Source organism: Neolamprologus brichardi, chromosome 23, assembly GCF_056152115.1.
Source record: "Neolamprologus brichardi isolate AB-2024 chromosome 23, ASM5615211v1, whole genome shotgun sequence".
NCBI classification, from domain to species: domain Eukaryota; kingdom Metazoa; phylum Chordata; class Actinopteri; order Cichliformes; family Cichlidae; genus Neolamprologus; species Neolamprologus brichardi.
This window is the reverse complement of record NC_142125.1, coordinates 20,635,565-20,923,922: the sequence shown is the minus strand read 5'-3', so window position 1 is coordinate 20,923,922 and position 288,358 is coordinate 20,635,565. Positions and strand designations below refer to the sequence as shown.

The following is a 288,358-nucleotide window of genomic DNA, read 5'->3' as shown; positions in this document are numbered from 1 at the left end:
GGCTTCAAAACTCCCACACATGGGATGCACGCATACTCTTGCCATATGTCTGCACTTATAGAAGGTTGAGCTGGTTTTCTTTACAGATCCAATTATAGATGCTGGACGCAACGAATCCTGAAGACGTGTAGGCAAAACCACAGGTGCGAAAGATCGGTTTGTTTTCTTAATTAGACTTAATTAATGCTAACGAGGCTATCAACGAGGAATCGTGTGCGTCGGCAGCGTTTAATTACCGAGCGAATAAATAAAGTGAAACGTTAACATGAAGTCGGCATATTGTTGACTGTTTATATTTGGACGAAATTGATCCGGCACGTGTGTTCATTTACATACATGATAAGAAAATTGCACAGCTCAGCTATTAGCATGTAAATGGCCTCATTCTCCGTGTAGCCCATTGAGGCAACAATCAAACCTCTCAGAGGGTGTGAAAAATAAGCTCTCTGCATGCTGTGAATGCAGGTTTCAAGATGATTTAAATATAGTTTTGTGTGGTGAATTTCAACTACGATTCAAGGAGGAGTGATTAAACGTGGCAAAGAACGATATAATCTCGGCGGGAAATAAACGGTGGCCGTTTTTACCCCAAATTATTATTCCCTCTGTCTCTTTTCTTCTCTCTGTAAGCGAAAGACAGAATGTCACATTTAATATTCACAACAAGCTTCTTGCCAATTCCCCAGAGTTCCCCTGTGCCAGATGACGAGCAGGCTGTCAGGGGTCACCCGGCAAACCGGTCACTCTCTAAACACCCGTCGGTCCTCTGCGGAAGTGACCTAATAACCGTGCCAGGCCCCTGCCATCTCTGTCGCCGGCGCCCTCTCGGCGGCCACAGATCACCATCTCACCCCGCTGCCATCGAGGATTACAGCCCTCCCCTCCCTCCTCTTCTTCGCCCACTTTTTCTCCTGCCTCGAGGAATCCTCACTTTCTCAGATCGGCTCAACAGTTTTACGAGTTGGGTGGTTTTTATGAGCTTCATCTTCTTATCCCCCCTCCTTCTTCCTCCTCTTCTTTTTTACTCTAACAGACGTTTCCGCAGACAGCTTTCTCAGCTCATTTCCATCGGATGCCCTACAGGGAATCGCCGAGCGTAAAGTTGTGTCTATCCCTACACGCCGCTCAACTTCGGCGCCCATAAAGCAAAATAAAAATGCGCTTTAGTGATTTGTCAACTTGTGTCCTCTGGGAGATATAATGTGAAGAAGGGCTATCCTTGGAAACTATTGTTTGGAGATGCTGCTCGAGCCATCTTTCAAAAGTGTTGGTGTGCACGCGCTACACTTGTACGCTGTGTTTATCCCTTTTGATATGATCTATCAAGTTGCTACCATTTATGTGTGCACCACGGTCATCGCACATCCTTCTCCTTAACTCGCTCTCGACATGCGTCCAGATGAAAGACAGCTTCTGGTGACCTCCTCTTATCTCCTCCCCCATCCCTGCTTTCCCGTCCCTCCCTCACCGGCCTCTTACCGTCAGCCAGACCGCCACGTGCTGCCGCCCCCCCTCCCTTTTCCTCTCACCGCTCCGCCGGGTGGCAACAATAGAGACAGGGAGATCCAAAATGGCAGCCGCCCATTACTGTCTGGCCCGTCCCCCCAGGGGGCCCCAATCGCATATCGGCCCAGCCAATCTTAATGCACGTCTTCCGCAACAAATTGGCCAGTTTACTTAAGAGTCTGCTGTGGCCCATGAATATTTGATGTGGTCAGGGCTGTGGAGTGAAGGGATACAATGACAGGGTCTTATCTTATTTAGCCAGACAGAGGAGGTCGGTTCCTGGCCCGACCCAGAACACTCCACTGCTCTCCTGAGATCTGGAAGAGCCCAATCCAGGAGAAGGAGACACCATGAAAACATTTTTTTCCTCCATTTGTCCACACCTTTGAAGTGTAAAAAGCCCAGCTCTTGAAATGGCACCAATCACTGCTGTTGGATGAAAACCAAATCGAGAGCAGAATGCTTTTTTTTTTTTTTTACCCCGCACCCACCCCTGTCTTTGATTGACTTTTGGGGGAATCAGACAATGGGCTTTTAACACATTTAATGGACCCAAGAGTGATATAACACACCCTGGCATGTTCACTGGACTCACTAAATAAAAATGTAAATTTTAAACGAGAATAACAAATAAAAAAAGGAACCATGTCCATGACATGCAGGGACTGCTGGAGCAGTGCAGCACTCGTCTTACATCTTCTGTGTAACACGAGTGCTGCACTGTGGAGATTTGATTGTAAAAGCAGAAGAAGAAAATGCAAGCAGAAGTGTGAAATATGTTATTTCTCCCCCGTGATAAAATCCACACAATGTAACAGGGGTGGCTGGGAGAGGAAACAAAGTAAAGGATAGTTTTCCCAATTATCCCCCAACTCCCCCCCTCTCCTCTCGCTGTACCTTCTTTCTGTCCCTCTGGGCTCGGGGTAGCTGTGTGATTTAAAAAAGGCCTCTCATATTGCCTTGGCTGTGATGGCTAGTAATACTGTAGCCTCCAAATCAATGGAGCCTGTCCTAGATTTCGCTGCGGTCTCAACTCTCTCTCTATAAAGGGATCTGGAGGGCACTCTATATTTTTATTACCTGCAGAGAAAGATGGAGAGGCCGGGACCTGGATCTCATTTCAAACACTCGCACGTTCGTGTACAGTATGGTGTGGTGTGCTCATTCATAGGCTCGCATGCATCCAGATATCATAATAATGATAATAATAATTTAAAAAATCACTCATGCATGACCACATGAGCAAAAGCACATGTGTTCAAGCGTGCAAAAAACCCCAAAAAACAAAAACCATACACCAACTGTCCACCTACTGTACCAGAGCAGTCTCATTGCTTGGAAAAAGAGACCCCAGCAGAGTCTGTCTCTCTTCGTTAGGAGTTGAGTGCACACCCATACAGTACACACACACACACACACACTCACGCACAGTCACTGAGGGGCATGATGCAAATGCCACAGTGGGTTACGCTGACTACTCTGCTGACTGTGCACATTGGGAGGCTGCAGCAGGAAAGGTTGCATCCAGTTTCTGGAGTTAAGGGAAGGAGGCAGAAATGAGACATGCTGTATGTTGTGCTGCAGCACAACATCCTAAAACTTTGAAAAAACAAAACAAAACAGTAAACTGCTTTACTTCTTCAGCAGCACACAATTGAGATATATCTTATGGTGTTTGCATGCCATGTGTTTTAAGGAAATTCCCTTCTGTAGCACACTTACCGTATGACCTGACAGCGTTAGAGTGTCTTTGAAGCCTAAACCCACTCACAGTGTGGCTTTCAAAAGATGTTTTGTCAAAGTATTATGAAGTATACAACATTAAAAGATACATTTGTGTCTTTTGTGTTACTACTGTGCAAACATCTTGAGTTTATTGGAAATAATTCAAAGTTGAAAATTTTGGTTCAAATGATCATCAGTATGTAGAGAGGAGATCAGGAGAGAGGTACAACAGTGAGTGTCTACAGCCATCTGTGATGGCACCACTGGCATTTCAGCCAATATTTTGAATGGCAGCAGCTTCATTTTTCAGCATGACAATGATCCCAAACACACTGCCAATGCAGTAAAATCATACCTGGATAGAAAAACACACAGTGGAGCTCTCTCAGTCATGGATCGGCCTCCCCAGAGCCCGGACCTCAACATTATTGAAGCAGTGTGGGATCATGTTGACAGAGAACAAAACAAAAGCAAAATTGGTATGGTCTGGATCTGGTCCACACAATGTGCTTACACATGGCCCATGTACCGCAGAGAATGACAGCCCTTTGGTGGCCCACACATGAGCCAGCAAAAGGCCAGTTGTAGACACACTGGTGGTCCTGTGCTGGCCCATGTGTGGATTACCTCTGGCAAACCTGATCTGGGCTACCAAAGAGCCGTTATTCTTTGTGGTATGTGGGCCATGTGTAAGTTGTGTGCAGCCACGGACCAGTTGTAGACACACTGCTGGCCCAGAACAGTTTCAGCTCTGGCCCCAGATGTCAGCCTAATGTGTACCTTAATCAAGCCATGCAATAACAACATGTGTCAGAACATAATGGTGCAAAAGTAACATGACAAAACTCTGTTCAGACAGTGAATGGAATGATCCTTATATAACACTTTTCTACTCTCCCAGATTACTCAAAGTGCTCTATACAACAAGCCACCTAATCACACACTTGCTCTAAACTGAGTGCATCTTAACTAAACACGTTCACACTCTGGACATGCAGACTGGAGGAGCCAGGGATCAAACCACTAACCTTCCAATCAGTAGGTGACCTGCTCTACCTCCTGAGCTACAGCCACCCACTGGCAAAGATGAGTAAACAGTCACTAGGTTTTGGATAAAGTGTACACTCACAAACCTGTCAAACCTGCATTTGAAATGTTGGCTACCATAGCTGTATAGTATTGCAACATGGCATTTGGCTCTTCTAACTAAAATAGGAAAATAGGAACATAAATAGTGCCATCATTGCCAAACCTGGCCCACATCTGGTTAACATACACTCTGCCATGAGACCAATGAGTCAGAAGTGCCAGCTTGATGCCGGATCCATGTCAGACCTGTTTTCTATGGGCCTGGGCCACATAAACCAAACCGCAATTGAGCTAGATATGGCATGCCACCGCATAGACAGTGGCATCATTGCCCGGCCTGGCCCATATCTGGATGGCATACGTCTTATCATGCCAGAAGTCAGCCAGCAGTGCCGGCTTGATACCAGATCTGGGCCAGACCTGCTTGCTATTTGGGAAGCTGCCTCCATCTTATTTACACCAATCACCCATAACATGATGACCAATGACAGGTGAAATGAATAAATGCTGATTATCTCTTTATATGGCACGTGGGTGTGATACATTAAGGAGCAGGTGAACATTTTGTATTTAAGTATAAGTGTAAGTATAAGTATTTGAGTGAGTTGCAGCACTTGGCCTGCATTTGTATTTGTATAGCGCTTTTCTAGTCCTTAAGGACCCCAAAGCGCTTTACACTACATTCAGTCATTCACCCATTTACACTCACATTCACACACTGGCGATGGCAAGCTACATTGTAGCCACAGCTGCCCTGGGGCGCACTGACAGAGGCGAGGCTGCCGGACACAGGCGCCACCGGGCCCTCTGACCACCACCAGTAGGCAAACATGGGGTTAGTATCTTGCCCAAGGATATTTGGCATGCAGCCAGGAGGCAGCCTGGGATCGAACCACCGATCTTCTGATTAGTGGCTGACCTGCTCTGCCACCTGAGCTACAGCCACCCGTGGTCAGTATCTATGAAAAATGGTTCAATAGTGTTGAACATTGGTGAGGAATGTGTGTGGCCATGGCTCACTCATGCACGTGAGGATCAAAGGCTGGCCCATGTGGTCAGATCCAAGAGATGAGCTACTGTAGCTCAAATTACCAAAAAACTCATCTGATAGAAAGGTGTCAGAATACACAGTGCATCACAGTTTGTTACCGTTTTGGCAGATAAAGGGGACGAACACAATACTTATACCTGACCAGTATAAACAGTCTGTCTTAAGATTATACTGACATGGCAGTCTGCACATTCAAAGAGTTAATCGGTTGTTCTAAGTACATTAGACAGTGCAGTGCTCAGTGCATCTTACAAAGTTCTGATCACATTAGTGCAAATTCCCTCTTTGGATCACCAGATCTTCTGCAGCTTAGTAAAGAGAAAGAGGAATAATTACAGTGACTAATTCTACTCCTTTAGTATATCCAGCACACGAGATCAATCCTTCAACGTTTAGAGGCTGAACGCATAAAATCAATTTCTCGCACAGTAGCAGTGCACGCAAACCTCTGCCAGCTTGTCAGCAAACGCTGCTCACGCTGTCAACATCGACGGGTTGAAGGCAAACAATGCTCGTCTCCCCCAATCAGCCTCTGCACCCAGTCTACCCACCCGACTGCCAGCCAGCCAGCCAGCGAGCAATCCGGCCAACCTTCGTCAGCAGCTAATTAAATCTACCGCTATTCATTTGGCCCTAATGTGCTTTTAATTGGATTACAGGCTCGGTCACGGGGAGGGTTCAGGAAGGGGTGAGGAGGACATCACAGAGCGAGGGGTAAGGTGAGGGGACGGGGGAAGGGAGGCTGTTTAACATTAGCGTGAGCCAGGTAACCTTATTATTTCATCTGAGGGAGGTAGTCGGAGCACGGGATACAAGGGAAAGGCTGGAGCTTTCATAACGATGCCACGAGTGTTTATTTTTTTTTGAGTCAGCAGGATGCGGGCCTTACGAGAAACTTGGCACATCTGTAACAGGCTCAGGGGAAGTAAGGAGAGGGAGGAGGGTGAGAAGAAGGAAGGCTGGAGCGGAGAAGATACTAGGCTTTGATGTTGCAATACGAAAGTTACAGTATGTAGGTATGTTTTGGCATTTGTGATTAAAATAAGAGCTGGAAAGAAAAACTCAGTGATAGCCAGAGAGGGAAGAAAAGATCAGAAGAGTAGGTGGAGTGACAAGAATACAGATGGTGGAGAGAGGAACTAAGGGTTTGGTGCAGCGATGAGAAATGTATGAGTTGTTTATTGTCAGAAGTAAAACTCCTCGGGGTCTGGGAGATGCAGAAAAAGCCAGAGTTGCAGCTTTTAACAGTCTTTTTTTTTTAACTGTAAAGCCGGAGGAAGAAAGGAGAAACCTGCATCTTTGCCATGACTTGTTTAACTTTTTCCACAATAAAAGGCCCAAAATTTGACTCGTTGGTATTCAAGTCACTACGTCCAGCAAGATTAAAAGGAGGGATTTTCAAAGAACGAGGTCAATGTTTAATTTTTACTTGAATTGATAAATAAATTACAGTCGGATCGATGGAGTTTTAATCTGCGGCCGGTCTTGACAGGCAGCCAAATCTTGCTCCCCCCTCCCGCCCACCATTCACAGCCAGTGTTGGCTGCCTGATTATGAATGAAACTGGTGTCCAGCAGGCTGACCCTACAAATCTTTAGTGCCTGGCTCGCTTTGAGCCAGGCACTAAACACAGAGGGAATTTTTTTTTTCTGCTTTTCAAAATCTTCAAGGTTGGCAGATTACGTGAAATGCAAACAAGGTAGAGTGTAGTGACAACAGAGAGTCATAACCATCAAATGATCTGGATTGGTGTTCCAGATCATTCAGTAAATGATCAATGAAATCGCATTGGCAGATTAATGCATAATGCAGTCAAGTGATATCATTTTTTCCTATACTGCAGCCTGATGTTGCTTTCAGCTGACAGTATGTAGGTACTTGCTCAAAAAAATGACATCCCACAGTCCTGCTTAAACCCTCAACACCTGCCCTTTTACTTCTTGTCCCTGTGATGGTGCAAACATCAAAGTTGTGTTTGAAGTGTGTACTTCAGTATTTAGCAGAATGACATTTGTTGCAGAATGTAATTTCAAATGGATCATTTAAAACAGCTCAACCAGGATCAGCAAACACAAACTAAGTGGACACAGTTCAATAGAAGATTAGTGTCACTGAAAACAAATGCATATCTTGGGGTAATTTTTCTTTCAGAATTCTGTTTTAAATTCTGAATTCTGAGTTCAAAATCCAAATTCTCAGATTTAAAATTGAAAAAAAAAAAGAAAATAAAAAATCATGTCTGTTTTTTGTAGAATTTTTGTCAATAAATATTTTTACATAAAATATTTTGATAGATGTACGGGCTGCACTGACATATCACTGCATGTGAAAAGGTTGAGGTTTTCAAACTGAACTGATTAGGTGTGCTGTGAAGTGAAAGTAAAAATAAAAATTGAATTTACTAATTTATGTCTTTTAAAAAAAAAGCATTCTCAGTGGGGAAAAAAAAAATCAGAATTACGAGATCAAAATCAGGACTGAAGTCATTAAAGCCAGAATTCTAATTTTATTGACTTTAACTCTGAGAAGATTCTGAGATTTGAGATTGAAGGTATTATTCTACAATGCTACCATTAGTTTAGGAATTCTGAAAAAAAAGAAGGCTACCACCCAGCATAGTATTGCTTTCTATTTAAATTAGCAAAACTGCTAACATTCTGATGTAAAGCAATATTGTGCAGTCTGGCTTAGTGGCCCACAATAGAAATGCAATGCAGGGGTTGGTAATTGGTCTCATTTGTTTATTGTAATTTAGCAAATGACTGAATTAATCAATGCAGTAATGATGCATTGATATTTAATAGATAACACCAGAGTCATTTATTTCTGGCTTGCAGACACTAAACAAGGTCTGAGCTCACCAGTGGATTTTCTTTCTCTAGATCTATCGCACATTCACCCCTGCAGGTTTGTCTTACCTCCTAGAGCTCCCAGCCACCCATTGTTTTAAAAAAAATCCATTAATGGGCATCTTTTTCATTTTTCCTATTACAGTGCTACATTACATACTTCTTTTGACTGTCATAACAAAAACTCAAGGCAGAATGCCAAGCAAATGTAGGTGGAGACGTGCATTGATTTCTTCGTTTCCAGTTCCAGTAGAGTGGTGTTACTTTCAATACAAAACGAAATGTTTGTGACTTTATGGATCTGAAGCTAGGTTGGTGAAAATTAAAAGGGCCATCATCCATCAAGTGATGAATTGCATTTTCTTGTGTGGTAACTGCTTTAGTGCACTTTTGAAAACAATGGGAGACTTTGACCTCCGGGCTGGAAGGCTACCCTGCCGTGGGACACGTAGTCGAGTAGTCCTTCTCTTTTTCATAGGTTTTAAAAGGGAACAATAATAAGGGTTACATTATTCATCATTTTGAGTTGCATCAGCATTTAAATATTTTAGGGTTAGTGCAAAGTTTTCCTGTGTTATCTGTCATTCTTTTTACAAGTTTCTGTGATAGTGAATTCTCTACTTATGCCTATAAAATACTAGCTTAATAAAATACCAGTACTTTATCTACCTTTTAAATACTAGTGTAAAATAAATAATTTATAAATTATATTTTTAAGCTGCATGAAAGTACTTCAGCTAATGTGTACACCGTCCTGGACTTCTTAACCATGTTTCAGGCATTTTAATGCTAGCTAACCAATTGATGAATTAGCACTAATTTAAAATTAGTATAAAATGTGAACGGAGCTAGTGGAATGAAAAAAATCAGAAGTGCCTTAACCCTGCATTCCATTAGAAGGCCATTAGATGGTGATAGCTATGGTTAAAAAAAAGACTTCCTGCTTTGGGCCAGTAGAACCCCAAACCTCTGGGTGACCAGCAAGGTGCAATGTGTCATAGGCAACCTGTCTTTAAGCATCCAACCAGCACCATGAATATTCACTGTCAACCATCAGCTACAAAAACAAGAGCCATTAAGTGCTATATATGTAATAAAGTGGGAATATATAATTTACCCCTAACCACGCCTGTTGCTTCGCTGTTCCAAAGATGGGATTACTTCTGTTTTAAAACACCCGCCTGTATTGAGACAATAAGCAGACAAATTCTAAATTCAAGATTTCTTAAATCTAGAACTTAAGAACTCTAGAACTGAGTGGCCAACTGTTAAGGACTTTAGGTGTCTATCACTTTGCCTTTCCCCTTCCTCTTATGCATAATAAAGTTTCCACAGTTGATGCAGTTAGTCTGTTATCCAGGATTTCAGCTACCTGGGAAAATGTACCCACAGACGAGCGATGGAGATTCAATACCAGGTGGCAGACAGAAATGCATCTTCCTTATAGGAAGCTGATCTAATTGCCAATAGTGTCATGATGCTACAGCAATTACATTGTGAAATCAACATTTACCTTCATCAGCAAAAACAACTTGTCTGACTTCTCTGTTAAATACGACAGCTTGGCTGCACAGTTGGGACCTCGGTGACCCATAAGCCTGCTGACACAAACAAGGTGACACTCCGGTCGCCTCGGTTTAAGACCCGGCCTCTAAAGCACATCCAAACCAGATGATGTCAAAATCAATACGCCAATGTCATCAGGCCTTCTTCTGGACGAATGATGGTCTAAACCTGCTCTAAAGACATGCACATGCACACGCTCAAACACCCCCTCGCCGCTCCCCCACTTCTTCATCATATCATCGAGCCCATCAGGAGGCTTAACGAGGAAGGGATCGATGCATCGCGGGGGTCAGGGCGAGCCAGGCAGGGCTCGTGACACCCATGCTAATGGTAACGCAAACTAACACCGCTTCACTCGTCACTGTCTCAACTCTGCCCTTACCATCCATCATCTCCACCCTCAGCTAAGCCACTCAATGTCCCTACAGGTGACCGACACATCAAATGATAACAGGCCAAAGGTCAATCCGTCTTGATACCGCTGTGTCTCTAGTTAAGTTTGAAGCAGTACACTCCCAATATCCACATCCAGCTCTTGGTAGATTCTGTTTCTTGGATCAAGTAAACGCACCGGAAGAAGCATGCCCGCTCGGCTTGTTGGCTAGAGTGCAGGTTTATGTTTAGTCTGTCCCCTCGCCCTAACCCCTCATTACAGCCAGTTTATCATGCCAGGAAGAGAGTGGCAAAAACAAATTAGTCCACAGGAGGGGAAAATAGCTGGGGATATCGATTTCCCCTTTTCATGCCAGAGTGGAGCACAGAAAATATTGGGCTATAAAAGGGAAACAAGGATATAAAGCCATTACTGCGCGCACTTAATTGATCCCACTTCCCATAACAAATTAATTGAGCGGAAAATGGCAGATGGCTTTGATGAATGTCATAAAAAAGGCTTGTCAGCAAGCCATGTGTACGCGACCCCCTCGCTTGCTCGCCGTGCCGCATGAAGGAGCCGCTCAGAAAGGAGTCTCGCAGGAGTGTACTATGTGTTTCTTCAAGTATTTACATCCCAGCGATCCGGATGTTAATCATGCTGACTTACTGACATCACTGCTAATTGTCTGCTGCTTTTTTCCATCCTTCTTCTCTGCTGTGTGGTTCTTTTCACCCTCTGCGTTCCCTACAGCAGTCGGTGTACAGGTGTGCGCTTGTTTCTTCCCCGCCTGGGTGCGTGTGTGTGTTTCGCTTCTATGTTTGTACTGACAGGCTGCTGCCCCAGTAGGAGAACAAATGCTAATTTAATCAATTGGCTATAAATCCTACTGGCCGCTGACTCATGCATCTCCGGCCCTGGGGACCCCAACAAAAATCCTGCCAGTGCAGTTTGTTCAGCATGCACACACATTTGCAGACACACACAGCATCCAGACAAGCATCCATCTTTTCCCTCTTGCATCACTGCCACATCAGAGTTATTTCAGAGGAACCGGCGAACACAAACGCACGCGCGTGTTGACACGTCCAGATAATTGCTGTTTCTTTTTTCTTTTTTTCTGTTGGCTGAAACCTGCAGGTAGAACGAGATCCACACTGGCACTCATAAACACACTCGCACATATTCACAGGGGCATTCATCTCCCAGCTAACTTCCCTGCCACCCATCTTAAACAGAGAAATATTTATTGTGAGCATATATCTCCTCACTCCTATACACACACACACAGCACTGACACACCTGCAGTTTCATGACATCCAAATCTGCTAAAGCTGCTGAGACAGCGTCTTGAGTTGGGTTGGTGAGTGGAAGGTGGAGGGCGGTTGTGAGACTGGTTGGGGAGTTGGGGGGGGCAAAGAGTGACAGAAAAACAGGAATGCAGGAAGTGTCAGAATGACAGAAAGAAAGGGGGGGGGGGAATGGCAGGAAGAGCAATAGAGCGATAAAGAAAAGTCAGGGGAAAGAAGATAGAAAAAGGGGTGACAAGAGAGAGGAGCTGGCGTCTGCTGGCAGCATAGCCGACCGGTGCGCTCAGGCTCTGTTCAGAATTCTGCGGGGCCTCCGCGGCCCCCGTGTTCCCCATCAATCTTAGCCCACTCTGGCAGCCGCCAGCAGCTGCATCTTAATCTGCTGGGGCTGGACGTGAGGACGGACAGGTCGCCTGGGCCGCAGAGTAAATAACCCTGCTCCTGACTGTCCCCTGCTATTCCCCTATGCATACATGGAAACGCCAACACAAACATGCGCACACAAACACGCACACAAACACACAACCTGGCTGCTCTTTCTCCGCAGACATATTTTATGATTCCTTTCTTCTGAAAGACGGCTGAGCTGAGCTAAGTGCTTGAGATGGGATTTCAGCAGAAATTCTTTGGACATAAACTGTAATTTTGTCTCAAATGTTTTAGTGTCGATTGTGTCAGAGGGGGTAAAATGGCCCCGTGTGCATCAGATAATGCAGATGTTTCAGGTTTGCTCATTTTGACACTCTGCATTTAACTGGTCCACGGATTTGTATATTTATATGTGTATGCGCTACTAATTTATGCTACTTACAGGATCTAACATTAACACACTTTCATACTTCTGAAGCATCAGAGAGAAACCTGAGGTTCACTATTTTGCCCAAGGACACTTTGGCATGCAAACTGGAGCAGCTGGGGATCGAACCGCTAACCTTCCAATTAGTAGACGACCTGTTTTACCTCCTAGAGCCACTCTTACTGCTGCCTTTGTTGGACACTAGTAAAAGAGATTTTTCATCTTTAGTCTAATTTTCAAATAAAAATAAACAACTAAACACAATGAAAATAAAACTAAGTGAAATTTGAATGTGTATCTCTTTACATATTATAAAGAAATTTAACCAAGTATTCTCATCTCTGTCAAACATAAGGCATAAGACAACCCCTTGTCCTGAATACATTCTTTTAAATTTACATGATATTTGTGACACTTCCTGCCCCATGGGTACCTTGCTCTCTATTTTAGGGGGGCGCTTTGTAAAGGCACCTCTCACATCTATCAGTTTTCATGTGTATTTGTCACTCACACACACACACACACACATACAGACACACAAACACGCACAAAGCCAGCATCATCCTTGCAAGTAACAGTGGTGACAGCTGCAAAGATCTGACACAAAAGATCTGCTATCTTGGAAACACGGAGGAGGCGAGGTGAGAGAGACTGCGGATTAGAGAGCGGCTATCTCTCTCGCCCAGGGCCGTCTGAAATCCAGGAGGCAGTCAGCACGAGTCGCTGAGCTCTGAAGCTCTAAGGCCACTCCGCCCACAACCTCTATATGGCAGTCCTCAGCCAGGATCAATTGAATCTACAAGCCAGTGCAGTCTCCCACCACCCCACCCCTCCTGTTCTTCACTGCTAAGACCTCACTGGGTCAAAGGTTAGAGTATCTTCCCCACCTGCCAAGCGCGCCTGCACCGATGGCTCGAGGGCAGAGCGCATTGTGTTCCCACTGGGGATATGGCAACCTTTGAACTCTGCAGCGAGAGAAGGTGAAGGGATGAGAGCGGGGTAGGTATGGTAACGGCATGAGTGACAGCTTCCCGTCGTCTCTCCACAGACACACAAAGACCGAGTCACATCCAAGCTGTAAAAACACAAAAACCACGTATACAGCCGGTCTAGATGGCGGAGATATACAAGGGCACTGACACACTGCACACTCGTCTCCTCTGCGTGACAGATGACCTCACGCCCCGTGTCGTGGGGCTCTGCTGGGAGTAATAGAGTCCTGAATGACACGTTATGACCGAGAGAGAGAGGGGAGCAGCGCATCAAGCGCACACACTCGAAGATCTAGCCCATCATATGTGTGTGGTTGCCTTTACCACTGTCTCGCCCTCCCGCCGGCTGGCTGAAAGAAAAAAGGCAACAGGAGGCGATTGAATGTCGATTTCCACTCAGGAGAGAAAACAAGCTGAAAAAAGTCAGAGATCAGAAGCTGAAAGTATGTAAAAGCACTTCTGTTCTTTCACCGCGAGGATGTTTTTTTTATTCTTTCTCACATCTCATATCAGATGTTTTGACATTGAACCGATGTCGAACGAGACATAAAAGACAGCAGGCTGATATCACCTGTTCTAACATGATGTTTCTTCCTTCTTTCCTTTTTTACTTCGCCAGATCATACAGTATTTTGAAAATGTTGTGTTCATTGGGGTAGAACTTCCTTTACATCCATAAGATTCTTGCAGGGCTTGGACTACGTGTTTTACCTTCAAGCACGCATACCTGTATGAGCAGTCATCTCTTCCCACAGAACCCTAATTAAAGAAAATATTCAGGTCTCATTGCGCACTTCTGGTTTCTTCACAGAGTGAAATTGCTTCAGCTGAAACTCTAAGTGAAACAGAAACAACAGAGACTGGCTTCAAACTCTCAGCAATCAAAAGCCAAAAACCGAAAATAGGGAAAAGAGAAAAAAACGTGGTTCGTAAAATAAATGAGAATTGGCAACCTTCACTACATATCGTGCTGTTAGGCTCATGTTTTTTCAGGTGCCAGGTGTTTCAGGTGAGATGATGAATGACCGGTTTGACTGTACACATCTGTGACTCTGTGTCCCATAAGAAACTGCAAACCTATTTATAGCACAACAACTTTGGAAAGTTATCACAGTGGCAAATATTTTATCTTTTTTTTTCAGACGTGAGCTCCAGCAAGTGTCAGCAGAATGGGATTCGGATATTGTCCGCATCAGTCCTGTTGTACTAACAGGAGACACCCTGCTTTAAATGCATTCTTACTGCGAGGGGCAGAACACGTGATTACACGTGATGTCTGTACACTGTGAATTCATCAGCCTGCCACAGGTACAACCAGACTTGTCGAGCAAGTTTATTTATATATATATTATATTTACAACATCCAATATGAAATCATCGAAAACTATCCAAATGATTTAACCATTTAAAGCATGAAATTGAGTTTTTATTGAACCTTCCGCAAACCTTTTGTCATGGTCCTGGGTCGGTGACCCAGCGCTTTTAGTTTATTATCATTTTCTAGTTTATTATGATGATGATTATTATTGTTTGAGTTCTATGCGTTATATTCGGTCTGCCTCTGAGTCTGAGTCTGTGTTCCTCGGTGTCAGTCTGCGTTACTCTGTGTTCCTCGGTGTCCTGCTCTTCGTCTGCCTCTCTCTGCCTCTCATCCCTTTGTCGTATGCTCCCAGGTCTGTTATTTTAGTTCTCCCAGTTTAGGTGTCTTCAGTTATTTTGCCACTACACCACCTTGTAAATAAACTTCACTAGCATTTTCATCCACTGCTTGCATCTTGGGTCCACCTTCCTCCACACCACACGGCTCGCCTCCTCAGCCGTGACACCTTTTTGGAAATCAAATAAATATTAATTTGCATTTATGAGTTTTAATTTGTATCACATTTGCTATATCTGGCTCTTTTGTTTTGGGTTTTTTTTGCAATTTACTATCTCAAAATCTATTCTACCGTTTATTTTGGTTTTTCAGGAAGAAAAAAAATCACTTTAATGGTGTAGAAGTCTCAAAAGCTTATAAAAACATATTTGATATGTAAATCAAATACAATAGACTGGGCGTTGAAGAGTTCAAACAAAAAACCGATAGCAGTAAAAGAGATGTAAATTGAACTTCCGGTCGAGTGAACGCTGGCGCGCTTGGCTGCCGCTGCTCACCGGTTATTATTATTATTATTACTATTTTTACATTCTCCTACCCTTCCCTCCCCTCAGGTTAAGAGTTTGGGTGTCATACTTGATAATATTATCAATAATATTTAATTCCAGTCTCACATTAATTACATAACCCGGTCTGCATAGTTTCACTTACGTAATATTATCTGACTCCGTCCCTTCCTTGCTGCCATGCTGCTGCCATCCTTGTCCATAGTCGTATTACGTCCCATATTGATTACTGCAATTTGCTCCTATTTGGTCTCCCTAAAAGGTCCCTTCATAAACTCCAACTTCTTCAAAATTCTGCAGCTCGAGTCATAACTTGCACTCCGTTAAGAGCTCATATTACCCCAGTTCTTCAGCAGCTTCACTGGTTGCCCATAAAAGCCAGGATACATTTTAAAATCTTACTTCTTACATACAAGTGTATCCATAAATCTGCTTCTTCATATTTGTGTGACCTGCTCCATATCACCACTGTTTCCCGCCCTCTCAGATCATCATCTGCTATTCATCTTACTCACACCTTATTACTATGGGGAACAGAGCTTTCAGTCGCTCTGCTCCTCGGCTCTGGAACTTCTCCAGCCATAAGAAATATTGACTCCCTTTCCGTATTTAAGTCACAGCTCAAAACACATCTGTTTAAACTGGTTTATTTGCTTTAGTGCTGATTTTATCTGTTGTCAAGCTCTGTTTTGCAATTTTAACTTATTTTATGACTGTTGTTCCTTTTATTAATTTTGTTCTTTGTAAGGTGACCTTGGGTTTCTGAAAGGCGCCCTCAAATAAAATGCATTATTATTATTATTATTATTATTATTAAAATGAATCCGTAACTTAAAGCTAGTCTGAATAAAAACAAGTATGTAGTCAGTGTTTTAGTGAGGTAAATGGCCTAATCTGGCGAGGGAGATGATTCCAGAGTTTTGGGGTGTCACTGGAAGCCAATCGAAAACTCAGAATTTCTAGAAGGTGGTGATCAACAGATGTAAGTAAGCGTCATAAGACATAGGTTTGTAAAAGATTTGTTCAGTCATGTGGAGCGAGCCTAGGAAAGCGCTTATTAGTGAGCAATGATAATGTAGAATTGATCCTGTACTTCACAGGAAGGACAGTGCAGCAAATCAGGAATTAGAATGCTAAATATGATCAAGCCTTCATGCACCTGTCAGGTGTGTAGCAGCATTTTAAACCAACTGCAGTCGTGCTGTTAGTGTTTTGTTTAGTCCAACACATAACGAGTTAAAGTAATCCAATTTAATGTCCTATCTAAATGATTTAAACATCGGCGTTTTCACACAGGCCTTCATTAGGTAATGTCTAGAAAAGTTCAAGGCTGTGATACATGTATGGAAAACAGCGTGTGATTGCGCTGCACTATGGTTGAAGCTGTGCCGGGTTTAATAGTATATTTTTTACAAGGCTAAATCAGATTCGATTGCAACAGTCCAACCTTATTTCTCTTTAAACTAGGATGTCTGCTGATGCCAAATACAAGTACCTTATCACTGCTCTTTTCTCCAAACGTAAAATCGATGCACCTCATTGCATGAAACGGAAATTATTTTTTATCTTTAAACTAAAGTCACGTGTCGATGTAGAAATAAATTATACTTTCAGGCTTTAATAAATGTAACAGCTACTAGAAGGAGTGATGTTTTATAACGAAACTGGGAAGAAGTGTCATTTGTTGTGGATTGGTTTCATCCTGAGCTGCTTATTAAGCTTGGTCCTAATATCAATCCAAGGTACTTATTCTGTGCATTCAATTAGGCGTCCTTCCCCCTAGCAGCTGCATTTAGGTTTATTGGCAATGTTCTGACCCTACAACAAACCTCAATATATCCCTCCATTAGAGCTCAGCAAGAAAATTCTGTCCATACAGTAAGGGGAAATCCACAAAAAGGACCATCCATTTGAAGGATACCAGGATACCCATTTGATTTACTAATCTCAGAATCCATTATCTAATCTCTTTGGCTGAGCTGCATCTATGATGGAAGCGAATTGCAGGGATGTAGCAATCAGAAACCATGTAAAGTGAATAACATTTGGTGACTTCAAGCTACTATTGGTGAAATAAAACTGAAGAAGCTACCATTCTGAGTACAGAATACCACTGATTGATATATGACCTGGTAGTAAATACACTATTTCTAAATATTTTACAGACATTCACACACACTGGATGCATCTAGTCAGCTCATGGTTCAGGATCTTGCCCAAGAATACTTCAGTGTTGGACTGGAGGAGCCCCGGATTGATCACTGATCATTTGATTAGTAGATGACCCCCTCTAACTTCACAGGAAGCATAATGCTTTCAGTGTACACCTTTCTTTAGCCTTTCGGGACAAACTGGGAGTAACCTCTTGAGAGGAGTACTAGTGGCCACTTGATGGTGGCTTCAAAAGAGAGTCAATGCCCACAGACTCCCATGTGAATATATTTAACAGCATTAAAAACTCTCTCATTCTAATTCATTTGCTGGGTAACTGAGCTTGGTAGGTAGCTATAGATGATAGTCATACAAGGCCTCATTGAGTCATTAAGCTGGACAGAGCCTTTTGTATCGTTTTAATGGTTAATCTGACTAATATTGTGGTTTGCTTTGTGTCCATCCACAAAGATATTGCATTAATTAATCAATATGTGTATCTCTGTGCATTGTAAAACTTGCTTCCAGGTCGGGAAAATGAAGAAAAATGAAACCAACAATGAAGTGTCTTATACCTGCATTCTGTCTGAGGACCAATAGCTGTGATGGCAATAGCTATGGTTTCAAAGAGACTTACAGTCCTTTGGAAATTAGTTATGGTCCTAAGTGTATGGAGCTACTAGCTTGGTATTAGCTGATAAATTAGTGCTCCACCTTTTCATCCAAATCAAAAAATAACACAGCGGTAGCCAAAATGCTAATGTTGAAGATTCAGAATGAAAAGTCCAAAACCAATATGCAACATACCTTCGTCCAGTTTTTATACTGGCTAAAGTTATTAGCTTAGCATTAGCTCACGAATTAACAAACCACTTTCTCATCCTTCAACAAAACCAAAACAGTGGTAGCCAAAATGCTAACACCGAAGCTTAAAAATACAGTGTCCAAAACCAATCTGCAATGTCACAATAGCTTTATACTGTCTATGAAGTTGCTAGCTTAGTGTTAATGATAAATTGGTGCTACACTTTCTCTTCCACACAAGGTAACTTCTGATTTAGATAAAAACAAACAAGCAAAAAGATATAGTGCTACCCAGAATGCTAACATTGATAAACCAATGAGAATCATCATGATAGTTACGTGTATATTTTAAACTGTTAGTGAGAATTGCAGCCAGTACTTCCCGTTAATTCTGGAACTACTGCAGTCTGGGCTTCCTGTTCCTGAAGCATGTCATGATTTTGATTTCTTTAAAGCTTATGTAAAACTAAACTGTATTCAGCTGATAGACAGCTGTTTTGCGCGTGCATTATTTTGCTCTCCACATGGACCCGTCAACTGCATTCAAAGTCTGCATGATTGCACATTATTAAGCAGACTTCAAACAGAAAGGGATAATTAGAAGATACCTTCCCACCCTCCCACCACCCTCATTTAGATATGTGCTTAATTAAGAAGATGGATGGATGGATGGATAAATGAAACATATGAGCAAACATTCAGTTGGTGATAACTTTATGAATCTACTTATGGCCATGGGATTAGAAATGAAAACATCTAACCTTTAAGAATAAAAAAGCATCAACGATTAGATGGTCAGATGAAAGAGGCGGGGGGAGGAGAGAGAATGAAAAAAATCCTTGCATGGGGGGAAAAGGTGGGGGCGGCTGACACTTTGACGGATCGATTGAGATTGCCCAATACACGGTGTTGCCTACAGCCTAGATTAGCGAGAGGTCCGGGTCAGCACAATCTCTCCGTGTTAGATAACTTTCCTGCCTGGCAGCTGCAGCGTGATACCACACCTCAGCACCACAATATTTTACTTGATATCTCTGAAAGTCACATCTTCAGATTTGCAAACCGCCGCCTATGTGTGCACGATAGAGAGAGCAAGAAAGAGCGAGAGACAGACAGGCTGTGGGGGCCCAGTATCCATGGCAACCCCAGCCAGGTGCTCAGGTTCATATGCAATTCAGGTAATTCAACCTACAATGAAAAGCATGCATATAAGGTCACTGGTATTCAAATGCGCTGCATGTCTTCCTCCCCCCGTATTCATATTCAGCTTCTCCGTGAATGGCAGCCCTCTGCACGCCCCGTATGAGCTGACCTCTCCCACAATGCCCCGGTTGAGTGGCAGGTATGATATTTCCACACAGTTTGATTGAGTACTGCATTTAACAACAGTGTTGACAGACTGTATCAGGCACGGTATTAATTCAGTCAATATTATAGCACCACGCAGTGGAAACATGCCAGGGCTCAGAGGTGTGCTTGTTACACGCACCGCCTCAGGCCGTGGTTTGGTGGGAGTGAGGATGGAAGGGTCATGATTTTTCATACAACTGCATGATTTAAAAAAATCACATGCAAGTATATATGCAGTGAAACTGAGAAAGAGGTGAAAACAGGCAGGAAAAAAACTGGGCAAAGAGGGAGCGACGTAAGGGCTCGCTGTCGATGGGGGTTTTGGAGACTTGTGTTAAGCCAGGGGCTTTGACAGCTCGGTTTAAGCAAGGAGAGGAAAGGGCTGCGGGTTGAAGTCAGATCTCTGCTTCATATTCTGAAGATTGATCTCCCATCCTCCTCCTCCTCCTCCTCCTACACCAGTTTGGACGTCTGTGGCATCATTTTACTCTGTTGTTTGTGGGTGTTTCAGCAGTGATTTACAATCAGGGTCGTTGCTGCGGCGAAGCTCTACTTTCGCAACCAAATATTCTGCATTTGAAGCTCACCAGCGTTAACAGCCAGATTCAGATTTTGGTACAATCACCAGGCATGCCGCAGATGAGAAAATGTGATGGCTACGTGACAAAGAAGTGAGCTGTGCAGTGAATGATTGTGCTTGTGCCTGCTTTCAAATTTGATATGGAAAAATTAATGTTTATTCATACAGAGATGAAAGCAGCGAAGGTTAATTGAGTCACAGAAATATAATCAGTGAGATTAATAAAGGATTGATTCAAATTGTGGATTTGTGGTATTTAAGGCAAAAATACCACACATTTTCTGGTTCTAGATTCTCATATCTCATTATGTATCTTCTTTAGCTTCATCTTTCACAAAAAGAAAAAATTATCATCTTTCAGATTTGGATTTATGTGTCTTTAAAATGTAGTTTCATGTTCTGTCTGCATTTTTCAATAATAAATGGGACCTTTTATGTTAATTTCAAGTTTTGCATTTTTCTTGGCTTCTTCTGCATCAATCATTCATTCATGGGTGGCTGTAGCTAAGGAGGTAGAGCAGGTAGTCTACCAATCAGAAGGTTGTTAGATGGCCCGTGACCTTATATTGCGTTATTTTCGTTGTAGGTTGAATTACCTGAATTGCATGTGAACCTGAGCACGTGGCTGGGGTTGCCATGGATACTGGGCCCCCCACAGTTAACTCATTGTCATGTTCAAGAAACCACTTTGAGATGATTTGAGCTTTGTGACATGGTGTGTTATCCTACTTGAAAGAGCCATCAGAACATGGGTACACAGTAGTCATAAAGGGATGGACATGGTCAGCAACAATACTCGGGTAGGTTGTGGAGTTTAAACAATGCTCAGTTGGTATTAAGGGGCCCAAAGTGTGCAAGAAACCCCTTTCACTGTCTTAACTCTTTTTGACATAAATGAAGCAAAATGCTTCAAAGATTCTTTAAGAGTTCAAGCTTAATGTAACTAGAGCCAGTGATCCAGATCTTAGTTACTCTCTGGTTCTCGTGCGGTTTAAGAATCTCCATAGACAACAGAAACACCACCAAACAAATAGCAGCTCCATTGTGCTTCTATTCACAATGGATCAGCTGTACACTGAACAATATGCAGCATGTTTGGATTCCCTGTGTGCAGCCCCAGTGGCCTAATGGATAAGGCACTGGCCTCCTAAGCCAGGGATTGTGGGTTCGAGTCCCATCTGGGGTGCCTTTCAGCAGAGTGGCGCAGCGGAAGCGTGCTGGGCCCATAACCCAGAGGTCGATGGATCGAAACCATCCTCTGCTAAGATTTTTGACAGCCAAAGTTCCTACATACACTCACTAGCCATATCATATCTAGTACCTGGTTGGACTCTCCCTTAACTCTTCTTGCCATATATTGAACAAGATGCTGGAAAAATTCCTCAGGGATTTTTGTTCCACTACATCCCAAAGGTGCCCCATTCGATTGATATCCGGTGACTGTGGAGGCCATTTGAGTGCAGAGAACTCATTAACATGTTCAAGAAACTAGTTTGAGATGATCAGACCTTGGTGACATGGTGTGTTATCCTGCTGGAAGCAGCCATCAGAAGATGATCACTGTGGTGATACACTGTGTGATGGACATGGTCAACAACAATACTCAGGTGATGATGCTCAGCTGATGCTAAGGAGCCCAAAGTGTGCCAAGAAAATATCCCCCACACTATTAAATCGCCACCCGGCAAGATGGATTCGTGCTTTCATGTTCTTCCACCAAATTCTGACCGTACCATCTGAACGTCGAGTCTCTTCAAAGCAGGGGGTGTTTTTCCTCTCCAGTCTGATTCTGGTGAACCCATGTAAATTTTAGCCTTGGTTTATTGTTCTTAGTTTACAGGTGTGACACTCTAGTCTGTTTCTTTCAACATCTGACATGTTTTGTTGTGCTCTTCTGCATACCTTGGTTGTAACGAGTGGTCATTTGAGTCACTGTTGCCTTCCTATCAGCTCAAAGCACTCTGGTTATTCTCCTAGGACCACTGACATCAACAAGGCATTATCACCCAGAGAACTGCTGCTCACTGGATATTTTCTCCTATTTGATCCATTCTCTATAAATCCTAGAGATGGTTGTGTGGAAAATTCCCAGTAAATCAGCAGTTTCTGAAATGCCCCAACAAAGTCCCTTAAATCTCCTTTCTTCTTTATCTGATGCTCAGTTTGAAACTTAGCAGGTTGAGTTGCTGAAGTGCAATTGGCTAATTAGATATTTGCAGGAGCAAGCAGTCCAATTTGTCCAGGCCTAATAGACATTTAATGGCATCCACCATTGTAACGACAAGGATACAGATATGAAGGGAAATAAAGTAAAGAGTAACAGATTCCCTGCTAAATAATTAGTCAAGCAACTAATCACCATCATTAAATAATTCAGTTTTTCTCCCTGTCTGCAGCAACATTCAGTAATGTGACTAATGCATGTGTCAGAAAGAATGATGCAAACAAGCAAACTGCGATAAAAAAAAAAATCTTGGAAATATTCAAACTGTCGTGCACATGCTTGATTTCATGTTCTCTCGGTGCGCTGTGTGTGTGTGTCATCTGTTTCTGCAAATGCAAAACAATCACAGGCATATACAGAGACTCATTTTCTCAGAAACACTACACACAATCCTAAAGATGCACAGCTTGCAAAGCCAAGTGCACATTCATTGATAACTAATGAAGCCTACCTGCTGATGCAGGCTAATTACGGTTTGCTAAGGCTATCCTATGGTGGTGGTCATTATCAAGGGAAATCAATGTCCAATCAAGTCCTTAACGGGGACTCTGGATCAGATAAAAAAGGCCGCTTTGTGACAAATATTTATTACATTTGCTATGAGAGGTTTTAATAATGAATAGGTGACTGCTGGTTCATTACTGGTGCTTGGAAGGTTTTCACTGGCAGCTTCTATTCGGGCTGATTTTATGGCAAAGGACAGGAGATTGGTTTGGTCAGCAGTGCATATGTTTGCACCAGTGGCATAGTCAATCACTCAATAGGTGAAGATGTGTATGTTTGACATCTGTGTGTGTGTGTGTGCTTGTGCGTATTAAAAGGCCTCCGAAATGACCTCGCACATAGAGATTATAGCCATAAATTGGTCTGAAGTCTCATTTTCCCCACAGGATTTTGACCACCTGCCACAGCTTTGAACCCGTTTCACAACAGCTCCCGTCCCTGCACGCAAAGTGACAGAGTTAATGAGTACATTTTATGGCAGGAGTCAACGACCAAGGAGAAGCAAATGTGATGCGAATGAGGGCGGTTGTAAATAAGTATAATAAGTAAAACGGGGACGACAAAGCAGTTTTCTCATTAAAATCACACTGCTGTTTGGTGGTACGAAGCTGAAACCACTGTTAGCGCTAATCAAATTCACAGATAACTAATCATATTGAGCTACAATAAAAGGAAACGTGGCCAAACATAACATTATGGGAGCCGCATTGATGCTGAAGGTGGAGCTGGAAAAGAAATTAAGAAGGATTTTGCTGCCACCATGTGCACCGCAAGAGAAATGCAGTCAGTAAACTGTAAATGTATCGATGTTTTATAAATTAAAACTAACATTGAATCAAATGAATAGAAAATAAAACTAATTTAAAAGTAAAGAGACATTTAATTTAATAAAAAGAAGAACTAAAAATAAAAAGAAATTGATTGGTTTGGTCCATCACCTTTTCAAACTTCCACTGAACACATGCGTCATTGTGCTGCTCCCTTTAGGGTGCATTGTAAAGTCCCTTTTTTGCTCTAACTGAGCATGTCTCACTACCCATTCACATCCAAGTGCTTTCTATCTAACACACATACTCAGATGAATGCATCTGGAGCATTCAACAGCATTCATGGAGAGACAGAAGATTTGTCAAGAAATCCTACCAACGGGTGGACAAAGCTGGTTTGAAAGAGAGCACAGAGGCACTGATCATGGCAGCACAGAAACAAGCTCTCAGCACAACATCCATAGAGGCTGGGGTCAACCACACCAGGCAAGACGCCAGGTTCATGCTGTGCAAAGATGCCCCTGAGACAATCCAGCACATAACAGCAGTGTTCAAGATGCTAGCAGGCAGCGCAAACCAAATGACTGCCCTTGTATACAAAATGGGATTAATAATATTCACATTGCTATATATGTTGTCCTACGTATTCTACTTTATGCATTTTAATCAATTTAATCATCTCTCCAACCTTTTCCTATCAAGCCAGTCGCAAATTCATGAACGGAAAACACTGCGCATGCTCGGACAAGTTCAGGCAGTCGTTTTCCTCGTCAATCTCCGTGGCTTCCTACCCCCTCCCGTGTCCTTCGGCAGTTTCCGTACACTTCCGCCCCTCGCCGTGTCCACTCGAGTCCTTCCGGAGAAGCTGATTTTTCGTTGTCGTCGTCTCCCTCGTCCTCCTCTCCGTGTTGTTGTTCTCGGTGACGCGACGGAGGTGTAGCCTGACGCGGTCTCTTACGTGTCGGTCTGAATAAAAGTGGAGCTCCGTAGACCCGGGAGTGACGAAGCGAGTCCGTGTTGGTAAGAGGATACGCATCCGATGTTTGCTAAACAGATAGATGGCTGCCCAGAGAGGTTATTTGCGCCAAAATATCCGCACAGAGCCAACAAAGAGATCATGGCGGCGGTGTTGCAGAGGCTCACAAAATGAGTCAGTCTCTGCAAGGCTCGCAACACAGCAGACATAGGTATTAATGTGGGAGTGGGCTTGGATCTTTTTTTTAATCAAACTTGTCTAGAAATAAGTCACAGAAGCAGCTAGCCGCTTAAAGTTACACCCACGTCACGTAAAACCACTGTTTAATATTAATAAAAAAAACAATATCAGTGAATTAACTAGTTAGTGAAAGTGATGTCTCCTAGTTGCAAAAAAAAGCATACAATGCAGACATTTCCCTCCATAAAACCCCACAGCTAGCGACCTAATGGAAATTGCTAGTGCAGACTTGTTTGGACTACAGGTTTCTTCTTTCAGCAAAGCCTTAAACAGCGACAGGATTTGAAATTAAAGAGCCGAAATTGAGACACGATAAATGTGAAGTTTGTGTTGCACTCCCGTTAGCATGTTAGCATGCTCATTGGAGCTCATTCTGCCTGAGAGCTAGCACGCTAACTCTTAACTTGGTAACACTAGCCTTAGCTTTAGCCTCCGGCGTTAACTGCAAGCGTGAGCCTGGATAAACAAGTAGCGGCTCATTTCAGTTCGCGTTAATGTTGTTGAGCCATACGTATAACGTTCCCTCCTGCGTCATTTTTAAAATAATTTCGGCCAACAAGGAAACCGTTGAAAATGAGCTATATGTTAGCATGTTAAGCTAAGCCACACCCTCCTTTAAGACCGAGCAAGTTTTTGAATGAGTCTGGTGTTCCCAGCATGCTGTTGCATTCACAAATAAGCCGTTTCTCACTTTTGTTTTCCCTCCATCAGCCAGATTTTAAATGACCATGGAAGCGGCTGCAGACACACAGCAAAGTGGTGAAACGGCTGTTTCGGAGTCTGAGGCCCAGCAGATCACCTTGGCACAGGTAGTGCTTTTTATTCTCATGCAGAGAGTGCAGAACTAGTGCAAGGAGTATGAATTTAAGTTTTAATGCTCGACCATTTTCAGTTTGCGTGAAAATGCTACGTTTCAAAGTTTTGTGCTGTGAGATTTTGGCTTATATGGCTTATATATCAAATACTACAGGTGAGATTCAGCAAAGACCCCATTAATGATATTGTAGCAGTTTTTGCAGTTATGCTGAGCATTGCAATAACAAATACTGTGATTTATCCCTTTTTTTCAACTGGAAATTATGCCCTCAAAGTTGAAACTTTGTAAATATCTGTATCTGTAAGATAAAATTATCAGTCTGTTATCGGTCTGTAAGTGAATGTGGTCAGTCTTTCTGATAATACAGCAGTTAACTGAGATAAATCGGCACATGTGTGTTGCTGTCTACAAAGTCAGAAATTCTGAATTGCTGATTAAATGTAAGTTTGCTCGGCTAGCTTTATCTCAGGATCATGCATGAGATGAGCCTACGGTAGCTCGTAGTGTTCTCCGACTATTTTAATTTAATAAGATATTGATATTTGGTGTCCCTGTATTGATGTATTGTCACCATGCAAACCGTCACAATACTAGGCTGTATCTGCTGTACCAAATTACGCATCCTTATTCATGATTCAAGAAAGTGAAAATTTAAAGCTTTTCTCTTTAGTGGTCCTTGAGATATTCATGTTCAAACATGACCTCAGATTTCAGAGTGTGAGAAAACATACCTGAAGTGGGTCAACGGACCATTTTTAAAATATGTATATATCTTTGAAAGTATTTGATATCTTACATATCCAAACTTAGCACCATGAATTGTTTATGTAGATCTAAGAAGGTCGAGCAGAAGGCCCATGTGGATTTGAGATGGGATTGAGGTTACCCAAGAGTAAAATAATACCAGTTGCTGTGGGCTGTTTGTAACTATGCACATGTGTGGTTTTACAATGTGTTTTATATTTTCAGGCATCCATAGCAGCAGCCCAGGTGTCCTCCAGTAGTCCCACAGTCACTCTTGTCCAGTTACCCAATGGTCAAACAGTCCAAGTGCACGGTGTGATCCAAGCCGCTCAGCCTTCGGTCATTCAGTCCCCACAGGTGCAGACGGTACAGGTAAGAGGAGAGGGGAAACTTCATCTTGCAAGTAATGACTGCAGTAGGGGATATGAGCTGAACATGATGGCTTTGAAGTTTGTAAATGAATTAAAATTGAATTTGAGATGATTTCCTTACAGATTTCGACTGTCGCTGAGAGCGAGGACTCTCAGGAATCTGTCGACAGCGTGACAGATTCTCAGAAGAGGAGAGAGATTCTGTCCAGGCGGCCTTCCTACAGGTCTGTGTGACACGCTGAGAAACTGCAGATGCAAACAGCATCTCCTTAATCTGTACTGCTTCCATTTTGTGTCTGTATGACGTGTTCAAAGCTTAGAAGACAATGACTGACACTCTTTCATTTTTATCAGCTATAAATAGACTATTTGCAGATATGAAAGGAGGAGAAAATAAAAGGTTGCTAAGATTTTTCTGCAAATGTTCCTCTTACAGAAAGATCTTGAATGACTTATCATCAGATGCTCCGGCAGTGCCTCGAATTGAGGAAGAGAAATCAGAAGATGACTCAGCCCCTGCTATCACCACGGTCACCATGCCCACTCCCATCTATCAGACCAGCAGTGGCCAGTACAGTAAGTACTTTGAGACACAGATAGCTGGTGGTTTTTGTTAAAAATAAGTAGGTGTTAACGTAATTCAAGCATTCTACTTCTGCTGTCGTGCAGTGAGACTATTTAAATTCACTAAATCAAATGACCAGATTAAGCAGACAGGGAACCTATTATGCTTTTTCTACATGCTGTTACAGTGGTGGATGCTCATGTTAAACAAGTAATCCCAAACCTGTTTTTCAGGGATGGCCAATCAGCAAAAAGGCCACATTTGATGCTTTGCTTCAGACCCTGTTTAATGTTTCCAACATTAAAGACCAGTGTTAAGATTATCCTTGACCTGTACAGACTTAATGCTGTTTAGAAAACCTGTGGATATTGTGAATGAATGATGTTAAGTCCAGTATTTTCCTTCTTTTCCTCTTACAAAAACAGTATTTGTGATATGACAGTTTGTGTGGAGCCCCATATCTAGTAATGTTTACAGTATTGGATAGAGGAGAACAACACAGAAAGCAATTGGTTAAAAGTCCTAATGCACAATTTTATCCTTCTGCAGTTGCCATTACCCAGGGTGGAGCCATTCAGCTGGCCAATAATGGCACGGATGGCCTGCAGACACTCACCATGGCCAACACTGCTGCAGCCCAGCCTGGCGCCACCATCCTGCAGTATGCTCAGACCAGTGACGGGCAGCAGATCCTCGTGCCCAGTAACCAGGTGGTCGTGCAAGGTGGGAAAATGGTTTCCACAGTGTTTAGAAGTGAAGTTCCACAAAAACTACACGATTTGTAAAGCTTTGCTGAATAAAGCACTGACTGTTTGTCTATCTTTGTTCACCAGCTGCTTCTGGTGATGTCCAGGCCTATCAAATCCGCACAGCCCCCACCAGCACCATCACTCCTGGGGTGGTCATGGCAACTCCACCCACAATCAGCGGATCAGGAGCCACTGAGGAAGTCACACGCAAACGGGAGGTCCGACTGATGAAAAACAGGTATGGCGAGGTTAATTAGTAACTCGTACTGAATTGCTTCTGTAGGTGTCAAGCTGATGTGCTGTACCTTCATGTACCCGCATCCTCCTGTCTCACAGGGAGGCAGCCCGCGAGTGCCGTCGGAAGAAGAAAGAGTACGTGAAGTGTCTGGAGAACCGCGTGGCCGTGCTGGAAAACCAGAACAAAACCCTCATCGAGGAACTGAAAGCCCTCAAAGACTTGTACTGCCACAAATCAGAGTAGAATACACCTGCCGGTGGCTTGACAGGTGATCCCCAGCACTTGTGTACAGAGACTCAGCACAGAGCCATGCATCTGGATGCGCCCTCCTCTTTTCTACTCTTCTGCTTTCTTTTTAAAAACTGCTGAAAAATGTGTGAACGTGACTCACCAGGTATAAAAAAATAACAAAACAAAAGCCCCATCCCACTTTGGTAAATTGAAACCTTGTCCCATTTGGGCAATTTAAAACCCCCATCCCATTTGAGCAATTTGAAATCAACCACCAGTTTTCCCCCATTAAAAGGATGAGGCGGTGCTCACAGTGAACGTGGAGGAGACTGCAACTTAAACAGGGTCTGCGTGGCAAGGTGACAGAGCAGGGAAACTAGCTGTTCTCGCCAAGGACACCACCGAAGGGAAGCATTCCAGTCACTGGTGCCCGGACTACCCGGGCAACATCACCAGCAATGGGGGGACTGACTGCAAGCACCACCGATAATGATGACGATGGAACTTTTTCCTTTTTTTTCATTCGGAGAGTATAACTTCACGTAAAACATTTCTATCTGTAACTCTCGAATTAACATCTGTTACTTATTAATGCTTATACTTATAGGTGGCCTGTGTCTTGGACGTTTTTATCTTTTAAGATGTGTGTTTTGGTTTGTTCTGAATTAGATTATGCTTCTACAATGCCATGTTTCTTTTTTCTTTGTTTTACCCAAGTATATTTTTGCTTTTATACAACGTGAACAAAAAGCTAACCATTTAGTTGTAAAATGGTTTTTTTCATGTTAACTGCAGCACAGTGAGGAGATGGTAGAAGTTGGGCAGCAGTGATGTTGGGGGGGGGGGGGTGACTTTTTGTCTTCATTTTTTTTAAAGCTTCAGAGACATTAAGTGGAAAATTGTGTAATGGTGTCCTGGTAATTACCAGAGTTTGGTGGTAAAAACAAACAAAGACAAAATAGGCCTTCGACAGTACAAAAAGTGGGAATAACGGATAAATAAGCTGCTGCCCGTTTATCAGAGATTATATACTGTAAGCAAAACCTTTTTTTTCTCTCTCTCTCCATAGACTCATGGATTATTTTTGAACAATAACCAAAAACTTAATGAGCCTTACTTGTTATGCAATGAAAGAGTTTTTAAGCAGAATTCAGAGACAAGTGGATAAAGCACTGGAATCATGGAATTACATCAGAGGGGGGAAATTTGCCATACCGGGCCCCTCTGTGTCGAGGCCTCGGTCGCCGTCTCTTAATTCTGTTTATAGTAATATGAGCTAGCATGTGCACTTTCTTTGCATTTACAATCCTTCAGCATTTCACCGCTTTCTGGGTAAATCTACCACTCATCTGCAGTTAATCAAGTGTTGTTGCATCAATGTGTTTGATCACTTTTCTTTTTTTTGTAAATGGAGCATCAAAGCTCACCAGATACAACTCAACTGCACCCACTTTGTGAAATGACTTTAAGATCAGGTGGTGTTGGTGCGTTCTAAAAGAAAATATTTTTGTGATAATGGGATGCCATATTGTATTCTTTAGGTATTATGTATAGTCATGATATAGTATGCTTTTTATGTTGCTTCTCATTTATTTTTTTTGTATTCACTATTTCTAAATGTCAGCAACAACTTGTATAATAATACAGTGCATTACGTTAGAGCTATTCAGATATGACACTTTTGGCAGCTGTTAATAAATGTGTTTCTGGTAATCTGGTTTTAAAACATTTTATTTCATATATTAAAACAAACAAATGGTCACAAGTCTCTCCTCCGTGTCAGTTTGCAAGCTTTGTATAGGTGTATGTCTCTTTGTTTGTCGTAGTGGACTTCTTCGACGGTGAAGCGCTGCTTAAGCATGCCTAGGAAGTTTGTGTCTCGCTCATAGCGGAGCTTGCAGGCCAGTAACACCACAGTGGCGTCTGAGCTCAGGTGCTCCAGCGTTTCCAGCAGAGGCAAAAACGTGTCCTCCAGGTAAATGATATCTGCACCCAGAACCACATCAAACCCTCCGGCTGGGTATCGCTCGAGGCCCTCGCCCCAGGTCAACTCGGAGACCACCACTGATTGTTGGGAATCTGGGGGCAGGTTTGCTTTCACGTTGGCGGAGAGGAAGTCCAGCGCAGGCTCTCTGTCAGTGATGGTCACTCTGGCACCTAGGGAAGGGTTAGAGTTGGACTATCACAGCTTTCCTTGTTCACCCGCCGCACTCTCAAGGCTTTTTGATAGTGCTATGAGATATTGCAAATTTTGGTATTGGTCTGATACACAGTAAATACAGGGCCAGTATTGCTGATATCAATATGGATACTTTAAACCTATGAAGGGAGATTATGTAGCAGAGAGTAGTGTGTCATGATTTATGACATGAATCCTGAACAAATTTTAATGACCACTAAATCAATTTGATTTTAATTTTCCACGATAATGAGTTAATACAACAAAAAACACCTTCTGTTTTTGGATAAAGGTGGGCAGATTAATCCAAATATCGATAGTATTAATATCCTTAGATACTAGCACAACAGGATCGATACATACTGTGACGTCTCTGTGATTTATAGCCTGTTGCAGCACATTTAAACAACTGAAGCTGACCTACAGTGTTTTAACACATGCATATTTAAACTCAAGGTCTCCAAAAAAAACACAGTTTCAAAATACACGAACTGCTGAAAGGTGTGTTTTTTTGTGTTAACTCATTATTGTGGAAAGTAAAAATTGCAGTGATTTAGCAATCATTAAAATGTGATCAGAATGTGATGACAATTTATCATAAATAATAACACTGCTCTGACCTTTATATGCTGCCTCCACAGGTTAAAAGTATCAGCATTGGTGTCTTCAGCATTGGCCCTGTATTTATTTGATATCACACACAACTAGTTTTGGAGACAAGGAATCCAAATGAGCCTGTCTCTAAAGCACCTTGGGTCAACTTCTGTTGTTTTAATGTGATATATATGTGTGTATATTTTTCATTATTTTATAATTATTTTGTGTACATACTGAACTTAAAGGTTTGAAACAAAGTGCTGATCATTTTGGGCTAGTATCGATCTGATACCAATAGCAGCATTGGTACTGATACTACTGATGTTTGGAGTGATCCGACCACCTCCAGTTTTTGGTGGTTAGTAATTATACACTCACCCAGCAGAGCTGCTACAATGCCCACTAGACCAGTGCCAGCTCCCAATTCAATTGCTTTCTTCCCCTTTAGCTCCACTCTTCCCAGCTCCAAGTACATACACATGACCACCGCCTGGGCAATAACACAAATGCAATAGTAATGTATAAATCTAATGAAACATGGAAGAATTATTGAAGCTAAGCACTGCTGCCACTGTTGTAACGTACCGCATCCCACACAACCGCCGCCACACCGAGCTTTTTCCAGTCCTGAGCGAGTCGGAGGTCGCGGTTGGCAAACCTAAACTGTGCTGATGAATTGTGGAGTTTGGAAAGCACGGGCAATGGGTTTTCTACATAGGGAACGAGAGCCATGCTTGAAATAAATAAAACCACACTCGTTTACACATGCGCAGTGCGCTCCTCCTTCTTCTTCGACGCTTTTCCTCGTACCTGGCTGGCTCATTGATTCGTTTCCGCCATCTTCTGGAGTTATTATATAGCTACTATTTAATTCGTTTGTTAAAGAATGTTCTTATGGTATATGAACTAACTTTTAGCGTTGATAGTTGGCTTGTTTTCTTTAATAAATACTGAAACGCGAGAGACCGATTCGCTTTCGGCAACTGAAGACGGCAACCCGTGTTGACGTCAACGAAAAAATCTAGCCAATCACGTAACAGCCCAGCTAAAAGTGACCAATGGGAAAAGAGTAAGTCTTTGCGATGGGCGTGTCTGCAAGATTTTCTTAACGGGGTTGTGTTTTAGCTAGAATCGAGGGGGCGTGGTCTGAAAAAAAACGCAGGTCCGTAAAGGTAGCAACACATAGCAGCGATGTAGCTTCCGGTGTACTGCAAATAAAGGGTTTTTGAGCTGCGTGAAGAGACTCGCTCTGTGCTGAGAGTATAGACATAAGAAATAAAAAAGAAAAAAAAACATTTTCATCGAATATGAAAAAGCTGCACAGTGGTGGATATTTTCTTAGTAAGAACCTGCCACCAATGGCATCTATTGCAGCTACGGGTCCATGGCAGCTATCTATTGATAATACTGAAAATAACTGATGCACAAAAAATACTAAAACATCCCTTGGCTGAGTAAATTAGACAAAAATGGAAACCTAGTTGTTGAAAAGGTTGTTGAATTATTACATGCATGGTGTTTTTGAGCAAAGATTTGGAAATAAATCTGAAATACAAATAAATAGATAAACCAAGAGAAACGTATGAAAACTGTATTGAAATGTTGCTTAAATTATTTTAAGACTTATTATCTTTTATAGGTGTCTGTTAAGAAAGAGTGTTCAGCATAAACGTTTTTATTTATATGAACAACAAATCAGTTTTCTTTTCACTAAGTTTTTTTATTTTATTTTTAATTCAACAGCTTACACTTTTATTTTATTTTATGTTAAGAAGATAGCTTAAATAGTTTTAATAAATATTGTATTAGTTATTTTTTTATCTTTTTTTTTTTTTTTTAGTCTCACACTGTCTTGGCGTTTCCACCAGCGGACTTTTACTTTGAAAACCTTAAGCAGGAAATTACCTCTGAACTTACCTGCTACGGTCGCTTTGACATCTAAAGCTTGTGTCCCGCTAGTGCGACGAGATGAACGCCACCTCCGGCCACCGCTTTGACACCCGCTGGCCGCTCACTTTCCCCGTTTCCTCTAAAAACCCTTCCGGCTGGTGAATTCGCCCGGTGCTGTCGCTGAAAGGGCCGCAGCGGTTACACAGACTTGAGCCGCAGTGAAAATGGATTGAGTCACGCTGCTGGAGGAGCCAGCAGTGGATTGAGGTGCGGAAGCTAGCGTTAGCCGGCTAGCCATGGAGGGAGGCAGAGGAACGCCTGACTTCGTCTCATTAGACTGTTTTCCGTAAAATGACTTGGTAGCGGTTATTCTCAGCCCAAAACCATGCAGCCCACGCACGCAGTTCATATTAAAGTGCGCCATCCGTGGGTTGCGCACACACCCTGAATATGTCAGCCGTCCTGCACATACCGCAGATACTTACTTGGCTGTCCTTGCATAGATCCCGTTCTGCTCTGAAGCGAGATCGTTCACTTTGCAGCAGAAACACAAGGGCTGTGCTGGTCCACAACACGCACATTTTCAAATAACCCGAACACTTCCAGGTTGTGATTGAACCCGATCTCGCCAAGGCAGAGCAAAACTAGTGTTTTATGTATTTTTTCCTAACAACCCCTTGTAAGGTTTGGCATAAAGATCTTGCAGACCTTCCTGCAGCTTCAGAATTGCCAGATTAGCAGGTGGTCCCTCCTCAATTGTATGGAAAGCGGTGCTGGCTGTTGCAGGACTTTTGCAGGTCAGCGATGGGAGGTTCGGTGTCCTGCTGCATCTCTCCTGGAGAGAGCCCCAAGATCCACAGGAGAGAGGTGGAGCTGGAGGAGTGTCCCATCACCACTACTGAAGATGTGAGCGAGGACACTGGGACATACCTGCAGCACATCAGTGACAGGGAGCTTCCAGATGGTGTGTGAAGATTAGTTTGCTATTTTTGGAGATGTGATTGCATGCAGTGATGTTGCCCTGTCATGGTGCCGGTTTACTGCAAGTGATTCAGTTTAAATGTTTTACATGCTTTAAGAGCTGTTTAGCATTAAATCAGCAGCAGCGTGGCAGCTCCTAGACAAACACTGTAGTATTATATGAAGACTTTTAACATTTTCCCTCTACAGAGCTGGCCCAAGAGGCCAACCCATCTGACCACCCCAGAGCAAGCACTCTATTCCTCAACAAGTCTCAGACAGATGGTCAGTATTTCTCTTGTGCTTTAATATTTTACCCCATTCTCTTCTGAAACTCCTACATCTCGTTGATTGTGTTTTTTATCCAATTTCAGTCCGCGAGAAAAGGAAAAGCAACTACATGAATCACGTAAGTTACGGCTCTGCGTGTTCTTCGTGGGTCTGTTTGTTGCTGAAATGATTCACAGTCATACATCTCATTTCTCTGGGGTTGAATGTGTTTCTATAACCCGTTTTCCCCTCCATTCTGTCTCTAAACATTGTCACGCTTTTGATGCCAGATGTCCCCGGGACTCCTTTCTAAAAAGTACAGCTCGTGTTCAACCATATTCCTCGATGACAGCACAGTCAGCCAGCCCAATCTCAAGAGCACTATTAAATGGTAAGTGACCGCCCTCACCTCAGTACTGCTGCAAGTGCAAGTACAAAAAAAGTTGGGACGCTGTGTAAAATGTGAATAAAAAACAGTTCAATGGTTTGCAAATTCCACAAACACAGTTTTGACTCACTTTAAAACATTTTAAACTTATCAGATGTTTATTTTGAATGTGGTGGCAGCATCATGGCCACGTTTAACGCTGTGTAGCATCCCCTCTTCTTTTAATAAAAGTGTGGAAACTAAAAAGAGAGCTTTGCTGGACATTTGGGAGAGGAATGATGTCCTGATAAAAGATTCTAGCTGCTGCTTTCAGCTGGTGAAAAGTTCAGCATCTGGACTTCTTTACCAGGAAGTCATGCTCTTGTAATACATGCAGTATGTGGTTTAGCACTGTTTTACTGAAATATGCAAAAACTTCCTTGAAGAAGCTCTCTGGACGGCAGCATATCTTGCTCTAAAGCCTTCATATGCATTTCAGCATTGATGGTGCTTTTCCAGATGTCCAAGCTACCAATTCAATAGGCACTGATGTACCCCTCGTACCATCTAAGAGGCAAGCTGGATGGTTCTGCTCCTCTTTAGTGAGATTTGACCCCAGCAGTGTTTCTGGATCATGTTCACATATGGCTTCTTCTTTGGATGATAGAGCTTAACCCCCATTTGTGGATGGCATGGTAACCTTTAACAGTGATTTGTGTTCCTGAGCTCATATAGTAATTTCCATGACAGAGATATTCCTGTTTTTAATGCAGTGCCACCTGAAGATCACGGGCACTGATTTTTAGCCTTGTCCTTTGTGCACAGATATTTCTACCGGTTCTGTGAATTGTTTAATATCACTATGTAATGAATATTATTAGATATTCAAAGTCTCCTCATCTGTACATGAATTTGTTCCCCAATTTGTACATAGGTTTTTTTGGAGATTACTAAACCTTGGCCCATCTTTATGTCTGAGAAACTCCGCCCCCTTTAAGATCCTCTTCTAATACACAATTATGTTACTGACATGTTGTCAGTCTACTGTTTAATTATTTGCAAAATGTTTCTGTTTGTTTGTCCTGAACTGCAGGTAACATTTAAAGTCACCAAATAGCTGCAGTTGTAAAGATCTAAATATCTATTTGTAAAGTAGAAGTAAAAATAAAAAGCTGTAAAAGGGAAAATCCAGCTCTAGTGTTTTATTCTTTGTTGATTTCTGTCTCTTGCAGTGTTGCACTGGCCATATACTACCACATAAAAAACAGGTAGGAAACGTCAGACGTATTGTCTCTTAGTAGTGCAACGTTTTGTTCATTGTTGTGACCCGTACTTAGATATTTACAAACATTAGTCATCAAGTTTGTAAGACTGCTTTTAATACTTAGATGAAGTAATTAAAAATGAGCCTAAGTCCTATAGGAAATGCTACTTGCCTTGTCTTACTGCTAAATACATCATGCATGAATGACATGTATGCAGAAGGTGGATATCAACTTAAGTGCCAGATGGGTACAGCTTTTAAAGATCATCACTGGTATTGAGAGCCAGAGATTTAGCTCTGATTAACAAACAAACCAGAAGGTGGCTTGCGTCAGGTCAGAATTGCAAAAAAATATATAAAAAAAGAGGTTGTGATTGCTTTTATAAAAATTAACAGTTTTTTTTCATCTCATGTCTGCACATAATAGGTTGAAAATTGAGTTTTCTGTTTGCATCATCTCAGTTTGAAATGCAATTTATTTGCATTTCAAATGTAGTAACTGTCAAAACACGACTTTAAGGAAAGTAGGAGCTACTTTCCTTAAAGTCATGTTCTTGGAAGTGATCCAAGGATGCAGCTTTGCCTAATTTAGGTCAAGTATGGTTTTTGAGTTTTATGGCCAGAGTCCTAGCACTTGGTGGTGGAAACTCAAAGAATAGATACAATGTGGTGAAGAAGTATTTGCCCTTTTCTGATTTCTTAGTTTTTTGCATATTTGTCCTGAAATATGGAGTTTCGGGTGAGCTCAAACTCCGGCTGATTGGGACCCACACCCAGTTTCACACCTTGGCTCAGGCGATTAGAGGATCATCAGGGGGTCCTTTTGTCCCTCTGTGGGGGGATACTCGCACTAGGTTTATATCTGGGACTCTCCACCATTTGACCTTAGAACTGAAGAAGCTTCTCGGATGAGAGGTGAAACATCTTCAAGTAACTTAAAGAAGTCCAGACGCTTTTCTTTGCAAGCTCCTTTGACTACGATGACCTGGATGACTGAGAACCTTCACAGACAACCACTTACTAGTGTTACGTCCCTCTGCAGCCTCTAATCTGCTCAGTGTGTTCAGCTGGTGCTAATTGACCACACCTAGTCAGGTGTGGATAAAGGCATACCTGAGGCAAGCTTCCCGGGGAGCTCACTTGTCTTTGCCTTGGTGGCACCAGCCATTTTAGCCAACCTGATATTCCATTTTAAGACAAAACCTCTGTTCACCTACACTCTGGTATTCGTCTCCTTTTTTATGTTGCGGCTTTGAGCCGGGTCGTAACATAAGTGGGGGCTCGTCCGGGATATTTGGACATTTTAGTGGAGATTGAATATCAGTTTTTTGTATTGCTTTTAAGTGGGTGAGTGAAGGTGTTCACTGTGATTGAGCAACGTCCCTTTAGTCAGTGTGTTTCAGCTGGATGGCTGTGCTGCCCTCCCAGCGAAGCACTCGTTTGTTGTTTTGCTTTGTTGTTTTAATTTGTTGTGTTTGGTGGCTATCCTGGGTGGGGGTACGCTTCAGAGTTTGGTAGGAGACTAAAGCTCTGGTCTGCTGCCTGCTCTCGAGTTCGCGTTTAAAGTTGCCTCGAGCCTGGTACACCACTGAAGACTAGACAGGTAAAGTTTTATTGTGTTTTAGTGTTTTAGGTGTTACGTCCCTCTGCAGCCTCTAATCTGCTCAGTGTGTTCAGCTGGTGCTAATTGACCACACCTAGTCAGGTGTGGATAAAGGCCTCTGTTCACCTACACTCTGGTATTCGTCTCCTTTTTTATGTTGCGGCTTTGAGCCGGGTTGTAACACTAGGTTTAGGGGTCAATTCCTTTTTAACATAGGACCAGGTAGGTTTGTATTAACTTTTTTCATTTACCGTAAAAACTAGATGTTAAATGCACTTATCATCTTTAACATTAAAATTTGTTTGATTATCTGAAACATTTAAGTGTGACAAATACACAACAAAAAAGCTAAGACATCAGGAAGGGGGCAAATACTTTTCCACAGCAGGTGGCCAGTGTTGATGGTCAGTGCGAAAATCAAATTAGTTTTTTGGACATCAGTGAGTCAGATACTTAATAATATAGGAAACAAAATGTTTGTTAATTTGCACATCAGTGGTTGTAATATACAAAGTATTTGTAGAACTCAACGAAAGATAAATAACTTTTGTGATATCTAACACCATGAAACCCCAGTGAATAAGCAATGGTAGTTTCAAACCATGAGAAGTTACATATCACGTATATTTAACAGTGGCTTGTTGCATCTACAGAGATTCAAACCGCTCGCTGGATATATTCGACGAGAAGAAGCACCCACTGTCGGTGAGTTGAGGTGGTTGATTACACCAAGCAGTGATATTTGCTATATTAGTGGACCACTGATGATGACCTTCTGCCCAACAGCGAGAAAAGGTTCCAGATGACTACTCTGTGGTGGACCCAGAACACAAACTCATCTACCGCTTCATAAGAACGCTCTTCAGCTCTGCTCAGCTCACCGCCGAGTGCGCCATCGTCACTCTGGTAAGTTCAAACATCCACTACACTGCAGAAAGTGTTGAATGATGTAAAGAAGTATTGAGAACTATCACCCTTTCTGCTTGTGTGAATGGATGGGTTCCTTCTGCCTTAGGTGTATCTGGAAAGGCTGTTAACGTATGCTGAGATGGATATTTGTCCTTGTAACTGGAAGCGCATTGTTCTTGGTGCCATCTTACTGGCCTCCAAGGTCTGGGATGATCAGGCTGTGTGGAATGTCGATTACTGCCAGATCCTCAAAGATATCACCGTGGAGGACATGTAAGTATTACAGTAGTTTTTGTATAGCACTGCCAGATCTACAAAATGACCTCCAGCAGGCCACTTGTGTCAGTGTCTCTGACCAGACCATCAAAAATTCAAAAATTCAAAAATTCAAAATTCAAATTTTTATTTGTCACATACACAGTCATACACAGTATGATATGTAGTGAAATGCTTGGACAACTGCTCGTGACCTAAAGAAAAAAGAAAAGGCTATGAATAAGATAGGAAATAAATAAATATGAAAATAAAAAAGGGTAAATTTAACCAGGAAGGAATAAAATAAAATATAAAAAAATTAAGTTAAGAATGAGATAACTGTACAACACAAATTAGAATGAAGGGTAAATTTAACTGGGAAAGAATAAGATAAAATATATAAATTAAAGTTGAAAATAAGATAACTGTACAACAAAATACAAAGTATAGACATTTATAAGAATGTAAGAGAAATATAAATATATATACACACAATAACAGCAGCTGCAATCCACATTATACAGTGTCTTGTGCAGTGCAAATATGCTTAAAGTGATGAAGTGTAAACAAATGTCCAGAATGTCCAGTGTGTGTGTAAGAACTATATGTGTGGGTCAGTACTGTGTGGTGGTGTGATTGAGAGACCGTATCGCCTGCGGGAAGAAGCTCCTCCTCAGTCTCTCTGTGTTGGTCTTCAGGGAGCGGAATCGCTTTCCTGACCTCAACAGAGAGAACAGTCCGTTGTTGGGATGGCTGAGGTCCTTCACGATCTTCCTGGCCTTGGTCCAGCACCGCCTGCTGTAGATTAAGTGCAGGTCAGGGAGCTCGGAGCGGATGGTGCGCTCAGCTGAACGCACAACCCTCTGTAGAGCTCGTCTGTCCTGCATGGTGCTGTTCCCGAACCAGGTTAAGATGTTTCCCGTCAGGATGCTCTCTATGGTGCAGGAGTAAAAGTTCCTGAGCACCTTGGGGGGCAGTCGGAAGTCTCTCAAGCGTCTGAGGTGGTAGAGACGCTGACAGGCCTTTTTCACCACGGTGTTGATGTGACAGGACCATGACAGGTCCTGCGTGATGTGAACTCCGAGGTATTTGAAGCTGTCCACTCTCTCCACTGGGCACTCGTTGATGACGGGGGTCTGGTAGTTCCTCTCCTGCTTAGTGCTGAAGTGCACTATCAACTCCTTTGTCTTACTGACGTTTAGAAGGAGGTTGTTCCTCTGGCACCAGTTCTCCAGATTCCTAATCTCCTTCAGGTAGGGCGTCTCGTTGTTGTCAGAGATCAGGCCCACCACGACGGTGTCGTCAGCAAACTTGATGATGGTGGTGGAGCTGGTAGTGGCCACACAGTCATATGTGTACAAGGAGTACAGCAGGGGGCTCAGAACACACCCCTGGGGGGCTCCAGTGCTGAGAATGATGGAGGCTGAGACATGTCCGCCCATCCTTACTGCCTGTGGTCTGCCAGTTAGGAAGTTGGAGATCCACTGACACATAGATGAGCTGAGTCCCAGATGCTCCAGCTTGGTGGTGAGTGTGGAGGGAATTATGGTATTAAATGCAGAGCTGTAGTCTATGAAGAGCATTTTAACATAATTCCCCCTTCTAGTGTCCAAGTGAGTAAGTGATGTGTGGAGGAGATGAGAGATGGCATCGTCTGTGGAACGATTTGGACGGTAAGCGAACTGTAGTGGGTCCAGTGTGTCTGGTAGTGAAGAAATGATGAAGTCTCTGACCAGGCGTTCAAAGCACTTCATCACTACTGAGGTGAGGGCTACAGGGCGATAGTCATTGAGAGAAGCAGGGTGGGGTTTCTTTGGGACAGGAACAATGATGGACTCTTTGAAGCATGTGGGGATCACCGACTGAGATAAAGAGATGTTGAATATCTCAGTGAACACAGGAGCTAGCTGGTATGCGCAGTCTCTGAGGATACGACCTGGGATGCCGTCTGGTCCTGCTGCTTTCCTGGTGTTCACTCTCTTGAAGGCTCTCCTTACTTCATGCTCGGAGATGACGAGCACGTTTCCGGTGCTGGCAGTATCTTCCTGTCTGCAGCCGTTAGCGCCGCTAGCACTAGCATCGTTGGAGTCCTTAGCTGCAGCCTCGAAGCGAGCATAGAAAGTGTTCAGCTCATCTGCCAGAGTCACGGCCGTGTTCGTCATACCGGTTGTTGGTGCTTTATAATCCGTTATTGTCCTTAGTCCCCGCCACAGGCTCCTAGAGTCACTCTGTTGGAGTTGTGACTCTAGTTTCCTCCCGTAGCGCTGCTTCGCCTCTTTCACCGCCTTCCGCACGTTATATGACGCGGCTTTGTACAGGTCCATGTCCCCCGTCGTGAGTCCCGTGTTGTAGGCAGCTGTGCGGGATCTCAGAGCGTCGCGGATGGTTTTATCCACCCACGGCTTCTGGTTGGGAAACGTTGTGATAGTCTTTGTCTCCACGGTATCATCCGCTAGTTTCCCGATGAATCCCACAACCGCTTCCGTAAACACGTTGACATCATCGTCGGAGCTGTTTCTGAACATGTCCCAGTCTGCGTCGTCGAGTGCGTCCTGTAACGCGGCCACCGATTGATCCGTCCAGCGCGCGACCTTCCTCTGAACCGGAACTTCCCGTTTCAGCCTTTGTTTGTATTTTGGCATGAGGAAGATGGCGGCGTGATCGGATTTGCCAAACGGAGGGCGGGATTGTGCCTTGTAGCCGTCCTTGACCGTAGTGTAGCAGTGGTCCAGTGTCCTTTCACCTCTGGTGGGGCAGGTGATATGTTGATAAAAGTTCGGCGCTGCGCGTTTGAGGTTGGCACTATTAAAGTCCCCCGTTACAATAAGCGCAGCGTCCCGGTGTTGTGTCTGGTGCTGTGTGAGTGCCTCATGCAGCTCGCATAAGGCGGTGACCGTGTCCGCTTGTGGTGGAATATAAACGGCACTTATAATGACCGATGTAAACTCTCGAGGTAGATAAAAAGGACGACACATGATGGACAGTAGTTCCAGATTTGGTGTGCAGGAGCGTGTGAGAGGAACAACGTTCGCACTGTTGCACCAATTGTTGTTCACCATTAAACACACGCCGCCTCCCCTTGACTTCCCCGAGTCCCGTGTCCTGTCCATGCGGTGAACCGAGAAGAACTCGGCCGGCTGGATGGCGTGGTCCGGCACCGCTGGGTTCAGCCATGTCTCGGTGAAGCAGAGGAGATTGCAGTCCCGAATGTCTCTCTGGAACTTTATCCTGGCCCTGAGGTCATCAAGCTTGTTCTCCAGTGACTGGACGTTGGCGAGCAGGATGCTAGGCAGAGGTGTGCGGTGTGCACGAGCTCTCAGCCTGTTCCTGACACCGGCTCGTTTCCCTCGAGGCCGCTTCGCGTCGCGTCCTTTGTTCCCCCTCAAGATCTCACTCGGCCAGCTCGGATCCGGAGTTAAAAACTTCGAATTGTGAGTACATCGTATACCAATAGAAACAAGAGTGTCACTGTCATACCTAATGTACCCAATGGTGATGATTTTGCCGATTTAGAAACGCTGAAAACTAACTTAAAGAACAAAAACAAAGAAAAGGTGGTCGGAGCAGTCGTGACGGCAGCCGACCTCACCGGCGCCATCTTTTTTTTTTTTTTTTTTTTTTTTTTTTTTAAATAGACTTAATGAGGGTGGCCTGAGGGCCTGACATCCTCTAGAGGGCCCTGTGATCTCTGCCCGGCACTGTGATTAGCATTTGCCATAGAGTACCAGAATTAGCAGGTCCATTACTGGTGCCCTGTGCTTTTCACAGACGAGAGCAGGTTCCCCCTGAGCATGCGTGACAGATGTGAAAGGGTCTGGAGAAGCTGTGGAGAAAATTCTGCTGCCTGTAACATTGTTCAGCATGACTGGTTTGGTAGTGGGTCAGTGAAAGTCTGTGGAGGCATATCCATGGAGGAACGCACAGAGCTCTACAGGCTAGGCAACAACACCCTGACTACCATTAGGTATCCTTGGACCCATTGTCAGACCCTACACTGTTGCAGTGAGTACTGGGTTCCTCCTGGTGCACAACAGTGCCTCATGTGGCAAGAGTATGCAAGTAGTTCCTGGAGGTTAAAGGAATTGATACCATTGCCTGGCCCGGACGTTCACTTGACTCACTGTTTCATTTTCACTTTGAATTTAGCCCTCTGTAGGTTGATTATTTTCATTTCCATCAAAGTGACATTGTGATTTTTTTTTTTTTCTGAATACCAGTGCATAAGAGTATAGATATCCAGATGTGCTTTTCCCCCCATTGAGATTGATGCATTTTCAAAGTGTTCCTTTAATTTTTTTAAGCAGTGTAGTTTCTAGTTCACACAGTGCAAACACACGGAAAGTGGGGACCACCTCTAAGAGTTATAGGAAAGCCCTCAAAAGGTTCCTGCAGCCTGGAAAGGACCTTTTGTTTTTTAATAAAAGATCGTGAACCTTTCCAAACTGTTTTGCAGGAATGAAATGGAGCGTCACTTTTTGGAGCTGCTCCAGTTCAACATTAATGTCCCAGCCAGCGTCTACGCCAAGTACTACTTTGACCTGCGCTCACTGGCTGATGACAACAACCTCAGTTTCCCTCTGGAGCCACTAAGTACCAAACGGGCCCAAAAACTAGAGGTGAGTAATTTTCCAGGGCTGATTTTATTTTGCAGTTTGGAAATGTATATATTCCAACTGCTGAACTGATAAAGTAAATGTTGGTAGAACTTGTTATGCTGTGGCTGCTCTGCTTGTTCTGTTGTAACAGTTTGATGCTTCTTCTGATTATTATTGTTTTTTTATTGTTATTATCTTTCTCTTTTTTGTAGGCTATCTCCAGGCTATGTGAGGACAAGTATAAGGACTTGAGTAAATCGGCCATGAGAAGGTCTGTCAGTGCAGACAACCTAGTTGGCATCAAGACTGCACAGGCCGTACTCTCTTAAGTCTGTGACAGCCATCTATCATTGGAGCAGACTGCAAGATCTACAGGATATGATGCCACACATGCTGAGAGACATTTCCAAAGTAGATTGCATTAATATCAGCAGCTGATAAGTTTCATTACAAAAGCTTATGTGCTCATTTTGGAGAGGAACAAACGATTTACCGTAAAGTATCACTACAATATAATGAAATCAGTCTTTATGTGTTCATTACAAGGAACTTTGGCTAACTGCCTTTAAAGCATGGTGATATGGTGAAAAATATGTTGTATTTTAAAGGTGGATGTCTACAGCTGGAAGGAATCAGCATGAAAGCACTACCAGAAGCCACACATAACTTTTTTTTTTTTTTTTTTTTTTTTTTTTTTTTTTTTTTTTTACATCATCCAGTCTTTTGGGGAGTAGGATCTGGCTATGGCCGTCTTCTTCCACCAAACAAACTCCCTCTCCTATATTCAAATGATGCCAGACTGTTTTGGAGCTACCCTGTGGTGTAGTTCTGCACATGGACAAAGAGTAGACTTTATTTTGCTTACTATGTAGGCCCCTATAGCTGTGAAATGTACAAGATTTTATTTAATTTAAATAAATTTCACTTGCTGTTTCAAATTCATGCTGTTTAAGTGGGAAAGTGTATCATGGTGGTTTTTTGTTTGTGGAAGATGTGAGCTCTCTCAAGTTGATCATTTCAGTGCACCTCTAGCACAGAGGTGGTGACGGTGCAGAGCTTGCCCACAGCTTTGAGAACCAAACATCGCATATTAGGTATGAGTTAATAGCGTAAGATATAAGGTCTTGTGTATAATATGTGGCAGCATGTAAGGAAAAAACAGAGTTTATACAGTAATAACCTGAAAGTCAATATTTGGTGTGACCACTTTTATTCTTCAGCACAGTCTGAACTCTCTTAGGCAGCTTTCTTGTCATTTCTTTAAGTCGTCTTCAGGAATAGTTCTCCAGGCTTCATAAAGGACATTCAAAGCTCTTCTTTGGATGTTTCTGCCTTTTGTTCCGTTCTCCGTCAACATGATCTCACACTGCTTCAATAATGTTGAGGTCTGGGCTCTGGGGAGGCCAATCCATGACTGATAGTGCTCCACTGTGTGTTTTTCTATCCAGGTAGGATTTTAATGCATTGGCATTTTGGTTTGGGATCATTGTTGTGCTGGAAAATGAAGCTGTTGCTAATCATGTTTTCCAGATAATATTGCACGGTGGATCAATATCTGATGGTACTTTGATAAATTATTAATTCAGAAATTTTGACAAGATCTGCAACAGCACTGGCTGACATGCAGCCCTGACAGAACCTCCACCGTGTTTCACAGATGACTGTAGACACTCAGACAGCTGAAAGTCCGGAGGCATCTCTCAGCTCCTGTGTCAGGTCTTTGCTGGATTTCTTTCCTGTTTCTTAAGGACACAAATTTATGTTCAACTGCTGATAATGTTTAGTCCTGATGCTTCAAATTTTCCTCAATTTTTTTTAAGAACACACTACACACCATGCTGGGATACAAAATACAATTTTATGTCAAACCTTGTTATCTTTGGCATTTTTCATAGCTTCAACTAAAGAAATGGAGCAAATTATGTTTTCACAACACTTTTGAAGAAATGAGCATAGACTTGAGACTTTTGCTCGTGTTTGTACTGCTGTGTATCGTTCACCAAGAGAAGGTGATGCATTTCTCTTGCCATAAAAATTTGGTATGAAGGAATAAATATGATTCATATAAAGCAATTCAGACACCCAAGACATCTGGCTAGCACGCGGGAATCAAAAGTAAGGAGTCCTTTTGAACAAAAGCAAGAAAGAGAATCCGATGTGGACAAAAGATTGGTACTGATTAGTATCTGGCTGCTGGTTTCATGCACATACTGGTATCGTCTTTCCAGAATGCATGTATGCCATCCGTAATTTCTCTACCTGAGAAAATTGTACAGGTAAGGTCTTTTACCCTGGCAGGTGCCACTTCCCCTTAAACTGCCCCTCATATCAGACAGGCCACTTTGTTGTTGTGGGGCCTGGGTAGAGCACTGTCAACTGCTACGGTGGAATCAAGAAGCTACTCGGTAACTGCTTTTTCACCGTCTGGAAATTAAATCAACAGTTTCTCAAGTGGTTTGGCCATGCTACAATGAAACCTTTTCAGAGTGACTGCAATTTAGAAACAGACCTTCAAACAGCTCAGTGATTCTGCTTTCCAAAGATTTTCTCACAGCTGTAAAGGAAAGGCTACACAGTGAGACTGAGATTCAAGTTACCAAAATAAAACGTGATTAATATAGCATGTGGGAATTATTTACTTTTTCATCTGCTGAAATTATAAGAAATAAGTGCACTCAGTCTTGACATTTAAACTTTATTTTTGAAATTAATTGCTTAATGACTGTGATATGTTAAATATCAAATTCTTTCATTTCCATTTGTGGTCATGGTGGAAATATCTTGGATTTGAACTGATGAGGGCAGAATCATTGAGGTCAGTCACATGACTTTGCCATTACCACTAAGCTCCTGTTTTGGACACCACAGAACCGAATGTCCCCACAAATTTCTGTTGTCTCGTTTATACACTTTCTCTGAATTCCCAAGTGGGATATTTAATTAAAATATTTTAAGTTTTAGAACAACAAAACTTGAACATGTCTAAAGCTTATGTTAATTGCAGACTGTATGTTAGGCATCTAATGGAAAATCCATAAAGTCCACTGACTTTGAGAGAACAGAACAGGAAATTCAAAAATAACTATGTTGGCACCCTATGGGGTTTTTAGGGCTGCTTCTCTAAATACCAGCTGTCTTTGCTTCTGAAAGTGACACAAGGATAGCAGTGAGAGAGAAGGATCTCTTCTCCGATCTGTTCACAAACAAGCCTCATCTATAGTCTTCCCATCCCTGAAGTGCACCTGTTTCATAAGTTACAAAATTCAAGGAGAAAAATGATTGTTTTTTTATTATGTAACAATAGTAATAACTTCCTAACATTCCTTTTGATGCAGTTGCCAGGTAACATCAGTGTCTATATGAATCGCATGTAGTATTTCTTTTGAATGGACGTTCAGTATACACAACACGGTATAAGAAACATCTAAGTTTGAAGGCATAAAAGTCAACAAGAGAATCCTTGATACCGATAAACAATTAATATCAAGTGATTATAGATATTTGAACATAAAAAAGTAGTACTTCTATTGAAAAAAAAAATATGAGTCAAACCTGATACTGTGTGACTTTTGTAAGCTGAGTTTTATGCTAAGAAAATGAAGTGAATGGTTATTGTCTCCTAGTAACCTCTCTCAATTTTTCCTTTTCTTTGGTAGTTCAACATTAAATAGAATAGCCTTTTATTGTGAATGAACATGTACAACGAACATCCAGCTGTAAGTAAGCTGCATTTTAGCTCTTCAAACAGCTCTGTCTTTAATCCATCCAATATACTACCCATGGCTGTGATCAGTATGGGAGTACGTGCAGCTGTTCTTCCTGAAACTTTCCTTCTTCTAAAAAAAAAAACTTTTTTCTTGTCCTTTTTGTAAGTTTGCTCTTCTCAGTTGAAGTAAATTGATTCCTCTTGGTTCTGACATGTAGGTATAAACAGCTGCTGTGGCGATCACAGCATATATTCTACTACAAAACCTATCAGTTTGTGGTTTGAGAATCAGATGGCCACCCCTCCCCGAGCCTGGTTCTGCTGGAGATTTCTTCCTATTAAAACAGAGTTTCTCCTTCCCACTGTCACCAAGCGCTTGCTCAAAGGAGGTTGTTTGATTGTTGGGGTTTGTCTTGCCTTACAACATAAAGCACCTTGAGGTGACTGTTGTTGTGATTTGGTGCTATTTAAATAAAACTGAATTGAAGTTGAACTGCATAGTATAGTTTTATATTCTGTGTTGTATTTTCCTTTCGCAGATGACCCTGGTGTTGATGGCTGTAGAACACTACGTATTCATTTGCATTGGCATCCGGCCTCAGGATCATCACCGACTGCAGTGTTCACATTACCATAGGACTCATTTAGATGGTCAGTGTGGCAGTGAGCTTTCACTGAGTGTTGATGCCAAGCAATTTAAAGCATGACTTCCAGCAGCAAACCACTGAACTCCTGCGCAATGCTGTCACTATAAAGGAACAAATCACATGCCGCTTTCTGGACCTTGTACTGTCTTAATTTTTATTTTTTTATTTTGTGAGACTCTCTTTTTTTTAATTGTTTTTGCTGCAGTTGCCATCAAAGATATTTTTTGTCATTTTTACAATGATAGTGAAGAGAACAGCATCCTCCTGTAGGATGATCAGTCCCATAGTGGCACCAGTGCTTTAAAATAATAGGTTCTTGCATCAGTATAGCTTTTCTTTCCATCTGGAACCCACAGATTAGGCAGATAGTCTTTCACCATGAATCCTACTCTGCAGTGATGGCAGAGGTGGAATGACTGCAGCAGAGCAGGCATGCTGACCAGATTCGAAAGGAAACATGTCAAGTTGACCAGAAGAAAGAACTGGAGATGGATAACGTGGTGACTACACCTACACAACTAAACCGCTGACAGTCATTAGATGTGTGAATGATTTATTTCCTTGATTAATGCTGTATATAAGGAGAATGATGTTATGACTGAATGGCAGTAATGGACATTCTTGGTTAATAGGACATAATAAATGAATGAAATTACAAAGCCAGTAGATTATTTTATTGCCACAGAATCAAATACTTCTGTTTTGTGAAAGCTACTGACATCTATGGAAGCTCGTTTCCAGCACAGAAAAAAGGAAAAACAATTGCCATCACCAAGTCAAAGTTTCCAGTTAGTATCTTGAAATTTTGACTTACATAGAAGTATGTATTTGTCCTTGTTCATTATTTCATCCACTTTGTTAAATGTACCAGTACTACTGGCAGCAAAACAAACCAAAAGAAGAACTGGCTTCATTGTGGACAATGACATTGATATTCCAGCAGTTCTAAAATTAAGGCTTGAGCCTACGCAGTTTCTGAGTTGTTCCTGAACATCCTAACCAGTTTCCTCTAATCTTGTGTGTTGACACATCAGAATAACTTGTAATGAGGTACAGTTGTTTAGAAATGGCTCCAAGAGACCTTCCCAACTTGTGTAAATCTGCAGTCCTCCTTTTCAGATTTTCACAGAGTCCCTTGGACTTTCTCATTGTTCTGAGTATTGATCAGTCACTGTGAAACAAATCCTTTTTATGCTGCAATGAGAAACTACCAGTTGTAGTCCATCATGATCATTAACGAGAAGTTAATAGTCCTTTCAAGTGAAAATACAGTGTAGGACCTTCAGCAACACTTGTTAAAAGATTCAGGTTTCTATATGTATATATTTGAATCTATATGCACACATTTGTCCATGATGGGTGTATGTACATTTCTTATCATAGCTATACATACATAAATTAAATGTCTTAAATTACATACAAAATATGATTATATGGATGACAGTGCCAGCTGAATTTGATTAGTCCAGCCCTCTTGTCCAGACTGAAATGCCTGCATGGAATGAACAAGTAGTACCCATTTCTGACCTCTAAGGGGCAGTGCCGCAGTGTGTAAGACAGCTGAGCTGACTGCAGGTGTGAGACTGGTCCATGTGTTAATGCGACATCCTCCTGACTCTGAGTTTTGGTGCAGCTTGCTTGTATCGTCGCCAGACCAGAGGCTAGCGACTCAACCAGGCCTCTTTCGTCCAAGGAGCAAAAATTTGCTGATGCCTTTTTTTTTTTAAGCGTTTCTAATGATGCATTTTTGAAGTAGCATTAGTGACCAATAGGCAGGATGCATGGTTAGATGTTTCCATTAGTATAAGACACATCTTACTTAAAGGTAAATCTTCTACCGGATTTTATTTAGGTGATTCTATTGAAGTCTATTGTTACATCTGCACATGCTGATGAGATTTTTCTTGTATTTTGTTGACTGAATAAGCGCAGGATTCTATATGACAACATTTAACCTTTTCACAACCTGAGTACCATCCTCAGTGCATCCTGTAAAGCTCATATCAGGGTGGGTACAAGAAAACTGTCATAATCTGAGATGAACAGTGTGTGTGCATGTACGCCGATGACTGTGTGTGTGCGCGTGTGTGTGTGTACGTCCTGTAGGGATCATAGTGCCAGTGCAGCTTCATTAATCTTCCAGCATCGTGGGACTTGTCTGAACTCTAAAAGAGGGCTAGAGAGAACACGTCGCAGCCCCAGGGAGTCACTCCGTTTACCCTCCACACACTCAGGTCACTCTTCATATCACACACTCTTCAGCTGTACAATGTCAAAGCAGTGCTGCTGCTGATCTGCACAGAATGTTTGCGACGAGGGTATTGCTGGTGCATTTCTGTGTTTTTCTGTGCGTGGTGTGATAGTGTTGCTGTGATGGTTTCTTCAAGCAGCAAAAGGCAAAACTGTGGCACGACTAGATCATAAATGTTTATTTCCCTTGAATAATGGATATGAAACTAGGTATAATGATTACATTATGAAATATACTCCTATAAATGTTGCTATGAATATCTCAAGATTTGCACATCAGTTAACATAGAGCAAATCAGAGTTAGACCAACATATTATCAGGATGTTTACCTATTGATGAAAATTTTATGTCTTTCAATGTATTCCTGCTCAAGTACGAATTCATATGCTTTCCTTCCTTTCTTAAAGCACTGCAGATTAATGCCAAGTGTATTGACCACAAATCCTTTTCCCAACAGCACAGTGGAAGCCTTTCCCATGTGGAAGATAGATGAGGAAATAGATGGCACTGTTAATTAAGCTGGCCTGGGAGGATGTAACTCACACGGCTTCCATGCTGCTCTGATCCACCTGCCAGTCCCTGAAAAGGTGCCTCTGCAATTTGCACATGGCATGTTGGTGTTTATGATAACAGCTTCTTCGTGAATGGTAATTAATTACACCACAGTCGCATTTCAGATAGGACCTTTATACAGGCAACATAGTTTATATGTGTCTGCATGGCTCTATTCTTTTCATTTGCATTGGTGGAAAGCAGACAGGACACTGAATTCAGGCAGAGCATGCAAAGGAGCTGGGTTGCAAAGCAGCTTGTAACTGTGGGCAGGCTAAGGCAGCTGAAATAGTGTGCTTTGTCTGAGATTTGCAGGAAGCTTTCTCTGGCCTTGAATTCATCTAACAGCACCAACATTGTCTTTGTCAGTTAAGTACATCGTGTGTAATCTGCTAATTATTGTTTCATCCCTTTATTTATATTTTTTGAATTATTCCATTTCAGCAATCTTAACTTTTGTTTTGGAGATTATGTATCGGAATTTCAGGAGCAGGACCACGCCTCCAAACACGCTCCTTCCGGTTGTCATCTATATAGGTTCCCCCAGTTCTGCAAGCTGTTCATTCTTGTTTACATTCCCCACCCTCCCTGCCTCCTTGTTCTTTAACTCTTTAACTTCTTCACTTTTATTTAGTACATGGGGATCTGCCAGGCCTGGGAGCCGTCGCCAGTCCCCTTCGAGGCCTTCCCCAAACCGCAGCTCAATTCATGTCCAAGCATTCACCTTTACCTACTAAAACGCTGTCAAACCTAAAATGAGGACGTGGCCCCACCTAGTGAATCTGCTTAACTGCCTGTGTTGGGTTTGAGGAGAGGGGCACAGTTGTAGGGGTAGCACATTTTTTGCCGGCTGTCAGCTGGGATAACCAGTTATGATGTTGGGTTTAGGTAGGTTTAGGTAGCTGTTGTTTGCTTCTCTTAGTTTCTTGTGTTTGATTTTTTTCAACAAAGATTATCAGTTGTATGGAACCAAAAGTTACACAAAAGTATTGTGGATTATAGTTTAAATAACAATTTTTAAATTGAATTTCATGTGAATTTGTTTCATGTTTGGTTTTCTGCATTATTTTGCTTGAGTTTCTGATCCAAACCCATTACATGGCAAGTTCCTTCTCATGGCAACGCTTCCATTTCAACTTTGGCGCCCCACTGTTGGTGCTGCTGAGCTGGCACAGGAATGGTATTAGACTGCTGCTGGTTTGTCTCTCCTTTAATGAGCTTGGTGAATGATTCAAATCTTGTTTTGCACCCCTGGCCTCTGGCATCCAAAAAACAAATACCAGGAAAGCATGTCTGACGCTGTTAAACCAGACATTAGACAGATGCCAAAAGACACCTGTATCCAAAGTAGAGTCAAAAGCATTTTGATATTTAGGAGTGGAAGAATTATGGCTCATTTCATGTTGCCTGCAGCAAACCATGCTGCAGGCTTTTACTATAAGAAAGATGGTAAAGACAACTAAAAAAAAAAACAACGAAAAAACTCTTCCTCTCTTTAAAAATACTAAAGTTTGTACAATTCTAACAAACTTGAAAGTCATTATTTGGTATGACCACCTTTATTCTTAAACACAGCGTGACCTCTTAGACAAGGTTTCTCATAATTTCTTGAAGTAGTCATCAGGAATAGTTCTCCAGGCTTCTTAATAGGACATTTAGTGCTCTTCTTTGGATGTTGGCTACATTTGTAAACACAGCACAGGTATGTGTTGTTATGCTTAAATGACTCATAGGTCAATATTATGTGGTTTAATAATCACAGAAAATGAGTGAAAAAACAAAACAAAACAAAAAAACAGCCAATGTCCAAAGAAGGACTGGAGAGCCAATGCTCAGATCACTTAAAAAAATACAAAACCATTTATACTTTAACAAATTCACTAACAAGCATTACTCTAACAACACATTTATTTACCTTCTTCACAGCTAAAGGTTACTATTTTCAGAGTACCCAAGTTCCCAGCCCATCCATCCACCCATTCTCTTCCGCTTATCCTTATCAGGGTCGCAGGAGGGTCGGGGGCTATACCAACTTTAATAGGGCGAGTGGCAAGGTACAGCTTTTGGTATCATGTTTAAAAACTTTAACTTCATGTTTTTTTTAACAGTCATCATTCAATAAGTCAAATGACTATATTTAAATGTTTTGGTCTAATAGCAGAAGAGTGAAGCATGGATATATGAGAGACATTGTAAAAAAATTGCCAATTACCAACCATTTAATTCTCTTTTTTCTTCTGCAGTAAGCTGCCCATTGCCAAGGTCATGTTCATGTTTTAGTCCTTGATGTTTTGACATTGGCATCCCATAGGCAGCGCAAGGCAAAAATACAGACATGGTAGCTTAAAAATGTTTTACAACACATAGGGATTAAATACCAATTTTCTTACATAAAACCATTTCATTTGAAGATTAATTTCTGCTGACAGTTACAACGGTCCTGACATAATTATAATTAATGTTAAATCATAGAGCATGACCTAGCCTTTAGAAACATTTTGTTCCTTGATTATAAGGTCAAATATCGGTTGTGTTCGTCTATGATCTAAGGATGGATAACTGACATCCAAGCACCTTCTGGTCCTTCTTTCCTGTTCCAGTGTCAAGAGAGGTCCAACTGAACTAAAGGTGTGAAGAGAGACTTAGAAAGAGAGAAGTGCTGGTAGGTTTTGGATTCAGTGGTCCCCTGGGGATAAGCAGGGCTTGTGTTTTAATGTTCCTCTGCGCAGTGTTATCAGCAGACGCATCAGAGTGATGATAGCATGCTGAGTAGAACAAAACTGTTTAATGGGCTAGAGGCTGAGCTGCTGTGCTTTGCTGGATCAGAGCACAGGGAGGTGCAGGTGAAATGGGAGTGTTTGTTTTAACAATGATGGCAAACTGTAAGAAATCCTTTATATATCTGCAATAATCTTCTTATTGTGTTCTTAATAAATTTGAGTTTATCTACCATTCAAAGTACTATTGAGCATGTAAAGCAAAGCTACTTTTGGAATCTCTCTTATTCTTAAAGTGTTTGCCGCAGCAGGTAGCCCAAGTATTTTAAGTTAGCAGATTTGTATGCCAGACGACATGACATTCCTGACACAACCCCTTTTTCTTTCACTTCTTAGGCAAATGTGTAAACCACTACACTATGGAGTTACCTAGTATTGAGCATGTGAACGTATCTGCCATGAAACATTGTGTGGCAAACATAGAGGAGATCCAGATGCAAGACTTGCTGCTAGCTAGTAACTATTAGCTATTAGCTAGTAACTACCAGTAACAAAAACAAGGCAGGGCAGGAGTTAAACAGCCTGAAATCTTAGACTCCAGAAAAACAGACAGCATAAGGAGTCAGGGAATGACAGAGGACACAACAAAGAAAAGAAGCAAACTGGGGGTTTAAATACACAGGGAGAGATAAGGGCTGAAAGGATACACCTGGGGAACACAGCTGAACAGTAGTGATGTGCGGATTGATCCTGAAATATCGATTCCTCCGATACCAGTCATTTATGTTCTAGAATCGATTCTCACATTAAAATATCAATATTTTAGTAATTTAGGGTAAATTTGTAGTTTATCATTAAAAGGAACACAGTGGAAAGAAACTATAACTTTCTTATTGTCTACATTCAAAGGAGCTACTTCCTCTTCCGCCTTTCATAGTCGTGTGCGAAATACGGCTGTATAAAAGTCTTGCAGCCCCTTGGCGTGCGCACTGCGCACTCACAACAATGGCTGAGCGTGATTGGAGTCATGTGTGGACTTATTTTACCTCCACAAACAGCTGAGACGTGGTTTGCGTTCCATGTAGCAAAAAAGTGAGCTGTTGTGGACATACTTGCCAACCTTGAGACCTCAGAATTAGGGAGACATTCAAAATACATTTTACAGGGTTTATTTATCGGGTAAAATACGTTAAATGTCACCGTTATTATTGGCCGGCCCGGAAACAACGGGGGTGTCCAAATTCAGAGGCTGCTTCCACCTGAGGACCCGGCCTTCGCGGTCTAAAGAAAGCCGGGTAGTACGTCACAGGCTCCCTCGGTGGAGTGAAACGCTGCCGTCATTGTTGGAAACTGGAATTGGCTGGGCTGCGCTATGAATTCTGCGATATGGTTTTTCAATTTTGTTGTCTGGGTGGAAAATCGGGAGAAATTCGGGAGAATTGTGGCTCCGGGAGACTTTTTGGGAGGGGCACTGAAATTCTGGATTCTCCCGGAAAAATCAGGAGGGTTGGCATGTATGGTTGTGGCAGCATCACTAACCTCGTCAAGCACCTCAGAGTAAATCATATCACAGAATATGACGAGCGTATGTTGAGGCAAACTGAAGAGGAAGAGATGGACAGGTGCTGCTAGGGTGAGACAGACGTCCCTCACGGAGTCCTTTAGTGCTGCAGGCAGGCAAGGTGTTCAAATAGCCACAACTTCAATTTTTTTATTTCTATATGATGAACTCTGCACCTTTAAGTGATAAGAACAAGTAATCTGATGTCCTGTAATCATTACGATGCTATAATTTGAGATACAATAAATAAAATAAGTTTTTGTACAAAGTATCGGTATCGGATCAGTATCGTCGATACCATCCTGAATATTACTTGGTATCAGATCGGAAAGGAAATCAGTGGTATGGCACATCACTACTGAACAGAGTCTAACCAAACATCAAACATGGTGAGGGACTATCACAATAAAACAGGAAACAAAGACTAAGACACACAAACTTGGGAACTAATAAAATTAAATTCATTTATAACTAGAGACATAATATAATACAATAGGGAACTAACACAGGGAAAATAAAATTACAAAAACTCAAAGCACTGGGTTAAAGACCCAGGACCATGACAGCAGTGATATGTGCATGGGGTCTATTTAAAATCTCAAAGAAACTTGTTGTGCACAGTTATTTTAATACCGGCTTGGAACTGAGACATTTATAATATAAAGTAAAGAGTTAAAAAGGGGTTTGTAGAACTGTAACATTTACAATTTGACCATTCTGTTTTAATCTTGTTTCCATAATAAATACACATAACACTATCCTAAAAATAAAATATTTTCTTTCTAAACATATATCATATCATGCAGATGTTTATCATATACCATTATTGTTACTACAACAATGGCTGCTATGTCCCTAGCGATTGACTTCTACTATCTATTGCTAGAGGCATAGCCTTAGCCACTGACGGTAGAGGTCTGTTAGTGGCTTGGGGAAACCCCTAGTGCTGTCCACCAAACATTATCAAAGCTCAAAGGAATCTTTTGTTGACCTTTGTGATCAAGTGACTGTAAATTAGCCTGATTCTTCAGCTAAGAGACGGTAATAAAGCTAATGGAGCAAAAAAGAGTAGTGAGAATAGGGGGAGGAGACCAGGGATGCATATTTTTCTAGTCCAGCCTGCTCTCTGTGACATAAAGGCTGCACGTATATGATATCTCGCCATCCATGTCAGCCTTTACCGGCGCTCTTCCATTTCTCTGTCATCCTCCTTCTCTTCAACTCTCTCTTCTTTCATGTCTGCATAATCCTCTTTTGTATGAATCGTTCATACACTCTGCTTTTTAATCAGGATAATTAGGCTTAGGCTTCTCCCTTGCCATTCCTTTCCTACAGAAGACAGTGGAATGTGTGTACTAAATTATTCTCTTATTACTGAAGGATAATCATCTAAAAATATTTAATAGCAGTGAAGGTTGAAGACGAGGCAGTAAGGAAGGGGTTTATGGTCCATGATGTCTTAGATTGTCCAGAACAAAATCCATTTTACTGACAACAGTGCACTCGACAGCAGGAAATGAGACGAGGTTACGAGGCTGCGTCACAGGCTTCTGCTCAGATTTGCATGAATTCTGCCTTTTCTCGTCCCATTTTCTCTCCTGCTCCTAACAAGATATTGATCAAGTGTAGCACAGGTCAGAATTTTCAGAAGCAAAAGCTTAAAAGAAAATATGTAAGGCAATGGAATAAAAAACTCTCTTTAAGAGCTTAATGGCATGTCTTTTTACTTTTAATAAGCTTAAAGAGCAAATAGATAGTTTTAAGTCTATTTTTTCAAATTCAGCTGATTTTAGAGCAACATTTACTGGTTCATGGCTGTTGTAGTGAAAAAAAATCATTCAATGAAATGTGTCCTCTTGCTTTTTTCCTTCTCTTGTCCTCAATCAAAGCCTAACATAATCCCGTTCCATTTTCTCGATTCACTTGTTTCATGAAAATAAAAATAAATCTAAACACTCCGTGAAAGGACTTTTTTTTTCAGTGCATTATTGCTGAACACTTATGCTGCTCAGCAGCCGCAGTAACAGTTAACAGGATTAGGCATGGCTTACATAAACATCTCCCATAGCAACAGTGCACCAGCGCCAGGCGAAGGCAGGGGGAAGAGCCGTCACCGGAAAACATCATCGCCATTCTGGTCAGCTGAGCATCAGCTGGCTTTTTAAGCCAGGCGTTTGCAGCAATGTGTTTCCTGTGTCTGCAAAATGTTTAAATAATCCTTTAAAATCATCAGATTTGGACACTAAAAGGTGACTGATTTATTATGGTTATACTTAAAAAAAAATAATACATATACATCTTACATCTCTGATTTGCTAGAAAACTCAATGGCACTCAATGGATGCTCCTTCTATGTTCATGTAGCCCCTGTGTAGTCTCTGTGTGCTTGTGGCCTGCCAGTGTTGTGACAGTTGGCAGCGATGCCTGAAGTTGTGTCCCATTGAATATAGTGGGCCTTTGGAATGGTTCATTTCCCATAATTCCCTCGGGAGAGACACATTTCTCACTGTCTCTCATGGCTTTGACTCTGAAGGATAGTGGAGGTCTCGCTCTTGCTTGCTGTTGTCCATGAAAAGTCTGTAGTAATACTATATTAATTCGGTCAATGAGAGAGGTCAGATGTGTTGGAGCTGTTAAGGGGCTCAAGTGGAATTTTGTATGGACTTTGCTATCCTGCCTGCATAATTTTGTACCAAAAGTATGCAATTTATACAGCAATTTGATTGACTGTTCAGATAGTGTGTAGTGGCTTGCAATAGACATAGTTAGAGTTTCCAGTGCCTAAATATACAGGTGGATGTAACCACATTTGGCATTCACATGCCCACAGTTTTGGGGTTATAGGAAGTTTAATTAGCTGTCTGAAAAAAGGCCCAAAGCCCACTGAATAATAAACACTTTGTCACCCAAGAATGATGCAGTTCAGGTCACCTTGGTTTGTACTAAGATGTGACACCACATCAAATGTTTAAAATGGCAAAACATAGTGATAGAGAAACTATCTTTGAACAAAAACACAACAAAAATCTAAACTCTCTCTTATGTTCATGTCTCCTTCTTGTGGCTGTGTGATTAATGATGTGACAGTGTTCTAGCACCGCACAGTCTATCAGGGAGGAGCTCAGGTGTTGGGACCCAAGAGATTACCATTTTGTGTTTAAAGCAGAACCTATGTTTCGTCAGGGGTAGCATATTCACCCGTCCACCTGCACAGACCTCGTTTGTAAAAGTATGTGGTAAAACCGATCTGTGGGCCACTCTCGATTGTGCCGTTGTTGTTTCGTCAACCAGCTGCAGATAATTACGAAGTTCTGACACACAAGGGCACTGTCTGTGCTGATTATTTTGTAGTTTTTGATCTGCAGTGTTTGTTTTGTGCTTGTCCTGCTCCCAGTGAACTCTGATGTCACGCCCTTTCCTATTCTGGCCCATTGTCAACCAATCGGCATTCAGCAGACTCCAGATTTTGGAGACAGACAGACACATTTGGATAATAATGAATGCAGTCTGAACCTCAACATTTTCCATTTTTTCTTCTGGTGTGTCAGTGATTCTGCTTCCCTGCTGTTTCAACCCCTCCACCACCCTTACATCCACGTGCAGGCTTTCATCACACTTTATTTGTGGCTAGCAATTAACCTGGAGCTTGATGCCAAACTCCAGCTGCTCCTGTAAAAACGCCAGGCATTTCCAAGCTTAGATGGTGGAGACTAAAAGCAAAGGTAGAAGAGAGCAGGTTTTGGACTTAGGTAGACACAAACATGACTCCAAAAGACAGGGTTATGCTGCTCTGTGAATGCCAGATATAGAAAAAAGTGTCCAAAAATAACACTAACTCATTACTTCATGACTTTGACATTTTCAGTGATTTTCCACCAGAATTTTGCGTAACTATCTCATAAAATGTATAATGGTTACCCAGAAAGAAAACAAGGTAACAACGTGGAAAAAGGTCTTTCTCATTTTTATGACACCTTTGGCATTTTTTCTCCTTCACTTTGACTATTTCAGCAGCCTTTTTTCCTCATAACTCTTTCACTCACCTTCACTTTCTGCTTGTTAATATGACCTCTTCGCTCCTCTCTAAGCTTTTTTTCTCTCTGTTTCTGTCTGCTTTGTCCCGTCCTACCCTGTTTGTCCCTTTGCTTTCTTTCCTCTGACTCTCAGCTGAGATAAGGAGATTTAGAAAGGCTCCAGTGTCTGACGGGTGGGAAATGTTTTGCCTTTGCTTATTTTGTTTTTAATCCATTTGTACCTTTTTGATTAGGAAACAGTCTAATTTCAGTGCCACTGTATAAATTTAAGTCTTGGCCATGTTCAGTATGTCTTCTTTCCCTCATTTACTTTGAACTTTCTTTTTTATCCATTCTCAAGGCCACAATGTACTTGCTGTTGAAAGAAATTCCAGTTCTGCATCTGTTGTAACAGGAAGGATAGCAAGAAGCAAGAGAGACTTGTTACTTGAAACTCTCTTTTGTGTTGTGGACAAGCTTGTTTTGTAATTAAAACCTGCAATAAACCCTCATCCTACTGCCTGGGGTAAATTTTAGAGGTATATTTTTTTGTCATATCTCATAGTCACTCACTTTTTTTGTTTTTAATAATGTAACATCATTGTTTTCTATTTCTGCTTTCATTAGCACCTTGAACCCAGCCAGAAACATCCAATTCTTCCTTTGAAGTTTTAAAAAATTGAACTATTTCTTCGGTTGATGTTTGCCATGCCATGGGTCATAAATTAGGGTATCACACACTATCTGTCAGTATTTATAGAGAAGAAAAACTCTTGCTGTTGATTCATTCATCGCCTGCACTGGGGACTTCCCAGACTGAAAGCTATCAGAATGGTGGAGATGGTGATAGATCTACCTGAGATGATGCCAGATCTGCCTGAGACAGCTGGAGCACACATGAAAAGGAGAGCTGTTATTACCACATTGCAAGAAAGTTTCAAATTTCTTTGGATTTAAAAAGAAAAAATAAGAAAGTTGTGGGAGTTAGATGTTTGCATTGCCAGCAATAAGCTAAACATGTTCTAATGGGTGTTGGTGTCTGCTGGGGCTACCCTTAGTCATCATTTATGGGCAGAAATTCTAGCAACAATTTTTAAGGGTAAAGGGTGGAGGGTGTTGGATTCAGTGGTTTTGGTCTGATGTCTGTTTTTTGCAGATAATGTGGTTTTGTTGGCTTCAGTAAGCCATGACCTTCAGGCTGCAGTGGGTCAGTTTATAGCTAAGTGTGAAACGGCTGGGATGAGAATGAGCACCTCCAAGTCTGAGGCTGCGGTTCTTAGCCAGAAAAGAGTGAAATGCCCACTTCAGGTTGGGAATGACTTATTTCCCCTCGTCTGGAAGTTTAAGCATCTTGGTGTTTGTTCACGAATGAGGAGAGAGTAGACTGGGACACTGACAGATGGATTGGTGCAGTACTGGCAATGATACAGATGCTAAACTGGTTTGGTGTGGTGAAGAGAGAGCTAAGTGTTTGAGTGAATCTGTCGATTTACTGGCTGACCTATAGTCTCCCCTATATCTGCAAGGTCTGGGCAGCAGCTGAAAGAATAAGACCACAGATACAAGGGGTAGAGATGAGCTTCCTCTGAAGGGCATTTGTGCTCTGCCTTGGTCACTTGGGAGGATCTCAGAATAGAGCCACTACTCCTCTTCATCAAAATGAGTCATTTGAGGTGGTTTGGACATCTAAGCAGGTGTTTCAGGCAGGAGGCCTGTGACAGATGGAAGACATACTGGAGAGATTACGTCTCTGGGCTTGCTGGTCGTGTGTTGATTTCAGTTATTTTGAATTGGGCCTAAAATGACCCCAATAGGTTCCATCCTTACATCCTTCCATACTCATGGACAAATGTATCATCCACTGAATGGTTTTTGAAATGGCTTAAAATTTAAAACAACAAATTACATTAGAGATTTAGGATATGAAGGAACTATTGGCATAAATATGATGGACCACAATGGCAAATGTGTGGTATCTTTAAGCATGAAAAACAACACACACAGAAACAGCTGGTAGTTTGGGATAAAGTTGCTACTGCGCCAATTTTGGTGAACCCATTTGAGTTGTAGCATCAGCCGCCTGTTCTTAGCTGACATGAGTGGCAGCTGGTGTAGTCCTTCGGCTTCGAGGTTTAGCATGCTGTATATTCAGAGATGCTCTTCTGGTTGCAACAAGTGGCTATGGGAGTTACTGTTGTCTTCCTATCAGCACAAAGACGTCTGGCCATTCTCTTTTGACCTCTGACATTTACTAGGCCTTTTTTTCCCAGAGTACTGTCGCTCATGGGATATTTTCTCTTTTTCAAACCCATCCACTATAAACTCTCGAGATGGTTGTGTGGGAAAATCCCAAAAGATCAGCGGTTTGTTAAATATTCAAATCAGCCCATTTGACACCAACAACCATGCCGTGTTCAAAGTGACTCCCTTTTGTTCCCCATCCTGTTGAGTAAACATAAATTTAGTGTAAGGAATATACATTTGCAGGAACCACTAATGAGAGCTGCCATTTAAGGCCTCATTATTATTTTTTTTTCCAGTGTGTTTTGGTCTCATGCAATCTAAAATGCATGTCCTATGATTATCCAGAACACAGTGGTTCTCTACTCGGTGTTCTCTCCCTCTGGTTTCATGGCTATTTTCTCTAATCTTTATCATCCGCACAGTAAATTGTCCCTATCCTGATGTCACATTGCTGAGTCTTTTTTTTTCATGGATGAACTGGATTGCGCTGAACTGTCACTTTGCCTTACAGTGTCTCTGCGGTCCGTTCAAATTCAAGGCTGTGATTGGTGATAAATGCTTATAATTAGACTGAGTAAAGGCCCATAGTCTTCCTATCGATTTCTTTCCTCATTTAGGGAATTAAGGGGTCTGCAAATTCCTAAGCACAGCAGACAGGACGAGGGGATTAAATGCAGATCCCATCTTTCAGGGAGAAAAACCAGCCTTCCTGCCTACAGTTATTTGCAGAAATTCTAATGTTGGATATTAGATTTTACAATAAAGGAAAACCCAGACCCTTTTTTTCTTTTTTGTTCTGGTTCAGTGTGTTCTTTGTCCCGTCTGACTCTGAATAAATCAATCACAGCTGAGATGTGACTCTCTGACATTGTTGTTTCTGTCCTATTTATTATTACTGCCACATCTGAAGGGGGAGAATATCAGCTGAACACTGTGTTCACCTTGAGATGTCTCCCCTGGCACTGGCGTGTTTGTCGACCACGAGGGGGTCTTTAACCTACATTGGTAGCTACATTAGCGGGGCTAAAAGCACACCACAGACCCTACTGGAGGACAGCCAAGTCAGCAGCGGGATGTGAGCTATGAGTTGGATGTTTGGACATAAGGGGGGTGGTGGTGGATAGCCTCCCTCAGGCTTGTTCCAAGATTGCTCCAAATGAAAATAGCCACAATACAGGTTCCTGCTGTTGTGTTTCAGGCACTCATAAGATGATGAGCTAAAGTAGGTCTTAGAGTAAGTTAGGTGTTCTAAAGGGGATATTGTTTTAGCCATATTGTCAGATTTTTACAGTTAAACAACCACAAGCAGTTTTGATTTTCCCCATTTTAATATGGTAATTTCATTCTTACAGGGCATGATTGGGGAGTGGAAGTGATGAGAAAATAATATGTAAACAGCTCTAGCTGTGATAAAACTCAAATCAAACGTCCTGTTAGTGTAATACTACATTGTAAGGTCCACTCTAAATATTCAAACCTAGGCCCTTTTTTCTTCCCTAGGATGGTAAGTGGAGATGTGAAGTAGGTAGTCTCTAGACTTTAAAGAGGTACAAACCACAAATACTCAAGAGTACCTCAACAGTATCTTACAGAGCACTGCTGCAAAGGTTCAAGAAGTGACTTTACTTTCCATGTTCCCCACTTCCTTTCTTTACTTTTTGACAGTTTCCAAAAAAGCCTAATAAGAATCAACCTGTTCTTCTGCCCTTAAGCCTCGTCAGGGTAAAAGCTGCACATTCCGGATGATTTAAAGGTATGGAGTGGGGAGCTGGGGTCGATTCTAATTTGGACTCGGACTGCAGCTGATTGCACGATAAAGGTGCTGTTGAGTTGCATTAAGCTACTGTCGTCTGGCTGATACCTGATTGCAGCTTATCAGGGACGTTTGCATCACTGATTACCTCTTGCCTTCAATGGCCAAACCCAAATCTGCTGTCCTTGTCCCGACTGTAAGACAGTAAAACTAAAATAAAGCCCAGTGATGGTAGAGCAGATGACTTGAGAATGTGATGCAGCAATGAAAATGAAAATACAATAGAAGAAAAACAGAACACAGCGTTAGCAGATAGGGAATGCCATATTTAGGGTAAAAGTTAGCAGAGCAGTTTTCCCATTTAACTTTCATCAAAAGTCAATGCTGCACATTTATCTATTATGTGATAGGGAACAAATGATATCGGTAATACTGAGCATACACTTATCCTTATATCTTCAGCATATTTGTCGCACTTCCATGTTTCAGATCTTCAGTATTATATATGAGTATTATTATTAGACAAAGATAACTTGAGCAAATAAAAAATACCCAATACAAAAATTCATGGTAGGTTGGCCACTCTTGGGAAGTTTACCACTTTTTTCTCCATGTGTGGATAATGGCTCTCACTTTACTGGAGTCCCAAAGACTCAGAAATGTCTTTGTAACCCTTTCCAGATTGATAAATGTCAATGACTTTGTTTCTCACCCGTTTCTTTACATTGTGACATGATTTTTGAGATAATTTAGCCTACTTCATTTAACATACAGGTAGGGATGGGTATTGATAAGATTTTCACGGTTCCGATTCCATTTTCGATTCTGTTTAACGATTAGATTCTTTATCAATTCTCTTATCAATTCTTTTCATGAAAGGAGAACACTAAGGTCGATTAGCTTAGAACTTTGTTTTATATCTTCTCTTTGAACAAGATAGAAATTTAGGAGTAACATGGCCTTACAAACCCAGCAGTGAGATCTTAAGAGATCCAGCCTACGGCTCTTCAATGGGGTGTCATGGGGTCCCCGGGAAAAAAAAATTGTAAGTGTAAAATAATAAAATAAATATTCTTCTGTAGCAATAACAAAGTATAACATAAATTATTATGTAGCAATTACACAAGAATATCCAGTAATGTCCCTGCCTACAATTAAACACATTCACTTACCGAAAATCAGGGCCATCTGCTGTGCAAATGGGTGCAAGCCTTTGACCACAAACTTAGTCACTGCTCGGTGACATTCGTCTATCCTGGCCTGAAAGGAGACGCTACCGGTAGACTGCAGTGAGAACTGCCAGCATCTGAGCCAGACTCTGTCTGTCTCTCTCATCATGGTCACCTAAATGCAGTGCACAGTAATAGCAGGTTTTGTAATAAGGCAGATCGCGCTAACATAATTTGCACTGTTAGTTGATTATTTACCTGCTGCACGTGCAAACGTTACCGCTGCTGCTGGGTTGAGATTCACGAATCCGGAGCGGAATTAAAAACACGACATTCATTTAAAGTCATCGCGTGTTTTGTGAGCAAATGCTTTTGCATATTCGTAGTGTTTCCTCCCTTAAATGAAATATCTACTTTGCAAGTATTGCAAGTTGCCCTGTTGTCATCCGTTCTCGTAAAGTATGACCAAACTTTAGCGTTTAAGCCGCCGTGTTTCCTGCCAGGTAAATGACGCTCCGCAACGTGGTGACGTCATTCGGAGCGACTGGAATCGATAAGGGAATCGTTTGCAAAAATGGCAAACAATTCCAAGGAATTGAAACAGTGGGAACCGGTTCTCAACAAGAACCGGTTTTCGATACCCATCCCTACATACAGGCTCTACTTAAGTGATTTCTTGATTCTACAGGTCTGGCACTAATCAGGCCTGGGTGTGGCCAGCAAATGGAAATATCAATCATCTGTTGACCATAATGGCCCTGATCAATGGTTATCAAATGTACTGTTGATAAGGTTGGTAAAAAGCCTGCAGTTAGCTGAGATTGAAGAAGTCACTTGGATGTGTGATGAAACGTTTCTCCCACTGAAAACGCTACTTTCAGATGAACAGAATCAACTTTTTGGGATTTCCTTACCTGGATAATTGAGCATGCATCAAGATATATTGGTCCTGACTTAATTGAGTTCATTGAACCTGTCTGAACATTTGGGCTCCTTCTGTTATCCTGTCCCAGATATAATTTATTTCAAGAACTGCTAAAACTTCCTGGAGCTGCCTTTTAATGTTTGCACCACTAATCAGTTTTGTAAATAAAACTAAATGCAAGTAAAAATTGATTATATTGTTGAAGATGTGCTTTGGGAGTGCAGATATACCTCTCTGTCAATAGTTTCATCATCACCTCTCCCATTGTTCCTCCTCCCTTTGGTCATAGGAAAGGTTGGAAGTGCATGTGTGCACTGGGAGAGGAGGGTAGACGCTTCTAGATAACTGAGTTTCCCTTGGCAGCAGGCCCCGGAAGTGTCACCGCTCATAGACCTCCACTCTAACCGAATCCAAGGGCTTCCCTGTCCCTGCACATAATTTGCTCCTGCTAAAGATGAACCTGTCACCTGGAGGTTTTTCCAAGCAGAGACTCCAAACCCTGAGAATGCAATACTACAGGATATTTATCCTCGCTTTCTCCTATCATTATGATAAGATGCAATTATTCCTCAGACAGCTGATTAGAGAACAAAAATGTCACAGATTTAGTATGATCCAGCGTGGCAGAGAATTACTGATCAAACCACCTTCATTTAATAGACTGAATCATTGATCACAGGCCATAAGGGTCACCCCTGCTTTCACAGGGCTTTCTCTTGGATTAGATGTGATGAAGAGGAACATTTCTGAAACAAGGAGGCGTCGCCATCATTATGTATTACTCTGCATGATGTATGGCACAGTGCACCCCAGGGTCGACTGGTATGCCTACAGTGGAAGGACATTAGAGACTGTTACTCCATATATTGAGATTTAATTACTTTTTTAACACCACAAATGTACCGAACCAGTAAGGAGAAAAGGGGAAATGGGAGAGAAATAAAACACATGAGAGAAACTGGAGTAGAGGCAAACGTGAAAAGAGGTAATTTAAGGACGAGTGGTAGAGAAAAGGAAGGCAGATGAGTCTACGTGTTAGTGAATGATGAGGTGTGTGATGGGAACTAATCTGCTGTCTGCTCAGTACAGTGCCCACTCTGTGCACTGAATGTGAATGGGATGCTGGTGCAGAAAACTAAACCCTGCACCTCCCACTCTCTCCTGTTCCTCTTGCAGCTCATATAGCAGGCTGTCCAGTCATTCTTCACAACTGTGCCTGATCTCCCTCCACTGTGGCCTTTATGACATCGAGCTAGCCAGCAAATTCTGTCCGCGAGCTGGTTTTGCTAATTATATTGATTGTGTACTTTCATTAGAAACAGAAGTTTTTCACAAATGCTGAATCATGTTTTCAATCCTTGTAATGGGAAATTGTCTTTGATCAGTCCAAATGACTTCAAAATCATGTCAAATAATCAGGTACATGCATAAAGTAAATGAAAATATCTTCTAATCAGCTTCTCCATGATTCTCGTGTTTGACATTGTGAAAAAATATCCTCTTGCAGAGAAAGTTTATACAAGTCTCATGTATACTGAAGCTTGCTACCTTAGTTTTGCACTATATTTGGCTTGGCTTTGTTCACAGGTAGCCTAATACGCTGAGTAGAGTTAAACGGTCAACTAGCATCTAGGTCATGCACTTTTTCCACATAAGCCCTGTTATAAAGCCATTTATTTAATCCATTTTATTGGGTTAGGTGAGATACAATATGTCACCTTTGCAAGGGGCTTGAATTTTGTGACATTTGAATGGTAGCAGGCTAGCTGCCCCCATCTGCCCCTTCACAGAAGTTAGCACCAAGTGCTAACTGCTGCTGATGGTATGAATCCTGGGAAAGTACTTTCAAAAGATGCTGAAATAATCCTTTAAAAACTCTTGGGAGGGCATGAGTTAATTAACTTTCTAATCTTCAATTAGGCTTATAGCCAAACAAACGTTTGTGTTTTGTAAAATCATCAAAAACAGATTTAAACATGTCTAACTTTAGCAGAGAAGAGCGTCACATGAGTCGGACTAAGCAGAATTCTCTCAACATTTTTTCAAACTGGGGTCAAATTTTTGAAGCCACTTTGAAATATCATGTGATTTAATAACCAATCTGTGTTACAGAAAGCTTTTCCTCATCCTCTTCTTTTGGCTTCTACCTTTAAGGGTTCAGCAGATTATCTACCTCTATCTACCTCCATCGCACCCATCTCTAGCATCCTCTTCTGTCACACCAACTCTCTGCATGTCCTCCTTCATTACATCCACAAATCTTCTCTGTGGTCTTTCTCTTTTCCACCTCCATGGAAGTCCCAACATCCTTTGAACCGTGTATCCACTATCCCTCCTCTGCACATGTCCAAACCATGTCAACCCAAGCTGTACCTGGATGTACTCACACACTAATCCTGGTCATTCCCAATGAAAATCTGAGCATCCTCTGCTCTGCCACCTCCAGCTTGGCCTCATGTCTTTTTGTCAGAAGTGTAACCTCTAATTATATTCACTCAGATTTTATTTGCATGTTGTAATGAAAACTTGACCCAACCTTGCTCCGAGCAAATACAAAAAGAAGCAGAAGATATGGGTTATCAGGCAAATCTTTAAAACCGAAGATAAATGTGTTATAACATCACATCTACAGTCATTAAAGGTTGTTGTCATTGTATAATGAACACACAGCAGTGTTTAAATGCCGATGTAGAAACGGTAAGAAAAAAATCTATTAAAAAAAAACACATCAATTTTCATACATACAATGCATCATTCAGGTACTTACATGATTTTATATACATTGCTACCAGAAGTTGTGTGAATGTCAAATAAAGTGGTGTTCTGGCTTTTTAAAAATTCTCCAGCAAGTCCAAATTATTGTCCACAGAATAAGCATGACAAAGCAGGCTAGATCCTGTTGTATTTACTGTTTACCCCTCACCTACTCAGCCCTTTAAAACACCAATGTGACGACAACCGAAATTCTCACTGGGACCCTACTAAACAATAGCTGATGTTACACCGGCTTGGCCCATGTTTCATACTGACATCTTAGTGCTGACAGACTCATGCCTTGCTGTCTGCCACACCACTTACCTCATGAAAGGCATCAAGTGATGCTAGGAACTGAGGACCTAATTCTTGCAGCTAGCTGAGAAAGCCCACCCTCTCTGGCAGTTTAGGACTGTCGCAGAGACTAAGACCTGCTGCTAAATGTCCACTAGACTCTAAATGGGTGGATCCAGTTCTTCTTATGTTTGACTTTGGACAGACTGGATGCTATAGTCTGTACAAGTATGGATGAGGATCCATATCTTGATAAAACCTTTCCATAAACTTTGCCTAGGACAGTGTGAATGCCAATATCTATATGGTGTATACAAGTATTTTATACAAATCCCACAGTCATATATATTTTTGTATTTGGTAGTTCAGTTGAGCACCAAAATGAGGCTCACCATGGGCACATTCATTGACCTTTAGTGTGCGCATGCTAGGTTTGTTTAGTTTGTGCATGTTCTCATTTGTTAAATCATGTATTTTAATGATCAGCGCAATTTTTATTTATTCCCAGTGCAGCTGAGCAACCGCTGATTATCGATCATTGAAATAAGTGGCTAGAAAAATACTAAAAGTCTAGAAAAGTGGAGCAGACTAAGTGACAACAATGTGGGGATAAGAAGATGAAGTTTGTGTGAGCTTCAGCATGTCATGAGACACTTTATGAAGCAACATATTGGATATTAAATCTTCTAGATCTATAATTCATCATTAATGTTACGATGTATATTCATGTTATCTTAATATATTCTTCATTTTACATATTTATACTGTTTAATCAGTATTGTTCTGGTAAATCTTCCACTATATTAATCTTGACTTAAGTTTTTGCTAGGGTTTGCTAGTTTCATAAAAAGAAAGGATGTTAGTTTGATCCTCAGTCAAAGTATTCTTGGGACAAATACTGACCCTGAGTTTCCCTGTTACATTCATCTGAACGTAAGCGTGTCTGAATAGTAGACAAGACACTTAAATATAGAAAACACTACTTGTGTGAATGTGTGTGTGATTGGGCAAATGAGTTTATGAGTGAAAAACACTTTGAGTGCTCAGTTATAGTAGAAAAGTAAGCAGCAGTCCATTAACGACATAAATCCTGTCCTATAGATGTGCATTAAGTGTTACTGTGAAAATTATAATTTGAAACAGTGCGTAGACTTATTTGGAGGGTAAAACTGCTCACATTTTTAAAAAGTAAGACTAAAGTATATTTTTAATAAAACTAAAAGAGAAGAATATATCTAATTGCCTGTAAGTTACATAACGTGTATAGTTAATGAAAAGTCTTAGTTACTGATCCTGCTCCACAATACAGCAGGAAGTCACAGGGAGAGATGTTTTTTGGCAGCCGGCACTTTTTCACAGGGTTTCCAGTCAAACGGATAGACATTGTGACAGGCCAGTCAATAGAAGTCAGCAGTGATTATGCAAGTTGCTTATGCCTAATGAGAAAGGTCAGCATTGCCAAGAGAGTGGGACACATGCCCAGTCCCACACTGAGATGTACGGCACACAGTGTTGTAGAATATCGCGATGCACAGATGCATAGTCCTCCTCCTCCTCCTCCATATTCCTCATGAATCTGTCCTGCAGGAAACTGAAATGTTTTGTTTTCAAAACACCCAAATAATTCCAGCCCATACATATTTAAATTTTTATTCCAAACCTGTACAAAACCCTAATATTTGGTTTCATAGCTAAGTGATTTTATATCTCTGTAAAAATCTTATAGATGTGTTGCTGCCCTTGCAAAATAAAACAGTTCAGCTTAGAAGCGGAAGGTCCACAGGACATCATCAATAATCTTGATGTAAAGGAGAACTACACTAGTTGCTTTGCAATTCTTGGTCCATTTGCTTTTGGCTGAAAGATTTTTCTTGTACCTGCAAACTGGTGGCCAGTCATATGTGCAATGTTACATCCATGCATCAGTCCATATCCATATATATGTCAGAGTGTGGAGTCAGACAGTCAGACATTCAGGGATTCTTCCTTTAGAGATGCCATTTCTACTAGTGTCATGCCTTTACAGCAAAATAAAGTGCTAGTACCTTTTGGAGGATCCATCTATCCTTCTATTCATTTTCTTATGCTTATCCAAATCAGAGTAGGGTAATCAGGATAGGCAGGAGCCTATGCCAGTTCTCATAGCGTTATGGGTCACCAATCTGTTGGAGGGCTAACACATACAGACAGATAACCATTCACACTCATATTCACACCTACAGCAAATTTAGAATCACCAATTAACCTAAAATACATGTCTTTGGACTGTGGGAGGACGGTGGAGTAGTGGCAGAAAGCCTATGCATAAAGGGGGAGAAATCCATCCTGGATTCACCCGTTTGAACAATAGGTAACAGAATTTTCTGACAATTATTTTGTCTTGCTCTGAGGTGTCACTTTTAATACCAGGAAAATCAACATAAACCTTAAATGGGAAACAGAAACCAGTAGGGGAAGGCATGGTTACGATGCCAATTTTTCTATATACAGTGGGCTGTAAGAATATTACATCCCCACAGGATTGCATTTTTTAATCCTATTTTTCCATCTTCAACAGTAGCCACTAACAGCTCACTCACACTACAGTAAGAGTAGGATGGCAACTTTCTTTGAATATTTGCTGCTGTAGACCGTTAGGAAGTAATTGTGGTAATGAACTGTCCACTCAGCGTTTGAGGGTGCAGCAACCACAACCTGTCTCAAAACAATCAAAGTCAGACAGATTGGCATTCAATTGTCTTCTAATTTATGAACTCAGACATATTGCAAACACTCTGCAATCAGTTTGAGTCTAAGTCTGCATTGACATATCTGCAGTGTTCTGGAAGGTTGCCTACTGGTTGAATTCTGATTATATTCCTATATAAAAGGCAAGGTTGCTGAGCATCTATGTTGTTTTCCAATTATATTACCATCCTGCATCAACTATGTCGGTGTTGAAGCACAAATCTGTGAGTTTCTGGCTGGAATCTGAATGTAAATAGTCAGTTGTGTTTCTGTTTATGTCGACATATGCAGTTTGCAGACCGAAATGCAAACGTCACTGGTAGAATTCTTAAACCAATAAATTTATTTTTATCGAGGTGAAGCAAATAATCCAAAATAAAGCAATTACTAAATATACTCCAAATCCACTGCACACACACACACACACACACACACACACACACACACACACAGTGAATGGGTAACAGATAACACAGGATGACTCAACAAGGAACTAAGGCAAACTGAGGATTTAAATACACACATAAGGTCATCAGGGGAGAGGGGAAACACAGGGGTAACAAGACACAGCAGAAACTAATATGTCTAAAGGGAAGTGTGTAACAGAGACACAGACTTAACAAGGGGAAAGAACACTCAGGAGACCAGATGAAAGTAAAATACAAGGAATCAGATATATAGTATTCGAAAATCAGGTCACAAATGTAACAAGAACAAATTAACGACAGAGTCAGGCAGTTAAACAGAAACAAGAAGCCATAAGAAAGAGTTGTGAGTGGCTTAGGAGGTAGAGTGGTTCATCTACCAACTGGAAGGTTGGTAGGATGATTCCTTGGGTTTCTCTTTCTTTGGGTGCTTAGTGAGAGAAGAAAAGAATATACCCCTTACACTCACGACATGCTGACTAAATTACAGAATGAAAGAAAACCTCAACTGCAGACTAAGAAGTCTTAACAGAAAATTCAAAACAACCCAACCAGACCCACAGACCAGGACAGTTTAATATAAACTTCTTGAATTTGTGATTATACGAATCCGTGCTTTTTGCCACTTTATCGTGGTTGAATGCTACATTATAGCATGTATTAGCAGACTTGACTCCATTCAATTTTAAACTGATAGCAGACTGACATTGTCTTATTGCCATTTTATCGCCATCTTGATGCACCAAAGTTGCGTTGAAGACAGCGACTGACTGCTAGTGGGGGCAGACCTGGTCTGCATCTTCGAAGCATCCATTTCAAAGACAACGAGATAGTGAGTTCATTGCACGGGGTCACAGTGATTTTGGTCCTGCTGCAGTGTGCAAACACTGTTTTCCATGGTGTTACTGTAACATCTGGGAAATATTGCCTTGCTCAAAAGCATCACTTCTTTTGACAGGATATTAATACATTTTATTAACTGTCATGTAGCTTTCTTTATTCAGTAATGCTGAGCATAAAGGCTTACTCTTTTAGATGCACTTCATAGCAAGACCAGATTCAAGATCGATTTCAATCAGTCAACTTTTATACTTATCTTTTATCGCCTGCACATTTGGATATCGCCAAGCAACTATTATTGTTATCCCCCCCCCTCAAACATCTAAACATCTATACCCCACCCCACCACCCCTCAGTTTCAGCTAGCTGACAGAACAGCATCCTCTCTACACTTTATCTCCCTCGCTCATTGCTTTGATGTGTTGTGATTGCGTTGGTGTGGCAGTGGTGTGCTGGGTGGGAGGGGTCGGGGATTGGATGGGTTGTGGGGTTTGGGGGGGGTGGCAGCGTTCTGCAGTGAGAATGTGCTCCCACTGAAGCGTAGAGAGACTGCAGCAGAGTGAACGAGCCTGTGCACCACCTGCAGTCGTGTGTGTATGTGTGTGTGTACATATGAGAAAAGGGGGAGAGAAAAGGGAAATAATCACCCAAGACACGATGATTCAACACCCTTCTCCTCTCCTGTTCTCTCATCCTCCATCCTTTCTTCCTCCTCTCCTCCCTCCTTAGCTCCCTTCGACCCAGTTCTGCACACACACATGCATACACACACAAAACAATCATCACCCTGTGCCAGCTTTGTATCAGCCTAGCACCGTGACGGCTGCCGCGTGTCCCTTCATGTGTGTGTGTTTGTATATGCTGCGCACTCTCTGCTTTCCCTTTTTTTATGTCATTCTCTTCCTTCCCCCGATGCCTCCCGTCCATCCATTTTGACTCCTGTGTTCACTCTCACGGTCCTTCCTGTCACTCCTCCACCTCTCGTAGCTATCACTAGTTGATGCGCACTTTCGTTCATACACGCGCACATTACCGCCTTCTCGGTCTCCTCGCTGACTCTGGCGTCACCCCCGGAATATAAACACTGAATGAACACACTCAACAGAAAGCCTCTGTCTTATCGTTTTTTTTCCCTTTCTCTTCCCAGTCGTTTCTCCCTTTCTTCCTCCCCTCCTCACCTCCACCTCCTCCACTTCCTCTTCACTCTTTTGCTCCCCTCCTCCCGCTCTGACTGAGTAAGTGCTGCAGCATCGATGTATGTGTGAGAGAGCAGCACAGACCGAGAGAGGTGGACAAGTGTGTGTAAGCGGAGTGTGAGTGCGAATCACCGGGGGATCCTGAGCCTGGAGGGGAGCCTTGTAATGAGAGAGGGGGGCTCTTCTGCCCGTGGATGTATGCACCACCAGGACAGTGTTATTTGCAGGCGAGCGTATGTGTGCGCGTGTGAGAGACAAGTGAATGTGGGCATGCCAGCAGCAGCGGCAGTGCGCGTGTATGTGTAACAGTGTCGTCGATCAGCGTCGGGCTCTTCGCGTTTTGCAGCCGGCGGTGCTCATCACACTTTGAGGACTGACTCATCTAGACCCGGCTTTGGAAAGCAGGAGAACGGAGGAGGAGTGAGAGTGGAGGTAGTCGTGGGAAAGACGGATGGATGGGAAGACAGGGACTCAGTTTTATGCTTTTGAATGCTGTGGATTCCTCTAGACCATCTGAGGGTCTAGTCATTTGTGGGACGCCAGTAGCCCCAGTTATCTACCCCGCCACCGCTGCCGCCACCACCACTTCCCTTTCAAATTGGAATTGCAGACACACAGCCAGACAGGTTTCCCGAAAACTGCCAAAGACCACCACAGAAGAAAAACGAAATCTCCCCCACCCCTAAACTACATCTGACTTGAAGGAACATTTTCACTTCGCACCTGCTCAACGGACTAGGACGAGAAGGTTTCGTGACTCTTTGTGATCTTTTTCCTCCTTGATATCATTGTTCTTTTTTTTGTGGGAGGTGGGCATAGTTGGGGGTTACAAGATCCTATTCCAGACCTCTGAGGGGTGGGGGGTGGGGGGCTAGAGCAATAAGAGGCTGGCAGACAAGACGGGACAGACGCAGGCATGGCTCGCCTCAACTGGTGCCTGGCTGCCGTCATCAGCTGGGGCAAGTTCCTCTTCGCCTGCTTCTTTCCTCTGCGGGGGGCCAAACGAAACAAGGTAAGGCTTCACACAGTGAGCGAGAGAGAGAGAGCGAGAAGGATGCTGGGAATGGGAGACTGAGGAGGAATTCAGTGGACTTAGAGGACAAATTCTGCACATGTAGTCTTTTGTGGCTTGCTTCGACCTTTCTTCTGCAAAGATTGGCAACAAGAGTGTGTCTGAAATCCTCACGCTGCATGAAATATTCACAAGAACAGGCCTTCCTAAGAATCGCCGCCCTCAGCTGTAGCATGCACACAGCTGGCTTTGGTTAAACCATCAAATGACGTAGCTGTGAAAATGAGCTTTTGATGACCGATCGTGGACCGCGGGCCTTGGAAGACCGGTTGGTGTGCCTCTCTCTAAGTGCTGTTTCAAGGTCAGTGTTACATCTCCAAGAGATCTCCAGGCAGGTGCTCCAGATAATAATGGTGGCGACAGAGATGGAATCACGGGCATCAGGTTGTGAATTTGCCTCTAGAACCAAGCACTTGGACCTCAGGGTTGATACGGGTCACCTTGCTTTTACAGCAGCAGAATGGTAATGCACCATTATTCAGTGGGGGTGAAAAAGCTCCTGATACACCCCCACCCCCAATTCATCTAATGCTATTGCATGCCATCCTGGAAAGGAGGTTGTACGCTTTCATCCATACGACACATTCCGATGGTCATGTGGAAGTTGGTGAATGAGATTGACCAAATGCACACTCAATTTTATAAGCTGTAACTTCCTTTAGGACATAATCAATCATGTGTAACAACTCTCACATGTTTAAATAGCACTGTTTCCTCATGTCCACAGCCGCACACATGCGAAGACACCACACAAAATGCTTGGGGTGATCTTTTTATTTAAGGTCATTTTCTTTCCCTGATACTTTTTTAAACTGCATAGCAGTTGTCCTAAGGCTAGAAACAAATCAGCGTAACACACCGCATCCTCAGCAGTAAAATTATATGTCTCCTAGCCAGAATGTTCCCATAAGGAGAAGACACCTTTTGGAATTTTCACATGCCCTCGCATCCTTCGTTTCAGTCATCGTCTTTGGCCGAACGTGCACTGTGAAAGCGTTTGATCACAGACACACATCTCAGTCAGAGGGTTTTGCAGCTCGAGCGCTGCAGTGCTGCGCTCCTGTGAGAACATTTAGAGCAGCAGTGGCGTTCCACAGTCTGGTGACGGTGGGGTTTTTTGGTCCTGGTGACACCGTAGATTGCTGCAGCCTCCCATCTCTTCAAGCCCCAACACGTTCCCACCAGCGCCAATACCAGCAACAACCCCCCACCCCCACACCTCACTGCCGCAGCTCCTTATCTCTACACCCGCGCTTACTCCCCCCACCAACCCCACCACCACCACCACCACCGTCGCACTCTCTTGTATGTGTGTGTAAATGTGTGTGAAGCTTGCTAGCGCTTCTACAATGAATCCCCCAATTCATGAGGTTTATTCAGACGCAGCTCAGTCCTGGCAGCACCGGCTGTGTCTTCATTGTAGAGTAAAAAACTGAATGTCTCTCAATCTCAGATCCACTCCATAAATACAATCTATACATCGGTGAATGAAGATTTTTTTTTTTTTGAATGACCCTAGCTTTTATTGGATGCAGTTCTTGTATCCGTACTGCAACAGGGGATAAATGCTTGTCATCAGGGATATGACTATGCATGCACTTTACATAATTAAACTATGTCATTCAAATCGTTTCAAGTAATTGAGCAATTAAGCAGAACTGTCTTCTGGACTCTGTAGCAGCGTCCTCTGTATAGACTTATTTCTAGAAACTTCTATCATTAATTGAAAAAGATGGGGAAGGTAGTTTTCACTTATTTTAAGAAAGCAGGCTCCACAGCAACCAAATACAGAAACAATTTAAAATATTGGGCTTTTTTGCATCCCTCATTGGTGAGCAGGTGTGACACAAGGAAGATGTAAGGAAGCTTTAAAGTCTCTGGGGTGGATTTGAATCATTCCTGCTGCAGCAGATATTTTGGGTACTACCTCTTCCTGCCCACCAACTAAGGACCATTATCTTAAAAAAATATGATTACATAATCAATGCATAAAAAATTACATAAATATTGTAGAACAGATATGAATTTAAGTCAGATATGACATGAAAGAAGGAGTTGGGTTGCAGAGTGGCTGGCAGAATCACAGCAACTGTGAGCAGGTGAAGCAGTGTGCCCTATGCCCCACTGGCAATAAGACAGCCAGTTGGGCATGCAGGAGGCTATAACCTAGGCTCACCTTGACATCTTGACAGGGCGTAACTTTGTTCAACATGTTTTACCCGGGAACACCTCCACCTTATCTGAACCTGCAGGCCATCTTGGACTTTTCTGAGCTGTGTTTGCATGTTCTCCTTCTTCCAGCTTGTGTTTCACACAGGTAATTTAGTCCAAGTGTGCTAAATTGGCTGTAGATGTGGATTCGGATTAGTCTTTCTTTTTTTGGTGACCTGTTCATCCAGTGTGAACTGGGCTAGGATCCAACTCCCTGCATCCCTGGTTGGATAAGCGGGTGGAACTCGTATCACCAGTCTCTTAGTTATGTGTCCATTAGAGCTACAGTTTAACACCTTTAGCAACTTTTTGCACATAGAGCTTCTGTGATAGAGGTTTGTATTATCCCAGTGTTGTCTCATCTTCTGCAGTCAGCATTCACATTCAGTGAGTTGTTACTTCTGCTGCTGCCGCTCTGCCACTCCAGCTGCAGCACTAGAGCTGGTCATGTGACTGACTGGGAGGTGAAAGTGGAGAGGTATGGCTATGTGCGCCTTCCCCCCGAGGGCTGATGTGAGGTTTTCAGTTTCCATGGTAACCCGGCTCACACGGTCGCCGTGGATTGGGGCTGGGTTACTACAGGAGATGCAGCTGGGGATACTGCGGGTTTGTGCGTTTGTGACTGTGAACGTACAATGGAAGAAAGAGTCGGGAGAGTGAGGGAAGCTGTGCTGGTCGTATGTGTTACTATGTTTTGTGTTACGCTTCCTCTCATTCACACATATTGCCCTTTCTTTCTTTTTTCATTTAAATTGACTAAACCATGTCTCACTTTCCCAATACCCCGTTCTCTTTTCCTGTCTTCCTCCTTTTATTTTCTTTCTTTATGTCCTTCTCCAGTCTCCCATCTCCTTCCTCCTATTTCATCTAGCTATCTTTCTTTTTGCTGCCTCTTCCTTTCCTTCCGTATTCTAAGATTCATCCTTGCGTTTCCCATCCTTTCGTTTCCTTCCTGTTGATTCTTCTGTCATCTCCTTTTGTCCTCGTCTTCTCCGTCTTTTATTCTCGCCCCTGTTTACGCCTGTGTCCACTTGTATTTATCTCCTCCACCTTCTCCCCCTCCTGTCTTGTATATTTTGTTTACTTCCCTTCGAATATGTTTAACTCAAGTCAGCCTGAGCTGTAAATTCACATCAGTCAGTCAGCTCTCTGGGCTCTGCCTCAGTAGGATATGCACAAAAAACTAATTTATTGCTTGTTGCATTTATCACATGCTCCTAACTTCCACAGCAAACAAACAAAAAAAATGTTGGCCAGCCTTGGTGAACAGCACACAGGTACCGCACCCAGGGAATTGCAGGCTTTTGCCCTGAATGGCTCTCTGTATTCTGGGGCATTCAACGTGATGGATGCTTTGTTATTCTAGCATTAAAGCTTTAATGTGATGGATTCTCCAGCGACAGAAGAAGAGACTCCAGAGGAGTGTGGAATTCATATCTTTGACTTTTCTCTCTCTCTCTCTTCTCTCCTTTCCCTTTTGAATTTTTTTGTCATTTGTTTGTTCACATTAGTGGAGCTAGTGATCAAATGTCACCATCATCAGTGAAAATACACATAAATCGGAGTTCCTACAACCTTTAAAAAGGTACAGTGGTACACTAATGCCTTTAGTGTAGTTTTTTTAAGGGGAATTTTACTGTCCCATGGCCTAAATCTGCTTTTCCATGGGTGCAATTCAGTGGGAAACAATGTGCGTGTGTGCATGCTTGTGTGCTGCCTGCCCGTCTGCCTGTTTCAAAGAGCTCCGGCATGTTGCAGTGGGAATAAGGGAATAAGAACCTGACCTAACTGTGCAAAAATGTTGTACTGAGAAAATCCAGCGCTCCCAGTAGCGGAGCCAAAATCAATGTGCTTCGCAGGTAGTAAAGTATCACTTAAATGGCTACTCTGGCTCCATCAGAGGAGAAAGGAACAACATGAGATGCATGTGTGAGCCCCAAAATTTAAGAAATGCTTTCTGGTGCTCTTATGAGTGTGTCTCAAGGTTGGTTGAAGGCCACTAGAGGCTGCTAGCAACCCAGTTTAGACCAGTCAGCTGGAGGGAAGTGGAAGTTGTCTTGTATCAAACGCAGACACTGAAATCAATTTTCAAAAAAGGAGTTCAGGACAGCCATAGAACACCCTGCAGTATTTCCCCCATGTGTCCTGTTTGCTGACATTATGTTAATAAAATACTTGCAAAGGCAGACCCACACATAAACCCACACACACAAGGATTATGTGTCAGGTTAGCCTATGGATTGAGGTAACTGTTACAGTGTAAGTGATGGAGAGCAGCACGGATCAATAGAGGGTGTTTTCTCAAAATGAATTGGCTCTTAGCCCTTTATGGATCTGACTGTGGAGTGATGTAATGCACCTCCACTGCTGATTTAATGTGGATCCAGTGCTGCGGTTTGCATACACATACATGTAGTAACCCCCTTGTCATGTGCTGTGCAATGTTTACATACATGCAGATAGAAATATGTGGCATAAGTGGGGGCAGTTGGAATGGGAAGATGGAAAGCCTGCACAATTTGTTAGATATGTAGTATTTAAACAACCAAAGTACTTCCACCAAAATTTACTATTCAAATTTTGTGTTTATGGGGGGCAGCCAATCCGAGTAAAGTTGTGCTCAAAGGCGGGGTAAATGAAGCAACAAACATTAGTTTCAGATAGAAATTCATTGAGGGACCAGGGCCTAGCATGTTCGAAAAGTTTTCATAGGATGTACACTTCCACTGTAAGAAAATGGAGCTAATTCCCTATAACAAGCAAATTGTCAGAACAACAATGACGATATCCTGCAATGTGATTTTGTATGAGCAAGTATGTGCTCGAAACTCTGCATGGATACTTGGGGCTAAATGCCAAGGTCACAGTCATGTAAAGCACACCACCACTGGACCCTAGAGCAGTGGAGACTTGTTCTCTGGAGTGATGAATCACACTTCTCTATCTACAGGAATCTGGGTTTGGCAGTTGCCAGGACAACGGTAGTTGTCAGACAAACTCTTAATGCTTTAGCATGCCGAGATATTTTGGACAATTTCATGCTTCTAACTTTGTGGAAACAGTTTGGGGATTGTCCCTTCCTTGACTGGCCTGAACAAAGTCCTGACCTCAACACGACAGAACACCTTTGGGATGAATTAGAGCGGAGACTGTGGGCCAAGCCTTCTTGTCCAACATCAGTGTTTGACCACCCAAAAGCACTTCTGGAAGAATTTGCCAGAAATTCCCATAAACACTCCTAAACCTGTGGAAAGCCTTCCCCAAAGAGTTGAACCTGTTATAGCTGCAAAGGGTGATCTGACTTCATGGGATGTCACTCAAGTTTATATGTGTGTGAAGGCAAACTAGTGAATACTTTTGGTATGCTACACCAAGTCAACTAGACTGGCAATTTTAGGATCTTATTACAAGGATATATTAAATTATATATATTTAAGAAAAATCACTGCATTGAGAAGTCTCTTTTAAATATGGTACTATTAAACACTTTTATTGGAATACATGTTAAAAATAGACAAGAACAGACAAGACAAGAAGGGTCTTAAGGGGAAGCGAATTTCTGGTGTCATACTAGTTTGGGCATCGCTCCCTTAGCTGCATTAATTATGACCATTTGTGGGTTTTTTTTTTCAATGTTTCTTCCATAACTGAACCCAGCTTTGTGGGGAAAATTGCTAGCCTAGCACTTTCGGAACGAGGCTTAATACTAATTTTGCCACATGTTAACTATTGGGAGCATATGTGCACCTCGGCTCCTGAAGGACGTACGCATGAGGTTGCATGTGCAGCGACAGAAGCGGGTACCTGCTTTTTTTTTTTTTTCCCATGTAAGCTGTTTGCCTGGCCTCCCTCAGCTGTGTCATGACAGCCGGCGAGTCCTGCAGTTATTTTGGAGTAGAGAGCGAGAGGATCTGGAAACAGGAAAGGGGGTTGCCGATGAAAAATTGAAGTGACATTAGTGCAGACATGAGCGAGCATGCTTGCAGAAGAAGAGAGGTGGAGGGGGAAGAGAGGTGAGGTATGCCATGTAAGGAAGCTGAGGGAGGGTGGAGGGTGGTCAATGAATAGAGTGTATATGTGTGTGGAGAGGAGGGAAAGGAGGGGTTAACAAGGATCATTTGAGGAGAAGGGAGTTTTGGAAGGGAGAGGGAAAAAAAATGAAGACTCACCTCCCCCTTTGCTCCACGGAATAACGTTACCACACTTCAAGAAGGCAGGAGTGAGTGAGAAGGAGCAGGGATAGAAGCAAGAGAGGGAGGGAGCTCACATGAGAGAGACAGACTTAAGGCCATCAGAGTGAGAAAAACGAGAGCAGGGTTTGCTTCCCCGCCCTCGGTGCACCTCGCACTTCTGGCATGGATTTATGCGGCCTGTGTGGAACTGCCGGGAATTTCTGGGAATACTGTGGATTTCAGCTGTGAGGCTGGGGAGCCCCCTCGAGTGGCATCTTTTTTGCAGGATGCCCTCCGTGTCTCTGCCGATGCCCTCTGCTCTGGCAGGGAGGGCCAGGACCTGGGTTTGCCTCTCCTGCATGTTTTGGGTAAGAGATTGGAGAAGGGCATGCGTGCAGGTCTCAGGCGTCAATCTTTCTGTAAGCAACAAAAGAGATGTGATATTTGGCAGAGGTGTTTCCAAAAGTGAAGTTTTACTTATCTTTTTTTTTTTTTAACACGCTCTGTGACCTTTCTAGACGTTGTCATGTGGGTGGTTGTGTTTACACGTGGTGGGTGAAGGTGTGGACAGTTCAGCTCAGCTGCTTTCTCTGTTTTACGTGTTTAACGTAGCTGGAAGTTGGAAGGTGACTGCTCCAAAATTTAAAGGTCTAATGGCCCTTTAATCCACCCTGAATGTTAGATCCCTCCTCTTTTATATTTTTTGGTTACTAAAGGTCAAGCTCATCCCATCGGATAGCTGCACGGCAGTCAAACCCACAGCAGTCCGCTTTATGCTGTGATGCATTCAGGGATAATCTAGTTGACTGCTCAGTGGCGACTTACATCGCCATGTTCTTGCGCCGAGTCCACGCGGCCTCGGCATTAGAGCTATTTCTGGGTTCTCCTGTATAATTTAATCTGCTGCTGCTCACTTCTTCTCCTATCACGGACTGACTGAGTGTGTCAGGAACCAGGGGCAGAAACCAAAATACCAACAAAACAGAAAAGAAATTAAGCAAAAGTTGGGCAGGCCAATCCCTGATGTGGGGAAACATTCGAAACAAGAATTTCTCTCTTGCATAGTTGCATAAAATCAGATTAGATTCAAACAGTTCTTCCTAAACATGTGAAATGTGGCGTTTTTGAAATGACAGCTTTTCCATGTTGATATATTGACACATCAGATGCTTTAGCTTTTTACAAACCTAGCTGCAGCACCACCTTTATTGGAGAAGGAGATGAATTTCTTGCTTTTTGGGGGGTGTTTGTGTAATGTATACACACTGCTCAATGATTGCACCCAAGTGTTAAATGAGGCATCTGCCCTACTTTTCTGTTGCTTGCAGCAGAGCAGAGAGCCATTTAGATGCAAGGGGAAAGAGGCAGAGCGGAGGAAAAGCTCCCACGCACTCAAAGTGAGGCATTGAGTTGTCCAGATGCAAAGCTTCCAATTCCAATATTATCACATCCACAAAAGGAGATGAGGGCTGAAAAGGGAAGGAGAAGGAAACGGAGATGAATGTCGTGAGGCGTGACGTTAGCAGAGGGAAGAAAGAGGAGTAACGAGCAGAGGCTGAGTGACGTGCAAGAAGCAGGTTCTAAGAAAGCTCCTCAAATACACGCTATTAATAATTTATCAGCCCCACGCACACAGGGAGAATATTAGATTTGACATCCTGACAGAAACAGCCACAAATGCGGGCTAGTTCCTATAGGACTGGCCAAACACTTCTGTGAGCTCATTACTGCTCTACAATATGCTATGGAACCCTGCTAAGAATAACAACAACTGTTATTTGACACAGCAGCCGGCGGTATATTTTTCAACAAATTTGCAGAAGAATTTCCTGCCCGTGTTTATCGGAGTGCAACCAGGGTACCCCAAGGTTTATGGTCAAGCTTCTTTGCACTGTTGCACGTTGGACTGTAGACCGCCACTCTCTGCTTCATCTTTATTGGTTGTCTTTGCTAACACTTACAGTGTCTTTACTAAGCAACATCTTGGTATTGCTTTTTCATAGTGTAGTCACTTTGGAGCCAAAGACCAGTGGTTCCAAACCTTTTCATGCAATACACCCAATCAGAAAGACTAAAAAACCCTTTCTTAATAACATCTTACTTACTTTTACCTGGAGCTGAACAACTTTCAACTGATTATGTATGAATTATACTCACTTATCAACTATAAGCTTACCTTTTCATCCACTCACCCACTACTTGTAACTACTGTAACATTTAACAGCTATTAATGTCATTACACCTAGTGGCCCTTTTGAGCCATTATGTTTGTTCTTGCTAAACTGGAAGTAGCTACGATGCTGTCATCCATTGCTTTGTGAAGTCCTGTTTTGAAGATGACCATTTTGACTGTAGCCATCTTGGTGTGTTGATGAAGGATGTAATGAGAGGGATGAAGCTGACAGTATAACTGCCTCCTTGGTGAAAGACAAAATTACCAAAAAATGACATGATGAATAATTCAGTAGCACTCTAAATTAGTGACTGAGCTCATAAATACATGTAAGGAAAGTAATTAGAGAGATCGAGTTTATTAAGGACTTTTTTGTCATAGACTTCCATAGAGCTTTTTCATGTGAAGTCAACTGCACATTGCTCAAGAGTTACCCTCCATACCCAATATGATACAACCACCAGTTGTGAAGGAAAGACGACTATTCCCAGACTGGTTGGTGAGAGTTCCTGAAGGTTCCTACCTGTTGCCAAGTGAAATCAGTCTCAAATAGGGTGCTGCACCCAAAGCCTCCTCCTATGTCGCAAATAAGAATTAAACAATGTTCATCTTTGGAGTAAAATCTGTTCCTCACTGGTATAGCTGACATGTTTTGAAAGCCACAACTTTTACTTTGAAGACTAATGATGGTCCCTGTTTCTGGTTTGTGTCACATTTTTCAAAGTTTCACTAATATTCGAAAAGTCCCTGGCAAGTATGTGCAGACAAGCCAGTGTCTATAATGCAAACTATGGACAACCACAGCTGTCTGCTAGCCAACAAAGAAATCACGTAGAGATATTTGCCAACCAGTCAGGGAATACACATTTTTCCAAAGCAATGAGTGGTTGTCAGGGAGTAACAAAGTGGTCTGTAGGCCTGTGGGCCTTATTCACTTTACCATGCATCGTTGCCACCATGAGTGTCACGCTAGTGGTGGACGGGTTGAAGGTGGCTAGCAGACGTGCAATTAGCTGTAACTATTAACTCCCCAAAGTTTTGGGGACTGATTATGTCTCTCTGTACCTGATCATATTTTTTGCACAGTGATGCAAACGGTAGCCACCTCCACGTGTTTTTCCGCTGCACATTCAAAGTGTAAGTTTTGGGTGGGCCGTACAAAAATACTGAGGGTTGTAAAAAAAAAAAATGCTTTAAAATATTTACAATACAAGCACAGTATCAGAAAGAAGATATTATTTATATATTGTGTATTGAGTTTTTTCTTTTTCATATTTTTATTTCTTTCTTTCGTTTTTTTTGTTGACTGCTACTAAAAATTGTGATTGCAAATTTTACAGAGTACTTTGTAACACATCACATAGCAAACCTGCCATGATTTAAGCACTGCTCAATTTCATTCTGTGTTGTAGTCCAGTACATGGCAGCTGATACACTATAAGGAAAGATGTATGGTAGATCCATCATGCCTCCAGTTGTCTAACAGAGTCCTTTATTGACTGAACAGAATCCCCAGTGAGCTCTGAAAATCAATCCGGCTTTGATTGGACCGTTACTGCCTGCCACGCCTCTGTGTGTGTCACCTCTGTATTGTGTGTGTATGTGTGTGGCCTGGTTGTAATAACAGTGTGTCTACTATCCCTGCTTAGTAATTAACATGTGTTGAGTGAGGAGATTCTTGAGAGATTAATCTCTTTCAGCGTCTGTATGTGTGGTATCTAATTCCCCACAGCATAATGTTTAGCCCTTTTATATATAAAAGTCCAGAAAACAGCAGGTCAAGCTTGAATAAGGTTTTTAGTCAGACAACAATCTAATAGTTTAAGATTTTTCAAAAAGACCAACAATGCATTGTGTCTATTGTATAATAAAGACTGTTTCATTGATTATATGAGAATGAAAACTATTACAGTAAACATTAAATACTTTATTAAACCATCCAAAAACCATCCTTCTAACAATCCGCTTAATTAAGCATAGGTTTGTATGCAGCCATCTGGGCTGGGGCAGCATAAGCCAGAGTTCTCCAACTGTTGATACCAAACCTGGATGGGTGGGTTGCATCAAGAAAGGCATCCAGGGAAAAAAATCTTTCCCTAATGAAACATTCCGATCATCAAGAGAGTCCTAGATTAAGTAAAACCATCTGGCTAACAGGAAGCCAGTGAAAACTGTGCTACCTTGGCTGAAGACATTTGACCTTTGAAAGTGCTGAGGGAGAAATATGGGGAATGTCAACGGGAGCTTCAGTTTGTCTTTGTGGATCTAGAGAAAACATATTATAGGGTGGCAAAAGAGGAACTGTGGTACTGCATGAGGAAGTTGGGACTGTCAGAGAAGTATGTGAGGGTGGTGAAGGACATGTATGAGGACAGTGAGAAAGTGGTGAGCTCTGTGGTAGGAGTGACAGATAGATTAATGGGGTTACATCAGGGATCGGCTCTGAGCCCTTATTGTTTGCAGTGATGTTGGACGGGTTGACCGATGAGGTCAGGCAGGAGTCTCGTTGGACTATGATGTTTGCAGACAACATTGTGATCTGTAGTGAGAGTAGGAAACAGGTGGAAGAGAGCCTGGAAAGGTGGAGCTTTGCTCTGCAGAGAAGAAGAATGAAAGACAGTACAATGTGTGGAAATGAGAGGGAGACAGGTCTAACAAGGAGCAGAGGTAGTTAAGGTAGATGAGTTTAATATCGATGATCAACCATTCAATTAAACAGACAGAGAGTTGAAGAAGAGAGTGAAGGAGAGACAGGGTGGACTTGCCCTCCTTGAGGACATGCAGAGGGTTGGTGTGACAAAGGAAGCTCCAAGGGTTAGGATGAGATGGAAGCAGATAATCTACTCCATAAGAGAGCAGCTAAAAGATGAAGAATTAAGTCCTATTTAAATGGCTTTTCTGTGACTTCATCATCTGCTGTATTATTTGAAGTCACTTCCAAACTCCATTGCTTAAGATCAATGAAAATGTTCCACATGGTTGTGATATTTGCTGTTTTGATGTCGATACCCACCTCCAAATGACATGAAACTGCACTCAGACCTAGTTTTGGTTTAACAGTCTCCAAAGGGACCCCATGTCCTGTTCAGCTGCCACACGGACTGACTGTCCTCAGCCAGAAATCCCTCCAACCAACTCTCATCGGAGTTTTCTCCATGCTCTCGTTTTCGAACCAGTGCATTTGCACTTGTGTGCGTCTGTGTATGTATATATGCATCGAGGCGTGCGATACTGTATCTTCAAGACTCAGACTGTCCTCAGAGAGTGTAGCTGTCACTCTGGCTAAACAATTCTCTGTGTATCTGTGACCAGGTGATTTATATCCAATGTGACTGGTTGCCTTCCTCCAGGCCCTTGGGCTATCACCAGCTAGCCCTTGACCCAGCTTCAGCACACTTCCCCTGGGTACTGTGCACTACTCTGCCCCCGCTTCTCATCCCTGAGTCTGAATGTCTGCCTGTAAAGTTTAATGGATTCTGGCTGGGATGTTGCAGATCAGTATGTGGATCATTCAAACATCAAAAAGTGTTTAAGGTTATAGGTGGCCATTTGGGAATAAAGATGTAGAAATAGATGAATTAATAAAAATACCATATGACAAAAAAGACAGCAAATCAAGCGTGTCTTCCATTTAGCATTTTCATGATGAGTCAGTAGTGAAAACCAGCAAATCCAATGAATTTAATATTTCATAATTAAATAAAAAGAATATCCTAATTATATTTTTTTTAAATAATTGGTTAAAGTGGTCTATATAACATTAGCTAATCATTGCTGCATCGATTATGAACATCTGGATGGATACCAGTGTTTTCCTACAAAACTATACTAAGACTTTCTTCCTTTGTGATGGAAACAAAGAAATCTTTAATCTAAATCTAATCTAAAAAATAAGTGACCCACCTTAAACCAGAGTCATGATAAACAATATATATGCGTGTTTTTTCCTGAGTGGTTTCATCACGTTTACTTAGACAGTAAAAGGAAAGCAAGCTGTCCAGAACTGATGTAACACAGCTACCATATCCACATGTATAAATGCTGTTTCACTCGCTGGGCCCACGTCCTCATTTGAGGTTTGACAGTGTTTTAGTAGATAAAGGTGAATGGCTTGGAGATGAATTGAGCTGCAGTTTGGGGAAGGCCTCGAAGGGGACTGGCGGCGGCTCCCAAGCCTAGCAGATCCCCATGTACTAAATAGAAGTGAAGAAGTTAAAGAATTGAAAAGGGGAGGGAGGGTGGGCCACATAAACGAGAACAAACAGATTGTAGAACTGGGGGATAATATATAGATGAGAACCGGAAGGAGTGTGTTTGGAGGCGTGGTCCTGCTTCTGAAATTCAGGTACTTTATCTCCAATTCACTTGCTAATATTCAACATCCAAAAGCAATATGTGATTAACATATATTGATTCTGTAGATGTTAAAAATAAATCAATAAAAAGTAATAATAAAGATGCAAATTCCCCATCACCCCACATTCCAACATTCAAGTGTATCAAGTAATATCCCCAACAACCATTACACCACCAACAACAATCTGAACTGCTGATCCAAGGGATTTATCCATGCTTTCATGCTGCTAACACCAAATTCTGACACTACCAGCTGATGGTTGCAGAAATAATTGAGATTAATTAGACCAGGCGATGATTTCTCAATGTTCTGTTGTCCAATTTTGGTAAGCCAATAACTCAGATTCCTGTTCTTGGCTGACAGGAGTGGCACCCAGTGTGGTCTTCTGTTGCCTATCTGCTTCAAGGACTATTGTGTTGTGCATTCAGAGATGCTCTTCTGCATACCTATATGAGTGAATGTTTGGATAACTGTTACCTTCCTATCAGCTCGAAGCAGTCTGTGCATTCTCTGTTTTTTGAGTTGCTACTGTAGACATTGGTGTTTATGGGCAGTTGAACAGGTATACCTGATGAAGTTGCTGATGGGTATACACGACAAACAAAATCAGCAAACACTCACATTTGCTGAGATGAAAATAATATATGTATTTTTTTTATATAACTGCAACAGTCAATAGCTTAAACTGCTAAAGCTACTGCTAGTTGACTAATAAATTAATCAGACATTAATAGCATCTATAAAACTTGAAGTGCTAGAAGTAGCAGAAAGCTGCAAATTGAAGGTATATGAAAGAGAGCATCTTCAACAACATGCACAAAGTTGTAATGCGCATTTCCACATTTACATTTCAAAGCTGCATCCTTGTTGTGTTCTTGTCCTGTACTCGCTGTGATTACGTGTTTGTTTGCTTTTTAATCCCCAGAGATGGACTCAAAGAGAGGAGAGCTCATTAGCAAACATGGATTCTAAGTTCATTAGCAGCTGACTAATGATTATAAGCAGCTGAGACTTCATGATCACAGCCCAATGATCTTTGTGTCTCTCAGTCTGCACCTTGTATTGATTGTATCGCGAGCTCGTGGAAACAGTATGCGCCCACAGGTTCACGCACAGATATACATGTTTCTAGGCTGCACACACATAAGCAGTGACGAGAACGGAGACACATACCCACACACACACAAGTGTTCCTCAACTTGCTGATGCTTGATGTTGGGATCTACTACAATCTGGCAACTGGCCCACAGTGTCAGTGAGTCCGCTGGGGTTGTCGGCTTCCGCAGTATAAATAAAATATCTCGAACTCCTGTCTTTTGTGTGTTCTTTTACATTGATTCATATGCCCACAGTGTATAGAGGTAGACAGGAAAGGATATATTTGGTCTGGTTTTGTTCTTAAAGTGTTGTTTGAGTAAACTATGTCTGTAGATTGTAACAGTCTCTGATTATGATCACTAATCACTAATGTAGCCATAATCACAGTGAAGAAGGCCCCTTGGGGGTTATAACCAGAATAATGACTATTCTGATAAGGCATTTCACGCTCCCTTCTGTTATTTACTATAAAAGGAAATGTTCATAAATGTTGGGGCACGGCACAACATCGCATCAAACTGACAAGGATCATTTTGGGAAACCTTAGTTTTGTGCTGCCTAAAGCTGGTGAAAGAAGCAGAGCAAAGCTTCTTGAGGACTGATGATAGCCAAAGTGCTAATTTCAGCTGTTTGATATGCCATCTGTGCGTCTGAGATCGCAGTTTCAGAGAGAGTTTGAGAGTGGAGGCTGGCAGCAGGAGCAGAGTTTACAGTGAGGTGATGCAGAGTTTAAATGTGAACAAAGTCTGACGCTGACAGAAATAGGATTCATGGCTCGCCAAAGTTGGACAATAGGAAATTGGAAAAATCTTGCCTGGTTTGAGGAGGTTCGATTTCTGATTGATATCAGACATCAGATAGTAGGGTCTGAATTCAGAACAAACAACATGAAATCATGTTTCCATCCTGGCTTGTGTCAGCGGCTCAGCCTGGTGGTGTAATGGTGTGAGAGATATTTCCTTGGCACATTTTGGGCTCCTTAGTTCCAACTGAGCATTGTTTATGACCTTTATGGCCAGGATAATACAGTGTACCATCTTCTGATGGGTGCTTCCAACAGAATAACACACCATGTCTCAAAACTCAAATCATCTCAAACTGGTTACTTGAACTTGAAGATGTGTTCACTGTTCTCAAATGCCCTCCACAATCACCAGATCTCAGTCCAACAGAACACCTTTGGGACGTGGAGGAACAGGAGATTCACATCATGGATGTACAACTGCGAAATCTACAACAACTGCATGATGCTGTCATGTGAATATGGAGCAAAATCTCTAAGGAGTGTTTCCATCCCCTTGTCAAATCTAAGCTATGAAGAATTACACTAATAATTACACAAAAGGTGCTGTTTAGCTGAGTCTTAGGAAATAGGAATTTGACTCATACTATGGCCTAAAACTCACAATATCTCAGCTGGTACTCTGATGATGGTGACCACTTTTTCTTCTACCTCTTAGGAGAATGTAACTTTTATGAAACTGCTATGATAAATTGCTGCAGGGTTCTTTAAACAAAAAACAGTGAACAACTAGTCTTTGAGATAAAATGTAGAGTCAGCGGTTTGTTCACACAGTCTCAAAAACAGCAATGTAGAAAAATGTCTGAAATGAAGACCGCAAAAGTGCAAGTGGTTTGCGTCTGTATGACTGGAAAAAACTGATTAGTTAACATTACATAAAGATCTTAGGTTGGGTTAAAATACACAGTTTTATGTTAGAAAGCCGCAAGTACTACCCGTTCTACACACAACAACACCTGACTGTATTTTACATGCAAAAACTCAAGTAGTGCGTAGTGTACTTAAGTACTTAAGTCACATGTTACATGCAGCAAAGTACAAGTATATTTAAAGTATCAAAGCATCCGATAAACAAACGTAAGACTCTGAATTCTGTGAAAATGATCCCAAATAGTGCATAGAAGTGTTTCGTGCTCTTCACACAGATTCTGGTAAAGACATCAGCTTCAGTAAAGAGTTATTGAACAATCCATTGCACCGCCATAGCTTTCATGTGTTTAGGAAAACTTTTTTTCTACAATAAGTAATTGCTCAAAGCATGTAAATGCTGTCAGAGACTCTTATATACAAAGATTACAAATGTCATCCTGGTTCTGTAGTTTCTTTTTATGTTTCCCCCTCTTGTTTGCTCCCGCTCTATGTCTCACAAAGGCGCCCATTGTTCCTGACCGAATTTCAATTTGGTTGAAATTGAAAGCAGGTGTGGCTCTGCTTTTTCATCTTGTGGGGGGTGCTGGCTTTTCTATTTCTGTGGGCCTGTTCCTCATGCTCGTTTCATTGAATCATTGACTGGTTGGTAACACCCCCCCCCACAGTTGTTGTTTTTTTTTTTTACATAATGACTCATTTGCTCCATCTGTCCAACTCATCTATCAGCCAGGTAGTCACTCATTCGGAAAATCATGTCTCATTTCTGTCTCACATGGCATTGCTGATTAGCATTCTGCACATTTTGTTAAATATGATGCAGAAAACCTCTAACCTTCGGGTAAAAATGTCTCCAGCTACTAACTTTAATTTCTAAATGATTGTATTTATTTCACTATTGTCTCTTGGAGATGTTTATTGCACATAGGGGGACACTCGCTGAAAAATTAATTAGCTCCAGGATTTGTGTCAAATTACATCATTATCCAGGATAATACTGCACATCTTTGTTCCTTCCTCCAACCATTCTTTCAATTCATGCAGAAAGACTTTCCTCTGACTGTGCTATAAGTGGAACCATATGTGGAGGTCTGCATGAATATGGGAATGAAGCTGGATGTGGGGACATTTATGTTCCTATATATGTGTGTGTGAGAGAGAGATTCCAGATTTGAACATCCGGGATTTATGGGAAAAGGGTGCCTTCTGAGCTGCCAGATGTAGCAGCTCAGAAGGCACCTTGCATAAACAGGATGTGTGGACTACAAACACGTACCCTTACACTGAGGCTTTCTTCTCTTGACAAATATTGGTATAAATATGTGTAGGCTCTCTGTAAAGGGCTTCTTGAGTTTGGTGACATACTTTATTCAGACAGAACTGGTGACCATAGATGGGCTTTAGATGGCTATATGTTTCATTTTCTTATATCATAATAAATAAAATAGCCAGAAAAACAGGTTCAATATATCTTGATGTAAGAAAGAAATAGTAAGATTTAAGCTACGTACCCTACAAAAATATTACCTTTGCCCCAGTTGTGTTTCAGCACACGTTAGTAATTTTTTAGTAAATGTAATATGAGAGCTTCCATTTTATTAGGTTTTAAAATGTAGCCTCTTGATAATGTAAATGTAGCATATTCACAGCATTGTTTTTCTTAGACTTTTACATTAATATTATATAACGAAGGAAAATTATTTCTATGCTTCTTAACAGATTTTGTAGCTACAAGATAGCTAAATGTATCAAGGCTAAAATATAGTTTTTTGACATAAACAGCCTTAACATTTTAACTTAATATAGTATTCAAATTAACTAACCTTTAATTAAGTTTTGGTTATTTAAAAAACTGTAGTGTCAGTATGGCCCATACAAAATATGGACAAAGCCACTGTGACATTACCAATTTGATGCATGGTCTACCTTTTTGAAGCTTTGAGTTTGGCATTTTGGCCAAACTTCATTTTTAGTAGGAAGAAGTGAGAAAAGGCTGGAATGTTAAGTCATGAACTAATGCTAAAGTAGCCTGTTGATCCAGGGATCCAAACTGTTCAGAAGGCTCTAAATGGTGCCAACACCTCAAATTGCTAAGCAGCCACAGATTTATGTAGCTAATGGCTGTTAACTGTTAGCAAAGGATTTATATGTTTTGCAAACGATACAAAGCAATATTAGCAGTCAGTTGGTTTGTCTTTCTGCCAATTACTTTCTTTTAGCTTTGTATTTGGCTTAGTTCATAGAAGTTTTTCTTTTTTTTCTGGGCAGATGCAGTCAAGCAAAAAAAAAAAAAGTTTTCACATAACTCAAAACAGTGCTGTAAAAAACTATGTACACCTATACTGCCTCCATAGGAATTAAGAGAATCAGAAGTAGTCATCTGCTGCTAATCAAATGTGCTTGTTTCCTGATCATCAGCAAGTGAGATAAATATCCTGATAAAATCAGAATTTCTTGCAGCTCGCAGGTCTGGAGCAATGACACAACGCAAAGGAAAGACATCAGCAATTATCTTATTATAGAGAGTCATAAGACTATTTTCAAATAATCTGCAGTCCACATTCTGCAATAAGAAAGTGAAAAACATTCAGTAAATCTTCTAATCTGCACATCTTCCCAGAACACATTCAAGGTGCAATCAACATGTTATATCTCTAATTCTCAAAATTAGAAAAACAACAAAAACTATGGCTTATTTGGAAGGATTTCCTCTATTTCTCTCTAAAAGGTATTTTTTAGAATGACTTAGGTTTGCAAAGCTGCATCTAAACAAACCACAAAACCTCTAGAACAATGTCCTTTGGACAGACAAGACCAAACAAAGCATATGAACACAAACACCGCATACCGACCATCAGCACGGTGGTGGAGGGGTGATGATTTGGTCTACAGTCACTGCGTCAACTATGACCTCCTTTATATACCAACTTAAGCCTGGGCACACTGGTTCATGCGACAAGACGATCACTTCAGCAAATCGGCCACAGAATGGCTGAAAATGAAAACAGTCAAGGTGCTGCAATGTTCTAGTCAAAGTCCAGAACTCAACCTGACTGAAATGCTGGACATTAAGTGAGCTCTGCATAAATGAATTCAAACCTCAATAAACTGAAGTAACGGTGCATAGAAGAGTGGGCTAAATTTCCTCCACAATGATCTGAGAGACTGATAATGTCATACAGAAAACAATAACTTCAGGTTATTGCTGCTAAAGGTGGTTCCTCACAATACTTTAATATACTCTTCAAGTCCTGCCACGTGTGGGTATCCATGTGAATCACTGCGAATATAAAAGCAAGATGATTTCTCGAAATACTCGAAGCAGTCATCCAAGATACAAACGATACAAATGTGTCTATCACCAACAGTCCAGCATGTGCATATATATGGATTGATATAAATGACTTTTATGCGTGTTTTCCAGGACTAGTTCGTGTTCATGTATAATTTCTGATCAGAAGGACAGAACGATGCCTTTGAGAAAGTTGCCCCCCCCTCTCCTCCTCCCACATCTTTGCTCTAAGTGGGGTTGCGGTCGAGGTAGCGTAGTGATGCTTTTCATTAGCTAAGTGCAACTGGGGGAGAAGAGCACACAGCCTTGATTTACTGGGCCTCCTGTCTATATGCCAGGACACACATACTCAGAGAAACGCCTCCTCTCCTCTTTCAGCCTGTCCACTCTGTCCCATTATTCCCTCTATTTTTTCTCCAGATCCATCCATTTCCCTTACCTTGAGCCTCTCTTTTTCTGTCTCGGTTTCTCTGTCTCTCCACATAACTTCCTTTTCCATTTTCTCTCTCAAGCCTGTCGTGGGAGTCTCCTTCTAGCACGACACAGAGGACAGCTTTCTTTCTCTTTTACATTGCTGTCCTCAGCTGTGTGTGCTAAAAATGTCAAAATGCATTTTTTTAGGGTCATCACAATACCACTGAAAGTAACATCAGCTTTCCATAATGCTGAAAAGAAGTCGTTTTGCTTGGGTTCATGTTGTATTCATGAAAAAGCATGATTCAAGATTTTCAACTTGAATCAACTTGAGGTCGGATCACCTCGTGTTTTGTAAAAGGATGTAGACAATGTAAATGCTCTGGTAAACCTTAATATTTTTATATGCTGGTGCTGTCAGGTTTCAGCAGAGATTACCAACATCCTGAACGTTAATTTCTTGGCAAAACTTTAGCTTCACAGGAAGCAAGTTGTTTCATACCATATGATACAGTCTGTCATGGAAGATTAAGAAACTGATGGCATTCATTACTGAAGCAGCTTTTTGATTACATGCCTAAGTGTGAGCTTGAGATATATTTTTCATTCCTAGAAAAGAAAAAAAGAAAAAAAAAGAAACTCAGAGAGTCGTTTCATTTGTAAACGCATGATCTCTTTGCTCATTACTAGCCATTTCAGCTGCTGAGGCCCTTCCCCTCTTTCTTCTTCTTCTTTTTTTTTTTTTAAAAAGTTGAATCCCAGATGCTACATGGCAGGAATCCAAGTGCCATTTGCACTTCTGTTGTCTCGATATTCGCAGTGGGCCCGTGCGCCAGGCTGTGCATTCATGTTTATACGTGTGTGTGTGTGTGTGTAAACTTGTGGTTGTATGTTTTTTCTCCCCCAGCCCATCTATCATTGTTTGACAGGACATGTTGACCCCAGTTGCTGTGGCAGCCAGGTAACCATGGCACCTGACTGTGACACAGCTGGTTGCGTCTGATTGGTTTAGCCGCCGGCTTTCTGCCAGGTCATCTTTAACATCGAGACTGTGGAGCTTTAAAGGCTATTTATAAACTCAGCGAGGCCCACGCTGCAAAAAATGCCAGTCTTAAGCAGGTGTTTGCTCTCATGTTTAATCTGAATGTCTTTCAGATCCATCCATCCATCCATTCGCTTCCTGGAGCCCAGCTGTCATAGGGCGAGAGGCGGGGTTCACCCTGGACAGGTCACCAGTCTGTCTCAGGGCTAACACATAGAGACAGACAACCATTCACACTCACATTCACACCATGGGCAATTTAGGCTACGTCCACACTAGCCCGGATAGATTTGAAAACGGCGTTTTCGTCTGAAAACGCTCCGCGTCCACACTAGCGTTTTCAGTCGTTTTCATAGAGTTGCGCGTCCACATTGAAACGGCCGAAAACGCTTACGTTCCAGTCCTGCGCATGCGCAAAAGCGAATGAGGATTAAATAATTTGAAGAAAAGCTATCTGGAGCATGTACAAACTGATATCAATCTTTTTTAGGGCTGTCAAAATTGAGAGCAATCAAAACAACAGCTGTATAATGCACTCCGCTATCTTTGTTTAATTGGTCACATGACTGCATCACATGACTAAAATGCGTCATCGTTTTAGAAAGTCTTTTTTTTTGAGTGTCCACAGTGTGACGGGGCAGCTCCGTTTTGAAATGTATGCATTTTCAAGAGCGTTTTTAAAACGCTGCGTTTTTCCTTGAGGAAAACGCCGTCTCAGAGGCCAAAACTGAGAGAAAACGATTAGTGTGGACGTAGCCTTAGATTGACCAGTTAACCTATCCCCACTAACTGCATGTGTTTGGACTGCGGGAGGAAGCCGGAGTACGCAGGGAGAACCCCCACAAACACGGGGAGAACATGCAAACTCCACACAGCTGTTAACATCTGGCCCACTGTGATGTTTTTGTTTTGAACAAGGGTGTAGATTTGGTTGTGGCATTGGTGGGGACGGATGATTCAACCATCGACCCCTGTCCCGTTTCTTATTTTTTCCATTTTGTTTTTGCTTCTTGATAAAAAAAAAAGGAGAAATATACTTGCCTACATATGCTATTCTACATGCTTTTAAACCGTTTAAAATTACAATTCATAGTTTTATATGTGAATTATATAATGTTAAATTACTATTAAACAAATGACTGACTAAGTATTTTAGGCTTTAGTTTACTTCAGCCATATTCCATATAAATCAGGTATCATACAAAAGTAAAAATAGCTTCAAATACATTCATGACAATAAAAGAATATGACTTTAAGGACTTAACAACATTACTTCAGTTATAGTACACCAACATCTCTGACACATTAGCACTAAGGGAACACTGAATGATCTGGTCGGTTTTGTCCATAAAACTACTCGTCTAAGATTACCACAAAGTAAAAGATCTCTCAGCAACATTATGCAACATTTTAGGCACTATTGCCCCGATCAGATCAGTGAGCTGGGATGTTTTATTCTAAACATAAACTGCTGTTACAGCAACAAACATGGACTACATGCCCACACAACAAACACATGCCTGCTCCTCTCGTTAGCTGAAATGAACTGCTGGTATATTTGTTTCACATCTATACTGTCCAGTCTCTCCTGGTGGACATGGAATCACATTATTCATGGTTACATACAATTTTAGACTGATGTGGACCAAGCCTAGCACCTACTTGTCAACCTTGAGACCTCAGAATTAGGGAGACATTCAAAGGGGCTGGGGGGGGAGAGATACATGTACATATATATACAAAAAACTTGAATCTTACAGTGTTTATTTATCAGATAAAATACGTTAAATGTCACCGTTATCATTGTCCAGCCGGAAACAGGCTGGGGGTGTCCAAATTCAGAGGCTGCGTCCACCTGAGGACCCGGCCTTTGTGGTCTAAGTGGGCCGGGTCCTCCGAAAGCCGGGTAGACCGGAAATGAGCGACTGTGAAATTGGACGGTCTAGCCTTCAGAATTACGTCACCTGCTGTCTGCTCCTGGCTGTCTAAAACATAACCGGACGCTGGCGTAGATGGTCGAATAAACTGCTGTTTTCACACAGCAGTTTATTCAGCTGTGTGAGAACCCCGGAGGAATCCTCCCGAGGGATTAATAAAGTTTTATTTAATCTAATAACTTTAATCTCAGCCAAACCGATTTACTCACCAACAAATAAAACACAACTGAAGCACTGAAAAAGGCCAAACAATAACATGTTTAAGTTATTTGACGTTTACACAGCTACATTCTCGCCTGAAAATGTGTTAAAAGTTTATTTTGCGACCCAGAAAGAGAAATAAGAGCAATATTAAAACTAAGTAGCTGCAGTAATAGTAGCCATTGTTGGAAACTGGAATTGGCTGGGCCAGTATGGGATATGGTTTTCAGTTTTGTTGTCCGGGTGGAAAATCGGGAGAAATTGGGGAGAATGGTCGCTCCGGGAGATTTTCGGGAGGGGCACTGAATTTCGGGATTCCCCGGAAAAATCGTGAGTGTTGGCATGTATGGCCTAGCATAACCTGTAACGTTATTGTGACGGACACATTATATGAGTGAACTTGACTTTAAGTGACTTACAGGTTTCTTTGAAAAACAATTTCTCATATCCAGGTTCTTCCTTTGCGCTGCCATCCTCCTCTCCTCCTCGCAGCGCAGGTTTGCCGCTGCTGAAACTAAACAGAGCTCCCTGAAAGGCTCAGCCAATCACATTGGCCATATTTGTCACATGACGTAGGACTCCAGTAGAGAACGTAATTTAACTCTTTCTGCTCCGCTCGCTGAATGAGACGCTGACAGATCGTTTTTTTTCTTACTATCGGGTTTGTTTTTCTTTACTCGAAGAGATCAAATTATTGGTGGGGACAATTCAATAATCGCTGGATATTGGTGGGGACATGTCCCTTCCGTCCATGCCAAATCTACGCCCTTGGTTTTGAAGATGATAAAATTAAGAATATATAGTAACCCTAGGGGTGAATTTCATACACACTGAAATCTGCTAAACCTGCTATAAACAGATTTTGTCATATGAATTGGTATTATCTATAGGTAGTGGATGTAATATTTGGTCCTAGAAACTTTCTGGTTTTCGTTTTCAGCATGCATAGCCCATAGTCGGACATAACATAGTCAATGGGTTGTTACTAAGTAACATACAAAAAAAACCTATATACCTACTCATCTCTCAAAGCTTCACCCCTTATGTTGTATAGTGTAAGTTCAGTCTTAATAAAGTTAAAATGAGTAGGTTTTTATATTAAAAATTACATTACAGTTTTAATAAAATAGCCTTTAAGTTATAGAGACAGAAACTGGTTTTGTAGCATGCTGTAGCATAAACATATTTATTTCTGCTGTAGAGCTAGACATGTTAACACAGCAGTCTATGGCGAGTGACTTGCTTTTGAAGCCTTTTTGGTAGCAATTCAAGAAACTTTTTAGTGCTTCTGTAAATCAAGACAATTATTTACAGTGGCTAGCAATTGTAGTAACAGTAGCTAGTTAACAGTTTTACAGTAACATTTCATATTACACTTAAAGTCAGTGCAAACAGTGTTGAGGAGATACTCGTTATACCACTACCAAGCAATACTTTAATTTTTTTTTCCTATATCATGTTTTCACCTGGCACAGTACTTTTGAATCTGTCCGTTCAACCAATTCTCCATTAATCAGTATATATGGATAAAATGTTTAGTCTGCCTCTGTATCAATCTGAGCTGCTGCTGTTGAGCAGAACAAACAAATGGAAGAAACAAGGTTGTTCGAGAGATTGATGTTGCAGTGGTTCATAATTAATTTTTTACATGAAATAATCACCATCCATGTAGCATATTATTTGTTTGAAGTTATCTGTTCTAATATACTGTGTGTGCTGCTGGCCAGCCAAGGTCAGCCAGGATTCCTCTTTGGAACTTATAGCGAGAGTGTCACAGTGTGACAAAAGCCATTAAGATTTAGGGAGATATGGGAGCGAAAACGCTGAGAAACACACTTTTGAAAAAAGCTTTGAGCCAAATTGACTGCAGCACACGGAGGAGGGGAAAAAAGGCCAGGGAGCTTTGGAAAGCAACAGTAAAATGAGCTCAAAGATGATGAAGCAAAGGATTACATGACTTAGTGCAGCTTTCATCAGTGAGCCTCATCATACCTACAGTCCTTTGAAGATGTAGTAGGTCTAGTTGTAGTTGAAGTGATTAAAATTAGCAATGGGAAAAAGCAGTGAGCTATAATAATGTGCAAAAGTCTTGAGCCACTACTTGTTTTTATATTTTTCTGCCAAGAAGCCAAACTTTCTTTCTTTTCCATCAGTAGTTCCTCAGGCTTACTGAAGTTTGTTTAAAGTCTTTCTTTGAACACTGGCTTTTTTTCTTTTGCTGATTTTAAGTCCAGTCTTTGTACTACCAAACTGACCACCTTCAGATCCCCCCTGCCACCTGCTCCTGGATTAAAGATTTCTTCACTAACCAGCCTCAATCTGTCCGACTTGCTGATTGAGGTTGGTGCTTGGACAACAACATGAAGCTGAACTTCATTAAAACAAAAGAGCTCATAATGGCTCAGAAGGCACATACAGGTCACTCCCCTGCCATTGTAAAAGGATAACGGGTAGAATCTGCCTCCACCTTCAGGTTTCTGGGCACCCACGTCTCCGCTGATCACACCTGGACCAACAACACCAACGCCCTGGTAAAGAGGGCCCAGCAGTTACTGCACTTCCTCCATATCCCAAGGAAGAATAACCTGGAGAAGAAGCTGCTGCTGGCCTTCTCACACACCTCAATGGAGAGCGTGCTCTCCTACTGCCTGAGTTTTTGGTACTTAGGGGCCACTACTAAGAACAGGAAGGCTAAACAGAGGTTAATTAACACCACCCAAAAAGTCATTGGCTGTCCTCTGCCACCCCTGGAGGCCATCACCAGATCCCCCCGTCTCAGGACAACCAGGGCCATCACAGGTGACCCCTTGCACCCTGCCCACCACCCGTTTGACCTGCAACCCTCGCGTCAATCAGGTCCGACACCTCTAGACTCACAAACAGGTTCCTACCCTGGGACATTCAGACTGTTAGCAAACAACATCCCCCCACACCCCCGAGTCATGGCGTGAGTAACCCTTCATCACTCAGGCCACTCAAAAACGAACTCTGTACTCAGACTCAAGTCTTTTCTTTGCACTACTTCCAAGCACTTTGCTACTATTTTGTTCTCTAGGTTGTGGCTTTTTCTTATTTTTGTATATATGTCTCTTGATTGTATACATTTCCTGTTTGCTATTTAATCCTGCTGTCTTACTATTTATATGTCATTGTACATGTTCAATGACAATAAAGGGCTATTCTATTCTATTCTACTTCACTCTCTGGAGTGTGTCCTTAAAAATTTAAGGAAATGGAGGACAAAAAAGTGGCAGGTCTAAATCCAGCAAAGGCTTGACACAGAGTTTGAGATATTCATCTGGCTCTTCAGGTAATCCATCTACTGTTCACTGAAGCCTCATCAGAAATAGTCTCAGCTGATAGGTGGCCATCAAGAAGTCTTCTTAAGGAAGGGGAAAAGAGAGATAATGTAAAATCATACCTGGATAGAAAAACACACAGTGGAGCACTATCAGTCATGGATCGGCCTCCCCAGATCCTGGACCTCAACATTATTGAAGCAGTGTGGGATCATGTTGACAGAGAACAGAACAAAAGGCAGAAACATCCAAAGAAGAGCTTTGAATGTCCTTCAAGAAACCTGGAGAACTATTCCTGAAGACGACTTAAATATTGACTTTTAAGCTCAGTCAAAGCTCATTAGACATTTTCTTGTATATTTGCACATTTTTCGTAAATTGATCCCCATTTTCCTTGCAAAATGTTACAAAATGAAGGTTTTCTCTAGTCTGTTCCACAGCACGGCATTTCAAACAGTACTTGTGGTAGAAGGTTATGTTGTAGGTAGCAGTAGGAGCTATTGTGGTATTGTATAGTGGTCCTAAGTAAGACTTCACTTGTTCTTTGGTTTAGAGATGGACCACAATCTGTGAGTGGTAATGAGTAAATTTCAGGAGCACTGTGGACCCGTGTTCCTGTGCATTTTAAATAAGCTGCTCTGAGCTACTCTTTCTACCAGAACCTCCCCTCCTCCAAACAGCTCCTCGTCGTTGGTCCTCTGCAAACTAAATTAATTACTGTGTGCTACTACAGAATTACAGACTTACCTTTAGACGTCAACACAAACTGGTGCAAGTAGAAACAATTAGCACGTTTATCTACTTAAAGAAAGACACAGAAAGCAGAAAAACTTAAAACCGATCACTCCTCTGTAGGAGAAGTGATCAGTGATCTATTTACAGTGAGCAAGTTGCACAACATGATGTGACAGCAATGTTGCCTATGTTGAATAAGATAATCAGTTAACTGTTCAACTGTTAATCTGTTAAAAAAAAACTATGTTTGCAGGTATAAACCAGGTCACCTTAAGAAAGCTTGATTTCTCCTTTTGCCAGAAATGAATATTCCAAAGCCCTCGCAATGATTTATATTCGTGGGAATGTTTGAGGAATGTCTTAATTCATTGACTCATTCATGCATCCTTTCAAGGTGATATGTGGAAGGAGGTGTATATAAAATACTGTTTTCAATAAAGCAAACTCAGATTTACAGCCCAGCCGAGCCCAACCCAAACCAGGCCAGCTGCACAAATACACAAAGGAAATGGCATCATTATTATGACTCACAGAGGAGGCTGTTAGGAAAAGTGGGCTCTGGACAACAGGGAAAGAGGGAGATCTAGCAGGGTGTTTGCTTTAAGTGCAATTCTGAGTGATGATGTCACATGATGAAATGACAAAAGAAGAGATCTGGGATTTGCCTGTTGTCTTTTTGGCCCTACGAACTGGGGTAACTGCATCAAAGCAACCCACAGACCTTTGTATGATAAAATAAAACCAGATCAAACCACATAAGCAAGTCAGAAAGAAAATAAAGGCCTAAAACACTCAGAAACCTAAACCAACTCGTCTATTCTGAGCACATTTTGAAGCGTTCATTGGCTGGTTTCCTTCAAAGGAAAAACTCGTGCGTTGAGTGCATTTTCCAAGCTGCAGGACAGACTAATCAGATCAATTCTGAGTAATGTGCAGCTGTTTGGAGAGAAACCCACATTTTAACACAGCATTCGAGATGTCATTGCATGTCAGGAATAAATTACACAAGTCATGGAATTAATTTTGCAAGGGTCTTTTGGGATCCTCCAAGTTGTTATCCTGGTCATGAGCAACATGCTCGCAGCAGCTGCAACCCCATCTTCTTCTTCATCATCATCATCAGCATGCGTAAAACAATATTTTTGATTTTTCTTCTTCACTGCTTTGCACAGTTTCTCGATCTGTTGTGTCCTCAGGCTGCTCTGAAATGAAGCCCCGGACACACACTTGCAAACAATACTGCACACACACACACACACGAACACACACAGGCAAGCATCATTCCTAGAGTTTTTTAGGTTGCTGGCTGCTGTAAGGCCTTTTTTCCACTCCATCGTTAATTAGTCATTTAATTAGAGAACTTCAAAGTGAAAACATCCTATGCTGTTGGGTGGGCTGTGTCTCTGTGTGTGCGCGTGTGTGTCAGTGTGAGTGCACTTATTTGCGCGCAACAGTCTTTTGGGCCTTATAAGGTAGAAAAATGACTTGTTTGAGTTGCATCACTGTTTCGGACATTAACCCTTCAGTATAACAAAGACACAAGGAAACAGCTCAGCTGAAACCAAAAATCATCAAAAGTTGAGGTCAACCTCTCACGTGCAGCCAGATGTATCGAATGTGTTTTGATTGGCTTTAGATCTGCTTCCATCGATTTGTAGCGATGCACTCCTGATCTCGTTTCCTCTTCTTCCCACAGCCCGACGAGCTGGAGGGCGTCCACACGCACACCTTTAAGCTGAAGCCATTCAAGAAGGCCAAGAGTTGTGATATATGCAAGCAGGCCATCACCAAGGAGGGCCTCATCTGCAAAGGTGGGTGTCTAGCATGTTGGCTTTAAAGTTGACCTGAGCAGACGTAAGACAGTAGACTGAGTAAATTATGACCAGGCAGGGGTCGGGTTCCCAGAATGGCTGAAAGTGAGATTCATTTATAAATATAAAAATATAACAACTGCTGCTCCTGCAACCTGGAAGTGGCATAAAATAAATGTATATCAGAGTTTTGACCCAATTTTACTTTAAGAAACATTATTATAAACATTGTCAGTCTGTGAAAAAAAGTGTGGGCAAATAGTTTAACAAACCCCTAGACATCTTTATTACAGTAGTTAGCACCATCGCCTGACTAAAAGAAGGTCCTGGGCATGGTCTTGTGCTGCTGAGTTCAATGTGTTGTGCATTCAGAGATACTCTCCTGCATACCTTGGTTGTAACAGTGTTATTTGAGTTACTGTTGCCTCCCTGTTACCTCGAAGCATTTTGTCCATTTTCCTCAGACCTCTAGCATCAAGAAAGCATTTTCTCTCTAAGAACTGCCGCACAGTTCAGTTCAGTGCAGTTCAACTAAAGCTTGATTCTAGCATAATTTAAGCCATTTAGGTTTACATTAAAGAAAGGTTTAAAACAAAGTTTTATTTGTATTTGAATGTGTTTTCTCCCCAAGTCTATTTTTAATATACACATCCTTTTTGTTTACACTGTACGCTCTATTTATGTATGCATTGGTCTACTGTTTTAGCTTTGCTTTCTCTCCCTCTTGCCTTTGAGCCCCTGCCTCCCCCTCTTCCTCAATGATCCAGTCACATGTTTTTGAGTCTAATTTTAGAAGTACTAAAGGTTTTATTGTCACTCCAAGAAAAGTCCAGGGGAAATTAACATTAGAAGACTCCCAGGCAGCCTCACATTTCCTCTGTTTCTTTTTCTCTGATCTCCCTCTATCTGTCTTTGCACTCTTTCCCTTGCTCTCCCCATTTTTGAACTACAGTACAAACAGAGTGTCTTTAGCAGAGGCCAGATGACAAACGGGGAGAAAAGCCCAGCAGTAGGGGAATGGGCTTGTATAGGGCTTTGGCTGAGGATTTGGTGTTAAAATTAGCATGGCTGCTGCTGCTGCTGCTGCATTAGCCTAGATAAGAGGGGGAAAGAGGGGGAAAGGGATGAGTGGTAGGGGAGGGGGGCAGAGCTAGGGTGAAGAGTGAGAAATTTGGGTAGCAACGACGCTGGGTGATAGATATGGGTACAGAAAAGAAAAGATGGCATACACTTTTATTTATTGTACTTTCTGTCCTGTTAAACTAGAGCTATAGTGTACTATATGTTCACAAGCACCTGGACAATGATAATTATCTAAAAATCCTTGTTGTCCTTTACAGTTACCAGGAAGGGTTGCTATGCAGCACATTGACGGTTATTGTAGCCAAAGGATTAGATGTGACAATAAGACTATGTGCTGTGCAATCGTCCAGATACAAAAGAAAAAAACTCTCAGGGAGGCCCTTTGAATGTCAAAGAATGAGACATTAGCAAACAAAAGACAAAAAGGTTAATCTTTGCTGAAGTGAAGCCATTTCTCTGTTTTAGAGACTTTGACAGAGCTGTTCATGCCTTCATTTCATCTCGCCTCGACTACTGTAATAATCTTTACTCTGGTGTTAGTCTGTCATCAGTTAGCCGTCTACAGCTGGTCCAAAATGCTGCAGCACGGTTACTAACTGGCACACGCAAGTGAGAACACATATCTCCCATACTGGCGTCATTGCACTGGCTGCCAGTTAGTTTTAGAATTAATTTTAAGATATTTTTTAAGGCATTGAATGGTTTAGCACCCTCATACCTTTCTGATCTTTTAAATTGGTACACTCCTGCAAGATCACTGAGGTCTGCGGATCAATTGCTCCTGGCTGTCCTGAGGTCCAGATTAAAGCACAGAGGAGATCGGGGCTTTGCTGTAACTGCTCCTAAACTGTGGAACAAACAGCCCCTTCATATCAGGACCTGCCCAACATTGGACACTTTTGAAACCCGTCTGAAAACCCAGTTTTATTCCTTGGCTTTTAAATCAGAATGAGTTTGTATTACTTTTATCTATCTTATATCGTACTCAAATCTTCTAATTTTATGATTCTTTTTCTTTTCTTTTATCATGTCTCCCTATGTTTTTATGTCTTTTGGTTATCTTAATTGTACAGCACCTTGGTCAACATTTGTCGTTTTAAATGTGCTATATGTGACTTTGACTAAAAATGGGGGAGAAAAGTCATATTAAGCAAAGTCATAAAGCAAGCCCAGCAATCCTGTGTATTTTACCCCACATAGGACTTTGTTTTGTAAAATAAGCATCGTGTTGTAATCAGTAACACTTCAAACTAATGACTGGAATCCTACGTGTATCTTCAAAGTGTTTAAATCCATAAAGAAGAAGGTTTATTTCCTCACATACCTATATACAACCTGTTTTAAAATAGAGGATTCGCCCCCTCCTGGTAGTTAAAAAGAATGCAGCTTCAAGGTTTCTGTGCAAAGGCTTAACCTTTCTGACCTGAAACTTCTGACCATCTTTCATAAAGAGTGTTTGCTTCAAACATGCAAAAAGACAAATTTGCATTAATAAATGAATAAAATTTGATTACAGACTGTTACTATTATGTGCTGAGGAGACTTGTACCACCTTGATTCAAGTGTGACCCAATAACAGTCTAGAACATACATTAAAAGTCCAATTTATCACTGTTTAATCAACATTCTGTGTTCATTTCAATCACTTTGGCTTGCATTTGCTATTGATTTTTGCATCAATGTTTCTTTTGCCTGAAACATTAAGGTAGTGAAATGCAAACTGATGGATGGATGTTTGCTTCGTGTGACCACTTGAGGGCAGCACCACAGCATGTTGGCATCAGGGATGGTGCTGACCTTATTTCAGTTTCAGTGCATTCAGCAGTACAGCGCTGCAATTCTAAACTCTCCACACCATCTAAGCACTTTAATTGTTTTCCAATACTGAGCACACATCTACAGTTGCTGCTTTCAGCTTCATTTTGTGATCTATGTGAAAGGAAACATCCATTAATCTCTTTACGGTTGTTAATGGTTTTTGCTCCTGTGGGTGTAAATCAACAACTGCACTTAATGCTGCCTCTTTTATTTCAGCGTGCCGGTTGTCCTGCCACAAGAAATGTGAAGTGAAGGTAAGACACGATCTTCACCGTCTTCTTTTGTTACTGATGAGACTGATGTCTTCATTGTGCAGTCTAGTCTTTGTCACACCATATTACTGTATAGAAGTACACATATTTTTACTTATTGTACAAGCACATACAATGCACCACACATACAGCAGATAAACTGTGACTGTGGTCATTGCATCGGGAATAGCAGGAATTTAAAAGTTGCTTTTCTACACAGTTTTCCCCCCTCTTGAAGCACTATTGCAAATGTTAAGCGAAGCCCATTTATGTTTTTTTTTCAGGCTGTTTAAATCAATTTTTGCACTGCATGGAAAAATGCACCGTCCGGCAAAAAAGCTTTAACCTGCCTGCCTCAGACTGCAGTGTGACGTCATCCAGAGCAGCGCACTGGCTAATAAACTTCATGCAAGTGCACATCCCCACTTAGATTTCTTTGTAGTTCACACACAGATTCACACACTGAATCTGTGTGTGAATGGGTGGATGACTGAATGTAGTGTAAAGCGCTATACAAATACAGGCCATTTACCATTTACCATTTGTAATGGTGTGGGTTATAGTGCTTATACGGTCGTCTACAGAGGACCAAAACTGCTGAAATCATCAGCACAGGTTGAAAATTAATAATGAAATCCATGAAATACAAAATTACGCAAAAGGCAAAATAAATAAGGGAGTAGATAAATACAAAGACAAGAACAAATATCAATTTTCCATATTTTGTAAATTAATACTAACATTTTTGTTTAGATTATTTTGGTGCATCTGATGGTTCAGTTATTTAAGTATTTCAGATTTTGGCTGTTTGATCCAACACAGAGAATAAAAAGACTCATGATTCTGATTACTTTTGAGTAGCATGTGACATGTCCTTACACAAATATCTTTATCAGTTTAAATATAATTTAAAACAATTTTATATACTTAAAAAAATCTTTTGAAAACATCGTTGCCTCAGTTGTACTTGGCAGCCCTCTGTTTTTTTGTGTGGTTTCGTTTCGTTTTCCCACAATTATTTTTTACTGTAAATGATCGCCCACTCAGATCAACCCCTAATTTCACTTCAATTACACCTCATCATTCAGACACTGCTGATACTTACCAGCTATGCATGAAGCATTATTATTAGTATAGTGGCTTTATCTTTTACCATAATCAGCCATAACTATGCATTGCTAACAAAATAACTTTGAGCATTTGGGGCATGGAGATCGGACCTCTCGGGGTATCCTGTACGAGGACTGTGGCATCATGGTCTTCAGCTCCTTTGGATTAGCAGTGGGGTCCTACTGGGATTGGTTTTTGATAGTGCTATTGAACTGGGATCATAATTTCGGTATATTTGTTGTGTTCCTCGAGCTGTCACTGAGTATATTTTGAAGTGTCGTGAGCCGTATTGTCTTGCTTGGTGGTACATATCATCGTGACATCCACATGAATGCCAAAACCCAAGGTTTCCCAGCAGAACATTGTCTTATAACAAGATGATCAATTTTATTCACTTCACTTGTCAGTGGTTTTTAATATTGTGGTGGATCAGTGACTTCAAATACATGTGCAAAAAAAAAGAAAGAAAGAAGAACTACTTGGGGGCAAATACGCCATGTAAGGCTTCATTTCTGCCTCTTGACTGACTGTGGGATCACAGTTCCACTCACCACATTTGATCCCAATCAGCGGTAACAAAAAATAAAGAAAAAAGGGGAGAGCAAATGAAAAGGAAGGAGCGGAGGAATGAGTGAATGAGAAGCAAGGGAAAGGGTGGAGGGGAAGAGTGTAAAAAGGCTGTATACTTAGTGGTTTTAGTTGTGACTGGTGGGGAGAAATGTTGAAATGTCTCTCCTCTCCTTTATTTTCCTCTCCAGTTCATAACTCCTCTCCCCAAAAAACCTCCCCTCAAGCCATTCGTCTACCCAAATATTACTATAGGAACAAAAGTTATGTGTTCCCAAAACATCCACGGAGAAATCTGCCAAATACCTCTAAAACCGGGCAAAGTCATTTGTGGTGGCAATTTGGGGAATAATCAGGATAGCGTCATGAGTCATTCGTTCTGGTGGTGACAGACAGCCGACAGGAAATGTTTTGAGAAGAGAGTAGGTTTGCGTGTCAGAAGGGAAAGGACCGTAGATGGAGGGAAATTGTAAATCTGGATGAAAATTAGAGTTGCGTTAATGTGCAAATGCCAATATTGATTTACTTGGGAGCAAACATTTGTGTTGGCTTTATCCAGGGAAATGACCCTTGAACAAAAACAAACAGGACACAAATATACCAGCTCATTGTTTCAGGTTGTAAAAGTGCGGTTACGATTTGTGCAAATACGAATGTGAATTTAGGCAACGCTTTGGGCCGCCTCTTCGCTGACCTTGAGCAGTAAATTTGTCATGAAGCACAATGAGGTTTGTTGCCAGCAGTTTGCAGTTCACCAGACATGAAGATAACTGCAGCGCTGCACTGATTTCATTTTGTGTGTTTATTATTTTAATTCGCCACAGCTTCCCCTTTATATGCCAAACACCGCCCAGGGCATTGAATGACAATTGCTTGAATGTTTTAAGGTTTTTTTTATATGGGTTTATGAAGCATTTCTGTGTTTTTATAGTATTTTAATGGCACCTATACTGATTTTTATGAGGGCGTGATGATGGTAATTGTTTTAACATATGCTATGAGATAATATTTGGATAATCTATCTTGGTGCCTGCTACATAGGACAAGAAGGACAAAAGTGTGCTGATTATATAATGAATTACACATTTACAGTCCTTGTAGCTGACCATTTATAGACAAATGTTTTTTGTTTGTTAAGGCGCTTAACACTGACCTGTGAGTCACTGAAGCATAAAAAGGCTCCTAACCTAAGATATGAACCAGTGGTATGTCAAAAACCTGATATATGGTATGCAAGATATCCTTAAAAATTTTTGAGGACAAGCAGAGGGCCAAAGAAGATGTGTCAGGTTTAAAAATACTATTTGCAACAGATTAACAGTATTCAGAAAACCATGTGCTTAAGAAACAAGGAAAAATCCAGCAAAGACCTGATACAGGACCTGAGAGATTCATGTGGACCTTCAGCTGATCATCTACTGTTCAATAAAGCCTCACCAGAAATGGTCTCAGTGGAAAGGTGGCCATCAGGAAGCAATTCTTAGAGGAGGGAAACTGGGAGAAAAGACTGAGCTATGACAGCTACACAAGAACTGTATTGAAAATGAGGACAAAAGATCTGATGGAGTGATTAATCCAAGTTTTTTTTTTAAAATCTGTTCAAATCATTGTGTGTTTGGAGGAGATCAAGAGAGAAATACAGTGAGTGTCTACAGCCATCTGTAAAACATGGTGGACTCTCTGATACGGTTTGGGCAGCATTTCAGTCAGTGGTGTTGGAGATCTTGTCAAAATTGATGAATTATGAACTCGGAAAAGTACCATTAGATTTTTGATCCACCACGCAATACCATCTGGAAAACATCAGATTAGAAACAGCTTTCTTTTTCAGCACGACAACGATCCCAAACACACTGCCAATGCAGTAAAATCATACCTGAATAGAAAAACACAGTGGAAAACCATCAGTCATGGATCGGCCTCCCCAGAGCCCGGACCTCAACATTATTGAAGCAGTGTGGGATCATGTTGACAGAGAACAGAACAAAAGGCAGAAACATCCAAAGAAGAGCCTGGAGAACTATTCCTGAAGACGACTTAAAGACATGATGAGAAAGCTGCCTAAGAGAGTTCAGACTGTGCTGAAGAATAAAGATGGTCACACCAAATATTGACTTTCAAGCTAATTAACCTCTTAAGCCCACAACTTAAACCCCAAGTCAAAAGGCAGGAGATCAGGTAGGCTTGGGGCTTAAGAGGTTAAAATTTTACAAACTCTGTTTTTGCCTTATATACTTTTTATCACAAAATATAAGGAAATACATAGTACTGAAAATGTTTTGTCATTGGGCTCTTCCATAACGTCCATAAACCATTTTGCAAACACCGCTGTAATCTTGTTGTCAGTGAAACAATTAGCCTAATTCTGCGAAATGTTGAAAGTCAGTAACCACATGCAGTTCAGTCATTAACTTTTAAAGCTTATGAAAATGTCAGTATAAACATGCAAAAGACAGACATCCACTAACATGCCTTGATGAAGGCAGCTAATAGTTTCTGGCTCCTTTTCATGTTCTGTTTTTCTTTCCGTTCTTTCTGTTTGACCACAGTCATCTCGCTGCGGATGTCTGTTATTAGAGCTCTGAGGATGCTCCACAGCACACAGAAGACAAACTCCACAGGCTTCTATCTGCCAGTATTACACCTATGTTGATGAGGAGACTTGTTTGCACAGTGGCTGGCGTTTTGCCTAAAGTCTGTCAGGAAACCTAGGCTGAGTGTTGGAAACAGAGGCTCTCTGTTAGACAGAAGACTCCTGTGTTGATTCCTCATACCTCTCTCTCTCTTTCAACCTGAGCTTCAGATAAACTATGTTTAACAATTTTAAATAGATATTAATTTGGAGTAGTCTTTGTGACCACCTGATAAATGAGAGTATTAATAATAATAATATTAATAATATTAATAATGTTGACAATAATAATAATAATAATAATAATAACAATAATAATAATAATAATAATAATAATAATAATAATAATAATAATAATAATAATAACAATAATAATAATAATAATAATAATATAGCACTTTGAAAAACAGTTACAAAGTTCTGCACTGTTTATCTTTATTGTCACTGAAAACAAATTAGTGCATCCAAACACTTACTTTCCATGGCTCTATCACTTGTTGTTTGTTTATTTATTTTTGGTTACCTGGCACTTTTTGCCATTCTTGTGTGCTTTGCCACTTTCTATTCTTGGGACTGTACATATCCCACTATTGTCACCACTTATTCAGAAGTTTTTTAAAAAGCAGTTGCGAGCAGTGTTGGTCAAGTTACTTGAAAAAAGTAATCAGTAATTAATTACTGATTACTTCCCCCAAAAAGTAATCCCGTTACTTTACTGATTACTTATTTTCAAAAGTAATTAATTACTTAGTTACTTAGTTACTTAGTTACTTTTTAAAAACATGATTTACAACCTGAATAGGTGATAAAGCGATAGATCTTTCAGCCCAATTCTACTTTTTCTACATAATCCATCATACAAAATGTAATCAAATGGAAAAGTCTCTTTTTAAAACTTGTTTTGTTAGTTTTAATCTTTTAACTTTATGCATGAAGCAAAATTTTAATTATATGCACCATTATCTGACTGGAAGAAATTAGTTTAACATTTAAACCTATTTTCTGCACATTCCAGCACATAATATATATATATATATATATATATATATATATATATATATATATATATATATATATATATATATATATATATATTATTTTTTTTATTTTTTTTTATTTTTTTGTGTTTACACTCACTCTTTCAGATGCAAGTAAAACACAGCAGAAAATAAATAAAGTCAAAGACTAGCGGTCCTTTTGCTCTATTTTCACCTGTAAAGCAGGAGTAGAGTAGGCGGAGGTTTATCCTGGTGCAGGTGTGCTGCAGCGGTCAGTGGAAGGATACCGCAGTTTCTCTGTGAGTTTCCCATTACGTCGTAGCTACTCGGTGCTTGCTTGGAAGTTTAGGGGTTTTTTTTCGCTGTAAAAAGAAGTTTTCTTCCCACGCACAGCGGACACTAATGTTTTTGTCACTTTTTACGGAATCAAACTCAAAGTAAGGTCAGTACTTCCACGCTTTAAACGCTGCACGCTCATACTCTCTCCGCACTCGATATATGATCCATTGTTGATCTGCACACAGCTGTTGTCACGAACATCACACTCGCTTACATCACTGTCATGAGACATTCTCGCAAGAAAATCACGGTTTTAGTAACGCAGTAACGCAGCGTTCCTACGGGAAAGTAACGGTAATCTAATTACCGTTTTTGCAATAGTAATCCCTTACTTTACTCGTTACTTGAAAAAAGTAATCGGATTACAGTAACGCGTTACAAGTAACGCGTTACTGCCCATCTCTGGTTGCGAGGTCATAATTTGTGAAGTTGGAAAAAATGTGTTAAGCAAAATGTAAAAGAGTAATAATAAGAATAAATATAAATACAGTGGAACCCCGACCTACGAATACCCCATTTAACGAAAAATTCAAGTTACGAAGGCACTTAACGGCAATATTTCTGCCCGTGTTACGGCAAAATGCCCATGTAATGAAATCCGCTGGCTCTGATTGGCTGATCCCAGAATGCCTACAATGCCCACAATGCCTTCTGAATCATGTGACAACCCCCTTGGCTTTCGTACTTGCGCTTCGCTGTTCCACTTGAACGACGTATTGTTGTTGCAGTTAGCAATTAGCCTGTAGCCTATCGTTCACTCAAAAGGCGCGATGGGTGCTTCGACTTACGAAAATCTTAGACTTACGAAAGACCCTCGGGAACAAATTAATTTCGTAAGTCGGGTTCCACTGTCAATACATCCCATTAATTTTAGACAAATAGGTGGTTGACACTTGATTAGCCATTGCTGTGGACCTTTCTTTGGAGTGGGGCATAATATCAGTACAGCAATATATCCTATATCACTTCCTTACATTAGTGATAAAGTTGCACCAAATTTCATTTTTTAAGACATACATGCAATACTTTACTAGTAATGTAAATTATTTTGTATAGAAGAGTATTTTTTTGTCATTAGCTGTACATATATAAGGTTATATCCCATGATCACGGGATCATAATACCACCATACTATCAATGTATTATGAAAATATCATCCTTTAAGTAACTCTGTGATTCCTGCCCCTACTTGCCGAAATAGACACAAAATTTCCAACACCTTTATTTTTTTAAATCTTTATCAAACTAGAAGTCAAAGTATGTCATTAATGTTAAAATATTGTCTATCTCATGCTAATATCAGTATTTTAATCTATTTGTTTATTCTGGGTTTTAAGATTCACCGCGCAAAAGAAATTGAGATTCATCAGACCGGGCCAAACCTCTGTTGTGTGTCTTTGGTGAACTGTAGCCTCAGTTTCCTGTTCTTAGTTGGAAGGAGCAGCACATGATGTGATGTTCTGCTGCATATGCTTCTAGAGTCAATGTGTTGTGCATTCAGAGATGCTCTTCTGTATTCCTCAATTATGACGAGTGGCCATTTAAAAGTACTGTTGCCTCACTGTCAGTTCAAAGGAGTCTGGCTCTGATCTGTGGCATCAACAAGGCAATTTTGCACAGAGAACTCACCTGATATTTTCTCTTTTTCAGATCGTTCTCTGTAAAATGTAGAGATGGTTGTGTGGCAAAATCAGTAGATCGGGAGAGTCCACAAATACTCAGTCCAGACCATCTGGCACTAACAACCATGTTACGTTCAAAGTCACCTTTCCTCCTTCTGATTCACAAGGTTCACCGGGTGGTCCTGACTGTGTCTACATGCCTACACATATGTTGCAGCCATGTGACGGGCTAATTAGATATTTGAAATTGTCTACTGTGTGGACTTAAACTATATTTATGGAAGTAGTATGTACCCATGTTTCAAGGACGTGCCAGCCTGCTACTACTGCATTTCCAACGTTTTTAGAGTACTTTTTCAGTTGGCTTAATTCTTTTAGGATGTAAATCACTGCCTCTCAGTTCAGTCTGGCATCACTGCAACAGAATTATGCAAACAGATCCACCCAGTAGCATATCATCTCTCCGCTTGAGTACATGCGTGTTTGTCTTGTTTTGATGACTGGACAGCACAGCATCTGTAAGCTCTCTGTTCTTGCTCACCCTCCATGGAAACAAGCCCTCATTATTCCTCATGATTTATCCCTGCCATGTCTTGGAGGAGCTTCCTGGAATGCTCTTGCAGTGGTTTGTGCTGTTTGATGGGCTGGCGGGTTGGAAGACACAGGGCGAGGTTTGGCAGGGAAAGGTAGTGGAAGAGAGGAATGATGGGAAGGGGTTGGACGAGGAAAGTACAAGAAGTTTGAATATTTCTCATATAAACAACAATGTTGGAGAATGCTTTATAAAATTTTGTTTACCCGTTTGTGTCTTTTTTCTGTACTAAATTCATGTGGTGCTGTCTGACATATTTACTGCTGCAATTCTACCTAAGCTGCAAGACAAATTTGGTTGAAAAACCTTGAAGTACTAGGAAATCTCTGGTTTGTCAAGCAATAAAACATTCAAAATATGCACAGAAAGATAATCTCTATAAACAGATATCTGCATGTGAACATGCACATTGTGTAGGCTAGGAACAAACTTTTTTGGTATCGGAACCTTTATGGTCTGCTTATAATCTGAGTTGATTGGCCAATCTTTGACATCAGTCAGTGTGAAGTAAAAAGGAGTATTGTGTTTGCTGAAATGCCAAAAGGTAGCTGACTAGCTTTTGATTAGCATCGTCCATTAGCATTATTTTATTTAGCTGCCTTTCTAAATAGTGACCAGAAAATGGGATTTGAATTCTTGGCCCAGATAGCTGCAAAGTCCACCAAAAACTGCTAAAAAATAATAGTCAGAATCATTTGACTAGCTGATGGATTTTTAAATTGGCAGAAAGGGAATTCCATTGTGTTGGGGTTGCTAAGCATCAAACTACATGCACAGTATAGCTATAGAGTCAACTCCAAACTGTGGCTGTCATGTTTCTGACTTCCCCAAATGTCATAAAAGTCTTGAAATAGTGCCATTAGTCCCTGTGGTTTTAAGGTAAACTCTATTTCAAAAAGACTTTTCAATTGGAGCTGCACAGTAGTGTGATGGCTAGCACTGTTCTGTTCCACCAGCCAACTGGGGCCGATCTGGTGTGAATAGGAAGACATGGTGATTCTAACTTGACTGTAGGTTTGAATGTAGACTGTGAACGGACAGTCTTTTTGACTCACCTTCTATCACTCACTATTTTGTATTAAGCAAACTATTGTATTTAATTGTTAGCAACTATCAAACTCCCTGAGCCTGGTTCTGCTGGAAGTTTCTTCTTGTTAAACGGGAGATTTTCCTTCCCACTGTTGCCAAGTGCCTGTTCATAGGGTTTTTTCTGACTTTATATTATTGTTGGGTCTTTACCTTACAATATAAAGCACATTGAGGTGATTCTTGTGAATTGTTGCTATATGAATAAAACGGAATTGAAATGCCTTAAATGGACAGAATATGGGCAAGACTACAGATGTCATATATGTAAATGAGACAAAAAAAGCCCACCTAAAGTTAAGTTGTTTTGGGGGATATTCTTTGTTAGCAAACATTAACTCAAGAATATTATCGCAATATTATAGAGATACTATTCTGAGGACAGTTTTCTGCTGCTAATGCAGTTGCTCTACATGTATCTTGATACATGCTCAATCATCCAGGTAACGATCCAAAAAGATATTTCTGTTTATCTGGATGTAGCGTTTTATCCCACTGAAAATGCTACGCTACTTTTTGGGATACTCTGCAGGTAGAGACAATCTCTAACCGCCACCATCCAGCCTGTCCATGCCAGGCAATACCAAGTTTTTGTTGTTCACTTATCGCTGCTATCAGCTGAAGCTGAACAATGTGCTCTAGCAATCAGGCTTTTCTACTTCCTGTAGTTGTAGATGTTCACAGATTCTGGAGCCGCAGCAAGGGTAAAACAGAATGTCGAGGAAGTGAGTCATGATTGCACTCAAAGAATAAAATAATGAGGCCATTTTAAAACCAAACAAGCATATTCTGGTTCATGTATTCGTCTTTTGTCACTAGTTTCTCAGCCACATAAGCCCTATTTATAATTTTTCATTTATTCTGTCTCAAATAAGGTGAGAAGAAGACACTTGGCTTTTGGTTAACAGGCCCAAGCTTTTAAAGTGCAGCGTTGTCTTAAAGCTGCTCAGGTTTGGCAGAAGATCTGGCAATCCAGTCGCTATTTTTAGGAACTCTAATCTCTCCTTTGTCATGTGAAAGAAAATCTTGGGGATATTACTGCTGTGAGGAGACTTCGACAGTCCCATTTCATCTCTTCTGGCAAGAAATCCATGTCAGTCAGCCTGAGCTTACATAACATAGGCAGCATTTCAGAGCAAAACTTTAAACTGATATCAGAAAGCTCTTGGGATCTTTATCCACAACAGAAAGATACTTTTACTTAGACAAAAAAAACAATGTCCTTTAAGCACAGTTTGCAAGAGTCTATGGATGTGCATTCCTACCTCAGTTAAGCCTAACAAAAGCTAAGCTGGGTCTCCTCCAGCGAAGAGTTTTGAGGTCAAGAGTTTTTGAGGTCTGAGCTTATAATCCTGGCATCCAAACATTTTAATCCACATCCTACATGTGTGGATGTGTGAAAACTGGGAGAGTCCTGTAATTAGACCTCTGGCAAATGACATGGTCTATAAAATGCAACACAGAAGCTCTTTAATGTCATAAGATGTATAGTTAGAACCCCGTTTTATCACCTCCTGTAAAACTTGGCGCTATTTATGTAACTTAGAAAGTGTGTGTTTGTCTGCAGTTACTTGCATTTGCAGTTGTTAGTTGCAGAAATTCAGATCGACTCATGGAAACACTCTTGCTTCTCTGTAAACTTTGGCTACATTTGCATAGAACCACTAAAACCATTTCAGTTTAACTACATTTGCATTAGCTAATACCTACCGTGTAACCTTTGTAGCTACACTGACTAACAGCTAGACAGTAGCCAGGCATAAAAGAGCCACAGGGTTAGCATTCTTGCTAATTTAAATATTTATTTTATCCACAAACATGGAAACATTTCCTCCAAATTAAGCCCCATTATGCTTGCACATGCAACCTGTGACACAACACAGAACCATAAAATGTAATACTTGCTCTTGAAGGGTCAATAACTCGCTGTGGTCTTCTTCTAAATAAATGCTAAGAAATATGCACCAATGGAAAAACAGGAGAAGAGGTAGTGGGGGAATAGGAAACAAATACAAACAGGTTTTCTACAGGAAGTTTCACCTTTTCCTATTATTTCAGCTTACTTCCTTTGCTTCTGTATTAATTGTTTGCAAAAATAATTATAGAGAGGGAACTTCTCATTCAATTTGTATATGGCCCAGCTGTGCTCCAGACACAAGACTACAATAACTGCGAAGCATACAACCAAACAAAATGACACCAAGTTTGTTTCATGTTTGTTAAAACTTTAAAATGCTTCGAAATTATGTCTCTGAAAGTCACAAATGATCAGCTACATGCTAAATGGTGTGGCCTTACTCCTGAGAAGTATTCCTGAAAGCCACTGCTTACAAACGCTAGTTTTCCTGGGCTTATAAGAAGCATGTTTTTGCAATTCTTCTTATTATGTGGAGTATTTTATGTCTTTGTTTCATAGAAATACATGACTAATGAAAGAACACCTTAAAAAGACCAAATCTGTTAGTTTACTAGCACTGGCGAACAGCAGCTAACAGAAGTTATCAGTAAGTAAAGCTTAGGCGAGGTAAGCATTGCTTAGCTCACCTAAGCAATGCTGCCATGAATCAGAAGTGAGCTTCTCTGACTCACTGACCAGGGTCAGACTGCTTTCACAAAGTTTTACAACCTCTTGCAGAGCAAATAAAAGGTGGACACTTCTCATCCAGCATTGACAGCTGAGGTAAACAGCAGATTGACAACTTTCCACAAAAAGGCGAATCCAAATCTGATTCAAGCAGTAGTAGAAACATGCTGGTCAGTGTTATGGGATACAGTCTAAATTTAATATTTTTGATCTCTCTTGGAGTAAAGCATGTTTGTCTTATAGCATCCACTGCATAGGATTAAGTGCCTGAACTGGGAGGGGTGAGGAGACAGAACTCAATTGTAATCTACTGAACTCAAACAGTGACCATGGATAAGCAGAAGAAAATGGATGGATAGATGGATGCTGAAAGCTATGAATTCTGTCTCTTTTAACAGACTCCAAACAAGCTTTATTTTGATCTTAACTACATGGCTATATGTAGACGTTCCATTACTTCATCTTGCAAAACTGCGATGCCACTGTGTAGACAAAAGCTTTCCAAAGAAAGACATTTCAAGAGTATTCAAAAGCAACTTTGTCGTTCTTCACACTAAAACAACCTGTCTCCAAGATCGCATGTTTCCTTGACGCAAACCCTCATGTACAAGGTGAAAAAGAATATATCAGCTATTGCACTAACACTGGTAATAAGTGACCTCAAATTTACTTTTTCAAATTTAGCACAGAACAGCCTTTCATGGCTCCTTTTAGTGGTGTTGTTGTACAGGCTTTTTCCTTCTAAGGTTCTCCTCTTTTATCTGCTTTATCTCCCAAAAGGGAGAAAGTGGAGCAAGACCAAAAACACAGTAAGACGTGCACAGAAGCAGGGATGAGAAGCGTACAAGAATGTTGGTATGGAAAAGAGAGCATCAAGCCAAGCATGAAAGTGAGAGAGAGACAGAAAGGTAGCAGAGGTGAGGCAGAGAGAAAGTGATGAGACACACACATGCACAAAGTTGCCAGAGCCAAGCCTCCTCATTCCTCAGCAGCCCTCACAGAAGCTACTCTGTTTCCCTGGTGCAAACGCGTCACATCAAAGAGCCATCACAGCACGTCTCCATAGCAACACCCTTCAGCAGTATAGATGCAGCGCAGTAGTTGGGAGATGGCGTTGGCAGACAAATGGTACGGACGGTCTAATAACCGGGCGCTAGCAGATGACTGATGGCCCTATTTACCATTCCTTGTCTGGAGGTCAAGAGCTAAGTTCATCCCATGAGCTTGAAACCCCGAACGAGTCAGCCAAATATTTTTCTACAAGTATTTTAGAACAGAAGGATCTTGAGATGGCCTGTTTGTTGACCTTATGTTTCTTTGCTCTGGAGTCAGTGTGCATGTCTGCACATTTTTATAGGCAAAAGTATCTTTTCTTCAAGTCAGAGTGAAAAATGTTCTGTTTGCATACTATTTGTGCATTTTAAGGCAGCATGATGGTGCAGTGGTTAGCACTGTTGCCTTTGAAACAACCGGCTGGCCAGGCGCCTTGCACTGGAGTTTGCATGTTCTCCTGGGGCTTCCGTGGGTTTCCTCAGGTACTCTCAGCTTCCACCCACAGTCCGTGCATGGGTTAGATTAATTTGCAATTCTAAAATGACTGTAGATGTGAAAGTGAGCGTGATCTGTCTTTCTGTGTTAGCACTGTCATGTACCCATAACCTGTCCAGGTTGTTTTCTGCCTTTTGCCCTACAACAAATTCTGAATTGGACAAGTCAAAGAACAGTATATATTCAAATTAAACATGTAAGCTTGGTCTGTTTTACAGAGCAAAGGGTTACTACTTCAGTACTATTGACCTAAAAATAGTCAGTTGTCATATTTCTTAGAAAATCTGGACCCAAAATGCATGTCTTTCAGCCTGTCTTCCTTCTCTCACCCCAACCAGTCGCAGCAGATGGCCGCCCCTCCCTGAGCCTGGTTCTGCCGGGAAGGGGCGGCCATCTGCTGTTAAAAGGGAGTTTTTCTTCCTGTTAAAAGGGAGTTTTTCCTCCCCACTGTCGCCAAAGTGCTTACTTATAGAGGGTCAAATGATTGTTGGGTTTTCCTCTGTGTCTATTATTGTACGATCTACTGTACAATATAAAGCGCCTTGAGGCGACTGCTGTTGTGATTTGGCGCTATATAAATAAAATTGAATTTAATTGAATTGAAAATGTAGACTTGAAGTACAAACTTAATAAACAATTGACTAACTTTTATTTAGGCATGGGAAAAATCCCAAACAGCAGAAACAAAAACTCTAGTGATGAATAAAGCATTCAGATAGACACACAGTGCAATCAGTGCAACAGAACAAGGTACTGCGAAAAACTGAGGGTTCAATGCACACAAAGTAATTAGAGAGGACACAGCTCCTCCCTAATTACACAAGACACAGCTGGTGAAAACATGACACAGGTGAACAAAGTCGTACGGTTACGGTGTAACCTTGGTTCTCTTAGTGAGAGACTATCTCTCCACACTGTTACATATTCCATATGTACGGAGTACAACCCCCCTTGGTCATGGCGTGTGGATATTTCTTTTAAGACACTCCGGCACGCCCGGCTCGGCCCCACAGCTCACGTATAAAACAGCTGTGCAGACGTGACACCGGTGATAGTTTGATCGGGACGTGTCTCCGAGCAGCCTGATGGTGGAGAGATAGTCTCTCACTAAGAGAACCAAGGTTACACCGTAACCGTACATTCTCTAGCATATCGAGACTATCTCTCCACACCGTTACATATTCCATATGTACGGGGTATCTCTGTAAGACACCCCGTGAGGAGACAGTGCAACCGAACCGCCGAGAGTGAAGGTGCCGGGAGTCAGTGATAACACACCAATAGAGACACCACCCTGGTCAGGGCTTTGCAATGCGAAGGCCGAGCCAGGGGGCGGAGGCAGCAGTCTGCAGATGCCAGACTGGCTTGAGCCAGTCATGCAGGATGCAGGACCGCAAGTGATCGGCCGCTCAAGGTCAGCTCGGGAACCGCGAGGCAGACCGCCAGGGCACGCGGCACACCAAGCTGCCAAGTAGCATCCCGCTGGTCGCATAGGCCTACGACATGCGGGCAATACCAGACAGAGAGTCAGCACTACAGGCTGGAGAACTCTCACTCGCCACAGCGAGGTCCGACTGGCGTGTAAGCCGGTGAAGCGGGCAACACGCCAGGGGAATACAGCCAGCAACTGCAGGTGAAGCTTGGGATGTGACCCATCCATTCTCAAAGCCGAAGCCGCCCCGAGCTGTAGACAGACAGGGAGGGGGGGCTGGCAGCCTAGCCTGTGTAAGTGGAGGGCTGAGCAAGGCAATGACCTGAAGGTCCGCAGACAGAGGAGCCTCAAGGGTGAACTCGCAATGAGACACTCGAGGTCAGACACAAAGTCCCAGCTACTGGGTGTCCCCGTGCTGGCTGTGTAAGTCCGTGGCACACAGGCAAGCACCAACAGGGAGCCACCAGTGCAAGCTGGGGACCTCTCACTCACTCAGACACAACAAGGTCCGACAAGCGCAACCCATGGCACGCGATTGAAGCGACAGAATGCCAGAAGCACGGGCGGTCGGCTAGGACGAGCCTGTGAGTACGCTCCCCAAGGATCTCCAGCTGGAGCCTTCGGCTTCTGCCTAGGGCCTGAACCTGGAATCCCAGGAGCAGAGAGAGGAGAGGAAGCGTAGCTCACTGAGCCGCTGAGAGGGGACCCTACTGGGTGCGCAGTCCTGCAAGAAGCGGGCAACCCCAGACATGAGCCAGCACCGCAGGCTGGGGAACACTCACTTGCTGGTTGAGGCATCAGACACAGCGAGGACCGACCAGTGGGCAAGCCGGCGAATGCGGCAATACGCCAAGGGAGCATAGCCTGCAGCCGCAGCAGCCTATATGCCAGACAGAGACTGGCTAAAGGAGGCTGGAGAACACACATTCGCTGGCTGACGTATCAGACACAGCAAGGCCCGACTGGCGTGTAAGCCGGCGAATGCGGGCAACACGCCAGGGGAACACACCCGCCAGCTGCAGTGCAGCTGCTGGAGAGGAGGCCCAAGCCAGGGACGTGACCCGCAGGTGGCCCTAGCGGCTGCTGAGCGCCGTCCATAGACAGGGGAGCCGCAAGAGTGAACTCAAGGACGAGACACTCGAGTACAGCCGGCGCCGCAGGCTGGAACACAACACACTTGCTGGCTGGCATAGACACAGCGAGGCCCAGCTATTGTGCAACTGGTGAACCGCCTGCGGGGAGCCTGGCGCTGCAGGCTGAAGAACACTCACTCGCTGGCTGAGCATCAGACACAGCGAGGTCCGGCTGGCATGTAAACCAGCGAAGCGCAGGCAATACGCCAGGGGAACACGGCCTGCAGCTGCAGCAGTAGCAGCAGTAGCAGTGGCGGCGGCGGCTTAAGCTGCAGTCAGAGCCAAGAAGCCGCCCCACTCGAGCAATGAAAGGAGCCCTGCTGGCCGTGTGAACTGCGCACTGTGGGCAACACGCCAGACAGAACAGGCTACACTAGGCTGGAGAAATGCCACTCGCCGCAGCGAGGTGAGACTGGCGTGTAAGCCGGCGAACGAGGGCAAAACGCCAGGGGAACACAGCCTACCAAACCACTCGAGCACAGCAGCTGGCCATCGCTGTGACAGAAATCCGCAATATGTGGATGACGCTCCAGACGGGAAGACGGAGCCGCCGGCTGGAGAAGTCAAGTCACAACAGATCCCCGCCTGGCACTAGGCAGTGACACAGTGCCAGCGAGAGAGAGCCTTTTGCAGCAGCTCGGCCACTCAGTGGATGGCCGAGGTAGGACAAGGCCCAGGGCCTGTCCCAGGAGCAGAGCAGCTGACCTGCACCATCCAAGACAGGGGAGGGGCTGGTGGCACAGGCCACTAAGGGCCCAAGTGAGGAGTAACCCAAGGTTCGTCACCAGGGCATAGCAGCCACTCTGTGCCATCCGTAGACAGGGGGCCAGCAAGAGTGGGCCTGATGAGACACTGGCGGACAGTCGGGGGGTGTCAGCTCACTTTGCGGGCACCTGCTGGCCATGTGACCCGCAACACAGCGGCAACGCACTAGACAGAGAGCCAGCGCTGCGTGCTGGAGAACACTCACTTGCTGGCTGATGTATCAGACACAGTGAGGTCTATGGGCTCAAATTGTGGTCATAAATATTTTGTATTTACCAATTCCCTACTGTTTATTACCCACAGTGTTAAGCAGGCCAACAGCGAAAGCTTGGAACGCTGAAGCTGTATCCCCTCTGTGTTAACACATATAGCAGCCGAGCTGCACATTGCCCAGGCGACAGCGTATGCTTGAACGCTGAAGCCATGTCCCTGCCGTGTTTCCTCACTGTAGCCGAGCTACTAGCTAGCCGGCTAGCCTTTTTTTTGAGGCGATAAGCCAGGGAAGGGAGACCAACCAAGGGGATTCAAAGGGCCAGCTAGGGGGAACCAAGCTAAGGGATACCAGGGCATACCAGGGGAATACCGGGGAACACCAGGGCATACTGGGGGAATACCGGGGCTACCAGGGGAATACCGGGGAATACCAGGGGAGAGGCAGCGCCCACGGAGGATGCCGAAGCACGCTCCTGACGGACGCACATACATACAGCCCTCTTAAGGCACTCACACACACACACAACACAAGTGGAGATCAAACAATCACGGGTGTCACGTCTGCACAGCTGTTTTATACGTGAGCTGTGGGGCGTAGCCGGGCGTGCCGGAGTGTCTTAAAGAAATATCCACACGCCACAACCAAGGGGGGTCGTACCCCGTACATATGGAATATGTAACGGTGTGGAGAGATAGTCTCGATATGCTAGAGAACTAACTAATGAGACAAGAGGAAGCAAAATCAAACAAGGCAAACAACACAGCAGACTAGCAAAAATAAAACAGGAAGTAACGAACACTGAGACAGTGACATTGACATACAAACTTGACACAGAAGGGAATGCTAAGAAATAACAAAACCCTATACAAACTAACGCCTAAGCAAATTACTAACTGAAACCAATTTACTGAAACCAAAACCCAGGATTAAGAAAAATTTATTTAATAATAAATAAACCCAATTTAAAAAAAAAAGGAACCCCAAACCCCAATTGCTGGTTAAAAAAGCCAGGATCATGACATCGGTGAGATACCAATCAATGATAAAGTAATAGTTCATATAAAGGTATGGCCATAACGAAAGCAACACAAGTAATGTTTTAATAGTATTGACATATTGGTTTTTATAGTAATATCAATTAATACTGATGAATGTGAACTAATGAGAGTTTTCTGCAGTGCAAAAAACCCCAGTAAAGTTACTCTTTCTCTTCTTCCCACTCTGCCTCTCAGTTTCTGTCAAGCCTGTGTCAGCAACTACAGAGAGTCTATGAGGAACAGGAGAGAGGAGGAAAAAGAGAGAGAGAGAGAGAGATAGGCTGTAGGAGTGGGTGAGCAGAGGGAGGGATACAGAGGGATTCAGTTACTGTCTGCCCCCAGACGTCTTTTGCTCTCTCGTTTTGGGTACCGGAATCATAAGGAGCCCCAAGCCACTCTCTTGGCCTTATATAGCGTGTTTCAACATTTCTTGGCAGTTGAAAAGAGGAATCAAAGCCAGCAGTATAAAGAGTGTATCCTGGTCCAGTCCAAGCTGCACAGACATCCACATGTGAGCACTCATATACACAGAATCGAGTTCAGTAGCAGTTCTGGCACGCGTTTGGAGGAGGAAAGTGTCTGTATTTGGTACTCCCTCTGTTGCCCTCTCTCTCTCTCCTAGAGAGGGAGGGGGGTCTGAGGGCAGGGAGAATGCAGAGGTAGAAACAAGGCAGAGGGGGAGAGAAGAGAGAGCGTGAGAAAAAGTGGCACAATTGTGCAGGTAAGAGCAGACTTTAAGATGCACAGACTGATTCATTTGCAATGTACTTGGTCTGAAATTCGAATAAATGGTGTGTTTAGAGAGTTTGTTGGGTTATAAAATTATTTCTTTTGTGGCTTAAAAGGTCTTGAGATGAGAATTGTTTCTCTAAACTCGTAAAGAAGCTGCTGCAGTTGCCGGGTTATGTATCTACTAGCAAGAGGGATGTTTTTGGATGTCATTTCAGTTAAAGCTGATTTTCTCTGTATGTTTTGGATGTAGGCTACTCTCCCACATGCTCATGGGAAAGTTGGTCCCATGAGAAGTGGGACAGGCAGAGTTCATGTAAGTTGCAATTTTCTTAGGGGAGGGGGCTCAGGAACCTTTTTATGACTGGACAAGCGGAGATTTGTAGCAGCAAAGTCAGGGAGCAACGCAGGAGGGCGAACACGTGTTTTCTCTCTCAGCATGACCTGCATCTGCTGTGGTAATGCAAGAGCAAAACAGAGCAGTTCTTAGGTAGAACCTTTGCAGAAAAGTAACGGCATCTTCCATTTTTTCCTTCAGTTTTCTTCTCTTTGTTTATCTTTCGTTGAGTGAGGATGCAGAGTGATGGTAGTCATTCAGCTCTGACCTTGAGCTAACACAAGAATGGCAGTTAAACACAGGTGGTCAGGATGTTGCTAAAGCTTAAAGAGACTAACAAAAGAGATAAAGGGTTAAAGTTAAACACTTTTTAGACTATAAATCATTTTAATGAGAACTTATTGAAATCTATTTCAATACATTACATCACATTGCATGTATCATGTTCTTGCCCTGTGATTGCACCAATAAGTTGACCCTTCCATACCATATATCCACCTAAATTATTTTGGTAGATATTAACTGAAGAATTATCTGCTTTCTCTTGAAGATAGTAAAACTTTAAAGGCACTTGCTTTGTGGAGCTCAAAGCAACTAATTAAATACAAAATAAGCATGGATCTAGTCATGACAGCTCCTAGCAAGCTACACTCTATCTATAAGAATTGTGACATAACTAGGTAATTATATTTGGAAAAGACGTTGCTTCTGAGTGTTTTGTTAAACACTTTCACCCTTCCGTTGGCTTCGGTTCAAAATGAGCCCTTTGGCCTGTTTGCCAAATGGGTCATACCAACCCCTAGGACATCAAAAGGCATGTACCATTTCTATAACTGATGTAACCAAAGCTGGGTCACCGGTACTAAAACAGTGGAGTGAATAGATGGATAAATAGCACTACTGTCCAGAAGACAAATGTGTCAATTTGATCTAGAGTCAATTGCCCCTTTAAATTGATCGTAAGTCTCAAAGGAAAATGTTTTTCTGCTTTCGTTCTCTTGCCCTAATCCTCCTAACTTTTATTTAGCATACGGTATAAGTCTGTTTTCCCTTTAGGTTTATCATGTTTTGACTTATCAGAGAAGTAAAACTTTCATGGATATCACTGAACTTTATTTCCCAACTACAAATTCCTCTTAGATTTCTGTGCAGGTACAGCCTTTATTTTCCTATGTCATGCATCAGAGTTGTTTTCTAGATCGAAGATGTTATCCACTGGGCTTCTACACAGAAAGTAAGTGTGCCTGGTAGAACCACTGTGATGCATCAGCTCTCAAGTATGTGCTGGGAAGTATTATAAAAGCAGTAGTGACCAGAGAGGATGGCATTTAACATGTAATCCCACAAGAGGACGTGGCTGAAATAGCAACGACTCGGCATGCTCGCTTACTTCTGTCAATAAGTGAGGGGCTAGAGAGGAAAACCCAAAAGCAAGTTTAGATTAAAAGGAAAGTTCACTACCAGAAAACACAAACAATCTACTTTGAGATTTACTCTGTAAGGAGAGTGCAGACAGATGCATAAACTGAGGCCTAATTTATAGCAAAGGAGTGTTCACCAATTCTTCTAGTAAGCCTATATTTCATTGCATTTTTCTGCATGTATATCATTGATTTTGGCTTGGCGTTGTTTCTTTATTCTTGCTTCACTGTGCCATTAGTGGTTAAACGGCATCCTGCGGCCACACTTAATTAAACAGGAAGTGATAGGCAAACGGTGTAAGGAACAGGCACATTTGCACACTCCAATACTGGCGCGATCCACTAATGATGAAAACATGATTGTTTTCAACCCCCAAAGAAGCTAAGTCTTTGAAATGTTACTGCATGTTATTAAATCTGTGCCAAATGTGAAACCTCTTCCACTACTTAAGCCGCGATCAAATGATCTAACCTTTATGGCGTGCGATCATACCCCCTGTGCATAAAACTCCAAGACGGACTTTGAGAGTTGGAGGTTTTCAACCTGTGTCCAAAGTGAACCACAGTTGCACATCTGATATTCATCACTGCTATGTTTAATGGGATATTTTGTCGTCTGCAGCTTGTAGTGATTGGGTTGTAACCGTACAAAGGGGTGATGTAGCCAAGCCACTCACTGTGGGTTGACCATGATCAAATAGCTGCTTCCTCTGTGATCCATGGTCTTTGGCCTCTTGCTCGTCCACTCAGGCCTCAAACATAACATCAGCATCTTGGTTTCGAGGTGAAATAATGCAGTACCTTCTCTGGTGAAGGCAATCCAGTGAGATGGATCTCGTAAATAACCTCCTGGGTGTTGTGGTAAACTTTGTCTGAACCATTTAGGGTTGACGCTAACACTTATGCTTGTTGGACAAGTTTTACGCTTACTTATGGTGTGTTAGCCATGTGGTAGTGATTTTGTTCTTGTCTTGTTTTGTTGTTGTACAAAAAAATAACTTGTTCTTTTGTTATTCACGAGATTTAAACAGTGGATTTGTCATGAAAAAAAATGGAAAGCTGTCGCTTGGTGGATTTCGTGTTTTCATCCTGTCACGGTCTGATTGTTTGTTCAACCATCACAGGATGGTTTTCATGGAAGCTCATGTTTGTGCGATGCTATCAGGCATTGATGGAGTGCAAAACAGCTGGTGAATAGCGTGTTTTACTTTGCAAAAACAATTATTTAGACGTTCTATGTACACATCACCCTTTTCCATCCTGTTTGGATTCTCTCTGAAGCTGTTCACCCCAGACTGAAGGTTTTCAAAATGTCCTTTTCCAAATTTAGATATCCACTGAACAGCTCAGTCAAAATACCATGTTTACAAAGTGGATTTTCCATTTTAAAGGATATTGAATCATGACTTTGATGCAATGGCTCTTATAAGTGATGGAGAGCATTTTAGTGACAAATTATCCCCATGCAGTATTCTCCTTTGGCAGCAGCGAGTCCTTTATTTTGCCATTATTTTATTACAGTTTGATTTAAGTTTCCTTTCAGATATTATTTAACCACAGACGACGTTCAGTGCTGCCAGCAAGCCGCTGCCAGCAACACAGTGCCACCCAGTTGAACATGGAGCATTACACACTTGACATTATGTCAAAATGTCAAACTGGGAAAGCAGGAACATGCACTCCAGCATCACAGGACTCGGCGGATTTATTAGGCCTCCAAGTAAAACAGAAACCCAGCCGATGTATAAATCCCTCCAAAAGGCCTGTTTGAGCTCCAGTCCTTATTTGGCCCCTGTTTGGAAAGTGAAGAATTTAGTTTCTCAGGCAAACTGCCATCAATGCGGCAGTGACTCTTGTGTGGGCAGAACGAGTGCTTGAGGAATTTTGAATGTGGTCAGACCCATGGCAGGCTGATTTATTGGAGCCAATGAGATGATTTATTCACAGTGGCAAAAGCATGCTTTCTGCCATCACTTAGGATGAAGTAGATGAACCAAGATCACAGTCATTATCCCTCAATCGGAGAGGCAAAAGGGCAAAAAAAAGACAAAACACAGCAGCTCCAAGTTAAGAGAGTCAAAAAGTAAGAGTAATGAAAAATGAAAAAGGTGAAACAAACGATGCAAAAGGTGCTGAGTAAATTACTGGCCAGTGTTATACTGCAATCATGTTAGACACCTGTGCAGCTTCTCATTAGTTGTTACTGTGTTGAGTATTTGTCCAGGGTATCTACAAGTGATAAGAAACCTTACCTTAGACTATTTAGACCTGGAGTCTATTTGGAGGATGCATTTGCAGTGGAAAAGATCTTAGTTGATGAAATGGTAGGAAAATAAAAAGGCTGAAGAGTCAAGTTTAAGAGTGAAAATAAGAAAAACTACATACTGAACACAGTGCAATAGATTAGGTTAAACAATGTCTGTAAAATTACTCTGTGTGTAATTAAGAATGATTTAAAATCTTTTAAATCACTATCTTTTATAAGCAAAACATATTTTAAATGCTGCACTGTGTATGTCATTGTGCACAGATTGGTTTGTGGTGGCTAATGTTAGCAGTGCTAGCAGCTAGCATTCTTTCCTTGTGTTCCACCATGTAGTTATTTTAAGTTGCAAAGACAGAAATATCTGCTTGTATATTTTAGGTTGAGACCAAGTACAACCATGACAGTGAGCTTAAGTACAACCATGATTTTTCTGTAGTACTGAAGAACTGCACTGGTTTCTGCGGCTGTCATTTGTCTTCCTTTTTACTTTGTTGCATTACAATGGAAAAAAAGAAGAGATGCACCAACTGATAGGGCTGCAGGCTCAACTAGAAATACTTGACAAATTAACCTTTTAGATCCAAAAGTTAACTATCAGTACATTAAGAGAACACGAATAAGTAATTTAACTCACTGCTATTTTCTGGTGCTGAGTAGCAAGAGCAGCAACATTTAGTCATGTGCCTGATTACTTGTACACATCCCTAATGTGCAGTATTTATCCTACAGCAGTCTGCAAAGGCACATCCACATGGTCACAACAAAATGGATGGCACTTGGATATCTAAAGTTCCTGATGTTTGATGAGTTATGATGGATGTGGAAAATATAAAAGTGGTGTAATAAGAACTACTTAGCTGCAGCTGTCTGTGGGCACGTCTGTGAGCAAGTATGGTCCTGCCCTTATTCTTCCTCTCTTCCTCTTCCTCTTATCAGAGGATGCTTGTTCCAGCCTGTTTGAAGTTTGTCAAACCGAATGAAAAACAGCTCATCACTTCCCTGCTCGGAGTGCTACGTGTTTACTCATTATACAATGATTCAGCTCGGTGGATTGGGTTTGAGAGTCTTTCTTTGATATTCCAGGTTCTCCATTCCCATATAAATCCTCCTTGAGCAACACTTTTCTGAAATCATTACAGCATTTGCCACTCTATTGGTATGAGGCAAAAGGAGATCTAGAAAGAGAATGGCAGCACCATGAAGGTGTCAAGTCTCATCTGAGATGTTTGATTTTTGTAATTCAACAGCCCCCCTTAACCTCTGTTCACCCATCAGTAAGACCTCTTAGCTGGAGTGGGATTGCAGAGGGTCCCCCAGTGACTCAGTTGACTCCTTGTTCTAGCTCAGTAGCTTCCCAGACATCCCTCGTGACTTGACGTGATTATAAGCTCCCTGTAAACCCACTTTGACCCTATCTTGCTGTTGGAGAGTTCTTTGTGGTCTGGTGCTTTGTAACTACCCAGTCGAATTGAAGAAACTTGTGCAAAGGCCAAAGAATGCTCTTTGCTTGGTCATGAGTACAACAATGGACAATGAGTTACGGTCTTTTTAAGATCATGTAAATTTTGGGTGGGGTGAAAATATGATAACAACTACAGCATAGCATGAATCCCTTGAAATCGTCCAGTTGCAAGGAATTTTTTAGTGTAAGTGATCCACTGCAGAAGATGCATCGATAAAGAGAAATGATCAGATAAGCGGGCTTCATTTCTCAGGCATTACAAAAACAGCTAAATGTGCTGGATAATTTCACAGATTTTGAGATGGAGCTGCACAAACAATCACTGATGGATGAACCTCGGGTGTTAGTCTGGCTGGATGCTGAAGCGTGTGGTGGGGCCTCTTTGAGATTCCTGTGCTTTACCCGTCTGAGCTGGTAAAAACCACGTGAGACCTTCCAGCTGCAGCTGCCATATATGGACGAGGTAGCTATTCTTTCACTTTCTCACATGGTGATCTGCTGAGGATTTTCAGTCTCACTGAGCCACAGTATTTGAAGGAATTTGAGATGAGCAGCTATGAAGGTTTTGCTTGTAATTTCTTCTCTGCCAGCAGTGTAGCACCTCCTGTACACATGTGATTCCGACAGTTTGGTGTCTGGATGTAAGCGTTTGACTCAAAGTCCAAATCCTTCTAAGCTTTAGATCAGTGCTGGAAGGAGTCATCACCAGGACAGAACCTGTGAGCTGCACATAAAGGCAGACATTCTTGGGTTCAGTAACGTGTAGCATCACCAGCACCAATTAATCAATAACAACATCGTCTTCAGATATTAGACGTCCAGTACAAAGCATAAATATGTCAACTGCTGGGGAGTTCTGTTAGCTTCTAATAGAATTGGGATAGGTGTTGATTCCTCATTTTGTTGAAGTCCACTAGAGTTACATGCAAGCTGTTTTTTCACTTTGAATCTACACTGTGTATAACAGAGATAATAAAATTGCTGCAATGATGCTGAAAAAACTGTGTAGGCGTAAGAATCACTAAAGGCCTATATACAGGCTGATGACTACACCAATGTCAGTAAAATGCTTACTGACATTTTAGAAAAGATACAAATTTATGCCTTTAAAATAGCTTTAGTTTTAATTTACACAATAGACATGCAAAATCAATGTAAACATAGTTAACCATAATATGGTAGGGCTAAACTTGGACTCGGTAGTACCAGATAGCCGTCATCTTGGTGGTTTGAGGCAAATACACAATTTTAAGCCTTCAATCAGGACCACGACAGCCAAAATAACATCTGCAGCCTTACCTATTTATAGTGCTGTGAAAAAATATTTTCCCCATTTCTGATTTTTATAAATTTTTTGCATATTTGTCACATTTGCATGTCTTAGATTACTAAAAAAACTTCAATATTGGACAAAGATAACCTGAGTGAATACAGAATGTTGCTTTTAAATATTGAATTCTGTTGTTAAGGAAAAAACACTATCCAAACCTTCCTTGCCCTGTGTGAAAAAGTAATTGCCTCGTAAACCTAATAAGCAAGCTCTGTATTTTATGATATGACTAGGACCTCTTGGCCCTTTTCAACTCTCCACACTGAAAGCCTGGGGCAGGTGGCGAAGCAGCAAAACAGTTCAGAGCAGGCGTCATTGACAACATGAAAGCGATTAAGCCAGACACAACATGAACGAAGGAAGGCGGTCTTCAAAGCAGGGTGCAGTTTTGCAGCAGTTGTCAGCAGTTCACAAATGATTTGTGAGATTTGACAAGAAGAGGCTAATGTGGGCTATCATTTAGATCAGCTGATCAGCCCAGATCGTGGGCTGAGTTTAACCGTGTGGCTTTCCTGATATGAAAAGTCTTACCGTATGTAAGACAACCAGTCTTACATACGGCAGTTAGTATAATAAAAGGCTGGTAACAGTGTCTCTACAATGTGGTATGGTCAGCTTCGTCTATAGATGACCTGCTTCATGCTTTTTTTGGTAGCACTGACTGGTGGATTGATGCCTTCACATTGCACATTAGCATGCTTTGGGTGGGATCTTTTCTGCTGCGATGTTATCCCGCTACTGTATTCTGATATGCTTGATGATAGCATTACAAAGTCAATGAGTCCTTTGTTTTCCCAGAGCAAACTAATTATGGCCGTTTCCTTCCTGCCCCCGTCTGCTGTATGCTGATAGCGCGCTCTCATCTAAGCCCTCGTAAACATCCGTCAGCTCACAGCGCGCTGGGATAGTGGCTGCTGCATGCACTCAATTAACCATGCATGTATCTGTACACACTAAAGTAAATACAATCAGATGGACGTCATACAGCTCGCTGGAGAGGTGCCTGTTTATGCATCGTAATCAGTGATTTGTGGTGCAGAGGGTAACACAGACTATTAGGGGACATACTTGTCTGCCATGAATACTATGGACAAAATGTTTTGAAACCCAGTTTAGCCCGGGATGCCCTGACTGCTATTTAAAGATGCTCCATGTGACACTGCAACATCAGGAAAGCAATACGGCTCTAATTTTGAGGGGATAGTATAATTAGGCTACAAGTGATACTGTTGCTTGGGAGGTCTGGCAACAGGTACTGTCCCTTGGCTCTGCATTTTTTAGTACTGGTGTAGACACATTTGTTGTAAAACCTGCTGTTGTTTACTGAAAGGAAAACATGATGTTTGGCATAAAGTGGGGAAGGATGCTGAGACAAAAAGGAGCTGAAACCTCCAGCTGCCCGTGAAGAGAAGTATTTGGATGGTACAAGAATTTTCCGCTATGAGGGCAAAAAAGGGAGCGGACCATGGAAACAAAATCTCCAGCAGTACCAGCTCAGGTCAGGTCTCATGTAGTAGTTCTAGTGCTTTGATTATGTTAGTAATGCCTTACCAATCAGCCAATCAGAACCTTTTTTTAAGAGGGGCAATTAGAAGACAGGGGCAGGACCTATAATGGCTTGTTTCAGACGGAAGCTATACTAAATTTACATATTAATATCAGGATTATTAAGCAGAAATGGCTAAATAAAAAGTGTTTATTTGTCATATATGCAAAAAGTCTTGACCCACCTCTAATTTCTTTAATATTAGGAAAAATGGCACATATGTGTGGTCAGTATTTGGTGTGACCACCTTTATTCTTTAGCACAGTCTGAACTCTCTTAGGATGCTTTCTTGTCACGTCTTTAAGTCATCTTCAGGAATAGTTCTCCAGGCTTCTTGAAGGGCATTCAAAGCTCTTCTTTCTTCTCCACCACACGAATCAACACACCAACATGCTCATAATCCAACACAGGAAAGAGAGCAGCAGGTCTGGGGAGACTGTTCACACAGAGAGAGAAAAATCTCAAAAGGCAAACTCACTCACTCACGAAGTATCACGAAAGCTAGGAACTAACACTAACGTGTGTCATGCAATCATCCAGCAATGACAGGATCTGAGCCCCAGCCTTAAATAGCCACGGAGTAATCAGCTGTGCAATTAGAGCCAGGTGCATGGGCCAAAGGCAGGACCCAACAGTGAGCTCCGCCCAGGCAGAGCGACAAGGGGGAGAGAAAACCACCATAACAAATGTAGCCTCGTGGGGACAGTCGGGCAGACACAGGGACCATGACACAATAATGTTGAGGTTCGGGCTCTGGGGAGGCCGATCCATGACTGATAGTGCTCCACTGTGGTATGCTTTTACTGTATTGGCAGTGTTTGGGATCATTTTCATCTTAAAAAATGAAGCTATTGCCAATCAGATGTTTTCCAGATGGTTTTGCATGGTGGAGCAAAATCTGATGGCACTTTTCTGTATTCATAATTCATTAATTTTTACAAGATCTCCAACACTAAATGTGGCTTCATCTCTACATCAGACCTGTTGTCACTGATTTTCAGTCCAGGTTGTGTTATTTTCCTTCCTGAAGTTTTTCTCCCCTTTTCTCTCCCCTTCATTAAGTACGGCTTCTTGACAGCCACCCTCCCACTGAGACCATTTCTGATGAGGCTTCAGTAAGCTGAAGGTCCAGATGCATCTTTCAGGTCCCGTGTTAGGTCTTTGCTGTAGTTTTCCTGTTTCTTAAAGACACAACTTTCAGATACTGTTAATTTGCTGTAGATACCTGTTTGGGCCTGATGCTTCTTTTTTGGTTTTCTTCCTCAAATTTGTTAAGGCTATCCCGCACACCAAATGCCAAGTTTCTGACATAACACCGGTTCATCCCTTGATTTAGGAGCCTTTTTTATATTTCAGTGATTAAAATATCAGTGTTAAGTGTCTTAACAAACAAAAACATTCATCTGAAAATGGTCAGATACAAAGATGGGACTGAAAATTAGTCAAAAAGCAGCCAATGTTTGATAAAGCTTCAGAAAGAACTATTGCCTAAAAGCGCTTCAAAAAATTGTTTTTAAGCCTTCTTCTTTTGTCCTAGATGTTTCTAGTTTCTGGAAAAGCAGAAACTGCTTTTTCACTTTTTCTTTTTTTTAAAGAGATACTGCAAACTATTTTTTTCATCTTATAGCTCCTTGAGAATCACCTTGTTTTTGAAAATAAAATGCTATTTTATTTTATTCCTGTCAGAATATGGGATCTTTGGCATCTTTCATAGATTCAACAAAAGAAATGTGAACAAATGATGTGTTTTGGGAAAGGGTGCTCATAGCAAAGTGCCTAAATGGTTCTTTGCTAACTTTTCTGTTATGCGGCTGTTAAGACTGCTTTAGAAAATTAGAAAATTACAAGAATGTCAGGCTCACTGGAATCAAAAGAAGGAAACAAGGTGTAGCTCAAGAGTTTTGCACATGACTGTAGTATACCGAATATTATACACTGTCTTTTGTTTTTGAAAGGCAAAACTGTTTGTCAGTCAGATACTTGTGTACAATTCTGTTTCATGTAGTGCATGTAAGCTCACTTAGGCTAGTGATGGTGGTAGTGTGTAACCTGGATTTCTGCCATGATGTCTGAGTTGTTATTTAACAAACCACTTTGTACTGTGTTTTTGCCCGGATTCTCGTATACAGACTGACCAAGAAAAGCGGCATGCAAAATAAATGATAGTCATACTGTAATGTAATGTGTTTATCCATGTGGGAACTGAGTGTAATGCAGTGTTCATTAGTTTTGTGATGTTCTCTGGAAGCATTCTCTCAGTGTGAGTTGACTGTGAAATGTGATTTTTGCTTGGAATAGATATTTCCCACACAGCGGAACAGTCAAGGGTGCTTTCTTTTTTATAGGCAGTGGTTATTTCTGTTCTGTTGGGAAACACTCAGGCATTCAAGAGGAAATATTCAGAGATGTCTCTCCCCCGCTGTCTCTACAAAAATAAATGCAATTCTTACAGTAGTGTTTTTTAAAACACAATTTAAAGCACTTCAGAGAACTGAGGACACTAGCTGAGTCATTTTTTCTGCTTCTCCCCTCCTTTACTTACCTATTTTTTACGTGCTCTCCTTAAAAGTCAGATATGACTTCAGCTGGTTTCTCTCTTTCTCCATTTACAGGTCACCACATCATGTCAAACAAATACCAGCTATGAGCCGGTGAGTATGACATGTGCATGCATGTGTTTCAGCGATCTGTGTGTGTGTCAAACAAGACCATTAAGGAAACATTTAAAACTCCTATTGACCTCTAAAATCCTTTTCATAAATTTGATGGCCCTTCCTAGAATTGTGTCAGAGCCACACACAGCTCTGTGAGGCTGTTGCTGGATGTCAGAGGGCAGAGGCTATAACTATAAAAGCTTCCTCTCATCTCATAAATGCTGTTTGTACAAGGCAAACCAACTCAAACTGTGTCCTGTAGAGGTGATAATAGCAGTTGGTCACAATCACCATGTGACTGGCAGATCAAACCTAGCCAAAGGTAGAAAAATAAATATGCAAGCACAAAGAACTATTCAGGCAATATGTCTGCCAGGAGCACTGGGACATTTCTTGGTGTCCTGATTGTTTTGTTCTGCCATGAACATGAAGATGACCTGGTATTCCACTGTAGCAAGCAGTGATAAGTTGTCAGAGTTCAGGCATGAAACTCACACACTGTCCACAGGCAATGACAAGACACGACAGGCAATGCAGTGTCTACTGTAGGGGTTTCTTTGCAGCCAGATTGACCAGAAAAATTCATGGTTTGAAAAAAAAGTTAGAGTAGAACGTGAGAAATAACAATAACAAGCTAAAGCTTGTAATACTATATTTTAAAATATATAATACTATATTTTGTATTCAAAATCAGTTTGATTAAAGATCTTGAACATACTGGTGGATTAAAAATTACAGAAACATAAAAAGTTAATTTGGTAATATCCAGTGTTGTTAATTTAGGGCAGATGTACCATAAACCTTAGATTTAATGGTCATCTGACAAATTTGTTAAGCAATGTATGTGCTGTGATTGGTGTTTTCTGGCCAGTTTTTGCAGGATGTTTAGCTGTCTCAATGACTTTTCTAAAAGATAAATATTATAACAAGTTTGTTACCTCATAACACAAAACATATACTTGTAACACTGACAATAAAACATTTAAGTCCAAGACGTGCTTGATGAATGTGCTTGATGCATTCTTTTCAAGATAATTGCAAAGCTGCCCAAAATGTTTATCTCATGTTAGTGGTTTTCTTCTTCACTGCCTCTCATGACAAGGTGTCAGTTTACTGATAACTTATCGCTACCTGTGAATGAGTGGGAGTCTGCCAAATCATTGGCACATATGTCCACCCGCATGTTTAGACATGAACAAGAAGGAAATGAAACCGGGGCTCCGCATTGTGTGGTTGTGTCACAGGGTCCTTTTAAAGAAGTTTTCTAGGCTGTCACTCCTGTTCTCTCACTATGAACTTTAAAGAAGTCCAGACGCTTTTCTTTCCAAGCTCCTTAGACTGTGATGACCTGAATGACTGAGAACCTCCATCCATCCATCCAACCATCCATTTTCTTCCGCTTATCTGGGGCCAGGTCGCAGGGGCAGCAGCCCAAGCAGAGAAGCCCAGACTTCTACCTCTCCCAGTCACCTCCTCCAGCTTGTCCGGGTGAACACCAAGACGTTATCAGGCCAGCCGAGAGATATAATCTCTCCAGCGTGTCCTCCTCCTCCTGGTGGGACATGCCCAGAAAACCTCTCCCAGCAGGTGCCCAGGAGGCATCCTTGTCAGATGCCCGAACCACCTTAACTGGCTCCTTTCAATGTGGAGGAGCAGCGGCACTACTCTGAGTGGCTGAACTTCTCACCCTATCTCTAAGAGAGAGGCTAGCCACCCCTCGGAGGAAGCCCATTTCTGCCGCTTGTATCCACGATCTCGTTCCTTCGGTCACTACTCAGAGCTCGTGACCATAGGTGAGGGTAGGGGGGTAGATCAACCGGTAAACTGAGAACTTCGCTTTTACACTCAGCTCTCTCTTCACCACAACAGACCGGTACAGCATCCACATCACTGCGGCCGCTGCACCTATCCATTTGTTGATCTCCCACTCCCTTCTCCCATCACTCATGAAGAACCCGAGATACTTAAACTCCTCCAGTGGGGCAGGAACACGTCCCTGACCCGGAGTGGGCACTCCACCCTTTTCCGGCTGAGGACCATGGCCTCAGATTTGGAGGTGCTGATTCTCATTCTCACTGCTTCACACTCGGCTGCGAACCATTCCAAGGCGAGCTGGAGGCCATCACCCGATGAAGCCAACAGAACCACATCATCTGCAAAGAGAAGAGATGAGATCCTGAGACCACCCAAGTGAAAGCCTTCCGCCACTTGGCTACACCTAGAAATTCGGTCCATGAAAATTATGAACAGAAACGCTGACAAATGGCAGCCCTGGCAAAGCCCATCACCCACCACGAACGAGTCCGACTTATTGCCGGCTATGCAGACAAAGTATCCTTGAGAGGATGAAGAGCTGATCCAGTGTTCCACGACCAGGACGAAAACCGCATTGTTCCTCCTGTATCCGAGGTTCGACTAGTGGACGAACTCTCCTCTCCAGCAACCTGGCATTGACTTTCCCAGGGAGGCTGATGAGCGTGATTCCCCTATAGTTGGAACGCACCCTCTGGTCCCCTTTCTTAAAGATGGGAACGACCACCACGGTCTGCCAACCCAGGGGTACTGCCCATGATCTCCACGCAACATTGTAGAGGCATGTAAACCAGGACAGCCCTACAACATCCAGAGCCTTCAGTAACTCTGGGCGGACCTCATCCACCCCAGGGGCTCTGCCACCAAAGAGTTGTTTAACTGCCTCAGTGACCTCACCCTCAGAGGTTGGCGGGTCATCCCCTTTGTCCCCAAACTCTGCTTCCTCCACGGAAGATATGCCAGGGGGATTAAGGAGGTCCTCGAAGTATTCCTTCCACTGCCCAGCAATTTTCTCAGTCGAAGTCATCAGCACTCCACCCGCACTATGCACCGTGCAGGTAGAGCACTGCTTTCCTCTCCTGAGTTGCCTTTGCCTGACGGTTTGCCAGAATCTCTTCGAGGCAGTCCGAAAGTTTTTTCCATGGCCTCTACGAACTCCTCCCACACCCGAGTTTTTGCTTCCGCCACCGCCCGCGCCGCGTTCCAATTGGCCTGTCGGTACCTATCAGCTGCCTCCGAAGTCCCACAGGCTAACCAAGCCCGATAGGACTCCTTCTTCAGCCTGGTGGCTCCCCTCACCTCTGGTGTCCACCATTTGGTTCGGGGATTACCACCACGACAGGCACCAACTACCTTGCGGCCGCAGCTCTGTGCAACAGCTTCAGCAATGGAGATGCTGAACATGGTCCATTTGGACTCAATGTCCCCAGTCTCCCTCGAAATGCTGTTGAAGCTCTGCCGGAGGTGTGAGTTGAAGATCTCGCGGACCTAGGCCTTTGCTAGGCATTCCCAGCACACCCTCACTGTACGTTTAGGTGCTCCAGGTCTGTCCAGTGTCCTCCCCCGCCACCTGATCCAACTCACCACCAGTTGGTATTCAGTTGACTGCTCAGCCCCTCTCTTTACCCGAGTGTTCAAAGCATATGGCCTCAGGTCTGGTGATATGATTACAAAATCGATCATCGACCTGTGGCCTAGAGTGTCCTAGTGCCATGTTCACTTATAGACACTCTTATATTCGAACATGGTGTTTGTTATGGCCAAACTGTGGTTTGCACAGAAGTCCAATAAGAAAACACCGTTCGGATTCAGCTCCGCCCCTCCAGGTCTCGCTGTCATTGTCCATGTGAGCATGTCCAGTAGGACAACAGAGTCCCCAGGAGGAGCACCCTCCAGTACCCCACCCAGGGACTCCAAGAAGGCTGGGTACTCTGAACTGCCACTCGGCGCATAAGCGCAGACAATGTTCAGGACCCATTCCTTGACCCGGAGGCGAAGGAAGCAAACCATCTCATCCACTGGGAGAAACCCCAACATACAGGCAGCAAGCCGAGGGGATACCAAGATACCCACCCCAGCCCGCCGCCTCTCACCAGGGGCAACTCCAGACTGAGACAGAGTCCAGCCCCCTCTAGTATGCTGGTTCCAGAGCCCAAACCATATGTTGAGGTGAGCCCGACTATATCTAGCCGGTACCTCTCAACCTCACGCACTAACTCAGGCTCCTTCCCCACCAGAGAGGTGACATTCCATGTCCCGATTGCTAGTCTTGGTAGCCAGAGATCAGTCCACCTGGATGACTGAGAACCATCACAGACTTATATTCTCTCACTATCCCCTTATCCAGCTTTACGTCAATCATCTTGCTTAATACAAGAAGAAAGTATAAGGATTGCAGTCAAGGGGGTGGCTTTTACACACAGACTTTGTCAAAAGCATCCACACATCCTGTGGTGCTTTCAGTAATTTGGTATGAGCTATGCAGATGCTGCCACACTGAGCAGAAGAGGAACGATAGAAAGCCTCAGTGAAAATCATTATTCCCTTTTCCGTTAAGGCTTTCTGTTTTAGAGGATAAAATGGGATTTATGCACTGCGACAACGAGACTTGAGCCATTTTCATTTTAATGAGCTTGAAATTGGAGTTTTCATTCATTTCCACAAAGAATGCTTGCTCAGCAAATGTTAGGTCATGATTAGAAAACCAGGAGAAATACCAATTTGATCATTTCCCTGATTTGTAGTGAGTATTTAATGAACTCAAATATGAAAGGGATCAGTTGGTCCTGTTTTATATTTTTATGATTAAACCACCAATAGTTTGACCAAATTAGGAAGATTCCAGGCTACAATAACTACTTTTCACTTATTTACTTTGGGCTTTGGTCATTTAAAATCACTGCTGCAGCTTGTTAAACAGTCCTTCGGATTTGTTTACAAAGCTCACAGCAACCTAAGACCCTGTACTTAACTCAGTTAAGAGATTTTCCTTAAAACATGGATCAAGCTCTGTATCTCTGTGCCTCTAATTACATACTTTCTTTTTCTTTCCTTCTTTCTCCATCTCTACCTTGTTCAGGGACAGACATGCACAATTTAAGAAACTGATTTGAAATTTTAACTCTTTATATACCTTTAAATGTAAACACTGTAAAAACTCACAAAAGGTCATGAAATTAGTCAGCAGAGACTTCATGCAATAGGATTTAATTGAAAAGTATGACAAGGAAAACTGGATCCAAACATATATCTGTATTTAGTTTGTCTCAGTTGTTAGTTTGGTCAACCCTAAACACCCAAATACCCTAAAATAAGGAAATTTGAACTGGCATCAAAATCTGAAGTAACCTCAAAACAACATTTTTTTAAAAAACGTGACTGATAGTAGATTTTTTGGAGCTAATACTGATGCTAATACTATGTTTTTGCTATACTGAACAGAGAAAATTAAGTATTCATTGTTTATGGACTTCCCAACAGTGTTCTAACTTAATATTTAGTTGTCAACTTACCGTGAAGATGCCGATTATCTCCACTCCACCAACTGTTAAGTTGTGATGCTACTCTGCTTCGTGTGCTACAGACTCTCCTGAGAGTTCTGTAATCAAAGGACTTACTGCGCTTTGCATAATAAACTATAGGATGATGCCATTGCTCAATCACCAAAAACATATTTGTTATGCTTTATGCTCCATACAACAGAAAATATTTGGGCAATATTTATGCTAATATGACTATATCTTTGATAGGAAAATGTTGGCTGATTATATAGAGAAATGGAAATGTTATGGTTTTTGTATTTTCACAAAAAATTAAAAACAAAAGAAGGAATAGTTACTCTTTGTGCTTTCAACAGCTGCTGCAATTTACTTTACATTTGTTGCCTATCTTTTTGCTTTCTTGAAGGGTAAAACATACCTTAAAGCCAAATAATCCTATAGCATCTGCTAGTTGGGGTCATTGTTCAAAAAAGTAATATATTAATGTAAAATGTAAACATTGCTTGTTACTTCTTGGTTCTTAAAAGTATAAGAGAACGTTAATTAGCAATTTGTTACGCTACACTTTATGTTACGCTTATGGTACTCTGTAACAGGATCTGTCTTAATGATGACACACAAAAACAACAATAAAAAGCTGTGAATAAACATGAACAGATAGAAATAAAGGCTACAAGCCCGCCTGCCTTTGTTACCTGTTGAAGATCAGGCTCTGACTGCTGGGCTGGAGTCTGCATACACTCAGCTGAATTGAATTTAATACAGTAATGCATTACATTACTGTATTACTGGCAAATGTAATGTTGCATTACATTGGAACATGTTACGACTGAAACCTACACACACGGAGTGAGTCTGGTAGGTGACTGTCACCCAGGCAATAAGTGAGAGCGGGACATCCAGCAAGGAAACCTGGTTCTCACATTTCCTTCTCATCTTTTTTTCTCACCATGTTGTTTCTTCCTTCATGTGAAAGAAACAATGATTAACCCGCTGACTCTGTCTCACTTTTCTCTCCAGCCTCCCACTCCTCAGCTGCCATTAAAGCATGTAGATACACCGGTAAGTAACACTTCTTCTGCGTAAGTGTAATGCCAAGAAGACATGCTTTAAAAGATGTTCATTCATAAAAGCTGCTATTGTTATTGCAACAAGACGCTGGAATAACAATCCTCAAGTACATTACTGTATGAAGCAAAACATACACAGACACCTGGATAGATACAGCTATGTACTTTTGTTTCTCAAAGTTCGTGCAAGACCCCTCAGTTCCTGCAATTACAGAAATAGCGCAGTTCCATGTATGTTGCACCACATGCATGGAACTGAGGTCTGTAGAGAAATGGTTTCCCCAATTCAGTGTTGAAGTACTTGAATCACTTTCACAATCCTATATAACACAAACATAAGCCAAACCTTACTGTCAATTATCACAAGCCAGCCTCAGCTATTGTGGCTGAAAGGGAGCAGTCTAACCAGGTTTCATATAATTATGGAAAACCTTCACAGAATAGCGGAGGAGCCGAGTAATGCCAATGGCTAAGGTTGTAATTTGAGGCGTCCACATACAGTTTCTGAAAAAATCCAATTATTAAGAAGCAAAATATGTAATAACGATGACTCAGCAGTGACTGAAATATGCTGTGCTTTGAATTGTATGTTTTGAAATAGAGAAACATGTGCAGCAACCTACTGTAGAAACAAATGCTAACTACAGACAATATACAGTGCAAACTGCACACATGAGCTCTGATATTTGCATTAAGGCATGTAAAATTACTTATTACTAAATTAAACCAACTAAGCAGAGTCTCCATCAAGTTGTATATTTATTAGCTTTGAATCAATAATTTAATCAGGGAATAATTCTGTTAAGCCTTGATCTCAAACATGGTTCACTTTAAATCTTACAAACTGCAAAAGGTGGTAGCACCATCCACTACATAACAGCTATCCATATAGAACTCAGTTTACAGTCCCTTAAAGACTGGTACATATTTTTCCAATGGATAATAGACTGCATATGTTCAGATGTTCAGGTTAGCTGAGGTGTCTGTTCTGTGCCACTGTAAATGAATATGTGGTACATACCTGAAATTTAAAAAAATAGTAAGCTGTAGAGACATATGTTTCTGCCAGTCCACTGCAAATTTTGTCTTATTTGTGCCAGAAATCAATGCCAAGTCCTGGCTAGAGACTAGGCATGCTTGTTCTGTCTGACATTGCTAACACTGGAGAGTGTAGGCATAGGTGGTGGGGACCCAAGAAAGGAAGAGCAAAAAAAACAAAACAAAGAAAGAACAGAGAAGAACACTACCAATGTAAAACAAAAACTGCTATTTAATGCAAACCAATCCAAAGGTCGCAATTAATTCTTTTTGACTAAAACGGTTCCTTTGTCTTCGTCTCCTTTTTCATAAGACCAGAAGAATTTTGTATTTCAAAAGATAAAAGCAGAATTCTTACATCCTTGTTTTTCCTCCTCTCTTTTTTGTGTGTCTTAATGAGTCGATGTCTACATCCAATGTCCCCTGAATGTTTAGATCAGAAGCAGAAATAAGGAGATGACTCAGAGTGGGATTATTAACACAGATCGGCATGTACACACCAGCTTATATAGAGATTTATCCACAGTTTGTGTCTTGGAAGATAGAATGGAAGATGATTTTGTCTAATGTGCTATATGCAAAGAACAAACAAACAAACTAAAACAGACTAAAGCACAAAAACACCCCCAAAAAATGAGAAACAATGACCAGACACATTTTATCTTGCTAGCTAGCTTATACAATGCACTTAGTGTCCTCCTATTGCTGTCCAGGAAGTATGATTGAAACACATCCAGAGGTACACAGCTTTAGTTTATCAAGAGCATTCTTTAGTTAGCTTTTTGCATTTGTTGTTAGCTACCAATCTAAGCAAACATAAGGCTAAAGTAAACAGCACATTGCGCTAGCTAGCAACAAATTAAAGTGTGTATTTAGCCACAAGTACTTAACTGCATGCAGAAATTTAGTGTTTAGCACATCCTGAGGATGAAGTTGGTTATGTCTCAGTGTTTTGAGCAGATTTTATGGATGTTTTAGAGTGCTTTTTTATTGTGAAATTAGGCTAGTGTTGGAAACCATTCCAACAGCTATGAATTGCAGCTAACTACAGCTTGTCAAACACAATAAAACAAGCTGCAAACATGTGAAAACCTCCTCCTCCTCTTATTGTTCAATGTTTATTAATCAGCGATACTTTTTAATATTTTTAACATCATTCTATCAAAATCTTTTTTTTAATAAATATTTTAGCGCTGCATTTAGAAGTGTAAGTTATATTCATCCTGTTTAGTTAAATGCAAGCCATGTATTGCGGCTTCATAGAAATGTCATCTTCTTGTGTAAACAAGCAAGCAACTGAGATTGTGAGGAAATACAGGCATACTGATGAGAAACACCAGCACTAAAAATACAAAGACAGAGGCTACTAATTGTCTTGACTATGGTCTTGTTAATCTTTTTAAATTGTAACTATAAAAAGTTGTCACAAACAGTTTGACAGTGGCATACTGGTATTTGGGACTAAACATATACTGTCCCTTCCAGACATTTCCAATAAAAATTGTGTTGTATCGTCAGCTGAATTTGTGATCCTAATGTACCAATCATGCCTTTTGTTTAACCAGTAAGATTTCTGTTGTGGTTGTCATGTATTTTTATAGCATTCCCTGTGTTATCCTATTGTATCAAGTTGCCTTTTATATATTTCACAGATATAGTGTTATGCTTATTGGTTAATATGTTGAGGAGTTGTCATGGTATCCTCTTCTCTCTGTACTTAAATTCTGGAGTCATCATTTATGAGGTTTTCCGTGTATGTGTGCATCTGCGGTGTGTGGACCAACGTGCAGATGGAATATTTATTTGGTTAGTCCATGCAGGATACATGCATTGTGGTTTTGACTCAAAATGCACCATTGTGATTATAACAGAGTCAGTGTGGGGCCTACTGAGGGTCATCCAACGGTATAATGGGAATTTTTGAAATCAGTATTTAGCATGGAAGAGTGGATGCACAGATGTAAGCTCTACCTAGAGAAAAATCAAACATAATTCTAACAGACAGAAAATGTTGTAAGGGGCGATCATGGCCCAAGAGTTGGGAGTTGTAATCGGAAGGTTGCCGGTTCGAGCCCTGGCTTGGACAGTCTCGGTCGTTGTGTCCTTGGGCAAGACACTTCACCCGTTGCCTCCTGGTGGTGGTCAGAGGGCCTGGTGGTGCCAGTGTCCGGCAGCCTCGCCTCTGTCAGTGCGCCCCAGGGTGGCTGTGGCTACAATGTAGCTTGCCATCATCAGTGTGTGAATGTGTGTGTCAATGGGTGGATGACTGGATGTGTAAAGCGCTTTGGAGTCCTTAGGGACTAGAAAAGCACTATACAAATACAGGCCATTTACCATTTTATTTTTATTCCACACTTTATGTAACCTGTTATTCCATGCTGCTGACCATATTCTTAAGGGTAGTTAGGAACAAACGTTTACAGGACCCAGACACCACACAAGCATATGGGATGGTGAAAGATATGAGCCAAGAGAAGCTGGAGGGGAGAGAGAGGCAGTCAGATATAATGAGAGATAATAAGACCAAGGGAGGAGTAGTTCCAGAGAACAGAAAGTGGGTGGGAGGGAGGAAGAAAGATAGAGAAAGTAGGGAGAAGACAGCTGAGAAGGAACGAAGAAAAGGAAGATGCATCATGATATATTACATAATCGCTGATCAGGCTCGGCACAAATGGAAGGGACTCTAACATCTTGACCATGAGGATGTTGGAGAGAATGAATGATTAAGCTTTGACCACCTGGATAATGAGTTGAAATCCCAAAAAAGAATGAGATGTACAACACCAAATTTTGCTTGGATTCTTTCAATTTTATCAAAAAGCCTGGTATTTGCAGCTTTATCGTTGCTTAGAAACAGAGAGCAGTGGGTCCTCGCCATGCCTTTGGTCAGCACCATTCGAATGCATTTTGCCAACCTGCTTTCTGGCTGGAGGTGTAGTACTGGATTCCAATTTGGCAAGGTAGGCCACTCCCATGGAATAAAGGTTTTTTTTTTATTTATGATTAAAAGTTGTAAAATAGCTAAACTTAAATTTCTTAGTGCCTTTTAACCTATATGTACTGCATTCAGTCTTCTCCCACTATTTCTCTATGAGATACGTATATTGTAAATATAAAAATCTTTCTAAAATATTTTTAAACTGAGAGAAAAATAATTTATTTGTGATAATAAGATAAGTAGTAGTCTGTGGTAAAACGACAAGACAAGCTCAACCATTAAAATTATTTAAAAACTGGAGACGAACTAAAAAAGGAATTTGTCGGAAATGTTAACGTTTAACAAATTAATGGCTAAGCATTAGAAAATTGAAAACAAAATACATTAATTACAAAATACATTAACTATTTATGTATTTTTAAATATATAAAAAATGTACAGTGTATAAATATCTAATATATAAAGAATCTAAATATACACAGACACAGGTGTGAATAAACAATTGGCCTATCATGGGTAGGAAACCAGAAGGCCAGAAGTAAAACAAACAAACAAAAAACTGGGTTACAGAGTATATAAAATAAAATAAAATAAAACAAAGTAACCAAAAGTCAGTGTCTTACAAAAAAACTTCACGTCATCACAAACATGATGAATGAATTGGTATAGCAAGACAAAAGTACATATACGCATTTAAAAGTTCTTAACTTACAGTAAAAACAAACTTGTTAGCATATCTGCAATTAAACTGAAGATCCTGACTGAAGAGACTGAAACAAAAGCAATTAAAAGATTAGAACATTAAATGAAAATTAGTACATGTGAAAATTAGACTATTACTAGATTAAACTGCATGTTAATAATACAGATTAATACTCCATTCCAGATGCCTCGAAACTAGGATGTCAGAACTTGGGAGTGACATCTCTTCTGAGTTCTTGCATGTTCCAAGAAAAGTGATTATATGTGATTTTTTGCACTTGAAAGAACACATTTATAGATCTCATTACTGTTGCGCTTATTTAGTGAGCCAGAAATGCAGAACAGATTAAAAGTTTAGTTCTACTACAGTTTACAGTCAGTGCCACCATCTTGGATTGCTAACTCAAGGTATGCTAGTCTACTTCGACTGTCCAAATGGGAAATCTGAGTGAAGGGGGTCTTCCGCAAAAAATGTGCAATTAGGGACTCAATTGCAATTTGGAACTTATGATTTCTTACTTAGTCAAGAACACACCATAACAGCTGAAAGAATAAGACAGAGAAACATTTAGAATTGCCCAGATGCCGAGCTGCTAAATGGAATAGTGTGTAAAAATCATGGATGAATGTTTCAAATTGGAAGTTATGGAATAGTAAAACAGATTAAAAAAGCTGAACTCAACACATTTAAACATAAAAGGTGTTTAAGAAAAGCCTTTTTTTCAGTCTATTGGCGCTTAGGAAACACTTGGATAGAAAAACGTTGGGAACCACTCTTCTCCTTTATATTCATAGTAGAAGCAAGATTGAGTCAAAACACATTGCATTGGTCATGCAGTGGCCGTGGCTTGTGTTTTTAATAGTGAACGTCAATAGAGAGCTTGGGTACAGATGTAAGTGTGAGGTAGATGCAAAACCCGGTGTCAACGGGCAAACAGTGAACGTTAAATCTCAGAGACGTTTACCCCACTTTACATGCAGATTGACTTTCATTTATGTATCTATGTTGCTGCAGGCTAACAGATTGTCCCTGTGATGTGACATATAACATCGAAACACTTGTGAAGCCTTGTGTGAACAGGCTGTTTCATTTTGCAAACACCATCGTCCGTGGTGCGTTTAGCATCTGGTTCCTGTCAGATCACTTAGAATTATGTGACCATTTTGGCTCATTGGGGTGGGGGTTGCACTAGCTTTTTCTAGGAGAAGCCACTCGCAAGCAGTAAGAAGAGCCATGGGAGCTCCGTGTTTAACCTTGAGACACTTCTTGCCAACATCACTTATTTAACCTCTTCAGCGGTGAAGCCGAGCGCTCACTCTTTATGACGATGTGGTGGGAAAAGTAAAGTATGTCACAGATGATGTCCGCGGAGATTAATTCAGCAGTCGTTTTGTCTTTTTAGATGGCTTCATCTTCCTGACTCACACAGAGTTATCCCCTCAGCCGACAGGCAGTAAGAGGAAGAGCCAACTCTAGCATCTATTATGCAGCAATTCCTCGACAGTAAAGCATATTTAGTAACATTTTCCATCTGCAGCCCTGTCACAGTGAAACAACCTGTTCTCACTCTTCCCTTTGTAAATATCTGGGTAAAGGACACGATAATTAATTGTGTGCTCGAGTCTTGACAAGACCCCAGTTCAGGATGATTTTCTGTTAAAACAACTCCAATACTTGTTTTTTTTTTTTTTTTTTTTTTTTACACCTCTTGTACTTTTTCGTTATTTTTTGTCTTCTTTCTGTTGCTCGGTTCCTTTTGTCAAGCGTCTTGGTTGAATGCCTTCTTTTGTCAGCTGCTTCTTTTACTTTTCATCATTCTGTTTCAGCTGATTCTTCTCTCTCCATCTTTTCATAGCAGTTTCAGTTTTGTGTCTGTGATCTGACTTTTCCCTAATAGCTTATGTCAGACTGTAATTCAATAAAATCATCATGACTACCAGATGGAGTTTGCTTATGAATCATTTTTCTCCCTCTGTCTCCCACCATCTGCCTGTGTGTGTCTGTGTGTATGTGCTCACCAGGGATCTGCGAGGTCCTGCAAGAGCGTGGAGATAAGGCGAAAGCAGTCGCGGTAAGAAAGCACCATCACACAGCCATGTTGTATTGTTGTTCACACTGCTTTCATTAGGAGAAATAAGGGCTCCATAAGTGGAACAAATTTAATCTATTTTTTCTACAATCTAAACAGCATGACTTCTAAGATTACCAAATTATTGTTTAGTCTTTAATAAGCTCTTTAAGTCATTACAGTCCTTGATTATTATTAATGAAGATTAGAAACTGATTGTTTGTGCTGGGTGTGTAGGAATGTAAATTTTCACTCCATATTCTCCGCTGTTTGTCATTCTTGAAGCATGGCTGTTTCTCATGCAGGGCTTTACCGTATGTCTGCTGACCAAAAACAAAACAGAACAAAAAAACCCAAAAAACTGCGCTGTTTGGCTGGTGAAATAGGTTGCGTAATATTGGAAGAGGTCATGTCAACAGTCACAGAAGGACTGTAAATCTTTTCCTTTCCAAGAAATATAAGAGTGAGCTGCAGGAGTTTACATGTGATGAAGTGGATGTTTGTGATAAACTCTGTTGGCTAATCCCAGAGAGAAATCAGAGAGTTCAAGAAACGTTCTCACAGCAGCCGCAATCCTGCACTAGAATAGAACTGGAAAACTTATGATTAGTGCTGATAAGGTTAAAAGGTCAAAGCATCCTTTACAAGATGTGTCCTTCTAAATTGAGTTGCCTCTTAAAAATTTCTGGCAACTATACAGTAACTATGTTGAAAAGTACCAGTATATTTTATTAATTTATATTTGTATTTATCATAATGAGATGTAATAAAGATGGTCTTTTTCCCAAACACAACAAAAATTTAATTTTACAGCAAGTCAGAAACTGCATGAAAATGAGAGGCTGGGGTGGAGATGGTTGCAAAGCGGTTTGCACAGGCAGCTATAACTGTAGATAGACTAAAATAATTACGTACAGTGTGCTATGTAAAGCTTGGCTGATATTAGCTGTTTGCCGATGTACTGGTTTTGGCATTTACTGTGTCTACTGTGTACAAGCAGATTTCCTATTGGCAACAGAGTGACTTAAACTTCACTCTCGCCATAGTATGGACAACTACACATATTAAATATTAGAGAACACGGATATGTTTTGTATGTTTCAAATGGAAGAAAATTGTCTGATGTTTGTGATTTCTCAATTATAAAATATTGGTATCATTCTTAAAAACCCTTTACTGGTTGGGGGTCTAAGCCTGTATGACACTATATGACATGTGACAAACTCAGTAGGGTTTGCAAATGAATATTGCAAACTGAGCTTAACTCTGTGGACTCTGTGATTGAACTCTGATCAGTGCAGATCTATATACAATAGAGTTGACCATTCCCTTTGAAATCACAGCTTATGTTGCTTCGAAAAGAACTTGTTGCCAATCAAACATGTGAAATGGTGCTGTGATGTAAAATCTGCCACTGGCAAGCTTCAAGACCTTCTGCACCTTCTACCTCTGCAGGAGTCAGAGTGTGGTTCAGGCCATGGAGGAGAGCTATGAGGTCGACCTGGTCTACATCACAGAGAGAATCATCTCTGTCTCTTTTCCCGCTGGGGCCGAGGAGCAAAGCTACAACACCAACCTCAAAGAGGTGGCGACAATGCTGCGGTCAAAACATGGCGAGCACTATCTGGTAAGAAATACCCTCAGCTGAAACTGGAGCACAGGACTGTATTGACACTTTTGTTTGCTGTTCGTCAGGTTTTTTGGAAGATGGTTACAGTATATCCTTGAAAACAAAAAACAAAGATTTTCTAAAATGCATCACATGTCCATCAGTTGCTTTGATATACTCTCTTCCTGATTTCAGGTGCTCAACCTGAGCGAAGGACAGAGCGACTTAACAAAGTTAAACCATAAGGTACAAACACGACATATACTGTATATTCATGGTTAGGAAGAACAAATTTCGAAAGCGAAAGCTCATTTGACATAATCATCATTGATAATCATTCACAGGTTCTTGAGTTTGGCTGGCCGGACCACCATGCGCCAGCACTGGATAAGATCTGCAGCATGTGCAAGGCCATTGACACGTGGCTCAATGGAGACACACGCAATGTGGTGGTACTGCACAATAAGGTAAGGCAGAAAAACAAAGTGTAAAAACATCTGTTATAATGCGGCGGTCATGTGCTGGAACATTTATTGGCTGGGCATAGAGATTGTTTCCCTCTAAATATGGAAATGTGATTATTTTTTTCATTGCTGATCTCATAAAATCAACATAATTTGTAGTTATTCAGTTTCATAGCTCGACATAAAACATATCACTGTGAAGTCACACATTGAGCTATGGACTACTGTTTTAAGCTCATCTAGCTGAAGGACCAATGACCTTATGCCGTGGTGAAACGTCCCCACTGTGAATTGAAGTGAACATGTGAATTTAATCAAAATAATTCACCGCGATCACATAATTGGGTTTCACCCAAAACTGTTATCAAGGCAGTGGCTTATGAGCTGGATGAGCTACTGTATCACCGGTGTTCTTATTACGTATTCTGGTTGTCACTGTTTTTAAGGTAATCAGAAGTGAGCATAATTGGTCTAGAGCGCTAACACTTGGCTAGCTTTGGATAACTCTGGCTTGCTTGGTTAGCAAGCTTAGACTTTAGAGATACACAAGGATATCTTATGTATTAAAACTTCTCCAAAAGGTAAAATTCCACAAAAACAATTCGGAGTTTCAGTTTACTTTTTCAGCTTTGATAGGCCAGTCATTCAAAGTATTAAAATTTAAAGTGGTCACCACCAGTAAAGATGTTACAAAAGGCAAAATTTGCATTAATTTAGCATTAAATTCTGGTAGTCATTTTAACTATGGCTGGTAACATGGGCATGTACGGGAATTGGCTGCTTGTGAAACGAGCCGAAAGTTATGCAATGAATCCTCTGTTGTTTCAGAGTATTTGCACATGGTATCCAGATAAAGCAGGACAAGCAACAAAGTTTATGCTCGAATTGAGCCGACTGCTTTAACCAAGCAGAATGATTAAACATTATTATTTATATATAGCTCCAACTTTTGGGTTTCAATTACACGTGAAAATGCTTGAAGACCAATTTATTACCATCGAAGGGGGATTTGTTTCTGCTCTGTTTCTTGATCATTAATTCAATGATCCTTTTGGAATCTTCCCTAATTCCCATCAATTTTCCTGTTACGCATCTTGACTCTGTAAATCATTTAAACAAGCCCTGTTTTGTGTTTCTTTCACAGGGGAACCGAGGTCGAACGGGTGTTGTGGTGGCTGCTTACATGCATTACAGCAACATATCTGCAAGGTATCAAACATGTCATGATCAGACACAGCCTAAAACGTGTTAAAATGTAGTGTTACATATTAGATTGCGTTGGTGTTTGAGTTTAAACAGAGGTGAACATTTTAGGCTGTCAGCACTGAAAAAGTTTGATCTACGTGCTTTGATCCTTTAAATCTCCTCGTCGAAGGGTTATGTAAGGACAGGAGCAACAATCCATCACGGGTAGACCTTGAAGTTTGGGACTTCAGCAGCCTTGAAAATTAAACAACGATGTGATTATAACAGCTAAACACTCGACTCTGGCCAGCTCATTTTTCTGGCTCTGTGAGAAGAAACGCTCTGAAAATGTCATCATTCTTTAATGCTACCAGATGTTAATAGGTGGGAGGGTTCCTGGGGGAATGAAAGCTGCTTCATCAATGATGAATGCTGGGGGGTATTTCTAAATCTCAGCAGGTTTTCCAAAATAAAGGCTGTTCTCCTTGTTGTTTTGTAATCTTCAAAATGTTCGGTGGTGAAGGATAACATCACTTACCCAGTTCTTGTGTCTCTAAGTGCTGACCAGGCACTGGACAGGTTTGCAATGAGGCGCTTCTATGAAGACAAAGCACTTCCTGTGGGTCAGCCATCACAGAGGAGGTAAGTTATTACCTCACTTCCTATTGACATCTGCTATGAGGTGAACTAGTCTGAACACTGTAGCACTTTGCCCACTACTTTCCAAATTTGATTTGTTAAGCAACTGTAACAACAATTTCATAAACCATATTAAGGAGTAGCTCTTTAAGGACTCTAGCAGCCCATTTAATACTGATGCTAAGGCTCTGAAGGGTTAGTAGAGGATTTAACACTTCTTAGTAATTTTACACAGTTCTACTGTACTTGAGCACTCATAACACTTTATACAACATGTCTCATTAACCACAGCATTTAGGTCAAATGCTTTCACACATTCACACTCCAATGAACGATCAGAGAGCAACTTAGGATTAGGACCCTTTCCTAAGGATGCTTTGAAGTGGCCAAGGGTTGAAACACTAACTTTCCGATTAGTAGAGTAATATATCCATGTTTGATGGTTTTGTCAAAATTAACAGAATTATGACCATCAGATTCAAATTCAATAAGAATGCCAATAAGAAACTAGTTACCTGTATCTAAAAATAGTGCAATTGCAAAACTCAACTCCAGCAGACAAGGCTATAGCTACAGCCCTGAAACTGAGATTTGATTTTTGGATTTTGTTTTTGAAAAAAAGGGAAGAAAATGTCTCAGCTCCATGCTTTTAATAGTGAGTGTGTTAACTTAATCTCTCCCATTTAGACTTAGAAAAATTCTACAGAGCAAATTCTTTCTATTTTTTTTCCGTTTATCACCAATTTTGTTTTAATTAGGGTAATTAAGAGGAAACAGCACCAAGAGAGGCCATCTATCTTGTCTTGTCTGTCTGAGGAATTCCACTGGTGTCTCCGGGGAGGCTGCAACGCTTGCTGACAGTACATTCTTGTCTTTCAAGCATATCACAGCATATTTTCCGTGACTTCATCTACACTTTTTTGCAATACAGTGGTATAACTCCAAACCAGAGCCAGTCAAACCAATCAAGAACGGTTAAAAAACATTTGAGCAATTTATTTTTTTGTTGTACTTTTCACTCAAGGGACACTGTCTTCTTGTTCTCTAAGTCATAAATCTGCTCCTTTTACATTATTAGCTGCCTTTGCATATTAGGCAGGGAGGTTGCTAAAAGGCTTGACCCCTCTCAGTTTCCCTTCTTCACATGAGAAGATTGGTGTCTTGATCTGGGATTTTCAGAAAGGATGAGCAGGAAAAAGGTTATGGGGGATATGCGAAGGAACACAGGAAACACCAGGGGACTTAACACCACTTCATTTAAGCTTGTGAATTAGTCAGCCAGTCATTCTTTAACAGGTCTATAGGCTTGCCCTCTGCCCCGCTGCTATTTCCTGCTTTGGATATAATTATCTCTGCCCCCAGAGACTGGCAGCATTATGGTCTGGAATGTGTGACATTAACATCAAGAGTGGGAGATGTTCTCAGGCCGCCGCTTCCACGAAAGCCAGTAAAAGGCAGGATTAAAGGTGTTACGTGTAGTATTTTAGTGTCATTAAATGATTAGTGTGAAAATAGTAGTATGCAGCAGAAAGCACAGTGAACATTTGTGTAGAGGATTGGAAGTGTTCTGATTTAATTTATGGGACAAAACATCATTAACCTGTTTTATGTGCTTTTCTAGTTGCTCACAAAGAACTTGAACAGAAATCACAGGAATAAGGATCACAGTACAGTGAAGTGATGGCATTAGCAGAACCCCACATACCCCAGCTTTATTCTACTCCTGTAACTTTAAAATTGGAAATCTGTCTGGCTAAAAATATAGACTCACTGGTCACTTTGTTAGGTATAACTCACTAGTACCTTCAGTTTTTCTTCATGGCATAGAGTTAACAAGGTGCTGAAAACACTTCTCAAAAGATTTTCGCCCAAATTGATATGACAGCATCAAACAGTTGCTGCAGATTTATTGGCTGAACATCCATGATGTGAATCTCACATCCCAGAGGTGGTCTGTTGGATTGAGATCTGGTGACTGTAGAGTTCATTTGAGAAGAGTGAACTCACTGTTAGGTTCATGAGTTTTGTGACATGCTGTGTTATCCTGCTGGAAGCAGAAATCAGAAGATGGTACACTGTGGTCATAAAGGGATGTACATGGTCAGCAACAATACTGACCATGTCAATACTGACTGTGGTGTTTGAACAATGCTCCCGTGGTACTAAAGACCGCAAAGTGTGCTGAGAAAATATCCTCCACACCATTACACCACCAGAAGCCTGAACCATTGATACCAACCAGGATGGATCCACGCTTTTATGTTGTTTACATGACCCTACCAACCAAATTTAGATAAGCATGTCTGGCACCAACAACCGTGTTCAAAGTCACTTAAATGATCTTTCTTCCTCATTCTGATGCTTAGAAGTTCAGCAAGTCATCGTATCTAAGGCTACGTTCACACTGCAGGCGAAAGCGCATCAAATCCGATTTTTTTGACCCTATGCGACCCATATCCGATCATGGTATGACAGTGTGAACGGCACACTGATATTTGATATTTTCAAATCCGATCTGGGTCACTTTCGTATGTGGTACTGAATCCAATACATATCCGATGTTTTAGAAAGTGACTGCTGTTTGAACGGTCATGTCGCATTAAATCCGTCTTTTACGTCACTGACAAAAGACAATTATCAGCACCGGAGAAGCACCCGAGAAGACATCGCGAACGCTTCCTGGCCATCCAGTGTAGATGTCAGTGAAACTGTTGGGAAGACAACGTGAATATTTTATTTGTACTGTATAATCTGCAGATTCTGACAGAAATCTGCAACTATCCTTTGAAGCACCGCTCCTCTCTAAAACAGCAATAAGGATCATTATTAGGTTATCTGCATTATTATGTAAATAACAAAATAACTTAAAGCAAAAATTGGGAAACGTAAAGTCCGAAGTCTTTATATTAAGGGCCATCAGTCAAACAATACTCTTTGCTCTGGGTCTAAACAGAGCGCGTTGTCTTCTTTTGCGCATGCGGGCCGCTTTGAGCATTCACACTAGAGCGCGTTTGCTGTCGCATTTTAGTTGTAGTGTGAACGAGCAGACAAAAGAATTGGATTTGATCAAAAAGTCGGAATTGAGCATTAAGACCTGTAGTGTGAACGTAGCCTATATCACTAAATGCAGTTTTTTGCTGCCATCTAATTACCTGGTTAGAAATTTACATCAACAAATCATGGAGTAGTTATACCTAATATATCACTGAGTGTATATCTGACAGTACTAGATTTTTTTTAGGTTTAATTTTAATATGCACATTGAGATTACATGTAATTAAATGTGCTATATAAATACAATTGCTAGCAGTATGAGTTTAAAAAAAGAAAATCAACTCAACAGAAAATGACAAAAAGACGTTGTAATGGCACTGCCTCATCCAGGACCTTTATCACAGGATGTTTTCTTGTTATAAGACAGAATGTAATTATGTGTCATATCGCACACACACATATATGGTATACTTACAAGCCTTTGTTAATCTCAGTACTGCTAACATGGCGTCCCAGCTCGGTCTAATTGAATTTCACAGAGGCAAAACCATCTGGCCACTGACAGCAGAGCAAGGAAGGCGTGTGCATGTGGCAACCCTGCGGTCAAGGTTACGTTCGGTACCATCATCATTATCATCATTAACAACCAGACCACAGTAACTCAGCAGACCCCCAACTGGCCTCCGTACACATCAACTCAGTGTGACATTTCCCAAAGTGGATAAAGGCTGTTTAACGAGCAAAATTTTGTTCTGGCTGTTTTGTTGGAGCTCACAGGTGGTAAAGGTGAACCGCACCGAATGAGCAGGATGAGGATTTGGCGTGTAACTTAGCCAGGAGGTGCTTAGTGGGAGGATAAAGAGATGTCTCAACAAGGATTCGGCTGTTTGCCATGAGATTTTGTGAAGATATTCATGATCCCCAGAGAGCATTTCCCCGTAATACAGGCAATCTTCTAACATTCATTCTATTGTTCACATCAGGTCCAAAGAATCACTTTATCAAAGGTTTGTTCAGTTACAAGTGACTAGTACCAATAACAGAAGACTTCTAGTTCCAAAATAATCCATCCAATCTTATTACTTCTTTGGCTGCACAACCTTAACACCCGAAGCTATCACCCTTAGTCTGCTGTTTTTAGTTTTTTATTCCCTCTCTTACTTACACTCTAAAGCATTTTCATGCCTTGTAATAATAACATGTCATTATGGGTTTTTCTAAAGCATTGTTTAAAATAAAGGCCTATGAAGATTCAAGTGAAGGGAGAGAGGAAAACCTGCAGTTTTGTTATCTGTCCTCATCTTTAAGCTTGATCTGTAAAGACTTTGGGACTGAGTGCTTACTTTTCATTGTGTCCAGGTATGTGCGATACTTCAACGGCCTTCTGTCAGGACACATAAAAATCAACAACAAGCCTCTGTTCCTGCATCACGTCATCATGCACGGCATACCTAACTTTGAGTCCAAAGGAGGTGAGCATCTACCAGTAAATTAAAAAAAAAAAACCTAGAAAAAACTGTTTTTCTTGAACACATTTCAGATTTCTTATTTATATCACTTCACAGGTTGCCGTCCTTTCCTGAAAATCTACCAGGCAATGCAACCAGTCTACACGTCAGGAATATAGTATGGGATTTTTTATTCTAGTTTAGCGTGGTTTGTGTTTGAATTCAGGCATAAAATGAACCTGTGAGGTGAAAAGTAATTTTATTTTAAAGGTTAGTGTTTTGTCTTTTTAACTGTAGCAATGTGCAAGGGGACAGCAACACCAGTATCTGTATCACCATTGAACCTGGACTGCTTCTTAAGGGAGACATCCTGGTAAGATAACAAAAAATGTTTCTTTACTTAAGCAACAGTTTCCTTCCATTTACCTTTTTTCTTTACATTTTCCTAATATTATATAGAGTCTCATGATGTTTCTCCATTTTTTCTCTATTATCTGTTAAACTTAGCTCAAGTGTTACCACAAGAGATACAGAAGCCCAACCAGAGATGTTGTGTTCAGGGTGCAGTTCCATACTTGTGCCATCCATGATCTTGGGGTGGTTTTTGGGAAGAGTGAGCTGGACGAGACCTTCAAAGGTAATTTTAATTTGGGTGGATTTACACAACACACTGTTTGACACTTAAAAACATACAGTTGTATAGAGTTTTTGTGAATCAAGGTTATGTATCTCAAAAAGGGTTATTTTTTAAAAATACACAAGATTAGCACTGATATGGCAAACGCTTTATGACTTATGTGTTTATACACAAAAGACTGGTGGTGTTCACTGTCCTAGTGTTGACCTAGACTAATCAAAATGTTACCTCAAGACTGTATAATGGCTTCAGTGTCTGACGCTCTTCTATCTGCTGCTTGGATCTCTGGTTTGCAGCATGGAAAAATTCATGGGTCCTGATGCAGGAGGACAGTGTTCCCCACAGTTTCACAGTAAACAGGGTCCTCTGGTGGTGAAGCAGAAAGCATTCACTTACAGTAATACTGTGATTATGGTGATAAGTAACCAGAGATTTCTTATTAAAGGAAGATCAAATTCACACTAAATTTGCACAATTGATTTGAATTTGGATAAGTAATTTAGATTCATACAGAAAAACTGTAAAATAGTAAACCCTATGTATAATAAATTGTAACCGTGCCTTTGTTTGATGTGAAATCCACACATGCTTTCATGGTTTTAAAAAACAAAGATTTTCTCGCTGTGTGTGTCTGCAGATGAGAGGTTTCCAGAGTATGGGAAGGTGGAGTTCGTGTTCTCATACGGACCGGAGAAAATCAAAGGTAATCCATTTTTGGAAAGGAGAAATTGATTGTTAACATCACATGTTTTTTTCAACATTTAGAACTGAGATCTGATGTATTAGCCATTGCAAGTTTTTTATTTTTATTTTCAAAATTCAAAAAAATAATTTTCTTAAAATGTATTATTTTAATTGAAGCTCTCGGAGAATACCAGGGGTTCATAAGTGTGCATGTATGCAGGCCCTGAATTTATTAGACCACCTGTTATAAAAATAAAACAGGAAAATGGATATATGTAAACTAACTACGTATATGTAGTTATTTATTAGGTAAATAAGATACTGAATGCACATTATCGCCCCCAAATCTGAGCCGGCACAAAAACAGTGATATCAGCTCTTAATCAAAAAACAATAGTGTGCTTTCCTTCCTTTTTTTCCGCTGTTTTGTTAAACAGCAAATTTGAAAGTTCATGGAAAAGAACAATATTTATGTGCACAAATGTTTGGATTAACCATTACAGATACAGTGGGGCAAAAGAGTATTTAGTCAGCCACCGATTGTGCAAGTTCCCCCACTTAAAATGATGACAGAGGTCAGTAATTTGCACCAGAGGTACACTTCAACTGTGAGAGACAGAATGTGAAAAAAAAATCCATGAATTCACATGGTAGGATTTGTAAAGAATTTATTCGTGAATCAGGGTGGAAAATAAGTATTTGGTCAATAACAAAAATACAACTCAATACTTTGTAACATAACCTTTGTTGGCAATAACAGAGGTCAAACGTTTACTATAGGTCTTTACCAGGTTTGCACACACAGTAGCTGGTATTTTGGCCCATTCCTCCATGCAGATCTTCTCAAGAGCAGTGATGTTTTGGGGCTGTCGCCGAGCAACACGGACTTTCAACTCCCGCCGCAGATTTTCTATGGGGTTGAGGTCTGGAGACTGGCTAGGCCACTCCAGGACTTTCAAATGCTTCTTACGGAGCCACTCCTTTGTTGCCCGGGCGGTGTGTTTTGGATCATTGTCATGTTGGAAGACCCAGCCTCGTTTCATCTTCAAAGTTCTCACTGATGGAAGGAGGTTTTGGCTCAAAATCTCACGATACTTGGCCCCATTCATTCTGTCCTTAACACGGATCAGTCGTCCTGTCCCCTTGGCAGAAAAACAGCCCCATTGCATGATGTTTCCACCCCCATGCTTCACAGTAGGTATGGTGTTCTTGGGATGCAACTCAGTATTCTTCTTCCTCCAAACACGACGACTTGAGTTTATACCAAAAAGTTCTACTTTGGTTTCATCTGACCACATGACATTCTCCCAATCCTCTGCTGTATCATCCATGTGCTCTCTGGCAAACTTCAGACGGGCCTGGACATGCACTGGCTTCAGCAGCGGAACACGTCTGGCACTGCGGGATTTGATTCCCTGCCGTTGTAGTGTGTTACTGATGGTGACCTTTGTTACTTTGGTCCCAGCTCTCTGCAGGTCATTCACCAGGTCCCCCCGTGTGGTTCTGGGATCTTTGCTCACCGTTCTCATGATCATTTTGACCCCACGGGATGAGATCTTGCGTGGAGCCCCAGATCAAGGGAGATTATCAGTGGTCTTGTATGTCTTCCATTTTCTGATGATTGCTCCCACAGTTGATTTTTTCACACCAAGCTGCTTGCCTATTGTAGATTCACTCTTCCCAGTCTGGTGCAGGTCTACAATTCTTTTCCTGGTGTCCTTCGAAAGCTCTTTGGTCTTGGCCATGGCGGAGTTTGGAGTCTGACTGGTTGAGGCTGTGGACAGGTGTCTTTTATACAGATGATGAGGTCAAACAGGCGCCATTCATACAGGTAACGAATGGGGGACAGAAAAGCTCCTTACAGAAGACGTTACAGGTCTGTGAGAGCCAGGGATTTTCCTTGTTTGAGGTGACCAAATACTTATTTTCCACCCTGATTTACGAATAAATTCTTTACAAATCCTACCATGTGAATTCATGGATTTTTTTTTCACATTCTGTCTCTCACAGTTGAAGTGTACCTCTGGTGCAAATTACTGACCTCTGTCATCATTTTAAGTGGGGGAACTTGCACAATCGGTGGCTGACTAAATACTTTTTTGCCCCACTGTATGTAAGAAATTATTTTTGTAATTACCAATATTGTTAATTTAGGGCAGCTGTGTCATAGACCTTACATTGGGTGGTGGTTTAAATGTGTCAGTGTGTTAAAATATGATACTTCTTTCTTTTAAAAAAAAAAATGTTTATAAAGGAACTATTTACATTAATAAACTTGATGCGAAAGCATAATGTACGTTAATGTAAATGCATCAGAGTCAACCAAAGAATCCGTTGAGAGTAAAAGTCATGAGAAATGTGTTAGCATAAAAAATAAAATAGCAAAAAGAAAACGTAGTGATAACAGAAGATTTATCCCAAACAAATCAATGTTGTGTTTGAAAAAACACTATTTAAGAATAAAACAACATTTGTTATTTAAGCGTAATGAATTTTATACACAAATACTTTAATATAAAAATGCTGATTAATCAAAAGTGGTTTTTCCCAATAACAGAGTGTAAGTCAATATAGCCACAAACCACTGATAGAGGAACTCCATTTCAAATGTACAGACTAATAGAAGATAACTTATTATTAAATGTTTTAGGCCATTCCAACCTCAAATATTGTCGCTGTATATAAACGTTCTAATATGACAGTGCCCTGTATGATGATGTTACTTGTGTGAACCACAGGCCTGAGTCACTTGGAGAATGGGCCGAGTGTTTCAGTGGACTACAACACCCAGGACCCTCTGATCCGCTGGGACTCATATGAGAGTTTCAGCCATCGCTGTGAGGAAGCTGCAGATGCTGACCACGGTATGCAAATGACATACAGTGACTATTTTGGAGAGGCGAAATTCTAAATAGGGAAAAATGTCAACCAGGTAACCTGACTTTTTTGAATGAACCACCTGGATAGGAGATTACTGCTTTTTGTACACACTGGAATATACAAATATGAAGAAGACTGAAACAGAAAACAGAAACAAAATCATATATATAGTTTGTAATAATAATAATAATACATATAAGTACCAACCTATCTTTCACAGATAAATCAAGTTCCTCACCCTTATCAGATCAAGATCTAGAGCCTTGACCAAAGGGAAGGATTTCCTGTAAAGCCCTACACCCTCCTCCTCCTCCTCCTGCTACTCTCCCAGCTTGTCAGTTAGGACTTTAAATAGCTGCTGAAGAAATAGGGGGCGTCAGTCACCCTGTTACTGGCTGCTCCCTCCCTGAGGGGGGTGTAACTTAAAACACCACCGGGCCTAACTCCCGCAAGTGCCCCTATTCATTTCTCTCCACTCTGAGCTATTGCTTCTGTGCCAGGAGTCCAGAACTTAAAATGCGGGCACTCCATAAAATGCTAAACACCCATTATAGAAGCTGTGTTTGTTTTTTTTATCTAAAGTATTTTTTACTTCAGAGCCCTGATTTTTGAAATATGGCACAAAGAAAGGAATGTTTGCTTGTCTGATTGTCAGCCATGTAATGCAAAAGTACGCATGTCCTTGTAGCTTATGTTGTAGCTTTCTCACGAATATGCTACAAACCTACTTTACATAGCGTTTGGCTTTTGTTAATGTTTATATATCCAGTGTGCAAATGAACAACTGGAGAAGTGGAATCACTAACACATCATCATCATCATCACTGCTTCTGCAGTTCGTAAAATGTATTTTTGGCTACTTACAATAGCTGCCAGTCTGGCACGGTCCCTTGGATCCTCTCAGTAATGATGAGATTCATGATTACTGCTGTTAATCAAAGAAATCTGCACAAACAGGAGGATGTAGTCACCCTTGGTTGAGTCAGGACTTGGCAGTCTTTGTAGTGCTGCGTCCACTTTTATATATGGGATTTTTTTCTTCCAGCTTTGCAAAGACCCATTTCATTTTTATGAACATCCCCAGAGAACCGTTGCAGTAATTGCTGTGCTGCAGGAAGGTCAGTGGGAATCGCCAGGATTGCAAGTTTGATCCTAATTGAATGGGCAGCGGTGTTCGCAGCACTCAGCAGAAAAAAATAACAAAAAACTCCCAGCCAGTGTATTCATCTCTCTAATTGCAGGCTTCGCTCTTACACTTGGATGCGGGCGTGTGGATGCTGAGTCGAGACTTGCGCAGGAATATGGTGTCTGTATTCACAAGGTTTGGATCGACAGGGGATGCTCTGTACCTTAGTTGTTTTGGAAGACACAAAACTGAAAATGCAAGATTCAAAGAATTGGTTAACACAAGACTGGTGAACAATCTTCTTTTTGGCGTTTGATAAAATATAACCACCTCTGTGAAAAAAGGTTAATCACGTGTACGATGTACATTTGAGTTGGCAAGCCCACACAAACTCCAAACTCTTATAAGCTCTATGACAGAATGGCCTATTTTTAACTGCTCCAGCTCAGTGGACAATGATCACTCGTCGGGTCTCATTTAAATAATTGAACAAACGCTTCATCCTCAGGTGTTGATGTCTGAATACTTTTGAGGTTTGGCGAGCTCTTCCTGACGCCATTTTTAACAGTCCACTGACCTTGGAAATCCAGTTGAGAGAACTCGGTGAAAGACGGTCATCTTAAAAAGGTCTGAAGGATTTGGTAGCTTAGAGATGTGTGTGGTTCATACTGACGCACAGGCACATGGACAAAAAAAGGAGAGGAGTCTGGTATGTGCCCGGCTGTTTGTATTATACAGTGTTTTTTGCTCTATATGGGCATGCAAGCTGGTCTGTGTGCTTGTAAATATTTGCATGTTAGTGCAGCTCTGTTGCAGTTTTTCATGAGGTATGCAGGAGTGCATGTTTATGTAGTGCACCTTGTGTTTGTCGGCTTCCCTTTGCTCCACTAGAAGCCCTGTGGTCTGGAGGCAGCTGTTGGCCCAGAGGTCAAATCAGTAAAAAGGCAACCATTTTGCCCAATGGGTGGCCATAGAGATTTGTACCTCAGCTTGGCTGCTAACCCCTTAAGAAGACAACATTTTCCAAGGATAAACTAATAATCATAGCTCCGAACCTCTAACTGGTCTGGTCTTGTCATCACTAATGGCCTGGCTAAAAAGCCAAGGAACACGCTATTGTAGCAGAATTGAGGGATTTCATGACAGGTGGGGGTAGAAGACCTGAGCCATCACTCATTTCTTGCATTTGGTTCGCAGGGAGTCCGATTTTTTTTTAAACTTTTTTTAACATTGTCTTGAGCAACAGCTGTCCAACTTTCTGAAGGTTTTTCAATGTTTTTCCTTGGACATTGGCAGTTTTTTCACTCATTTTCAGCCCAATCCTTGTACGTGAACATTTTCCAGATTGTTTTTTTAAGTATATAATTATTAAGAAACTTAACACTGACCTATGAGTTTTTAATAATTAACAAAAAAATATTGTTTAAATTGTATTGTATTTTAAATTGTGAAAACTTGGTGTATCTTGGCATTTTGCGCAGTGGCTGGCCAAAAAAATACCTACAGCAAATGAACAGTATCTGAAAGTCATGTCCTTAAGAAATCAGAAAAGCTGATCCTTCTACTGTTCACTAAAGCCTCGTTAGAAGTGGTCTCAGTGGAAGGGCGGCTGTCAGGAACCTATTCTTAGTGAAGGGAAACAGGGAGAAAAGACTGAGGTATGAAAATTACACAAAAACTTGTCTGATGGAGTGTTGAATCCAAATCATCATCAGTATGTATGTTGGAGGTCAGGAAAGAGGTACAACACTGTCTACAGTGTCATGGTTTGGGATACATTTCACTTTTAAGAAAATCTCTAACACCACTGACTGAATTACAAACACATAACAGTACCACCAGAGTTCGATCCAACATGCAATACCAACTGGAAAACATTTTATTCAAAAATGAACGCTGTAAATCATGGATTGGCCTCTCCACCTTAACATTGCTGAAGCAGTTTGAGATCATCTTGACAGATAAACATACTATATTTTCATGTATGTTCAAACATTTTAATAAATCACTGTGCCTATACCGCATTTTCCTACCAAAATACAAAAGAATGAAGGATGACTCCAGACTTTTGCAGTAAAGGACACAATATGTTTGATTTAGGCATAATTAGTCTCCATCAGTATCAAAGCACTGATACAAATATCAAATATATTTGGACCCCTTTCGCTATATTTTATGAAGTCTAATGAATTAACACCATCATTTGGTGCTGGATACATTTGTGTTTTGTAATTCAGTCCTTAAGAGTTTGCAGTAACATTTAGAAGTGCTTCCTCACCTTCATCAGGTTTTCCATAAGTTTCTAAAGAATCATAAGAGCATTACATAAAATGATTGTTAGATAACTCATCTATAAAGAATGGAAACAGCCTCTAAAAACAACCTTGCCACTGGAGAGTGTGTCTGTGTGTGTTTCTGTGTCTGTGTGGTGTACAGTAGGGCAGCATGCCCACTGACAGCGCAGGCCGCCTTCCTCGTTCGCCGGCCTCCTCCCATATTTGGCTGGGGCTGAGCCCTGAAACATGTCTGGAATAGCTGGATAGAGACCGACAGAGAGACAGAGACAGAGAGGCTGAGAGAAGCGAAGACGTTTTACATTTGAGGCGTAATACAAGTGAGGATTTGATTTGAGACTGTGAGGTCTGAGTGCATTGGGAAAAGAAAAAAAAATAGTGACAGAATTAGGAATGACATAAAGTCAAGGACAGAAGAAGAGCAGCTGGAAAGCACTGACTGGTGAGTGGTTCTGTGTAGCCTTTCAATTACCACTAGCAACTTTCTTAACTTTAAATCTCTGTCAATCTCAAGTAATTGTGTCAGATGTTTTCAAGTTGTATATATTTTTTTAATTATATTGTTGCTATGTTTTTCTCTGGATAAACTCCTTTTTATGGTATTTCATTTTATATATACATCACTTTGCTTTTAGACTAGCATCTCCTTGCACTGTTGCCCAGAAAAAATTACAGAGAGAGAGTACACATTTCTGTCTATTCGGTCTATAGTTGAGTCTGTTTGTCTGTTTATTAGGTTTCCATGTCGACAGTGTTGCTTCCTGTGTGTTTGGCACCTATGTGGCATAAAATGACTCATGGAGCGAGCAATTTGTGTGTGGAACATTTTATGAGCGGGCTGCAATTTGGGTACACCAAAACTATTAGGGACCTCGGTTGGCTGGTAACGTCGTGTGAGCTGCAGAAAGCTTGGACTGTGACACAGTTCATGTAGGAATGAATTTCCTTTTAAAACGATGTTTGAACAATCGTAACTTTTGTAGTGAGTTGAAAATTTGGCCGCATGAGATGATACAAAATTATACAAGATTATATTCCAAGATCTGTTTAAAAACTGTTACGCGAGATTAAACTGTTGAGTCTGACTTACCTTCAGTTGCTCAGCAGATACTCATTGACAGATGATCCCTAATTAGACTCGACTTAATCATTCTCTCTCTGCTTGAGCGGGCAGCGGTGTGTCTGAAGCACACAGGCCGACACCAAACAGCTGTTCTGACTTGGACAAACACAGTGTGTGGTACTGCAGGCTGATAGTAACCTCCCTGCCTGTTATCCTAACGGAAACCCAGCTTCTGCATTCTGTGTCGCTCCAGTGACAGACAGACACTGGTTGTGGTGTTTTTTTTCCTCAGTCATTGCCATTATTTATTATTAAAAAGCTATATAATTGAATTGAGAACATTTACTGACAGATCTACTGTACACATTAAACGTTTGCAGAGATAAAACCCTGAGACATGGAGCGCAGTGGGGTATTTTAAAAGCAGCCTGCACGTGTGTGCCTCACATGACCACATAATGCTTCTAGTTAGACTTCTTGCTGACAGCACAGTGAGCGGTGGCAGCAGGTTCAAATCCCAGCAATGGAAACCCTGCTGAGCGTGTCCCCATCTCTTAATGCCTCCTTTCTCCTACTGTCTGCCTCGATGTCTCCGTGTAGCTTTATATAAATTCTCGCTGTCTGCCACCCTGCTTTTTCCCATTTTTCAAACAGCTTTGGTCAACGCAGGCTCATTTATGACTGTTAGTATCCAGTATGTAACATACATTTTACTCATGTTAAGTTGTCAAATATTAAGAAATGTGTCATAAAAAAACAGAAAAAAACCCGCACATTTGTATATCGGTGCTATAGGAATGCAGCAGAGGTAAATATGGTCGTGGAAAGCTCTGACAGAGTCAGGGGATGACAGACCGGCACCTGTGCAGACAGCATGCAGATGATGATGTCTTGATGATGTCACGTGTGCCAGTTAGCAGACCACGCCACGTCCAGAGACAGGCACGCCAGATATGCTGGTGTGATTCTAATTCTGATGTTCTGCTCATCACATACTGACGCTTTATTGGGACCTGTTGCTGTCACATTTGAATGCCCTGACATGCAGCATTTTGCTTCAGAAAGGCATGTGACAGGATGATGAAGCCTAGGAAAACATTACATTTCAGGACAAATATAGCCTTTGACAATCTTTTGCCCCTGACCCTGAACTGGATGGATGGATGTTTGGTTGGATATTACACATTACTCATTACTTTTCTTAAGAGTTACTTAATTGCATGCCAGAGAAAGTAATCAGCTGCACTACTCCAGTGTTAATTTTGCTGACCAAATTTTCTCCCGCCAACCTTTTATTTTCTGACAAAAACAAGACAATAGCTAAGTAAAAACTCATGCTCGAGCACAAAAACGGTGATGAAAGGAATAAAAAGGAGATGAAAATGTTCTGGAGTGATGAGAGCCAATCATAACTTGTAGAAAGCTGGGAAGAGTTTGGAAATGACCCAATCAGAAACAGTCTCCTTGTAAGATTCGATGCACACATTTGATCTGCCACCAGGAATTGGTACAGCTTCAAAATTTCTCTCAAAATTAGCACTCGTTACATTTCTTAAATTACCCAGAAAGCAATATTTACCTGTTAATTGTTATGTAATTACTAAATGTAATAACAGTAATGTATTATGTTACTGTTACTTAAAAAATGTACTGTTACTTAATGACACTTGTTATTTTGTAACTGCTCACTACCTTGTTGTGCTTAAGCAGTTTCTGCTTCCTGTTTTTGCTTTTCTTCTCACCACTTTCATTTCCTCTTCTACCTTTCCAAACATTGTTGTGCATTTCAAGTTTAAATTCTACATTTTCATGATTTCTAGTGTTATTGCTTTTTGTGCGGCCTTGTGCATGTTTACTGGAACTTGCCTTTCAGCAGTGTTCCTCTTCTGCGTGCGACCTCTAGATTGGGAATAAAGATTTGGATATTTTAACTTTTACTTGTTACTGGTATTCAGAGCTCCTGTCTTTTTCTCCTGCAGCAACTAGAACATGTTATCAATTATACTGTAGAAAACAGCACATTGAAATCCACACTTTAAATCCCTGCTAATGACATTTTTGTACAGATGGACCCACGTTGCAACACAAATTTGCAATAATGGTACTTCATGGCCTCCTATTGTTGTTATCGCCCTTATTTTACATCGAGCTTCACCCCAAAATGGTAAAAATGGTTCTTTGAGGTTTAGCTTAACAAGAAATCCCATATCTTCCAATCTCCAGCTTGATCTGACAGTTCTTCTCTTGCATGAATAAAAATGAGTTGACATGAATCAGATGCTGCTGGCAGACGGTCAGACATAGCTTTTTATGACAGTTACTCAGATGACAGAGAGACAGATGGATGACATCACCCTGAAAGTAATCTCGGAGACAGACACTGATACAGACGCATCACCTCAATTCAAACTGTGACAGCCGGACAGTGACAGATAGACCGAGAGACAGACATGGCAAATATAAAACCACGGCAGCGACAGTTTTCCTTGTGCCAGTCACTGATACGCCAACCATGACACCTTTTCACCGATGGACTGTCACATCATCCTGTCTCACTTTCTCTCTGATTTTCTGCTGTGAAGTCCAGGACGTGGCTGAAATTTTTGTTTTTAGAAAAGTAAAATAGCTCAGCTTGGCTTTAATAGATTTGTATTTTTTCAGGAATTTTCAATAAAAAAACACACATATATGTTTTAAAATTAATGATTCCATAACTGAAATTGATGCACAATATTTGCAATATCACCCTCACGCTCACACACACACATATACACACATGAACACAGCTCTTTAGGGCAAGTCAGTCATTTGTCAGTCAAACCCAGTCACCCTCTGGTGGCATGCAGACTTGCCGTCGTCACGGTGGTATGAAAGCTGTGAAGGTGAATGTCACATCCTCCTGTGCGACATTGGATGAGTTGCTGACATCACCGCATGTATGTATATAGATGTTTGTGCATGTGCAGGCCTGCCTCTGTATGTTCAAAGCTTTGTTGCCAGTCATGATCTTATTGGATCATTTAATATAGTCAAGTAAAAAATGTGCATAACGATTTAGGAGCTTGTAGAACCACCTTTAGCAAAATTATTGCACTTTGAAGTGATTGTTTTATGTGCATGACTTTCACATTATTTTGGAGGAATTTTGGCTCACTCTTATTTACATTGGCTTCAGTTCAATGATATTTGCAGGCAATCGTTTATGCACAGGTTTCATAAGATCCTGCCACATTATTTTAATCACACTGAGGTCTGTGCTTTGACTGGACAATTGTGATACCTTCATTCTGCCATTCTGTGGTAGATGTGTTGCTGCGCTTGAGATCATTGTCCTGTTACATGACCCAGCCAAGCTTTCGCCATTGGGACAAATGGCCTCACATTTGACTCTAGAACACTTTGCTATACAGTGGAGTTCATGGTCTAATGCAAGTTACCCAGGTCCTGTGACTGTAAAACAATCATCACCCCTCCACCACCATTCTTGAGAGTTGATGATGAGGTCTTTTGTGCACATGTGCTGGTTCTGTCTGCACTTTTGTCTAATCTGTCCAAAGGACATTGTTCTAGAAGTCATTGGGTTTGTAAAGATTCACCTGTGATAACCTAAAACAAACTGTCATTTTTAAAATAAGGTGTTTTTCCTGGAAACCATACTAAACACACTTGTTCAGTCTTTTTTCAAATTGTACCCTCATGAAACCTGTAGAGTCTGAGGTGTAGCTCTTGAGTTTCTTTGCAGTTTTTCTGAGCATTGTCTGACCTTGATGGAACATCCACTCCTGGAACGACTGCGGCATTGTGTTTACACACCTGAATGCTCCCATCCAGCAAACTGCCAAAACTCCTCACTTCACACTGATGATCAATTAATCAAGTCCATTTTGTTTAAAAACAGAAGCTCTTAATTCCTGTGGAATCAGCAGCGATGTAATTACCCCACTGTGTGCATAGAGTAATGTAAAAACTTCACTGTATGTCTTTGAACTTATTCTACAACATAGCTAAAATAAAGTCAATTATATTTAATACATTAAATTACCAATAAAATGTACACCTTAGAATTCTAAAACTATTATATTACACAGAAAATAGAAACATTTGAAATGTGAGTTACAGTGCTTCCTGTTGCAAAACACAGTGAAAATGTTTTCACAGTTGACAAAGCTAACTGTTAGGCAGACACACTCCCAATTTCAAAAAGACCTTCATTGAAGAGGTAACATTATCCGTGTCCACGAAAGCTATAATTTCACGCCTCTTTTCTAAGTGGGTGAGAGACACCCCATATGGGTCCATTTAATCTTGCACATAAACTTTAAATGTGCTTCTATATTTAAATCTGTCTATTTTGAAAAAATGGCTCCTATATTTTAGAAGGTCACGGTCTGCCCTTTAGGCGTGTTCAGCTTATCTTAAGGTTGCAACCCTTGAACACCACGGCACAGCTGGGAATCTGTGTAATTTTGTATAGTCAGTAATTTACATAGAAAACTGTATCATCTGTATAAAAATTACATTCAATATGAACAAATTGACCAATATTCTATCACTATGCCAACAAATCAAGTTTGAACTCTACTTAAATGAATCAGAGAGAACATGCTGGATAACTAAATTATTTTTGTTTTGTAAGAAAAAAAACAATACATGTTGGAACAGAAATATTGTACATATGACACATGTTGACAGTATACAGTATCAAATGATATGCTAACTACAGTATGTTTTAATTGAGATATAGGTATGTAGGCAAATGGGACACTTCAATCAACCTGTCTGCTAATCCTGAATGTACTAACAATGTGTGTAATCTCCATCCCAGCTGGATGGATATGGCAATAACAGTTTGTGTAGCACGTTGTCTATTTATAATAAGCTATTGGACGCAGGTGTTTAAATGGCTTTTTAATTGTTTCCAAGGCTGTGATGTAGCAATGAGACACTCAAGTGAACACTTAAGAGAATACAGCTCAGAGCCAGGTGCTACGTGTGGATGTATGCGTGTCCACGTGCAACACAGCATGAGTAATGCCTCTGGCACTTTCGTGAAAAAGGACAGCACCTGTTACTTGAGGGAATACAAAGCATGCACAGGCACAGGTTTGAGTGTGTGAGTAAGAGAGACTGAAAGACTCTGACCAAGTCAAAAAAGGGTTTTTTTTTCTTGCTTCAATATGTTCAAATATTTCTTTGAGCTGATTTGGCTTCATCTACATATTAAAAATAGTAGTAGTGATGGCATGGCATTGTCCTTTTGCAGCAGAAGGAATGGCATGTTATACTTGTTAACTGGTGTAAGAAGCAAGCGGTAAGCTATTTGTGTTAGCCAAGGCTTGGTGACTCAACCAATCTAATTTGAGGCCCACTGCAGCTATTTATCGACACTATAAGAAAGCAATTTGTTCTATGCAGCTGGAGAGCTGCTTGTTTGTGTCATTCATAATAATGGTCACTGGATTAAATATCACACTGGAGCTCTGCTCCCTAACATTGACGGTACTGCGATAGGGACCAGGCTGGGACATGATATATCTTTTGACTGTTGACATAGTTGGACATTAAATGTATTACTATGTCCGTATTTCATAAGCAAAGTCAAATCTAGGACATGTCATCTTTAGTCCTTTGGCCAGTGCTGAGACTTAAGTAGCTTCTGATAAGTTTGGCTATCCATATTTCTAAATATTGCAAACATAAAAAAATCCATATATTCTTGTATTAATGCCCTTCTCTCAGGCAGTAATGACATCATTATACTATAACGGTCTTATAATATTACATAATTGCTGGACTTTTCTGATGATAGAAGCTCTGACATCCCGAAATTGATAGCTGACTGCCTAAAATATGTGACAGGTTTTCAGCCAATGCATGAAATCCTATTATTCTGTCAGACGTTGCTTGCATCTTGGAGAAATGCGTGAGGAGTGCTCTGGATCCTGTGCCTTCCCGTACTGGCCAGGAGATGGCAGGTCAGATTGTCTGAAAACTTTCATTCTTGCAAGACAGTAGTGAAAACAATACATTTTCTATGTGACACATTCCCAAAAACATCTCAGGTTTAGCAGAAATTGCGTATTCTGAAACAGAAACAATGATCATTGCCTGGCTGAAGGGAACTCTGGCAGGCTGGTTATTCGCAGCATGCTCATCCCTTGATATTCCAGATGAAGGTCAAGCTCTTTTAACACTAGTCTACCCCTCTTCCTTTACGCTACATCTGGAGCAGATGTGCATACCACTTAATGTTTGTCTCCCAATGTATGCACATACCAGCATGAGTCTGGGACGAGTGTAAAAATGTAGTGAAAGTCTCGAATTGTTTGGTTCTGTTCTTTTCAATGTGACATCTAAACAAGTTAAAAACAAAAAATACCAAAAATAAAAATACCCCAAACCATCTTTAAAAAGATGAAATTCACTACAGAAACAATCACCCTGTGAGTCAGAGACTGGTTTCACTTTTGTAATTTTATCCCACTGGCTCATTTAACATTTGTTAGTTGGCGAGACCAAATTAGGTATTTGTGGGTCTGTTAGATTTTTGATCCACTGGAAGCTGATACTACACTGTTACCCAGATGCTGCTGCTCTGTGCGTTTTTAGTTTGTCCTATCTGAGCCATAACATGGCAAATGGCAGTGTTTGTTCCGATGATTTACAATCACTATGGGGTTAAATTGCAGCTGGAAAAGTGCCATCCTGGCTTAGTCAAGTCTAAAAGAGCATGTTTTATCAACCAGAACAAAGGCATTTCCAATTCTGTTAAAGGTCAGAAGGAGGAAAAGACCGAGAGCTCAGCTGGTGGCAAATATGCACAACCGATCTCTGAAAAGTCTTATGGTTCTAATATAATTAATAGAGTTTATGGGATTCTTTAAACAATAAAACCTCCCACTTATTAAGGATTTAAAGTTTAGGATGTGGGGGAGTGAGTGAGATGCATAGTATAGGGATCCCCCTAATGGCATTACCAGGCAGACAGATGGTGCAGGAGTTGTAGGTTTTTTTTTTCCAGGCACATGGGTGGAGGTAGAGGTGGTGACAGCGGTGGAGTTCCTCCCCCGCTGCCGGGAACGCTCAGTGATCATCCCAGAGTGCCAACTCACCCCTTGCGGGTGTTTCAGTGGTACAGCCCCACCTCGCTCCAGAAGAGCACATGTCGGGTGACATGAATCAGAGAGGACAGGGGGAGTGAGAGAAGAAGCTCAGCGGCAGAAGGTTTAGTCACTGAGAGACTTCGGAAGGACTTCCGAATTGTAGATTGAAACGGAATCACTGTTTTGAAAAGGAAATATTTAATCTTTCCTGATTTTTTTACTTAATCATCACAGAAAAAGAATTGGAAGTTTGATCTACAGGTAAGGATGTTTACATGAGTTTGATTTAAAATATAAATATGGGTTTTAGAACTTGAAGAAACTTAATATAAGAAACATCAATATTTAAAGTGTATATATTGCTGGCAAGAACAAAAAGATTCATTATTTTGGCTTAAATCTTTATGCGTAAGGCTTTGGAGTAATTCCGCAAGTCCAAACAAAATGTAACTGTAAACCTGGAATTATGCTCTCATAATGTGCCAACACTAAAAGCAACCACAGGAACAAACTGTGATTATGGCTTCCTCCCCTGTCCTCTCATTCTTGTTGCTACTGTGGCCGTGAGCTGTTGTTGACATGGGTTTGGAAATAGCTGAGGTCTGAGTGATTCACCATCTGTCCCCAGGGGTCGCTCAATTTGGAACACCCTACATATGAGCCATGCTTCTGTATATGTTGTGTATCACTTTGCATAAGCACACTAGATACTGAAAGCCACTGCTGTCGCATGACTTTCCTTCTTGTAAATATGTTGGTAGTACCACAGAATGACTTGTTGCTGGTGTAAAACTATATTTTTAAATAGTTTATCTTAACTTTTTAAAATACAGTTTAAAATACAATTAGACTGTGTATTTATTATATGGATAAAATATTGGAGCATATGGCATAAGACCTATCCTTTGGTGTTCATGTAAGGGGTGAACGGGAATAAAAAAAACCTCTAAGTGATATCTCTGTAGTAGCCAGGGGGTGCTTGAAAAGATTAGTTAATGTGAAAGTAAACTTGTGTTTGCAAAAAGTATGGCTAAACAGTCGAAATTGTCAGCCGAATATAACAATAGCTAGCTAAAAATCTCAATTTAATAATTCAATCGTCTTAGCGGAGTGTTACGCTCAGTAAGTATCGATGTATCTATGGATGCAACTTCCCTGTTGGCAACACATTTTTTGAAGACTACAAGCACAACAACCAGCTAATCTGAGCAGAGTCAGGCCGAGCATAGACAAGTAATACACAATAAAACTGATAGGAAAAAATATCACCTGATTTTTAAATCACAAAATATAGGTATTGGTAAACAGTGTTGGTCAAGTTACTTGAAAAAAGTAATCAGTAATTAATTACTGATTACTTCCCCAAAAAAGTAATCCCGTTACTTTACTGATTACTTATTTTCAAAAGTAATTAATTACTTAGTTACTTAGTTACTTTTTAAAAACATGATTTACAACCTGAATAGGTGATAAAGCAATAGATCTTTCAGCCCAATTCTACTTTTTCTACATAATCCATCATACAAAATGTAATCAAATGGAAAAGTCTCTTTTTAAAACTTGTTTTGTTAGTTTTAATCTTTTAACTTTATGCATGAAGCAAAATTTTAATTATATGCACCATTCTCTGACTTGAAGAAATTAGTTTAACATTTAAACCTATTTTCTGCACATTCCAGCACATAAATATATATATATATATATATATATATATATTTTTTTTTTTTTTTTTTTTTTTGAAATTTATTTATTTTTTTGTGTTTACACTCACTCTTTCAGATGCAAGTAAAACACAGCAGAGAATAAATAAAGTCAAAGACTAGCGGTCCTTTTGCTCTATTTTCACCTGTAAAGCAGGAGTAGAGTAGGCGGAGGTTTATCCTGGTGCAGGTGTGCCGCAGCGGTCAGTGGAAGGATACCGCAGTTTCTCTGTGAGTTTGTCATTACGTCGTAGCTACTCGGAGCTTGCTTGGAAGTTTAGGGGGTTTTTTCGCTGTAAAAAGAAGTTTTCTTCCCACGCACAGCGGACACTAATGTTTTTGTCACTTTTTATGGAATCAAACTCAAAGTAAGGTCAGTACTTCCACGCTTTAAACGCTGCACGCTCATACTCTCTCCCGCACTCGATATATTATCCATTGTTGATCTGCACACAGCTGTTGTCATGAACATCACACTCGCTTACGTCACTGTCATGAGACATTCTCGCAAGAAAATCACGGTTTTAGTAACGCAGTAACGCAGCGTTCCTACGGGAAAGTAACGGTAATCTAATTACCGTTTTTGCAATAGTAATCCCTTACTTTACTCGTTACTTGAAAAAAGTAATCGGATTACAGTAACGCGTTACAAGTAACGCGTTACTGCCCATCTCTGTTGGTAAAGCTCTAGCTATCAGTTAATTTAAGTTTGTTTATTACGAAGAAATTATGATGCATTTTAGCTAACAGTGTAAATTTGAGCTGAATAGTTGAAACTGTTTTAACACCCAACCAGACCAACCATAGCCAGACCAAAGGAATTTAGTTTACTTGTTTGGTTCAGATGAAATATTACCTTGTCTGATTTGCTATAAATGATAAACACCACAAAATAAATGATAATAATATGTCCACCCATACATGGTTTGCACATTCTTGTAAAGCGTTAGGTGGCTACTTTTATTCATAGCATTGCACAATATATACACAATTACTCTGGTTTTGTTTTGCAAGCATGATTCAGCAGCAAGAAATCAACCTAAAGACGACAGCTCCTCTCATAGTCCAACTCTGGGGTTTCAAACTGGCAGGACTCCTTTTCCCTTTGGCTGACACAGACCAGTTGTTTCAGTGTGTTGTGCAGAACCCACCCATGTTAACGTCAGACCATGTGGGCCTGCACTGACGCAACGTGACAGGGGCTTTAAGATCTGAAAATTGGCTATTAATAGAGCTGCAAGGGTTGTGTTGCTGGTGGCTGGGCAGCATGCTGCAGCTGAGAATCAAACGAGTTGAGTGCAGAGGGGGGTCACTATGTTTGTGGTGTCAGGGATTCTGTCCCACACAAAAAAATGACTTGATGATTGGGGCCCATTAACCTTAACGTAAACAGTTTTTACCTAAACACAAAATTATTTAAATGAAAGTAGTTTTTTAACTGTGTTAATTCCATTTCGTGAACTTTAGAATTGAGAGCTGTTTCATAATTTTAGTATATTGTTTACTACATTGTGTACTCTTTCTCTCTTTCAGATGTTGTTCATACCCAGGGCCCACTTGATGGAAGTCTTTATGCCCAAATCCGGAAAAAAGACTCCCTGGAGGGAGTTGTCACTGTCAATGGCCTCCCAGTCCGTGAAAACCCCTTGACTAACGAGAACCCATTGCAGCACACCAACCATCCCCTGCAAACTACTGACCACACCCTTCCTGTGGCAGGCCACACTTCCCTCCCTGCTGTCGACCATACCCTGTCTGTGAGCAGTGACTCAGGCAATTCTACCGCATCGATCAAGACTGATCGCACAGATGAGCAAAGCCAGTCTGTGCAGAGTGCTGTGAGCCACAACAATCCAACAGCAACTCACCCACCACTCAGTCCGCAAGAAAAAAGAGAGCTCGACCAACTTCTGAGTGGCCTTGAGGCACCAACTAAGCGGCAAGCCTACCTGCCTACATCTACCTGTCCAGGAGGAGGAGTACGACACTTAGTTCCTGCACAGGTGCATGTCAACGGGAGCCACACCAGGTTAGTGGGCGCTCCTTCAACAGAGGAGCGTGAGACAGATATTCTCGACGACGAGCTGCCTAATAGTCAAGAGGGCAACAGTGTGGACAGTTTGGGCACCATCTCATCCCTTGAGGGCCAAGCAACACCAGCTGACTTGTACTACCAATCACAGACTCCTGTCAGTGGCCAGAACGACGAGCCGTACCTTGATAGAAGCGAGATGCCGGTGCATGGAGTACGAACTCCTACAGCGATGCAAGAGAGATCCGTGGACTCACCATCGCCACAGGGGGGTTACAACAATTATCAAAATGGAGGAGGGATGTATCGTTCACAGTCCTTTGGGAACCCACCTGCCAGCAGCCCTGAGACCACCCCAAAACTTATGCCCAGGGCCCCTGAGAGGAGCACCAGTAGCCGGGATGCTGTACAACGAGGTCTCAGTGCCTGGCATCAGCATAGCCTACCAGACGATCCATTTGGTCCTCCTCTTCAGTCAACCCATAGCTTGCCCCACTTTCCCACCTCAGCTTCACAGCGTGACATTGAGCAGTCAATCGAGGCACTAAATATGCTGATGCTTGACCTAGACCCAATCAACTCTCACATGTCTAAGTCCCACAGTGCGCCCCCTGGTGAGAACAGCCTCAATTCATCCCAGGTGCCATTCTCCCAGACCCTGGCCAGGCCATCATACCAAGCAGACTCTGCTATCCATGGCTACAACAGCTCTGGATCAATTGGCGATGGCATTCATCAGCCCCATCGCTCATCTGGGAGAGTCAGCCAGAGCCCAGTTATGGAGTCTCCAGTGCATTCTCCCCAGAGGCCCAATGCTGGCTACCAACACCAAAATATCACCCCAACACACACTCCTGAGCCCTACCTCCATACTCGCCATGCACCCCTTCATTACACCACTGATTCTAATTTCAATCAGCAGACCCCAGTGAAGCCCATGAACTCCCACCCAAGCAGTGGCACTTCACACTCCCCAGAACTGCAGGGCTCGTCTCCGTATCCAGGCTATAGTGCCTCATCTTCACCCCTTCCTACTGTAACTCCACAGCCCAAGGACACATCTTCTTCATCGTTGCCCAGAGAACAAGATGCAGAGGAGGAGACGCTAAACTTGGAAGGCCTGGTAGCACACCGTATTGCAGGTAAGGCTTCAAGATATTGTCTGGAGTTATTGTATGAATAAGGAAGGGACAGAGTGAGTGGTACTGGACTTGTAACTGTTGCAGGATATTATGCTGTTCTTTGTTTTTTTGTGCATAAATTAATTCATTTACAGTTGATTATCTATTATGTCTATTATGGATTAGCTTCAAAGTTTCCAAGTTTTTTAAGGTTTAAAAAAGAATATGTGAAATAGTTTTTTGCTATTCTTGTTTTCAAGGAAAAAAATTGCACAAACACACATATGTCAGCATTTGTGGGTTGTTGGACTGATGGTGGCATGTTGTAGCCCCTAAAGGGGACTCAAAGAGCAGGTTAATACAGTCAGTAGCGATGCTCTGTTTTGGAGGTTCAGGGAACATTATGGATGATTTGCCTGAAATTAATGAGCAAATAAATAAGCATAAATATGTAAAGCAGATTTGTAGCATATGATATAGCCTAAAACACTTTTGATATTCTGAAAATGATATTCAACAAAACGTATATATCCAAAATGGCTAACACAATTTACGCATTATCTTGAAGTCTCTGTAATCTTAAGAACCAAGTAGAATACAAGCGGTGCAGTTTCTATAACCGATCCATTACAGGGTGTTGTATTAGAGGAATAAGCCTTACTCATAAAGTTAGCTTCTCTGACTCAGAGAGCTGTGCAGAGCTGCTGAGAGTGGAAATGAGGTGAGAGTAATAATAGCCAGGCATTCAGAGATCCCAGCTTCCATGCATTGTCGGCATGCACGATTTTCTTTGAAATGATTTGGAAGCTCTAAAGTGCCTCCCAGTGGAACAAAAATGTAAGTTCCTTTTTAGCTAGGGGCTTGCATGTCATCTCATTTGGAGAATACTTTTATTTATCCATTTCTGCTCTGATTTTTCTTTTCCTTTTCCATTCAACCCATCTCTTCACTGTATGGAAACCCTACCCACCACTGCTTCTTCCTCTGCACTCACTCTCCTCCTCCTCCTCTACCTTCACCTGCTGCCTCCCTTCCACCACTTGACATCCCTCCCCGGAAACAGAGTACAACGCTCGTATTCGGGGCATCAGTGAAAGCATGACACCACAACAATCTGACCGCCATCGCTCCTATTCCTTCTCTGGTTTGTCCACTTTACCCCACCTTTAAATTCTGTCTTTGTTTCATTTTATTTGTCTTGCATTTCTAGAAACTTTCTCTACTTCCTCATCATTTTCCCAATTATTTGTCCTTTCCCACTGCTTTCGTATTACTTGCAGCCATGTTTTTAAACATTGAGAATCTTTCTCACTGGCTCTGCCTCTCTTAAAGAGGGAATGATGCTGCCCTTTTATATTGATAGGATGCTTTCTCTTTAGCTGATACATCTTTGAACAAATATCCCGGGACTACACAAGCAACATAAAAAGATGTTAAAAAAAAGGCATAATGATTTGATGAGTCCTCATACTCAAATATTTTGGGGGATACAGGAGTTCGTTCCAGAGGGATGACCCCAGAAGTGACACAGGAGACAGGCAGGCGTCGGACCACGAGTGAGGGACAGTACCAGAGCGGCCATGATAGTACGTCAGCAGTTCATTCACCAGACTTTGCCAACAATCTTGCTCTCAACCCAGGAGGAAGACCCAGAGAGGTACAGCACTTGATTTTATGGTTAAGCCATGAGCACATGATTTTGTCACTAATTTTGTCCCCACTGAAAATCATGATGAATCCAAGAGGTTGACTGTTGTAGGATTTTCAAGACCAATACCAGCATCAGCTGATTTAAAAATCTGATACTCTAATATGTAAATATGTATTCTTTTAGACAAGGAAAATGAACCCTTTACTTGATATTTGTTATGTGTAGTTATTCTTTTACCCTCTGCCTGACTCTGCACTGGTCAGCAGGCTGTGCACTGCCCAAAGGGAAGTTGCAGAGTGCCCTCTGGTGGACAACCTATCCAATGTCAACACATGTTACATAGTTGACAGATGTCTCTGCTCTCTCTCCTATTTGCTTTTTAAATTCTATTGTGCCATTAGAAATGTTGGTTCTGATAGATCAGCAAGTAGCTATTATTAGCCGATAAGTTCATATTTGCACTGAAGTAGTTTCATTTTATGCACGAAGGGGCTATAGCGACATATAGCGACATGTTTTTAATTGGACTGGTGCAGGAGGAAGCAAACAGTCATGCTTCATGCCCACCTTTGGGCCTATCCTGGTATTATGGAAGAGAGTCCTAAACAATTTCCCCTTCAGCATGAGGTGAGCTACAGTAAAACATCGAGCTCTCGACTGTTTATTGTTCATAAAAGTTCTGACTTCAGACCTACCCCAAACAAGCAACAAACTAGCAGTGACTGCTGATTTGGATTTTAACTTTCTGTTCTGTTTCTCTTATCTGCTGAAAAATGTGCTTGAACTTCAAACTCTGCTTGCTCTGAGTGAGACAGAGAAACTTACGCATGCTTTTATATCAAGCAGAGCTGACTGATGTGATGTTCTGCTATCTCATCAACCCAAAACGTTTGTAAAGTACCCACAGCTGACCGCGAACACTGCAGAAGAGGAATAACACAGTACACTGATGTTCCTGCACTTTCCATATTTTAATTTCTTTTACTTGTTTTTAAATATCTTCGTGGTCTTGCTCTGTTTTATGTGTCCCATATGCTCACGGTGTAGGAACTTGTACAACCCCTCAGGCACTCCGGTGCATGTCTGCTAGTCAATCTAAAGTTCTGGGCAAAAACCATTAAAGAGAGGCAGGTTTTAGCTTTCATGTCTTTTTGATTGATCCATTATAGTTTGATTTTTCTCTTTGTTTTATTTCTTTTTAGCTTATTAATTACTCTGTCATGATATTGTGTCTTGACTCTAATCAAGTCAAGCTGCATTGATTTTTCTGTAGACTAATTATACTTTTCTTTTATACTTCCTGACATACCTCCATATCTGTGTGCCTTGATCATCTCTTTCAGGGTGCAATGCACAGCTACCGAGATACGTTTCAGGACAATGAAACAGACAGGTTTGCCAACAGTTCCACCTTTGGAGGTGGTGGAGGTGAGAATTTATTCCATATTCCATATTCTCCATCTCCTAGTCATAGCCACAACACACATAGGCTCACTCTGCCTAAGACATTAGATAGAAATTGTTGGTCTGAATCTAAATTACATTTGTTTGTTAATTAAAAAATGCACAAGGAAAACACTGAATTGTGAACAGAGGCTGAAGTTTAAATTAAGTAATTTTGTTTTCATTATATATAAATGAAACAAATACACAGCAAAGAACAAACTCCAAATAAAATCGAAGAAAAAAAAAGATAAACAACCAAACTACAGTAAATAAAGGCTTTAAATGATTTTGCAATGGAAACAGCTCAGTAGCAAATAAAACTGAGTCTCTTCTCACAGTCATGAGCCCTCCAACTACTCAGACGCCCTCCTGTCTTCTGTAAGGCTGCACACTTCATCTTAGCCTGCGGACACAATGGTTTTCCCTCTTCATCCCAGGCTTCATAGTCCATCTCCTGCCCATCCACCCAGATCCAGTCCTTAGATAAGAAGCGCAAACCAATCCAAACATGTTTAGTGGTGTGATATTTATTCAGCTCTTTCTGAATGAGCAGCATCTCAGTTTCTGATGCCACACTGGCCAGGTCATCATGGTGCTCCCTGCACTACTCCAGAGCTTCCTCCCAACTCTTTTCCTCTTCCACCACTACTGCGCTGTAGCAGAAGACAGGGTTGATCTTGTCTGCATGTGCATCACGCCATTTTTTGTTATCAAAAAGTCCATAGTCTTCATTGGGTCGGTTTTCAGGTTGACCCTGTTTCCAGCAAAGCTCAGTCTCCTCTCATTACTGACCGGGGCCAAGTCTGTGTATCTCTGCTGACAGTAACTTAAAGCTTTATCCCAAGGCATTTTCTCCTCAATGTAAACATACTTGCTAGAAGTTCCAGAAAAACTCAGGAGGAGCAGGGTCCAGACGAAGACCTGATCCATCATTGTTTTGTTTCAAAGAGTGTTGTGAGCTGTGAATACCCAAAGTGTTATGCACTGTCAAAGCTATGAGATGTTTGACAGAAATGATTTGCATAGGCGGGCTCTGTCATTCGCTCAACCCACCAGTATTGTCGAGGGAGACGAGAGAACAAAGTTTCAAGGAAAGAAACTATAAAAGTCTTTCTTAAACACTCATTATTATTTCTGTTCTGTGCACTCCTCGTCCAACATTGGTCTTCTAGAAATGTAATTTTGGACTCTATATTTTTAATTAAATTCAACAGCTATTTGATTTCTTTAAATTTCTGTCATCAATGCACTTCAAATATATCAAAGAAAGACACAGACATGAAGCCTGAGGCTTTTGGGAAAGAGCAACTAATAAGGGTTGCGTGACTTCACAGCCGACAAACAAATCAAAAGAAGGATTTTCCATGTTGTTAGTGATTTCTTTCAAATGCAAATGTAGAGGTCAAGAGAAGAAACTCAGTGAGGGCTGAAAGAAACAATCTTTATTACTTCTGCTTTTTATCTTTCTATCTTTCCATCCTTTTGCTTTTTGTCATTTTATTCTTTGGCCATGTTGGTGCAATTAAATATAAAGTAATGTGGACTTAGGTGTATTTTATAATCTTTGAGGTTAGGGATAACATAGGATATATTTGAGCTATTAACATTAAATTATAATCCGTTCAACAACACTGAAAAAGAGATGCCGTTTTATCCGTCCTTTTCACTGCCTCCATCAAACCAGGTGTGTTTTTATAGTCAAAACAATCAAACTTACAAGTCGTCTTACCAACCACCACCCCCAAAATATATGTATTCAATTCAGTTATAGCGCTGACCTCCGTGTTCAGACAGTCTGTGTGATACTGATATTTGGGAACCCCAGAGTCCTCTCTCCTGTCATTAGTCCTGAACTCACAAGTGTTCTAATAAGAAGGTGTTCTTTTGCACAAACATTCATATTTGCCCACCTTTACCCTTTACCATGCCACTTCATTTGAATTAATAAATTAAGCATGTTACAAGGTGCTTGCTGGCCTCTTATTTGGGAAACATTGGAAAATATGTGTGGTGATTTCTGTGTCTCACACCTACTCACCTTGCATTATCACAGCTCCATCTTTACATTTTTACCTCGTCATTGTTTGAGTAGCAGAATGCTCTGGTGTGGTGATGCTCATGCTAAATGTGTGCAAATTTATTTCCATAACACATTCACATTTCTTTTCATATTTACATCGAGGTTAGCATAAATACAAATTCCAAAGAAGCAAATAATTTGACATATACACGTGATAAAGATTTCCAAAGTTTACACATGAATAGAAATATAAATACAAATATGGAAAGATAGTTTTTAATTAAGTAGCACATTTCATTACATTTAAATTTAAAGTGTATGACACAGAAGATAAAAATACAAAAACCTGTGTGGGTTTGCAGTGCCTTAAGGCAGTGACAGCAAAGTCTGTTTTTGAACATATGCACAGATTTAACTTCTGTCAGTCAGCAGACACCACAGTAACTGAAATCACCCTCAGCACACTTCTAATTCAATGACAGCCTTCACCTTCAGCCAGGGGTGTCAAACTCAAATACACAGTGGGCCAAAATTCAAAACTGGAATAAGGTCGCGGGCTAACATTAATATTTATTGAAAAAAAAAAAATCTTCCTCCAGATTTAAGAATGAATCTCTTCTTATGGAGTTTTGCAGAAAAACTGAATATGGAACAAGCAAAGCTTAATACTAAACAATATATATATTAGCTGTATAATACCAGTAGGCCAGCTCTGATAGTAATTTGGTATGGCTTTGCGGGCCAAATATAATAGCGCGGGCCAGAGTTTAACACCTATGAGCCTTCAAGTGTTACATATCCGTACATCCACCATCTGATGAATTTCCATGTTGCATCACACTTTTGCAAAAGGGAAAACCTCTGTGCTTTCATTCCTTATATTAGTCAGGGTACATTATTACATATTCTCATATGTCATCACTAATGAGAAAGTTTTGCAAATACAATATTTTTAAGAATCTTTTGACTCTCTTTCTTTCTCGTAGCTCGCTCTCCTCCAGATTTGAGCAAGACTCCTGTGTCACCGCTGGGATTGAAGCCTCATCAGCAGGGTGGAGCAGGTCAGTTTATCGGCATCAAATATCCTCGTCTTCATTTAGAACTGACGGTATATATACTACAGATGATGTGTACAAAATGATATTCAGTTCATGCTACAACATTCAGGTTTTCAGTATTTGCATACAAAGAATTTGAATCTGCCAAATCATAATTAGATTTGACTAAAAGCACTTTAGCCATCGAGTGATAATTATACAGAAGCGTACAGTGCACAGAATCCCTGCACTATGTCATACTGTAGCTGAGTAGAAGGTTGCTTTAATACTTTGCTGCCCTCTAGTGTGTAGAATTGTTCCTGCAAATGCTTCGACGCTAACAGTTCTTGCTCTGAGCTCAAGTGCATCTCTCTTCTCTCCTCCTCTTCCACACACCCTCTCTTCTTCTGTTGGTGTCTGCTTCTTTTTTCTTCTTGTGGTCAGACTTTCATTCTAATACTGGAGAACAAGGTAAGTTTACTTTTTGTGGCACCACCAAACCCATATTTGATATTTCTGTGCTCGACTATACATGAATTTGTCTTTGTTTTATGATGATTGATGTTTGATTAATTTCCTGTTTCTGTCAGTTTCGCCTTTTCCAAGCTTCTGATGCCTGTTAACTGATTTGTCTTGTTTCGTTCAGGGCATCCAACTGTTGCGTGATGCACCAAAAACCGATCTGACCATACACATGTATGTGTGTGTCTGTTTTAACACGCAGATAATCGAGGTTTTGGCGACTCCAGGGTACAACCCTTGAATGCTCCTCTCTCCTCCAGCAGTCCCATCCACAGCACTGATGGGTGAGTCTTCTGTGTCACTTATTTTTCTTGGATAAAAATTTTAGCCTGTACATGTTTTTTATACATGTTAAGCAAATGTTACTTTTCTTTTTTTTTCATACTCATATCCAGGATGTCATTTACGGAGTATGATGCTGACAGGTTAACCCAACTCCAACTTAGCTGGATCAAAATTTTCTGAAGAACCTTTGTGATTGAGGTTAAAATAAAATGATTTCGCAACTGGAGCGTGAAAAGCTCAAATTTTAAATTAAAATAAAAGTTTCCGGTTCTAATACATTGACACACATCGGGACATACTGCTGTGAAAGTACTTCATTTCATGCATATAGATAGCTTGGAGACCCAAATTAGGTATTCAGGTTAACTGAGCAAGCACTTGGCGACAGTGGGGAGGAAGAACTCCCTTTTAAAAGGAAGAGAGCTTTGACAGAACCAGGCTCAGGGAGGGGCCAGACAAGTTATAGAGTGTGTGAGGACACAGAGGAAAGAAATGAGAGCATAGAGACATGAGGACAAAACAGAAAAGATAGAAAAGAGAAGAAAAAAATGTATATACATATAAACAAGAGAGGTGAGTGAAAAAGAAGTGCTTAGTGCATCATGGAGGGTCCTAGCATCTACTTCTAAATACTCTAGGAACCACAAGTAAACCAGCAGTCTGAGTGCTCTGTTAGCATAATAACATAACGAAAAGTATTTAAGACATGACAGAGCCTGAATATTCAAGACTTAGCTGGTAAGGATTTACACTGAGAAATTCTGCATCACTTCCTGTGTACAATATCTTTCATTGGAGAACAATCACCAGTCACATTTCATGTGGCCTGTATATGATGTATCGCAGCATTATCCCAGCAGTGATAGAAATAAAACCAGTACCTCAAACTGAATTTCTGTTATTACTGCACCCACCTGCAGTACAATCACAGCTCACTAGGGGGCTCCAGCTCACACTTTGGGAATCACTGGACTAAAGCAATGGTGTCATCATTCAGTATGATGCTGTAGAGAAGTGAAAGTGATGCTGAGAATAGATTAGCAGCCAAAGATCCAAGAAAGCAAGCATATAAGTGATTACAGATCTTTCTCGTTGAACTTACGGATTAGCATCATCATACACTGGCGAGCAGTTGAACAAAAGTCCAATAGCCTTATTAATTTAGTATCAAAGACTGCACAGGTGAAGTCACTCTGTTTTCTTTCTATATTTAATCCACATAAACAGCTAAATAGAGTCAAAATTGCAGAATCAATTCAAAATGGCAATCAGTATATAATAACTAATAACTATCCACACAGATACAAACAAAAATGAATGTATATTCAATGCCACTATTTAACAAAAACCCAAACCCCACCCCCGAAACTAATACAATATGTCCATGTTTAGGATCATTTTAGAGGGCGACGAACCAACCAAAAGACCTAATAATGCTTTTAAAATAATAATAATAATAACATTATACAGTGAGGTAATTTTCATTGAGGTTACTTAGATATGAGCTGCCGATATCATCCACAAGATGTATTTTACGAACTGGAATAAGTGCTGAAATGTCAACATCAAGTCAGCTTGAGCATCCTTATCACATTTAATGTTCGGTGTAAGGATCAGGTAAAAAAATACAATAACATACCTTTTCTTACTTTTATGATTGTAGAAGAAGAACTAGTTCTTCAGATGGCATCCCGCACAGCCCCGCCTCTATTCACCCCCACAGACCTGCTTCCCCAGACGGATCTCAGGTCAACATTATGGGCGTCCACACAGTCCCCGGCAGCCCTAACACCCTCCACCGCACAGTGGCCACCAACACTCCTCCGAGCCCTGCACTTCAGAGACGCCTGGGTCAAGCCAGCCCCTTGCTGGGCAGGCACCCACCTCCATCTGGTGTTCCTTCAAGTCCTCTGATTGGCCGAAACCCTAAAACAGCAGCTGCCGGTGTGCCACCTAGCCCACTGATGGGGCGCCGCACGGCAACGAGTGGACACAGTACGCCTGATGAGCTGGGCGCTGCCTCTCGCCAGGGGGGCATCCATCAGCCTGCCACGCCTGCTTTCCCAGTCTCCCCACAGCTACCAGAAAAGCGACACATGTCCAGTGGAGATGCAGACAGAATGGAGAACAAGAACCTGATGCCAACACCGATCAGTGTTAGCAGCACGCCTAACCTGTCTGGGACACACACTCTCCCAGACGTCTCCAAGTCTATATACGGTAAAAGGGGACGTTTTTTTTTTTAATACCTTTCATGAACCTCATGGGCTAAATATCACTGATTTTCTTCACCTAATTTCATTCAAACAGACGGTTATCCTGACATCAAGATGAATGTCAAGTTTGTCCAGGACACCTCCAAGTACTGGTACAAACCAGACATCTCCAGAGAGCAAGGTGAGACTCAGGAACTTCAACCAACTTCAGCTGCTCATCCTCTCGTCATTGCTTTTCTTTTCATTCTCCTCATCTTCTTCTTTTAGCCATCAGTTTGCTGAAGGACAGGGAGCCTGGGGCTTTCGTCATAAGGGACAGCCACTCTTTCAGAGGGGCCTATGGTCTGGCCATGAAGGTGGCCTGCCCACCGCCAACTGTCCAGCAGAACAAAAAAGGTAAAGGCTTCCCACACTCTGCTCTTGGCTTGCTTGTGAAACATCTGCCTTCTCCAACAGCTGGATCAGCTGAGTATGTCTTTCTTTTATAGTTGGTGACATGACTAACGAGCTAGTGCGGCACTTCCTGATTGAGACGAACCCCAAAGGTGTCCGCCTGAAGGGCTGTCCCAATGAACCCTATTTTGGTAAGTTTCTGCTGGTGTTTTTTTTTTCTGTTTGCAACATCAAAATCACAGGTTGAAATTTAATTTAATATCAGACTGATCCAGTCTGACAGAGAGACCATTGCTTTCTGTTTGTAGGCTGTCTTTCTGCTTTGGTGTACCAACACTCAATGACCCCACTGGCTTTGCCATGCAAACTGATGATCCCCACCAAAGGTAACTCTTGTTTTTTAACTCTACTTTCTTAGTTTCTTTAACATTTTATGGAACGGGAATCCACTCAGACTTTTAGTACAAACCAAATTATTGATAGGTACTTCCATGTTTTTGATAAAAATGTCAATTTGTAAAATTTGTAAATTGTAACACTTTACAATTTATTTGCTGCAAGTAATTGTATTCAGATGCAAAAATATAACATCTACTCTATTCGGTCTCTCCAGACCCAAATGAAGAGGCACTAGAACTCACCACACCAACTGATCCAGTTGTTGAACTTCTTAAGCAGGGAGCGGGTAAGTGTCACTGAAGTCTACCAGAAGAAAAAAGGGATAAATTATGATTCTACAAAACTCTTTGTGAAAAGTAGAGATGCACCAATTGCAATTTTCTTGGCCTGTTCCAATTTCCAATTTTTTAGTTCTTTTTTTTAAGTGTGATGTGCCAATACCAATTTTTTTGAATTCTGGTTTCTTTCTTAAAACTAAAAATGACAACAAAATCACATTTTCTTCAATGCAATATTCTAAATTATATAGCAATAATATAAATTTTTAAACTTCCAAAATTTTCCCCCAAAACTACAGTAAGTTACCGGGTATTGTCTCACAGAAGTAACGGAAAATAACCCACTGGAAAGAGATGCAGATAATTAAAATGACTTCCTGTATATCTACTTTTACCTGACATATTTCAGCTTACCAAATAAAACCAGTTGCAAGAGATTCATACAGCAAAACAGTTACATTTTCTGATATGTTTATAAATTCAACAGCCAACATGAAATCAACACCTTTTCCTTTTCACTTCTGTCATAAATTTTTTTTGGTAACTGCTTTTATTCCACGGGCATACTGAGGTTCATACTAAGGCTACTAGCATATGGCTTGCAGCGGACTCTGGATAGCTTTAGCTTTAGCCACTTTGCTTTTGTGTGCTTCCCTAAAATATCTATATTCAACTGGATGATGGTGATTTTATGTGGGATTAGATTTGTTGCTACAAATGTTTTAGTGCCGGTTAATGTGGTTTACTTTAAAATTTGTCACTTTACTCACAATGAGGAGTTTAACATCCAGCATTCGGATGTCAGCGTGTGCTGTTCTTTTGCAGATATGTTGCGCATGCATGACAAAGACCAGTTTATAATCAGATATATGTGAAACTGTTTGGCCAGTCACCAGTTGTGGCTAATGGAATCAGGCCTGTTCTGGACCCTGAATGGACAGTTTGTGCATTTCAAGAAAAAGAAAAAAACTTTTTTGGTGTTTTTTTTTTTTTAGAAACATCATTTCACTTGCTTACACAACCCTGTCATCCTTACTTTACAGTCCAGAAGGTTCCCGAGGAAGCCCATGGTAAATACTGGTTTGCACTGCTCTGCTTCATCATGAAATTTTACTGAATATGAGTGTGCTCTTTCCCAGAGGGTTTCAGTCACTGTTAACAAATTTTACAACTAAATAAAACTTGAAATTCATGCATGTTATATTGCAGGTCAACGGACTGTAGAAGCATTTGATACAATATTATACTTCCACATTATATAAAAATATGCATTGCATGATAACTTGTGTCATAACATTATTCACTGTATGCATTTTTAATTATCCTCACTACAGCTTCCATCACTTTAAGACAAACTGCATGCACACTGGGTTTTTTTTTTGTTTTGTTTTTTCGTAGGATCTTCTCTTATGTAGCAGTGTTTTTCCATTGTTTACCTCTAGCGTGCAATGTTCTCTACATCAACTCTGTGGACATGGAATCGCTCACTGGGCCTCAGGCAATTGCCAAGGCAATTAGTCAGACGCTGTCAACCAACCCTCTGCCCGCTGCCACCACCGTCCACTTTAAAGTGTCCACACAGGGCATCACACTCACCGACAGTCAGAGAAAGTGAGTAAGCACGTTCAGGAGTAACTCTAATATTAACAATGGTCTTAACAATGATCTGTTATATCTGTTATATGTGCAGCTGAGATACAGTACATAATGAGTGAAAGAGAATAAAGACTAAAAATATTAGTATGATAGTCCCTAACGAAAAGAAATGTTTACTGCAAAAGTAATTTTGCACCCTCTAGTGGTAGCCAGTAAACCAGTAATCACATGACAGCATTTTTCTGCAAACACCAAGAGATACCCTGTACAATGTTTCATTCAAGCACGGTCCTTTAATGTAATGTTGTTTTATATTCATTCATTCATTCATTTTTACTGCAGGCTTTTCTTTAGAAGACATTATCCAATAAACACGGTAACCTACTGTGACATTGATCCCCAGGACAGAAAGTAAGACTTTCCTTTAATGTACTAAACCTCATATATATATATATATATATATATATATATATATATATATATATATATATATATATATATATATGTGTGTGTGTGTGTGTATATGTGTGTGTGTATATATGTATATATATATATATACACACACACATATATATAATACACATAATATACAATTATATTAAGTAATTGTGTACTTAATTACTTAATTCAAAATCATATTTTTTATTGTATTTTGTATTTGAATTTTTTTTTCTTTAGATGGGGCAAAGAAGGAGGCGGCTCAGTGAGGTAAGTTTGCATGCTTTAAAGATAAATGTGTATAGTTATTTGTGTACTGAACGTCATAAACAACTGAATTCATTTCACTAACCACTTAAAAAAATATTGTTTGGTTTCCTTTTCCAGATGTCCAATAGCTACAGTATTTAACCTTATCTGACAAAAAGGTTGAGACACATCAAACTTTAAATTTAACAGAAAATTTTAAGACAAACTCAACATATCCAAGGGTGAAACTGAGAAATTTGATTGTTTACTGAAAAATAGATGACATCATTGGTTTAATGCAATCAAAATGTCTCAGAAAAGCATCAGCTCTTCTTTTAACACACCTAGCAAGCATTTAGCAACTGAGGATATCAACTGCCAAAGTTTTAAAAGCAAAATGTTTTTTGATGCTTGCTCCAGCATGAATGTGAAGTTGTTCAAGGTCACCTATATTATATTTGGACCTGTTGATAGACGCTGTCACTGAAACACACTGGAATATTTTTGTTATGAAAAGTATTCATGTTTGTTTGTTTTTAACTTTGGCACAGTACTTTTGGATTTGGCATTGTCTTGCTTGCTTATCAACAAACCAGTTGTAACAAGTAGACTGTCAAACTGCTTGCTGACTAACTAATGACTTGTGAGTTAGTCAGTTAGTAAGTTATTTGCCTTTCTTTAAGTATAATATATGTTTTTCTTGCTTTCAGGCTTTTTGGATTTGTGGCAAGGAAACAAGGAAGCACAACAGACAATGTCAGCCACCTGTTTGCTGAGCTGGACCCAGATCAGCCCGCCTCCGCCATCGTCGGCTTTGTCTCTAAAATGATGAAGCGATGAAACCCTTAACGTTCAAATGGCAGTGGCTGTTTTGCAATCTTCCCTCATTGTTGGTGTCCTCTTTGCCAGGGCTGGATGGAGTCCTTTCTTTCTGTTTTATGTTGGGTTTTTGTTTTCCTTCTCTGTTTTTTCCTCTCTGCCTTGCTGGTTTGTTTTGATCTAATTGAAGTAGTCTCTGTTTGAAGGCTTTGGTGTGGATCGAAACTGGAGCTAGAGGATGTGTGATGCGGAGCTATGCATGTGACAAACATGGAAGCCATTGGAGGGAGAAGATTTATCGACAGGATAACCTGTGCTTGAAGAACTTAGCTAAAGACTAAAAGAAAAATGCAAAGTCTAGTCAGGGAACATATAAGGAAGTGGATGTTTCAGGGTTTTTCTGTTGTTCTTGTCGATTGATTTACCAAAGGTAGCTGCAATACAAGTGCGAGAATGATGTAGCTGTTAAGCCATTATTATTTCCTCCTTTTAAAAGATGAAACATTGAAAAAAAAGAAATCTGTTTTCTTGAACTCATCTTCAGGAGTAAAAAAAAAATGTTGGCCTTGATGGCTTTTAGCAAAACTGTCTGAAGACATTATGCATGTTAGCTTGATCTTTAAGCTTGACTCTTCTACCTTCCACAAAAGTCATTGTGAAATCCTTAGAGTGGCCATTTCCAGGTCTGTTATGTGTCGGAAAGGGCTCTGCAGTGAAACGACTGATCTAAACTGCACATAACAGACCAGACTTAAAAAAAAAAAAAAAAAAGAAAAGGGGAGGGAAAAAAAGGACAATAAAACAATGCCACGCTAAGGTCACCGAACTTTGTGTCAGTGCAGCCACTTTTGCATCACCTCAGCATCCAGTCCGAGCCTGATTTCTCTCTCTAAAAACACTAAAAACCTTGCTTCTTGGATTATCCACCTGATATCGGCAAGCTCGTAATTGCATGCCAGACAGAGAGATTGTTTTATCTAGAAGGTGGAGCCGCTGATTCGGGCCAAGACTCTTTCCTCCCAGAGTCACACAGACTTCCTCATCACCAACTGCTTGCAGTAGTGGACCTGTTGATAGACGCTGCCACTGAAACACACTGGAAATCACCAGGGACTGGCCCAATGACCTGGACCTATGCACTGTTCTTTATGCATGTTGTTGTCCCAAAATGCACCCCCCCCCCCATAGTGACATCCAACATCACTGAAATCATTCTATGCCATGTGCTTAAAACTAAAAACCTTTAGACGAGTACTGACGTCGTATGACTTGTCAAAGACTGCATGAAATAGAAACTTTTTTTGTACTCTTCTCAGAGTCCTAAAAACAAACAAAAAAAGGAAGTAGAACAACCCACTGTTGAAGTAGTCACATGATGGTGAGATGCTATGTTTTTACCTTTGTTTTCATTTAGTTTTCAGTCCATTTGGGCCAGGGTTACCTTTCACTGTATCAAGGACAGTTTTATGTTCCACGGTGTTGTCAAAATTTACATCTGGATACCATTTAGTGTTAAAAACAAAGAAAAAAAACACATGAGAAGTTTCCACACTGTGCGCAATGCCTGCTTGTTGAACACACGCTCAATCATTCACAATAAGCTAAGGAAAAAAAATTGATATTGATATAAATGTACATAGATACTACTTTGAAAGGTGACATAGCGAAAAAAAGTATTTATTTTTGTTGCTTTGGTCCCTCATGATTACTCATATATACATATATTGTACAGTCTAGATAAAGAAGATTACCTAATGGGGTGAGAAAAAAAAAAGATATATACTTATTTTGGCTAATGATTTCAAAGTCTGGCGATTTTGAAATGCGTTTGAATATATGGTGTACATTACTTTGTACATGTATATGTTTGTTTTCACCTTGTCATGTATTACTCTTTTTTTCTGCCTCTGTTTTTTTTCTTCTTCTTCCCAAACGAGGTGAGGCGCGAAGGAGACAGGTCTGAAATGTGTAGACAGAAACATCTGAGTGTGTTTCCTTACATTTGGAAGGCAAACATATCGAAGCTGTTACATTTAAATGTGTGAGAAAAAAAGGAGGAGGCCAACCTCGAATGCAATATGAAAACAGCTTTTATGCATCCGTGACAGTTACAGTTATAATTTTGCCAAAGATTCATACGTCTATGCTAACTCGCTGCATGCTGCTTCTCAGTTTCCATTTTTTTTGTGTTTCATTCATTTTTCAGTCTAGCTCAGCTTGAGCAGCCAGGTTATTATGGGATGTTCGATATTAAATAATTGCAAGACAGCAAGACATTGAGATGTCTTGCAATGACAAAAGTATTTTGGGGGCGGGCAGGCGTTTGTTGTCTCCAAAATATATTTGCTTAAGATTGAAAAGTCCCACTGTGTCCATCTCAAAGAACAATGAAGTTCTGTTCAATTACCAAAACATTAAATTTCAAATAGACGTCAGTGCTGGAGGTAGATAAAGTCAGACATGTCTCATCGTGATGCTAAAGCTCTGCACTTGCAGAGTTGTCAGACCTCCAAAGGTGTCCCCCCGCCCCTCCCACCCCACCCTTTGAGAGTCATTGATTTATTTATTCTTATTTATTCTTTCATTTCCTTACAAATTTCCATGTTTCATTGTCACAGCTTTGCAGTTTTTACAGCGTTAATGATTTTAGGAATGTACGGTGGCGCTTTATTGAAAGCAAAGAGGTACAGTGCACTTAAATCAATGTCATTTGAAAAGAAAAACTGAAGAATTAAATGTTGAAATACAATTAAAAAAAATCTAAACTATATTGTACCTGTTGGCTTTGAGTCAAGAGTTACCTTGTTGTTTCATTGAAATAAAAAAAAAGATTCTGTGACCCCTTGTACAGATGAGACTTGTATGTTGTATGAATGTTCTACTATGGATGTGCAAAAGGGTCTCAGATTTTGTTTACGCTTATCATTTACATTATGCTGTCATGGCTTACCTGTTCCTAAGGAAAAAAAATGAAATAAAAACATTAAAGCAATACAGATACATTACGTTAAAGGCATGTGGGTGTTGTTTTTTTTTACTGCGCTTTTTAATACATGGGTTCAGACACAAACTTCTTAGTCTGACCCTCAACCAGAACCAGTTTGATTAGAAAGACCCTGGCATGGAAAAATTACCTGGAGGGATCATCTGGGCTGATTTGACATTCATGAAGGCCAAGCTTGGAGCCTCATTTGATGTTGCTTAGTGGGAATGTATCTTAAATGCATGGGGCTTGGCTCGGCCTTAACAAACCGTACGGGTCTGTTCTCCTGTGGACCCACCACTCACCATAGCGGTCTGGTACTTTCTGAATTTGGCGGTAGTCAAAGGCAATTCAATCTGTACCTGTTTAAACTGGATTTAGGGACACAGGACTGTCAGGTGAGGGGGTTCACAGGAGTGAGTTTATTTTTAGCCCCCCCAGCTGCACATAGAGTTTGTCCATAGTGGGCAAGATAATGTTTTTCCTGCACCTTTAGGTCCCTTACGAACTGAGTGCCATCACAGATTATGCACCTTTTTGGGTCAAGAGAGGCTGGTGGTGTGGTGGATCAGGTGATGAAGGAAGATGCCAGACAGGTCTAGAATGCCCAAACATTTAATCAGTGGTTCCCTGAATCCTCAGAGACCCTGATCTAATCTCTGTTACTGGTTATACGTATATATTGTTGGTGCTATCGTGGTGGCAACCCTCAAACTAAATTGTAGACACCAGAAGTGACACAGCTGTCAGGCTGAAGGATGAGTCCAATCAAACTTGGTTGTCTTGTGGGAGTCAGGTGTGGATGAGATATGTCCCTTAAAGGCCCTGGATGTTGTGAAGTGTCTTGGTTGACAAGCTTCTGTGGAAGTCAGGGACAGTGACCTTGGATTAACAAACTGGGGAGATGAGCCGTCTATTTTTTGTTTAAAATATGAACACATGAATGAGGGTTTACCAACACCAGCTTTGGAATCGGTGTCACCACAGACTCCTTCCTTCAGCATGTGTAGGAAACTGCATTGTGAACAAAACTTGGAGTATAATCCAATTAAAATGTTTTAATCTACTTTTTAAACATGTTTACTATTAATTTGACAAAGTTGAAGCTGCACCACTCTAACAAGATAGAAATGAAAGAAATACATGTACATATATGTAAATATACATTCACACAAACAAATACACAAACAAAAAGCTTAAGATAACCCAATCAAAACTAGATCAGTAGCAAAAAAAAAAAAAACGAGTCTCTGGAGAAATAAGTTGAATTTAAGGTAAAGCTGTTAACATTTTATTGTTATTGTTTGAGAATTGACACAGAATGGTAAAACACAACCAAACTATGGTGGCCACAATAAATAAGTGGTTATTGAAATTAATTATAGAAAGTTTAGTGCCACTGAACTACTGGTGTGACATACCGGAGTCTGAATATTTATTATTTTTGTCTTTTAATATTTAAATGTGTTCAAGAAAGTACAGAAAAGGTGAAATTATGAACAAAATCTGGAAAATATTTCATATTATTTTTATGTTTTTTTAATTTTTGTTTTTCATGCTTTTCTCAATGAAACAAAAATCATAATAGATAGTGTTTGTAAAATAATGAAATGCTGACTTTGTCACACAATAGAAATGAGACAATTACACATCAATTAGGGAAAATACAAAGACAGAGATGAGAAAAATAACCAAAATGTATTAAACACAGCAAATAAATTGTGATTTAAATGTATTTTATGAAGTAAAGTAGCTCAGTAGCAAATAAAATGTAGTTTCTCCTCACACTTATGAGCCTCCCAAACACCCTTAGTCCCTCTTTTCACCTGTAAGGCACCATACTTAATCTTAGTACTCGGGCACAGTGGCTTTCCCCTTTGACTCCAGGCCTCGTAATCCATCATCTGTCTGTCTACCCACAGCCAGTCCTCAAATAAGAAGCGCAAGCCAATCCAGACGACTTCTTTTGTGTTATGTTTGCTCAGCTCTTTCTGGATGAGCAGCATCTCGGTCTCAGATGCCACACTGGCCAGGTCCTCGTGGTGCTCCCTGCAGTACTCCAGAGCTTCCTCCCAAGTCTTTTCCTGCTTCACCACTATTGCTCTGTAGCAGAAAAAGGGTCTTGTTTTACCTGGATATGCATCATGCCACCTGCCGTTTTTGTTTATAAAACCACTGTTTTCATTATTTTGGTTGTGAGGTTGACCTGTATTCCAGAAAATCCAGGTCAACGCTCCACCTCCTGACCACAGCCATTTGTCTTTGTCTGAGAGGTTCCTTTCCAGTCCAAACCAGACACCGTCATTGACACTGGGAAAGAGCTCCATCAGTTTGTCATTATCCTGTTTATTACTAACCGGGGCCAAGTCTGTGTAGTTCTGCCGACAGTAACTCAAACTTTCATCCCAAGTCTTTTCCTCGTTCACACAAACATACTTGCAAAAACTCTTAGATAAGCTCAGCAGGAGCAGGATCCAGAAGAAGACCTGAACCATTGATGTGTCGTTTCAAGGAGTCTTTTTTTTTTAAACTCAATTTTTATTATAATTTACAACATTGCAACTTGTACTTGTCAATGTTCACAAGTAGGACAGTTACAGGAACCGCAATGCAGAAATGTAGATTAAAATAAGAACTGCAATTAGAAAGCACAAAACAAAACTGGGAAGCAAAACAAAACCCAAGCAAGCAAACAAACAAACAGACAACAACAAAAACAAAAAGAAAAGAAAACTAAAACAAAAACAAAAACTTTGTGTAATATTAAATAACATGTGACAAATCTAGCCATAAATGAACAAAACGAAACAGACCTATGCTAAATTATTGAAACAGTAAAGCATGTATGGGTCGCCAACGCTTAGTAAACAATTCTCTCTGAATCCGCAGAGCATGTTATTTCCTCCATCTGGTAAATTTCTCTTACTTTATCAATCCACATATTATATGAAGGTGGGTCAAGATTCAGCCATTTAATAGTAATACACTTTAGTGCTGCTGTAAGCAAGATTCTTAAGAGGTACTTTTTATTGTTTCCCGCAAAAGCATTTGGTAATACTCCTAAAATGGCTAACTGTTGGTATTTTGTTAATGGTTGCTGGAAAACTGTATTGAGAACTTTAAATATGTCATTCCTTCAAAAACTTCTTAGCTGCAGAAATCTAAAAAAGTCAGAAGAAGGAAGCCAAAACTGACCTCTCAACTGTTCAAATGAGCTCAGGTGCCCATTCCTCACAACATGACAAAGTTTTGCAACTATAACTTCATAATTTACTTTAAACAAGTCTAATAATGAGTGAGAAATTTAAATTCCTAAATACTTGATACCTTCGTTTGGCCATTTAAAGCCACATCGCTCCTTGAATGTTTGTGAAATGTTTCCTCCTATATCCATTGCCAATGTTTTGTCAATATTAACTTTGTAACCAGAGAGGTAACCGTATGTACTAATAATTTCTTTTAAATGAGGTACACTGACTGCAGGATTTGAAATGTATAAAAGTACATCGTCTGCATAGATGGACAATTTATGCTGTTCTCCATTAATTGAAAGGCCCTGAATTTCATTTCAAGGAGTCTTGAAAAGAAAATGAAATCCAACGAGATCTGAAAATCCTTGCTTAAGGTCAGAGTTTTCTTTCAGGAAATATTTGAATAGGCCAAATATTTGCATATTTTGCATATTTCGATTTGTCAGCAGGTATTTGTGGGGGGTTCAGTATGGGCAGAAATATCATCCACTCGACACTGACACTTATATTTCAATATGAAATGATCAGTTTCAATAAATGAATTTAAATGTTGAATTTGATGTTTCACTTTTCATTCAGTCAAACTGAACAATTAAAATTACTGAATGCAGTTTCTCTTAGACTAGTATTAAAAACTAAAATCTTGCTACAAATTCTACATTCACATGGCAAACCAGGCTACACACTATCTTAAGCTACGTTCACACTTGTGGACTTGTTTTCCAGTCCAGTCCAATCCAATATAGTGCTGTATAAGGCTGTAGCGGCTCAGAGAGATAAGATGGGGCTAGGCCATGGAGAGCTTTAAAAGCAAATAAAATAATTTTAAAATGAATCCTAAAAAGTGAAGCTAGTGAAGTGAAGCTAAAATAGGGGAAATGTGCTCAAACTTTCAAGTGCATGTTAAAAGACGAGCTGCAGCATTTTGCACCCTCTGTAGATGAGTAATATATGATGCGCTGACCCCGATATAGAGTGCATCACAGTAATCCAGCCGAGTGCTAACAAAGGCGTGGATCACTGTCACAAAGTGCTGCCGTGAAAGAATTGGCCAGCTGCCTGAGCTGAAAGAAGCTGGATGTTATCACTGCCTTAATCTGATTTTCAAACTTCAGATCACAGTCCACCTTTTTCCTTTTCTGTCTGGTTGTTCACACTACAAATAAAATGTGACAGCAAATGTGCTCTAGTGTGAACGGTTCACAGCCCTCAAAGTGGCCCGCATCCGCAAAAGAAGACGTCACACACAACAGAAGTAAAAATGGCGGCTAGAGAGCTAGTAGGTGTTGTTGCAGCAGTCTATCAATTTCTGCACAGTCGTAACCGACAGAATTTTGACAAATTACTTAGAAAAATTAACAATGGTCGCCATGCTTTCTCGTTTGTCTTCTCCGGCGCTGATAATTGGCATCTGTCTTGTGTCAGTGACATAAAAGACAGATTTAATGCGACATCAGCATAGAAAATCTTAAACAAATGCTGAATTTGCTTAATCAAAAACGAGAGACTGTGACTTTGCAGCTGACAAACAACTCCTGTTTGTGTATGCAGACGTAATTTCCAAATAGCTTCCTTTGGAAAACAAATGAAGATCAAAGGAGGACATGATGGCATGATATTCAAACAGGTTGAGGGAAGAATAATATATAGTTATATAAGCTATTTTATATACAGTACACGCAATAATAATATGAGAAACCAACAGAGGGATTTTTTAAATTTATACATGTAATGAGAAACTGATGTTCTTGCGTTTTTTTAACCTTTTTTTCTACAGCTTTTATCATTTTTTCCTACAAAAATGAAACATCAAAAACATTAAAGTAAAAGCTTATGTATAAGAAATTAGTTATTGCTGGGCTGTTATTGCAGTGCTGTTACCTACTGTAAGTACATTGTCAAATTATTAACTGTCTTTCACAGCAATCGTGTCTAATTACAAAAACAAGGGACTAGAAACTCTATTCAAGGTGACAAAAGACCAAAGTTATTGGAACAAGCTAAATAAAACATTTAATTTGCATAAGGAAAAAGTGAAGTTGTCCTGGCTCCTACATTAGATAAACAAATCAGTTTGCAGGAACAAAGCAAAGTCATTTTTCATGTTGTCGCAATGAAAGGTCAAGAGAATGGACTGAAAAAAATAAATATATTATGTAAGCTGTATAGAAATCATTGTATTGTTTTTCCCATTTTTGATTTCCTTTAAACATTCTTTCTTTTTTAAATTTAGCATCTTGGGTCATTTGACCCAGTGTTTTGTGTTTTTGGGTTAAGTTTTATTCTGTGAATTATGACTTTCTGTTTTTATCATATTTTATAGCTCCTGGTTGTTAGGTTTATGTTTTGTTTCTGTCCTACACTGTAAACCCGAATTAGTTGACTGAACTCAAAACTTTTGTGGAAACAGATTACCTCAAAAGATTTAAGTACACAAACTCATCTCTTCTAAGTATGGGGGTACTCAAAATTTGTATTTATTGGTAACCTAAAAATGTAAAATTATATTTTATATTTTATTAATTGAGCTTTACTCAAAGACTGTATACTTTATTTTAAAATTTTTGTGTTTCTTGTAGTTTATTATTTTGATGCAACACAATGCAATTATATTACAACCTAAACTCAAATTACATGATTATTAATTAAAAGATATTTATGTTTCAATGTTTGAGTGTAGACTACTAAATAAAAAAAGTATGGAAATTCAGTTACTTTACATTTTGTTTATTTAACATTTTTTCATGAAAATTTAAAAACATCACAAATGTTTTTTATAAAACCACTAACATGGACATGGGCACCATAAAGTGAGCATTACAAATTCAGTGTAGAACATTTGTCTTTTTATAAAATTACAAAAGACGACATCAGTCCTAATTGCAACTTTCTCAAAATACAAAAAATGCAAAACAAAAAGTCAAATACTAATCACTTTTTTAAAAATAGAAATGAAAAACAATTTTTTTAAAATGGGTACAAAGACGATCAGCTTCCAAATAACCAGATAAGGCAGTCAAGTATAGGAAAATTAGGTAAACTGATGGAGTTAAATCCACCCAAAGCCTGCAGTAAACTTAAAGTGCTTCAAACAAAGTGCTCAGTAACAGAGTGCATGTCCTAACAAACATTACCTTATATTCCTTAAGAGCATGTAGGCAGGGGTTTCAGGGGTTTGCCGTCATCAAACCCCATGAAGATATTTTGGACAAAGGCAAATGTGGGAACCAGCTTCCTGTGGTCGTCTAAATACAGAGCATAGATCAAGCCAAACAACAAAGCAAATGCATCTGCAAATCTGGGAATATCACGCATCACCTAGTCGCCTTTCACCACAACAGCCATGCTTGAGGAAGTAAAATGGACTGGACTGGCCGTCGGTAACCACAGTGAGAAGGGCAACTGGAGTGTCATTTAGGGTCGACTCATCCAATGCGTCTGCCTGGAATAGACACAGTATCAATGGTAAATGGCCTGTATTTGTATAGCGCTTTACACATTCAGTCATTCACCCATTCACACACACATTCACACACTGGTGATGAAAAGCTACATTGTAGCCACGGCCGCCCTGAGGCGCACTGACAGAGGCGAGGCTGCCGGACACTGCGGCCAGCAGGCACTCTGACCACCACCAGTATGCAACGGGTGAAGTTTCTTGCCCAAGGACACAAAGACCGAAACTGTCGGAGCCAGGGCTCGAACCGGCAACCTTCCGATTACAAGACAAACTGCCAACTCTTGAGCCACGATCACCCCAATTAAATAAGTAAGCTTGGTTTGAGAGAATGTGACAAGCATGACCTGTAATCTAGCAAAACATTCAGCAGTGGGTTACTTTGTAACGAGTTAGGGTACTCTACTTTTTTGAAAAATGTACATTAACTAAAGCTAAAGTGTTAGCTTCTTGCACTACATAATTTGTATGTTTGTTATTTTTCTAAAAAAAAGTAATTTTTTATTTCATGACTTTATCTCAAAAAGAAACTAAATCTTGACTTCAGCCTGGTTTTTGGGCCACCTGCAGCATAGCCGAAGTGCTGTGATACGCCTGTGCTCCTGACCCTGTGTGTGTGTTTGTGTGTTTGTGTGTGTGTGTGTGAGGGTTTTCTAAAGAGAGGGTATTTTGCTTGTACAATTTGGTAGCTGCTAGGGCAGGGGTCGGCAACCTGCGGCTCCGGAGCCGCATGCAGCTCTTTAGTCCTTATAGTGCAGCTCCGTGTGGTTTGGGAAAAGTATTTAGCTGAAGTGTATTTTATTTGTTTAGTTCTTTTTTAACTTGTAGTTCTAAATTGGAAGATTATTGTGATATTGAAATATAAAAATAAAATTATATTCTATTATTTTTTCATCGCTCAAAATAAGCATCACACTTGCGGAAGCCGGTGTACCCGCCGAAACGCCATGCATTTATCGAGACTATTCTCCACTGTGAACTATGTTAAAAACAAACACCGCTCACGGCTCACAGATGACAGCCCACAGTCCCGCGCAAAGATGAAAGTGACCTCGCACAGCCCCGATCCCCAGACGCCGCGCGCAGAGGCCCAGGAGCAGAAGTCCCATTGTAAACATATCACGGCAGACCTGACGATGTCCGCATGAACACGCTTTTCAGCATGTCTTTATTGACCACCTTTCACACATGGTTGCTGACGCATACAGCCGGCTGCAGCCTTGCAGCCCACAGCCCGACACACACCAACACAACAGCACAGACAGCACAGACGTAAAGGTGGCAAGGCGTGATTGCGGGTGCCGCTCAGGTGCGTCCGCCTCCCCTGCAGCGGCACCGCAGACCACGCCCCGCCACACACATTAACCAAGTAAAATACATATTTAGGCAGAATTTTGCAAATATCTATTTTTCCTTTTTTTTTAGCAGCATAGTGCTTGTTTTTCCAATTATTTTTTAAAAGTCAGGTCAAGGCTCCAAAATCCCAAAGGCGATATAAGGGTGGCGGCTCACAACAGTTTTTGTTTGCTACATGGATCATTTTAGTTCAGCTGGGTGTCTTTCCTTTTGTTATATTTATTTAAGAGTTCAAAATGTGTTAATTAGATAAATAAAATGTAATTTTCTCTGTAGCACGTCATGGATTTAAGCAACACACCTTAGTTGTCCACACAAAGCATAAAGGTAAAAAACAATATATACAGTGTTATCTTCATTTTAGATGTCAAAACGTATTTGCGGCTTCCAGTGTTTTCGTTTGCGTGGAAACCGGGTCCAAATGGTTCTTTGGGTGTTAAAGGTTGCTGACCCCTGTGCTAGGGTATTAAATTGTATTTTAAAAAATCCATGGCATTTTATCTCACTGGCAGAATTTAAGTGATGCAAAAATACATTTACATTACATGTCTTCTATAATTCTGGGTCCTCCTCCCGCAGGTATACAGGAAGGGCACGAAGTACTGCAGTGCGTTTCACGTTGATATCAGGCGCCTCCTAAAAAGGGAAAAGAAAAGTTCATTTAACGCAAATTTTTCAGGTGTCATTCTTTGGGGAGAATACATGTTTATGAAACTGCATGACATTGGACTCTACTAAATTTTGGAGACATTTCTTTTAAGATACAACCTGTAATGTTCGAACATTTATTTTGAAATCACCGGATGTAGATAGGTACGCCGGCTGTGTGTTCATGTGCTAGCTTAGCAGTTTACAGTTGCGTGGATGCGCTGTTCTATATTTACGGAATAAAAGAATCTGTATGACGACTCCGAGGCGATTTCTTCATAAGCAGTGAAGACACAACATGGTGTCAGAGTGAGTAACTTCTCAGCGGACCCACTCGAAAAAAAAAAATAGATAGATAAAAAAAGGAAGGAAGAAAATGGAGGCCTACGGTGTACCAGCCCCGAGAATGGACTGGGACTCGTCCAACCTACCTGACGCCTGGCGCTGCTTCAAACAGCATGTGGAGCTAATGTTTTCTGGACCACTCAAAGACAAATCAGAGGAACAAAAGTGCAGCTTCCTACTTTTGTGGATCGGAGACAAAGGACGAGATATAAGTAATACGTGGAACCTAACAGAAGACGAAGCTAAGGTGCTACAAACGTATTACAACGGCTTCACAACGTACCTCACGCCGAAAGCTAACCCTATATTCGCCAGATATAAATTCCACGAAAAAACACAAGACAGCGGTGAGTCCTTTGAGCACTTCGTCACAGAGCTAAAACTCCTTGTTAAAGACTGTGATTATGAAAAAAGTGAAGTAATGGTCAGAGACAGAATAGTTTTTGGAACCACCTCTCCTCACGTCAGAGAGAAGCTACTCAGCCAAGGACGGACTCTTACGCTAGAGAAAGCTATAGACATAGCCCGCTCCTATGAGCTAGCACAGTCACAGCTAAAAGCTATGACTAACGACAACCATGAAGTGCATGCCATACGTCGCAAAGGCGCAAAACCACAAAACTTACCGCGAACCAGCAAAGCAAGTGAAAATTTCAGACACCAAAACAAAGCCTACATGGCATGTGGGAGGAATCACGACAAACGAACTGATTGCCCAGCCAAAGGAAAGCAGTGTCTGAAATGCAATAAATTCAACCACTTTGCAAAAGTATGCAGATCTAAGAGCAACATGGAAAGAAAAACAGGACACAAAGAGGTGCACACTGTACTAGAGGCTAACGATTCAGAGCCAGAGCTGTTCATAGACACCATAGCTGCAGAGGATGATGGAGACAGTCCGTTTGCAGACATACTACTGGGACCAAATAAGATAAAACTCACCTTCAAGTTGGACACTGGAGCACAAGCGAACATCATACCAGCCAACACTTTCCAAATGCTACAAACTCCACTCAGGGAGGACAAGGACAAACTGTTTGGCTATGGGGGCCACCCGCTCAAAGTCAACGGACACTGTGAGTTAATTAGCAGATACAAAGACCGAAAATCAGAACAGACGTTTCATGTTGTTGACTGCACCGGCCCACCAATATTAGGCTTCAGAGCATGCAAAGCCCTCGGACTCATTAAGGTTGTGTACGCAGTAACGGAGAGCATGGAAGCAGGGCAGCCCACCAAAGCACCAGACATCATGAGCGAATATTCTGATGTTTTCAAAGGCATTGGGGAATTCCAAGGTGAGTGCAGTTTCACCGTGGACCCGACTGTCGCACCAGTCGTGTGCCCACCAAGAAGAGTGCCTTTTGCCCTTAGAGATCGGGTCAAATCAGAGCTGGACAACATGGAAAGAGACAAGATTATCCAAAATGTCACAGAGCCCACCAAATGGGTCAATGCTCTGGTAATCTGTGAGAACCCGAAAAGACCCAAACTCCGGCTGTGCCTGGACCCAAGACCTCTAAATAAAGCCATAATGAGACCACACTATCCACTCCCCACTCTTGAGGATGTGACACACAAGCTTACAGGTGCAAACTTTTTCAGCATCCTCAACGCACATTCCGGCTATTGGGCCATCAAGCTAAGTGAAGAGTCATCCTTTTTGACTACATTCAACACAATCTTCGGCAGATACCGTTTCCTCAGACTCCCCTTTGGCATTGTGTCTGCTCAAGATGAGTTCCAGAGGAGGATTGACGAGACATATGAAGGCCTGGAAGGAGTGGCAGGCATCGTTGATGACATCATTGTGTTCGGAAAAACAAAAGAGGAACACGACAAGAACCTCAAAGCCATGCTCAACCGCACAAGAGAGAGAGGTTTAAAACTCAATCCAGAAAAGTGCCGCATCTGTGTTACAGAGTTGAGTTTTTTCGGACATAAGCTCACAACCAACGGACTGAAACCAGACCCACTCAAGGTAAAAGCTATCAAAAACATGAAACCTCCAGAAAACGCTGCAGAGCTGGAAACAATCCTCGGCATGGTGAATTATCTCGCCAGATTTGCCCCAAACCTGGCAGAAATGAGCGCACCACTCAGACTGCTGCTGCGCCAAGACATGCCGTTCAAATGGGAAGAAGAACACATCCGTGCTTTCCAGCAAATCAAAGACACCCTTACTGCCGAACCAGGGCCAATGCTTGCATATTTCAACCCTCAAAAGGAAGTAACTCTACAAGTAGACGCATCTAAAAATGGACTGGGTGCAACAGTCATGCAAGAAGGAAGGCCGGTCACATACGCTTCAAAACTGCTTAACAAAACAGAGCAAAACTACGCCCAAATAGAGAAAGAACTCTACGCCGTCCTCTATGGCTGTAAAAGATTTCATGACTACATCTACGGACGTCATATTACAGTTGAGTTGGATCACAAGCCACTGGAAAGTATACTACGCAAACCGCTAGCCTTGGCGCCGCCTCGACTACAACGTATGCTGCTTGCTCTTCAGAAGTACAGCATAACACTTGTCCACAGGCCTGGAAAAGAGATCCCAGTAGCAGACACGCTATCAAGAAAGTCAATAGACGACAGTGACAGCTCACTAAATGAGGAAATGGAAACACAGGTACACACAATCATCCGGACAGCACCAGTGAGCACAGAGAAACTGGAATGCATCAAAACTGCCACGGCCCAAGACGAACAGCTCTCTACCCTCAAACGCATCATCCGGTCAGGCTGGCCAGAGACACGCAAAAAATGCCCAGAACTTATCAGTGAGTACTGGAACCATCGTGATGAAATCACTGAGGCAGATGGACTTCTCCTGAAAGGTGAAAGAATAATAATTCCGCACTCACTGAGAAAAGACATGCTGCAACGAATACACACGGGACATTTTGGAGTCGAAAAGAGCAAACACAGGGCACGAGACATAATGTTCTGGCCAGGCATGAGCAAACAGATTGAACAGACAGTTATGAAATGTGACATCTGCCAAACGCATCGCAGCTCGAACCAAAAAGAGCCCATGCTGTCTCAAGAAATCCCAGAGAACCCATGGCAAACTGTGGGGACCGATTTGTTCTCATGGAACTCTGAAAACTACATTGTCATTTGTGACTACTTAAGCAGATACTTTGAACTCGAGCACCTGCCAAACATCACCACAGCAGCTGTGATTCACAAGATGAAAGCCACATTCTCCAGACATGGCATTCCGAAGAAAGTCATAAGCGACAACGGACCATGTTACAGCTCACAAGAGTTCAGACGTTTTGCTGAGTACTGGGGATTCCAGCATATTACATCAAGCCCACGTTACCCCCAGAGCAACGGCTTAGCTGAAAAGACTGTCCAAACTGCAAAACGTATTCTGACAAAAGCAAAACAGGACAAGATGGATCCCTACTTGAGCTTGCTGGAATACAGGAACACACCTGTTGATGGCCTTAAATCCCCAGCCCAAATCCTCATGAGCCGTAGATTGCGCTCCATTTTGCCCTCAACAACTACACAGCTCCGCCCTCAGGTCACCTCACAAAGCCTTGTGCAAGAAAGACGGGAGGAATGTCAACTCCGTCAGAAAAGACATTATGACACATCCGCCCGACCCCTGCTGACACCGTGGGCTGGCGCACTAATACGCTACCAACAAGAAGATGGGACATGGCAGCCAGCCACTATTGTCAAACCAGCAGAGACCCCACGCAGCTATCACATCAAAACAGGTGATGGTCAACTCCTGAGACGCAATCGCCGACACCTTGTCAGCATCCAGGACACCTCGCCACGCACTCCCACACAAACTGCCGTTTGTGATGACACGCAAACCACTCAAGACATTGTTCCAGAGACCAGGTCTCCCCACCACACTCCAACTACAATGACTGAACCCTGCCCTCGCACCAGATTCGGCCGTGCCATCAAGCCAAGGCAGGTCCTTGATTTGTAACCCCCCTCAAAGCAAGGAAAAATTGTGTGTTTATCAGTGAATAATTTTAATTTGTGTTCATTTTATCATTATCAATATATGAAATCTGCACCTTAAGGGACTTAATGAATGGTTTCTTCTAAAAATTAGAAAGGATTGAGTTATTTCACATCATATGAAAATATTAATTTTTAATACAAAATTGGCCCTACAAAAATGGAAACTCAGTAACAAAGATAATGGAGATTCTCTAAACACGAGCGAATATCACAGTAAAATTGTTGACTGGGATTTACACATTGGATGTATCCTCAGTGATTTGGTACAATTATACAACATTATTTTATAAGAACTGAACAACTGATGAAACAACTTACTTATGTGACCACATATGAAGTGTTATAACTTACCACAAAAGGTGAACTGTCCCACTGACCCTTGGTAGATCTGCACATGATAAAAAAAATGCATTATAAATACTAACACAGCTATTAATAATTAAACTGGCGGGGTACATTTAAAATGTTAATGTCACAAAATAAAATAGACTGGTAGAAAGAAGTACAAGGTAATGGTAATGGGGGATGCCATGAAAATATATCTTTTCAACATGATTCAGTGTGACAAAGCAGGGGCATGATTTAAAAAAAAAAAAAAAACAGGTCTTTTAACCTAAAAATGTTTTAATGGCCATGAAGAAAGGACTCTTCAATAGATCTTTCAACTCACCTGTGTTTACTGTCTCCACCTGAAATTAATTGCAGTCTGAATTTTTTTTTCTTCTGTCTTTTTGTCTTCGGTCTTCAGCCTTGGAAGAAAAAATAAAAATATTGACAATCTTATCAGCACACTAAATATACAACACCTTGCTATATTTCAATTGTTTTAGATAGAAGTTGCCACTGCTAGCTAAGTCACTTTTGAACAACGCTAATGAGAAGAAAAAAAAAAACCTGCCGAACAATGAGGCTGCTGTTGTAAAACTTTCTTGCGTTGGCAAGGGGTCGTTAAAATATCACTGAGACCCTTTCTTTATGTGTAATTCTTATTAAAACTGTAAAACTAACGACATCATCGGCAGTAGCGGTTTTATATACGGGCGACACGGGCAGTTGCCCGGGGCGGCATCGTGGTGGGGGCGGCATCACGGCTTTTTCTCATGCTGCCCCGACATCATTCCAGCGCATATTGGGAATGGCATTGGTTTTCTATCGCCCATTTGCTGGGAGTAAGGGCGCCCTCCGTTTGCGAGGTGCGCCTGCTGCTTGCGGCACAGGGAGGAGAGGGCGGGGGATGCTCTGGCTGGCTGGAGCAGCAAAAATTACCAACTCGCAAAATAAAACAAATTACAAACAAACCAAAAAACACGAAATTATAATATTACGACATTATAATACAGACTTATAATTTGCACCGATGTTTTTTCAAAATTCTATACGCGAAAAGTGAGCGCGAGAGCCCTCGGTGCGCCTGTCAAAGTAAACTTTATTGTCATCTCCGCTACATACAGTCCAGTATATAGAGAGACCAGACGACGAGGCTCCAGTTACAGCAGTGCAAGTAAACAAACAATATATATAAGAAGAGTAAGAAAATAAATATACACTTTAGGACCAGGAGTAAAGGGATCAATAACAATTTAAAATGTATATTTTATATTTTGTTGATTTAAAGTCTCACACACAACCCGTTTTTAAACTCTAAAAAAAGAGAAAAGAATAGGAGGAGTAGAGGCCGGGGACTGAGCCTGCCTATTTGCCTGTTAACTTTACGCAATAATGCGAGAGGTGGAATTGCTCGCTTGTTTATTAAAGTGCTTGAAAAGTTTACAGAGCAATGTGATCGGCTCGCGATTCAAACTCTTAAAACATCACAGGCTCTACACTACGACAGACTGACAACGCCCTCTTGATGTCCCAGCTAGCACCCACGTGACTCCCATTACACATCACCATAGCAACCAAACAAATGAAAACCCAGTGATCATTAAAATTCAGTACATTTAATTATGACTCCTACAAGGAGAAACGAGCAAAAGATACAGGTAAGCAGATGTGTCATTGGATAATGGCAGGTCATGTATCCTAAAACATTAAGAATCAGGATACTTTCTTAATCCCTAAGGAAATTATGTGAGTTACAGTTCCTCCAAGAAGAAATGGTAAAAATAGCAACAGTAACAGACTAAACTCCAAACAATATATACAATGATATAATATTAATTAGTCAGTGTCAATTGTTGATTTGTCCTGTTCTCATTGTATGACAAATTATGATGTCTGTTTAGGGGGGGGGGGGGCGCCAGAGGGGGTGTTCACCCAGGGCGCCAAACAGGCTAGGACCGCCACTGCAGGGCAGCTTCAGTGTCTTTACAATACTTCTACATCCTATCTAACACATTTCTAAATCCTAAAATAAGCTAAAAATATCTTCGCCAGTAAGTGGCAGTAACGGCTAGGACAGATGGTACAGTACTCTCTTACAAAAGTAGCACAGACCAGTCATGGCACTGAAAGCTCACAGTATCACAGACCTGCTATTTTGCTGTTATTAAGTGAGAGTAGTATACAAGCACTATACACAGTTTTGTTTTTTTTTTTTAAGTTGATACTTCTTTAAAGTAGAAAGGTGTTTAATGTGACAAAGTAAGGGGACAGGGTGCGTGGAGGTTATGGTTGTGCTAGCTAAATCATGTTAGTTCTATGTTAGTGACTTTTTAACTGTATTGTCACATCAGGAATAAAAGAAAGTAAATGTAAATGAAAATGTAAACATGCATTCCTGACCTAAAAAAAAAAAGTTATTTTTAAATCTGACAATTTTTGTATTTTAACACTTCTGTGCTTCACTAAAGGCAAATATTGTCATTTTTAGTTCTGTATTCATTTTTTGTTATTTTTTATTAACCTTATAATGCCCTTTGTATGATATTTGATACATGAGTTTATGAGACCTCTATCTCATCAACATGATCAATACTTGCCATAATTTCAAAATGTTATGGACAAAACTCTTTTTTTGTCTAAAATTAACATTGTTGTTAACAAAATGTTGCCAAAAATGCCCAATGTATGAAACACTATACAAAAAATATATAATAAATACAAAAAAAATATCATGCACATGATATAGCAAAAAAAACACTTGTAGATTTTGTCATAAGGGTAATAAACATCTCAGTTCCAATCTGAATTTTCTGACTATTTTTTGATGGGTTGGGTCTTACAGGGCTAATGCCTGGTTCTGATAGTTGTTAAATGCATCCCATGAAATTTTGTTGTGTGATAAAAATCTCTCTCCATGTGTCTTTGTGTCTCTCTCTAAATTACTATAGAATGTAATGAATGGCTCATAGTAAAGGGGAAAGTGGGACAAGACATTTTGGAAATGAATGAAATTTCAGACACAGATAACCCGATTTTTTTGAATTATGATGTCATTTATTAATGGAAAAAGTTATTCAAACCTACCTAGCTCTATATGAAGAAGTAGTGTCTTTCTAAACTTAACAAAAGATTGTTCCTTACTTAGCAGCAAAAAATTGCAATCAAGATGTTTTAAATAACTGAATCACTGTAGAGGAATTTTGGTTCACTCTTCATTGTAGAAACTGTTTTAATTCAGCCCCATTGGAAAGTTTTTCAGTATGAACTCCTTTTTTAAGAGCATGCCAAAGCATCTTAAGATGATATAAGTACAAACTTTGAGTAGCTACTCCAAAACCTTTATTTTATTTATTTATTAATTTTTTAGCCATTTAGTGGTGGAATGACTGTTTATTTTTTGGATCATAACATACATATCTGTAAGACCTTTGAGCATAATTTCACCCCATTACATCCCTCACCACAATCTTTCCTCTAACTTGTAAACACATGTAGCTTCACTCTACATCTTGCCTGCAAACAGTAAGGCATTCTCAAATCTTATGGAAAAACATCTGGAAATGATCTCAAAATATTTTTGTTTACTTTGAATTAACATCGATATTATTTCTCTCTCTATTGTTTACTTAGTGGAATAAATAGTAGTTCTAAAAGAAAGAAAAAAAATGACTTTTTACCATTCTGACAAAACAGAAATGAAACTACACATCTACAACGACACATCAAGAAAGAAAGCACAAATAAATTCGAAAAATAATCAACCTACACTAACCACAGTAACAATAATAATAATAATAACAATAATGGATTGGATTTATATAGCGCTTTTCAAGGCACCCAAAGCACTTTACAATGCCACTATTCATTCACTCTCACATTCACACATACACAGTAGATAGAGGGTAATGAATTTTATAATGTAAACTCAGGAGCAAATAAAATGTAGTCTCTCCTCACAGTTGTGTGCCTTCCAAGTACCCTTGCGTCCAACTGTCACCTGTAAGGCACCACACCTCATCTTGGCATGTGGACATGATGGTTTTCCCTCTTCACCCCAGGCCTCATAGTCCATCTCCTGCCCGTCCATCAACAACCAGTCACCAGCCAGGAAACGCAATCCAATCCAGACGTGTTCAGTGGTGTTTTGTTTGCTCAGCTCTTTCTGGATCAGCAGCATCTCAGTCTCAGACCCCACACTGGCCAGGTCATCGTGGTGCTCCCTGCAGTACTCCAGAGCTTCCTCCCACGTCTTTTCCTGCTTCACCACTGCTGCACTGTAGCAGAAGAAGGTCATTTTATACCATAGGCCTCCATCATACCACTTGCCTTTCCACAGATAGCCATAGTCTTCTCTATTATAATAGTCATTAGGTTCACCTTGTGCCCAGAAATACATGGTTGGTGCTCCACCTCCTGACCACAGCCATTCTGTTCTGTCTGAAGAATTTCTTACCAGTCCGATCCAGATAATGTCATTGACATTGCTGGCGAGTTGCTGAAGTTCATTATTATCCCTCTTATTACTGACAGGAGCCAGGTCTGTGTAATGCTGCTGACAGTAAATCTGAGCTCGACGCCAATCCATTTTCTGATTAATGTGAACATACTTGGAAAAAGTGCCAGATAAACTGAGCAGGAGCAGGATGAAGGTAAAGATCTGATCCATTGTTAAGTTTCTCGAAAGAGTCCCTCAGAGCATTGAGGATCCAAAAGGTTTTGAAAAATATATGCTTGAGCTGTGAGTTTTGCCTTTCAAAAAGAATTTGCATATCAAGACTGCCCTTTTATTCTTGGAAAATGTTTCAACAACACAGGAAAACACACCTATTGGTCACTTGTATTTGTTCAATTAGCTGATGAATCATCAAACAAATTTATGCTATTTAATTAATTAAGTGTGTTAAAAGCCGAATGAAATTTTAATTTCATGCATGGAGCTTGGAAATTTAGGAACTTTCAAAATATCTTTTTTTAAACTTCTAAAAGCCAATAACAGTTTTGACACTATTATATGACAGAAGGCTGCAACCACAAATATGCATAACATGGACTTGAGTTTTGTTTTAAAGGACTTTAAGGAACTCATCACTGTGAACAAAAACTACGCTCAGAATGTGATTAATATCTCATCTATAAAAGCAGTTGAAAACAAAATTTTAGTCCAGTTAATTTCAAAATTAATATTATCAATCAAGTTTTCAATTTCTGAGCTGACCAATAACCGTGCTGTTTCAACTGTTTATCAACAGGTCAATCTAAAGTCCAGGTTTCAATTCCACGTTCTAATCCAGATAGTAAAACTGAGTTTTTCTTTTTCACTGACTGTATTTAGTTTCTGTGCCAGCTTACTGCTAGTATTCATTCTGAATGTGTCATGGTCCGACAGCCCTCGCCTGGCTGCCTGCCCATGTGTTATTGTGTGCATGTCGCTCCCTTCCCCTCTCCCTCTCTCTCTCGGAACGGGATTGTTTACCTCCGAGCGGTGACGAGCATTCCCGAGAGTGTTCCCGAGCAGAGACTGGCTGCACTTGTTGTCGATCGGAGCCGACCAGCTTTAGCCAATTATCCGCCATCTCCCGGGCTGCCTTCTTAACAGGGCGATCGAGCTTCGATCTGCGCTGGATCATTGTGTGAAGCACAGTAGAGCAGCGCGGATGGTTTTTGTGGCAGTTATGTTGATCTGAGGATTGTTTAGTTACTCCGTGTGTGTTTGCCACCAGGAGGGAAACGGAGAGAGAGATCACGGGAGCTGGACCGCCACTTGGGATAACTGATTGGAGGGAGTCACTACGTGTGTTTTCACTTCACGGCCACGAGCACTGCTAGTAGGAAAAGGAGGAGACCCCACCTGGGCAGCCATCACTATATATATTATTGAACTGTTGCACCTTTACCGCACTGTAAATAAATCCACTGTCCCAAAGGAGTCCTGCGTACAGTCCTCTTTTCTACACCCACCCTGACAGAAAGTTTCGCAACCTGTTAATTCTAAGACTGGGTTTTCTGGCTCAAAGCTAGCTGTTGAAAATACAGAAGTGGTTGCTGAGCTGGCCTTTGTATTTTGAACTGGAGAAGATGGCTCCTAGGGGCCATGTCCTAGGTCAGTGCATGGCCCCCCCAGATGCTGTTTGTGTTCTCTGGCAGCCTACTTTAGTCCCTCTCTGCCTAAGCCCATGAGTCCAGAGCCTGTGGTGTCAGTGTCGCCAGAGCTCAGGCCAGTGGGTTTTGTTGCCTATGGGTCTCCACCTTTCTACAGGCCAAGCCTCGGGATGGGTTCTGCCTTTCCTCCAAAGTCATCTTTGTTGTCAGCCTCTTGAGGGTCTCCATCTTCGGCAGCCATCAGTAGGTCTTTGTCACCGCTGTCTGTCTCCACGTAGGCCTCCTGAGGTATCCTGCGACCTCCAGTGACATCTTGCTTCTGCCATTCTACCTGTGGGTCTTTGGCGCCATTGCCAACCTCCCAGACGGCCTCTTGCGGTTCTCTGTCTCCATCTGTGATATTCATGTTGGTCTAGGGAGTTGTTCCACCTCCGCCACTATCCTCCCAGTTGCCCTTTTCTTCTGTTGGTCTTCAAGTCAGTTCCCAGAACTGCTCCGATGCTCCTTGGCAGGGTAGACCACCAGAGACTTTAGAAGTCTACTGCTTACTGTGTCTTTGTATTTTGGAAAGACTGCTTGCCAGATGGCCACTACATCACACACACACACACACACACACACACACACACACCAAAAAAGTACATAATAAAACATTCACATCTTTCTTATTAAGTATTACATGAGCTTATCAAAACATGAAGTTGAAAGCTTATGTATAAGCACTCTAGTTTATATTAGTTATTGTTGGGCTGTTAACTGCCATGCTGTTAGTTACTGTAAGTAAATTGCCAAATTATTCAACTTCTTTTACAACAGCTGAATCTAACCACACAGTCAGGAGTCCTAGATTTAAAAACCCTAATCAAGTTGACAAAAGACCAAGGTTATTGGAACAAGATAAACAAAACATTTAGTTTGCATGAGGCAAAAGTGAAGTTTTATTGGCTCCATAATCGGACAAACAAATCAGTGTTAATAAACAAGGCAAGGACATTTTTTATAGTGTCACATCCTACTTGGAAAAAAAAAAAATGAAGAGGTCAAGAGAACCGACTGAAAGAACTGAAAACAGTCATCATATTATGTAAGAGCAATAGAACAATTTTTCTTTTTTTAATTCAGCATCTTGCAAATTTACCTTTTAATACCTTGAATTGGCCTGAGGCATGACGGGCACTGTCATCTCAAACTTCCACTCCACCGCTCCCGCAGCAGCTAAACCACAACCACACCCTGCCACCACATGGCCTTTGTTCTTTTTTGCATTATTTCTTTGCTTATATTGTCATTATTATGTAGTTTTGTGTGGAACTGATATCAGCAAAGATCATAGAAATGTCTCTCTGTATTGTGACTGAAGCCTTGTCAGCAGAAGAATCTTGTAAACATCAAATATTCTCAGCTCATTTCATTCTGTGTTTAACAATATTCGATACTCTCAAGTCACAATTAGCATTATTTTGACATCCCTGAAAAAACCTAAGTGTTATTATCAAGTACCACAGCTTTCATGCTTCTCAGTTTTTTCAGTCATTCCAGTGCACCACATCCATTTATTATTTCATGACTGAGCAGTAGTGGCTTTAACGATTTTATTCTGTGCTGCCCTCTAGTGGGGTTTTTTGTGGTTAAAAACTGCTGCTCAACCAAAAATACATTATTGTCACGGCTGAGGAGGCGAGCCGTGTGGTGTGGAGGAAGGAGGACCCAAGATGCAAGCAGTGGATGAAAATGCTAGTGAAGTTTATTTACAAGGTGGTGTAGTGGCAAACGAGCAGTGGGGCATGACAAAATAACTGAAGACACCTAAACTGGGAGAACTAAAATAACAGACCTGGGAGCATACGACAAAGGGGAGCGAGCAGGGGAGCGAGCAGGACAGACGAACCGGCAACAGGCAGGAGAACACACAGGGCTTAAATACACACACCAGTAATCAGGGGATGAGAGACAGGAGGGCAACACAGGTGGGAGGAATCAGAGCTGACGGGACAGGGGAAACGTAAACTGAACACACTCACATCAGACAGAGACCTTCACAATAAAACAGGAAACTCAAACACGGGGAACCAAACAAGACACAGAACTAAACAGACAGATTTACAAACAGACGGGGTGACACCATAGACAGACAGAGACACAGACGCAGACTCAGAGGCAGACCGAATATAACACATAGAACTCAAACAATAATAATCATCATCATAATAAACTAGAAAATGATAATAAACTAAAAGCGCTGGGTCACCGACCCAGGACCATGACAATTATCTTTACAAATGTGGCACCATTTAAGAGGAAACAAGCAGGGTTTTCAACAGTATAACATTTACTGCCAAGAGGCATTGTTACAACAACAAAAATTAATTGACAAACACACGAATTTCCTAACTTTTGGTGCTAAATTTAATGGTAGTTAAATAATTGAAAGTATTAACTTGTTTTCTCTGACTCACATAAAAGAGTCAGAATTTAAATCCTTGACATCCTAAACATTGTTTTTCCTTGTCATATAAACATAATTATCTCAAAGCTGTACATAGAAAAAAAAATAACACTATGAACATTCTGCCCACGTAATTATTAAATATTATACCATCTTGTCAAGTAGAATAATGTGAAAGCTTAATGTAAGTACCTTAAATAAAGTTAGTTTAAATTAGTTGCTAGTACAGGGCTCTAGAGTGCGACCAATTTTTCGCAAATGCGGCCAAATTTTTCAGTGGTGCGACTAAAAAAAAAATATTTGGTCGCACCTGTGCAACCAACTGTTCGGGTAACAACAAAAAAAAAAAATCTCTGCAACTCTCCGTGTGGTCAACAACAGACACACATTATGCCCCTATCGTGGACTAAACCAATCAGAGATAGTCAGGGGCGGGGCCTCTCTGATTGGCTGTGGTCCAGTTGAAAGTGCAGGTGGAAGAGAGAGGTGAGTAGCTTGAATAAAGCAATATCAATTCATTAACGGATTCCACACAAAGACGTAAACACAGAGCGGACCCGACGCATCAGAATCAGCTTTGTCTTTCTCGGCTTTCTCACCCGACGGCCCGAACACGGACACGCTGTCGGAGCTTAGCGTTTCTGATGCGTCAGGTCTGCTCTGTGTTTACGTCTTTTTTGCGCTGATTCTAAGCTGCAGGTTTTGTCTCTCTCCAACCAAAATTCGCCGAGCCAGCAGCAAAAGAAGCAGCAAACTACGCTTCACATTTGATCAATGCCATCATGAATTCCCTCTGACTTTTGCTGTTTTGCTTCCACCACGATAAAAATCACACTTCATGCACAGCTCTCTCTCTCTCTCTCTCTGTACTTCAAGAACAGTTTCCCGTCTCAAATCTCTGTTTTCTGTATTATTCATTCGCTTATTACCCACCAGTCTACCGTTGTTTACTGCGCTGTCTTTTTCTTTTTTCTCTTAAATGACCTCGGACAAGAAAGCCTAATTTCTGCTGTTCAATACTGAAGAAATTTAAACTTCTTAAAATTATGCAAAATTGCAGAATATTTTTAAGGTTATCTACTATAAAAAGCCAGACCAGGAGTCTCACATGTATCAGTACTGATAAATGATCAGAATTATAATATTTCTGACTGTCTGAGGCTAAATTGAATCGAATCAGGACTTTGAGAATCGGAATCGAATGGATTATAGAAATCAGTGATGATACCCAGCCCTAGTGAGCAGCCTAGGCCCGACAGAAGTGGATGTAGCTGTGGGTAATAAGAACAGATGAAAAGAACTATTGATAACTTTTTTGTTAAGTTAAGGCCTGATCCATCTGAAATTCATAGCCAGTGCTCTGACACGGTGCCATCAATCTTTGAATGCTGAAAAAGCAGCAGTGTGTCCAGGAAACACATTATATGCTCCAATAAATGCACTGCCCAAGTGTCCCCTCTCCCCACTGCCGTCAGAGGAGGCCAAGATGATGATTAAGTTTAACATTTTCTACAATATTTACAAAGCACTTTAAGCACAAGTTTGTTAGTTAATAATTTAGAAATGAATATTGTCTGTATGGACTTCCCCCCCAAAGAAAGTGCACATGTAAAACTGCGGTGTTAAGCAATGCGGTTGAAAAATTTGAGTGCGCCTAACTTTTGTGCCGGTACGCCTAAATTTTTAAAGTTAGGCGTACCGGAGTAAGCGGAGTAAGCTGCACGAACGGAGTGGACCTCCCAGAGACGCCTGACGGAGCGGTGAGCAGCTAGCGGCTAATCGAGTTAGCACCGCCGTGAGGCATGGAGGACCTTAAAGCGCCGCCAACACTGGTATTGGATTCCAGCAACTTGTCACAGACATGGAAGACCTCTGCAGAGCCGCAGAGCTGTTGCAGGAAAACAGCAAAGCCATTTCGGGAGCTGCAGTGGAGGAGATGCATGCTGTGCGTGGAGCTGCGTGTCAGAAACGGATCGGCAACACAGTGGACTGTAAGTGGCAGAACATGAAAAAACAGAAAGACAAATGTACAGCATACAGGAAGAAAGGTAAAAAGTGTGACAGAGAAAACCACTCAGAGCAGAAAAGAAGGACAAATGTAAACAATGTGACAACATGTGAGAGTGATGAGTATGAGGACGTTCTCTGTGTTACAGAGGCAGACACACAGGATTCAACTACAAAGAACACTGACAAAGTGCGAGGCACTCGACTTTTTGCAGGCATGCTGATGGGCAAAGAGATTTTCAGATTGACTGTAGTGCCAGTTGTAATGTAATGCCAATCCACATGCTAAGCCCAAACATACGGTTGGAGGACACACAAACAGTGTTGATGATGTACAACAAAAGTAAGATAAAGCCGTCGGGAAAGTGCAAAGCTAAGCTACGTAACCCGAGAAATCAGAAACTGTATCAGTTGGGGTTTCAAGTGGTTGACAAAGACTGTAAAGTATCACTGCTGGGCAAGAGAGCCAGTGAAGCAATGAAACTCATAAAAGTGCACTATGAAAACATCTTGAAACTGGACAGCATCGTTACTTCAGAGCACCCAACAGCGAATGAGTGGAACATGGATCAGATTAAAGCAGAGTATGCTGATGTCTTCACAGGGGATGGCTTTTTGGAGGGAGAGTTAAGGCTCGAGGTGGATGAAACTGTGAAACCAGTGCAGTTACCAAAACGGCGTGTCCCTATTGCAATGATAAAACCGTTAAAGAAGGAGCTTCAGGATCTTCAGCGCAGAGGGATCATCACACCAGTGGAATGCAACACAGACTGGATCAGTGGGATGGTTGTGGTCCAAAAGCAGGGTGGGGACTTAAGGGTGTGCATCGATCCAAAACCCTTAAACAAAGCCCTACAACGGAGCCACTTCCCATTGCCCACCATTGAGGACATTTTGCCTGATCGGTCAAAGGCTAAAGTGTTCTCTGTCTGCGACGTGAAGAGTGGATTCTGGCACGTGAAACTGGAGGAGGAGTCAAGCTACCTGACAACATTTTTGACTCCGTTTGGACGTTACAGATGCCTGAAGATGCCAATGGGGATAAGTCCAGCTCTGGAAGTGTTCCAGAGAAAGCTCACACAAGCTTTGGATGGACCGGCAGGGATCTACATCATTGCAGATGATGTGTTGATCACTGGTCAGGAGGACTCAGATGTTGAAGCAGTACGTGACCATGACGAGAAGCTGAGACAGTTTTTGACTCGTTGCAGGCAGAAAAACATTATGTTGAACGCAGGCAAGTTTAAACTTAAACAGAAGGAGACTACGTTAGTGATGCGCGAATCATGAATGAATCATTCAATACTTGAGAGTCACTTTACTGACTCGTGAATCATGATTCACAAGCCCAACTGACTCAATGACTCATCCCTGTTGCTGTTAGCAAACTAATTTCATTAGTAGAAATATATATAGCTTATAATTAAAATTGTTTGGAAAAAAACAACAGCCAGTTTTATAACAAAAACATATCTGCTCTGAACTGGAAGAAAAAAACCCTGAGTAGAAAGCTCACATCAAGACAATAGCTCCTCAGTTCACAGTAGCATCGCTCTGCTAACATGCTAACAGCACATTTGAGTTACTCACCCCCTCCCTTCCTGTGCTGAATCGTAGCATTAAACGAATTAGTGATGTGTTGGTCGCGAACGAAATGGCTCTTAGAGCTGGCTCCTTATTGCGAGCCGTGGGCTTTTTTTTTTTTTCTCTCACCCTCTCTCTCGCACTTTTTTCCCGCTTCACTCCGCATGCGAGCCTTGTGCTTTGCGCTGGGAAGAGTGGGGGGGGGGGGGGGGGGGGGGGGGGGGTGACAGTTACACTCACAGTAGCACAGGAACAGAGCCGGAGGGAGAGACAGAGAAAGAGAGCCAGGGACAACAACGTCACATTAGAAAGGTATAGTAATCATCCACAACTATTTTCAGTTGCAGATGATAAAGGATACAGAAAGTTTATTCATGCAGGCCCATATGACAGAGAATGTGCATCTTTTTTCATATTTTAATTTATATTTAATTGTGTTGTAGTTTGTAGTGTTTTGTGTTGTTTCACTTTAAATTTGTTTAAGGAAAAAGCTGAAAATTTAAATAGTTAAAAGTTGAAATGTGCATAGTTGGTTTTTGTATTATATGATTTATTTATTACATTTTATGTGGAGTGGATAAATAAAAGTATATTTACGATGGCCCCTAGAGACAAAGCACGTACAAACTTCAAAACAGTTATGAACTCTGAAGCACGTACAAACCCTGAAGCACGTACAAACTCCAAAACACGTAAAAACTCCATAGCACATACAAAAGACAACAAAAGTGCTCCAGGATGCTAGGCGCAGTGTTGAGCTTTTGTTACTTAGTGGCTACACAAGCCAGCAAGTACCAACGACTGGATTTGGTATGGTAACAGGTAAATGAACATTTTTTTCTTTAAATTATTTGAATAAATATGAGTGCTTGTGTATAAATACACAAACAATACACACATGCTTTCAATTGTGTAATTTAAGTGATCTAGGTAGCTCTGTTTTAGAAGTTCAGTTAACGCTAGAAATGTGTTTTGGAGTTTGTATGTGCTTTTTGGAGTTTGTACGTGTTTTGTCTCTTGGGGCCACAGCATATATTTATATATAAACATATATAAATAAAACCACTTTTTTTTTTTACATTAGTAATTCATTTTGTGCATAATTTTATATTGTTGTTAATAATAAATTAATTAAAGCAACAAAATAACCTGAAGAGCCGGTTGGGAGCCGAAAGAGCCGGCTCTTTTTAGTGAGCCGAGCCGAAAGAGCCGGTTCTCTAAAAAGAGCCGGAAATCCCATCACTAAAACAAATCACTCACTGGCTGTATCCCAATTCAGGGTCTGCAGCCTCAAAGTACGCAGCCTCAACGGTCCTCAAGGGCCGCGTACTCAAAGACCGCTAAGGCCGGAAGTGCGAGGCTTGTGAAATGGGACGGTCTAGCCTCCATTGCGCTACCCAGGTTGCCTAGCAACCATGATACTAACAGCTGGAAACGTGTCATACAGCTTTGTTTGACAGAAATGAAGGAGAACACATTTAGTTCATTTGTTTCTACATGAGCTCTGTGTGATTTAATAAGTATCTGAGGCTGAGACCACAGGACAGTAAAAACATGATTGTTGGGCTTCATTTCTGTACTCAACAGTCATTTTAAGATTAGCTAGTAACAATTAGCTAATGTTGTTCATGAGATTAAAGTCATCTCACTTTGATAATGTAAATATAATATGGCCAAGATTATAGTTATTACATTAATCATTATTAGTCATTACAGCAGGGAGTTTGAACTCCGAGTCAAATACTGAGCTTCAGTAAAGATTCAAGTTGCAGTTATTTATATGTCTTATCACCTTAAATCTTCACTCAAAGACAAGTATCTTTGACAGTGTATATATAGGTGTATCATATATAAGAGACAAATGTTGTTCCTTCAGTGTGTTGGCTAGTGATGTGCGGATTGATCCTGAAATATCGATTCCTCCAATACCAGTCATTTATGTTCTAGAATCGATTCTCACATTAAAATATTGATATTTTAGTCATTTAGGGTAGATTTGTAGTTTATCATTAACAGGAACAGAGTGGAAAGAAACTATAACATTCGGATTGTCTACATTCAAAGGAACTACTTCCTCTTCCGCCTTTCATAGTTATGTTCGAAATACGGCTGTATAAATGTCTCACAGCCCCTTGGCGCACGCACTCACAACAATGGCTGAGCGTAATTGTGTGAACGTATTTTACCTCCACAAACAGCTGAGACGTGGTTTGCGATACATGTGGCAAAAAAGTGCTCCAAGAGTGAGGTGTTTTGGGCATACTTGCCAACCTTGAGACCTCAGAATTAGGCAGACATTCAAAAGGGCTGGTGGGGGGCAAAAATAAGTTGTGACGATGTGTCGGTCGGCTCAGATATTTGAAGTTTACACAGCTACATTCTCACCTGAAAATATGTTAAACTTTTTTTTTTCGACCCAGAAAGAGAAATAAGAGTAATATTAAAACTAAGTAGCTGCCGTCATTGTTGGAAACTGGAATTGGCTGGGCCGGGCTATGAATTCTGTGATATGGTTTTTCAATTTTGTTGTCCAGGTGGAAAATCGGGAGATTTTCGGGAGGGGCAATGAAATTCGGGATTCTCCCGGAAAAATTGAGAGGGTTGGCATGTATGGTTGTGGCAACATCATTAACCTTGTCAAACACCTCAGAGTAAATCATATCACAAAATATGACAAGAGTATGTTGAGGTGAACTGAAGAGGAGGAGAGGGACAGGTGACGTCTCTCACAGAGTCCTTTAGTGCTGCAGGCAGGCAAGGTATTCAAGTAGCGCACAACTTCAGTTTTCTTTTAATTTCTGTATGATGAACTCTGCATTATTAAGTGATAAGAACAAGTAATCGGATGTCCTGTAATCATTATGATGCTATAATTTGAGATACAATAAATAAAATAAGTTTTTGTACAAAGTATCGGTATCGCATCAGTATCGTCGATACCATCCTGAATATTACTTGGTATCGGATCGGAAAGGAAATCAGTGGTATCGCACATCACTACTATCTGGTCTCCACTCCAGTGGCAGCTATTTTCCCCATTGTAGCCTGAGGCATGAGATGGGGGAGGGCAGAAAAACCAAGCACGGTCTCCCTAGTACGTGCTGGCAACAAAGCAGTTCATGCAAGTGTTTTTCCCTGCCAGGGTACAGCAACACTGCTCGTGCCCATCTTCAAAAGGCAAAAATGCCATACACAGACACATTTGGGATGTGTGGGCTGCCATACTTCTGCTTCAAGTAGGGGGGCGGGGCCACACGCTAACCAGGAAGTGCTAATAGGTAGCCGGCACTAGCCGCAACCTAAATTCCCCTTTCAGTTTATTTGTTTCTGTATCACAGTGCTGACAGTTGAAATCGTATGCTTGGAACTCTGACACCGTTTCCCAATGTAGCCGAGCAACGAGTGGAGTCCCGCTGGCTGCATTAACCCGAGCTGCGGGCAAAGGCCAGATAGGCTAACAGACCGGAGAAGCTCACTCGCCGAGGTCCCAGTAGCGTGTAAGCCTGCGAAGTGGGCAAGATGCCGAGTGAACACAGCCCGATCACCACACACACAGACGCCAGCTCAATTGGCAAAGGAACCGGGCCATGGGAGACCAACTAGGGGAAATGGCAGGGGAGAGGCTAGCACCCAGGGAGGCTGTCGAAACAGGCTCCTGATGGATGGACACACACACACAGCACTCTCGAAGAAAAGTCACTCACACGCACAACACAAGTGGAGATCAAACGATCACCAATATCACGTCTGCACAGCTGTTTTATACGTGAGCTGTGGGACGTGGCCAGGCGAGCCGGAGTGTCTTAAAGAACTATCCACGCGCCACGACCAAGGGGGGTCGTACCCAGTACATATGGAATATGTAATGGTGTGGCGAGATAGTCTTGATATGCTAGAGAACACAGACTTCAGGAAGAAGACAAATTAATTTGTTTTATATAATGAAATTATCTTTCCTTAAAAACAAATGCAATGTTAATAGAAGAAACTGGAAGAGGACTGAAGAGAAATAGCTCCATGTGTTCTGTGGGAATATTGAATTTGTAATTTCCATCAGCTTTTTCCTTCTTCTTTAACCATACTAGACATTTGTCTTTTGATATATTGGATTGCCTTTCTTAATTTTTGCAATGTTGCATGTCCTGTGCTAACGTTATTAACTAGTTTTGTGTGGAGCTGATATCCTTTAAATCTCTCCTTCTGTTTGTATTTTATACATCACGCCCCTCCAGGTTTGACCAAGACTTAGAAAGCAAACACAGGTAGATGTAAAGCCAAAGGTTATTGGAAGTGAGCACACCAAACAAATGTTTTTGTTTGCATACAGCAAAGTGTAACCATTGCTTTCTTCTCATTAGAGAACCAAATGAAGTCATTATTCATACTGTCATGCCATTACCATGTTGGAAAACAACACATGAATGAGAATTTGAAAGACCATTAAAAACCATAAAAAGACCATTAAAGAATAATATAGCTTCAAACTGTTCCCATAATTTAATTTTAAACACACAGGGGAAATTAATATACCTGTACTGTAAACACAATTATAGATTGTAAGAGTAATATTTTTAAAGGTATTTTCACTTGTCTGCCTTTCCATCTCCTTTTCTTCCTATTCTGTTTTTAATGTATTTTCGTTTGTGTATCTATGACAAAATGTGAGGACTGTATATAATTGTTTTTAATTGAATTTTTATCCTTTTGTTACAATCATAACATTTATCAAAATATGTTCTACATTTTCCTATTACATAGATTTACTATTTACAGTGAGGTTTATAAAGTAGGATAGTTTAAAAAAAAGAATTCAGTCCAAGCCCTGTCAAGCCCAGCAGTTTCTGAAACCTCACATGGTAAATGGCCTATATTTGTATAGCGCTTTTACTAGTCCCCCCTAGGGACCCCAAAGCGCTTTACACACCCAGTCATCCACACACACATTCACACACTGGTGGAGGCAAACTACAGTTGTAGCCACAGCTGCCCTGGGGCAAACTGACAGAAGCGAGGCTGCCATATCACGCCATTGGCCCCTCTGGCCAACACCAGTAGGCGGTAGGTGAAGTGTCTTGCCCAAGGACATAACGACCGAGACTGTCCGAGCCGGGGCTCGAACCGGCAACCTTCCGATTACAAGGCAAACTCGCCACGATCGCCACATGTGGCATTTGCACTGTTACATAACCACCTGCCTGAATACAAAATGAGGAATTAGTTTTGGAAATGCCCTGCACAACATGCAGAGACTTGGTCAGTTACTGGGTACTGCAAACCAAACAATTTTGTTGCACCACGTACTAAATATAGTATTAGCTGGAAACTTTCATTCCTTATTGACTTTCCTATTCGGATGCTGCAGAAGGTTTGGAAACATTGCTCAAAATGTTGGTTCAAAACATCCACTTCATACGACCGCAAATAATTGAAGTTTTGGTGTGTTTCTCCCCGGGATAACTTTTTTCACTCCAGTTTAGAGAGGGCTCACCTGCTGCTTCTAGGTTTGATTTACAGTATGTGGGAGAAAACTGACACAGCAAATTCCTAAAAAGGTTTTAAAAAAGCATCAGCTGCAGCAACCATAGCACAGGACTATATTATATATTCACTATATTCACTCCTTTATATACTGACAAAAAATACATAAACAAAAATACAATCACAGTCACGCTAAGGAAGCCGACTCAGCCCCAAAAGTCACTATCCTGGAAAAATGAAAATCTGTAGCTTAAGTTTTTGTCTGTAAATGGTCTAATTGCTTCTGAAAATCCACTAAATTAAAAGTCCACAGGCCTCATGTGAAAGAGTGCACAACTGTATGACATGGTATGATAAACGATGCCATGACTGTATACAATGTTATGAAAAGTTAAATGAAAGTATTTGCCCCATCCTAATTTCTTGTTTTTTGTACATTCATCATACTGTTACGGATTCAAATATTGGGGATGGATACAAGAGGAAAACCAAAAATAACCACACTGGTCCGGCCGGGTCAAGTCAAACGATGATTTAATGAATACACGCGTGGGAGAAGGACACCATACAGCAGACAGCATCAAATTTCGCCTCAGACACCACACAACAATTGTTTTATGAAAATCAGGGTATTAGAACGCCCCCTCATACAATGCAGTCAATATTGACAACTTTTAACACAGCAAAGGAACATTCTCTTCTTCTCGAGGACAGACACTGGCTCCCACTTATCTCCTTAGAGCCAACTGTCCCTTATGGAGACACAACACAACAGCTGCAAGGTTTTGCAAATTATCAAGTTGACCTGTGTATAATACTCTGAATCAGGCATGCAATATTAAATGGATGTTGGTTTAATTAACTACCACTACTTAAAATGTAATGAAAAGATATAACTAAATAAAAATCACAAAGAATCACATAATATCAGTGTTATGTAAGCGCGTGCAACCTCCTGGGCCCAAAGTCATCCCACACCATGGATCAGCCAGTCATAACGCTGACTGAAGTTTTTGACCTTTATTAACTCGAGCACAACTCTATAATGAGCAACAAACTGCAATGTATATAAGATGATCATGTTTACACCTGCAATGAGAGATCATATGATTATTCTGACACCTGTAAGTAGAAGATTAACACCAGGTTATAGCAATCACTGTAATACAAATGTTAATGTAATGTCAATAGCTTCAATCAATGTTTAATGCAATGCTTGTTATATGATTCTGATATAATAATAATGCTGATGCTAAAATAAAAGTAAAACACCCCTTTTCACCCGACAATACTTACATGTCATCAAAAACATTTTATTATTAGACAAAAACAACCTGAAAATACTATCAAAATCCATTTTTTTAAATGATGAGTTCATTTATTAAGAGAAAAGAAGCATTTCAAATACTACTTGGCCCTGAGTGAAACAAGAAATGTGGTTGTACCAGTTAGTAGATTTATTGTTGTTGTGCACATGCATCAAAGACCAAAGAATTGATTGTGGATTTTAGGAGGACCAGGAAACCAGTGACCCCTGTTTCAATCCAGGTGGTCGAATTGGACATTGTGGAGGACTATGAATACCTTGAAATACACAAAGACAATAAATTGAACTTGGTTAAAGACACCACTGCACTTTACAGGAAGGGCCAGAGTGGTCTCTGTTTTCTGAGGCGGCTGAGGTCCTTCAACATCTGTCAAACAACGCTCAGGACTTTCTGAGTCTGTTGTGGCCAGTGCCGTCCTCTATGCTGTTGCATGCTGGGGCAGCAGGTTGAAGGTCACAGATGCCAACAGACTCACTAAACTGATCTGCAAGCCCAGTAATGTTGTGTGGATGGAGATGGACTCCCTTAAGGTGGTGTCAGAGAAGCAGATGTTGTCCAAGATAAGGACAATGCTGGACAATACCTCCTATCTACTCCATGACATTCCGGCTATTCACAGGACCACGTTCAGTGCATTACATTACAAATGCACACAGAAAATCATTCCTGCCTGCCCCTATAAAATTCCTCCATCTAGTTTTCAGTACACATTGCAGTAGTTGCACACAATCAGTATCTGCACATCCTCTATAGTTACAATAACAAAATAATACAGCCTTACACTTTACAGTATAATTTTAATTGTATATATTAATTTTTCTTATATGTTTAAAATGTATTATATTATATTTTTACATGTTTCTTCCCACAGCCAAAGACATTCAGTGAGTGGGGTTAGGTTAAATGGTTAAACCTAAATTGCCCAAAGGTGTGAATGTGAATGCAAATTGTTGACTGTCTCTATGTGTTAGCCCTACACTGTAAAAACTGTGACTAGAGGTTACTTAAAAAAGTTATGGCAACAAAGTGACACTTGAAATACTTAAGTAGATTTTAATTTCAAAAGATTTATGTAAAATGTAGAGAAAATGTTAATTAAATTCAAATAGAAAACAAAAGTAGATATTAATAGAATTAAACTGTAAATATGTGTTGGATTTAGGGACAAAATCTCAAACTGAAGGTTGAAATTGCCCAACTTTAGCAAAAAAAAAAATTGATATGAAATAAGTCTCTGAGAAAAATTACTTTGAATTTACTAACTATCTGGCAAAGGTTTAGTAAAAACTTCCTAAAATATCCATTACAAAGAAATGATTTTTTTTTGTTTTTCCAGTAAAACTCAAATTGGATTCAATAATTTTCCAAATAAACCTTAAAAATAATGACTGAATAATAAGAGAAAATCAAATGAATTTAACTTATTTTCTGAGTAAAATGAATCAATTTCACAAAGAAAACATCAAAACAGTAATTTGTTTTATTGTGGAAAACAAAACACGGTAATTTATAATATAACATTTTTCTGCTTGTATACACTGAATTCTTATCAACAATCTCCTGATCTCCTAAATACATACTGCTGTAAATTTGTTTTAGTGTCATAAACAGTTTTTCACACACCTTTGTGTACAGCAACATAAAGGAACTGCATGAATGTAAACCAGTTTTGTAAAAAAGAAATGAATCTTTAGATTAGACTGTAATATCAACATGAACCTGAAATTAGAATATCATTTACTGTTTCCTTTATCTCTGTTACTTATTTATGATTGACTAACAAAAACTTAAAAAAAAAATTGAATCACTCAATATAACTGTAGAACAAAGGTTTTTCACTCATGTACATGGAATATCAATAATGTAAATCAACCTTTTATCCCAATTTGGATGTTTAACCTGAGAAAATCTAAGACACATGTAAGAGGAAGTAACATTTCTACAGCTACAGGACTGCACTTCTGTTAAATTTTAAAGTTGTTTTAAACTAATGTTTTATAGTAACATACACTATAAACAAAGAAAAGTTTCACTAGTGATTCCTCCAATTTGTTGCCTTTCAAACAGAATATTCCTAAGAAACTTGTAGGTAATAAAAAACACACATTAAAATGAAGAGCACAAATACAGCCTGACACATTGCAGGTCATTTGGGTAAGATATGAATAAGTTGAAATTAACTTGAAAACTGAAAAGATAGCTGCATCTAACAAAGACAAACCAAAAGTTTTCAGTGAGCTTACTTCCCTTTCATTCTTTCAGAGTTCTCGTTTAAGCCAATAACTTGTTCTTGAGGCTGTTCACTTTTGGTGAGAGCTTAGCACAATCCAGTTCAAGGAAAAGTTTCTGGAATACTTCCAAGGTGTATTTTAGTTCTTTGGGATAGGCAAGATCGACTGCATATGTCAATCCAACCAGCATTGCGCATGCTCTTGGAAAATTACCCAGAGCAGGCATAACTCTCACACCCTCCAGCACAATGCCAATGTCATCCTCCTCAGATCCAACAGCCTTGATTTTGTAGATTTTCATCCTCTGTTCAGAAAGGTCTTGTGACACACCATCCTCATCAGCATCCTGAAACAACAAACACTTGGGTTTTCTGACTGTAGTTGCACACATGAAATATTTCCTGGACACATCCTGTAGCTGAATGACAAATAAAACATGATAATGCCTCAAATTATTTGACACTTGACAAACACATACACAAACACATATGAATAACAAAAACAGAATAATGTTTCTACTTCAACACTTACACTGTACTCTTTGATCAGTTGATCAATGGACTCCCCAAGGTACACCATCAAGCACTGAATAACCAGATTTCTGGTTATGTTATTGCCAGTGTTGGGACTAACGCGTTATTAAGTAACGCGTTACAGTAACTACGTTATTATTGTGGTAACGAGCACGGTAACTAGTTATTATGCCAAAATCAGGAACGCGTTAGTCGTTACTGGGATTTAGATAGGGTCGTTACTCGTTACTTCGTGTGGTGGCTATCGCGGAGCTTCCACAGATTCAATAACATTAGCAAGTGGTGGAGGCCAGCAGGTGGATGAGGGAAAGGGGACGCAGAAGGAAAAGAGACCCGAGGCGGCCGCCGGTCCAAGTGTGAACTGAACTTCAGGTAAGAAGTTATGACCTGCAGTCTATCTGGGTCAGATATAAACCAAGTTTAGGTGGAGTTTATTTTCGTTATTCTGACTTTTTCCGTACTGCGTACTAGCTAGCATGACGGAGTTTCTATACAGCTGGGTGGGTGCTATGAAGTTAATGATGTTGAACTTTATTTTGTTCATAAGTTATTAGAGTTGCCAACCGTCCCGTCTGGTATTCAGAGAAAATATTACGCGTTTCTTATTGAGGTGAAAAGGAACAGTGTGTCCCGGACTTCAGCTACAATGAAAAAGACACAAAGCTGGAGTTATTCTGTGTCTTTGCTGCACAGCTGCCTCTTCTTCTCTCGTTCTTCCCCTCCCTCTCCCGTTTCTACTTCAATCATGGAAACTGATCAATGATCAGCTGATCGGCTTTTCTTCTTGTTTGTTTATCGCCCACTTTGCGCCAGAAACAGGAAACCAGCCGATGTCGCGTTAAACAACAGCAGCACGTTTAAGCTTGATCAGCTGTTAGAATTTATTTAATATTAATTTCTAGTATCAGCTGATGTTTGCTGGAGCCACAGCTGCAAAAAAGCTGCTGGTCATGATATCGGTTTGGTTATCTGGTGAGAGGGAAACATGAGGATGAAACCAGGAGATGTCCTTACTGAATCATCAGAGCTGAACAGGTGATGGAGAAACAGGTTTACCTTTTAGGTGACATAAATGAGATGAAGGGAAGTTATGAACTGTTTCTGAGAGACAGATAACCCCAGGATCCTTTTTTAGGTAGCTGACAGCTGGTAACTTTGCAGGTGCGGATCTAGCAAAGTTTTGCCAGGGGGGCCAGGTAGGGCATTAAAAGGGAGAGGGGGGCACAAAGAAATACTTTTCTTTCTTATTCTCATTTAAAATGTCTAGCTTTTAAAAAATAATTATCTGAATCTTACAACAAAGGATTGATAGATTGATGCATATATACCATCAAAACAGTGTACATCACTGTCACAACAGCGTTTGTTTTCATTCAAAGGCTTTATGATTTTTCCTATAATGGTAGGCCAGTCTCTAGTCAAAATGCCCGGGCCGATTTTTTGTCCCAGTCCAGCCCTGTATGCAGCTCATCTGCAGTCTGGTGTTACCTACATCTTCCTATTCAGAAGGCAGAATTTCTGAGTTCTGAGTACAATCAAAGCACCACGACTGCAGTTTTTGTGTTGGATGTAAAAGGCGCACATGACGCTGTGACGTAGGCTAGAATCATGGCAGCAGTCAATGACGGTCCAGGCGTGGGATTTCTCTCGTGGAAATATGCACATTATCTTTTCCTTTCTATTGGTAGGTGGCACAGTGCACTTGTGGCAGGTAAGCAAGCTAGAAGACTGGCAAAGTTGTGGAAGCAACACATTAACAAGAGAATTCTGAGTAAAACCAAAGTTACTTTCCCTAGTAACTAGTTACTTTGAAAGTAACGAGTAACTTGAAGTAACTGAGTTACTTTTGATAGAAGTAACTAGTAATGTAACTAAGTTACTATTTTAAAGTAACTTACCCAACACTGGTTATTGCTAGGATTGCTTGGTGACTGAAAATGAGCAAGAATTCCAAAAATTACCATCAAATAAGTGACCATTTATTAAGACAAAACTGTGAGAATTGGCAGTATTAAAAAAAAACTGTTAAATATCAAATTATCATCACATGGAACATTATGTGCGATAATTAGCTGATGTTAATGCACATGCCTGGGTGCTGACAGTGAACACAAAGGTATTGTCAACATTGTATAGGTACAGACAATTCCAAGTTGTATGCTTCAACGAGTTGTATGCTTGTAAGCTTCAATCTTTAAACGTGTCGTTTTAGTAAATTACATTAATTTAGTCATTTAGTTTTTTATCTAATTTAGTTTATGTTTGTCAGAAAGGGTTTTTCCTTCTTGGGACAAAACAAAAACCCAGCAATACCTGTACTTGTGGGGTTTTGTTTTGTTTTTTTACTAAGAAGAGACATGTATTTAAAATACAATTAAAACATGAAACACATAATTGTGTTGTTAATTATATCAGTGATGTCCTGACGTCCCCTTGCACTGACAAAAACATGCAAACAAGTTAGTGGAGCTATGCACCATGCAAATGACTCTTGAAATTTGACAAAAAAATTCTGACACGATGTTCAGATATTTTAAATTCAAGGTAAGCAATACTTTGTGTTGTGTGAACAGGGGCAACCACTAACTCAACAATTTCCTTCAAAGTCAGAAGAAGTTGCCAAACAGGATCATCTTCAGGTACACGTTAGTGATGGGTCGTTCGCGAACGAAATGGCTCTTAGAGCCGGCTCTTTGAAGTGAACGACGCGAGCCGGCTCCTTATTGGGAGCCGTGAGGTTTTTTTGTTTTTTTCTTTCTCTCACCCTCTCTCTCGCCCTTTTTTCTGCTAAACGCCTGTACTTTGCGCTGGGCAGAGGGGGGAGGGGCGTTAGTTACACTTGCAGTAGCACAGGAACAGAGCCAGAGAGAAAGAGAGCGAGGGACAACAACGTCACATTAGAAAGGTATAGTAATCATCCGCTATTTTCAGTTGCAGGTGATAAAGGATTCAGAAATCATGCAGGCCCATATGACAGAGAACGTGCATCTTCTTTTTGTTTTAATATTTTAATTTATATTTAATTGTGTTGTGGTTTGCAGTGTTTTGTGTTGTTTCACGTTAAATTTGTTTAAAAGGAAAATGCTGAAAATTTAAATAGTTAAAAGTTTAAAATGTAAATAGTTGTTTTTTGTATTATATGATTTATTTATTACATTTTATGTGGAGTGAATAAATAAAGTATATTTATAGTGGACCTTGGAGACAAAGCACGTAAAAACTCAGAAGCACGTACAAACTCCAAAACACGTAAAAACTCAGAAGCACATACAAACTCAGAGTCACGTACAAAAGACAACAGAAGTGCTCCAGGTTTCTAGGGCGCAGTGTTGAGCTTTTGTTACCTAGTGGCTACACAAGCCAGGAAGTATCAACAACCGGATTTGGTGTGTGGTAGTAACAGGTAAATGAACTTTTTTTTTTAAAATTATTTGAATAAATATGAGTGCTTGTCTATAAATACACAAACAATACACAGATGCTTTCAATTGTGTAATTTAAGTGATCTGGGTAGCTCTGTTTTGGAAGTTCAGTAAACGCTAGAAATGTGTTTTGGAGTTTGTACGTGCTTTTTGGAGTTTGTATATGCTTTAGAGTTTGTACGTGCTTTGTCTCTAGGGGCCATATATAAACATATATAAATAAAACCACTTTTTTTACATTAGTAATTCCTTTTCTGCATAATTTTATATTATTGTTAATGATTAAATAATTAAAGCAACAAAACAACCTGAAGAGCCGGTTCGGAGCCGAAAGAGCCGGCTCTTTTTAGTGAGCCGAGCCGAAAGAGCCGGATCTCTAAAAAGAGCCGGAAATCCCATCACTAGTACACGTAAACCAACAAGGAGAGGCAACAAACGTATTAGGGCCCAATTTTCATGAGCATTTCCTCCTATAGTTTTGCGACCAGCAAAGTTTGAAGGGATTGCTTGTGGACTGTTCAATTTGTCTGAGCCCTTATATGGAAAACATGTGATTATATTATTCAGTTCAGTCAAACTGAAGTAGTGCTTCTTCAAAAAAACTTGAAAACACAATGCTAACTCTCGTGGCACTATTCCCTCAAAAAGGTCATGAAGGACATCTGGTGGGTATCCAGACACAAAGTGAAAATTATTAAGTTGATCAGTTAATGGACATGACCGCTTTAAGCCAAAATGAGGCACTAAATTTGGATTTTCTTTGACAGCTTGTACGTGTAAAACATAGTCATCCTTTTTTCGAAGTGGGAAGACCCCAGACCGTACTTCATATGTCTGGTACTCTGAAGAATGTCCAAGGCAGAATCTACAAACATATGGCCCGTTAAAACTTTCAACAAGTCCACTAATTGCATGAGCACCAAGGTTATCAGGTACAACACAGTGTAGGGCGCCTTTAATATTTCTCCCTAAACATGAAATAAAAACCCCCTCCTGTTCAAGAGTGACAAGATCTTTCAAAAGTGGATCCAATACTACTTTGTATTCAAACTGTTTCACATCAACAGATTTGCAAAGTAAAGCTAGTTGTATTGATGTTAAGGCAGACTGTAATCTCAATGGCAAATTGGCCAAAACCCAATAAACTGCAGTTATTTTATGTTTTTTTCGACAGGTTCCTAATGGGTTACACACCTCAAATTCATCAACATAAATTATTATAGAGAGTCTTGTTTCTTCTACAGCATAAAAGTCATTGTCCTTAAAACACGTACCATCAAAAATGGACTCAAAATGCCCAGTGCTACTTGAGCACCTCGAAAAGGCTTCCACTGCAATATCTTTGTTCTTCAGTACTTCTTGCAAAGTCTTTAGAACTGGTACATATTGAAAGCTCTTTTTTTGTTCAGCATCAAGAATATACTCAATAGGATCCACAAACTGGAAATGCTCCTTAAAATACTTATTTCTCTTAAAAGCTGAACCAAGTGGCCCGCCTGCTCCAAGAGCTCTGCTAATGGGATGAGAGCTACACAACTGTTCAGCCAAGTCCTTTATGATAGTGTGGTCAACTGTGCATTTGTTAGATTTCAGTGCTGAATCAATTATATTTTTAACTGCCTCCACAGATGCTGAAGAAGAAATATAGAAGAGATCTTCAACCAAAGCATTAATGCACCTCACTGAAACATTATAAGTGCTTTCTAACTTGAGTAGAAGTAAGCCAAGTCCTTGAAGAACAGTACAAGATGCACTTTCTGGATCAACATCACTAGAGCATTCATCACTGTTGAGTTCAGGGACATCAGAATGGTCAGTGTTCTGACTAGGATGACTTTCCAAGACTTCTTTCTTAAAATCAGTTAAGGAACAACATGTATGTCTCCTGCCTTTGTGCTTTAGAAATGTATTGTATATATTTGTGCGAAAGTCACATCCATTAAAAACGCAAAATACAGTTTCGTGTCTCTTCAAGTGATTTCCTATATGCTGAAAATAGTCCTTCTGAGTAGAGCAAAAAGCAGTGCAAGCCAAACACTTAAATGCAGTGATCACTCCAGGCCTTGGACTCTCTTCAGCGGCATGGTATCTGGATAAATGTGTGCGAAGGGCTCCTTGTGTTTTAAATGTGCAAGGACAACTGCCATACAGACATGGCTGGTGCTGTCCACGACCAAATGTTGCGTGTTGTAATCTGTAATGATGTAGTAGATTCCCCTTTGTAGTAGAAAAAGATTTGCATATCTTACACTGCCATCCCATTTGCCAGGTCCTAAAGTGATGGAAAAATATATATCTAAGAATCTAAATAGTTTTTCATGACAAATGTAAGAGCATGGGTATCTATACACATTTGATGTTGAGATTATAGAGAAGAAGAAAAAAATCCTACAAATAATAAGCAATTATTTTCTACTTATTATTTTTACAAAAACAAATAAGTTAGATTAAGTGGGGTCAACTTGGTAATTTTCTGCCGCTTCAATTTCAAAACCATTAGTTTAATTTAATATAACATGTTATCACAACTTACTTTATAATGCATAGTCTACATGCTGAGCAGGTGAATTTAAGTTGACCTGCTCAGCATTACCTGAAAGGAAAGCAACATTATCATTAATAGCAGTCTCCAAAATAAAAAATTTACACAAACACACGCAGATTGTTAAAGACGTGTTTAAATTAATGCGAAAATTTTAAAGGTGAGGTTCCTATATAACACAAGGAAACTCTTTATTAGATTAAAAAGGGGATAGGCCCTGGTTTCTGTAGCAATTTGGTGACAGATCACAACATGAAATAACTGCCCCCCCAATCTATATATAAGTCTAGATATCACAGATTTGTTAAACAGTAATAGGTAAAGTAATAAAATCTCTGACTAAAGATGTTTAAGATAATTCTTCCCCCTTTTTTCAAAATTGCAAATGTGATATGCAGTCATTCCAATAGATTAACACATTTCAAAACATATAAGGATGTTTACTGTTACTTTCTAATAATGATTCTACAAATTTTCTGGTGAGATATTTACTCTTAACGGTAAATATAAATTCACTGACACTGACTTAACGCCTCTAAACGAACACAAAACGTTAGAGCACTTAAAAGTTTATTTTGTGACCCAGAAAGAGTAATATTTCAAAGTCCGCCACTCTGGTCGTGTCCAAATTCATGGGCTGCATCCTCCTGAGGACCCGGCCTTCGCGGTCTACGTGGGCCGGGTCCTCAGAAGGTCAGGTAGGCTGGAAGTAAACGGCTGAAAAACGGCGGAAATTGGACGGTCTAGCCTTCTGATTAGCGTCACCGCTGTCTCAGTGGAGTTTAATAAACTCGGCCGTCTGCTCCTTGCTATCTAAAATATAACAGGACACTGGCGTAAATTCTCGACCGTCTCGCAATTTTGTTTAATCAGTTTTCTGTTTGACGTTTATTCAGTTGTGTGAAAATCCCAGAGGATTAATAAAGTTTTATTTTATCTAATCTAATAACTTAGATTAGCCAAACCGATTTACTCACGAACAAATGAAACACTGAAAAAAGCCCAACAATAACATTTTTAGGTTGTCAAAGTGACTTATATATTACGTTTAACCTGAGTAGCGAAACTCCGCGGTGATCTGAAAATGATGTGACGGGAGTTGTGCCATTCTCAGCGGCTTCAGTGACGCTCGAGCTCCCGGCTTGCTATCGAGCTGGTGGGTAGCAGATGCTCCGAAATCGTCGAAGCACTTTTGCAAATATGCGATATCTTGATAAACCGAGCAGATATTTGATGTTTACACAGCTACTTATATGTTAAAAGTTTATTTTGTGACCCAGAAAGATTAGTAAAAGTAATTTTAAAACTTAGTAGCGGCCGCCATTATTGGAAACTGGAGTTTGGCTGGGCCGCGCTATGAATTCTGGGATATGGTGGGCCACGAAGGACACACCCGACCCATCCTTCAAATTCGGGGAAAAGGAGGACGCATTTGTCGGCTCAAAATAAATTTCTCCTCAAAATGCAACACTTGCACCTGCAAACTTTTTTTTACATGCGCTCAGAATAGTGGCACAAAAATAACGCCATAAAGTCACGGGGCTCCGACAGCATGATGCAAAAACGCAGTTATGTCGCTGGACTGAGCCACTTTAGCTTCATTAACCACAACTGAAAACCACTGCATCAAGACAAAAGCTTCGAAAAACTCACTCTGGCTGACAAAATCCGGCACAAATGATTAAAACTAAATCACTCACAACTGAGCGCAAAACCTTTTCATGAACTTTTAAACGTGGATGAAAGACGTTAAAACTCATCGGAATATATCGTTGATATTTATAATACAGTAAAACGTGGTTAGTTAAAGCTGTTCAGTAACACAGTCGTGAAGGCTTGGAAAGTGACCTTGTGCTAGCAGTCCACTAACTGCCATTTGTGTAAAAATACGATACTATCATTACAGTGATGATTATTAATCTAATTTTGACGTATCATACTGTTTAAAACCTTTACTCAAAACCAATATACGTTATTGTTTAAACCGTGTCTTATATTCGAACAAATTAAGAAGTCTTACCTCTGACAAAATGGAGATGTCCACTCATGAAGCGCGCGTGTGTCCTGCACGTGGCACAAAGGATTATGGGCGGAAGTGTACAATGATTAAAATGAAAATGCTTTCATCAGTTAAATCTATTAGATTTCTTAAATTGTTTTGGTACTCAAACATTTTTTTTAAAATCTACTCAACAAACCATTGCTGAATTTACCCCCCCAAAAAAGTGTGTAAATTTAAATAACTGAACATCTCAAAATTGTTGAATTTTGCTTAGATTTGATTAAAACTACTCATACACGTTTTTACTGAGTAATAATTACTATTACTCTCCTATTAGATTCTAATTAACCCCAATCACAGTTTTTACAGTGTATGAGAGACTGGGGACCTGTCCAGGGTGTTTCGCCCTGTGGTAGCTCGGATAGGGTCCAGCGCCCACCTCATTTAAATGAGCTTTTTGTATATATTAGAGCTGTTTCTTATATTTAGTAACTTTGCAATAAGTTGTGTTGTTTTATTTCGTTTAGTCAGTTACTGTTCTTATTGTCTTGAAGCAACGGAAACCACATATTTTCCTCAGGGATTAATAAAGTATTTTAATATCACTTTTGACAGCGAGAAACAAAATCAAGCATTTGAATAACTGGCAATGAGTCTTTCACATCACTGTAGAGGAATTTTGTACATGAATGGCCTGTTTAAGGCCAAACCATCTCAGTCTGGTTTAAGTGACTTCTAAGTCAGAAAACCTTCATTTCTTTATTTCTTTATTTAGCCATTCAAAAGTGCAAAAACTAGAGAGAAATCTTAAAAAAAAGACTGTAAGTCTGAACCTTTATATTTGTTTTCCAGAAAAGAAAACAAACATCATTGGTTAAATGTGCCGTTTGAAAATTACTGGCAGGTGACTTTATTCTATCACAATAAAAATTAGATAATTAAGCATTAAGCATAAAAATACAAATAAACAAATGAGATAAATAATCTACTACTATCTAATATCCAAAGTAAATAGAAGGAAATTCAAATAAATATTACAAAGCTCAGTAACAAATAAAATGTAGTCTCTCCTCACAGTCATGAGCATCCCAAACAGCCTTATTCCCTCCTGTGACCTTCCAGGCTCCACACTTTATCTTGGCATGTGGACATGATGGTTTTCCCTCTTCACCCCAGGCCTCATAGTCCATCTCCTGCCCGTCCACCCACAGCCAGTCCCCAGCCAGAAAGCGCAATCCAGTCCAGACATGTTCTGCCAGTGCCACACAGTGGTGTTATGTTTGCTCAACTCTTTCTGGATCAGCAGCATCTCAGTCTCAGATGCCACACTGGCCAGGTCATCGTGGTGCTCCCTGCAGTACTCCAGAGCTTCCTCCCAAGTCTTTTCCTGCTTCACCAGTGCTGCACTGTAGCAGAAGAAGGTTATTTTATATAATAGGCTTGCATCATACCACCTGCTTTCCCGCATACAGCCATAGTCTTCATGACCCAGAAGATAGTTATCGGGCTGACCTGGTTCCCACAAATACCAGGTTGGTGCTCCACCTCCTGACCACAGCCATTCTTTTCGGTTTGAGAAATTTCTTACCAGTCCTATCCACATAAAGTCATTGACATTGCTGGAGAGCTGCTGAAGTTTGTCATTATCCTTCTCATTACTGACAGGGGCCAGGTCTGTGTAATGCTGCTGACAGTAAATCTGAGCTTGACGCCAATCCATTTCCTGGTCAATGTAAACGTACTTGGAAAAAGTTGCAGACAAGCTAAGCAGGAGCAGGATGAAGATGAAGATTTGATCCATTGTTGATTTACTCCACAGAGTTCGTCAGAGTAGTGGGGATCCAAACAGTTTGGAAGATATATGCTGGAGATGTGAGTTTTACCTTTCAAAACCTATTTGCATGACAGGACTGCCCTTTCATTGTCAGTACCTGTTAGTATTCAGGAACACACACCTTATGCTCACTTGTTCAAGTAGCTGATAACTCACCAGAAACTCAAAAGAGACCAATTTTGATATCTCAAACACATCAAAACTTGAATGAAATTTCTATTTCATATACGGAACTTGAAAATGTATGAACATTTATTATCACAATTTTCAAAAAGCAGAAGATTAGAGGACAGTTAAAGGCACTGACTAATATTAATATTAACATATATTTAAATCCGGTTCTCCAAATCCAACAATTTTCATTTTGAATTTAACTTCTTGCTCTCAATCCTAGAGCTATACATTATTTGCTCCAACATCATTATATAGTAGTGGGTGACTGATATAGCTTTACAGCTGGGCCACTACTGCTTCTCTGGGCTACCTTTACAGAAGTGCTGCTGCTTTGCCTTTGTATGTTCTTTGTGCTTTTTCTTTTTTTCTTTTTTTTTTGCCAACTATCTTCTTTTGTTTAGGTTTTCTTCTGCCCATTTCAGTAACTGGCAGGGAATTAATTAGCTTGAGTCACTTTTTGTCTTATGCACAACTAACTTGGATTTCTGCAGTGAAACAGAATGTTTGATCTTTGCACATTCCTCTGGCTTTTTTAGATTTTAGGTTTAGGTTTTTAGATTAGCGTTTCAGCGCTGGGAAGTTATCTGCTCAGAAGAGAAAATGTAATTTGTTTTGTGTTTGTACATTTGGTTTCTCAACGTTTTATTTGTAAATTCTCATTTTTTGTGTTACACCACTTTTAGGAGGCCCTTTTTCTAGCTGCAGATAACCAGTGTGTTTCTGCAGTAGTGCTAACCACAGAGGGTGTGTATTTGATTTTTGTTTTGGATACATTAATAATTTGTTTTCTTTTACTCGGAAGCTGAAGGGCTAAAGTGGAGGTGACTGGGCGTTGTCCAGTTTTCCTTACAACTGTAAAAGGTTTTAAGCTCCCACTTGTCACACCAGCATTCTAGTGTGTGTGTGTATGACATCATTGCTTCCTCACTCTTTTCCACATTATTTCCACCCCTTCGTGTTGCCACATATTCATGATATATTTATTAACCGTACATACTAACATTCAGAAGGTGAAAGCTTACATATTAAAACTTTTGAGTTTAAAGTAGCTGCTGTTAGGCAGCTAAAAGTGTTTAGGTGTGTTGAAGAAAGACCCTATGCCAAGTTAATAACTTTGACTCACAATAACTGTATCTTATCAAACAAATGAGGCTCAGAGGGTGCTAAATTTGGCAGTTTTCTTTCAGAAGTCCCAGACTTAGAAACACTTTGAACCCATACTGTGGAAAGCCGAGCTTTCCAACACCCGAGCACCACACCACCATAGAGGCATAAAGTGGAAAAAAAAAACAAGCATATTGGGCCAAGCTAAACAAATTTTTAATTTCCATAAGGCAAAACTGAAATGTTGCTGGCTTCACATCAGACAAACAAATCACTGTATTCAGGAACAAGGCAAAGTCATTTTACATATTGTTATGTTTTCCTAATGGAAAAAACAAATGCAGAAGTCAGGAAAAGTAGTTCAAAGAGGACTGAAGGAATTTAATACCCTGAACTGGCCTTTGCTCTCTTTTGCATTCTTTCATTGTTTGTGCTGTGATTATTGTGTAATTTTTTTTTTTTGGAACTGCTATCAGCAAAAGTACTAGAAACTGTCTGTCAGAATTGTCCAACACTTGTCCTTCAGAATTGGAGCTGAGATTTGTCAGCAAACCTGCGGCACTGGCAGTTCCAGGGCAGGCAGGTGACTCAACTGATAACAACGGTCATACCTTCCTTATTTCACTAGAGTGCCAGAAAAGAGGAATACGAGAGCGGAGCCTGAGCTGTGTGAAGGAGTAGTGAGCTGGAGAAAAGCAGAGACTGAAATTGCAGTCTGAAAAGACAAATGTAAGAAAAGCAATTTGTACTGAACCAAAGTTCATATGTGTATGTCGTGCTGGGTCCCCAAACTGAAAGGTAGGGGGTTGTGTGGTGAAGCCTCCTTGAATATGTCAAATCTTTTCGGCCAGTTGCTTCACCAAAAGGCAGATCACATGAAGCCCCGTACAGCAGCTCAATTGAAAGTACTAACCTCTGCTGGTCATTCTTTGTATAGCAGCCCTGTTGTAGTAATACATGTGGGTACATACCGGTGAATATGTAAAAATAATGATGTAGAATACCCTTATGAGAGCTGGAGCCTATCCCAGCTACCATAGGGCGAGAGGCAGGTTACATCCTGCCTCTTGCATATGACATAGGGCTAACATATAGAGACACAGAACCATCCACACTCACATCTAAAGGCAATTTAGAATCACTAGTCAACCCAACCCAACTAACTGCATGTCGTAGAACTGTGGGAGGAATCCAGAGAACCTGGAGAGAAACCTGGAACAAACTCCACACAGAAAGACCCCGGCCAGATGATGGAGGGGAACTCATGACCTTCTTGCAGTGTGAGACGTAACATCACTACTGAAAAGTGTTACAGTGATACACTTCAGTCACAATTAACATAATTTGAAAAGCCTTGTGGAAATGTGATTAAAGTTATCAGTTATAGCAGTTTTGATGCTTTTAAAATAATTCAAATGCACCACAGGTTTATAATTTCATGACTGAACAGCAAGTGGCTTTAATAGTTTTAGCCTGTGCTGCCCTCTAGTGTACAGGATGGCATAATGCCTCCAGTTTTGCTTTCCTAGCTTTCAGTTGCTGATTCTAATGATGGCAAACACGGTAGGTTATTTTCAGCTCTTTAGCTAGCTCTGATGCCCATACCTGCATTAGAACATCACAGCAAGCTCATTTTTACTCACTCTTGCTGTGTGTGTGTCAGTGTGTGTATTTTGATGCAGATTTGCCTTTTTGCATGTGTTGTACTATCATTATTGTGTAGTTTTGCATAGAACTCATACGACTGAAGATCCTTTAAATCCCTTTGTTTATGTTCTTTAGCTCACTCTCCTCCAGGTTTGACTGAGACTCATCTTGTGCGAGTATTGGGACCGAAGCCTCATCAGTAAAGTGGATCAGGTCAGTTATGAACACCATATATTTTTATCTACATATACTTTTTGTCCATTAACATTATTAAAGATTCCCCAGCCATAGATGGAATCATTTGACAACTGTGAAGGAAGCTAATCATAGCTTTCAAATGTAGCAGCTTTAGGTTTTTCCAGAGCCATAATTTTTTACTGTAGCTGAGAACAGTGACTGATCAGACTTTAAGCGCTAGATCCAAATAGGCAGGAGTCTACCATAGATGACAGGACCTAAGTTGCAGACTCTGCAAAGGTGCTCTGGAGAATATGTTCAAGGTTCTTTATTTGTCACATGCATAATTATACAAGTATAACACACAGTGAAATGTAACCTGACACGCTCCTCGACGTGTGCAAAAATGGGGGGGGGGGAGGAAGAACATTATATATATATATATATATATATATATATATATAGTATATACATTGGGTGAATGTGCAGTAGAAGCAGCAAGCAGGTGAATTCTGTACATTAATAAGAATAGACATTGTGCCTGGGTTTAGAATGTCTGGAAGAGAGTCCTGTCTCAGTCAATTATAGATGATGTGAGAGGGCGGGTGTGTGTGTATTTAGGGCCCAGATGGCTTGGGGATAGAAGCTCCTCTTGAGTCTCTCTGTCCTTGCCTGGATGATGCGGAACCTTCTACCAGATTGCAGAAGTTGGAACAGTTTGTTGCCAGGATGGGACGGGTCCTTCAGTATCTGCGCTGCTCTAGTCCAGCATCTCCTGGTGTAGGTGTCCTGAAGCGGGGGGAGAGCAATCCTGCAGCAGCGTTCTGCTGTACGGATCACTCTCCGGAGAGCTTTTTGGTCCTTCACACAGCTGTTCCCAAACCACGATGTCATGTTCTGTGTGTGGATGCTCTCCAGAGCGCCTGTATAGAAAATCCTGAGGATCTTTGGAGAGACCCTGAACTTCCTCAGTTGTCATAGGTGATACAGGCGCTGCCTAGCTTTTTTGGTCTGGACCTGAATGTGGGCAGCCCATGTCAGGTCTGAGGAGATGTGGACACCAAGATACTTGAAGGACTGCACCCTCTCCACTGGAGCTCCATTGATAATAATGGGCTTGTAGTCTCTGTGCTGACTCCTTCTGAAGTCCACCACCAGCTCCTTGGTCTTGCCGACGTTCAGCTGGAGGTGGTTGTCCTGGCACCATGATGCCAGATTCTTTACTTCGTCCATGTAGGCCGCCTCATCGTTTTTGGAGATGGCACCCAACACCACTGTGTCGTCAGCAAACTTCACAATGGTGTTGGAGCCATGGGTGACCACACAGTCTGAAGTGTAGAGGGAGTAGAGCAGTGGCGAGAGGACACATCCCTGTGGTGCTCCTGTGTTGATGGTGATGCTGTTAGAGACGCATCGACCCACCCTCACCACCTGAGTTCTATGTAGCACACAGTAGTAGGATGTAAGCGAGCTGGCATAGCACACACTAAGAAGCACAACCCAAATGGCTTCAAGAATGTGCAGGAATATCTATGCCACATATGGATTAGGACAACAGGTTGAGAAAAGAGTTAAAGTCCTGTGGGACTTCAAGTTCCAGACAGAGAAGCATTTTCTGGCCAACAAAAAAGACGTAGTGGTGGCTGACAGGGAGAAGAGAACACTGCAAATGCGATGGTGAGTGTGTGATGGAGCTGAGATTTCTTGTTTAATCCCCATGGATGCTGTCACACTTAACCAAGCTGTGTTTCTAGTGTTGCCATAATGCGGCATTTCAGGAATACATTTTTCTGGTTTTAAAGATTACGTTAAATTTGCACAAACGTTAATTTCCAGTCTTTTATGAGGACATGATTTTAAGGGCTATTAAATCATGCAGGCAACACTTTTAAGAATCAAAATGAGAGTTATTACGTGCACATTTATACAATTTCTTACCTGTTTCAATTTTTTTTGTTGGTTTTCAGTCTAATCAATTGCAGCCTCTTACATGTTGTTGAGACCTGTTAGGACCTTTAGGAAGCCCATGTTATGGACATAGCTTTAATGTCTGCTTTTTCAGAAAATAAGGTTTTCATGTTATGTAAGTTCTGTAAGATGGTTGTATGTCTGCATTCATGATTATAAATTTTACCAAATAACACAGAAAAGAACACAGCAAATAGCAAAAATAAAACAATGAAAAAATATATTGTAAAAAGAAGCCAAATGCCTGACGAAATGTCTGTTTTCAGTAGAGCTCCATCACACTCGCTCACTTTCTCTTCTCTCATCCAACATTTGTTAGCTTATATTTGATTGATCAGAATCAAAGATGATTCAGATGTAGTTCAGAGAAAAAAGTCTGACTTTTTTCTCCAAAATTTTGTTGTACACTTTTGTGACCTTGTGTCACGGCTCATGAGGCGAGCCGTATGGAATTATTAAGGAACCAAGATGCGGCAGCTCAGATGCAAGTGAGTTTATTCGTCAAATGTAGATACAAACAGAGATGGCTAGGCTGAGCATGAAACTAAGCAAACCTAAACTGGGAAAACTAACAGAATCAACCAGAAACAGAGATGCAGGGAGACACGGAGAGACAATTATCGATGACGGAGGAAGATACACAGATGAACCAGTAACGAGGACGAGGTAACAAACACTATAAATCAGGGGATGGGAAACAGTAGGGGGACACACCTGGGAGACATCACAGGGGAAACGTAAACAGAACGCACTGACATCAGACAGGGACCTTCAAAGTAAAACAGGAACACATACACACAAAAACACAGTCTAAGAAACGCGGACTTGACACAGGAATACAGAGGCAGAAAAGACTAAACACTAAACTGAGGAAGAACAGAACCAAAATACATCACAACGATAGAAAACACAAAACGCTGGGTCAAAAGACCTAGGATCATGACACCTTGTATCTGGAAGAGCAATTATAAATAAACCTTACTTACTAAATGCTTGTAAATGTTAACAAAGAACAAAGCAAAAATTGTAAAATAAATTAAACAAAAGTGGACTTAATATTGGTCCAGTAGAGTAGAGTGTAGTCAAACGAGGCATACATCATACACGATGTATGCCTGGGGATGTTACCGTAGTAGACAGAATTTTGCATCCAGTCATCGTGGCAGTGTCATGCAAACTGTTCTTTTGCTGGGTGGAATGATTGTACAGCGAAAGTCTTCAATGACAAAAACATGGGTGCACAAGTTTTCATTTATTTTGGATTTTCTGTAATCCACAAAGTGTCATGGGTACACATAAAGGGATCAAATATATAGTCTCACTCACTTAAAACTTTTAATAAGTGGTACACCTCTCTCCTTTAAGTTTGTGGTTACCGCACTTTACATTTCAGAGGCAGGATCCTCTTGGTCCCCTCCCTCCGGCCTGGCACATATGATAATCAACAGTAATGTTTAGAAACTGGCTGGTTCAGCCACTACTACATGTAGTACCAGTTTCCTTTTTCTTTTTGTTTTTTTTTTAAAACAATACATTATTTTTACATTCTTTTTCAGGACAACTTGGTCCACACAGTTTGTCTTCATCATGCATCTACATTTGGGTCCTCATCACCCTACAACTCAGCTGTTCAATAAAGAAATTATGAATTACATCAATCTACCTTTATAAACATAAATGAACTGGATTATTTCGATTTAGATTGTTATTTATTTTAATTAAGATAAAAAATTAGTCTTTAATGGTCAGTGAGGTAACATTGAAGTGTCAGCTCCAATTACCCAACATCACTTGGACTATATGAACACATGCAAGAGATCAATTAGCCTATATTCATGCCAGAGTCTTTAGTCTGTAACTGCCCTGCAACTGTTTTTCTGGTAGAAGCACATCCAACATGCACCAGCAGCTTATGAAAACAATATATTCTAATGTGTTTTTTAGTAGAGCAGTAATGAACTGTTGTCAGATTTTTTTTATTTGAGAAAAAAAAAAAGAAATACTAAGGAAGCCCAGGTGTCCCAGTTTTACACTAGTGGTGTGCGACACTGCAGATATTGGTATCGATCCAATACCAGGTAAATATAGGGCCAGTATTGCCAATACCAATACATATACTAATACTTAAAATCTATAAAGGCAGCTTATGTAGGGGAGAGCAGTGTATCATCATTTAGAACATGAGGCATCGTAACTTTGCAAATTCTGAACACATTTCAATAACCATGAAATCCCTGTGATTCTACAATAATGAGCCAATTCAATAAAAACACCATTTTTTTTTCTGCTTTTTGAAACTAAGGGTTGTTTTGTTTTTTGAAAACCTGAAATGTAAACGTGTCGTCTCTAAAGCACAAATTATGTTGTTTAAATGTGCTGTTGGTTACAAATAAAACAAACCTGACAAATTCAGACATTTTTTATCAACTATGCACATTTTGCATAGTTGATTAATTTTTTTTCATTTCACAAAAACAAAGTTATGATACAATTCAGTGTGAAAAGAGTCTCAAATTGTGATCTGTGAATATCAGGCGATTTGTGCATTTAATGGCTTTTAAGTGAGTGAAAAGATTGTGAACAGTATCTTTAGATATTTATCCAGACAGGAAAGCATAGCTAAAATGATTTGATTTATGAAGAACTGTGATTATTGAGTCAGATTTTTATATACAAATTTCTAAATAGTTTTGCTTCTGTTCAGATTGTCTGTATTTGTGTATGGATTGGAGCATGCATTTGTTACTATTCAAAATTTGCAAATTTATTAGTTAGTTTAGTTTACACTTATCGATCACATCATATGCGCTTTTAAACCTTTCAGTATAATTCCTTTCCATCACAGCACTCATTCAACAAGTGCAGCTTCACTATGTCAACAAACAGTGGGGCATTCTCAAAATGTAACACGAGACTGCTTGTCTATTATGAGTGTTTTTCTTTGTGTGCAAGAAAAGCTATAAAAGCTAGAATGATGAACAGGATCTGGAGATTATTTTCAATAACCTTTCTTATTTTTAAAACGTTTTACTCACTGAAACAAAAAATGAAGAAACACAATGTTTGTTAAATAATTGAAAGCTGACTTTGCCATTCCCACAACTGTTTTGATTCAAAACTTTATCAATCACAGAAATTTATGATTAATGCAAATGAATTTTGCACAGTAAATAGGCTCAATAACAAATAAAATGTAGTCTCTCCTCACAGTCATTAGCGTCCCAAACAGCCTTGTACCCTCCTGTCACCTGTAAGGCTCCACACTTTATCTTGGCATGTGAACATGATGGCTTTCCTTCTTCACCCCAGGCCTCATAGTCCATCTCCTGCCCGTCCACCCACAGCCAGTCCCCAGCCAGAAAGCGCAATCCAGTCCAGACATGTTCAGTGGTGTTATGTTTGCTCAACTCTTTCTGGATCAGCAGCATCTCAGTCTCAGACGCCACACTGGCCAGGTCATCGTGGTGCTCCCTGCAGTACTCCAGAGCTTCCTCCCAAGTCTTTTTCTCCTTCACCACATTGGCACCGTAACAGAAGAAGGTTTTTTGATTCTGTAGTTTTTCATCATTCCACATTTTATTCCACACGCAGCCACCATCTTCATTCCCGTTAAAGTCATTAGGTTCACCTGGTCTCCAGAAAAAAGTGGATGCCACTCCACCTCCTGACCACAGCCATTGCGTTCTGTTTGAGCAATTTCTCACGAGTCCTATCCAGATACAGTGATTGACATTGCTGGAGAGCTGCTGAAGTTTGTTGTCATCCTTGTCGTTACTGACAGGGGCCAGGTCTGTGTAGTGCTGCTGACAGTAACTCTGAGCTTGAGGCCAATTCATTCTGTCATTAACGTGAATGTACTTTGTAAAAGTTCCAAACAATCTCATCAGGAGTAGGATGCAGGTGAAAATCTGATCCATTGTTGAATTTCTCTAAAGGGTTCAGCAGAGAAATGAGGATCCAAAGAGGTTTGTAAGATATTTGCTGGAGATGTGAGCTTTGCATGTCAAAGCATATTTACATATCAGGGCGGCCTTTTTATCCATGCTGTAGTACAACACAAGTTGAATGAAACGATCACTTCAGATGTGGAGGTTGAAAATTTGTGATTACTGATCATCTGAATTTCATTGAGCAAAAAATTTGAAAGAACCTGAATAAAAGTATAAAATTAATCTGTTTCATCAACTGACTCAATAGGAATGTATCTTTTATTTTAACCTTCAGCTACACACACACACGTCACAAGGAGGACATATTGGTAATATAGTTGTTTTTGTTTTGTTTTTTCAGTTTACCCAAAGTTAACAATACTTGGAAACCATTCATATGCTTAAAGAAATCCAAGGTTAATAGGAGAAGCTAGACAAATATCTTTTTTTGCATAAGACAAACTGACGTAATGTTGGTTCCCATTACACAAACAAATCAGTTTTTTTTTCATATACAAATCATATACAAATCACATATTTTTTAGTATTTTTCCATATTGTCATGTCAACCTTCTGAGAAACAAATGAACAGGTCAAGAGAATAAATTAAAACAGGACTGAAAATGGTCCTTATATTTTTTGAGAGGGATTTAATTAGTTGGGTTTTTCTTGTATTTTCCTATTTTTCTCCTTTCTCTATTCTTTCTTGTATTCTGCATATTTCAGATTTGCCTTTCTATACATAATATAAATAACCTACGGCAGACCCCATGACAACTTCATGCTTTTCAGCATTTTTCAACAGTATTATTTCACCCTGAGGCTACGTCCACAGGTATTTTTGAAAACGCAGACTTTGCGTTTGGGCCTTTCGTCCACACATTTTTGATCACTCAAAACAGAGATTTGAGCGATTGAATGTCCACCCCTGCTAGGGTGGATATTTTGTTTCGAAAACTCAGTGTGGACGAGGAAAACAGAGATTTAGTCACGAACGTGAAAGGTGTGCGTCGTTTTTGATGTCACACTGTGCGCCACAATATTGTTCACAAGAAATTTCTACAAAAAAACAAAAAACAAACTGTTGCTGTTAATCTTACTATTTGCAGTTTTTACACACTTACATATACAGTCGGTATCAGTTGCTGTTTACACTCTGGCTGCAGCTTTGCAGCTCGCAGCAACACGTACCAACAACAGCAGTAACCAGGATTCAGTGCAGACTTATTATGCCGGCGAGGCATGATTGCAGGTGCATCCATCTCCCATGCCACGGCATTGCAGACCACGCCCCAACATAATAGAACTTTTTTCATTCTTGCATGGCTTGTGGTGTCACTGCTGTGTAGTTTTTTTCTATGGACCATATTTTAGAAATGATTGTCAAAAAAAATATTCTCTGTTTGTATCCCCCAGCTCGCTTTTCATCCAGTTTCTTCCCAAGACGCGTCCTCCAACTTTTGTAAGTCAAAATGATCAGATTTTATTATGTCATGATATATCATATCATGCACATTTGTAAACCTTCTGAGACTAACCCCCCTCCCAAAGCTTCTTCAATATGTGCACCTTCACTCTGATGGATTAAGCTCAATATCGTGTGAAATGTTTTTTACTCAGTGACGATTTCAGTTCAGTTTTATTTATACAGCGCCAAGTCACAACAATAGTTGTCTCAAGTTGGTTTACAGTGCAAAATAAAGACCCTAACAATCAGACGACACTTAGCGACAGTAGGGAGGAAAAACTCTCTTTTAACAGGAAGAAACCTCTGAAGAGGTTTCTCTTCTTTCCAGAGGATCATCGGCTGCGCACAGAGGATCTTTGGCTGTGCTCTTCCCTCCCTAGAGGAGCTGTACAGATCCCGCTACCACAGAAAAGCCTGTAGCATCTTGAAGGACACATCCCACCCGCACATCACCTGTTCCAGCTGTTAACCTTAGGATTGGTGTACAGGACAATTAAGGCCCAAACAGCACATACACCAGGGCTGTTACATTAATAAATATACTCAGGGGATAAACCAGTGTGAAAAATACAAACTTAACTGTGCAATATTCTTTAACTATGCAATATTTCCAAGGACTATTTCACTGTGCGACAACCACATTTTTCACTGTTCACGCTTACATACAGCCTTGTCTATATGCTATATATTACAGGTGGGCCATTTATATGGATACACCGTAATAACATGGGAATGGTTGGTGATATTAAAGTCCTGTTTGTGGCACATTAGTATATGTGAGGGGGCAAACTCCTCAAGATGGGTGGTGACCATGGTGGCCAATTAGAAGTCGGCCATCTTGGATACAACTTTTGTTTTTTCAATAGAGATTGACGGACCACGTGACTTTCACGCATTGCATTGTGGGTACATGTGGCAACAACATCAAGACACTGCATCAAACACTAGCATTTCCAGCACCGGTAATCATTAATTCTGCGGTTTTAATCCCTACTTTCATTTTATTTGCCCCAAAAACAGTTATGTACAAAACAACGGAGAACGCGGCAGGTCCATACAAAGACAGACTTGACGAAAAGGCAAAAAAAAAAAAGTACGAGGAAAAAAATCAAAGGAGTTATGGGTCAGACCCATACGAGCAGTGGAGTAAGGACGTTAGCGTGCTGCCCAACTTTATTCACACACATATTTATTATTATATGATCCCGAATGAAGTGTGAGTCCCTACACTCACAAAATGTTTACTAACTTTAGATCCCTGCAACAAGCCCAGGTCCAGTTTACTTGATTTGGACTATTCCATTTCACCGCTGTTGTTACATTTTTTTCTTTATCTCCTGTACAGGCCAACACAATCTATTTGTTGTTTCAGGTTGTAGTATTACACAACATTTTCAGATGTAATAGAAAAAAAGAGTGTTTTGTAATTAATTCTATTTTTCTTTATTTATAAATGGCATTATTGTTTCATTCTATTATAGAATCTTAGAAGAAAGAGGCAACATTGCATTCCATCATGCTTTATTAGCTGCTTCGGTGAAAAACAAATCAACAATGAAAAAAAAAACCATGTTCGAAAACAGTTATTCATCACTTGTTTCAATACAACACTTGGGGACATATATGCGTGACTTTTCGTGGCTGTTTTGATATCGCTCTCTCTCTTAACCAATCGCTGTGTAGCAGCTTTAAACTCGGTCTGACCCAGGCTGATAGAGGGTGCCCAGTCTGGATCGCATTCCAGCATTTTGTAAGCTGGTTTTTCTATAAAACACATCAAAAAATTGGCAAACATTAGCCCGCAAAGTCACAGTGAACAAAGCAGCATAGCGCAACGAATTCAATTCAAATCAATATAAGACTTATTTGTAACCTACATCAACAATTATGTTACGATAAATTACGTAATAACTACAACAGAAGACTTGCCTTTGTGGAAATGCTTGGAGCAGACTAACATATGAGCTGGAGTGTTCTGAAACTTTATATTTTGGTCTTCGAATTGCTGCAATCCAGGCCATCCGTCGGCTCTTTGTTACTTCAGAAACGTGGCTTAAACAATTTCTCTTCCACGACATAATCCGATAACAACCGATCTCTTTACCTGTCGGCTTCCCGTGGCTGTCATGTGACCGGCTATTGCAGTTAATAATACAACAGCTTCTTGCCATTTTTTGTGTTTCTTTTTATCGCTGTGTGACTGTTTTCATGTGAAAGCCTGCAGTGCTCTAGTACCGCTTGCCACTCGTTCCCAGAATCCCTTGCGGTTTTGCCCCTGAATGACGTCACATTTTCAATCTCTATAGGAAGAGGGCCATGTGACACATCAAACTTATTGGCAATATCACAAGAAAAACAATGGTGTGCTTGCTTTCAACGTAACTTTATTCTTTCATGAGTTATTTACAAGTTTCTCTTTGTTCACAGCCACTGACATGTCGAAGAGGTTAACACGTGAGGAGCGGATCGAAATCGTGTTGATATCTGGTGAACGTAGTAACCGGGTCATTGCAGCAGATTTCAATGCAAGACACCCTAAAAGATAGGGCAGGGTATTGTCACTGATTTCTAGAATCGATTCGATTCCGATTCACAAGGTTCTGAATCGATTCGATTCACGATTGGATTGGATTCAATTCAATTCGATTTGAATCTGGGAAATTTTGCCTCAGACAGTCAGAAATATTAAAATTCAGATTAGTAAATTTACATATTTTTGTATCTATAAAAAGGAAGCTGAACCTCGCAAGACTTTATCAAAGGTGTGAGCATCACAGCAGATGCCTTTGTGTCAAAGTAGCTGAAGATAAAACACAGAAAAACATGAAGGTGATTTTCCTGGCCTGGGATTTTATAAAAATATTCTGCAGTAGATCAAAAATGAAAGAAAACCATTAATCAACATGTGAACATTACTTCTGAATTTACAGCGGTTTTATTAAAAAACACGGCTGAGCGTTTCACATTTTGCATAATTTTAAAAATGTTAAATTTGTTCAGTATTGAATGGCAGAAATTAGGTTTTCTTTTCGGAAGTAAGTAAAAGGGAAAAAAACATCGGCCAACAGCGCTGTAAACAACGGTAGACTTGTGCATAACAAGCAAGCGAATAATGCAGAAAACAGATTTTTAGACGAGAAACTGTTCTTGAAGTACACTGAGAAAGAGAGAGAGAGAGAGCTGTGCATGAAGTGTGATTTTATCCTGGTAGAAGCAAAACAGCAAAAGTCAGAGGGAATCCATGATGATGTTTATGTGAAGCGCAGTTTGGATCTTCTTTTGCTGCTGGTTCGGTCAATATTGTTTGGAGAGAGATAAAACTAACAGCTTTAGAATCAGTGCAAAAAGGGCGTTAACACAAAGCGCGGACCTGCCGAAACAGAATCAGTGAGCTGTCGGCTTTCAGCCCCGACCGTGTCCGTGCTGTTGGGTGAGAAAGGCAACATCTCACTGATTCTGATCCGCGGGGCTGCGCTGTGTTTACGTCTTTGAGCGGAATCCGTGTACCTGCTTTCATTTACTGTTTTAGCTGTTTTGTGGTTGTCAAAATTTTCTGAGGTTTCACCTGAGATTCTGGCATTTCCGGCAAAATAAATTTATATTAAAAAATCGATTCAGGATTTTAATGAATCGATATCACGTTATCCAAGCCAGAATCGATTGTAATCGATAAATTGATTATCAAAACCCACCCCTACTACAAGACCACCCATCTCCCATGCTACAGTCAGCAAACTGCTTGCTAAGTTTCGTGAAACTGGTTCAGTGTTGGATTTGCCAAAATGTGGACGCAAGAAAACTGTCATTAATGAAGAAACATCAGTGGCTGTCCTAGCTTCATTCAGCAAGAGCCCACAGCGTAGCACTCGCCGCATGTCACTGGAGAGTGGCATTAGTCGAACATCCCTTTGGCGGATATTAGCTACTCACAAATGGCACCCTTACAAACTCCAGCTACTGCAGCATCTTTTAAAGGCATTACAAAGCTGCTGATATTCTACCTAATCTTGTGATCATTGCACTAGCCGTAGCTCAGCCGCAACAAGAAGTGGTCATTCCTATATTCAAAGATCACCTCTTCCGAAAGAAGCGAAACCTACTAACAAGTTTATTCACATGGTGTGGAACAACTGAAGATGATGGAGACCAACTACCAGATACTAAAAAGATTTCCAAAACACTTTTACAAGAGTTTGAAGCTAATATATTTCAAATACTGGGGGGAAAAAAATCACCATCTGGTGTTAGTGGCAATTCTTTTGAGGCTGATGAAAAGGAGTGTGCGAGCACACTTATTCATGCTGTGCTCTCACATGCTGCAAAAAAGTCCCACTACAAACCACCTGTTCCACTCCACAAGTTACTCTTTGACAACATGTTGTCTGACGTCAGGATCAAAGACCTGCATATAGATAAAAAAGAAATTAAACAGGATTGATGAGGCCATTTACCAAGAGCTCCATAGCAAAACATTTTGTAAATAAAAACATTTACTAATGTTACTGAATGACGGGGACCCAGTACCGGGAAATTTACAGATCCATATAATTAAAAAGCACTTGATCGAGTCTATGCAGAATCCAGCCCTGAGTGCGGCTGAAGAGGTTGAAAAATACAGGTCTTCTGTGGAAATCTGTATCGAGAACTTGGTGAAGCATGTCATTAAAAATGCTGACTCATCCTGCTCTTCTGAAAAAGCCGATGCCATCGCCAAGCGGCTGTTCAGGAAAATCTGGCCTAGAATTAAAAAAATTCAAATCCCTGCTGAAAATGTGATATTCTTCACTAATATGGTGTACAAGTCTCTCATTGAGAAATGGAAAGACCCAGATGTCATACTGACTTACCCCAAGACTGGTTTGAGGCAGATAGCTGTCCCTCACAGAGCCTGGTTCTGCCAGAGGCTTCTCTATTTTAACAGATCGGGTGGCAGGCAGAGGTCTTGGTTCTCCAATACCGAGCTTCCAAAAATGACTTGTGGTATGGCATGTGAAACACTGGAACCAGCCAGATTACTCAGGCTATGTCCACACGTACAGGTGTATTTTTGAAAATGGAGATTTTCCGTTTTTGTTTTAAAAAAGAATCCTGTCCACACGTAAAAGCTAAAATGAAGGAAAACGCTGCTAGGAACATGCCAAAGCAACAGGTGTCGATATGCCTAACCGTGTAGAAATGTTGGCCAATCAGAAGTCTAGAAGCCTCGGTTGGAAATAGTAAACAAAGTTGGCACATAGAATCAGAACCGAGTCCTACGTGTGGAGGAACAGTAACTGTGTGTGTATATATGAGCATTTAAACACTGCAGAGAGTACAATTAACAGTATTTTGTCTAAGTCCCCCATTGTAGAAATCCATTTCACCGAAACAATAACGTGGCGCACAGTGTGACGTCAAAAAAGCGCACACCTTTGACGCTGCGTTTTTTTCCGTTTTCCTCGTCCACACGTAAATGCAAAAACCGAGTTTTCGAAAATATCCACCCTGGCAGGAGTTTTTAAAAATCTCAGTTTTCAGTGACCGAAAACGCCGTTTACGTGTGGACAAAGGTGCAAACGCATAGAAAAATCTCAGTCTTCAAAAATACCCGGGTACGTGTGGACGTAGCCTTAGCCTGAGTACCTGGCCTTCTTTCAGGTACTAGGTGGCGTGCAGGAGAGTATTCAACACGAGAGGACTTCAATGCTCACCTGGGCAATGGCCGTATGACCTAGAGGGATGTGACTGCCAGGAACAACCTGCCCAATCTGAACCCAAATGGTGGTGACAGGTTAATCAGATTTTGAAGTTGCTTTATGCACTTTGTGATCAACAAACAAATTATATTTTGTTTCAGAAGGCAAAGTAGTTTTTCATAGTAACTAATTAAATGCCATTAACCTAAATACTGAGAACAGACTTTACATCGTTTTCAGACCCCTGTGGTCTTTCGCTACTCAGGTTAAGTCACTTAGATAACTTAAAAATATAATTGTTTGGCTTTTTTCAGCGTTTTATTTCTTTCTGAGTAAATCGCTTTGGCTGAGATTAAAGTTATAGTTTTCACATCTGAATAAACGTCAAACAGAAAACTGGTTAAACAGAAGTGTGAGGTTGTTGAGAATTTACTCCAGTGTCGTGTTATTTATTAGCGAGAAAGGAGCAGATGACTTAGTCTATTAAACTCCACCAAGACAGCTGGTAATGCAAATCTGAAGGCTAGACCGTCCCATTTCACAGCCTCGCACTTCCGGCCTTCTCGGTCTTCGAAGGAGCCAGCCCACGCAGACCACGAAGGCCGGGTCTCCGAAGTGATGAATTGGGACATAGCTTTTGTGTGTGTGAGTAAGAGAGATAGTGAGAATGTAAAATATTATCTGTTAATGATATAGTTGACATGATGTTGCATACTCTATGCTATTAATTTTAAAACTGAAGTGCTGCTAATTGAACAGTATGTGCTGTAATGCATTAATACAATGTACCAGAATAGAACAGAATGGAATAATACAGTGAACAGGAGCAATGAGAAGTATGCAATGTAATGATGAGCACGCCTAAAGATCTGCAGAAAGGTTCACAGAATCATTTTCCCACTGAATCGACAGGGTAACTCAAAGCCGTCAGGTACCATTCTGAGCAGTAGAGGGCAGCGCAGACTGTCTATTTGATCAGCTACAGCATGACATCATGTATAGATACTGCGCAATGGAAGTATTATCTTTCCTATGTATTGAGATAAAAATAATGGAGGCAAACTAACTTACAACAACCTAGAAATTTGTATAGAATGTTCTTCCCACAAACAAAGCTTCAGGTATTTCATTGGTGATTTTTATGTTGCAACAAATCTTTAGTAGACTATAGCATAATGGTAAATGGCCTGTATTTGTATAGCACTTTACTTAGACCCCAAAGCGCTTTACACTACATTCAGTCATCCACCCATTGACACACCGGTCAAGGCAAGCTACATTGTAGCCAGGGACCCAGTACCACTGACGAATGTTCTGTAAATATTTATAGTTCTGCAAATATTTATTTCAAATTATTTGGACCATGTAAGTGTATTAGTTGACATCAAAGTGAGCCTTTAAATTGCCTAACAACAAACAATTCAAACAAGGCAATTTATTTCACATCCAGTGAATCATTTTAAAAACCCCAAGACCGGTTTGAGGCAGATGGCCATCCCTCACTGAGCCTGGTTCTGCCAGAGGTTTCTCTCTCACTCATTCACACACCGGTCATGGCAAGCTACATTGTAGCCACAGCTGCCCGGGACGCACTGACAGAGGCGTGGCTGCTGGACACTGGCGCCACCGGGCCCTCTGACCACCACCAGTAGGCAACCGGTGAAGTGTCTTGCCCAAGGACACAACGACCGAGACTGTCCGAGCCGGGGCTCAAACCGGATTACAAGACAAACTGCCAACTCTTGAGCCATGTTCACCCCGATAATAAGAAAAGTCTACAGCTTGTTGAATATTTTATTTATTTTTGTGTAAACATCAAATGTATGTCATGTCTATCATATCTATCAGTCACACAAATGGATAGATCACAGGGGGCTGTGGGTGATGAATTAATTATAAACATTTTTGCTTCTCTATTGAGGCATGCAAATAATCAACTGTAAATAAATTTATAAATATATTAGACAAAAATACTCTTACACAGTAAATGTGTTTGGGACATCTTTAAACAGGTATTCTGTATTTAAACATTTACATATATCATATATTGATCAATGGTCATGACAATTTGCATTTTAATGACCAAGAAACTGACCTCACAGCCCATTTTTCTTCAGTGGTGTTAGTTCCAGTCATTATGCAAATGTGCTGTTTATAGAGTTGGGGAAACCTTTTCGGTCACTTGGATGAGTGACGAAACGTTTCTCCCACCGAAAACGCTGCGTCCAGATGAACAGAATCAACTTTTTGGGATTAGTAAGAAAAAGTAAATAAATTTAGTAATTGCAACCAGGTGATTTTTGTAATAACATAATACATTGCATCTAAGATATTTGTTGTTTAAAGATTGGAGATTGGAATGTTGCTGGAAATGTTATTAATAATATGTAGCTGTGTAAGTTACATTAAGTATAGCAGAGATGAATTTGAAATTAAGCTGATGATGCTTAGCTTCATTGACTGAATTCCACCTCGATACTATCTAGTAAAAAGACAGCATAAAGAGTGTACTGTCAGTATAGAGGATGGAACAGGACAACTCATGAAACATCTGCTTAAATTTTGTTACCTTCAGTTGTGTAACTCCACAAACAGCAGTAAACCTCGGAGCAGCAGTAGCAGAGATCAGGTGATCAAAAAAAAATCAATCAAATCAATTGAAATTGTGACACTAAACCAATGAAACAGTATTTATAATATGATGGAAAGGTGACTTTGTCATGCTCACACAATCGAAATGAAATAAAACGTAAATTAGACAAGAGGGAAAATACAAATAAATAAAATATATAAAACACAGATTTGTGCTAACCATAGGTAAATAAAGGCTAATTCAAATGAAGTTTGCAAAGTAAACTACTTCAGTAGCAAACAAACTGTAGTCTCTCCTCACAGTCACGAGCCTGCCAAGCACCCTGATTGGCTCCTGTCACCTGTAGGGCTCCACACTTCATCTTGGGTTGTGGACATATTGGTTTCCCCCCTTGACCCCAGGCCGTGTAGTCCATCTCCTGCCCATCCACCCAGAGCCAGTCCCCAGGCAGGAAACGCAAGCCAATCCAGATGATTTCAGTGGTGTTAAGTTTGTTCAGCTCTTTCTGGATCATCAGCTTCTCGGTCTCAGATGCCACACTGGCCAGGTCCTTGTAGCGCTTTCTGCAGTACTCCAAGGCTTCCTCCCAAGTCTTTTCCTCCATCACCACTTCTGCACTGTAGCAGAAGAAGGTTGTTTGATACAATAGGGTTGCATCGTACCATGTGTTGTTCAACACACAGCCACGATCTTCATTACCCTGACAGTTGTCAGGTTGATGTTCTGCCCAGAAATTCCTGGACACCACTCCACCTCCTGACCATGTCCAGTGACCATTACCTGGCGAATTTCTCACCAGTCCTATCCAGATAGAGTGATTGACATTTCTGGAGAGCTGCTTTAGTTTGTTGACATCCTTCTTAGTACTTATAGGGGCCAGGTCTGTGTAGTTCTGCCGACAGTAACTCTGAGCTTGAAGCCAATCCATTTTCTGGTCAACATAAATGTACTTGGTAAACGTTCCAGACAAATTCAGCAAGAGCAGGATGAAGGTGAAGAGTTGATCCATTGTTGTCTTCTTTAGAAGAGTCTTTCATAGCAATGAGGATCCAAAGACATTTGTAAGATATATGCTGGAGATGTGAGCATGTCATAAAGTATTTGCATAACAGGACATCCCTTTTATTCTAAGAACCTATTTGCTTTCAGCAGTAGGGACACAGACTTCTGACTTATACTTGTTCAAGTAGCTGATGTATTTATTAGTAATTGTAAAATCAAACTGGACTAACTTGGATTTTTAAAGTATAAAACAATTTAAATGAAACTTTCATCTCATATGTCAAGCTTGAAAACATAAAAGTGGAAGAAAATTAAATTAAATGAAAGTTTTTGAATCTGGTTAAATCTTTTATTTTAACTTCAACTAATTAAACTACTTCTAGAGGTACACATATTTTCTCCTCCCATTTACGTATAATTATCTCAAAAATGTACAAAGTTGTAAATACAAAACATTCATAATAGCGTGAAAGTTCTACTTACTTTACTATTACGTATTATAGCATCTTGTCAAATCCATGAAAGTGAAAGCTTGTTTAAGTATAAGCAATTTAATTCGAGTTCAAATTAGTTACTGTTAAATGTATTCAGCTATAGTTAAAGAAAGAGATTCTAGGTCAGGTTATTTACTTTATTTCATATTAACTGAGCCTAACCATAAAAATGAGTGACTCAGTTTATTTCATGATCATTGTACTTAAACACACCAATGAGAACCACAAGGAGATCACTTTGGGAAATAGTTTTCTTTCAGGGATCCCCAAAAACACTGAAAATATACTGTGTACAGCCAAGCCACAAACCACACCCAACCACAACACATACACAAGATGAAAAAAACCACAAGGTTATCGGGACAAGTTAAACAAATTTTTATTTTCCATAAGGCAAAAATGAAATGTTGCTTGGTTCACATCAGACAAGCAAATCATAATATTCAGGAAGAAGGCAAAGTCATTTTTCATACCACTGCGTCAGCCCCCTTGGAAAACAAATGAAGAGGTCAAGAAAGCAAATTCAAAGAGGAATGAAAAAATATATAATACAAATGGTTTATTTGTTTGTTTTTCTGAACTGCCTTTTGTTCTGCTTTCAACATTTTTGCTTTAATTCTGTATATTGCATCTTTGTCTTTTTATATGTAGCCAGTGGCCAGTGGTCTCATTATACTGTAAACGTCAAATGTTTTTGTGTGTATTGGTGTTGTGCTGATGGTAGAGGATCACCATGAAAGATGTCAATGTCTTTGTGGGTGCCATGATGATAAAGATTCATATTGTACAACATGTTTTATTAGAGAACCTACATGATTGTGGTCTGTATTATGAAACAGTTCGTCGAAGCAAATGGGATCCCCCCTTTGGTCCTTATCTGGGTGACTTCACCCATTAAATACTTTGTGAGGATAGTGAAGATTACATCGCAGAGTTTGTATCTAGGGGTCCAAATGATTGGACTCTGAATGGAACTCATGGCCATTGATTATTGTCATTGATCAATGATCATTGGTCACTGATGTCACTGATGAATGGTCTTTAATCAGTGGTCTTGAAAATTTGAATATTAATGATCAAGAAGCTTGCCTCACACCCCATTGTTCATCAGTGGTGCTAGTTTCAGTCATTATGCAAATGCACGTTTATAAGGTTGAGGAAACCTGCATTTAGCTGAGACTGAAGAAGTCACTTGGATGAGTGATGAAATGGTTCTCTTCCCACAAACAAAGCTTCAGGTATTTCATTGGGGATTTTTATGTTGCAACAAATCTTTAGTAGACTATAGCATAATGGTAAATGGCCTGTATTTGTATAGCACTTTACTTAGACCCTAAGGACCCCAAAGCGCTTTACACTACATTCAGTCATCCACCCATTGACACACCGGTCAAGGCAAGCTACATTGTAGCCAGGGACCCAGTACCACTGACGAATGTTCTGTAAATATTTATTTCAAATTATTTGGACCATGTAAGTGTATTAGTTGACATCAAAGTGAGCCTTTAAATTGCCTAACAACAAACAATTCAAACAAGGCAATTTATTTCACATCCAGTGAATCATTTTAAAAACCCCAAGACCGGTTTGAGGCAGATGGCCATCCCTCACTGAGCCTGGTTCTGCCAGAGGTTTCTCTCTCACTCATTCACACACCGGTCATGGCAAGCTACATTGTAGCCACAGCTGCCCGGGACGCACTGACAGAGGCGTGGCTGCTGGACACTGGCGCCACCGGGCCCTCTGACCACCACCAGTAGGCAACCGGTGAAGTGTCTTGCCCAAGGACACAACGACCGAGACTGTCTGAGCCGGGGCTCAAACCGGATTACAAGACAAACTGCCAACTCTTGAGCCATGTTCACCCCGATAATAAGAAAAGTCTACAGCTTGTTGAATATTTTATTTATTTTTGTGTAAACATCAAATGTATGTCATGTCTATCATATCTATCAGTCACACAAATGGATAGATCACAGGGGGCTGTGGGTGATGAATTAACTATAAACATTTTTGCTTCTCTATTGAGGCATGCAAATAATCAACTGTAAATAAATTTATAAATATATTAGACAAAAATACTCTTACACAGTAAATGTGTTTGGGACAACTTTAAACAGGTATTCTGTATTTAAACATTTACATATATCATATATTGATCAATGATCATGACAATTTGCATTTTAATGACCAAGAAACTGACCTCACAGCCCGTTTTTCTTCAGTGGTGTTAGTTCCAGTCATTATGCAAATGTGCTGTTTATAGAGTTGGGGAAACCTTTTCGGTCACTTGGATGAGTGACGAAACGTTTCTCCCACCGAAAACGCTGCGTCCAGATGAACAGAATCAACTTTTTGGGATTAGTAAGAAAAAGTAAATAAATTTAGTAATTGCAACCAGGTGATTTTTGTAATAACATAATACATTGCATCTAAGATATTTGTTGTTTAAAGATTGGAGATTGGAATGTTGCTGGAAATGTTATTAATAATATGTAGCTGTGTAAGTTACATTAAGTATAGCAGAGATGAATTTGAAATTAAGCTGATGATGCTTAGCTTCATTGACTGAATTCCACCTCGATACTATCTAGTAAAAAGACAGCATAAAGAGTGTACTGTCAGTATAGAGGATGGAACAGGACAACTCATGAAACATCTGCTTAAATTTTGTTACCTTCAGTTGTGTAACTCCACAAACAGCAGTAAACCTCGGAGCAGCAGTAGCAGAGATCAGGTGATCAAAAAAAATTCAATCAAATCAATTGAAATTGTGACACTAAACCAATGAAACAGTATTTATAATATGATGGAAAGGTGACTTTGTCATGCTCACACAATCGAAATGAAATAAAACGTAAATTAGACAAGAGGGAAAATACAAATAAATAAAATATATAAAACACAGATTTGTGCTAACCATAGTTAAATAAAGGCTAATTCAAATGAAGTTTGCAAAGTAAACTACTTCAGTAGCAAACAAACTGTAGTCTCTCCTCACAGTCACGAGCCTGCCAAGCACCCTGATTGGCTCCTGTCGCCTGTAGGGCTCCACACTTCATCTTGGGTTGTGGACACATTGGTTTTCCCCCTTGACCCCAGGCCGTGTAGTCCATCTCCTGCCCATCCACCCAGAGCCAGTCCCCAGGCAGGAAACGCAAGCCAATCCAGACGTGTTCAGTGGTGTTAAGTTTGCTCAGCCCTTTCTGGATCATCAGCTTCTCGGTCTCAGATGCCACACTGGCCAGGTCCTTGTAGCGCTCTCTGCAGTACTCCAAGGCTTCCTCCCAAGTCTTTTCCTCCATCACCACTTCTGCACTGTAGCAGAAGAAGGTTGTTTGATACAATAGGGTTGCATCGTACCATGTGTTGTTCAACACACAGCCACGATCTTCATTACCCTGACAGTTGTCAGGTTGATGTTCTGCCCAGAAATTCCTGGACACCACTCCACCTCCTGACCATGTCCAGTGACCATTACCTGGCGAATTTCTCACCAGTCCTATCCAGATAGAGTGATTTACATTGCTGGAGAGCTGCTGAAGTTTGTTGACATCCTTCTCAGTACTTACAGGGGCCAGGTCTATGTAGTTCTGCCGACAGTAACTCTGAGCTTGAAGCCAACCCATTTTCTGGTCAACATAAATGTACTTGGTAAACGTTCCAGACAAATTCAGCAAGAGCAGGATGAAGGTGAAGAGCTGATCCATTGTTGTCTTCTTTAGAAGAGTCTTTCATACCAATGAGGATCCAAAGACGTTTGTAAGATATATGCTGGAGATGTCAACTTTGCCATTCAAAAATATTTACATATCAGGATGGCCCTTTTATTCTGAGAACTCGTTTGTTCTCAGCAGCAGGGACACGCACCTACTGCTCACATGTACTTCTTCAAGTAGCTGATGTATCAATTTATTAATCACCATACACTAAACAGTGCAATAAAAGTTGGATGAAATCTTCAGCTCAAATGCCCTATGATGGCTCCTGAGTCGTTGAGCCAGTGTTTTGAGTTTATTCTCTTTTGTTTTCAGTTCAGAGTTTTTGTATTAATATCCAGTGGTTCTTTAAAATTATGTTTTGGATCATTTTTGGATTTCTTTGTTATTATTTAGTCATTGAGCTTCAGTTAATGTCTGTTTTATATTTGTATTCTGCTTTCCTCAGCCTCCTCCTGTGTTCGCTGTGTCCAGTTAAGTTTCCCTCTAAGTAGTTGTTATGTTTTGTCACTTCTTGTGTTATTTTGCATCATCTCATGTATTTTGTGTTCAGTTTGGCTTCTTGCAGCGTCCTTTCGTCCTAATTACCCCATATAAACATTTAAACACTCAGTTTCCTTCTGTTTCTTGCCCTGCTCTCTCACACTGTATGTTCCTTGTTTTTTCTTTAATCCCTCAGTTTTGCATCTCTGACTATGTATTAGCTTTGTTTGTATTTTTACATGAGCTTCAGCAATAAAGCTGTCATTTGAGTTCACCACTTGTCTTTAGAGTACTGCATAGCGAGTCCTAAATCTGCCTCCTGTAGCATATTTTGTTTCATGTGGAGCTTAAAAAAAATTATTGGTTAGTGATAGAAAGATATAAGGCAGTTGAATGTGAGGCAGGTAAATGTTAAGGTTGAAGAAAAAGATTGTAGGTCAATTTATTTAGTTTATTTAACATTAATTGGGCCTAATCACAAATATGAGCTTCACAGGGAGTTATTTATTTGTTTTTTAATGGATGCCAGATTTAAAACGCTTTGAACCTTTACATAAGCTGAAAGAAAGACCAAGGTTGTTTGAACAAGGTAAACAAATTTTTAATTTGCAAAAGGCAAAACTGAAGTGTTGCTGGCTTCGCACAAACAAATTCGTTTTCAGGAAGAAGTCAAAGTCATTTCTCATATTATCACAACATCCTACTTGAAAAACAAATGAAAAGGTTTAGAAGAGAAATTGTACGATGACTGAAAAAAAATCTTAAATTGTATGAGAGGGATAAGAATGTGTTTTACTTTGTTTTGTTGTCTTTTTATTCCTAATTCTTTCTTTAATTCTCCTACTGCTACTCTGCCTGTTAATACCTTGAATTAGCATATAGCACGACAGGCCGCTGGAGCGTCCCAACACAGACAGACTATCTTTCAATATTTTTCACTGTATGCTGTTACTTTGTAGCTGTTCCCATTGTAACAGCTGCTCACCGTACTGCTTCTCCCTGATCCCAGCACACTATTACATAAATAGGAGAAGCAGAATTATAACATTCACACCAGCCAGCCTCTCCTGGTACTTTCCACTGTACCCTCAAGCCCTCCTCTCTCTGCAGCTTACCCATGACCATACCACACCTTACTGCCACATGGCATTTGTTCATTTTTGTATTTTGACATGGCTCGTACTGTCCTTATTGTGTAGTTTTGTGTAAACCATATAATAAAAAACGTCATAGTTCTTCCTCCAGACATTTCCAAGACTCCTTGTTTGCATCTGAAGTCCTTTGCATTGGAAGTTGAATCTTTGTCAGTAGAGTGATCTTTGCAGCTTGTAAACATCAAATATTCTTAGATGCATTTCATTAAGGATTTCTTAATGATATTTGAAACTCTTTAAACACAATTTGCATTATTTTGACATCCTTGAAGGAACTTAATTGCAGTTGTAGTTAAAAGCATCAAAACTGTTATTCAAGTAAAGTAGTTTTGATGCTTTTAAAGTCCAGTGCAGCACATTAGTTTGTTATGTCATGACTGAGCAGCACATGGCTTTTAGTTTTTGTTTCTGGTGCCCTCTATTTCACAGAGTTGCATACAGTTGTGTTTGTGGTTGATGCTTTGCACTTATGAAATTATTACAGATTTATTTACATTAAACACATTAAGGTAAAGTCTAAGTTAAATATGTAAAGTCTTTGGCTAAGGTTGTGATTAGGTTGAACCTAATCACACAAGATATAAAAAAGAATTTGAAAAAAATATGCACGAGCTGACAAAAATCCAAATTTTATCACGACAAGGTAAACTCCATTTTTAATTGGTGTAGCTGGGTACAAATCAAACAAAACAAACAAAGTGCAGAGGTCAAGAGAACAAATTGAAGGGTATGAAATATGAAAATATGAAAAATATGTCTTTATATGGTGTGTGAGAGGGATACAATTTATATTTTTTACAATTTTTTCTCAACTGCAGTTTTATTTTCCCTTCACCATTCTTACTTTCATTCTTCACAAGTCTGTTTTCTTCATCTTATCTTCTGCTCATTTGGGTAGAATTACATTGCAAATCTACCCATATGGAAAGGATGTATATAAATCTTATAAGGTTTGTATCTGTCTTGTGTGAAACTTGTATGAAAAGCATACAAGAGTGAAAACAGATATAAGATCCCTTGAAAAATTATATAATGAAACTTGTATGTTTTGGATACTTACTAAAACAATATATGAAAGTAGTGAGAAAGTGGCCACTTTCATGAGTAAATCATATAAGTTTTTACTATTTCTTTTCCATATGGGTAGAAACGTGTTCAATACATTTTTAGATAGTATTTGTGTACATGCTTGCCTCAAACCTCAAACTATAAATCCAAAAATATAAATTGTGCATGATAGCTAAGAGATGTTGTAACAGTGGGCTCATCACATTTACAAAGCAAGTCTGAAGCATAGACATTGAACTGCTACCTGACACAGTCTGTTATGTTCTCCACTCTGTGACTAGTAAAATCCAGACACAGCATCCCCATCCCCCTCTTCCTTGTTTCTGGTGACCTTAATCATGCCTCTCTGGACCCAATGTTACCATCATTTACCCAGTATGTTACATACCTCACCAGAAGCGGCCATGTGGGAATTGCTTTGTGATGACGGTGAAGACATTGATGGTCTGGTGGATTAGCTACAGTCCATACCAACCAGGATTGTATGGTGTTTCATAAACAATAAACTAAGAATCCCTCCTGACATCGAGGCTGTGTTCATGAAACGTGATTTAAACATGTTTAGATTAAGTAAGTTGAGCTCTTGGAATATTTTAATCCTTCACAATTTTGTCATTTTATTCCAGTCCTATTCAATAACCTTTACCCCTATACTACTTGGTCACTTAAATACTACATGTTGTCTTCATATTACATAATATTCAACAAAGTCTAGAGTCTGGTTAAAGTAAAAAATTTAAGGGATTTACAACAACTGCCGTCCTCCTATCTTTATCCGGGTTGCAGGATTAAAATTCTGGAAAATCATTAGTGATGAAGATGAAAATGGTTTCATTTGATTTGCCAAATGTTGGTCATAATACAAAATTATGTGGGGCTTTTGTCAGTAGGGGCATACAAAGTGATTAGGTTACAATGAATAACTAAATACTAAATGGTATCGCAGTACAGTAACGATAACTCCTGTCTCTGGATATAAACTAAGAGCATGCAACAGTTAAAAGAATAATCATGTGCAGGCGATCAAGGAAGCCAGCTGCTGTAATAAGATAACAGTAGATCTGTTATATACACATGAAAATGAAAAAAGCAAGACTGGACTGAACAAGTGTTCAGTGAAGTTGAGTTTAGGAATGAAGGCAGGAAAATCCACCTGCTTGCTCACCAATTCCAGAGGTAATCTCTGATAAACAATCTCTCTTTGGATGATGCAAATTTGGAGATGGCACCAGGGCTCACTACAAATAATGTTGCATTTGTTTTTATGGAACATATGCTTGAAGTCACCCTATGGCATAGGTCCTATCCTAATCAGTCAAACATGGCATAATTAGAGAAGAAACCAACTGACCACTGCAGCAGGATCAATGCTCACAGTTGCTGCAAAGTAGGCACCAGTCAAGTATCTGATTGTTAGCACCTGGAGTACCAGAAGCTCAAAACAAGAGTCAACAGCAGAATAAGCTGTTTGGCACTGGCAGAGAAGAATTGGCAGGTTTTTCATGAGTGCAACCCACAAATGCATTTTCCTTTCAAAAGTGGTAGCATTTAAGGGTAACTAAGCAGGCTTTCTGATAGTATAAGGTTTACTGCCAGAAACAATGTTACCATAAAGAAATAATCAACCAAACACAAATTTCCCTACTATTCGGGCAATGTTTATGTTTGAAACATGTACTTATGCTGTAATATCTATGTGCGGTATATGTGGAAGCTGGTCCTGGTCCCTTGGTCTTTAACTCTTTGTTTTGAGTTTTGTGGGTTTGTGTTTTTTTATGTGTGTTTTGAGAAGTGGTTTATGTTTAGTGTAAATGCTGTTAAAATGTTCTGTGTAGTTTTCATGATGTAGATGACTGATTTATAATAAGTTACAAAATTTCATGAATATATAGTTTGTGTTGAAATGTCTTTATTTGAAATGTACATGTGTAAAGTGTAAGAGCTAGTGTCTCGTGAGAATACCCTTAACGAGAGTACACGAGACTTTGCATGGACTGCGAGGGAGCAGATGTCTCTCATGAAGCGATTTTAAGCTAAAGGTTTGCTAAAAGAAAAGGCAATACAAGGACTTAAGGACCTCTTTTCAGGACAAGCAGCCAACGAGGTATTTGTCATTTGAGAAATGTTTTTTATTTGTGTTTGGACTTAATATGTGTACTGTAAAGTTGCTAATTGGTTTGTACTGTTCGCTCGTGACCAGTTCTCACGGCGTACTGGCGTACTGGCGTATCGGCGTACTGGTGATGGTGAAGCTGAGGAGAGAAGCCCCAAGTAATAAACGCCCGTTTCAAAGAACCGACCTGTGTCTGTGTTGTCGTGAAGAGAGCTACAGTGAGAACTCGCCTGCTCAACACGGGTAGGAGAGGACAGGATCGCCGCGGATGACGAAACGACGTGGATCCGGTGCATCACGTCAGATAAGCAGAGTGCATAACGCATATCGGCACAGCGTTAACAAGCAACGGTGGTTAGACTGAGCTAAAACGCTAATTTTCACGTTTAAAATCAGGAGAAGCTCTACCACAAAAGTGAAGTTAAGGTGGTGTGAGAAGTGGTTAAATGTGGAAATTGCAACTAAGAGACTCATCTGTTATCCTTGCTTGCTTAATGTAGAGATTAATCCAATGTGTTTGCATTTATAGTTGGTGTACATCATAAGGTTTAAAGAATGAACAAGTAAATATTTAACAAGCTCACAGGTTATGAGTAATTTTGAGTTTACAAAATTTGCTGAGTTTTAAAGGGCACCTTATGTGAATTTTAAAGGGGTACTATACTGATGTGAAAACTTGAAAACCTTTAGTAATGTAAATGATAAGGATTTAAGGTCTTTCTAAGTACATTTACACTGTTATTGTATATTTGTGATAAGGTAATTTTGTTGTTCTTATCTGTTTGAAACTTAAGTTCAGTATTGAAGTCAACAGTGTGTTGGAAGACTCATACATACATTTATGAACCTTACTGGCTATTCAAATTAAGTCTATTGCAACTTTCACTTACACATAGTCCAGAAGAAATCTAGTTGAAGTTTAATAGCTGCACAATCACACTGCTATAATCTCAACATGTCTAACATAAGCAGAGAGACCTGCCATAAAGATGCTGAACAATCCGCTCAAGCTGAAGCTACTGGCACTGAATCTGCAGCAGAACTAGAGGGGCTTCGAAGAAGTGAGAGGGCACGTACCCTAACAGAAAGGGGAAGAGCATACCAAGATGAGAGACTGAAGCACATTCAACGCAAATACAAAATCATCTATGAGAAGTGGAGGTGTCATGCACGAATAGGCAAAGAGTTATTAAGTGGTGATGCTTCTAAGGATGAGTTAACTGAGCTTATTGAGAACATCAAAAGCACCTGTTCTGATGTAAAGGTAGTTTATGAGGAGCTGCGTCAAGCGCAAACCCCTGAACCAGACCTGCGGCGCAGGGTTGATACATGTATGTCATTCTCAGAATTTATTATTCAAAGAGCAGAGAGACAGCTTAAAGGTCATGAAGCAGATAAAGATGAAGAGTCTTGGCCTGATGCTGGATCTGTTCTAGGCTCAACAGGTTCTGTTGCTAGACCACTGTCTCGTCAAGGATGTAGTTCTACCCACTCTAGCAGCCACTCTGTCAAAAGAATAGAGGCTGTAGCTGAAGCTGCTGCAACTCAGGAAGTCTTGGCAGTGTTGGAGGAGCAAGAAAAGGAAGAAACAGAACTTCAAATGTTAGAGGCTGAGAACCTAGCCAGACAGCAAGCAATCCAAGACAAACGTAGAAAACTTGCACGCCTAGAAGAAGTAAAGAAGCTAAATGCTGCTAGAGCTCGAGTGAGGGTCTATGATGAAGCTGAAGAAAACATAGAAGCAACTGATTTGTTGTATGGTAGTGAAGTACTGCCAGAGCTTAGAGTCGCTGACTCCACAGTACTTCCAGTCACAACCCATTCTCTCAATGCATCAAGTCCCCCATTCATTCCTCAATCCCTAGCAGTCACAAGTCAAGCTCCTTGTCCACAACAGCTACCTCAGTCTCCTCCAGCCTCAGTGTTGAGGCCTCAAGAGCGGAATAGCTTAGATCTGGTCAATGTACTAGTAGAAGCTATGAGTGCAAACCGGCTCCCAACACCAGAACCTGCGGTGTTTACAGGAGATCCCTTGAAGTTCAAAGACTGGCAACTGTCCTTTGAAACATTAATAGAAAGGAAGAACATCCCAAAGAATGAAAAATTATATTACCTAAGAAAGTACTTAGGTGGCACAGCAAAGAAGGCCGTGGAAGGATTTCTTCTATTGGGCACAGAAGCAGCATATGACTCAGCCTGGAAGCTTTTAGAGAAACGTTTCGGAGACCCATTCCTAATTGGGAAGTCACTCAGAGACAAGCTGCATGCATGGCCAAAGATAGGTTCTAAAGATGCTTGCGAGCTAAGAGAATTTGCAGACTTTCTCAAGAGCTGTGAGGCTGCCATGTCTCATGTCAAGATGCTGGAGGTCTTGAATGACTGCGTTGAGAGTCAGAGGATTCTGCTGAAATTGCCAGATTGGTTGGTTTCCAGCTGGAATCGCAAAGTGATGGAAGTCAGACAAGTAAAAGCTGAGTACCCACCATTCAAGGTGTTTGTTGACTTCCTATCAAAGGAAGCAGATCTTGCTTGCGATCCAATTTCCTCAATACAAGCACTTAAGAGTGTTGAAAGCGAGAAACCAAGGCATCTACGAAGCCAAATAGTTCAAGCAAAGACTCTGACCACAAGTACAACACAGAGCAGTATTACATCATGTGTTTTCTGCAAAAGGACAGGACACATCCTAGACAAATGCCGAAGTTTCACAGAAAAGACAGTTCAGGATCGTGTTAAGTTTGTACACACAGAGAAGCTTTGCTTTGGATGTTTGAAGACCGGTCATCACTCAAGAAAATGTGCTAACAAAAGCACGTGTGAGAAATGCCAAAAGAGACACCCAACATGTTTGCATGACGATAAGTTCAAGGAACGTCAAAGGCCAATCCACCTAAATGGAAGTGAAATTTCAAAGGACAAGGCAGGAACCACAGAAAGGACCGCAACAGCCACTTCCAACAGAGTTATTCAAGAGGGTCTAAGCACACAAACGTCTTCTATCTTGCCAGTCTGGGTGTCATCTATTAAGCAGCCAGAACAAGAACTGCTAGTTTATGCACTCTTAGACACACAGAGCGATACCACCTTCATACTAGATGAAATGGCTCAAGGCCTGAACACAAACAGAGAGAATGTCAGTCTGCGACTGTCCACAATGTCTGCCAAGTCGACAGTTATTCCATGTCAGAAACTGACAGGTCTACAAGTGAGAGGATACAACTCAGAGAAAATGATCCCACTACCACCTGTTTTCACAAGAGAATTTATCCCAGTAAACAGGCTGCACATTCCAACCTCTGAAACAGCTCTAAAATGGCCACATCTAGAGCAACTGTCAGAAAAGATTCCACCACAGTTGGATTGCGAAGTAGGCCTTCTTATAGGCTACAACTGTCAACGAGCCCTCCTCCCAAGAGAGATCCTGTCTGGTGACGAAAATCATCCATATGCGCAGCGGACTGATCTGGGCTGGAGCATTGTTGGTTGCTCACATTCAGCAAGCGACAACAGCGATCCAATAGGATTCAGTCATAGAATCATAGTACGGCAAGTGACACCGACTGTGCATCCATCAGTTCAGCTAAAGAAGGAAGTGCACTTTGCGTGCAGGACTCAAGTCAAAGAGATCAACCCACTTGACATAATTAAGACTTTTGAATCAGATTTCACAGATCACTCAACAGATGATGATCCAGTTTCTCAGGAGGACCTACTCTTTCTGTCTAAAGTGAAAGCTGGAATAAGACAGAAGGAAGATGGCCACTATGAACTTCCGCTTCCTTTCAAGACAGACAAACCTAATCTTCCAGACAATAAACAGTGTGCAGTTCACAGGCTCAGCTCATTAGAGCGTCGACTGAGGAGAAATGAACAATATTACACGGACTATGTCAACTTCATGAATGAAATCATAAGTAGAAGAGATGCTGAGAAGGTGCCACAGTCTGAATTAGACAACCAGCCAGCATGGTACATACCACACCATGGTGTCTACCATCCCCACAAGCCCGGGAAGATCCGTGTGGTTTTCGATTGTTCGGCACGCTACCAAGAAACTTCTCTAAATGACCATCTCTTGACAGGTCCAGACCTGACTAACACATTAGTTGGTGTGTTGTGTCGATTTAGAAAGGGTCCTATAGCCATAATGTGTGACATCGAAAAAATGTTTCACCAGTTCCACGTTGCAAGGGAACATCAAGACTATCTCAGGTTCCTCTGGTGGGATGGAGGTGATTTGGATTCTGAACCCTCGGTGTACAGGATGAAGGTACACCTCTTTGGGGCAGCTTCATCCCCCGGTTGCTCCAACTTTGGACTGAAATACCTAGCTTCACAAGGCCAAGGCAAGTTCAGCAAAGAAGCCATCAAGTTCATCCAAAGAAGCTTCTATGTAGATGATGGCCTGACAAGTGTAAGGTCGACTGCTGAAGCTATACGCCTGGTAAAGGAATCAAGAGCTCTGTGCAAAACAGGAAATCTACGGCTACATAAGTTTGTATCCAACGATGAGAGTGTGATTGCAACAATTCCACCACAAGAATGTGTTCACACCAAAGATCTAAACATGGCTCTAGGAGAACTTCATATCGAGCGAGCACTTGGAGTTCAGTGGTGTGTTGAGGCGGATGAATTTCAGTTCAGGGTGGTGGTAAAAGAAAACCCACTGACAAGGAGAGGGGTTCTCTCAACTGTTGCCTCAGTCTATGATCCGCTAGGTTTCGTGGCTCCATTCCTACTTGTCGGCAAACAGATTCTTCAAACGCTGTGTAGAGACAAGGTAAGCTGGGACGAACCTCTCCCCGAGCACATCCAGCCACAATGGGAGTCATGGCTCAAAGATCTGCCTCATTTGGCAGTTCTAAAGATTCCAAGAAGCTACCTTCCATCAAACTTTGGTGAAGTCTCACTATATGAGCTTCACAACTTTTCTGATGCAAGCTTCAAAGGGTATGGTGCATGCTCATACCTTAGAGCAGTGAGTGAAACAGGACAGATAAGTTGTTCACTTGTCTTGGGGAAAGCAAGAGTAGCCCCTACCAAACTAACAACCATCCCAAGGCTTGAGTTATCTTCAGCTGTGACCTCAGTCCGCATTGGTGATATCATTAGAGGCGAGCTAGAGATTGAAAATGTGCAAGAGTATTACTGGACTGACTCAAAGGTGGTCCTTGGCTATGTGAACAATGATGCTAAAAGGTTCCAAACATTCGTGGCCAACCGCATCCAGCGGATAAGATCTAGCACAAAACCTGAACAATGGCGACATGTCAACTCTGAAGACAACCCAGCTGATGGAGCCTCAAGAGGATTGACTGCAGTTCAAATTAAAGAATCTAACTGGCTGAAAGGACCCAACTTCCTTTGGCAGCAAAATCTCCCACATGAAGTGGGAATGGTGGGAGAAGTTGAGGCTACTGATCCTGAACTTCGGAGAGCACATGTTCATGCAGTTAAAGCAAGAGAACAGAATCCAGTGGTAAACCGTTTAACTAAATTTTCTGACTGGTCCAGAGTGGTGAGAGCCATTGCCAGGCTCAAGAGATTTGTCAGAGAGTTTAAGGGATTTCAGTCGAGAACTAATGAGTCGACTAATCTTGAAGAACGAAGAGAAGCAGAGATGTTCATCATCAAACTCATACAAGAAGACACGTTTGCTGAAGACATAAAGAAAATAAGAGGCAAGAAGGAACACACTTTGAGCAAGCACAACAGGCTACGCCAGCTGAATGCTTTCCTGGACGAAACCAATGTTCTTAGGGTCGGAGGACGGCTGTCTCAGTCAGCCTTACACCATGATGTAAAGCATCCTGCGATTCTTCCGAAAAAATCTCATGTGTCAGCTCTGCTGGTCAAACATCATCATGAGCGCATACACCATCAAGGAAGGGGCATGACCATGAATGAGTTGCGCGCAAACGGAATATGGGTCCTAGGATGTGGAAGTGTGGTCTCCTCACACATTTACAAGTGTGTAAAATGTAGACGATACAGAAGAACAACTGAGGTTCAACAAATGGCAAATCTACCAGGAGAGAGAATTGAGACATCTCCCCCCTTTACTTATTGTGGGCTTGATTGTTTTGGCCCCTTTATTGTGAAGGAAGGAAGGAGAGAGTTGAAACGATACGGATTGTTATTCACCTGCCTATGTTCTAGAGCAGTTCACATAGAAACCCTTGACGATTTGACAACAGACGCATTCATGAATGCACTTCGATCATTCATAGCTATTCGAGGACCCGTGCGCCAGCTAAGATGTGATAGAGGGACAAACTTTGTTGGTGCTAGAAAGGAGCTTTCTGAATTGCTTGAAGGAATGGATCAAGACCGTACAAGGGCGCTTGGTTGTGAATTTGTGCTGAATGTCCCATCAGCTAGTCATATGGGAGGAGTTTGGGAACGCCAGATTCGAACAATCCGGAGCATCCTGATAGCTATGCTCGACAAGTCCGCCAGCAGACTTGACACCACAACTCTAAGAACGTTTCTGTATGAAACAATGACCATAATCAACAGCAGGCCACTAAGTGTCGAGCATCTTCACGATCCTACTGGTCCAGAACCCCTCACTCCCAACCACATTCTAACCATGAAATCATCTGTAATTCTGCCACCCCCTGGACAATTCTGCAAAGAAGACCTCTTTCTGCACAAAAGGTGGAGAAGAGTGCAGTTTTTGGCCAATGAATTTTGGCAACGATGGAAACGAGAATACCTGCTAAACCTCCAACAACGACAGAAATGGCAGAAGGTGTCACGAAACTTGCAAGCGGATGACATTGTAATATTAAAGGATGACAGTGCACCAAGAAACCAGTGGAAGCTTGCAAGGGTTGTGGAAGCCCTGCCCAGTGCAGATGGCAAGGTGCGAAAGCTAAAGCTTCTGCTCAGTGACACTACCTTTGATAAGGGAAAACCAATCACTAAGTCAGTTTACCTTGAGAGGCCTGTTCACAAAGTAGTTACATTACTTGAGGCCACCTAAAACACACGTAAAGCTAAATGACCTACACTTAAATGTACACTCACACATCACTTCCTTATAATTTTTATTGAGGAAAATCTCTCATTTTAAGTCAATGAGTGATTTTGGTGGGAGTGTAAATGCTGTTAAAATGTTCTGTGTAGTTTTCATGATGTAGATGACTGATTTATAATAAGTTACAAAATTTCATGAATATATAGTTTGTGTTGAAATGTCTTTATTTGAAATGTACATGTGTAAAGTGTAAGAGCTAGTGTCTCGTGAGAATACCCTTAACGAGAGTACACGAGACTTTGCATGGACTGCGAGGGAGCAGATGTCTCTCATGAAGCGATTTTAAGCTAAAGGTTTGCTAAAAGAAAAGGCAATACAAGGACTTAAGGACCTCTTTTCAGGACAAGCAGCCAACGAGGTATTTGTCATTTGAGAAATGTTTTTTATTTGTGTTTGGACTTAATATGTGTACTGTAAAGTTGCTAATTGGTTTGTACTGTTCGCTCGTGACCAGTTCTCACGGCGTACTGGCGTACTGGCGTATCGGCGTACTGGTGATGGTGAAGCTGAGGAGAGAAGCCCCAAGTAATAAACGCCCGTTTCAAAGAACCGACCTGTGTCTGTGTTGTCGTGAAGAGAGCTACATTTAGTTTATTTTAATGTTCTGAGTTACTGGTGCTTGTGAGAATTTCTGATCCCTGTTTTGGTCAATATTTTATTCTTTGTGACTCCAGTTTAGTTACAGATGACTTAAAGTTTTTAGATCCTTTCCTATTACATTTGTCTCCTCTTGTTTTGTCCTTTGATGTTTCCTATGTGAAAACAGTGTTCTTCTCGGGATCCTGGCTCTCTCGACCCAGTGTTTTGAGTTTTCTTGTGTCTTTGTGATTTTGTGTTGTGGATTGTTCACTTTGTTAGTCCTAGTTCATCCTACAGTGTTTAGTGTTCTAGTTTAGGTTTCCTGTATTCTCTGTTTAGTTCGCTGAATATTTAATAGGTTTCCCTCATATATTTGCCCTCTGTGTCTCCCTCTGTGTGTCTGTGTTCATGTTGTGATGTTAGTTCTGGTGCCATGTTCCCACTCCTTGTGTTCTGTGTTTTCCTCATCCCGTCATGTGCTTCTCAATCTCCTCTTTCTCCCTCCGCTCTGTGTCTGTGTACTTCCTGTTTTACTTTGAAGGTCTGTGTCTCATGTTAGTGTATTTTGCTTTGCTTCCTTGTCTCCTTTGATCCGGTGAGTATATAAGCCTTGTGTTTTCTCCTGCTTTTTGCTGGCTTGTCTGTGTCTCTCTTTCTCTCTCTCCCTATGGATTCAGGTTTCAGCTAAGTTTCATTAGTTTCTGCCTATGCCATCTCTGATCCTGTTTTTCTTGATGGGTGAATTGTCATACTGCATATATCTTCAACTACTATAAAAAGGGAAACAAGACTTTTGGTTTGAATATAAATGTTTGTATTTTTCTTTTAAATGTGTGCAAGAAAAACTAGAATAAATAAATAAAATTATGAACAAAATCAAGAGATTATTTTGAACTACTTTTATTATTAGTTTTTATTTATTTTGAATTAACATCCACATTGTTTCTAAATGTATTTGTTTTACACAACAATATATTACAACATAGTTTGCTTGAAGTAATTGCAACTGAAATACACAAGAGATAAATGAGACAATTACATGTCAAGATGTAAAATACAAATAAACAAACGAGAGAGATAATCAAACTGCACTAACCACAGTAGTCAGAGTGTATTTCAAATGAACTTTGCAAAGTAAACTAGCTCAGTAGCAAATAAAATGTAGTCTCTCCTCACAGTCACGAGCCTCCCAAACAGCCTTACTCCCTTCTGTCACCTTCAAGGCTCCACACTTAATCTTAGCATGTGGACATGATGGTTTTCTCCCTTGACCCCAGGCCTTGTAGTCCATCTCCTGCCCATCGACCCACAGCCAGTCCCGAGCCAGGAAACGCAAGCCAGTCCAGACGTGTTCAGTGGTGTTATGTTTGCTCAACTCTTTCTGGATCAGCAGCATCTCAGTCTCAGACACCACACTGGCCAGGTCATCGTGGTGCTCCCTGCAGTACTCCAGAGCTTCCTCCCAAGTCTTTTTCTCAGTCACCACTGCTGCACTGTAGCAGAAGAAGGTTATTTTATGCCATAGGCTTGCATCATACCACTTGCTTTTCCACATACAGCCATAGTCTTCGTTCCCGTTAAAGTCGTTAGGTTCACCTGGGTTCCAGAAAAACGTGGATGCCACTCCACCTCCTGACCACAGCCATTGCGTTCTGTTTGAGCAATTTCTCACCAGTCCTATCCAGATATAGTGATTGACATTGCTGGAGAGCTGCTGAAGTTTGTTGGCATCCTTGTCGTTACTGACAGGGGCCAGGTCTGTGTAGTGCTGCTGACAGTAAGTCTGAGCTTCAAGCCAATTCATTTTGTCATTAACGTGAACGTACTTTGTAAAAGTTCCAAACAATCCCATCAGGAGTAGGATGCAGGTGAAGATCTGATCCATTGTTGTCTTGTTTTGAAGGATTCTGCAGAGCAATGAGGATCCACAGAGGTTTTGGAAGATATACGCTGGAGATGTGAGCTTTGCATGTCAAAAAGTATTTGTATATTAGGACAGCCCTTTGATTCTCGGCACCTGTAGTTCCTGCTACCTCTTCAGTAGCAGGAACACATAACTACTGCTCACTTGTACTTTTCCAAGCAGCAGATGAATGCAGCAAATTATTAATAACTAAAAACTTAACTGGTACCAATTTAGAATTCTAAAGTGTAACATTTATTTCTCACAGATATTGTGGCATCCTTTGAGTAATATGTTTGTTTGTTTTTTAAAAAGATGGTTGTATTTTGTAAATTAATCTTCTTAGCAGATTGGCATTTGACATCACATTTTTCTTTAAATCACCATAAATGCAAATTAAAAAGAAACAAATGATTTAGGATTTGCACATGATCTGGTTATTTAGTTAAAAAGAAGAACTTTCTGCTAAAAAACAAACAAACCAGCCACTAAGGGAACAAACTGTGTTCCATGAAACATCATAAACTTTAAAATGATAAAGTTTAGGAAGTACAGTGCTGTGCAAAAGTTTTAGGCAGGTATGAAAAAAAATGGTGTAAACAAATAATGCTTTCAGAAATATAAATGATTTTTTATTGGCCCCAAATGTATTCTGCAGCAGGACAACGACCCCAAACATACAGCCAAAGTCATTAAGAACTATCTTCAGCTTAAAGAAGAACAAGAAGTAGTGGAAGTGATGGTATGGCCCCCGCAGAGCCCTGATCTCAAAATCATGGAGTGTGTCTGGGATTACATGAAGATACAGAAGGATGTGAGGAAGCATAGATCCACAAAAGATCTGTGGTTAGTTCTCCATGATGTTTGGAACAACCTACCAGCCGAGTTCCTTCAAAAACTGTGTGCAAGTGTACCTAGAAGAATTGATGCTGTTTTGAAGGCAAAGGGTGGTCGCACCAAATATTGATCAGATTTAGATTTCTCTTTTGTTCATTCACTGCATTTTGTTGATTGATGAAAATAAATGAGTAACACAAAGCATCCTTTGTTTACAGCATTCTTTCACACCTGTCTAAAACCTTTGCACAGTAGGCTACATGCTCCATAGTTTCCCATTACAAGATATACATTACAAGTAGTTGCTTGGTAGAGTGGATGTTTGGGGATTTCAGGTTTTTAATCACATTTCTCCCCAAAAATGGTCCACATTAAAAAAATTTAATTATGATGCACTTGGTTAGTAAGTAATATTTATACTCTTCTTCCTAATCCTCAAAGTTAAGAAACAAATTTCAGGTTTGTGAAGTGTGAGTGAGGTGTGGCGTGATTGCTGATGCAGGTGTGTCAGTTGGGGAGATAGTTTGCAGGAAAGTCCTCTCTCTTCGGCTGTATCCTAATTCAGGGTCTGCAGCCTTAAAGGCCGCATTTTAAGGCCGATTACGTCACAACGACGCGACGAAGGCTGTCCCAATTCAAAGGCTGCTCAAAATGCGGCCCTCAAATGCGTCCTTCATTTCCCTGAATTTTAAGGATGTGGCGGTGTAGACTTCGTGGCCCAACATATCCCAGAATGCATAGCGTGGCGGTGGGTGTGGATAATTTTGCCGAAAAAAAATGGCGGATGAGGGGCGCCCGAAGAGTAAACTTTAAGTACTGAATATTATGTCACTTGCTAATGTTTAATAATGAAGAACATTAAAACATTACTGTTGGCCACATGTCGGCAAAGTTATGTGACATTAGTGACGTTTGTACTAACTTGGTTTTAAAGCCTTTACTTTAAAATATACGCCGTTCATTAGCTGACCTTAATCTTACAGAGAATGATCAAAGCTCATGTAGAAACAAACAAACAAATGAACAAAAGATTTTCTCCTTCATTTCTGTCAAACAAAGCTGTATGAAACGTTTCCAGCTGTTAGTATCATGGTTGCTAGGCAACCCGGAGGCTAGACCATCCCATTTCACAAGCCTCGCACTTCCAGCCTTAGCGGTCTTTGAGTATGCGGCCCTTGTGGACCGTTAAGGCTGCGTACTTTAAGGCTGCAGACCCTGAATTGGGATACAGCCCTTTTCTCCACTTGAACTCTTAGATCAGCAAACCTGCCCTGATGACAGTTTGCCATGTAGTCATGATTCCAGCAATAACAGCCATTTATCCACCTGCAGTCCCCAGTGATGTCTAATAGAAAGTTTGCTCTTACAGCAAAAATAAATGGAATATCATTCATCTGCCTCTCACTGGCATGCTGTTTCCATGGAGAAACACATACGTAAAACCTGTAGGTATAGTGGGTTATTTTGGTTTGCAAATGATAAACTCGCCTTATCAGGGCTGCTCTTTTTTTATTTTTATTTTTTTAAGTATGTTTATTGAGATTTTTTGATATAAGGAAAAAAAGAGACACAAAAAAAACCCAAAAAACAACAGACAACACAACAGCAAGGGCTAAAACACACAAATAAGACAAAAGATTACACTGCAAAGACAAAAATACTACTTCAACACTGGCAATAAACAGAAATAAAACGCTAAGGTGGTAGGCTGAGTTATTGGTGATCGATCAAACAGGACTTTGTTTTAATACATGGTCTAAAAATGGCTGCCACACATCAAAGAAATTACTAAGTTTGTCCGCTAATGTGTACCTAATTCTCTCCATATGCAGTAGAGCAGTCAGTTCTGTTAGCCACATTTGAATTGAGGTACAATATCCGACTTCCAGAGAGTCAAGATAATTTTCTTAGCAATTAAGAAAATTGCTAAGAACAAAACTGTAGTTTGTGCAGCAGAGCTGAGGTGTAAAAGGGAAGAGGAAGATCCAAACAATGCAATTATTGGGTCCGGCTCTAATGTGCAATTATAGATATCAGAAAAACATTTAAAAATGTCCAACCAATAGTTATGCAATTTGGGACAAGTCCAAAATAAATAAGTGAGAGAGCCTTCTCCAAGTTTACAATGATCACATATCGGACTAATAGAAGGAAAAATCCTGTGCAGTTTAGTTTTTGAATAATGAAGTCTTTGAATAATGAAGAACTTTGAATTGAATTAACTGATGCCTTGCATTTATAGAGCAAGAATGGATCCTACACAGACTCCTTTCCCACACCTCATCTCCTATTTGCAAACCAAGCTCCTCCTCCCATGCCATCTTCAAAAAGTCATATTTAAAATCTAAATACTCAGAAAAAGCTTTCACAAAACCAGAAACCAACTTTTTAGAATCCGGGGAACTCAGGAGTGTAAAAATTGACCCCTCTTCCGGAAGAGATGGAAAATTAAGAATACTCTGACGAACATAGTTTCTTATTTGTAAATAATGAAAAAAATGTGACGCAGGGAGAGAGAACTTGTTTTGCAACTGAGTAAATGATGCAAACTGCCTGTCAATATATAAGTCTTTGAGAGTAATAATACCTTTCTGTGTCCAGACCTCAAAAGAGGCGTCTAAACATGAGGGTGGAAATGCATGATTACAATATATTGGTGTATGGATCGAAGTGTCTGGTAGAGCACAACCTTTTTTGATCTGACTAAAGATTTTAACGCAGTTCGAAACTAAAATTATTGGCCTTGGTTCGCGGGTTAGAGGACGAAAATAGAAGAGCAGGGAGGAAACTATTCTTAACCCCACCACTCTCTATGACCACCCAAGGTGGGGTATCGGCAGACATGACCTTTTTGTACCCTTCCTGCCAGTAAGCAAGAGTTCTAGCATTTGCAGCCCAATAATAAAACTGAAACAATGGCAGAGCAAATTCACCCTTAAGTTTAGACTTACATAGATGAACTTTTGATATCCTGTGAGTTTTAAAGCCCCAAACAAATGGTAATACTACAGAGTCGATCACTTTAAAAAATTGCTTATTCAAAAAAAAAAAATAAAAAAATAGGTAAGTTTCAAAATAAATATAGAAATTTAGGAAGGGAATGGCTGCTCATTTTTGACCCACTAATTTGTTTTATCCATGGCTACAACAACTCAGGATCAGTCAACAACATCAGCCCCTACAATTAACCACTAGGGTCAATCAGAGCCCACTTAGAGAGTATCAAGTTTAGTCTTCCCACAGCTGGCTGTTGACTTAAGATCAATTACATATGCACATACATTTAAAAAGACTAAAAACCTTTTTTTGTTTTGTTTGTTTTGTTTATATTTCTGACGTTTTCATTGCCTTAAAAAAAAATGTAAACCTACACAATTTATGGTTTTTATCTTCCTGTTGAATTATTTTATCTTTATGGTCCGTTTCCTTGTAATAGGGGAAAGACAGAATATCAACCAAATTCTAGAAAAACACCACATTTAAATAAAAGTTTGAATTTATTTTGCATGTCAGTGAAATTTGTATTTGATACCCAAGAAAAAAACAAATTAGTACTTTCCTGGTAAATACATCAAGATGAAATCTTAGTTAACTTAAGTTAAGGTTTGAAATAGTTGCCATTAGGCATTCCATTTATTTATTCAATAATAATTCATACTCATACATATGAGGTTTGAGGTCTTTTTAATAAGAAATTTGAAAAACTCTTTAAAACCACAAGCTAATAAAAACAAAAACAACCCAAGGCTGTTGGGACAAGTAAATCAAATTTTCAGTTTGTATAAGGGAAAACTTGACATGACACTGGCTTCACATTAGACAAGCAAATTGCAGATATCAGGAAGTCATCTTTCATATTAGCACTTGCTTCAAGATATTACCAAATCATTGTACTGCGAAAAACACAAGAGGTCAACAAATTGAAAGGAAAACTTTATTTTATTGATTTTATTTTTACATTTAGTGTGAAAGGGATTTTCTTTCCCAGTTTCTTCTCCTTACAGCATTCATTCTATAAGTCTTCATATTTCTCATTTCTTCTTATTATTTTGGGAGACGCATGTTGGAAATCCTCCAGTGTTTCATTGTTGTATACTTGCTCTGTGTTCTGGTGATACTGCTTGTATCACCAGAACACATTTTGTAAATTTTTAAGTTACATAGTTTTATCAGAATTCATTCAAAACTTTTTTACAGACAGACTATTTTGTTTACAGACAGAATGAAGTGCTCAAAAGCTACCAACAAATGGTACTGTTCCATACCACCATCCTCAACTCCCTGATGTATCCTTCGAGCAGCTCATCTCAGACTGCCATCTTCCTGATGCATTTGCAGATGCTCTCTCTTTCATCCTCCTGTGACAAAGTGGCTAGGACAGAATTAATTTGCCATTTGTCACTTGCATATATTGTTATTTTGTGTTCTGTTATTTTACAGTCAGCCATAATGCTTTAATTTAGACATTGCTGGTGTAACTTCTCTTAACACACACTATCCCGGGTTTTGTTTGTGGTAGCAGTAGTTACATCCTTTACATCCATGCATGTGTTTTAAAGCAAACACTACTAACCATCAGATCATCTGAATTTTCTTCTGTTTACAGGCAATATCTGGTAAATTATGTTTCTTTATGTTGCTTTGGTTATACTTACCATGGTGTCCATTAGGGGTGCAACGATACAACAAAATTCACGGTTCGGTTCGATACTTTGGTGTCACGGTTCGATATTTTTTCGATACAAAAAAAATGTTCATGCCTTTTTATTAATTTGTCATTTATTAAATTTTCAGGCACATTCTGCACCACATCTCTGTGCGTTCATCATTTGTTTGAAGCCAGCTCACCTCCTGCAACCACTTTTCCGAGAATACGCGCTTCTTTTGTGGTTCGGACTCCTGACATTTCTTTGGAGGTGGAGGAACACCAAAGTAATTGCTTAAAGGAGCTTCTTCGACATCTTTATGAGTTCTAAACAAATGTCTGTCCTCCTCCTGAAAATCTTATGTATGCAAACAGGCGTTGCAACTTCTTATCTTGTGCGCGTTTTTTATTTTGACAGCGAATGCGCACCTGCGGACCACTTATGTGTAGACCTGGTTATTTAGCTCGTCATATTGCAGCCACAGAAATTCTTTTGTCCATGAAACCATAAAGCTGCGCTTTCTTTTTGCCTTATAGTCTGATTTGTCATAACTTTTCCGTTTTGTGGTAAGCTTTTCTTTGGCTGTCACTTCTTCACCCTGACTTGTCTTATTTGGCTCAGCAGAACTAAAATATATATCCTGCTGCTTTTACACACGCATTCACATAACGCTCAGCGATTCTCTGCGCGATCAACCTCTCACATGTTTAAGCTGCGGGAGATTTCACTTGTCATGTTTGCATAGTAAGCTAACGATTGATAAGACGATGCCAGAGGAATTGGTGCGCAAATTATCATCACTCACCAATCAGTGCTGTCGCTCTCTATACACAGTTCGCGCGATTGCAAAGTGAAAGCAAAAAACAAGCGCAAATTCAAACGCGATTTCAATATGTCACATATTGACAGTGGCTCACCGATGCCAATGACATAATTACCCAGCTACATTTCCGAAAGAATGCAAAAGCATTGACATATATTTTTCCTTCCTACGATAGGCCGACGAGCAGAGCAGGGCAGCCCGACTGGAAAAATCGCTAGCGATTTTGCGAGCCCTGTATCTGATTGAGGAATCACTCATCTTTGGAAAAGAGAGTTTATTACAGAGAAATGTCTCTTTCCAAAATAAAAGCTATACTATACGCTTCTTCTGGGCTATATTCTCAGCAGCATATTAAACATATCAGGTCCCCATAAGGAGAATCATGTGCTAACGGCTGTCTAAATGACTCGGTAAAGTTTGTATGCGTGCTTGTTGTTTTTGTCTGCTTCCACTTGTCTTTGCACTAGGATGCTATCGGGTAAATGTGCAGTCATATTCGTTGTGTTCCCACTAGTGCTGTCAGCCTTAATCTGAAATGAGGTTAACGCCACAACACGGCAAATCTCCGTTAACGAGCTACCGCGGATTGCCCAGTGTGTGGGGCTGGACAGCGTCAACACATTAACGAGCTAACTGCGCTAACACACTAGTTCCCACTCATGTAATTGAGCATTGCTTGGCACATCTGACATACTGTTTTACTTTAGTCCATGACTCGCTTACCTTCAGGGTCATACGTCACATGAAGACCAAAATAGTTCCAGACGCCAGATCTGAATGAGGGTGGGGGAGGTTCAATTTGCTATGTTGCAACGAGCTTAACTTCTGTCTAGCTAGCTTGCCCTGCGCTCAGTGAATCTGTGTTCGACTACTCCGCCTAGGCTGCACTGTCGAGCGCAGATCCACTGAGCGCTCAACACAGACAGCACCGTCAGAAGGAAAGTTGATAAAATAAATTAAAAATGTTGTATTGTTCGATACATATGCGTACCGAACCGAAAGCACTGTATCGAACGGTTCAATATCGATACGAGTATCGTTGCACCCCTAGTGTCCATGTTGTGTATTCAGGTCCTATATGTGAGACAGGTGTATGGGAAGGGCCGCCCACTACTTCCTGTTTATATAGGGTCATGAGGTCAATGAGCGCATCGCTGGGTGTAACCAAATGGAGGGTTTTTTCATTTTGTATAGTATTGTTTGTGTTCTTTAAAGTAGCCTTTTGACTTATATTGTATGCAGTGTTTTACTTTACACACCATTTAGTTGAGTAAATGAGTTTGTCAGTTTCATGCATGACTTTATTCCTGTTCTTTGTTTAGAATTGTATTATTTGGTTTGACCTATTTTGTTTCAATGGTAGGGACTAACGAGGTCAGGTGTGGGCAAAGTCCTGTATAAAGCCGGTGGGATTAATACCACATTTATCTACTCTCATCGGAAGGCAGATATTTTGATAACTGGTGCCCTATAGGGGGTCCAAGATTCACAGACACTTTGAAAACATACACAAACATAGACAGATGTCAAAGCCCAGGGTTGGAAGAGAGCAGCAAGCAAATGTTTTTAATTTGCCTAAGGCAAAACATAAGAGATGCTTTGCTTTACGTCAGACAGCCAAATCATATTCATTGTTCCTACTAGAGATGGCACGATACCACTTTTTTATGTCCGATACCGATACCGATATCATAAATTTGGATATCTGCCGATACCGATATGAATCCGATATAGTGTGTTTTTTAATCAATAAAACGTTTTTTTTAATATCTTGCTGGATTTTGTATAAGTTTATACTCAAGTTTAAATAAATAACAACACTAAAGCTATTCTGTTATACCTGTATGTAAAAAATACAACAAAATATTTCATAGTTCAGCAATACTGATCAATCTAATAAACGTAAACCTGCTCCATCCTCCCTATTCTGGTATTTTAAAGAGTACTTAGCAGAAATATCAAGCAACCTAACTAATAGGGTTGCAAACTCCCAGCAAAAAAAAAAAAAAATAGGGAACCACCCCCCACCCTTCAGCTCATGATGCTTAATCGATGTAATCAAATTTAATTTGATGCAGGGGGAAAAATGCACAGAAAGAAATTATTTTTCAAGAATAATTAAATAGATTCAACATCTTTCTTCAACAGAATTGCAGACTGCACAGATGGTATCTTCCCAAAGGAAAAAGTAGTATAGCTTACTAGGGTATATTAGACTTAACAGTTACTATATACAGTAATGGACTTCTATATATTTTACATCAGATTAAAACTTTGGGTGTAAGATTCAGATAATTATTTATTAAAAGTTAGACATTTTAAATGAGAACAAGAAAGAAAAGTATGTCTTTGTTCCCCCTTTTCCCTGTTCATGCCCTATCGGCCCCCCTGGCTAAACTTTGCTAGATCCGCCCCTGCACAGTTACCAGCCGTCAGCTACGTAGAAAAGGATCCTGGTCTAGAAAGTAATATTAAATAAATTCTAACAACAGCTTATCAAGCTTAAACGTGCTGCTGTTGTTCAGCCGCTGGTTTCCTCTTTCTGGTGAGAAGTGGGCCAAAAACTAAGAAGAGAGACGGACTCGCGACAGAAAAGCCGATCAGCTGATCATTAAGCAGTTTCACGATTGAAGTAGCAGCAGGAGAGAGAGAGAGAGAGAGAGAGAGAGGCAGTCGCTCCATATATCGGTTGTTAAGCTTAAGGTGGGAATGCTTTACAAACATTCAGAGATGAACTTACACACTTGATTTACTTCTCTCTGGGAAAACTTCCTCGGAGATGAAATGTTGGTTTGCTAGCAAGGCTACAAATACACACAGCGGCTCTATCACGTGACGCATACTGCTGCAACGTGCTACGGTTATGAGCCGAGTTACGCCGTGTAGCAAGGTTTGTGAGGTGCTTTTTTGATATTTAATGGATCGGATTACATTTTTTATTTCTCGCCATATCCGATCCAGTAATTTGGGTCAGTATCGGACCGATACCGATACGTAATATCGGATCGGTCCATCTCTAGTTCCTACTGTCTTATCGTCTTACAATGGAAATCACCTGAAAAAAAAAAGTACACACACACACACACACACACACCCCATCTTCTTTAGATTATCTCTACCTTTTATCTCTTTAGGCATGTTCATGATTAAATATAAAGAAAGGTTTGGAAGATATCCAGGGATAGACATACGAGACTGTGATTCAGCAGTATTTTTGATTTTGGAGGGTTTTTTGGACATTGGACCACCACACAAACATGTTAAATATTAACGTATTTATGCTTTATGCCAGATACACAAGTAAAGACAGACTCTCACTGCAAGTGACAGGCCAAATGAAAGCTCCTGGAATTGAGAGCTTTGGCCTCAGAAAGCAAATCAAAGAAAACAAATCTCCAACATAACCCCAAATAGACATACACATTCTGGGCTAACAAGCCTTAAATCTATCCCTTCCGAGACAAATTCTGAATATCAGTCAGAATCTAAAAGCTTCATGTTAGAACTGTTACCCTCCACTGCCTCAAACGGTTAGAGCATTTATCAGTGTCACATACCTCCTTTATATTTGATAATGATGATTGTTGTGGGTACTTCTAACGTTCCCTGTCAGGGGAGCAAATCACAAGATTACCTACATCATCCCTAAAGTGAGCAGTCTCCAAGCATGAGGGAGATTTCCTGTGCCCATGACATGTGAGTTAGTACCTGACAACATGGGAGTCATTCTGAAGCGATGTTTTTCTGACAAACAGGAAAGGCCACAACGCAAACACCTGACGTTGAAATGCAGTTACGGAATGAACAAGTCTACACACAGAAAATGGCCTGAAAAAGTATTTGAATGTACCTGGCAGGCCCACATAAAACCCAATAACTGCAAACTTAGCAAAAACTCTTATTGAGAAATATATAATATATATAATATAACTCTGTGTTACCTGAAAGAATTACAAATGATCACAAACACTCTGGAGGCATTGCTAGCATATTAGTAAACTGTTGACGGGTAACAAACAAACAATAAAAAAAATTCCCAAAGTGTGGGCCATGGTCCCCTGGTGGGCCATAACGGTATTGCAAGTGGGCCTCAGTAATAACACAAATTCAATGTGAATTTCACTCAGAGTGCAACTCCCATTTAAGGGTATACTAAAACCGTCTTTTTGCTAGAATCAGCACAAATGATCTGTGAAAACAATATTAAATTATTAATAAAATTTTGATTATGCTTGTGTTTAGGCTAATCCTTACACCGTCTTTTTAGTGACATTAATGCAAAACTAATGAATACATTAATGCAATTAGTTTTAGATTAATATAATTAATTAATTAATTGGGCTAAGGCCCAAATACCAAACACCCTCAAACCTGGCCCAGGCTACGTAAAGGAATCCTTGATGTCTTTTATTTATTTATTTATGTATTATATTTAGCTTGGGAGACCCTACCAAGGGCAAGCTGCCCTCAACAACATGACCTGTGTTACTAGGATCAATGGAACGCACAACCACCTCCACAGTGATAAGGTGGTGATTCACAGAGGGGTATTTTCCATCAATAGTAGGAATTTGTTTTTTGATTTGGCATAAACACGTCATCTCTGGTTCACTGAATCACTTTTCCACTAAAGCAACAGACAAAACTCAAAAATAAAATGTACAATGGTGAGCACTAGAGTGTAGCAGAGACTAACATCAAAGATACTTTCTGCTCAGTCAGCTACACTATGCCATCATGTAGTGATGCTGTGCACTGAAAGTATTTAAGAAAATAGGTCAAGGCTCATATACTTAATGATAGCCTGCAAGATTTTTAAAACAATCTAAATATAATCCGAGAACAGACAGACTAAAGGAAGCTGAGGATATCTGATGTTTGCAAACTACCATCAAATTTGCCCAATGAATTAAAAAAACAAAACAAAACAAGACCCATGTTCTTCAAGGGTCAGGGAGTATGGGTTTAGCCTTCAGTTTTCAGCCGCTAATTACAATC

At 40.7% G+C, this 288,358-nt stretch overlaps 8 protein-coding genes, 2 non-coding genes and 5 pseudogenes across 20 annotated transcripts; 6 read left to right on the top strand and 9 right to left on the bottom strand.

Moving 5' to 3' along the window:
• Positions 1-21,418: 21,418 nt before the first annotated feature.
• trnar-ccu (transfer RNA arginine (anticodon CCU)) lies at positions 21,419-21,491 on the top strand. The gene has a single exon. It is a non-coding gene; the product is annotated as a tRNA-Arg (tRNA).
• Positions 21,492-21,497: 6 nt separating this feature from the next.
• trnam-cau (transfer RNA methionine (anticodon CAU)) lies at positions 21,498-21,569 on the top strand. The gene has a single exon. It is a non-coding gene; the product is annotated as a tRNA-Met (tRNA).
• Positions 21,570-24,661: 3,092 nt separating this feature from the next.
• Positions 24,662-30,496, top strand: LOC102787101 (cyclic AMP-responsive element-binding protein 1-like). The gene is made up of 8 exons (XM_006800258.3): positions 24,662-24,820; positions 25,728-25,825; positions 26,803-26,949; positions 27,072-27,172; positions 27,385-27,524; positions 28,063-28,236; positions 28,347-28,500; positions 28,599-30,496. The coding sequence occupies exons 2-8, from the start codon at positions 25,739-25,741 to the stop codon at positions 28,741-28,743; spliced, it is 948 nt and encodes a 315-aa protein (XP_006800321.1). The 5' UTR covers positions 24,662-24,820; positions 25,728-25,738; the 3' UTR covers positions 28,744-30,496.
• Positions 30,445-32,503, bottom strand: mettl21a (methyltransferase 21A, HSPA lysine). Its single transcript, XM_006800257.3, has 3 exons — positions 32,093-32,503; positions 31,886-31,997; positions 30,445-30,888 (listed from the first exon to the last, which is right to left on the bottom strand). Exons 1-3 carry the CDS (start codon positions 32,237-32,239, stop codon positions 30,491-30,493), a joined length of 657 nt encoding a protein of 218 aa, XP_006800320.2. The 5' UTR covers positions 32,240-32,503; the 3' UTR covers positions 30,445-30,490.
• Positions 32,504-33,430: 927 nt separating this feature from the next.
• Positions 33,431-44,300, top strand: LOC102787582 (cyclin-Y-like protein 1). Its single transcript, XM_006800260.2, has 10 exons — positions 33,431-34,361; positions 34,568-34,642; positions 34,732-34,766; positions 34,918-35,018; positions 36,227-36,262; positions 38,515-38,566; positions 38,648-38,767; positions 38,877-39,043; positions 43,479-43,641; positions 43,833-44,300. The coding sequence occupies exons 1-10, from the start codon at positions 34,202-34,204 to the stop codon at positions 43,947-43,949; spliced, it is 1,026 nt and encodes a 341-aa protein (XP_006800323.1). The 5' UTR covers positions 33,431-34,201; the 3' UTR covers positions 43,950-44,300.
• Positions 44,301-73,453: 29,153 nt separating this feature from the next.
• On the top strand, positions 73,454-193,902 carry tns1a (tensin 1a). Of its 7 annotated transcripts, none has more exons than XM_035911818.2 (35): positions 73,454-74,406; positions 102,763-102,877; positions 105,995-106,032; positions 135,392-135,430; positions 141,766-141,807; positions 148,516-148,565; positions 150,018-150,189; positions 150,367-150,417; positions 150,516-150,638; positions 151,780-151,844; positions 152,379-152,462; positions 156,813-156,925; positions 157,019-157,079; positions 157,199-157,274; positions 157,409-157,538; positions 158,176-158,241; positions 160,961-161,086; positions 175,922-177,562; positions 178,605-178,685; positions 179,035-179,198; positions 180,536-180,620; positions 183,645-183,719; positions 184,140-184,166; positions 184,420-184,501; positions 186,166-186,722; positions 186,813-186,899; positions 186,986-187,114; positions 187,207-187,302; positions 187,420-187,497; positions 187,725-187,796; positions 188,832-188,858; positions 189,231-189,399; positions 189,727-189,795; positions 190,063-190,092; positions 190,782-193,902. In XM_035911818.2, the coding sequence occupies exons 1-35, from the start codon at positions 74,311-74,313 to the stop codon at positions 190,909-190,911; spliced, it is 5,046 nt and encodes a 1,681-aa protein (XP_035767711.2). In that variant the 5' UTR covers positions 73,454-74,310; the 3' UTR covers positions 190,912-193,902. The 7 variants fall into 7 exon arrangements, with proteins under 7 accessions (XP_035767711.2, XP_087692146.1, XP_087692144.1 ...); XM_087836020.1 differs by having other exon boundaries at positions 188,784-188,858; XM_087836018.1 differs by lacking the exon at positions 73,454-74,406 and adding an exon at positions 81,020-81,217 and having other exon boundaries at positions 188,784-188,858.
• Positions 180,943-181,568, bottom strand: LOC148096108 (rheacalcin-1-like; annotated as a pseudogene).
• Positions 193,903-195,627: 1,725 nt separating the features above from the next.
• On the bottom strand, positions 195,628-196,368 carry LOC148096107 (macrophage mannose receptor 1-like). 2 transcript variants are annotated; one of them, XM_087836337.1, is made up of 2 exons: positions 195,835-196,368; positions 195,628-195,741 (listed from the first exon to the last, which is right to left on the bottom strand). In XM_087836337.1, the coding sequence occupies exons 1-2, from the start codon at positions 196,366-196,368 to the stop codon at positions 195,628-195,630; spliced, it is 648 nt and encodes a 215-aa protein (XP_087692463.1). The 2 variants fall into 2 exon arrangements, with proteins under 2 accessions (XP_087692463.1, XP_087692462.1); XM_087836336.1 differs by having other exon boundaries at positions 195,628-196,368.
• Positions 196,369-211,270: 14,902 nt separating this feature from the next.
• On the bottom strand, positions 211,271-211,922 carry LOC102787986 (E-selectin-like; annotated as a pseudogene).
• Positions 211,923-238,060: 26,138 nt separating this feature from the next.
• Positions 238,061-238,729, bottom strand: LOC118454863 (E-selectin-like; annotated as a pseudogene).
• An 8,368-nt stretch (positions 238,730-247,097) lies between these two features.
• LOC102788262 (E-selectin-like) lies at positions 247,098-247,749 on the bottom strand (annotated as a pseudogene).
• A 2,689-nt stretch (positions 247,750-250,438) lies between these two features.
• On the top strand, positions 250,439-254,943 carry LOC148096106 (uncharacterized; annotated as a pseudogene).
• A 2,822-nt stretch (positions 254,944-257,765) lies between these two features.
• Positions 257,766-258,569, bottom strand: LOC148096105 (macrophage mannose receptor 1-like). Of its 2 annotated transcripts, XM_087836360.1 has the most exons (2): positions 257,977-258,506; positions 257,766-257,871 (listed from the first exon to the last, which is right to left on the bottom strand). In XM_087836360.1, exons 1-2 carry the CDS (start codon positions 258,504-258,506, stop codon positions 257,766-257,768), a joined length of 636 nt encoding a protein of 211 aa, XP_087692486.1. The 2 variants fall into 2 exon arrangements, with proteins under 2 accessions (XP_087692486.1, XP_087692487.1); XM_087836361.1 differs by having other exon boundaries at positions 257,766-258,569.
• Positions 258,570-261,962: 3,393 nt separating this feature from the next.
• On the bottom strand, positions 261,963-262,766 carry LOC148096104 (macrophage mannose receptor 1-like). Of its 2 annotated transcripts, XM_087836362.1 has the most exons (2): positions 262,166-262,703; positions 261,963-262,060 (listed from the first exon to the last, which is right to left on the bottom strand). In XM_087836362.1, the coding sequence occupies exons 1-2, from the start codon at positions 262,701-262,703 to the stop codon at positions 261,963-261,965; spliced, it is 636 nt and encodes a 211-aa protein (XP_087692488.1). The 2 variants fall into 2 exon arrangements, with proteins under 2 accessions (XP_087692488.1, XP_087692489.1); XM_087836363.1 differs by having other exon boundaries at positions 261,963-262,766.
• Positions 262,767-276,295: 13,529 nt separating this feature from the next.
• LOC148096103 (secretory phospholipase A2 receptor-like) lies at positions 276,296-277,042 on the bottom strand. Of its 2 annotated transcripts, XM_087836338.1 has the most exons (2): positions 276,507-277,036; positions 276,296-276,401 (listed from the first exon to the last, which is right to left on the bottom strand). In XM_087836338.1, exons 1-2 carry the CDS (start codon positions 277,034-277,036, stop codon positions 276,296-276,298), a joined length of 636 nt encoding a protein of 211 aa, XP_087692464.1. The 2 variants fall into 2 exon arrangements, with proteins under 2 accessions (XP_087692464.1, XP_087692465.1); XM_087836339.1 differs by having other exon boundaries at positions 276,296-277,042.
• Positions 277,043-288,358: the final 11,316 nt, after the last annotated feature.

What these genes read in the sequence shown, in the direction of transcription:
- LOC102787101 (XM_006800258.3), top strand. Translation starts at nt 25,739, where the DNA reads ATGACCATGGAAGCGGCTGCAGACACACAGCAAAGTGGTGAAACGGCT. An exon ending in AGCAGATCACCTTGGCACAG is followed by an intron (nt 25,826 to 26,802) that starts GTAGTGCTTTTT and finishes TTATATTTTCAG; the next exon opens with GCATCCATAGCAGCAGCCCA. An exon ending in TCCAGGCGGCCTTCCTACAG is followed by an intron (nt 27,173 to 27,384) that starts GTCTGTGTGACA and finishes TTCCTCTTACAG; the next exon opens with AAAGATCTTGAATGACTTAT.
- mettl21a (XM_006800257.3), bottom strand. Translation starts at nt 32,239, where the DNA reads ATGGCTCTCGTTCCCTATGTAGAAAACCCATTGCCCGTGCTTTCCAAA. An exon ending in CGGCGGTTGTGTGGGATGCG is followed by an intron (nt 31,998 to 32,092) that starts GTACGTTACAAC and finishes GTTATTGCCCAG; the next exon opens with GCGGTGGTCATGTGTATGTA. An exon ending in CATTGTAGCAGCTCTGCTGG is followed by an intron (nt 30,889 to 31,885) that starts GTGAGTGTATAA and finishes ACCCTTCCCTAG; the next exon opens with GTGCCAGAGTGACCATCACT.
- LOC102787582 (XM_006800260.2), top strand. Translation starts at nt 34,202, where the DNA reads ATGGGAGGTTCGGTGTCCTGCTGCATCTCTCCTGGAGAGAGCCCCAAG. An exon ending in TGACAGGGAGCTTCCAGATG is followed by an intron (nt 34,362 to 34,567) that starts GTGTGTGAAGAT and finishes TTCCCTCTACAG; the next exon opens with AGCTGGCCCAAGAGGCCAAC. An exon ending in AGAAGAAGCACCCACTGTCG is followed by an intron (nt 38,567 to 38,647) that starts GTGAGTTGAGGT and finishes TCTGCCCAACAG; the next exon opens with CGAGAAAAGGTTCCAGATGA.
- tns1a (XM_087836018.1), top strand. Translation starts at nt 81,041, where the DNA reads ATGCGGCCTGTGTGGAACTGCCGGGAATTTCTGGGAATACTGTGGATT. An exon ending in TAAAGCATGTAGATACACCG is followed by an intron (nt 141,808 to 148,515) that starts GTAAGTAACACT and finishes TGTGCTCACCAG; the next exon opens with GGATCTGCGAGGTCCTGCAA. An exon ending in TGGTGGTACTGCACAATAAG is followed by an intron (nt 150,639 to 151,779) that starts GTAAGGCAGAAA and finishes TTTCTTTCACAG; the next exon opens with GGGAACCGAGGTCGAACGGG.
- LOC148096107 (XM_087836336.1), bottom strand. Translation starts at nt 196,368, where the DNA reads ATGGTTCAGGTCTTCTTCTGGATCCTGCTCCTGCTGAGCTTATCTAAG.
- LOC148096105 (XM_087836361.1), bottom strand. Translation starts at nt 258,506, where the DNA reads ATGGATCAACTCTTCACCTTCATCCTGCTCTTGCTGAATTTGTCTGGA.
- LOC148096104 (XM_087836363.1), bottom strand. Translation starts at nt 262,703, where the DNA reads ATGGATCAGCTCTTCACCTTCATCCTGCTCTTGCTGAATTTGTCTGGA.
- LOC148096103 (XM_087836339.1), bottom strand. Translation starts at nt 277,036, where the DNA reads ATGGATCAGATCTTCACCTGCATCCTACTCCTGATGGGATTGTTTGGA.